The 280,692-nt window shown below is 48.3% G+C and overlaps 8 protein-coding genes and 1 long non-coding RNA gene across 19 annotated transcripts; 7 read left to right on the top strand and 2 right to left on the bottom strand.

Annotated features, from left to right (window-relative positions):
* Window positions 1-22,033: 22,033 nt before the first annotated feature.
* MPZL2 (myelin protein zero like 2) lies at window positions 22,034-32,956 on the top strand. Of its 3 annotated transcripts, none has more exons than XM_032358987.1 (6): window positions 22,034-22,638; window positions 23,695-23,861; window positions 24,341-24,551; window positions 27,499-27,646; window positions 30,692-30,767; window positions 32,593-32,956. In XM_032358987.1, exons 1-5 carry the CDS (start codon window positions 22,581-22,583, stop codon window positions 30,753-30,755), a joined length of 648 nt encoding a protein of 215 aa, XP_032214878.1. In that variant the 5' UTR covers window positions 22,034-22,580; the 3' UTR covers window positions 30,756-30,767; window positions 32,593-32,956. The 3 variants fall into 3 exon arrangements, with proteins under 3 accessions (XP_032214878.1, XP_032214877.1, XP_032214876.1); XM_032358986.1 differs by having other exon boundaries at window positions 22,036-22,638; window positions 32,520-32,956; XM_032358985.1 differs by lacking the exon at window positions 32,593-32,956 and having other exon boundaries at window positions 22,115-22,638; window positions 30,692-31,086.
* A 2,367-nt stretch (window positions 32,957-35,323) lies between these two features.
* On the top strand, window positions 35,324-59,575 carry MPZL3 (myelin protein zero like 3). Of its 3 annotated transcripts, XM_032358810.1 has the most exons (6): window positions 35,797-35,965; window positions 45,032-45,198; window positions 48,322-48,532; window positions 50,075-50,240; window positions 52,166-52,229; window positions 56,528-59,575. In XM_032358810.1, exons 1-6 carry the CDS (start codon window positions 35,893-35,895, stop codon window positions 56,552-56,554), a joined length of 708 nt encoding a protein of 235 aa, XP_032214701.1. In that variant the 5' UTR covers window positions 35,797-35,892; the 3' UTR covers window positions 56,555-59,575. The 3 variants fall into 3 exon arrangements, with proteins under 3 accessions (XP_032214702.1, XP_032214700.1, XP_032214701.1); XM_032358809.1 differs by lacking the exon at window positions 52,166-52,229 and having other exon boundaries at window positions 35,777-35,965; XM_032358811.1 differs by lacking the exons at window positions 45,032-45,198; window positions 52,166-52,229 and having other exon boundaries at window positions 35,324-35,965.
* Window positions 59,576-60,025: 450 nt separating this feature from the next.
* On the top strand, window positions 60,026-88,249 carry JAML (junction adhesion molecule like). 3 transcript variants are annotated; one of them, XM_032358684.1, is made up of 11 exons: window positions 60,026-60,302; window positions 60,520-60,635; window positions 65,698-65,761; window positions 68,559-68,713; window positions 70,625-70,850; window positions 75,709-75,821; window positions 78,494-78,731; window positions 81,789-81,927; window positions 84,611-84,671; window positions 86,080-86,166; window positions 87,756-88,249. In XM_032358684.1, the coding sequence occupies exons 2-11, from the start codon at window positions 60,606-60,608 to the stop codon at window positions 87,825-87,827; spliced, it is 1,185 nt and encodes a 394-aa protein (XP_032214575.1). In that variant the 5' UTR covers window positions 60,026-60,302; window positions 60,520-60,605; the 3' UTR covers window positions 87,828-88,249. The 3 variants fall into 3 exon arrangements, with proteins under 3 accessions (XP_032214575.1, XP_032214573.1, XP_032214574.1); XM_032358682.1 differs by lacking the exons at window positions 60,026-60,302; window positions 60,520-60,635 and adding an exon at window positions 60,714-60,890; XM_032358683.1 differs by lacking the exons at window positions 60,026-60,302; window positions 60,520-60,635 and adding an exon at window positions 60,904-61,006.
* Window positions 88,250-96,561: 8,312 nt separating this feature from the next.
* SCN2B (sodium voltage-gated channel beta subunit 2) lies at window positions 96,562-109,052 on the top strand. Of its 4 annotated transcripts, XM_032359121.1 has the most exons (5): window positions 101,233-101,448; window positions 101,841-102,008; window positions 104,016-104,182; window positions 104,473-104,683; window positions 105,269-109,052. In XM_032359121.1, the coding sequence occupies exons 3-5, from the start codon at window positions 104,033-104,035 to the stop codon at window positions 105,466-105,468; spliced, it is 561 nt and encodes a 186-aa protein (XP_032215012.1). In that variant the 5' UTR covers window positions 101,233-101,448; window positions 101,841-102,008; window positions 104,016-104,032; the 3' UTR covers window positions 105,469-109,052. The 4 variants fall into 4 exon arrangements, with proteins under 4 accessions (XP_032215010.1, XP_032215012.1, XP_032215014.1 ...); XM_032359119.1 differs by lacking the exons at window positions 101,233-101,448; window positions 101,841-102,008 and adding an exon at window positions 96,562-96,854; XM_032359123.1 differs by lacking the exon at window positions 101,841-102,008.
* Window positions 109,053-118,400: 9,348 nt separating this feature from the next.
* Window positions 118,401-136,742, top strand: SCN4B (sodium voltage-gated channel beta subunit 4). The gene is made up of 5 exons (XM_032358925.1): window positions 118,401-118,751; window positions 126,478-126,650; window positions 127,665-127,893; window positions 130,481-130,610; window positions 134,406-136,742. The coding sequence occupies exons 1-5, from the start codon at window positions 118,691-118,693 to the stop codon at window positions 134,497-134,499; spliced, it is 687 nt and encodes a 228-aa protein (XP_032214816.1). The 5' UTR covers window positions 118,401-118,690; the 3' UTR covers window positions 134,500-136,742.
* A 2,833-nt stretch (window positions 136,743-139,575) lies between these two features.
* On the top strand, window positions 139,576-241,360 carry SMIM35 (small integral membrane protein 35). Its single transcript, XM_032358057.1, has 6 exons — window positions 139,576-139,741; window positions 139,942-140,109; window positions 237,452-237,568; window positions 238,604-238,637; window positions 239,301-239,433; window positions 240,107-241,360. The coding sequence occupies exons 1-5, from the start codon at window positions 139,576-139,578 to the stop codon at window positions 239,398-239,400; spliced, it is 585 nt and encodes a 194-aa protein (XP_032213948.1). The 3' UTR covers window positions 239,401-239,433; window positions 240,107-241,360.
* Window positions 153,682-187,699, bottom strand: TMPRSS4 (transmembrane serine protease 4). The gene is made up of 13 exons (XM_032357644.1): window positions 187,459-187,699; window positions 171,913-171,946; window positions 168,501-168,617; window positions 165,615-165,767; window positions 164,451-164,580; window positions 162,052-162,153; window positions 161,006-161,046; window positions 158,977-159,136; window positions 157,735-157,901; window positions 156,846-156,944; window positions 156,515-156,657; window positions 155,173-155,322; window positions 153,682-154,779 (listed from the first exon to the last, which is right to left on the bottom strand). The coding sequence occupies exons 1-13, from the start codon at window positions 187,459-187,461 to the stop codon at window positions 154,768-154,770; spliced, it is 1,311 nt and encodes a 436-aa protein (XP_032213535.1). The 5' UTR covers window positions 187,462-187,699; the 3' UTR covers window positions 153,682-154,767.
* An 8,226-nt stretch (window positions 241,361-249,586) lies between the features above and the next one.
* On the top strand, window positions 249,587-272,676 carry LOC116598595. Its single transcript, XR_004289112.1, has 3 exons — window positions 249,587-249,791; window positions 266,533-266,536; window positions 272,665-272,676. It is a non-coding gene; the product is annotated as an uncharacterized LOC116598595 (long non-coding RNA).
* Window positions 252,037-264,417, bottom strand: IL10RA (interleukin 10 receptor subunit alpha). 2 transcript variants are annotated; one of them, XM_032357643.1, is made up of 7 exons: window positions 264,231-264,417; window positions 262,094-262,214; window positions 261,344-261,528; window positions 260,296-260,447; window positions 259,486-259,636; window positions 258,006-258,127; window positions 252,037-254,734 (listed from the first exon to the last, which is right to left on the bottom strand). In XM_032357643.1, the coding sequence occupies exons 1-7, from the start codon at window positions 264,295-264,297 to the stop codon at window positions 253,979-253,981; spliced, it is 1,554 nt and encodes a 517-aa protein (XP_032213534.1). In that variant the 5' UTR covers window positions 264,298-264,417; the 3' UTR covers window positions 252,037-253,978. The 2 variants fall into 2 exon arrangements, with proteins under 2 accessions (XP_032213534.1, XP_032213532.1); XM_032357641.1 differs by having other exon boundaries at window positions 260,278-260,447; window positions 264,231-264,416.
* Window positions 272,677-280,692: the final 8,016 nt, after the last annotated feature.

Here is a 280,692-nt window from a genome sequence, read left to right as displayed (position 1 = left end):
CATGGTTCCTCGGAGGATCTCCTAAGATACTTTGAGTGACAGGTGCCCAGAGTAGTAACCAGCTTAGGGAAACACTCTTCATCTTGTCTTCCTCTCCCTGCAAACTCATTTTGGCTTGATTGGATCAATTCTGTAATAAACAGCCAGTTCTTAAGTCCTGCCTCTGGCTTTCTCCCCTTCCTCTTTTGAGGTTTTGCCAACCTACCTCTCCAGCATTCATTCACATTCACTAGTGACTTAAGCACCTGGTTTGTACCTTTTCTCTCTGCCTTCAACATTTGAGTTACACCCAAGGGGCCATCATCCTTCTCACTCTGGCTTCACACATTCTTGACTTCCCTTGATTCTCTGGCCTTTACCTCCACCCCACTTCAAGTCCTCCCCAAGACACACTTGTGATTTCTTGACATCTGGAATTTAACCAGTCCTCTCCTGGTGGTCGTTTAGGTTGTAGATACCTTTTATTGTTATTATTTCAAATAACGCTGCAAGAAATTCATGTGCGTATATCTCTCAGCAAGTATATCTGTAGAATAGGCTCCAAGAAGAGAGATCACTGGACCAAAGGATGTGTGCTGCTAAATTTTGACAGATATTTTCAAATTGCCCTCCCCCAATTATAAGAATGTTATTTTTCATCATATTTTTGTTAATGCTTGGACTTTCTCTATTTTTTAATTAAAAAAAAGATTTTATTTATTAATTTGACAGAGAGAGACACAGTGAGAACAGGAACAAAAGCAGGGCAGAGGGAGAGGGAGCAGCAGGCTTTCCATCAAGCAGGGAGCCCCACACAGGGCTCGATCCCAGGACCCTGGGATTATGACCCGAGCTGAAGGCAGATGCTTAATGGCTGAACCACCCAGGTGCTCTGAACTTTTTCTCTCTTAAAAATTTTATTTATATTTTAATAATGAATCTATATTTTTAATCTAAATAACACAACAAATTAGTACTGAAAGACTCATGATGGAAACCAATAATCTCTTGCCTGCCTCTTCCACCCCTTAAACCATTTGGAGATTCTTGTATACGGTGTAAACTATGAATTTATCATTCCTCCACAACTGTCCACTCTTCAGCAAATGTTGCCTAAAATACTGAGGTCTGTTTCTTTGAGTTCGCATTTCCTTGTGAAGGCTCCCATGTCACACAAAACTTAAATAAATCTGTAGGATTTTTCTCCTGTTCATCTGTCTTTGTCAGTTTTATTTTCAGACTCAGCCAGGAACTGTCAGGAGCTTTCCCTCATCTACACTCTGTTGTAGGAACCAAGGGGAAGAATTTTAGGCTATTGCTGGAGCTTGCAAATTACCATGATGGACAGCTTTGGATTTTAGCTGAAGACCTTAGACAGAAGACACAGAGTGCCACTGGGGCTCCTGGGTGGCTCAGTGGGTTAAAGTCTCTGCTTTCAGCTCAGGTCATGATCCCAGGGTCCTGGTGATGAGAGAGCAGGAGGCTGGCTGAAGACAGAGCAAAAGCTGGCGGCTTGCACCCCCCCTCCACCCGCTCCCCTCCATAATATGTGTAGCATTCCTCAGGCACCCCTGACTGCCATAAAACGATAAATAGTTAACTTTCAGAGATCACAATTCTGCCGAACAGGAATCTCCCTTGCTCTACAGATGTCCTACAGATCTACAAACAAGGAGGTTACCTTATCAATGGCACAAATTTCCAGAGGCAAATAACTCTCAGTTCCTCAAGCCCTAATGTCTCCCTCCCCATCACAAACGAAACTGGACGAGGCTGAGGTAGAAGGGAATGTAAATGATAGCAGGATCATAACACCCCACCAAGAATCTCCCAACTATCTTGATGTTAATGGCTGACCTAAAGACGACATTGATCAAGCCACAAGGGCAAGGCCTCCTCCCAGCACCTTGTAGGCCCTCCTTAACATATGAAAACTTTGTTGAAACCTCCCATCCCTTCACCACCACCCCCCAACCGCAAGGTATATAACCTGCCATCTCTCAAAACCCGGGGCAGCAGTTCTTCCTGCCCACGGGTCCTGTCCCCATGCTTTAATAAACCACCATTTTGCACCAAAGATGTCTCAAGAATTCTTTCTTGGTCATCGGCTCTGGACCTCAGCCCACCGAACCTCACCTAGGTTCTAGAACTTCATCACTGGGATTGAGCCCCACATTGGGCTCTCTGCTCAACGGGGAGCCTGCTTCCTCTTCTCTCTGCCTGCCTCTCTGCCTACTTGTGATCTCTGTCAAATAAATAAATAAAATCTTTAGAAGAAGAAGAAGAAGAAGAAGAAGAAGAAGAAGAAGACGACAAAGAGTACCAGAGAGGAGCACAGAGGGATAGCTGATTTAAGATCTTATCAATATTGAGTGTCTCATAAATGCTTGGCATTTCCTGTGCCTTGTGACCATTCAATGCTGACCTAGTTGGTCCATCTCTTTGTATCAGCAGATACCTGTTCTGCTCGTCAAGGTCTAGCTTGTTTCACAAGCTCTCCACTTAGTGTCATCTATCTTCTTTATTTGTTTCATTCTCTTATTTTCTATAGCAGAATTGAATATTCTTAACAGTCTTAAGTGATAATAGCAAACACGTATTACAAGTGATGTAGTTTTTGAATGTTGGTGAAGTCTGGAGCCTACAGACAAGAAAGAATTCTTGAGACATCTTTGGTGCAAAAAGGTGATTTTATTAAAGCACAGCGACGGGACCGTGGCTGCAAGTGCAGCTGCTCCAGGGCTGTGAGATGTAACTGATTTTATACTTGGGAGTTGGGGGAGGTAAGGAGAAAGGGAGGTTTTCCAAAGAACTTTCCCATGCTAAAGAGGACCTACAAGATCTCAGAGGTTGTGCCGTGCAAGTGTAGGTGGTTTTTCTCTCTAGCATCAACATTAAGACAGTTGGGAGTTTCCTTCTGGAAGTTGGGTTATTCACCAGAATGCTTTTTGTCTTGTAAATCAGAGACATTTGTAAACTGGAGGAGAGTCCTGTCTTGCAGGACTGTAACCTCTGTAGATTAGCCGTTTGTTTGTCCTTCCCTTTGCTTTATGGCCCCTGAGAGTGCATGAGGAATGTCACCCATATCCCATCTGGGGGGGGGGGATTTGGGGGGTATCAGATTGTGCTTTGCCCCAGCTTGCCCTCTTTTTCTTCTTCTTCTTCTTTTTAAAAAGATTTAATTTATTTGTGAGAGAGAGATTGCATGTGAACACGTGTGTGCACACACACACACAAGTTGGGGGAGGGACAGAGGGAGAAACAGGCTCCCCACTGAGGCAAAGGAAACCCCAGGTGGGACTTGATCCCAGGACCCCAGGATCATGACCTGAGCTGAAGGCAGACGCTTAACCGACTGAGCTACCCAGGTGCCCCTCAGCTTGCCTTCTGCTCCTTCATCACAAGGATTCAGCAGCCTGTTTGAACGCGGTCCCCCTGGTCAAAGATGGCGTAATTTGAGAATCAATAAGGATAATAATTATAATGGTTGATATGCATCAAAGATGTTTGATGACATGAGTTTAGAATGGCACTACAGATAAACAAGGACAAAAACAAATCTTTAGCTGGTAACCATTGGACGATGTCAGCGAACCAACTCAGGCTCAAAATGGGTCTTTCCTATATGAATGATCCCACTGGGTGGCTTTTAGAAGATGAGGAAGTTTCCCTTCCTAGGAGTAGTCTAACTAGGACACGAAGCAAGAATGATTGAATATCACCATTTTGCAAGACCAAATGAATGACTAGATCCAGGTGCAAAGCACCCAAGACCATTATCATTACAAAAAGACAACCACACATTATGTACCTCTTTTTCAGAATTGAAATTCAATTAACTAACATATAATGTGTTACTAGTTTCAGAGGCACAGTTCAGTGATTCATCAGTTGCATATAACACCCAGGGCAATAGGCACTTCTGGACAGAAGAACACAATACCAGGTGAGGTAGTCTCCCATACAGAAAGTGAATTCTGAATCTGAATGAGCCCCAGCTGTCGTTTAAGTCATTGGTTCTGGGTGTGGTCAGCACCACCTGAAATGCAGATTTGCAGGACTGCCGAAGCAGAAGGTGGGGCCCCAACAATCTGTTTTAACAAGCCATTCAGATGACTCTGATCCTGTTGGGAAGGACTGAGAATCACTGATTTAAATACAATGATTTATAGGAAATACAAAGGAACATACTACACAACATTGTGCTGACAGGGGCAGAGAAATCCAGACTGTGGAAAACTTTATCAGACAAGTGACCCAGTTTCTTTACATTTAAATTGTATGGAAATAAAAAGAGATGAAGGGGAACCTATATATTAAAAGAGGTGGGGGGGGGGGCGGGCGGCGCCTGGGTGGCTCAGTGGGTTAAAACCTCTGCCTTCGGCTCAGGTCATGATCCTAGGGTCCTGGGATCGTCCTGAGATGGGCTCTCTGCTCAGTGGGGAACCTGCTTCTTCTCTCTCTCTCTGCCTGCCTCTCTGCCTACTTGTGATCTCTATCTGTCAAATAAATAAATAAAAATCTTAAATAAAAAAATAAAAGAGGGCTGGGGGGACATGTGGACCAATGGCAAATTTTGGACCTGATTTGGACCCTAATTCAAATAAACAGAAAGTAAGATTTTAAAAAAGATTTTATTTACTTATTTGACAGAGAGAGAGAGGCAGGCAGTGGGAGAGAGAGTAGCAAGCTCCCCGCTGAGCAGAGAGGGTCGTGGAGTTTGATTCCATGACCCTGGGATCATGACCTAACTTGAAGGCAGCCGCTTAACCGACTGAGCCACCCAAGTGCCCCCAAGTTGTAAATTTTTAAGTAACATTTATGAGATCATTGGAAATTTAAAAACTGGGTATTTGATATTTAGGAAATGTTAATTCTTCTTAGGTATGGTGGTGGTATTGAAGTTATATTTATGGGTGAAATGATGTCTTCAATTTGTTTAAAATCATATTGGTTGGTTGGGTGAAGATATAAACGGAAAAAGGTTGACCATAGGTGGATGATAAGTGGGCCCAGGTGAGAGGTATCTAGGGTTTATTATACTATTTTGTCTAATTTTATATATGTTTGAAAATTTACATAGTAAAAACTTAAGGAAAGAATTGCCTTTGACCTTGTGAGTCTTTGGATGAATCTCTTCATGTCTGTTATCCTCATTTTCTTTATCTGTATGTAAAATAGAGTAGTGAGAATTACATGATACAGTGTGTTCAAATAGAGCTTTGGGAAGGTTCTAGTATTCACTGACTGAATTCTTTGAAGCCAGAAATGGCATCTTCTAATATTTTTTTTCAGAGTGTTAATAATATAACAGGTGCTTTCTAAGCATTTAGTTTCAGTGTTCTTATTCAATTAAATCATTATTTATTAAATGAAGGAATATATAGGTCCATCCCAGATTCTAGGTTTCAGACCCCTAGATCATTTATTTAGTAATTGTTGACCATTCATTCAATAATTAAGACATTTAGGGGCTCCTGGGTGGTTCAGTGGGTTAAAGCCTCTGTCTTCGGCTCAGGTCATGATCTCAGGGTCCTGGAATTGAGCCCCACATCGGGCTCTCTGCTCGACGGGGAGCCTGCTTCCTCCTCTCTCTCTGCCTGCTTCTCTGCCTACTTGTGATCTCTCTCTGTCAAATAAATAAATAAAATCTTTTAAAAAATAATTAATACATGTAATGGGTGACTGAAAGTAGGAGACACCTTCTGACAATTATTGTTTAATGTTACATTATACATATTCAAATAGAATCTATTTTATATATATCATATATTTATATCTATTATATATTATAGATTATATTTGTTCCTCCTATATCACGATGGATCCTAGGCTGAAAACAATGGAAGATGGGTGAGCTCTTGTGCAGTGTAGATTTTTCTGACTTGACAATGATCTTTGTAGAAATAAGCAAAGTTGAAGCTGGGACTGATTTAAGGTCTTTACTCTTGGTGCTTCCTTGGGTTCCACCAGAGGGCGCCCCATACTGCTTAGCTTCCCAGGAAACTATAAGTAGTGCTAACTACGTGCCTAGCAGTTTTGGGTGCTGGGTTGCACAGATGAGTAAGACCTGGACTCTGCCCTCAAGGGAGTGGAGACGGGGGACGCCTGGGTGGCTCAGTTGGTTAAGCATACAACTCTTGATTTTTGGCTTAGGTCATGATCTCAGTGTCCTGGGATGGAGCCCCACCTCGGGCTCCCTGCTCAGTGAGGAGGAGTCTGCTTGCGGATGCTTCCTCTCCCTCTGCTCCTCCCCTGCCGACTCCTGCTCTCTCTCTCTCTCTGTCTCTAATAAATCTTCAAAAAGAAAAAAAAAGTGGAGGCAGACGTGTAAACAAGTAATGATGGTATAGCATAGCAAGGGCTGTAATAAAAGGGTCGCGAGGTGTTAAGGGAACTATTGACTCTGACTGCAGGGGCAGGGAATTCTTCATAGAATGTGAGCTGAATTTTGAAAGGCAAATCAGGGTTCATCAGGTGGACACAGAATGGATGGATGTACATGCGGAGGTAAGACCAGCATGGGATTGGTCTGGCATGGCTAAGAACAAGGTTCAAGGAGACTGGAAAAAGGGGATGTGGGCTGGGTAGTTGGTGGGGCCAGATCATCAAAGGCCTTACTCCATGAATGGAGAAGAGCCACAAAATGGGTACACCAACTCAAAAACTGTACAAGAGATCTTAAGCTCTATGAGAGATTATACCCTTGTCACACTTAAGTACAAAATAGTATATTTTATTTAAAATTTTTTTTCTAATTTTTAAGTAATTGCCATACCCAACATGGGGCTCAAACTTATGATCCCGGGATCAAGAGTCACATGCTCTGGGGCACCTGGGTGGCTTAGTCGATTAGGTGTCTGCCTTTGGCTTGGGTCTTGATCTCAGGGTCCTGGGATGGAGCCCCATCTCGGGCTCCCTGCTCAGCAGGGAGTCTGCTTCTCCCTCTCCCTCCCCCAACTCATCCACTCTCTCGCTCTCTCAAATAAATAAATAAAATCTTAAAAAAAAAAAAAAGAGTCCCCCCTGCAAAAAAAAAAAAAAAAGGTCCCATGTTCCCCTGACTGAGCCAGCCAGGCACCCCTAGGTCTTTGTTTCTTTTCTTTTCTTTCTTTCTTTTTTTTTTTTTTTTTAAATTTTATTTATTTATTTGACAGACAGAGATGACAAGCAGGCAGAGAGGCAGGCGGGGGGGTGGGGTGAAGCAGGCTTGCCGCTGAGCAGACAGCCCGATGTGGGGCTCAATCCCAGGACCCTGAGATCACAACCTGAGCTGAAGGCAGAGACTTTAACCCACTGAGCCTCCCCAGGCACCCCTAGGTTTTTGTTTCTTAATGGGTCCTCAGGGACCACTTAAACCCTTCACAAGATCATCATTCTCATGGTTTTATAATCAGTGCCCCATTTAGTCACTCACTTTTCCCCACTCTCTTAAGATTTGATCTGTGCGCAAACATCAAATTCACTCTCAAAAGCATGAAGATTTGCCATGATTAAGGATCTCAGATAAGCTGTGGTTCAGCCTTCTAAGACAATTCCAGAAGAGTCCTTCTAGACGTGTTTGGGAGGATGTCAGCGCCATTAGAAGAAAAGCTTGCACTGAGCGTGACAGCTTTAATGAATGAATGGATTTTATTTTGAAAACTGAAATAGAGATGATATATGATGTTATATTGGTTTCAAATGTTTTCTTACTCTATTTTATTTAGTTTTTTTTTTTTTTAAGATTTCATTTATTTATTTGACAGAGGCAGACAGGCAGAGAGAGAGGGGGAAACAGGCTCCCTGCTGAGCAGATGGGGGGCTTGATCCCAAGACCCTGAGATCATGACCTGAGCGGAAGGCAGAGCCTTAGCCCACTGGGCCTTCCAGGTGCCCCTTTAGTTTTTTTAACTGAAGTGCTTTTGGTACCCAATGTCAGGGTGACAGCTTTAAATTATAATGTTTTTTCTTTCTTTAAAAGAAAGACCCTTCCTCTGGTTACTTACTTGCTGCTACTGGGGTCTAGCACACAGAAACAAAGTTCTCCCTGAGCCTTCCCCGTTCAGAAGCTGGGGGCAGACCCCCACTGAGAGAGACAGGAGTGATTTCCCTCTGACTCACCTGAAAAGACTCACATCCTGTTTGCCTGGGCAAGTGGCTGGGCTGCCCTTTCCACCCAGAAACACTCCTGAACCGACAAGTCCAACCTGCTTGTTCTCTTCAAGGCATCAGGCCTCCTGGGAAGAGGAGGAGAGGGCAGAGGCTGAAATGGCTTAGCTAACTTAGCACCTTTGCTGATTCTCTGCATTCAGCAGATCTGTGGTGGGAAACAGTGGTCCTGAGCCCCGGGGCAGCTTATTAGTGAAGAACAACATGACTTTAATTTTGTTTGAGTATAACTGAGCTTGAAGGCAGAAGCACTTAGACCAAGAGCAGTAGACTCTTTGCAGGGCGCCTGTGGGTTAAGCCTCTGCCTTCAGCTCGGGTCATGATCCCAGGGTCCTGGGATCGAGCCTACATCGGGATCCCTGCTCAGTGAAGAGCCTGCTTCCCCCTCACTCTGCCGGCCTCTCTGCCTACTTGTGATCTCTGTCTGTCAAATAAATAAATAAAATCTTAAAAAAAAAATAGAACAGTAGACTCTTCAAATGGAAAGGGCTGAAAGGGTTCCTGGAAGTCACCTGGTCCACTCCCCTCGTCTTATAAACCTGGAAACTGTGGACCCAAGAGTTTAAAATAGGGTGACTCTACCTCCCAGTGTCTCTGGGACTGTCAGGCTGTCTGCCTTTTTTCCCCATATAAGTAGCAATAAGGTCACTTTCACTCTCAGAAGTGTCCTAGTTTGGATGATAAATTATATGGCCACCTACACACCCTGACTTAAAAGAAAAGAAAGGCTATGAATAGGTGGGGAGCAGAGAAAGAAAGGTGACAATGAGGAGACAGTATGAAAAAGGGGTAGAGGTGCATGTGGCTGACTTAGTTGGTAGAGACTTTATTTAAAAAAAATAAATATTTTTTAAAGATTTTATTTATTTATTTGACAGAGAGAGACACAGCAAGAGAGGGAACTCAAGCAGGGGGAATGGGAGAGGGAGAAGCAGGCCTCCCACCGAGCAGGGCTTGATCCCAGGACTCTGGGATCATGACCTGAGTCAAAGACAGAGGCTTAATGACTGAGCCACCCAGGTGCCCCCAGAGACTGGGATTCTTTTTTTTTTTTTTTTTTTAAATATTTTATTTATTTATTTGACAGGCAGAGATGACAAGTAGGCAGAGAGGCAGGCAGAGAGAGAGAGAGAGAGGAGGAAGCAGGCTCCCCACTGAGTGGGGCTCCATCCCAGGACCCTGGGATCATGACCTGAGCTGAAGGCAGAAGCTTTAACCCACTGAGCCACCCAGGCGCCCTGAGACTGGGATTCTTGATCTCAGGGTCCTGAGCTTGAGCCCCACCTTGGGCGTAGGCGTTACTTTTTAAAAAATAAAAGGGGGTAAGATGGTTAAGTGTCTGCCTTTGGCTCAGGGCATGATCCTGGGGTCCTGGGATCGAGTCCTGCATTGGGCTCCTGGCTCAGTGGTGAGTTTGCTTCTCTCCCCACTTATGCTTGGGTATGCATGTGCTCTCTTTCTTGCTCTCAAAATAAATAAATAAAATCTTTTAAAAAAGAAGGGTAGAGATGAAAGTAAGAATGAATTTAGCACCTTTTTCAGTGATTCCATTGCTAAATTACATTTTCTTTCATGAGTTTTTGTTTCTCAGGTAAAAGAGATAATGATAAACATAAGGGCGCCTGGGTGGCTCAGCTGATTAAGGTCGTGATCTCAGGGTCCCGGAATGGAGCCCCACCTAGGGTTCCCTGCTCCCTGGAGAGTCTGCTTCTCCTTCTGCCTCCCCCACCCCTCCCCGTGCTCTCTCTCTCACTGGTTCTTTTTCTCTAAAATAAATAAATAGCATCTTTAAAAAATAATAAATATAAATTTAAAAATTTTAGCTAATTTGGGGTGCCTGGTTGGCTCTAGTTGATTAAAGCATCCAGCTTCAGCTCAGGTCTATGATCTCCGGGTGGTGGGATCAAGCCCTGAGTGGAGGCCCCAGGTTGAGTTCCCAGACAAGCTCCAAGGGCTCTGTGCTCAGTGGAGAGTCTGCTTGAGTTCTCTTCCTCTCCCTTTGCCCCTCTACCCAGAAACACTCCTGAATGGACAAGTCCAACCTGCTTGTTCCCTTCAAGGCATCAGTCCTCGTGGGAAGAGGAGGGGAAGGCAGAGGCTGAAATGGCTTTCTCTAACATAAATAAATAATCTTAAAAATTTTTTTCAGTTAATTTGGAATTTTCTGATTACTAGGTCTATGATTGAATTTGGCTGTTTCAAGAAACTTGCTACAAATCCTTCATATAAGAATACCAAAGAAACAAAGTGGGCAAAACACTCAAAATGGTAGTGGCTTTCTTTGTGAAAGAACAATGTGACTTTGGTTCTGTTCAGGAAGAAAGAATTTTTCCTCAAAACTTACGCTTCCGCCATCATCCTTAAAAGAACTTACTTTGGCTAAACCGAGATCAGCTTGCCGGGAATGCCTACCCCGTGTTAACGTGCTGTGTTGGGTCAGTGAGATGGGGCACTGCTTTTCAGGAAGCTGATAAGCTTTTTTTTTTTTTTAAGATTTTATTTATTTATTTAACAGAGAGAGAGAGAGAGAGAGAGATCACAAGTAGGTGCAGAGCAGCAGGCAGAGAGAGAGGGGGAAGCAGGCTCCCTGCTGAGCAGAGAGCCCGTTGCGGGGCTCGATCCCAGGATCCTGAGATCATGACCTGAGCCGAAGGCAGAGGCTTAACCCACTGAGCCACCCAGGCGCCCTGCAGGAGTCTGATAAACTTTTAATGGCCGTGTGTCGCAATGAACGATTACAAATATTCTATAAGAATGTCACATCCGTCTCATGGTTTAGAATTCTCTTCATTCCACTGGACCTTTCATTAAAATGTAAGGTCATTGGTGTAGAGAAGTTTTTTTTGGGGGGGGGGGTCAGTTTTTATTTTTTTTTAAGATTTTATTTATTTATTTGACAGAGAGAGATCACAAGTAGGCAGAGAGGCAGGCAGAGAGAGAGGAAGGGAAGCAGGCTCCCCGATGAGCAGAGAGCCCAATTCATGGCTCAATCCCAGGACCCTGGGATCATGACCTGAGCCGAAGGCAGAGGCTTTAACCCACTGAGCCGCACAGGCACCCCGTGGCCGGGTTTTATTGACATAGCTGTAGAAAAGCATGTAATCAGACGTGTGCAGCCCGATGTGGATATACCCACGGAATGAGCACCAGGAGAGAGAAACAGTAGTTCGAGGACCTCAGGAGCCATACTCATGCTCCCTCTGGTCACGGTCCTCCCCCCAAGGCTAACCCCCATGCTGCCTCTTACCCCCATAGATTAGTTTTGCCAGTTGTTGAGCTCAGTATAAATGGAATCATACAGAGAATATTCACTGGGTTTTAAAAACACGTGTGTTCATTGACCGTCTTTACAGAGTGGGTTATTGAAACCAAAATCCAGATTTCTTTAAAATAAAAGATGCAACAGGATCTTAAATAAAAGATGTGGTGATGGAAATGTTCTGCCTTTTGGCTGAATCAATGCCAAGATCTTGGCGGTGATGCTGTGCTAGAGTTTTGCAGTATGTCACCATTAGAGGAAACTGAGTCACACCATCTTTGTTATTTCTAACAGCAGATGTGACTTTACGAACATCTCAGCACAAAAAGCTTAATTAAGGAACATATTAAGAATCATTTTAAAATTTTAGATTTTCAGGGCGCCTGGGTGGCTCAGTGGTTAAGCCTCTGCCTTCGGCTCAGGTCATGATCTCAGTGTCCTGGGATCGAGCCCCGCAACGGGCTCTCTGCTCTGTGGGGAGCCTGCTTTCCCCCTTCTCTCTGCCTGCCTCTCTGCCTACTTGTGATCTCTGTCTGTCAAGTAAATAAATAAAATCTTTAAAAAAAATTTTTAGATTTTCCCTTTTCATTTTATTTTTAAAAATTTTTAATTAAAATTAAATTTTAATTTAAATTAATTTAAAATTTAAAAACTTTAAAACATTTAATGGAATGCCGTGCTAGGCCTGCCCTTTTCCCAGCAACATCCGGCCGGAGTTGGGGAGCAGCTGTGTCCATGGACCGGCACGTGTTCTTTCTGGTTTGCCACAGTCCCTGCTGGCTTCTGATGGGCTCATCCTTGGTCAGGTTCACTCATTTGTTACCTGCTCCTGCCTGGATCTGGGTCAATGCTAGACGGAGGGGGGAGCTACAAATGGTTTCCCCCCTTTTTTTTCAGGCATGTGTGACTTCAAGATTGAATTTCCTCAATCTAGTTCGTTATGGAGGTTCTAGGCATTAGCTTGGTCTGGTTGACTTCGTCTCTCATCTCTGCAGCGTTGCTGGGAGGGGCTGCGTGGCGATTTGTGAGCCGCTGGACGCTACTGACCATCAGAACCGCCATCGCGTAATCTTTCTCCGTGACATTCTCTTATTTTTAATTTTTCTAGTTCCTTAGCGGGTTCTTCTTCCATCTGGCTCGCCCAGCTGGCAAACCCATAGGCTCATCCCTTGGATGCAACGTTTTCTAACCCAGCGCTCAGCCCGCTCTGGAGTACGACCCGTATGTGCTTCTATCGCCTGCGCTTGGTACAAGGCTGGCACCACATGCTGCCTGCGGAGCGATCTGCGACGCCCACACTGTTCTCTACCCTGAAGACGACGGTCCTCTGAGCATGGCCTCGGATGTGGCGGCCACGTCGGGTTCCTTATAAGAGCTTTAGACACGTAGTCTCAGGTTTTGTGTTTTCCTCCTTGAGGACCTACAGTTTCCAGCTGGTCTGCAGATACCACTTGGAGAAGCACTTTCCTCAGTTTTTTCATGCACAGAAAATTCTGGAAAGATGAATAGGTGACGTGTAAAAGAAAAAAAAAATTTTTTTTTTGCTAATGTATTAAAACCCCTGAGAAGTACTGTAGCTATAAACAGACAAACCCAAAGTTTGTTTGATTTCATTTAACCTCAAACTTCCCCTGAGTATAGAATCTTCTTTTCATTCAACACCTGCTAACACCTGGAGGAGTGGTGTTTGAGCAATCATTTAGGGCATGTTTGTAGCAGTGACATATCACTATGATTTCTTGCAGTTCTAAGAGTTGGACTCCTGATCCTCTGCTCTCTTTCTCTCTCCTTTCTCTCTGGAACAGACACTGTCCTTCTTATTGCTTGATTACATACACTGTGCTCCTCTGGCTGGGATGTCATCTTTTTTTCTTTCTTTCTTTCTTCTTCTTCTTCTTTTTTTTTTTTTTTAGATTTTACTTATTTGAGAGACAGAGAGAGAGAGACAGCACAAGCAGGCAGAGGGGCAGAGGGAGAGGTAGAAACAGACTCATGGCTGACTAGGGAGCCCGACACAGGGCTCGATCCCAGGACACTGGGACCTTTTTTTTCTTTTCTTTTCTTTTTTTAAGATTTTTATTTATTTGACAGAGACACAGCGAGAGAGGGAACACAAGCATTAGGAATGGGAGAGGGGGAAGCTGAGCAGGGAGCCTGATGTGGGGCTTCATCCTGGGACCCGGGCATCTTGACCTGAGCCAAAGGCCGACACCTAACTGACTGAGCCACCCAGGCGCCCGGATGTCATCTTAAACCCAGTGTGTCTGCAACTCCCTTTTCCGCTCGAGGTGATTGCTGAAAATAGTAAAGAATGAGAGGTGGGTTATGAAGACCCAGGGCAGAACAGTGCTGAGGCTGTGGCCAGAGGAGAACAGAATTGCTGATCCGGATTTCAAGTCAAGACTTGTGGCAAGCGTGTTTGGGAAGTCTCCACGTGGAGAGGTTCGGTAAGCAGGCTAATTGCAAGTTCAGCTTTCTTCCAGGAAGATTCAGTCTGTTTTCAAAGGTAAAGCATGCTATCTCCACGGTGTTTTTTTTTTTTTTTTAATTTAATTTATTTATTTGACAGACAGAGATCACAAGTAGGCTGAGAGGCAGGCAGAGAGAGAGAGAGAGAGAGAGGAGGAAAGAGGCTCCGTGCTGAGCAGAGAGCCCGATGCGGGACTCGATTCTTGGACCCTGGGATCATGACCCGAGCCAAAGGCAGAGGCTTTAACCCACTGAGCCACCCAGGCGCCCCTATCTCCACGGTGTTTATGGAGCAAAATATCTGAAGGTGTTGGAAAAGGTGAACCCTTTTCCCACTCAGCCTGGCACAGTGTGGCTCGCGTGGAGACTCCTTGTTTTAATTAACCAACAGATTGTTTTCCACCATCTTACTGTTATAATTCAGTGGGTGCTTGATGCAATCACTTTTGATTATCTATCCTTAAATCTTTCAGTGGGTGTAAAACCCATTAATAGTATCTGTCACCTTTAGGAAAAGTAAAGCCTCCTTAGTGTTACTGACAAGTCCATATTGCCTTTCTCTTTTATTCGTATTTAAAATTTCCATTACTGGGGCGCGTGGCTGGCTCAGTCTGTGGAGCGTGTGACTCTTGATCTCAGGGATGTGAGTTCAAGCCCCACAGTGGGTGTAGGAATTGCTTAAAAATGAAATCTTTAAGAAAACCAAGTTAAATTTCCATGACATATTAGAACTCTCCCTACATTTTCAGAATTTAGCCGAGAACCCTCATAATACAATGGAGACAAAAGAATCTCACCTTCCAACCTCCTTTCCCGCTGTTCTGCTCTTATAGCCTAAGGTTGCTTTGTAGGACCACAGGGTTTGGAATTAAAGCCCAGCTACACCTGGGGTGCCTGAGTGGCTTAGCTGGTCGAGCATCTGACGAGCGTCTGACTTCTTGGTTTCGGCTCAGGTTGTGGTCTCAGGGCTCTGAATTCAGTGGGGCGTCTGGTCGGGATTCTCTCTCTCCCTCTGCCCCTCTCTGCACTTGGGTGTGTGAGCTCTGTCTCTCTCTCACAAATAAATGAATAAATCTTAAAAGAAAAAAATACCTAGCTACACTATCTCCCAGCTACGCACGTTACTAAATCTTCCAGGCTCACTTCCTCAGCTGTGAAATGGGGATACTGGGGCGCCTGGGTGGCTCAGTCAAGTGTCTGACTCTTGATCTCAGCTCAGGTCTTGATCTCAGGGTTGTGAGGTCAAGCCCTGCACTGCGCTCCATGCTGGGCATGGATCCTAGTTTAAAAAAGAAGAAGAAGAAGAAGAAGAAGAAAATAGAAGAAATAGGAATATTAATAAAGCTACATGATAAGTGATGGTTCTTGCTATTACCACGCTCCAGCCTCCTACTGGAAGCTCCTACACAGGCCATACTGCTTCAATCCTTTATTTTTTTATTTGACAGAGAGAGAGAGAGAGCACAGGCAGGGGGAACAGCAGACAGAGAAAGAGGGAGAAGCAGGCTTCCCATTGAGGAGGAGCCTGATGTGGGGCTCGATCCCAGGACCTTGGGATCATGACCTGAGCTGAAGGCAGATGCTTAACCGACTGAGCTCCCCAGAAACCCCTCAATTCTTTTTTTTTTTTAAATTTAAATTCAATTAGTCAACTTACAGTACATCATTAATTTCCAATGTAGAGTTCCATGCTGTTTCTTTCAGTCCTAATGCCAAGATGTTGGCCCAGAGAGCCCCGCCTTTTTGTTAAGTGGATGCCAGCTATTGTTGAAACATCTCAGAGCAGACTTCCTTAGTGCTCCCAGGAGGAGTCTGTCCTAATTCCTGTGCTGTCGCTAGCATCCGGCATGGACCTTATCATTGCAAAACTCCCCGGGTCTGTGACTACTTGTTAAAAGCCCGATCGCTCCTGGAGGGCTAAGATCTTATCTTTTCTTTTACCTTTGGATTCCTAGGAACAGCACCTGACTCTTAGTAGTTCGGCTCTGGCGATGGCTTGAAGTTAGGCAGGCCTGGTTCTGGATTCTGGTTATGTCACCAGGTGGGTCCCTGACCTGTAAGTCTCAGACATGGGCAAATTTCCTCTCTCATTCCTGTCAGCAACTCTGGCAGACCTCCCCCTTTCTCTTTCAGATGTCTGCTCCCCTATCTCCTGTCTCACTCGGGGGCAGTGACCAGTCTTTCCTAGGAAACATATAAAGGAGAAGCCATTAGGTGAGACCTCCCTCGAGAGGAGAGAAAACTTTATAAACACACACACACACACACACACACACACATACAGAGGAAAACTCCTTCAGTTTTTGTTCCTGACCCTTTTATCTCAAACTTAGCCTTCTCTGGGCCCATTCTGGGGTTCCCCTTCTCTAGGCTGACCACAGAAATTATCTTCCAAACCATCACATCTGAGTGTCAAAGGGGTGCTGTGAATCATCATAGCAGGGTAGCAGGCATAAACCAGGACACTCCTAAACAACCAAAACATTTTTTTTCTTTTTAATTTTAAAAAAGATTTTATTTATTTATCTAAGAGAGAGAGGTGAAGTGGGGTGAGAGGGACAGAGGGAGGGGAAGAGAGAGAGAATCTCAGGCAGACTCCCCACTCAGCGTGGAGCCAGACTCAGGGCTCGACCCCACGAGTCTGAGATCACGACCTGGGCTGAAATCAAGAGTCGGAAGCTTAATCCATTGAGCCACCCAGGTGCCCTTTGAGTGATCTTTTTAATACATAAGTCAGATCAGGTCATTTTGATAGAAAGTTTTCAGTCTTTCTACTGTCTTCAAGATAAAGTCTAAACTCCTGAACCCTTATTAAGAGCTGTCAGAGTCTGGCATCTGATTAGATTTTCAACATCACTCCTGGTTAATCATTTCTTTCTCTCTACCTGCACTGGGCTCAATAGATACTAGGAGGAACAAATTTCTCTGAGTCAAAGACCGATGCTTCCTGACTGAGCCACCCATGCGCCCCCGGAAATATACTCTTCTAAAAGATTTTATTTATTAACTTGAGAGAGTGAGTGAATGAGCGAGAAAACTCGAGCAGGGGTGGGAGGAGGGGGAGGCAGAGGGAGAGGGAGAAGCAGGCTCCCCGCTGAGCAGGGAGCCCCACATGTGCCATCCCAGAACTCTGGGATGGTGACCTGAAGGCAGATGCTTAACCCATGGAGTCACCCAGGTGCCCCAGAAATATTTTTTAAATTAATGATAATTTTTTTCTTTCTTTCTTTTTTTTAAAGATTTTTTTTTTATTTATTTGACAGAAATCACAAGTAGGCAGAGAGGCAGGCAGAAAGAGAGAGGAGGAAGCAGGCTCCCCGCTGAGCAGAGAGCCCGATGCGGGACTCGATCCCAGGACCCCGAGATCATGACCTGAGCCGAAGGCAGCGGCTTAACCCACTGAGCCACCCAGGCACCCCTTAATCTTAATCCTAATCTTAATAAAACAGATAATCTTCGTCTTAATAGAACTTCTACAGATACAATCATATAAGTCTTTTTGTGGCTCTACACCTTCATTTCTCTTGGATTAATACCTAGGATGGAATTGCTACGGTGGTTAGCTTTATATGAAACTTGGCTTGATGAGAAACTCTCAGACCTCCTCCCAAAGTGGTCACGGGAGCAGTTTGCAATATCGTAACTAAGTCTAATCACAAACAACCAAATTTGCTGTTTTTTTTTTTTAAGATTTTATTTATTTATCAGATAGAGAGAGGGAGAGAGAGAGTGCACAGGCAGACAGAGTGGCAGGCAGAGACAGTGGGAGAAGCAGACTCCCTGCCGAGCAAGGAGCCCTATGTGGGACTCGATCCCAGGACGCTGGGATCATGACCTGAGCTGAAGGCAGCTGCTTAACCAACTGAGCCACCCAGGCATCCCCAGATTTGCTGTTTTTGATGGGCACCGAGCGTAGAGCTGTATATTTAAATACAGTATTTCATCAGATTCTTACACCCAGCCTTCTGGGCAGGTAGTACTGGTCTCATTTTGCATATGACATGGTCGAGGCACAGAAAGTGAAACACCTGCCCAAGGCCTCACAGCTGGTCAGCAGCCAAGTGTGCATTTGGGTCCAAGCCGGTGGGATTCCAGCTCCGGCCTCCTGTCTCCCACTACATAGTAATAAAAAAAAACAAGTGGCTGGATCTTTTCTCGGGAAATGAATTCATTTCCTAAGAGTGGAAATTGGGCGTGGTAACCAGAAGATGCTAGATTCATCAGTAAACATGACACAGGTATGAATTCTCACCCATGATTTCGATGTGGTACCTACGGTGAACTGGGAGGTCCTTCAGTTATCTTCAAAGACATCCATCTCTCCAGCCCCGTGCAAATCCCTCTAGCAGCTCTTCAGAGTAAAGGAAGGGTTAAACTTCACAGTCACTTCTGTGGGCCGGTTAATAAGAGCAGGATGCCGTCCTCTATAATTAGGAAAGGAGCCCAAGGCTTTACTGGGGAGTATCTAAGCTGCAGTGATGGGGTGGGGGTGGGGGTGGGAGGAATGGGTTGGGGGGAGGCGGGGGAAGAGATAGGAAGGCATTTCCTCCCATGGTCCCCCCGCCATGGTTTCTCTAAGCTATTAGAGCTCAGTCTCAAATCCAGACTTGGCTTTGGAATATCTCTAGGGAGAGCAAGTCAAGAAGGAGGACTAAGGGAACATACTACTTCTTTTGGGCTGAGAGCCCCCCTCTCATCGGGGACTCTGACATCCTAGTGCTTCCCCGACCCCCATCTTTGAGAAGATCACCAGAAGTTTAGAAAACAAAAAAAAGAAACAAAGGAGTTATGGATTGGCACTGCTGTTGGTAAGGGTGGCTGGGAGTCCCCATGTCTTCTGCAAATGGGTATTAAGTTGGGACTTTTCATTCTGGCTCTTAGGCCAGGGGGTGTATGAGAAAGTCGGTAGAGTGTGCGGTGGTCAAGGTCCCAAGGATTTTTCTCATTATTTTTATTGGTCTGGTAAATATCAAAGTAAGTCCACCCTTTTTGGGTTGTATCTTAGTTACGTACAAATGGTGTATTTGTCAGGATTGAGTCTGTACTCCCTAGGATGGAGAATGAGGACCGTTGATATCTGGGCCCAGCCTCTCTTTCCAGCCTCCTGACCTGCCACTCCTCCCTGAGCACTGGGTTGAGAAATCATTTGTAGGTCCGGTGGAGTCTATATTTCCTGTTCACCCCCCTTCCGTTTGTTTCAACAAAAGAACCTCTGTTTTTCCTCTCTCTCCAGAATTCTCATTTATCCTTTAAGGACCCATTTCAGGAGTTCCGGGTGGCTCAGTCGGTTAAGGTCTGACTCTTGATTTAGGCTCAGGTCATGATCCCAGGGTTATGAGATTGAGCCCCACATCGGGCTTGTGCTGGATGTGGAGTCTGCTTGGGATTCTCTCTGCCCCTCCCTCCTGTCTGTCTGTCTGTCTGTCTCTCTTGTCACTAATATGGTAATTATTTGCTAACATACACACTGTACCTCCCAATCTTCTTTGGACTCCAATTTTTCTCCCCAGGCAGAAATGTCTTACTCTACTTTATGTCTTGCCTGACATAGAACAAAAATTAAATATAATCTTTCCTAATAAGGAAACATACAGACAGGAAGTTTTGAGTAAATAGACACTTTATCTGAACCACCCAAGAGCTAAATCATTTGTTTCCCTTGGTGATTTCATCTTGTGAGAAAAAACACATTTTTGCCTTGGATGTTAACATGACAACTTTTACAAATACCGAGTTGTCCTTTCTGTCTTTTGAGCCCCCCAGACCCCGGTGCGTTTCCTCCTCCCCAGTGGGTTTCTAGGTACCTCATTAGAAATATTTTTGGGAGCAGCTGGGTGGCTCAGTTGTTTGGGCATCTGCCTTCAGCTCAGGTCATGATCCTTGAGCCCCGGGATCCAGTCCCGCGTCGGACTCCCAGCTCCACGGGGAGTCTGCTTCTCCCTCTGACCTTCTCTCCTCTCATGCTCTCTCACTCGCTCTCTCAAATAAATAAAATCTTAAAACAAGAAAAAAGAAAAAAAGAAATATTTTGGGGAAACATGTAGGCAGTTGGGACAGATGAGGTACTTTCAAAACGATTGGTACACCATCCATTTTAACAAAAATCAGGATTTTTCTCTGGAAAAGTTTAGGAAAAAAAGTGATGTTTCTGGAAACTTCTCTCTTCTTCCTTTTCTCCCATTTGCCTAGGGACTAAGTGCATTTTAGACCTTACCTAGAAGCCTCCAGTTTTGATCACAGCCCCACTGATGGGCACCCTGGGGACTCAGGGGCAATGTCCTTCTTAACTCAAGTGTTTTCTCGATACAAGGAGTCTGGCCACTGGTCTTCTCCCTCCTCTCCCAGGGAGGGGAACTGGGTGACTCTGGAGCCACTCCCGTTCACTGGAAGGAATTGGGCGTTGCTGGGCACAAAGCCCGGAACTTGAACTCTGCTGAAGAATGGGATCTGGGCGGCTGCTGACCCTCAGAGCAGGGCTGGCAGCCAGCTCCCAGGGCATCGGGCTACCTGGGGGAGAGATTCTTCTGCTCCGGACAACAGGCGGTTTGTTCAGGCTGCCCGCCCTGATTCCTCCCCTGATGCTTTTCTCTGTGTCCTTGAGCTCTTTGGTAACTCTACCTCTCACCAAATTTTGCAGTTTGCTCTAGACTTCAAAACCTCAGGCTCTACCTACCCCCTTCCTTGAGAGCTGCATTTCTCTCTGCAAGTTAAAAGCCAACAAAGAGGATCACGTTTCCTTCACCCCTTTTCTTTCAGGCTCCTGCAGCTGAGCTCTGCAGACCTACATACCCCAGAGCCTCTATTTTATCCCATCACCATTTTTAAGATTTTCCCCAGCATGCTGATTTTCGGTTGATCTCTGACCTAGAAGCTGACAAAGGAGCTACTCTATTTTCAGGAACACTCACCTTAACAAAACATTCATGCTGAGACACCTCTGGTCTTCATTTGGGGTCACCCCTGAGTTTCTTTGTTCTAGCAACTGTTTTTTGTTGTTCACTGTTTTTCTTTCTCTTTCTCCCTCCCTCCCTTCCTTCCTTCTAGGTTCATGACATCTTTCTCCTGCTGCCTGCCTTTCTTGCTTTGCTTTGCTTTCTTTCTTTCTTTCCTTCCTCCTTTCAGATTTTATTCATCTGTGTGACACAGAGAGTGAGACAGCGAGAGAGGGAACACAAGCAGGAGTGGGAGAGGGAGAAGCAGGCTTCCTGCTGAGCAGGGAACCCAGTGCAAGGCTTGATCCCAGGACCCTGGGATCATGACCTGAGCCTAAGGCAGAGGCCTCACAACTGAGCCACCCAGGCGCCTCTGCTTTGCTTTTCTTTTTGGCTTTTCTTTTCCACTTCTGTAATCTGCCTCTCCCTTGGTGGAATTTTCTTCCCTCTTTATGAAGTTTTATCTTTTCTAGTCAGCCTGTCCCTTCCTCCCTTTTCTGGCCACTTCCCCGCTCCAGGGTTTAACGAGGAGCTATCAGGAATTGTCAGTTTCTGGGTTGCTAACCCGGGGATTAGGGTAATTCTTTTCTGCTCAGGGTTAGATTCCTGCTCAAGCTGCTGCTTCATTCAAGGTGTAACCTTCGTTTGTCTTCTGGGGCTGTTTCCAGACCTGCTTCGTTGATCTGTCACAATTAGCCACCCTCTTTCCAAACAAGGAGGCACCTTTTCTCATTTAAATTCCTCAGCTCTCCAGATTTTTTAGGCAGATGGCTGCCCTAAAAATGGCAGATGAAATCTGAGGCACAGAAAAGTTATTATGAAAACTTTTTCCTTAAGAGTCCTCTGTGTCCATGGTTCACGCTGCGTGTAATTTTGCAGGAAGAGCATTAGACTTAAGAGTCACAAAAGTTCCGTTTTTTACCAGCTGTGCAACATTGGGCAAATCACTTACCTTCTCTGGGCTCTTAGTATCCTCTTAACAACACTTCATGGGAATGTTGGGGAGGTGAACTGGGTTGAGCTAGTAGCTTACATGGGCAAGGTTGTTGTCCTGCTTCTTCTTGAAGTTCTTCAAAGTGAAGGCATCATTAAACATGGAGATTTGTTTGGGCCGGTTTATTTTAGGTGGGTGTCTGGAGAAAGCTACAAACTAGAAAAGTCACAGAGGTCTTTGTGCTAATGTTTGACGAAAAACTGAGGGTATAAACTGGAGGACTTTTTGTCATAGAGGGCCTTAAGGCATTCGGAGTGTTTTGGAGGCGGGAATCCGGTCTAGGCTCCCGTGGCCCCAGGGAGGTGCTGGGGAAGCAGAATCATTGCGAGAGGTGATTTCAACAATTACTTCCCAGGCCAGCGGGAAGCCTGCTTAGAAAAAACCGGTGTGTGTCTGGGGGCCAGACCCAAAGCAGCCTGGGACGTTCCAGATTGGTATCACATCCTCTGGCTGGTTCTGAGGCCATCCAGAGGCCAGAACCCCATCAGAGGAACTGGAAAGTAGAGAGTGGACTTGGAGGGTTTGGAACGAAGTGCGGACTGCCTGTAGCACAGAAGGCGGGAGGGAGGAAAGGAGGAGGGCTGTCGGGAGCTGAGGCCCCACCTATCATTCCAGCAAAGTGCCGCGCGGAGCCGGGGTGAGTCAGAGGCACTGGCGCTCAGCCTCCCAGTAGGTGAGGGGCTGGCTCTTCTCTCCGGGGAGCAGCACGGCTCTGTTCTTACCGGAGTGGCCTTGGCAGGCTGCTGGAGCCTCGGTCTGCCCGGTCTGGTCTCCGCGGCCAGGGCTGGGTTCCCTCATGTATGGCAAGAACCCTTCGCGTGCTGGGCTGCTTCTCCTTGGCATACAGCTCACAGGTAAGGGCCGCTGGGCTTCTCTCAGCCTCTGCTCCTTCCCTGCCTACCCCAGAGAGTTAGCTAAGTGTCTCCGAAGTCACAAGAGCTTTGTTGGGGAGCCTGAGCCACAGTGGCTGTCCGTTCTGGTTTTGACTTTACTGAAAACTGAAGTTGGTGGGTTGTTTTTGGAGAACTGATTTCGGACAGACAGGTTTAGGTGTGTTTCAGCAGCTAGTGATTCGGGCACAGAGAGGGCTTTTTAATCTCAGGTTACAAGCCTTTTTTCTTTTTTTCCCGTCCGGCTACTCTCAACCTCCCACTGCAGGCAAGACTTGGCACACACAGGATTTCTGTGTGTGGGTCTCATCTGGGACTCGCAGCAGCCCTGGAAAAGCAGAGAATTTAAGGAGAGAGGACCCTCCCTTCCCCCCCGTAATTTTGAAATTGTCCCAACGTGCAAGTTCTCAGTGTAAATGTCATGGTAAAAAAACAAAAAAACAAAAAAAACAAAAAAAACCCCAAAAACAAAAAACCAAAAAAGCCATGTGGTATAGACATTCCAGGGGTGCAAGCAGAAGCTGGCGGGGGTTGATGAACTCAGTTTCTGCAGAGGACTACCAACAGTATGATATCATGACGTAACAAGGACCCTGTCCGGAAAATTTCTAGGGGACCATGATTCACATGCTACATAATGCTTAATACGAATCCATGTCTGATTCATGTTATGATTAGTTTTGATTTGTTTCTGCTTTCAATTTTATTTGCCGACATCTGTATTTCCTTAGAACAGCTTGGAGTGGGTACCCCGAGGCGGGGGTACGGTGCTGTGGAGAAAGTGAGGGCACTAAGAAGGCTCGCTGAGTGGTATTCTTAGTTGTTCTACGGCATGGGAAGGTCCCAGGGGCATGGGAAGGTCCCAGGGGCACGTAGGTGGGAGTCTGCAGACTCAGGATGAAGTAAGTTTGAAAGCTGGGGCATCTCTGGTTTCCGTGCCTCGCTCGGACATTTATTTTTGGCAGTGTCCCCAGAAATTCTCTTAATACACATCTTCCCTTTTTCTTTTCTTGGCGGCAGCTTTTTGGCCGATAGCAGCGGTGGAAATTTACACCTCCCAAGCGCTAGAGGCTGTCAACGGGACAGATGTTCGGTTAAAGTGCACTTTCTCCAGCTTTGCCCCCGTGGGTGATGCTCTGACGGTGACCTGGAACTTCCGGCCTCGAGATGGGGGGCCTGAGCAGTTTGTAAGTAAATTATTGTCATTGGCCAGGGGACCTTGGCTGTGAGAATAAGCCAGTTTGTTTCTCCTCGCCCTCCCTTTGCTTTTCTTAGCAACAAGTGCAGGGCAAAGCTGAGAAACAATTCTTGGGACAGAGACAGAACTGCGAGGTTCATCAGTGGGAGAGCAAGATGTTCTTTTTTTTTTTTTAAGATTTTATTTATTTATTTGACAGCAAGAGAGAGCACATGCAGGAGAAGTGGGAGTGGGAGAGGGAGAAGCAGGCGTCCTGCCAAGCAGGGAACCCAGTGCTGGGGTCCATCCCAGGATCCGGGATCATGACTGGAGCGGAAGGCAGATGCTCAACGACTGAGCCACCCAGGTGCCCTGAGAGCAGGAAATTCTAGGCAGAGAGCTGCAGGTGGGGCAGTGAGTCTGGCTAACTCCACCTCAGCCTCCTTGCCCACGTACTGAAGAAGACTTTTGTCTGCTTCTGCCTTCTAGGTATTCTACTACCACGTGGATCCCTTCAAACCCATGAGCGGACGTTTCAAGGATCGGGTGGTCTGGGATGGGAACCCTGAGCGGTATGACGTCTCCATCATCCTGTGGAAGCTGCAGTTTGACGACAATGGGACATACACCTGCCAGGTGAAGAACCCACCTGACGTTGATGGACTGATAGGGGAGATTCGGCTCAGCGTCGTGCACACTGGTAGGTCGTGCGGGGTTGGGGGGGGATGGTTTGGGGAAGGGTGAGAGCATGTTGAAAAGAGGGGGGTAATCTTTTGTGATGGTTGAAAGGGTGGAGAGCAGGGCTAGCCCTTCAGATCCGCAATCTACAGAGGGAGACTGAGGAGTCGAGGGGTAAAAAGAGAAAGGCTTTGTTTGTCTGTGGAAAGAAACAGAGAGTTAAGCAAACTGAGAAAGGAATCTGTTACAGAAATGGCATTGAGACTGTAAAACGGAAAGGAAGCAATTCTCTGGTAAAAGGCTAACATCAGATCCATTCATTCACTCATTTATTCTCCAGATATGTATTGAGTACCTACTCTATGTTAGGCACTGTCCCACACTGGACCCACACTAGCTTATTTAATCATACGACCATCCCAGGCGGCACATACCAATATCGAAAACTCTCCTTTATTAAGTCCTGCAACATGCCAGCGGTTTTGCATATTTCCATCTTTATATATCACATCAGTTTATTGTGCTCTCAGTGCTCTCCATTGAGAGGAAACTGAGGCTTCCAGAGATTAACTCACTTGTCCAGATTCATGGAGCTGATACCTGGAACCATTTAGAACTCAAACCCAAGCATCTTTTAACTCCAGAGCTGTGCGAATGCACCGTATTGCTTGCAATCCTGTAAAGGCAAACCCGGGAACTGAGCCAGATAATAAAAAGCAAAGACCGTAAAACTTCAGAGCTGTAAATCTGGGTTTGAGCCACTGTTATCATTTACCAACTGTCAATAAATCTTTTCTTTCTCTCCTTACACTAAGAATAATAGAGCGAGGATTATGGCGAGGATAAAATGAGATAATAGATGTAAAAATTCCCTAGATTCTCACCTGCACGGAATAAAATGTGTTTGCATTGAAAATGATAATAGTGACCACAGATTGTTTATTACATGTAGACACACCATGGAACAATTTATACATTTTTTTTTTTTAGTTTACTTATTTTAGTGGTTGTTACACCCAGTGTGGGTCTTGAACTCACAACCCTGAGATCAAGAGTTGTGCGCTCTTCTGACCGAGCCAGCCAGGCATCCCAGGAATAGATTTTTTAAAAATAAGAACTCAAGAAATGGATATTGTTACCCCTGCTTAATACCTTGAAGAAACTGAGACTTAAATAAGTTAATTACCCCAAATCACACAGCCAGTAAATGGTGGAGCTGGTACTTGGACCTGATTCTCTCTGGTGCATGCTCTTAACCAACACATAATATGATTACCCAAAATATATAAGCCTGTAAAGTGGTAGGGTTTTTCCTCCTTTCATTCCTAGTATCATCCTTGGGGCCCCATCAATAGAGCTCTGTGACCTTGGAGAAGTCATTTGAATCCTGAAAGGAGTAATAGAATGTCCTGGGACCTCAGTTTCTGAATTCATCTGCATCTAACCTGCATGAACAGTTTAGACAAGAACATGTGGTTCTTAAACATATGGTGATCACTGCTCTGAAAATCTAATGAAATCTTCAACTCTGCTTCCCACAAAAATGTACACATACACATAATATGACATGGGGTTTGTGGACTTGCGGCCCCCCTTTCTCCCCATCCTCCTCCACGGACTCCAGGCTGGGAACCCCTGAGCTAGACATTTTTCTTTTTTTTTTAATTTTAATTTAAAATTTTTTAGACATTTTTTCTAATGTCCTTTCTGGCACTGCGGGTTTACTGAGGTTTATTTGTTTAATTAAAAAACTTTTTAAAAAAAGATTTATTTATTTGTTTGACACAGAGAGTACAAGCAGGGAGAGCTACAGGCAGAGGGAGAGGGAGAAGCAGGCTCCCTGTTGAGTAGGGAGCCCAGTGCAGGGCTCTATCCCAAGACCCTGGGATCATGACCTGAGCTGAACGCAGATGCTTAACCCACTGAGCCACCCAGGCAACCCTTTAAAAAAAGATTGAAAAAAAAAAGATTTTGTTTATTTATTTGACAGAGAGATCACAAGTAGGCAGAGAGGCAGGCAGAGAGAGAGGGGGAAGCAGGCTCCCCGATGAGCAGAGAGTCTGATGTGGGGCTCGATCCCAGGACCCTGAGCTCATGACCTGAGCCGAAGGCAGAGGCTTAACCCCTGAGCCACCCAGGTGCCCCTAAAAAAATATTTTATTTATTTGACAGCACAGAGGGAGAAGGAGAAGCAGACTCCCCGCTGAGCAGGGACTCAGGTCTCCATCCCAGGAGCCTGAGATCATGACCTGAGCTGAAAGCAAATGCTTAACAGACTGAACCACCCAGGCACCCTGGGTTTACTGAAGCTTAAATCAGAAAACAGACTAAAACCCAAGAGACCTAGGCTTCACAGATTCTGCCTGGTTTAGGGACCTTTCCCTGTGGGTTCCCTCTTGCATCATTTTATCTAGTAGACTATAGTTACTGATTAACTTGCCTATCCTCCGGGTGGGCAAGAGCTCCCTGAAGGTAATGCCTTTTTTGGCTTTGTATTTCCATTGCGGTGTCTGAACATAGTAGGTCCTTAATAAGCTGGAATCAATGACTGACTGAATGCCAGAGGGAATCAAGGAGAAACGGCTCTGGGTTTGATGAGGTCAGCACTAACCTTACCCCACAAAGTGGTTCAACTGGCTTGGTGGTTCTGGAAGTATCAGGCTGCATCAGAATCACCTGGAGGACATGTTAAAACAGATTGCTGGGCCCCGCCCCGCCATTCAGCCGGCGCCTGATAATTTTCATTTCAAAGTTCTTAAGAGTGCTCTGCTGCTACGCCTGGCACCGTAGTTTGAGAACCACTAAAGTAATTCATGTGGCTTGCTTATTGCTCCTAGAGGTCACATGGTAATACGGTAGGAGAAAGGAAGATTCCATTTAGTGGTGAAAATACATCCTTCTTCTCGCTTTAGATTTCTTCACGTCCCTTCTCTTTTTAGAAACATGAGATCCGCCTTTTCTCCTTACAGTCCGCTTCTCTGAGATCTATTTCCTGGCCCTGGCCATTGGCTCTGCCTGTGCACTGATGGTCATAATCGTAATCGTGGTGGTCCTCGTCCAGCATTTCCGGAAGAAACGATGGGCTGAGAGAGCTCATAAAGTGGTGGAGATAAAACCGTAAGGCTGGGCAGTTCTGGGAAGTCTTCTAACACTCTTCTATCATGACTTTTGGTATTTTAATGATTGTTGAACAGATGTTCTTCCCTCTGAGTAAGTCTTGTAAAAAATTTAAATTCACAGGATGGATAAATTAGGGTGTGATTTAGTAACTTTACAAAAGGTTTCTTAATGTTATGGAAGATTTCATTATAGGCTTTATTATGGAGGATTTGATATTATCAGAATCTGCTTACATAAAACTTTTCTAGGCTATTCCTTACTTTTAATGTAAAGTGTACATTTGTGAGGACTGCTGGGTAGTCAGCAGGGGTCAAATCAGTGTCTAGGAAAGGCAGCCATGCTGATAGAAGGTGCTCAATAAATTCATAGTTTTTGAGATGAAATTGACCTATCATAAATATTCACCTTTTTAATGTTCACAAATTTTGTGACCATCACCACTAATGCCAGAATTTTCAGCACCCTCAAAAGAAACTCCATACCCATTAGCCATTACCATTGTCCCCTCCACCTGCTGCTGGCAGCTACTAATCTTTCTGTGGATATGCATATTGTTCAAAGGTGAGGAGAATGTAGAGTGCCCCCCAAGCTGAGGAGGCACTTTGAACCATGAATGAAGTAGGCAGCCCCATACAGAAAACACAGAGTTTTATGTTGAGATTACTGATGGGGGAGGGGGGGTCGAGAGGACCGCTGTCTGGACAGCTGCACAGGTAGTCTCCTCAGAAGTCCCACATTTTAGTTTGCTGGTTTTATTTATTTGTTTGTTTGTTTGACAAAGAGAGAGAACACAAGTAGGCAGAGTGGTAGGCAGAGGGAGAGGGAGAAGCAGGACCTTGGGATCACAGCCTGAGCTGAAGGCAGACACTTAACTAACTGAGCCACCCAGGTGACCCTCATTTGCTGGTTTTAAAGGAGCGGGACGTGGGGGGAGTGTCAGATACACGTGATTGGTTGCTAACGTTCAACAGACTTTCTGGCACCACCTATGCTTCTGTAGAAAACTCTGTTATCTGAACCAGTATCTTAATGGGCCCATTGAAATCCAGAACAGGCTCCCTGGATATTCCGGTTTTGGAATGTTGAGTATGGAGTTTTCACATTTAACTTTTACATTACATCTTATACGTTACTCTAGAACATGTAGCCACGAAGAGGTCATCAAGGAGACTACAACAAGATGGTGGGTCAAAGATAGAGTCAGTATGGCCAGCATTCCTACACCTACTCTGGACATTCATGTAAATGGATGATCATACAGTGTGGCCTCTAATTTCTGTTTCTTTGGCTCAGTATAATATTTTAGGTTCATCCATGTAGAGCATATAGTAGTAGGGGTACTACATTCCTTTTTATGGTTGTATAATATTCCATTGCATGTACATACCACACTTAATTATCCATTCAATTGATGGACTTTTAGTTGTTTTTTTTTTTTTTTTTACTTTTGGCCAATATGACTAATGCTGCTATGAACATTTATTTATAAATTTTTGCATAGACCTGTGTTTTCAACTCTCCTGGGACTGGAATTGTTGGAACATATGGTTACTGTATGTTTGCCTTTTTGAGGAATTGTCAGACTGTCTTCTAAAACAGCTACATCATTGTATACTCCTACCAGCAACATAGGAGCTTTTAATTGGTCCGTGTCCTTGACAGCACTTGTTGTCTGACTTTTAGATTATAGCCACCTACTGGGTGTAGAGTGGTATCTCACTGAGGTTTTGATTTGTATTTCCCTAGTGACTAATGATGTTAAGCATCCTTCCATGTGTTTATTGGCTATTTGCGTATCTTATTTGGAGATCTATCTATTCAAATATTTTGCCTATTTACAAGTTGGGTTTGTCTTTTGTGGGTTGCCTTTTCACTTTCTTCCTCATGTTATTTGAAGCACAGAACTTTTTAATTTTTTAAAATATTTTATTTGTTTATTTGACAGAGAGAGATCATAAGTAGGCAGAGAGGCAGGCAGAGAGAGAGGAGGAAACGGGCCCCCTGCTGAGCAGAGAGCCCAATGCGGGACTCGATCCCAGGACCCTGAGATCATAACCTGAGCTGAAGGCAGTGGCTTAACCCACTGAGCCACCCAGGCGCCTCAGAACTTTTTAATTTTGATGAAGTCCCAATCATCAATTTTTTTCTTTTGTTGCTTCTGCTATTGGTGTCATACCTAAAAAATCATTGGCTACCCCAAGGTCCTGAAGATTTATGACTGTTTTCTTTTTTTTTTTTTTTAAGATTTTATTTATTTGACAGAGATCACAAGTAGTCGGAGAAGCAGGTAGAGAGAGAGGGGGAAGCAGGCTCCCCGCCAAGCAGAGAGCCCGATGTGGGGCTCGATCCCAGGACCCCGGGATCGTGACCTGAGCTGAAGGCAGAGGCTTTAACCCACTGAGCCAACCAGGCACCCCTTGACTTAAATTTTGTATATGTAATTTTGTAATGTATATTAACAAATATTTGTTAATTTTTGTAATAAATACAAAAATTAATTCAAGGGGCGCCTGGTTGGCTCAGTAAAGTAGGAGTCCAAATTAATTCTTTTGCAATTGCAGTTTTTCAGTTGTCCCAGCACTGTTTCTTTTCCTAAAGAAATATTTACTGAAATAAAAAGAATTGATTTTAAGATGCCCAATGAAGCCTACTCTGACATTAGAGGTTGACCACAAAGCAATAAAGATGGCTTCTAGGTCAACACAGAAATTTCTTTTTAGTTTTCTGAATAAGGAATGGAATTAGAGGCTGGATATTAATGATAAACGAAGGTGTCTGCTTTACCTCCTTCAGGTTCCCATCTAAAAGTATTCTGAGGCATGTAGAAGTTCAGAGACACAGGGTCATGTGGAGGCATGTTTATTGTTAGATAGATGGCACTAGTGGCATAGCTTTCTGTTAAGCTTGGATCTGTTCCCAGATGCAGGTAATGTTTCCCAAAATATGGGAGAAAATACATCACCCGGAGCTTGCTTTCTAAGACTTGCCTCCTTTGCTTCTTATCATTTTCACCTGACATTGGTTTCTACTTCTTTGTTACAGAAAAGAAGAGGAAAGGCTCAATCAAGAAAAAAAGGTCTCCATTTATTTAGAAGACACAGACTAACATTCTTAGAGGGTGAGGCTCATAAATGAGTTGATTTCTTTCCTTAGCTTTCTCGTCAGGCCCATCTCTAATGGGGATCTCCCAGATTTCAGGACTGTTAGGTGTTTTCTGCATGAAACTGGAGGAGCTGGGTCAGGGAGATAGAAGTCTTCTACTAGTGTTATGGACAGCTTCCTCTTTGGGTTTTGTACAAAGGATGAGGCTGTTAGACTGTACGGCCACTGAAGATGGGAGAATTCTAAGATTATTCAAGGGTTTGTGGGTATGTTTACCACGACCAAGAATAATTCACTTTCAACATGTAAATAAATCTTTATTTTTTTAAATGAAAGAAGTGATATCTGCTTGTTTTATTTTGTTGTAAACCAATCGTGTATTAAGAGAATGACTCAATAGATATGTCTGACATTTTGACAGAACTTTTATACTAGTTGGAATTGATTTCAATTCCATTCATCTAGTTATTGGAACTATGAATCTAATTTTAGTACTGTATAGCTTTATTTTCCCGTTTTCAGGTTTTTAAAAAAGATTTTATTTATTTATTTGACACAGAGAGAGAGAGGGATCACAAGTAGGCAGAGAGCAGGCAGAGAGAGAGGGGAGAAGCAAGCTCCCCACTGAGCAGAGAGCCCCATGGGGGGCTCCATCCCAGGACACTGAGATCATGACCTGAGCTGAAGGCAGAGGCTTAACCCACTGAGCCACCCAGGTGCCCCCGTTTTCAGGTTTATTATGCTTAAAGGATAGAATGATTTATTTTTTGTATGATCAGAATTTTTTCTATTTTCTGAAGTAAGTCCACTATTATTATTTGCAAAAAGAGTCACATTTTTGTAGCCTAATGTTCAGGGAAAGACCTCAAGGATTTATAAAACAGAATATGGAAAGACATTATTCTGTTGTAAAACCAGAAGAATTTGATATCAGAGAGAGATTTTACTGAGGGCGGTTGCCTTTTTAAAACCAAGCAGATATGGTTTTTATAAAACTTGGATCAACAAAACAAAAAACAAACATCATCTAGGATTCTGAAAGGGTCTAATGGTCAGGGTCATGGAAAATGAAGATGGAAATGAAAAGAAATTTAAGGAACTAACACAGTCAAGTTCAGTGTGACTGGATGTCCTCACTGGATGGATACTAGGTTTGAAGAAACCACTTGTAAGAAGATTTGGGGGGGACAATGGGAGTCTTTGAAAAGTTTGAATATGGATAATATTAGGTAATTATTGTTAATTTTATTAGGTATAATAAAAGTATTATGTTTACAGAGAAAAATGTCACTATCTTAAGTATACATTTATATGTAATATACATTTATTGCATATAAATTTATATATGCTTATATGTAACAAATTAAAAACCAATTAAATATATGGCAAATAATACAGAAAAATGCTTTAAAATTAGATTATGGGTAAATTCTCAACACCGTCTTTTCTATTTTTCTATGTGCTTGATTTTGTTTGTAATAAAAGAGGACAGAGAGAGAGAGAGAAGGCATGCACGTGTGTGCGTGCGCTACGGGTCTTCCAAATATTCATGTAAGGCAGAGGCTATGAATTATCGACACTGACACTGAGAAGTATATAAGGATCAGAAACACATTTTAAAAGTTGAATTAGGAGGAGAACAAATACATTAAGAATATTTTCCTTCACAGTGGAGAACATGCTTAATAATATATATTTAGTTTGTAACTCCAGGTACCTCTCTGCACTCTTCCCAAATGTGTTATCCATTTAAGCTTTTATATTTCAGGAAGCTGAAGATCCCAAGAACAAGAACCCTAGGATAAGCTGAAGTTAATGGAAGATTTCTTTGGCTTTTCCAGTTGTGACCTGGCTTCCAACCAGCTCTGCTGTACATAACCACCTCGAGGAGCAACATCTCTCTGGAGCTGGCATAGGGCCCTTTTGAGCAGATATCAAACTCACACACAAACTGTTACTAAGGTTTTATTTAATTTCAAAGTGCAAATATTTTTCAAAAGCTCATTGTTAGCCTTTTGTACTAAGAAGCTATATTTTTGCCCTTAGACACTCCTTGTGGATGATTAATTGTACATACATACATTGGTATCAAATGAGATGAAAGCCAACGGTCTGTCACGACATTTCCTTTAACATGTTAGTTTCTTTAGAGTAGTACTTTTTTTAAGATTTTTATTTATTCATTTGATAGACAGAGAGAGATCACAAGTAGGCAGAGAGGCAAGCAGAGAGAGAGGGGGAAGCAGACTCCCCGCTGAGCAGAGAGCCCGATGTGGAGCTCGATCCCAGGACCCTGAGATCATGACCTGAGCTGAAGGCAGAGGCTTAAGCCACTGAGCCACCCAGGCACCCCTAGAGTAGTACTTTTGCTACTAAAGTTAATGTGTTTACTCTTTCTTTTTCACTCTTAATTAAAAGTGAGCTAATTCTCCCAGCTATTTTTGATTAACAGGAAATCTTAAATTCAAACTGTTAAAGAACAGTTTGATTTTTTGTGGCTCTCTTTAAGGATGGGATACATCTTGTTTTATTAACTTTCTTTCAATAGCCTCGATGATGTTTGTTTTTTGTTTTGTTGATTCAGGTTTTATAACAGCACAAATCTAAATTACAGAGTAGCTAGAAAAGTTTATAAATGCTTGTAGATTGACAAGTGCCACCCCAGGATGAATTACTTATCACCTTTTTTTTTTTTTCTGTGTTGTGAATAACAACCCATAGTGCAGGTTTTTCATGAGCTGTGAATGCTGCTTAGCTTACTACTATTCAGTTATTGTACAACAACAGAGCAAAATCTATGCTCATTCATGGAATGGAATCATTAAACAGTTACCTGGGAGGATTCTGAAATAGTAAATTATGACTGTAAAAATTTAGGGCTGGTGAAAAAAATCACCCCTAAGTGATGATACTTTTGTACAATGTTATATAAAAAGCTCTGAGAACTGGATGATATTATTTATTTTCTCCTTTTCTTTATCTTATTTTATTTTGCTTTAATTTACTTCCTTACTTTGTGGAAGGGAAGATTTGGTATGGGGCAAAGAAATACCCAAACTAACAATATGAAACTAACTTTGTTTTTTCCTTTATACTAGTAGAGAAAACAAACTTTATAAGTGGACTTCAGAAAGAAGAGTGCTTTTTAAAGTGTTTAATCTCCCCAGTGTCCTTCCAAACCTAAGCTATAGCAGCATTTATTCAAAATGTTAAAAACTTCTGAAAGTTTAGTTGCCTCTCTCCCCCATCTTTATAGTCTAATATTTTCAGTTTTTACTGACTGGCCAAAAGTGTTCTTTCTTTTAACAAACTGGAATTTTCAGATGGGTTACCTGTATTTAAAGATGGTAAACTTTGATTTTTTTTGAGTATTTTTGAAATAATTGGTACAATTTACACATGAACCTTGATTCTGAATTCATTCTGTACCTGTCTTATTTTGTCTATTACACTGAAAAAGTAGTTTTAATACTTAATTTTGAAACTAAAAGTTAGATTTAAGGTTTATACTATCTTTGACTCACATTTTCTATTTTTCTCCACAATTCAACCTTTGAAAATAACATATTTTTTCCAAACAGTTGGCTTGGATGATATTCCATAAGTGTAATGAAGAAGTGGTTAAAAACTCATGGAAAGTCTTTTCCAGTAAAACTTGTAGCTTATGTCTTGGCTAAATATTATTCAGGGGTTAATAGGACCCTGTTGTTCAGTATCTTCTTCCTAAAGATAACTTTTGTATTGTAATTTATTTTTTATTGTGCCTTAAACACATATGTAAATAACCTTTAGTAATAAAGAATTATCAGTTATATAATTTGCTTATATACAAATCTAAATATTTTACACAGCAAGTACCAAAAAACCAGATGGTTATTTACATTATCTTCACTGAGGAATTTTCTTAGAGGGAGCCTAGAAGTCAATAATGGATAAAATTAGTTTACACTGGATAAATGTGTATTCCACATTGCTTTGGACAACCGGGAATTGGGCACAACAAACTACTTAGTTTGGGAGCTCTTCTGAAGGAAGGGTATCATCTCTTCTGCTCGTACCCTTACCTTACCTTCTCAATAGAGAACATCACTAGCTTTCAAGTCTGGTAACGGAATGGGAATTGAAAAATGAGAGCTTATTAAACTTCCCCCAAAGCTGAAGCATACTTCTGTTCCCCTTGTTTTCATTAAATACACGCAGATTCCGAGAGGACAGATTGACTAATGATCGGAGCAGGGTACCATCCCATCTCTTTTTTGTTAGAATGGGACACTACTACTTCATTTCACTCCCAGCACTGTAAAAACATTACTTTCTCACTTTTCCCACCAAAAGAATTCCTTTTTTCCTCTATTATATGTTGTAGTCATTTCATCATTGCCACTGCGAACAGCAGCTTAATAATAAAATACTCAATTTAGGGGCGCCTGGGTGGCTCAGTGGATTAAAGCCTCTGCCTCCGACTCAGGTCATGATCCCAGGGTCCTGGGGTTGAGCCCGGCATGGGGCTCTCTGCTCCACAGAGAGCCTGCTTCCTCCTCTCTCTCTGCCTGCCTCTCTGCCTACTTGTGATCTCTGTCTGTCAAGTAAATAAATAAAATCTTAAAAAAAAAAATACCCAATTTACATAGGTACTAAGCTGGATGCTGTGATAGCTAAACACAAAACACGAACCAGAGACACTGGACGTACACATTGGTCACGAAGGCCTAATACCTATTTGTTGACTGATCCTGTATAATCTCCTAGGTCTCTTCTAACTTTAAATTTATAGAAACCTATTTTGAGATAGTTCAAATAAAATAATCAGTAGGGAGTAAAAAATGACTTCTGAGGAGAGTCTGAGGATCGAGACTCGTACGACAGAATTCCATACAAATAAATTGTTATTTTTCCAAAGTCTGTGGCTTACTTCATTGTCAAGCAAAAGTGAATAATTGATTCGTACTCGAGGTTTAAAAAAAATCGCGGGTCGGAGCAGGTTCAGGTGTGGCTCCGGAAAGATGCCACATTGCTATGGCAACTTCGAGTCGCCATTTTAAGTGTTCTCGCGCCTCCCGCCCTGACGTCACTTCCGGTATCACCTGTGAGGTTACCGGGAGCCGTAAACAAGGTGTGCAAGCATCCAGAGAGCTGTCGGGATGCAGCAGAGCGGAGCGGCTGGAGGCCGTGGCTACGCTCGGTTCCCACTGCTTGGCGTCTTGTTCTTCCAGGGTGAGCGCGCCCGCTGGGTCCTCCAACTTCCGGCCGGGGTTGGGTGTTAGGGGAAGACGGTCGGTTTTCCGGTTCCGGTGGGGGGGTCTCAGGAAAGCCCCCATACCGCGTCTAGACGTGCAGGAAGTGGGACGGGGTGGGCAGCGCGTTCTTTTGTGTTCACCGCCCACTTGAGGGCCGTTGGCAGCTTCTCAGTGCTTTCCTGAGCCCGGGGGAGCTCGACCACCTTGCGTGACTGCTTTGTATTCGGGTGATCACGGCGGGCTCTGGCGTTGAGGGGACCCCGTGCTATCTTGTGATGAGTTACCAGCGGTCGTCTCCGCTGTGGTTTTGTGGGCTGTATGTCCTGATTAGGAAGGGGCGGTTCTAGCGTTCAGGAGTTCGTCTCAGTAATTTTGCGAAAGAAAATCTTGGCTGTTGGTACTTTTATTTTTTGTAGGTGATTGTCAGGGCCTCGGAAGTAAAATGTTTATTCGTCCCAGAAAGGGGTGTGCTGTGATTTCGTTACAGTAGAGACGCATTTTGTTGAGGAAAAAGCAGCTGCTGTAGCATTTTACTAACATTTTTGAAATACAAGAAAGAGCCTATCAACTCTCTTGAAAATCTTAATCTATTAACCAATTATCCTAAGTACAGTTTTCACACTATGGCATATTCTTCGAGTTTGGATAAATTTTGCTTTCATGCAGTTTTAAAATCGCATGGGTTTCAGCCCAACCTAATTACCTTCATTTTAGGGCACAGTTATGGATGTGTGTGTGTGTGTGTGTGTGTGTGTGCTCAGGAACTTGTGTGTTAATAGAGCTACAATCAGAGTGAATTGTTAACTTCATAAAATGTCCTTGTGGGTAAGTGGGAATTTCTGAAGAGGGCCTTTGACATAAAGAGTTCATTTGTTCTAAATCTCAGCGGGTAAGGCCAGGAAGTTACTTATTTGATGACTAATATTCATGTTGCCAGCACACTCCCTGATCCCTCCCAGGGCTCTGTCATCACAAGTGTCCAGTTTTTCAGCTGATTCTTTTGCAATATAATATTTAGGCTGACCTATCACTCCGAATAATTCCAGTTTCATCTCTCTGTCCCTCTCACAAACACTCAAATATTGTACCGTTGAGGAAAAAAAAAAATGCTAGGAAGGATAGGTGGTTTCTTAAACTTGATGCCATTTCACATTGAAAAGCATCCACCAAATACAGCAGACCAAATAATTCAAAAGTAAAAATTTATGACCCATATGTACTTGAATTATCTTTTGTCTTAAAAAAAAAAGCAGCTTTGGGCGCCTGGGTGGCTCAGTGGGTTAAGCCGCTGCCTTCGGCTCAGGTCATGATCTCAGGGTCCTGGGATCGAGTCCCACATCGGGCTCTCTGCTCAGCAGGGAGCCTGCTTCCTCCTCTCTCTCTCTCTCTGCCTGCCTCTCTGCCTACTTGTGATGTCTCTCTGTCAAATAATTAAATAAAATCTTAAAAAAAAAAAAAGCAGCTTTATTGAGATAGAATTCACATGCCATACAACTTTCCTATTCCAAAGGGATAATTAGGTGGTTTTTCATATATTTACGATTTATGGCGTCACTACCACAGTCAATTTTAGAATATTTTCATCATCCCAAAGAAAAACTCCATACACAGTAACAGTCACTCCCCATTCCTCCCTTCCATCACCCTCTGACAGATACCAATTTACTTTCTGTGGCTATGACCTGTTTATTCCGCACATTTCACATAAATGGGATCATACAATATATGTTCCTTTGTGGCTTGTTTCTTTCACTTAACATGTTTTCAAGGTTCACCCCTTTTTAAAATGTTAGGCAATAGACTTTGGTTTCATACCAGTGTTTATTTGCTTTTCCTCTTCAAAGATAGCACTCATTAAATGATTAGCTTGTCTGAATTCTCCAAGTTATAAACATGGGCCTGTTACATCAGTTGTCCTAGTACATAGAAACAACAGATCAGATAGCTTAGGTTCTTATACTTAACCTCCAAGTAAGTATGCACTTTTATGAACCAAATGTTGACAGATTGTATTTTGGAAAATTAGGTGTACAAAACTGGGAGTTTTATATTTTTTTCATTCCTTCTTTGTATAAAATTACATATATTTAAATGTGATTTTGTTTTCCTCCAAAATTTAAAAAAATTGTTAATTATTATTATTTAAAATAATTGTTATTTCTATTGTTGACTATTTAGACCTGGCAAGAATGTTTTTTTACTCAGGAGAAAAGATAAATATCCCAAAGGACATTAGGCCTAGGATGAAAAAAAATTTTTTATTTTTAAAATTTATTTATTTTACAGAGAAAGATACAGTGAGAGAGGGAACACAAGCAGGGAGAGTGGGAGAGGGGAAGCAGGCTTCCCTGCTGAGCAGGGAGCCTGATGTGGGGCTCAATCCCAGGACACTGGGTTCATGACCTGAGCCGAAGGCAGACTCTCAAGGACTGAGCCACCAGGTGCCTGTAAGACGAAAATTTCTAAATGAATGTAACAGTGGTTTAGTAATTTTTTTCTTATTTATTTTTTTTCTTATTTTTTGAGTGGAGTAGACGTATCATTTTACATTTGTTGATTGTAAAACACATTTAAAAAAAACCTTTTTTTAAAGATTTATTTATTTATTTATTTGACAGAGATCACAAGTAGGCAGAGAGGTAGAGAGAGAGGAGGAAGCAGGCTCCCCTCAGAGCAGAGAGCCTGATGTGGGGCTCGATCCCAGCACCCTGGGATCATGACCCCAGCTGAAGGCAGAGACTTTAACACACTGAGCCACCCAGGCGCCCCTCAAATACATAAATCTTAAAAAAAATTTTTAGTTTCAGATGTAATAAATGTTGATTTGTGAAAAATAAATTACCTTTGACTTTAAGATCTTACCTTAGTTGAAATTAAGAGTTGGGTGGTTAACCGACTGAGCCACCCAGGTGCCCCAAAACACTTTTAATTTCAGCATTATATATATATATATATATATATATATAAATGAACATATTGTAATTGTACAGCTTAATGCATTTTTAGAAACTGAACACACCTGGGTAACCAGCACCTAAATCAGAGTATAGGATGTTTCTGGTATTTTAGAAGCCTTCCTTATACTTCCTTCCAGTCATTATCCATTCTCTCCCAAGGGGAACCAACATCCTGACATGTAGCTAAGTTTAGTTCATCCACGGATCTTACTTTTCTCTATACATTTAAGACCCACTTATCCAGTGGTTAGATTTCAGCAAAATGACTTTAGATACTGATAACTCTGTGGCAAAATTATGCTCAAGAATATGAAATTCATATATATTAACAAGAAGTTGGTTGGTAGGTAGATTTATTAATGGTGTACTTACTCTGATTCAGTAACCAAGTTTTGCTCAGAACTTGTAGTTTTTATGCTTATTTTGCAATAATTTTTGTTTCATAAAAAGGAAACTGTTGGTTTGGTTCAGTTTAATATTACTGAGCATCCACAATGCACTAGTTTCTGTTTTGAGGAGCTCAGGGTCTATTGGAGAAGATAGACAAGTCAACAAATTATTTTATTTTTTAAATGAAGAGATTTTTAAAAAGATTTTATTTATTTATTTGAGAGAAAGAGAATGAGAGAAAGAGCATGAGAAGGGGAGGGTCAGAGGGAGAAGCAGGGAGCCTGACTGGGGACTCGATCCCAGGACTCCATGATCATGACCTGAGCCAAAGGCAGTCGCTTAACCAACTGAGCCACTCAGGCACCCCAACAGATAATTTTAGAGTCTGGTACTAAGAAATGTGGAAGCACAGAAGAGGTGCCCTAAATCTGCTGTGAGGATACAAGGAAGACGTCCTTGATGTGCCACCCAAGTTAAATCTTGAAAGAAGAGGTTAGAGATAGGGCATGAGTAAAATTCCATCATAGAGAGGAACGTGAGCAAGGCATAGAGGCATTAAATAATTTTCCAAGCAAATATTCTGAAACTTATACTTCGATTGGGTTAACTCAAATCACATGTGGAGTTTGTATGCTTATGTAACATCAGTGTTCTGAGTTAGCTAGAGGATGTTAATGAGATTCTGACTTATAACTGTGACCTATACATTTCTTCTTTGCTCTAAACCAGGGTTGGCAAACTTTTGTGAAAGGCTAGAAAGTAAATATTTTAGGCTTTGTGGGCCATATGATATCTGTTGCAACTACTTAGTTCTGTTTGAGTAGCACAAAAGCAGCCATGGACAACACATAAATGAATAAATATGGCTGTGTTCTAATAAAACTTTATTTACAAAGAGACATTGGAGGCTAGATTTAGCTCAGGGGCCATAGTTTGCTGACCTTTGCCCTACACCAACTATCCATTGACATTATCTCTTGGCTATCTCAAAGGCACATTAAACTTATTCAAAATCAAGCTCATGTTCTTCCCTGCCCTGCCTGGTACTTTTCTAGTCTTTCCTATGTCAGTGAATGTTATCACCAAGTCAGAAACCTGGGAGTCATCCTTGATACCTCTGTCTCCCTGACATTCCACATCCAATCTTGGATTGGATTATCACCAGTTCTTGATGATTTTACTCTAAGTATTCTTAGTTCTTTCCATGTCCACTATCACCAACTTAGTTCAAGCTTTATTTCTCATATGACTATTGTAGTAGCCTTCTAAGTTTTCTCCTTCTATTTACTGAACACCTCCTAAGTGTCTTCCATAAAGTGATCTTTTAAAAATGAAAACTTCATGTCTCTTTTCCCTCAGTCCCGCATTTAGGAATTTTCCAAGGCTTTCCCATTACTCTGAGAATAAGGGGCCATATCTCTGAAGTTCTGCTTAATCTGCTTCCCACTTACCTCTTAGCCACATCTTTTTTTCTCTCATGATTTTTGTGTTGGAGCCATACTGCCTTCCTTTTGGTTCCTTGGCTGACTGTGCTCCTTCCTGGCACAGGACCTCTGCATGTGCTGTATTCTCTGCCTGGAACACTCTCCCTCTCCTCACCTTGTCACCCTTCCTTCAGAGCTCAACTCAAAAAGTAACTTTTATAGAAAAGCTTTCGTTAACCAATCCCTGCTCCTCTCTATAACTGATGAAGTTCCCATAGTCACTCTTTGTCTTTGCTTCTAGTACTTATCAGATTTTAATTATACATTTGTCTTTGTGATTATTTGATTAATGGGTTGAGTTTTTGCTGTATATTAAGGTCCAAAGTTGGCAGTATATTTATTTTGCTCACATTTAATTCCAGGCTCAGAGGGTGGCACAAAACAGATCCTCAATAACTATATGTTTGAAGAGTGAGTGAATGAATAAGAGTATTGTCATGGAAGCCTCGGGATAGAGGAAGAGAAGAGGAAGAGGTCACTGCGTCGGACAGATCCAGTAAGATCAGGGTAGAAAAGTACCTAGTGGAGTTTTTAATCCCTTGGGTTTTGTAGTTTTAAGACATGACACCCTTTACCAGAAATGGTAGGAGAGTGTGTTTTGTACTCTGTGGGGTCCAGAAGTGAATGGGAAGGGAGGAAATGTGAATGCCAGGTGTATACTGCTCTTCCACTAAGTTGGCTTAGAAAGGAAAGAGCGGGCAGTCGTTGGTAACACGTAGTATCACAGGGTTATGGAGAGATTGTTATTATTTTGTTTTATTGTTATTTGTTTTTAAGGATGGGAGAGACTTCTTTGTGTTTAGAGGCTGAAGAGGGAGAGAGCCCCTCTGGAAAGGAAGAGTTTGAATAGAGTAGAGAGGGTTTTTCTGCTGAAGCAGGGCTTGGAGGGGAGGAATCTAAGGGCAGAACCAAAGGGGTTGCCTTGCATTGGAAAAGGGATACCATACCCTTTCACTTTGGAAGTATGGATGGGTGTAGATACAGGAGAGTGCCTGGCTGGGCAGTTTGTATAGCCTTAAATTTCTCGAAAGAGTGAGAGGAGACATTTTCTTCTGAGAATGAGGGATTTGCAGGTTTCATAGACGGTAGTGAAATGGCAGAAGTTGGAGGAATAAGAAAGAGGAGCTGACCGAGGCTGGTTAAAGGGTCATCATGCTTCCTTAAGGGTTCAGCTGTAGATAGACTCCATGAATTGCTTATGGGAATGATCCATGCATTTGTGTGATTTTTGTTTTAAAGATTTTATTTATTTATTTGTCAGAGAGAGAGAGAGAGCGAGCGCACAGGCAGACAGAGTGGCAGGCAGAGTCAGAGGGAGAAGCAGGCTCCCTGCAGAGCAAGGAGCCCGATGTGGGACTCGATCCCAGGATACTGGGATCATGACCTGAGCCGAAGGCAGCTGCTTAACCCACTGAGCCACCCAGGCGTCCCTTTGTGTGATTTTTTTACCTTCTTTGTACACCAGCCATTGTACACCACTTCCGTAGTCTAGAAGTGGTCATCTAGGACTGAGCTTTTCCTGAATGGGTTCACTGGAGAGAGAGGAGCGTACAGGACTTAAGACTGTTGGAAATACTGTATAAATGGAATAGGAAGAGAGCAGGTGACTGATGAGCACTTTGTTCCTATACTAGAATTTTTGGTGACCTGTCTACCTCTTTCTCTCGGTCTCTGTCTGCTCCCTTCCTTCTTGAGTTTTTGCCTTCCAGGTGCTTGTGTCTTACAGGGGAAATAGTCTTTACAAATTAGGTACATGTGCTTATTTGGCCTTATGGACTAAATGTTATGAGAACAGTGAAGAAAGAACAGTGAGCTATACCAGGGAATTTAGGAAGGCACCCCAGAGGGGACTGCTGTTTGAGCAGGTTTTTGAAGGTTTGTGAGCACTGGGGGGTGTAGTATGGTAGGAACAGGCAGGATTGGTAGAAATGGGGAGAGCCTTCCAGACAAAACCATACTCAGAGAGAGGCACAGTGGCATGAAAGGACAGAGTAAATTTGGGAAGTGGTGGACATTCTAGGCATGGTGAAAGCGATGGGATGGGTGGGTGGGTGGAGTGGTAGAAGTTTGGGGCCAGATTGTCACTTGATGGATTTTATTCTATAGCCCAAGAAGGAATTATTGAAGGTTTTTGGATGTTTGTGGTGTTCATTTTAATAGCAGCAGCTAACATTTATTGAAAGGTTCTCTTTTAGATGCTGTGCTAAGCATTTAAAAAAAAAAAAGATTTAAAAAATTTATTTATTTGACAGACAGAGATCACACGTAGGCAGAGAGGCAGGCAGAGAGAGGGGTAAGCAGGCTCCCCGCCGAGCAGAGAGCCTGATATGGGGCTCCATTCTAGGACCCTGAGATCACGACCCAAGCTGAATGCAGAGTCTTAACCCACTGGGCCACTCAGGCGGCCCTGTGCTAAGCATTTTATGTATTATCTTATTTAATCTCATTGGACACTCACAGTAACCCAGTGAAGTAGGTCTGGTCGTTCTGCCCATCTGCTGAGTAAGGAAATTGAAACTGGGACAGGTTAGGTAACTATGATTAAAATCTTAGAGCGAGAAAGTAGCTGGGCTAGAATGCAAGTCTAGGTCTACCTACTTCTCAATCTATGTTTTCAAATCTCTGGACCGTACTTAAGTTTTAGGATAAGGAATAGCATGGGGGAGAGTGTGGATTATCCATCGATTTCCAGCTTCCAGTTTTAGAGCTGGATCTTGAATGGTGTGTAGTGTGGGTTGGGAGCAAAGGCTTGGGAGAGAGCAGGAGCTGAGGGATGAAGGCTTTCCAGGCAGAGGAACAGCATTTGCCAAGTCACAGAAGGAATGACAAGTTTAGCATGGCAAAGTCAGAGTGGATGCTATGGAGGAAACAGAGGCGAACCTCATTTTTGGGATGGGTCAGATGCTTATTAGAGCTGTGAGCTCAGTCAGTCTCCTCCTTTTAAGAAGAATGTGAACAGACTAGATTGTCTTGAGTGGAGCAAGAAAAACAATTCAAAGCAGACAGAGGTGAAGGTGTTGATGACTCATGACTGTGTCTGTGATGGGGAAGGTTGAGGGAGAGCAGGCAGAACTGAAGAGGTGCACGGAGCTCTCACTCTGGGGGACAGGCAGGCTTTCCACTGTTACACCTGTTTTAACTCATTTATTCCTCACACTGACCTAAGGTAAGTGCTGTTATTAGCATTCTCACCAGGGTGAGAAACTGAAGAGTTAAGTAACTTGCTGAGACCACAGAGCCCCTAAGCCATAGTGCTGGGATTTGCATCCTGTCTCAACCAGAGGCACCGGTGTGTGGCTGGGGTGTGGGTTTGCTCTCTTGTCAGACCTCGCTGCTCTGTGTGCCTCTGGCCTGCCAAAAGAATCAGGGTTTGTTGCAGTGGAGAAGAAAGCAGTAAAAACAAAGTGCTGGTGACTTTGCTAAAAAATGGCTCCCTCGTGGAAGATACATTTCTACTCAGTGTTTCCTGAAAGGGGATTGGTCAGAGGAAAGGGGGAATCTGTGTTTGGGGGGAGCTGGAATGCCAAAGCTGGATATATGAGCCCATTTTGGCAAGAGTCAAATCTCTAGAGAGTGTAAATATGGTATCTGATTTTTACATTTTAGAGTGCATTAAATTGTTCTGTTTTCCTTCCTGTGATTGACTTTTATGGATGCGGGATTCATTAACCAGTCTTAAGAGAGGAGAAGGTAAAACACGACTGGATAGAACCATTTTCTAAAATTCTTGAAAAAGTGCCCTCTTCTCATTTCCTGTTCTCGTTTTGCTGGCGGTTGAGAAAGTGGTAGCCTCAGGTTACAGCCAGGCTGTGCTCGGGGTAAGTCCCTAAGACCACAGCAGCTGCTATGATTCCTGGGGCGTCAGTGTGTCACCGAGGGGGGTACATGGCATCACCTTCTCAGCTGTGGGCGGACCTACTTGTTTGTACTGCATTTAACCACAAGTCTGTGTTTGGAAAAATGCCGTTGTGATCAGGTTTCAGATTTGTACTCAAGCACCCATTCTGTGACTTAATACTATAAAATGACAAAAAATACTACACCTGATTCAGGCAGATACCTGCTCCTTGCCCTTCTGGGCCTCCCTGAGAAGATAATCACTTATTACTCCGAGAGCCCAAAACACGATGGTGTCTCTGTATTGCTCCCTCACATCTTATCCATCCCACCTAAATGCATACCTATTTAAATGTTTGGGCTTGCTTTGATCAGGTGTTCACATCGTCCTTTCCTTGGAGATTAAAGCAGATGCCCACGTCCGGGGTTATGTGGGCGAGAAGATCAAGCTCAAATGCACCTTCAAGTCGACTTCATCTGTCACTGACAAACTCACCATAGACTGGACGTACCGACCCCCCAGCAGCAGTCGAACAGAATCAGTGAGTGTTTCCTGTTAAGGAAATGTCTTTGAGTCTTCAGTGGTCAGCAGCTCTGGAATCCTTTTATTCTGAGTCCCAGGCATACCTCAGGCCTTTGCATTCGAGAATCAGACGCGAGCTTCTGTGTAAATAGAAGATGAGCTTCTACCCGATTTGGCATTCATTGAGTCACATAGGTCTTTTTATCTTTCTATATGAGAATCTTGTCAATAAGCTATAGGAAAAAAATGTCAGAAACTCAGAGGAAATGTGGTTTAATTTTGTTCCCCCTTTGTTGTTTTCCTTTTGTGTGTTTTCAGATTCAAGGTACTAAAAAGAGTACCTCCAGGACTGTTGGATAGAAAAATTTTGTAGGTCCCAATCATAAACATCTTTTCTCATAAAGCTGCTCATTTCCTGCAGTATGAGGTTGTCTCAGTGGGTGTATCGATTCGTGGATCTGTACTCTGTGGATTTATCTTAGCTTCGTCTCCTAGTATATAAACACCTGCATTGATTTATATGGTTCCCTTTGAAGGAGATGGTGACACCTCGTGTGGATGACAGATACTGTTGGTGACAGATGGTCTTGCAGTATTAGAAGCAATATAGTTTATACACACATATAAAACCTGTTTATGGTTCAGATCCCATTGTGGATGTCTAATTGAAGATTGCGGTGCTATAAAAAACCCTTTCTCTTTACGCTTCCAGCAATATCTTTAGTTCAGGATAGATGCTACCAAGAATGTGAATGTTGCTGTATGTAAGATTGTATTTTTTCCAAGTATCTTTAATTCTTTTATCCTGTTTTCTTCATTGGAGAACTTTCTCTTTGGTTTTAATATCTGAGCTTTGAGTTTTGTTTTAGGACCCATTAGCGAATGCCACGTAGCTAGGAGCCAGGAGGGGGCTCCAGCCAAGGCAGCTAGGCTGTATTCATGGTTACTTTTCCTTTAGATTTAATACAGTTCACATTATTTCAAGTGGTCAGAAAACTATGGCTGGCCTTGATTGACTCAGCCTCCTTGGCCAAAAGTAGGACAGAGCAAGCAACGGGGGATCTTCTTGGGTCAGAAACCATAACTGAAAACAGCACTTCCTGTATGGTGCTGTCTTCTGTGAGCCTGATCAGAAAGCAAGCGCATGCACGTTGTAAATCCGTGGACCTTTCAAGTCATGTGACATGACTGTCACAGTCAAGTGATAATTCAGGTCACGTCAGTCAGTCTAATTGGTTGGCAAGGATTTGGGAATGACCAGTTTAACTCGGAACTTATAGGTTGGATTAATCTTGAAGATACATAACAGGCCTCGTTTTGTCAGTAAGGAGTTTCAAACCCTTTTATATAGATGCTGGTAATCATTGGTAGTCTTTCTTTACCTCCCTCTTTGTGTGTGTGTGTTCGTGTGTGTGTGTGTGTGTGTGTGTGTGTGTTAAAGATTTTATTATTTTTTAAAGATTATTTATTTATTTGACAGAGATCACAAGTAGGCAGAGAGGCAGGCCCAGAGAGAGGAGGAAGCAGTCTCCCTGCTGAGCAGAGAGCCCGATGCAGGGCTCAATCCCAGGACTCTGGGATCATGACCTGAGCCGAAAGCAGAGGCTTTAACCCACTGAGCCACCAGGCGCCCCTAAAGATTTTATTTTTAAGTCATCTCTACACCTAACATGGGGCTCGAACTCACAACCCCGAGATCAAGAGTCACTGCTCCACCAACAGAGCCAGGCAGGTGCCCCTTACCTGGAACACTCATCACATATGTTATTATTTCTTAATATCTGTCTTTCCCCTTAGACTGTAAAATCTGTGAGAGCAGGGACTACGCGTGTTCGGTTCTCACTATATCCTTATGCTTAACACAGTGCCTAGCACATAGTAGGTGTGCCGTGACTCATCGTTGAGTGAATGCGTGAGCAAACGAAGTGAGAAGTGATTCAACAACAACTCTGGGAAGTTGCTCTTCAAAATTGGGCAATTTAGTGGTTGTAAATGGGGGAGGGACCAAGTAAACAAAGAAAGAGGAAACGCTTGAACCTTGCATAAGAGAGAAAGATCATATTGTCTTGTAGTCCCTGCCTGGCCTACCACCCGACATAATGAGGTGCTTTGGGTGACCAAGTGTCTGATCATCAATCTGAAATAGCACCGTTTAAATTCAGCATCCTTTCATTGAGTCCTGATCATCATTTGGCTTGGGGTTTTTATTAATTGCCAAGACAGATAACCTAAGACAGGCTTGATTATATTGTACCTACAAAAGTACAAAAGTTTATCCTCAAAATAAACAAAAGCTTCCTCTGCCCACTTACGACCTGTGTGCCTTTGAGTAACTCACTTAGTTTTTGGCCTTGTTTCCCTCATGCCCCATGGATTGTTCAGTGTTGTTATGTGGCTCAAGTGAGTAAACCTGTGGGACTCATTTGCGAACCAGAAAGGACCACACAAATAATAGATGCTACTTTAGAATTGGGTTTCTCGGCTTTGGCACTGTTGACATTCTGAGCTGGAGAATTCTTTGTGGGGGACTAGCCTATGCATTGTAGGATTTTTGTCAGTATCCCTGACCTCTGCTTGCTAGATGCCAGTAGCACTCTGCCCAGACTGTCTCCAGATATTGCTAGATGTCTCCTGGAGGCCCCCAGTGCCCCCGGTTGAGATCTACTGCTTTAGGACTTCAGGGAGAATTTAGAAGATCTTTGAGAGCTATGAGCCTAAGACACTTCCATCAGGCCTTCTCCTGATAAGTTGTATATTTTTTTTAAGATTTTATTTATTTGTTTGACAGAGAGAGATTACAAGTAGGCAGAGAAGCAGGCAGAGAGAGAGGGGGGATGCAGGGTTCCTGCTGAGCAGAGAGCCCGATGCGGGGCTCGATCCCAGGACCCTGAGATCATCATGACCTGAGCCGAAGGCAGAAGCTTAACCCACTGAGCCACCCAGGCGCCCCCCTGATAAGTTGTATTAACTTGTCTTTTAACTTAATGATGAAAGTGAGCAAAACATTTAAAAAAAAAAAAAAACCCAACTGAGAAAACCCATTATGCATTTGTATTTTATATGGGACCTTTTTAACTTGACATTTTCATTGCATTTTGCAAATTAACTTTTGTTTTGTTTTGTTATGGTGTTGCTTTCTTAGATTTTTCATTACCAGTCCTTCCAGTACCCAACCACAGCAGGTACATTTCGGGATAGAATTTCCTGGGTTGGAGATGTATACAGAGGGGATGCGTCTATCAGCATAAGCAACCCTACCCTCAAGGACAATGGGACTTTCAGCTGTGCTGTGAAGAATCCCCCAGATGTGCACCACAATATCCCTGCGACAGAGCTAACAGTCACAGAAAGGGGTAAGCTAACTGCCATGACCTTCTTCTGCCGGGCTCTGTGACTGCTGTGCTGCCTACTGGAGAGGTCTGGGACAAGCAAAACTACCTGTGGGTGTGAGCCAGTCTGCCATCCTGAATTGTCTACAAGGATGAATTTCTTAACTTGATTTTGCAAACTGAAGTTGTCATTCAAATATTGTTATAGTTTCCCCGTTATCTATTCCTTATTTTAACTTCAGGTGACCAGAGGTCTTGTGGAACACATGACAAACCCCTAAGGAGATGGAGGCTTCTTATCTGTGTGATTTAATTTCCCCAGTCTGTTCATACCCTCAGTTATGAGGCCATCTTCTTGCTCGTGTGTTGAAAGGGTGCCCCTTCTAATGACGGGAGGCAGTACATTTCTTATATGTTGCAAAGGGCTGCAGTTTCCTTTTATCAAGAAAGCATAAGAAAGTAGGTTAAGGACTGATGTGTTTTCTTCGTTATTCTCGGGTGACTACTGAGTGGTCATTCTCATCCTCAGTTGGCCTTGAACCAAAGATGTACAGATACAGAACTGCATTATGGTTCATGATAGATGCTTTGCCATCTCCCAGGTCTTTCTCAAGTCTGTCTGTCTGTCTCTCTTTCTCCTTCCCTTTCCCTTCTTCCTCTCTTTCTTTTTTTAAGACAATAACTCAAGGTTTCAAAGGTAACAGGCATGTTCATGCTGCAGGCTGAGTAGGAGCTGAGTATTAGTTTGGTCACGTGACTCCGATGCCTTAAAAATATGTGCCCTTTGGTCCAGGAATCCCATTTTAAATTTTATCTTAAAGAAAAAGAGGTAAATATGAGGATTTATGTACAAGGATGATCATCATAATGTAGCTTGTAGTTTCAAGGAATTAGAAATAGCTCGAGTGTCGAGAGTCTCAGGATTGGTTCAGTAAATTACTCAGTGTGGTAGAATACAGTGCACCCATGATAAAGTAACACTTAGAAGGAGTTTTTAATGATGTGGGAAAAAATGATCATCTATTACACAAAAAAGGAGCTTAGAAATAGTCTGTAAAATACGATCCATACTTCTTTTCTTTCTTTTTTTTTTTTTTAAAGATTTTATTTATTTACTTGAGAGAGAGACAGTGAGAGAGAGCATGAATGGGGAGAAGGTCAGAGAGAGAAGCAGATTCCCCGTGGAGCTGGGAGTCTGATGCGGGACTCGATCCCGGGACTCCAGGATCATGACCTGAGCCGAAGGCAGTCGTCCAACCAACTGAGCCACCCAGGCGTCCCGACCATACTTCTAAAACTAGGCACTCTCCTCCATGTCTGCAGACCCATACCCACGTACTCCTAGAAAGAACACCGAGTGGGTAGATACCAACGTGTCAATCCTACGTAGTGGGATTACGGGTGCATTTTGTTCTTTGTAATTTTGTGTACTTTCTACCTCTTCCACAATGAACTTATTCTTGTTATAATCAGAAGAAATACAAAAGCCAAAGTAAAATGTAGCTCGTGTCCAAGGAGGCCCTTCTGCACGTCCCTCCCTCTCACCTTCCCGTTTCCCTCTTCTAGGTTTTGGCACCATGCTGTCCTCTGTGGCCCTCCTGTCCGTCCTTGTCTTCCTGCCCTCCGCTGTGGTGGTGATTCTGCTGCTGGTGAGGATGGCGAGGAAGTCTGCAGGGCTGAAGAAGAGGAGCAAGTCTGGCTATAAGAAGTCGTCTATTGAGGTTTCCGATGAGTAAGTTCAGCGGGAGCGCCAAGCTCTTAACCCCTTTCCTCTTCAGAGCCCTGCTTCGCGGATAGTCCCTAGAGCCCTGACCCATCCCTTTTCTCTTTCCCCAGGCCAAGGTTAGTTCTAGGAGTACTGGAAGGAAGGTTGGAAGTGAAACTAGTGGATATTAACATGGAGAGAGAGATGGAGGGGTGAATGTAGGATCCTAGTCTCTGCTTTGAAAACCAGATTGTACTATGCTATGGTTCTTTTTTTTTTTTTTTTAAAGATTTTGTTTATTTATTTGACAGAGAGTGAGAGAGGGAACATAAGTAGTGAGAGGGGAGAAGGAAAAGCAGGCTTTCTGTTGAGCAGGAAGCCTGATGTGGGGCTTGATCCCAGGACCCTGGGATCGTGACCAGAGCCAAAGGTAGATACTTAACGACGGAGCCACTCAGGTGCTCCTATGCTATGGTTCTGCATATAAATTCTGAAGTGGTGGGGGTGTCTTCCTGGCTCAGTCGGTTCGGTGTCCCACTCTTGACTTTGGCTCAGCTCATGATCTCAGGACTGTGAGATCAAGTCCTGCGTCAGGCTCTGTGCTGGGCATGACGTCTGCTTAAGATTCTCTCTCTCCCTCTCCCTGTCCTCTCTCTTTTTCTCCCCCTCTCTAAATAGATAAATAAAAATTCTGGAGTGGCTATCACATTCCTTCAGAATCAACGGGCAATTCCAACAAGTCAGTTACTTTTCCCTTCTTGTTTTGGCACCAAGCTGATGTGTCCCAGTAGAAGATGCCTAAGCAATGATGAAGGCTTTAAGGATAGTCTTGGACAGGAAAACCAGTTTAAATAAGCAAGTTGTGTTCTTGGTCAGCCAATGCTCAGAGGGGCTAATGGGATTGTGATTATCAAAGGCATTTATGAAACATGTTGCCAGGAAGCAGGTCTGACCCAGTTTTCCCTGGGAATAAATCTACTAAAAACAGGTGACGAAAGTCTGCATAAAACCCATTTTGATTCTCCATCGTCTCTATCTGAGGCTCTTAGCCTTGGCAGGAAGTCTTCCCTGGGGAACATTTTCTTTTTCTTTGCATGTGTGCACATGTTATTTGTGCATGTGTGTTTATTTCATGGGAGAGAGTGCCCTTTACAGGAATCTCTAGCCCCACGCAAAAGGTAAGGCACTCTCGGTAGAAATACCAAGATATCTATTTCTAAGCGCCATCTAACAAGATTCCTATGCTCCAACCTTCAGGCCCCTTGTTCCCTGACATTTCATCTCATTGACTCCACGGGCCAGATATACAGCATATTTTCTTCTCTAAATAAGCCGCACTCACTCAGACCCCCCCCCCCCCCCCCCCCAACATGCTTTTCTCTTGCTTGGAATCCTTTCCTTCCCTCTTTTGTTTGCCTGGAAAACTTTTTCCGATCCTCCAAGACCCAGCTGAAATGTCCCCTGTCTGGAGTCTTCCTGAGTCCTTCCCAGAGAACAGGTCACTCCCTCCTCTTTCCTACCCTAGCAGTTTGACCTTAAGCTTGTTAAACATTTTATTACATTGTGTCATAATGTACTTGTCAGGTTGCAACAGGTTCCTCACACCCAGGAGGCTGTGAGCTCTTCAAGGGGCAGTGTCTTAACTTTATGTCTTGGTCCCCAGCCCAGCATAATGGCTCAGATGTGGTTGGTGCTCAGTACATTTCTAAGCGAATGATTGGGTCCAGCTCCAACTTACTGGGCACTTGCTACGTGTCAGACACTGTGGTGCGTGGTTTGCATGTGGTTATTTTTTATCCCAGTGCTTAAGTAACCTGCCTACTCACACTCCTAGTGAGTGGCAGAACTGGACTTTAAGACAAGACCTGTCTGACTTGGACAGCTGTGCTCTTCCATGCCCTACTGTATGGAGGACAGTAATTGTTCAGATTTGCTTTGTCCTTTTTCTCCAGCACGGACCAAGAGGAAGGGGATGACTGCATGGCGAGGCTTTGTGTGCGTTGTGCTGAATGCCTGGTAAGCCTGTGCCATTTCTCTGTTCACCATTCGTGTTCCATTTTCCCGCTTACTTAAGGGGATCCTTTCCCCTCAGGAGTAGCAGAGGATATGCAGGTAAGGTCCAAAGCAAGGTATGAACCAAGGTACTCCCCAAAAGCCTTTTGGTCTCAGGGGACCGATTCTGACCATTATTTTGTTTTCTGTCGCATGGGTATAGGGTGGTGTCCTTAGGTTGGGGAAGTCTCAGCTTATTGACAGAGAGCGCCCTGAAAGAGGAGGGCCTGTGCCACCAAGGTCGTGCTAAGAGACTTTGGCTGGCTTGACCCAGAATCCTGAACTGAACTTTCCTGCTGTGCCTCAGTTTTTTTCCCCAGGGAATTAGAGTGATACAACCTTTTAGGTGACTTATTGCTTTATCAGTAAGAAATACCCATGATGGAGGGGCACCTGGGTGGCTCAGTTGGTTAAATGTCTGACTCTTGATCTTAGCTCAGGTCTTGATCTCAGGGTTGTGGGTTCAAACCATGTGTTGGGCTCCATGCTGGATATGGAGCCTACTTAAGAAAAAAGAAAAAAAAGAAAAAAAAGGAAAAAGAAAAAAGAAAAAAGAAAAAAAAAAAAGGAAAGAGAAAAAAAAAAAGAAATACCCATGTTGGAAGACCTGAATGTTGATTTAAATTTCAAAAGGCAGTCATCCCTCCATTTTTTAAGCTCCTGCTATGACTGGTAGGTTTGTGTGTCTGTCCCAGCATCCCAGGAGGAGAGACTCTCTGATGTGGGGCAGTTGGAAGCAGGTCAAAAGCAACTTATGATATAATATGAAACATACCTGTCATTGCGGGGTTTAAACTTGTGTTCTCTTTGTACTCACTGCCAAGTTCAGCACTTGGCCGGACGGCTGTAGCCCAGCTGTTCACTGCAGTGTCCTTTGTTTCTCTCTGGCAGACTGGAATGTAGTAGCTAAGATGAGAGGAAGGTTGAAGAGAATCTAACAGTAACCCTTCAGGGTTTGAATACTCTAATAACACAAAATAAGTTAGTGTCAGGCTTATCACCCTCCGTATTTCGGATATTAATTCATTTAGCAGTTATTTCCTGAGTATCTGATATGTGCCAGATGGGATTCTGGTTACTTAGGAAACACATGTGAACAATACTGACGAAAATCTCTGCCCTCAAATAACTTACATTCCTTTCCATGCGTAGAAAACTCTCATTCTTTAAGACATGGCTTCAGTATTACTTTCTCTTAAATTGCGGGTACAAATAATAACTAAATCTTTTAAAAATAAGCAAAACATGGAGTATACCAGATGGTACTTAATGCAGTGGAGAAAAACAAAATAGGGAAAGAACATGGGTTGGCTGGATAGGGGCTATGATGTATACCTCACTGAAGTGATATTTGATCAAACACCTAAAAGAAGGAGACAGGAAGCCGTATAGCTGTTGTGGAGGAACATTCAGAGGAACATTCTGGATGAGGAAATGGTAGGCGTGGTAACTCTGTGGAGGGGTCATGATGGGCATGTTCTTGGGACAGCAAGGAGACCAATATGGCAGGAATTAAATGAGCAAGGTGAAGAATAGTGTTTTTTGATATCAGAGAGTCAATACCAATATTTTTTTAAAGATTTTATTTATTTATTTGACAGAGAGATCACAAGTAGGCAGAGAGGCAGGTGGGTCGGGGGAAGCAGGCTCCCTGCTGAGTAGAGAGCCTGACTCGGGGCTCGAGCCCAAGACCCTGAGGTCATGACCTGAACCGAAGGCAGAGGCTTAACCCACTGAGACACCCAGGCGCCCTGACAATACTGTATCTTATGAACATAATAAGTGAATGGAATGAATTGGGCTTTATTCTTTTTTTTTTTTTTAATTTATTTACTTGACAGACAGAGATCACAAGTAGGCAGAGAGGCAGGCAGAGAGAGAGGGGGAAGCAGGCTCCCCGCTGAGCAGAGAGCCCGACGAGGGGCTCCGTCCCAGGACCCTGGGATCATGACCTGAGCCGAAGGCAGAGGCTTTAACCCACTGAGCCACCCAGGCGCCCCTAGGCTTTATTCTTAATGAAATGGGATGCACTGGAGGTTTTTGAGAAGAGAAGCACTTTGTATTTCCAAAGGCTCACTCTGGCTCCTGTGTTGAGAATAGTTGGTACCTTGGTCAAGGGACCATGCCAGTCAGAGAGTCCAATTAGGAGACTTTAGCAATAACGCAAGTGAAAGAAAATGGTACTTGTTTGAACCAGGGTGGTAGGAAGTGGCTGTATTCTCATTATAGTTTGAAGGTAAAGCAGGAAGGATTTATGGATGGGTTTCAAATATCTGTGAAAGAATGAGAGGAAATCAGAGATACTTCCACAGCTCTTAACTTGAGCAGCTGGAGGAATAGATAGTATGGGTAGAGTGGGTATAGACGTGAGCCCTGGAGCTCTCCAAGGTTGATGAGTTGGAAAGAGGAAGGGGAATTGGTAAAGGAAGCTGAGAAGGAACATCCAGTGAGGTAGGAGAAAACCAGGAGGGTGTGCTATTCCGGGAACCAAGTGAAGAATGTGTTTCAAGGTAAAGAAGGTGATTAACTGGGGTGCCTGGGTGACTCAGTGGGTTAAAGCCTCTGCCTTCAGCTCAGGTCATGGGATCGAGCCCCGCATCGGGCTCTCTGCTCGGAGGCGAGCCTGCCTCCCGCTCCCTCTCTGCCTGCCTCTCTGCCTGCTTGAGATCTCTGTCTGTCAAATAAATAAGTAAAATTAAAAAAAAAAAAGGTGATTAACTGTGCCCATTGCTGCTGAGTCAGGTCAAGTAAGATGAGGACATGAGGACTGAGAATTGATTATTGGCTGATCTGGTGATGGGGAGGTCATAGGTGACCTTGGCAAAAGCAGCTTCAGGAGAAGAGAGGGGAAGAAAGCCCGATGGGGGTCAGGTTGAGAAGGAACACAAAGGGAGATGTGGGTGACTGTGGGTGTAAACAGCTCTTGCAAGGAGTTTTGCTGTGAAGAGATGCAGAGAAGTAGGGTGATAGGTAGGAGGGAGATGTGTGTCAGGAGTTACTTTCTGTTTAAGATGGGGGAAATTATAGCACATTTGTGTGCTGGTGGAAATGATTCAGTAGAAAAGGGAAAAATGATTCTGCAGGAGGGCCAGGGAGGTGGCTGGAGGAGCTCTAGGATGTGATGCACAACAGGGATACTGACTGTAGACAAAGGTGGGGAGGGAGTGGCCATAAGAAGAGTGAGGAGTGCTATGCCCTTGGGCCCAGATGCCGGTGAGTGCGCATACATGGTGCCGGGAGCTCCCTGCTGACCCCTCTCTTCCCAGTGTCAGGAGAAAGCAAAGTCATCCGTGGAGAACAAAGTGAGGAGGAGGTGCTGGAGGTTTGAGGTTTAAGGAAAGAGGGAGAGGTGTGGAACAGTCAGCCAGGAGAACAGGAGAATGACGGGCCAGAGAAATGTGGTGTGCCAGGTAGTACTAATGGGCCACTTGAGCTTAGAAGTAGTGAATACAAGTTTAAACAATAAAAATAAGAACAATGGTAACAGTGGCTAATCTTGAATGAGTGCTTACACAGTGCTAGGTGCAATGCAAAGTGATTTCCATATACTGTCTCATTCGGTTCTCATCCCCTTTCTATGACGTGTCTGTATTTTTATTACCCCCCATTTTACAGACAAGGAAACTGAGGCCTAGAGACGTTTAATAACTTTGCTCAAGGTCACACAGCCAGCAAGGGGTGGAGCTGACATTGGAACTGAGAGAAACCGAGAAACACAGACTCCTAGCTGCAGTCCTCATGTTCTGATGCAGACAGCCGCCTTTTCTTTTCTTTCTTTCTTTCTTTTTCTTTTTCTTTTTTTTAAAGATTTATTTATTTATTTGACAGAGAGAGAGAGCACAAGCAGGCAGAGAGGCAGGCAGTGAGAGAGGGGAAGCAGGTTCTCTGCTGAGCAGAGAGTCTGATATGGGGCTTGATCCCAGGACCCTGAGACCGTGACCTGAGCCGAAGGCAAGGCTTAACCCACTGAGCCACCCAGGTGCCCCAGACAGCCACCTTTTCATGTGTGTTGAGGTTTTAAAAAATATCCACCATGGAAAATGGAACTGTTAGGGTTTCAAAGCATTAATTAGTCCAAGGACAACAAATCTATTGCTGGTCCGGGAGGCTTCGTGGGAACACCGGTGCACTGAGCCTGTGCTGTTTTCACTGTTAATGTCACTTCATGCTGAGTTCTGTCAAGGGGTCCTAGCATGCCATCTTTGTCTAAACTCTGACAGTGGCCACGTATCAACACCACGACTGCTGTTCTTTCCCTCCAGGACTCAGACTATGAAGAGACATACTGATGACGATCTTCATGACACAAGAAGAGTCACCTGCTGGCAGAAAATGTCCCATTCCACTGGCAGCTAAAGCCTCTTGGAGAAGCAGGGCTGGCTTGGATGGCAGTGCTGGAGGATTCTAGAAGTCATCAGGAGAGACTTCAGGAACCATTTATTTATTGAAGAAATGTTCTTTTTATATTTATAAACTGTTTAAGGACTCTTCGAAGAAACTCACAACTACCCCTTTTAATGACTTACACTCTAGTTGAATGAAGGAGTTCTCTTCCTGAATAGAAAGATGGTTTTTGTTTCCCCTGTGTTCTTGAATGTATTACGTGTTTTCCAGTTATTTGAGGGGAATCCTAAATGTTGGCCACACCGTGGATGCCAAAGTATCTTTAAAAAATGAAATGGAGCTCGTAGCTTCCTGATAGGCTACCAGATGAAGTGTTTGTTGGGGATAAGTGTCCTTTGTTATTTGCTCCATGAATGTTTTCAGCTGAGCCTACACTCCTTGGTTTTGTGACACCATTGGTTGTGTTTGGATGACTTGGAACCCTAATTTCTGTGGAGCTGGCAGGCCTGGGAGTCCATGGTTTGCTTTGACTGGGTTTTTAAAGTATTAAAGTGTCATCAATTTATAATTAAGGAAGGGAATGTTGACCTAAAGGGATCCCTTCCTTTTGTCTTGCTAGGTACAGTTTGTTACTTTACTCTCTTATAGCTGACTGATTGGTGGTTTCCTTCTTGATGTCCTGGAGCAGAGGCAAGAAAAACTCTTTGAGAAGCTTTTAGTGGGGAATGTAGAGAATTTTCTCAGTTATTTGCAAGGAAATACTCTTTTTTAACAAATGCCACTCCAAAGTTCAGATGTTGGATTGGCTTTAATGAGGCTTCTGTTTATAGGAAATAATCTTTTTGACCTAAGTCATGCTTTAGAACTTTCTTGTGTTCTAAAATGCGCCAAATATGAGTGAGCTAAGGTATTTATGTACAAACAGTTTTTACATAGTATTTGACATAAGGAAGTGAAGTGGTACATAATGTTTACTCGTTTCTGTTCTCTGATACCTCACATCAACTTCCTCCGTTTTCCCGCAGCAAGCGATTTCAAACTTTAATTTACATAGGACTTTCTGTAAGCCATTAAGAGATACGTGTGACATGTCCAGAAGGATCGACAGTGTAGTCGTCTGTAAAACAGCGATAGAGTTTACTTCTCAATTATGAGAGAGAAAAATTATCCCCTCTCCCCATCGTCATTTTTTTTTTTAGCAGGAGAGTCCGAGATCCCTCACTAGGTGGCTCAGGTGGTTTCCATATTATAGCTTAATAGACTGTATACAGTATCCAAAAAAGTCACTTCCCCAGGATTTATTTTTAAAAAATTTGGGTTATTAGCTCTGGAAGTCATCAGTAAAGATTTTTTAAAAAGATGGCATAGGTTTGGCCTGGCCTCTTTTGTCAGTCTAGTCCATACATAAGAGAGTCTGGTTAGTTAATTAGAAATTATGCTTTTGTCTGGTCATGTAAGGAAGTAGAAGAGGAAAAGACACATTGACTGTTTATTTCCAGTGGTTAAGCCTCAGACTCGAGCTGCTTGGGCTCGTCTGGGGCCAGTCTAGTGAGACGGTCTGACACCTCAGCAGAGAGGAGAAAATGTGTCTGAGCAACGAGAGTAAATACTTTGGGCTCTAGGAGATCGGAAGATAGAGATCTAATTGTGAGGCAGACTTCTCGTGGGTCTTCCTGTCTCTGAGAAAGAGATGGTGCTACAAGAACCCAGCGAAAACCGCATTTCATGAATTGAGGAACTGGTTTTATCTGGGTTTTCTTGTAATTTCCCTTCAGGTCTGTGATGAGGATTAATCCGGGGTGGGCGGGCGGTGTTTGTCCCTCCAGGTAGATGCTGCCGCGTGGAGACTTGGTCGTCCTTATTTTGTAGCCTTGATCATGATTTGAACAAGTCCCTTTCTTCCTAAGTGACTGGATGGTAGCATCTTTCATGGGAAGAGAGTAAGCTGATTGATTATTCAGTTGGCTCCATGGCTTTAAAAGGTCACTTCAGTCATAGGGCTGCTGTCCTTGCTCATCTCTTATCCTGAGTCTGGCTTACAGCCTTACAGCTTTTTTTCCCACCTCTCCCCTGCCTTCTCCTCTCCCCTTTCCGTCCGTCCTTCCTTCCTTCCTTCCTCTCTCTCTCTTTCTTTTATTCTTCTTTTTCTTTCTTCCCTTTCTTTCTTTCTTTCTCTCCTTCCCCCAAAGGAGCAAAAAGCAGTGTTTGGATACCTGCCTTCTTTAAGGATGGAAAGAAGATCAAGGTTTTTTTGTTTTATTTTGTTTTATCTTTTAAAATATCTTCTCAGGTGCTCTTCCCTCTCTTTCTATTGTTTTGCTGGTCTGGATACAGAGCACACTGTCTGAAGACCAGCCTTGTCTAGAAAGGAAATCGGATTCTGAAAGCTTCAGACAGGCTGAAAAGCCTTTCAGAATGTTTCTTTGGCTACTGAAGGCTTTACTTGTGGTTACATTACCTTGTAAGTTTTGCACATTGAGCTCTTAATTCTGTTACCAAATGTGAATTTATAAAATGCTTTGTGTTTCCTATGTGGCCTGTTACCCCAGGCTTCTTAGAGGATGTCTTAGTTCTCTGCAGCTCCCAAACTAGGCACTGGTGCTTCAAGAGGGAATGTTGTATGTCCCTGTGTAAAAAAATTGTTGGAGGCCAAATCCTGACTTTGAAAGTTCTATTGTGTTGCTCTGTTATGGTTCCAGATGAGTGCTGTAAGAAGACCCGGAGGGAGCAGACCCAAGATGATCATTTAATTGGGCTACTGGAAACTTTGCTGTCAGAAGGGGCGTCTCCCTTCTTTTGAAACCCGTGTGGGAACTGTTGCAGTGTTAACAGCTGCATTTCACTGTGTTTTTTGTTTTTGTTTTTTTGTAGGCATATGTACACTGTTGGGTAATATTCACAGACATTGTAACTCTTGAGATCTTTACCACATCATAATTAATAAACTGCTTTGCACTTTCTGGCTACTTTTTGGTGTGTGTCTACATATAAAATGAGAGCCGTCAGAGGCAAGGGGGGGAGGTTGTGGTTTCCAGCAGCAAGCAGGCATTCGTCTGTAAGCAGTGCCCCTGCAACAGCCCACATAGATTTGGTGGTCTGTGGGAGCCGGCTCACAGAGCAAGAGCTGATTCAATTTTTAGGAATTTTACAAGCTTGAAACAGGCCATGGAGGGAGTATTTATGTACGTTGCTGGCTTACCATGCAACCATGTAGCATAGTCCTGGAGGGTGCAAGTGTTCAACAACTTTTTATTTTTAAAAGATTTTCTTTAATTTTTTTTGAGACACAGAGAGCAGGAGCAGGGTGGGGGGGAATAGCAGAGGGAGAGGGAGATGCATGCTCCCCGCTGAGCAGGGAGATGGATGAGTGGCTCCATCCCAGGACCCTGAGATCATGACCTGAGCTGAAGGCAGAGACGCTTAACTGACAGCCAACCAGGTGCCCCTTGAACAACTTTTTGAATGATAAAGGACAAGTTCCAAAAAATGGCCACGTGTAGGTCAAGCCAAGGTTGAAGGTGTGTATGGAGAACACTTATTTTGAAGAGGCAACTTATAAGCAAAAGATGTCTTGAAGTGAAGAAGCTTTGAGTTCTTGTCTACGATGTCCAAATCGCGCAAAGGGTTCTCGGGATAACGCACTACCTGTGTCCTGTAAATGCTGACGTCTCCTGGTCAGAGGAGATCAACATGGTAAGTTGGAGGACTGAGCAGACCTATCTTTGGAGGCAGGGACTGAGTGATTGCCTGGCTATGTTGCACTTCTCTGTTGAGAGAAAAAAAAAATGAGAGGCCACTCTATTTTTATTTTATTTTGTTTTGTTTTGTTTACTTGGGGGGTCACTATATTTTAAACAGAACAAACCATTTTGTGTTCATCTTAAATTTGTTGTATTCTGTTTGCATGCAGCTGGTTTCTTTCTTGGAGAAGGTCCACCCGATGCCACTGGAGACCTCACCCTCAGAGAGCTTATAATCTAGAAGGGGAGACAGCACATGTCCTGGTCTGGAATCAGGCTCTCCTTAGTAAGTCGAGTTTATTACTCCCTTTTAGAACAAAGGTATAAATAAGAATTGGGCCGTGGGCCAGATGACAGAAATGAGAACCTTGTTGTAGAGGTTCCTGTTTGCATCTCTGTAGCTACCCCAGATCATATGCATTTGGTTTGTTCTGAGCCTGACCTTCTGTCAGGCAGAAGTCTCTGGAGTCGGACTCTGGTACTGCACTCAGCAGAGCTACCGTGTTGCTTCCCCTGGGTGCATCTCATCGTCTCATCGTGGGTAAGCCGTTGCTTTGCATTTCTTAAGAAGTGATGAAAACTTGGCTCTCTCAGGAGAAGGCTGGTTCTGAAGGTTTTAATTTGATGACCACATTTGTAGGAGGAAACTGGCATAAGGTAGGCTGCTGAGTGCAGTTTTCCTTTATGTAGTGTAGAGTCACTTCTGATAAGGTCCCCAGAGAAAAGTGGGGTAAGAGGTTTACTCTTAATGAAAGAGCAGATGATGCTGGTGGTCGTAGGACTTAAGCTTGTAAATTGCCTGTGTTTTTTAGGTAGCGCAGTGACTGACTAGCTGTCCTCCTGACTAACTGTCCTCCTGACCAGTTGTCCTCTAGCTCATGGCAGGACTTCTCCCTCACTGTTGCCCTTCTCCCAACCCTAGACAGGCCATTTTTTTTTTTTTAAGAATTATTTATTTGTTAGAGAGCACATGCTCACAGGAGGGGCAGAGGAAGAGGGAGAAAGAATCCCAAGCAGACTCCACTCTGAGTGGGGAGCTGGATATGGGGCTCGATCTCACAACCCTGAGATCAGAACCCCATCTGAAACCAATAGTCGGGACTCGACCGATTGCATTACCCAGAGGCTGCTAGACAGGTCAATATCTAACCTTAAGAAGCCAAGAACTTAATCCTCTCAAGAGAGCTAGACTCATGTTCTTGCTTGCCATGTCCTTGGCAAAGCTCTGACCTCATGAAGGCCTTTTGTAGAGGAGGGAGCAGCAATAATGATTTCCAAAGTCCCCTTCAGGTTAGAAGGGTGACCAATGTCACTGAGACTGTCTTACATGGAGCCATGTAACCGCCCAGCCCAATGTCGGATAAGTGGTCTTGGAAGGAAAAATGAGGATGCACTGTAGAGGGGTTACATGGATTCATAGACCTAAAAACAATGAGAGCCCGGAGGTGAGCGGCCACGGCCACGGTAAACTGAGAGGACTTTAGCATGGAGGGAGTGGGGGATGGGGAAGGGGTAGGGGAGTGGGGGGCGGGCTATGGGAAGGAAGGCTGTGCAGTTGCTGTTTGCTCAGTGGTTCGTTGTCCTTATGGGGGGCAAATGGCTGCACTCAGAGACAGCATCTCTCCCTATCTTGTCTTGTGATATTGTAATATTCGGGGGTCATTCTCACATCCTCTGTGGTAGTCTCATTGTCGTGAGTCTCTTTTCTGAAGGTGTTTTTCTGCCATCATCGTGCCAAGGGAAACAATTCCTCTGCACTGTTAATAATGGGAAAGGGGAGCCTTATAGTTACAACTCCCCAGGGGTGACAAAAGACGTTTGCCAGGAGTTCTGTTGTGAAAACACCATGAGCTCAGGTCAAAATGTTTGGCCACCATATGAGCTGCCTTACTGTGAAGAATTACCTCAAGAAAGCTGCTGAGGAGATGGCGGGATCTGGGGAAGAAGCTGAGAATTTAAATGGAGTCTCATGAAGGTGCTTAAGGAGCATCTAATGCTTTGGTTGGATTTCTAAAGACGGAGACCACTTATTTAGATATTCTGTGTATATTTAAAATTCTGAATTTCATTATCCAGGTATATACATTTAGGACCTAGCTTTCGGCGTGCATCCACACACACACACACACACACACACACACACACACCCCACATACACATATGATAGGAATTTCTGAATATTTGCCAACTAAAGGAAATCGAAACTTGACTGAAGTGTCCTGGGCCCTCTTAGGTGTTGTTCTCTGTTTTGATGAGCGGTTCCCGGATCCGACAGAGGCTCAGGTCTTGGCTTCCTGGAGCTTATAGTCTTGGGAGGTGAGGGTGGATAGCAGGACTTTAATCCAGCAGGCACACAAGTAAATAGAGAATTAGAAATTGTGACAAGTGCCCTGAAGGAAAGAGAAATAGAACTATTTAAACTTGGTGGCTGGGACTCTGACCTGGTGAGCATGGCTCAGGAGAGCTGTCCCTACGGAAACCATGTCAGCTTGCGATCTGAAAGCTGCATGGAGGTTCACTGGGGGAAGCCGGTGGCGGGAAGAGCATCCAGTCAGGGGAGCAGATTCATCCTGTTGGGATAAACAAAGTTCAGGGAAGTTAGGTCCTAAAATATGGGATAGCTTCCCAAACATGAGGAGCAGTACTGCGTCGTGAGGGGACAGGATCTGATCGGGAAATCCTGGCCCTGTCACTGGCTGGGCATTATTAGGGAAATCACTTCACCCGTGTGTGCCTTAGTTTCCCCATCTGCCCCGTATCGTAGGGTTGTCGTGAAGATCAAGGGGGTCAGTGTGTGGGGCGGCGCTCTGGCGATTCCTGGCACTTTGGCCTTAGTGACTTTCTGCACATCAATGACTGGTTTCTAGTGTGCTCCTGTATTAACTGGGAGGGAGAAGAAGTCTGATCCTTGAATGTTAAGAAGATTGAACAATTTCCCAGAGATTGAAAGATTAGTTAATGGAAGGTCTGACCCAGGAGGAGAATTTTTGAGAAATTAAGTGCATTTTCCATGAATTCATTGCTCCTCTCTTCATTTACAGAGAGTTCTAATGATGCCTGTGAGTACTTTGAACCAAAAATGGTATCCTCTGTTCATTAGATTGTTTGCACATTTCTTAAAATTTGTTTGCAAAGAGTTGAGTGTGACTGAGTGACTTGAGTTTGGTGACTAGGTTCAGAGTCTCTTTGGGATCGCCAGTGTCCTCTTAGAATAGAATGGCCTAGTTGTAGGATATCTAAGTTGATTTCAACGTGATGGTCGCATTGGCAGCCAGCAGCCCTTACCCAGCCTACGCCAGGCACCTTATTGGTGTGGTGGCGCAGACCTGGGGCACTGGTAGACAAGAATGCATGGTCCTTCTTGAGATTCTAGACTTACTGGGGTTTGGTGTTAGACCTGTAAGTCAGTTGTTCCTCCTCCAAGCAGGTGGTGCATTGGACGGGCTGGGGAGCACAAGTGACTCCCTGAAGAAGAACACACCCAGAAAGTGCAGGGATCTCAGAAGTCCCAGATACGGTGAATTCACACCATGACACACTATAAAGGAAGTTCTTTATCATGCTCACCCATGTATGTGTGGGGTGGGATGGGCATCAGAGCCAGAAGAGGACTGAGGCTATCTTGAGATAGATCTTTGTTTTCATCAGATGTCCTTATGTTTGGGGGAAACATAATGTGACTTTTGGTATATCTGAGTCAGTGTTAATTATTATCTACATCATAATGGGATTCAAGAATTGAAACTTGAAAGTTTCCAGTTCATTCTGATTCATCATTTGCCATTCTACCTAAAGGTAGATGCTCAGAACCCAAATCTCTTCTAACACAACAAATTCTATTTCCTATCTGGTTTTAGGTTATGAAAAATAGGATCTTATGTGATAATGATTTCTTCTTTTCAAAGCACTGTTATCTACATTATCATATTTGATCCTCGCATTATTATCCCATGTTATAGGCAAGGGAACCGAGGTTGAGCAAAGCCAAATGACATCTCTCCTTAGTGGGACCTAGGATGGGACTTCCTTGAACAGTTTGATCCTGATTTTCCTGATGGAGGATTTTGTTGGTTAGAACTCAGATAAGGACTCTCTTAGGTAGTCATTTTTAATAAATTAAAATGGCCACCATATGTGCTAGACTTCCCAGCAGAGCTAGGAAGAGACCTTTCCTTCTGGAAGATTCTAGGTAGAGTTCCTTCAGTGGCAGGATGTTTGGCGTGCAGGGGTCATGACTGAAACCATCCACAGTAGTTGGTAGGAACTCAAGGCTGGTTGGATTATAACTCCTTGGAGTTGGTCTTCTTTTGTTTCATGAAGGAAAATCTGGGCCAAGTGCGCCCGGGTGGCTTAGTTGGTTAAGCATCAGACTCTTGGTTTCAGCTCAGGTCATGATCCCGGGGTTCTGGGATTGAGCTCCACATCTGGCTCTGTACTGGGCGTGGAGCCTACTTAAGATTCTCTCTCCCTCTCCCTTTGCCCCTCCCAACTCTCTCCCTCTCTTAAACAAAAAAAGTGAGGGAAAAAAAGGCAAAACTCCCCAAAACCTCAACATGGACATTTCATGCAGCTTCTTAATGCCACAGGGCTTGGTGAATTAATAGATTGAAAATTTTCTCCTTATTTATGTATCTCCTTTCCCACATGTCCTGAACATTCTCTGTATGTTTAAAAGTAGCAATTTGGGGGGTGCCTGTGTGGCTCAAATGGTTAAGTATCTGCCTTTAGCCATGATCCCAGGGTCTGGGATTGAGTCCCACATGGGGCTCCCCACTCAATAGGGAGTCTGTTTCTCCCTCTCCCTCTGCCCTTCCCCCTGCTTGTGCTCACTCTCTCTCTCTGTCCAATGAATAAATAAAATCTTAAAAAAAAAAGTAGCCATTTTAATTTAGTTGGATAGATAGGCAAAACCTTCAGGCTGAGTCTCCTGTAATCTCTTGCTTGCGTGAAACCTGAAGTTGCAGGACGGCTAGGTTGTCGCCTCAAGGATATCCTGAAATTAGTTGCTTTTTTCTTCTCAAAAAGCCACTTTCGTTTAATCTTCCCTTACAGCCAGTCTAAAGCGGCCCCCAAGTGACTCTCTAAACATCGCTCTGTTTTGTTTCATCAAAGCAGATTCCAGCATCTGCCACTTTCTTGTTCATTCATTTGCCTCTTTTCTTCCTCCATCCCCCCCCACCCCAGTTTCGAACTGCACGTGAGCAGGGACCCTGCCCTTTCTGTTTGGGGCTGCATCCCAGAGCCTCAGACAGAGGCTGGGCCCACAGAGGCGCACTGACTGTGGGTTTGCTAAATTAACAAACTTCTCTTGATGCGGTTTTCTGATTTTTGTTTTCTTTTATCTAAAGATTGAAAAATTGGCGAGCAGCATGTTTTGCCCTCTGAAACTCATCCTGATGCCAGTGTTACTGGGTAAGTAGAAACCAAGGGACCAAGGAGGGGACTGGGTTTCTTGTTAAGTCTCATGCAGTTTCAAAAGCCAATTTTATATATTTTCATTTCCCCCTTGGTTTGTTGAAAACGGGAAACCCTAACCTGGAACTTTGGCATTTTGCTGGAACAGCTGTTTTTGAAGCCGGGGAGCAAACTCTTTCTTGAAAAGCTGAATCTTCCACTGTTTCTGTTAGACACCAGAGGCCTCCGGGTCCTGAGCTGGGGGTTCTGGGACCTTCCTTTGTGCTACAAAGAAAGTGTCTCGCTGGCATTCCTGGACTCTCAGTTGTGACTTGAAAACCACAGCTAGTCTCAGATCAGGAAATGAAATCACCGTCGAGCCCAGAATCCCTGCAGCTGTATTCACGCTTTTGCCACTCCAGCCTTCTTGTGGTTCTGTAAGTGCACTGGGCTTTCACAGTCCGGGGCAGTTTCTTTTGCCAAGAACTTTCCTCTCCTCACCTTCCTGGGCAAACCTGCCCAAGCCTTCCTGACACTTCAGAGTTCTCCTTAAACTCCACATCCATCTAAAAACCTCCTCTGGCTGTGGACTCTCTTGTTCTCGAACCCTCCAAACCCTCTGTTGCTTGTGGCTCAGCGGTTCTTTCTAAGCTGCTCACCTCTCTCCCGGCCTTTTCTCTTTATCCACAGATCTAGCTCTGTGGGAGGAATAAACGACTCAGGACGTTCTTTGCTCTCATTGTCTCTTATTTTTCTTCATCATCATCATCATCATCTTATTATTATTATTATTTGTACCTGGGCATAGTAACCTAAACACCAACTCAGCCAAATAAAAAAAAGAAATGCCTTTGCTGTAATTCCAGGGAACAGAGGGTATGCACCCAGGCAGACAGACACATGGACACCCACCCCCTACCTCCCCGGAAAATAGGATGTATTTAAGAGAATTTGTTTTCGCAGCTGTCATGCTCTGGGGTCTTTAAAGATTTTTTTATTATTTATTTGACAGAGATCACAAGTAGGCAGAGAGAGAGAGAGAGAGAGAGAGAGATGAGAAGCAGGCTCCCCGCTGAGCAGAGAGCCTGATGTGGGACTCGATCCCAGGACCCTGGGATTATGACCTGAGCTGAAGGCAGAGGCTTTAACCCACTGAGCCACCCAGGCACCCTGCTCTGGATGGGGTCTTCAGACATTGCCTCAGAGGTGTGGGAAGCAGCCCAGGCTTTTACCATCCCAGCCCGAGTTAACAAACCAGTCTTGGAGCTAGTGACTTGGTGGTATCAGGGGGCATTCTGTTTCTTTGTGGAGAGGTTTGCCCTCCTTTGTAGAAAGTGTCATTTCTTTAGCCATTTCTCTACAAAGTAGAGGTGGAAGCTTCTCTTTGCTCCCATGGCTGCGCCTGCTTTCTAGCTACCCTTCACTTACTTCCACATACAGCGCTTCTCCACAGTAGATTAAACGCACTTCTTACACCTTTAACCACACGTCAGGCTGCTCAGCTCTTCCTTACAGGAAAATTCCAGATTGGCTTTGGAGCTAATTTTGATTTCTTTCAAAACAAGCCCCTCTGGAGGGTTTAGCGTTCCTGTTTTCTTTTCCGTCTTCCCTACTGTGTGCCTGCTGTTGGGCAGCAAGTGAACTGTCTTCTCTCGGGCCAACAGCTTGCATGGAAAGGCTGGCACGCTTTCTGTTTATTCCCACATGCGTTCCCTTGGCTCGTCCTCCACATAAACTGGCCAGCATCTAAACGTAGCTTTCTTGATGTTGTTGTCTCTTTGCATAGAGCACATCTTGTAAAAACAGAAATATCTATGTGATGGTTTTCTCTTTTAGTGAAAAGAGAAAGGCCTTGAGGAATATACAGATAGCGGAGTGGAGTGGTGCATGCTGTAAAACACCCTCAGGCTGAGCAACCAGGGCTGATGGCCAAGATGGAGTGGGAAGGTGGGGAGAAGACAAGCACAAAGGAAATTCAAGGGGAGAGCCGTGCTCTGGATTGGCCTCTTTTTTTTTTTTTTTTTTGAAGAATGTTTTCTTTTTCTTCTTCTTCTTCTTTTTTTTTTTTTAAGATTTTATGTATTTATTAGAGAGAGTATGCGCAAATGAGTGGGGGGAGTGGCAGGGGGACAGACAGACTGTGGGCTGAGCACAGAGCCTGCCGCGGGGCTCGATCCCAGGCCCCTGAGATCATGAGATCTGAGCCCTAACCGAGAATCTGATGCTTAACCGACTGAACCACCCAGGCGCCCCTGTATGGGCCTAATAACAAGGACCTCTAGGACAGTCAGAATTGCCAGCAAAGTCAGAGTAAGCTTTTAAAAAGGAACTAAAGAAAAGGGAAAAAGGAAGGAAGCCAAAAATACTTTTAAAAAGCCAAAATATTGGCTTTTCAAATAGGGAACCCATGGGAAACTAGGAGCAAGAGACATCTCATTTCCTGTTTATGGATGTCTAAATTCACGACTTGAAAGGAGGATGTCAGGGTTTCTCTTCTTTCTTTAGAAAGGGGCTTGGAGAAAGGAATTCTGGGAAATGGGGAAGGGTCTAGCTAGGAGAACGGGAGCAGACATGCATTTTTGCAGAACGAAGATTGCAGAACCCCTCTGACTTGGGAGGCTTGTGTGTAACTAGAGGGTATCTCGCCTACCTTTGGGAATGCCATACTGGCTTGAGTGATAGGCCTCTGAGGACTTCGTCCATATCGGGTCATCTGGGGAGGGAAGCTGTAGAGTTACTTAGAGATTGATTACTGATTTTTATTGTTGAAGATATTTGTCTAAATGCTATCTCCTCTTGCCTTTGACTTCTATAGATTATTCCTTGGGCCTGAATGACTTGATTGTTTCCTCCCTTGAGCTAACAGTCTGTGTGGGTGATTCAGCCCTGCTGGGATGTGTTTTCCAGAGCACAGAAGAGAAGCGTGTGACCAAGATAGACTGGACGGTCTCATCAGGAGAGCACGCCAAGGTAACAAGCAGGGAATCTTACTGTTGAAGCCCTGGCCAATGGTGTCAGGAGAAGGGAGGGGGTGGAGAGGGAGAGTCAGGTCATCAGGTGTCAAGAGATGGTGTTGCAAGAGTCTGGGCTCTGAAGCTTGTCAGAACTGGGCCTCTTCCTAGCTTGGCCCTTTGGCTGTGTCATCAGCTGGGCAAGTTACTCAACCTTGCTGAACTTCAGCTTCCTCATCTGTGAAAATGAAGGTCATTATCATAATGGTAATGCTTACCTTTTGGGTCATTGAGAAGTAATGGAAGACATGCACATAAAATTCTTTTTGTTTCTTTTCTTGATGTCTGCCCTTTGTAGAGTAGTATAGATGAGTGGGAGGGCTGAGAAGGGAGAGAATGTGGGTCTAGACAGAAGAGGCATGAGAATGATGTCACAGGAATCCTTTATGGGGGAGAGGGCCAGATTCTTTGAGCATTCTGTGCCCCATTTATGTGCTTGGGCATCACCTCTCTCTCCTTCATGGCTGTTTCAAATGTTCAAGTGTTGGGATCAGCTGATGTAGCATGGCTGAGGGAGGGTCTTTCATGGGAGCTGTTCAGAGTGGGAAACAGTATATAAACCTCATCAGAGGTTCTGTGGAGATATTTGTATCTTAGGATCATTTTAAAATACATCCTAAGTAATGGGTTACTAACAGTAAGGTCTCAAAGTTTGCTGGTAAAATACTCTTTCTGTAGCTCATAGCATATTATTCCTATAATGCTATTCTCACTCAAATTTTTATTAGTATTTTTTTATCATAAGAGGGATAGGCCCATGGCTTAAGTAGAAATAAGAATTTCTGGGGTCACCTGTGTGGCTCAGTGGGTTAAGCCTCTGCCTTCGGCTCAGGTCCTGATCTCAGGGTCCTGGGATCGAACCCCACATCGGGCTCTCTGCTCAGCAGGGAGCCTGCTTCTGCCTCTCTTTCTCTGCCTGCCTCTCTGCCTACTTGTGATCTCTGTCAAATAAATAAATAAAATATTAAAAAAAAAAAAAAAAAAAGGATTTCCCAGGGCTCCCTGTCCCAGCCTGGAAACCATGCCCTGAGGATGACTCCTTCTCAGGCTGTGTGATATTCTGCCTGGAGGAGGGCAGAACGGGGAGGAGCAACAGCTAACACACCAGCCAGTTTATCACAACTCCCAGTCTGAGGGACTGCATCATGCCTTTGAATGCCATCCAGTCCAGTGGCCATGGCAGAAAATAGGTTGAACAGGAGACAAGGTTTTCAAAAATTCTGAGTTGAATCCCCAGAGTGGTCTTCAGAGTGGGTATTACATTTTACCTTAAACTATAAGAAATGACTATGCTTCACAATTTGTCCTTGTATGAAATAAGGCACCAGGCCTTGTTCTAGTTAGAGCATTGCCTGGCACATTCTTATTATTATTTCTTATTATTCTTACTATTCTTATTATCTTATTATTCACTGGTACCAAGTACTTTTTGATCATGATGATGATGATGATGGTGGTGATGATGATGGTGATGGTGATGACGATGGTCATGTTGGTGATGATGGTGGTGGTAGTGATGATGGTGGTGGTGAGGGTGGTGATGATGATGGTGGTGCTGATGGTGGTGGTGGTGATGATTGTGGTGGTGATGGTGGTGATGGTGATGGTGATGATGATGATGGTGGTGGTGGTGGTGGTGGTGATGGTGATGATGATGGTGGTGGTGATGTGGTGGTGGTGGTGAAAGTGATGATGGTGATGGTGATGATGTTGATGGTGGTGGTGGTAGTGGTGATGGTAGTGATGACGGTGGTGATGATAATGGTGGTAGTGATGCTGCCACTGGCACAGAACAGGGCCTTTTGGATCCAGACTCCTAGGTCTGGTGCCAGTGACTCTAAATTTTCCCCGACATTGTGTTGCCCTCCAGGAGGATTATGTGCTGTACTATTATGCCAACCTCAGTGTGCCTGTGGGGCGCTTCAAGAATCGTGTGAGCTTGGTGGGGGACATCTTACGCAGTGATGGTTCTCTCCTGCTCCAAAATGTGGAAGACGCTGACCAGGGAACATATACCTGTGAAATCCGGCTGGAAAAGGAAAGCCTGGTGTTCAAAAAAGCAGTGGTGCTGCATGTACTACCGGAGGAACCCAGAGGTACGTGAATGGGCAGGAGGAGGGTGAAGGGGCAAGAGATTTAGTGTGCAGAGAAGGAGGGAATAAATGTTGTTAAACGTGTGCCAGCCTTTGGTCCAGATATGTACCACAGAGTGAATCCACAGTAGTGGGTGCTCTTTAAATAAAAATAATGAGAATGATTATTTATTTTATTATTTTTTAAAGATTTTATTGATTTATTTAAGGGGGGTGCGGGGAGGAACAGAGGGAGAGGGGCAAGCAGACTCTGTGCTGAGCCCCTTATGGGGCTTGATCTCACAGCCCTGAGATCATGATCTGAGCCAAAATCAAGAGTTGGTTGCTTAACCAACCGAGTCACACAGGCGCCCTAAGAATGATTATTTTGTGATTACCTTACATGTGTCCATCCTTGTGAAAATGCTGTGTAGGAGGTATTGATCCTTTCATTTTACAGATGAAGTCACTGAGGCTTAGAGAGGCTTAGATGTGACTTGCCTAAGCACACGTATTTATTAAATGGCGTATCTGGCCTTGAGCCCTGGCACCTCTGACCACAAAGTCCCTATTCCTTTTACTCTACCCTGGTGCTTCCCATCAGTTATCCACACTGATGCCATGTCCATATCTCATAGGTTCCTATGGTAAGTGCTGGGGAAAGAAAAGAGATGAGATCTCTCTAACTTCTTTGGATTTCATTTTCCCATTTGTCAGTGGAGGGAGTGGCTTTAGTAGACTGTGGTTTTAAGCTGTGCCCTGATGAAGCCTGAAGGTTCAGCCAATATGGTAGGCTGCACAGAGGGTGAGAACAGTCCAGGGGGTTAATAGAGGACTAGGTCAGGTAGGACCTCAGGCTCCTACCTCCACTGCAACCAAAGTCCTTTCTCTTTTTCCTGTTTTATTCATTGGGCTGCCAGCTAAGAGTTTGTTTAAAAGAAAGAATTCTGCTGCTTCAAGAAAGTTTGAAGACCGCTGAATTAGCTACATTCTTTGAAAGTGTGCATTGAGGGAACAGTTCGTGGCCTCAGGAAAGCTTGCAGTCTAGTTAGGGAGCTAAAATCTGGACCTCCTCCCCTCCCCAGCTGTTTGGGTTGGGTCTGTGAGTGAACTCCTTTGGAGCACCTAGTGCTCCTTGTTGGTGACACTTTTCACACCTGTCCAGTTGTGTCTTCCCTGTTTGTGTGGGTCTGTATTCTCTGTCCTCTGTTCAGCCCTGGACACCATGCGTGGCACAGAGTAAGCAATCAATAAACCTTCACCAAATGAGTGAATTTCTTGAGTTAGTATCCCTCACTTGAATCCAGTTTCTAAAAACTGGATTTGGAATTGTAGAAGGTGGCCTCTGCCTCTCTCCTCCTTTTTCCTACCTTATTTTTTCCTTTTCTTTTCCTACTTTTTTTTTTAAGATTTTATTTATTTATTTGATAGACAGAGATCACAAGTAGGCAAAGAGGCAGGCAGAGAGAGAGGAAGGGAAGCAGGCTCCCTGCTGAGCAGAGAGCCTGTTGTGGGGCTCGAGCCCAGAACCCTGGGATCATGACCTGAGTTGAAGGCAGAGGTTTTAACCCACTGAGCCACCCAGGTGCCCCTTTTCTTCTTTTTTTTTTTTTTTTTAAATTATGTTGTATTAGTCACCCTACAGTACTTAGCTTTTGATGTAGTGTTCCATGATTCATTGTTTACGTATAACACCCAGTGCTCATTGTGATACGTGCCCTCCTTAATAGGGGTTCATCCATCCCCTCAACCCCTGCCCCTCTAAAACTCTGTTTGTTTCCTGGAGTCTGTAGTCTCTCATGATTCATCTCCCCCTCTGATTTTGATTGACATTTTTCTTTTGCTTTTCAAAGCTGTATTTCTCCAGAAAGAGGAAAGGAATCAGGTTCTCCAAGGATTATCTTTGGGCTACTCCTTTCTGCTTTGTCTTCTGATGCCTTGCCCAGACACAAGCATGGTATACAATATGGGCAGCTGTTCTCTCTTTGAAGAGACACAGAAGGCATGAACTGAAAGCCAGTTTCACAATTGGAGAATCCATGGAAACAGTCCACAGCAATTTTAGGGGTAGTCACATAACTTCCCCACTAGTCCCTGGAGCAACCTGTATTTTTCCTTCTAGTCAGAAAGAGGGTAGAGCCAACTCCTCAAAATGTGCCTGGTGGCCACTGGGAAGTTGTTCAGCTTGCTTGACGGAGGTTGGCCTCCCCCATGTGAAGCCTCTATACTTTTTTCTACAAAGTTTACTCATCAGTTTATAATCATTCTATGCTTCTACTCCTTCACTTCCTTTTCTCATAGTTCTTATTTTAAAATACGATAAGCAATATTCTTTTTAAAAATTCTAAAATAATTAAAAAAAAGATTTTATTTGTTTACTTGACAGAGATCACAAGTAGGCAGAGAGGCAGGCAGAGAGAGAGGAAGGGAAGCAGAGAGCCCGATGTGGGGCTCGATCCCAGGACCCAGGACCTGAGCTGAAGGCAGAGGCTTTAACCCACTGAGCCACCCAGGTGTCCCTTAAAATAATTTTTTGAAGATTTTTAAAGATTCCACTTATTTGAGAGAAAGAGTAGAGAAATAGAGAGCTCGGGTCGGGTTAGGGGGTGAGGGGCAGAGGGAGAGGGAGAGGGAGAAAACTGCCTGCTCAGTGGGGAGCTGGATGCAGGGCTTGATCCCAGGACCCTGAGATCATGACCTGTCCCGAAGGTAGAGGCTTAACCCACTGAGTCACCCAGATGCCCCTATAGGCAATATTCTTGCAAATAAAAATACTGTTAACTTCCTGCACCTTTGCTCTAGAATCAGCTAGAATCAGCTCTCCTTCCACTGGTGTGAGGTGGCACAGAATAGTGAGTGAGAGCTTGGGCTTTTCTTCCCTCAGGCCTGGGTTTATGTGCTGGCTCTGCCTTTCACGGACTCTTGGGCTATGTGCCCTTGGGCTCTCTCACCTTTTCCTCTGACAACAGGAGAACAACAGTGCATATCTCAAAATACTGTAATGACTAGCTGACATGCTACATACACAGTGTCTGACACATGCCTGATGAAAGGTGCAGAATCGTTTGGTGTTTATTATTGCATTTTATTTTATCTTGTTTTATTTATTTATTTATTTATGTATTTATATAATTTTTAAAAAGATCTTATTTACTTGAGAGAGAGAGAATGAGAGAGAGCATGGGAGGGGGGAGGGTCAAAGGGAGAAGCAGACTCCCTCTTGAGCAAGGAACCCGATGTGGGACTCGATCCCGGGACTCCAGAATCATGATGTGAGCCTAAGGCAGTGGCTTAACCAACTGAGCCACCCAGGCGCCCTTGTTTTTTTTTTCTTTAGTAGGCTCCATGCCCACTCCCAGTGGGGAGCCCAGTGTGGGCTCACGACCCTGAGATCAAAACCTGAGCAGAGATCGAGAGTCAGATGATTAACCAACTGAGCCACCCAGGTGCCCTTATTACTACATTTAAAAAATAAAGCTCAGTTCTTAATGTGCTTTTGGATTTAGAGGACTCCCCCCCCCCCACTGATGTTCTTTGGAGTGAATTTTTGTTACTTTCAAAATGATTCCCTCCATAGAGTTTCAAGTTCATAATATTTTCTCTTGGTTTCCTCCTATCGTGCATCTCTCCTGCTGGGCAGGAAGTTCACATTCTCCCAGAGAAACAGTTCCGATGAAAAGGTCAGCTTATGCACTCTTTGTTCCTTCATGAGCTTTGCCTGATGTGCTTTTGAAGGAATTCTGTCCAGTTAAGACTTGCTAAGGCTTGTGTTTCCCTAAATACCACCCTGCATTTCATTTCTCAACTGACTTTGTGGTTGATTTGTGTAGAACATTATTGAAAAACCAGAAATGCCTTGCTAATTTTTTTTTCCAGGAACCCCTCAAAATGACTTATGTAATAAGCATATGATGGGGTCAGCTGCTCATACAAATAAGCAGAAGGAAGAGCCTAGGAGTTGGGAAGCCCGAAGCAGGGGGAGAGGGATCTTCTGAAGGGAGTGGGGGTAGGGATTAAAACAGAAAAAAGAACCAAGAGGAAAAATGTCTATTGTCTTGGCCTAATTAGCAAGCAGTCCTGTGACCTGTACTGTAGCCAAAACTATCCTAAGCAAGTCCTAAGACAACTTGTAAAAAGAATATAAGAAATTGAAGAAAATTGCCTGTGAATCAGTTTTTCAGCTAGAAGAGCTGGTGGGTTATACGTAAGCATGAAAGTTATATAACTCTCTACTTCCTGTTTACGTTCCACAGATGTGGGTGTCTAAGTTGGTGAATAGAAAGGGGGGCTTCGGGGCGCCTGGGTGGCTCAGTGGGTTAAAGCCTCTGCCTTCGGCTTGGGTCATGATCCCAGGGTGCTGGCCCCGCATTGGGCTCTCTGCTCGGCGGGGAACCTGCTTCCCTTCCTCTCTCTCTCTGCCTGCCTCTCTGCCTACTTGTGATCTCTGTCAAATAAATAAATAAAATCTTTAAAAAAAAAAAAAAAAGAAAGAAAGGGGGGCTTCAAGATTTTTTGTACTTCCTTTAGCAGAGCTTGAACTGGAGCGAGGCCTAAGGAGAAATTCTAGAAAAGGGGAAGGAGCAGGGAACTAAAGGGAATCACAAAGTGCTTGTTGTAGTTTGAAGACCCCTCAGAGTTGAAAGTGTGGGTAGCTCTGGGTACTCTCTTACTCATGGGGTGTCCTGTGAGTGGGAGGCCTCTGGCTACTACTTCATCCACACAGGATCATCTGGCTCATCTGTGGAATGAATTTGTGCAGTATTTAGTGGTGACATTGATTTTATGGCTGAGGAGCTTTGGCTAAGCATGAGCTCTTATGGACGTTCTTTGACTTCTGTAGACGTTACCTTGGGTTTGACTTGAGTTACCATTTTATCCCCAGAGCTCACGGTCCATGTGGGTGACTCGACTCAGCTGGGGTGTGTTTTCCAGAGCACAGAAGAGAAACGCATGACCAAGGTAGACTGGACATTCTCATCAGGAGAGCCCACCAAGGTAAGGAGGAGGAACCATCAGCGTGTGGTGGAGTGCCTGGCCAACGGTGTCAGGACAGTGTGGGGAGAGGGAGAGTTTAGGCTCCAGGTGCCATGGGCTTTGGAGCTTGTCAGAAGCGCTACTTGGGGGGCGCCTGGGTGGCTCAGTGGGTTAAAGCCTCTGCCTTCGGCTCGGGTCATGGTCCCAGGGTCCTGGGATCGAGCCCCACATCGGGCTCTCTGCTCAGCGGGGAGCCTGTTTCCTCCTCTCTCTCTCTCTGCCTACCTGTGATCTCTATCTGTCAAACAAATAAATTAAAAAAAAAAAAAAAAAAAAAAAAAAGAAGCGCTACTTGGCTGGGCAGCTTCAGCTCCGTGGTGGGAAGAATAACTCTCATGAAGATGACAAAGAGGAGGACGATATTCCGGCTGCTGCTGCTCAGCCTGTTGGGCTGTTGGGACACGTATGCTAGATCATCCCTGTGAAGCACTTGTGTGTGCCTTGGCCACTGCATTTGAGTTTCCTTCCTCTTTTCCCATCCCCTCTTTGTAGAGTCCAGGGGAGAAGGAGGGGGTTGGCTTCTGTGGTCTCTAAGCTCTGGGCTAGGCATAAGAATGATTGTATTCTTGTTTTTATTTGGATTATTTTGATAAGTTTTCTTCTGTGTCCCACTGCCCCACTTATGGGATGGAAGGAATTTTCTTTGTCTTTATGGGTGCTTTGATGTTGGGATTAGTAGGTCCTGGGCCAGGGTATGGAATGGTTTGTGGGAACTCTGAAGCAGCAAGTGGCAAGTTAGTTCACTAGACTGGTGGATATCCTCTGTGCATGGCGATGTCCTCTGTGCATGGGTCAAGGTGTGTTGTGGGGGAGATCCCAGGTCACTTATTGCTAATAAAAATCAAGGTGCAGAGTAGCTTTTCTATTAACATATTCCCAGTCATGCCTATAAAAAATCATTTGTACTCACTTGATTCTCATATGCTGAGTGGGTGTGAAAGGGTGGCATTGTGATAGAGTGTGGGAAATTACATGTAGTCTCAGGTCTACCTCTGGGAGCTTATCATGTGTTTAGATGTCTGCCACTATGTGAGTCACAGCAGAAAATAGGTCAAGAAAGGACATTTTGATCTGTGAATTCAAAACACAAGAGATAAGATATTAGGGAGCAGGTCTTCTTGTTCATGTTCATGTCTGTATACCTATTTCCTTTCCTTAAAAGCTTTTAAAAGTAGTAATATTTACTTCTCTTTATTAAAAATTCCAACACTTACTCATTTAACAAATTTTTTTTTAAACATTTAATTTATTTATTTGACAGACAGAGATCACAAGTAGGCAGAGAGGCAGGCAGAGAGAGAGGAGGAAGCAGGCTCTCCACGGAGCAGAGAGCCCGATGCGGGGCTCGATCCCAGGACTCTGGGATCATGACCTGAGCCGAAGGCAAAGGCTTTAACCCACTGAGCCACCCACGGGCCCCTTAGCAAGTGTTTTAAGCACCGATGTGGCAGACACTCAGCGCTCCTGCTTTGATGGGAGACTTAAGATCAAGGGAGACACACAGTAAAATAATGAAGAAATAAATATGTAATATGTCAGGTAATAGAGCTATGGAGAACAAAAAAACAGGCATTTGTGGTTCTCATTTTACACAGATGATCAGAGAGACCTCTCTGAAAAGATGACATTTGAACAGAGATCTGCTGGAAGTGAGGGAGGGAACCATGTGTATTTCTGGGGGGAAGAGTGTCCCAGGGAAAGGGAGGAGCAAGTGCAAAGGCCCTGAAGCCAGTACTCAAAAAACGCAATAAGGCCAGTGTGGATGGAGTGAAGTGACACAGATAGGTGAGGGAGGAAAAAGTAGAAGATGAAATCAAAGAGGAAGATGGAGTGGGGCAGATCATGGAGGGTCTTCTACTTTTAGTTGAAATGGGGAGCCATTGGAGGGTTTGGAGTAGAGAAGGAACATGATTTAACTTCTATTTCTAAGGGCTCTCCTGTTGAGAATAAACCATAGTTGGGAGTAAGGACAAATAAGGAAGCTCTTTGCAGGAATTCAGGTGAGGGTTGGGGTGGGTTGGGCCAGAATGATAACCGTGGAGGAAGTGAGAAATGGCTAGATTTCGGATCTTTTTTTTTTTTTTTTTTTTTTTTGGATCTGTCTTGAAGGTAGGAGTGACAGGATTTGCTGAGGGATTTCAGTGTGAGTTTAAGAAAGAGAGGAATTAAGGATGACTCCAAGATTTTTAGCCTGAGCATCTGGAAGAAGGCTTTGCCATTTACCAAAAAGGGATGGACTGGAAGGAGCTGGTTTGGGGGAATAATTTGGAGTTTAGTTTTAGACATGTTTCAAGTGCCTATTGGAAATCCAACCGGAAGTGCTAAGAAGTAAAGGTATACCTTTACTTCCTTTCCCTGGTGAAGTACAAAAAAGGAATGCCCCTCCTCCCCTTTTCTTCCTCATGCCTTTCTGCCAGTCGACAGTTGTTCATGGTTTGGTGTGTCCCTCACAGCTACACATGCTACACACGCGTGTGTGTGCATGACTCATGATGTCTCATACTGCCTGATCATACCTTCACTGCCCACACATTCAGGGCCCTGTGAGTCCCAAGAGCCACCTACTCTATCTTCCCTTCTCCCCCACCTCTTCCATAGTCCTTGCAAACTCATATGTTGCCTTTCCCTTCTAGGAGGAGGTTGTGTTACGTTATTACCCCAAACTCAGTGTCCCTGTGGGATACTCCCAGAACTGGGGCCGCTTCCAGAACCGTGTAACTCTGGTGGGGGACACTTCCCGCAATGATGCATCTATCCTGCTGCAAGGAGTGAAGGGGTCTGACAGAGGAAGCTACACCTGCAGTATCCACCTGGGGAACCTGACCTTCAAGAAGACCACTTCGCTGCACGTGATCGTGAAAGAGCCCCAAAGTATCTGGCATTTGGTTGGGGGGGAGGGGCCTCCAAGCTGGGAGGCATGGCCAGGACTAGGGTGAGGTCAGAGAGGCATCGGGGGTGTGAAATTGCAGGAGGCACACCTCTGAGATGCTGTACTTCCATGACCCTGACATAAGTCCTCGTACCCTGGACTTACGTGACCTTCACAGTGATGCCTCCTTCAATCTGGAGTCCGAGGCACCTCGCTTGCCTCACTCTAGTTCTGGCCCTGCGGGTGCCTCAAAGACAAGGGAGCTAATACTTGGTGAACTCCAGCCTTCTGCCAGAACTCACTCCCTGCCCGTCTAGTATACTGATTTAAAAATACAGGAGCTCAGAGATGGATTGGGGCTAATGTCCAAGGTCTTTTTTCCTTGGATGCTGTACACTCTGTAGCAGAAGGGAAAATGACCCTGAGCTGGTGAGCGACAGAACAGAGCAGAGAGAAAACAGGAAGGGACCAGAACCCAAAATAGAGGTGTTCTCTGATGAAAGCTTCTCTATTCTGGCAGACATTGTACATTAAAGCCAGTGGTGTGTCGGAGAATAAAGATTCAATTGTGTGGACCCAGAGAGGTTGATAAGTGAGGGCTTAAAGTTAAACGGTAACACAGTTAACAGTCAGGATGTGGCCTGTGGACTTTGCCTTTTGCTGGAGCCCTTTGCCTTTGCTGGGGGTTGGCTGCGGTTTGTTGGGGGTGGGGATATGGGTGAGGAGGGAACACACCTCAGTACCTCTGACCAGAGACTTGAGTCTCTGGAGGCACCTTGTTTTAAGACATAACAAGGGGGCGCCTGGGTGGCTCAGCCGTTAAGCGGCTGCCTTTGGCTCAGGTCGTGATCTCAGGGTCCTGGGATCAAATCCTGAATCAGGCTCCCTGCTCAGCAGGATGTCTGCTTCTCCATCTGCCCCTCCCTCCTACTCATGCTCCCTCTCTCTCCATCTCAAATAAAATCTTTAAAACACACACACACAGCAAAGGGTCCCAGCTGGAGGGGGAAGCGGGACAGATGGATTTCTTCACTCTCAGAAGTCTTATTTCCATTTCACAGGGAAAATACACACCCTGAATGGGAGCTCACTCAACCTCCAAGCCCCCAGCCCGCCCCTCTCCAGGCCTACCTCCATCTGCCCGCATCCTCCCCTGTCTGTCTGTCCCGCTGCGCCAGGCTCCCTTCCACCCCAGGCTCATCCAGACTCCTGTGCTCATGTGGCATTTTCTCCCTGTCTCGGGAGACTAACGCTTTCTAGTGGCTTCTGCCATCCAGCCTATAAATATTCTCACCCCTTCCTCTCACCTTCTGTCTGCGTCTACTTTAGCTCTTATCCCGTGTCGTCGTCTTAAAACAGAAACAACTCACATCCTATACATTCACCCATTTAAAGCCTACAACTCGGTGACTTTTAGTATATTCAGAGTTGTTGTGTCCTTCACTTCAATCAGTTCTCTATTTCTGTCTTGACCTAGCCAAGCCGCTTGCTCAGGGGCCATATGTGGTGCCTCCTCTCTCACTTCCCATTAATTCCTTCGTGCATTGCATCCTGGCTCCTGCTTCCGTCTCTGCTCTAGCCTAGGTCACCAGCGTGGCTCTAACTGTCCGCACTCGGCCTTCTTTACCCCAGTAGTATTGGACGCCGTATTCTCTGTATATACAATATATTCAATATATTCTGTGTTGGATTCATTCTTCCTTCCTTCTTTCCTCCTACCCCTCCCTTCCTCCCTCCCTTCCTGTCTAATCCATTTATGTATCCATCCAAATTCTAGCCAGATAGTCCACAGATACTTCATATGCAACATTATCCTAACCCGCTTCTGCACTCCTCTCCCTGGCTCGTCTCCTCCACCTCAGTCAACGCCGTCACCCTCTACACAGTTTCCTAGCTGGGTGCCTGGGAGTTGTATCCCTTTCCCATGACCCCCAATCTCACAGGTCAACCAGGTCTGTCGTTTCTACTACTGACTTTGAGTACGCCTCCCTTCCAGTCCTGCATAACACTCTAGCTGTCTTCCTCTCTGTCTTGACCTGTAGGCCTCCAGCTGGTGTCTGCTCTCATTCTCAGCCCCGCTCGCACTCTCCCTGCAGCTCTCCGAGCCATCGCTCTAAATCACAAATCCCAGCGTTCTGTCCTGGGGCTCAGAGTCTTTCAGTGGTTGGTTTCTCCATCATTTACAGAAAGCAAGCCAGACTCCTGGGTGGTTTAATCAAGGCCCTTCATGACTGAGACTCTGCCATCTGTCCAGCCTAATTCCCCACCTTCCTCACAAATGCAGCTTTGAGCCAGACCCATGGAACTATTTCTAATTTCTGGAAGTACCATCATCCTCTTGGGTCTCCAGACCTTGTGTATAATGCGCCCCCTTTCCCATATTGTCTGCCCAACAAACTTGATGTTTCCTTAAGACTTTTAAACTTTAACATTGTTGTTGAGAAATTCTCAACATCTGTTTCCCATAGAATTGGGTACCCTTTTGGACTTCCCATATGGACTTCTGTCATGGCCCCTATAGCAGTCTGTGGTTTTCTGTCAACATGTTTGTCCCCATCCTTGAAGGGATCATGTCTTATTTGTCTTTGTAGCTTCTTTGCCTAGTGATATTTGGCACCCAGGAGTGTTTGTGTACATATTTAGAGTAAACTGAAGAAATGAATGAAGGGTAAATATGGGTAGAAATGCTTCACCTGGTATCAGGACTGTGGGTCTGAGTGTTGTCCCATATATGCTTTTGAAACCAATCACTTTCTCATAGAAAGATCTGAAGCCTCTAAAACGTCTGTTATTATATTTTAAGGTAGAATTGTTAATAACAATGTCTGCTGCCACCCATCCACCTTAATCCACACTGTAGGTAGGGATAAGCAAGGCGGCCAGACTTGGTTCTCCATCAAATGGGGACAGCTGGAGACCCAGCGTTTCAGCGTGGGGTGAAGTCTGGCCTTCTCCCCCAAATTCCTGGCTTGGCTGTGTCTCCTTGGTAAGAACTGGTGGGACTCACGGCTCTTTTCTGGGATATTGAGACCCTCTCATTGCTTTTCTCCTTTCCCAAGCATCGGTGACCCCAGTAGCCCTCAGACCCGAGCTCCTGGGTGGCAATCAGCTGGTGATCATCGTGGGGATTGTCTGCGGCACTATCCTGCTGCTTCCTGTTCTGATACTGATCGTGAAGAGGACCCACAGGAGTAAGAGGTACAGGGCTGGGTCGGGAGGCCAGTGGTGCTTCGAGCCTGAAGCGGAAGAGCGAGAGGGCGCTCGCTGTGCCATCCTCACAGAAGCGGGTACTTTTTTTTTTTTTTTAAGATTTTATTTATTTATCTGACAGAGATCACAAGTAAGCAGAGAGGCAGGCAGAGAGAGAGAGAGAGAGGAAGGGAAGCAGGCTCCCCGCTGAGCAGAGAGCCCCATGCGGGGCTCGATCCCAGGACCCTGGGATCATGACCTGAGCCGAAGGCAGAGGCTTTAACCCACTGAGCCACCCAGGCGCCCCAGAAGCGGGTACTTTAAATAGAATCATCCGTGGTTGTCATGTTAGATGTCATCTCTGTAGTGACCCCAACCCTCCACTCGCTGTGTTCCAGGAAGACTTCGCATGGCTTTACACCCTCCTCTTTCATTCTGGTATTTTACAGAGATTATCAGCTCTTTTGTAAACGGGGTTCTGAGGGGAGCATAATTAAGAGTATAAATCTTACACGAGAGCTATAAGCTGTCATTCCATGCCAGAGAGAAGTGGTTTTTGAATTATCCACAATACCCACTTCACAGGGAAGATTGGATCTTGAGGGTTGTCGGGGGCTTATTTAAAGGAGCACATTCGGGAAGCCTGGGTGGCTCAGTTGGTTAAGCCTCTGCCTTTGGCTCAGGTCATGATCCCAGGGTTCTGGGATCGAGTCCCGCATCGGGCTCCTTGCTCGGCAGGGAGCCTGCTTCTCCCTCTGCCTCTGCCTGCCTCTTTGTCTGCCTGTGCTCACTCGCTCTCTCTCCCTCTGTCTCTGACAAATAAATAAATAAAATCTTTAAGAAAATAAATAAATAAAGGAGCACATTCCAGGGCGCCTGGGAGGCTGAGTGGGCTAAGCATCCGACTCTTGATTTCGGCTCAGGTCATGGACTCAGGGTCGTGGTATTAAGCCCCACGGGGGCTCCATGTTCAGTGCAGGGTCTGCTTGTCCCTCTCCCTCTGCTCCTCTCCTCGATCACACTTTCACTCTCTGTCTCTCAAATAAATAACATCTTAAAAAAAATAAATAAAGGGCCACATTCCAATTCTGAGAGGCTATTTTTTGTATGGATACCCTTAGGTCCCAAGTTACTTATTGTCGAAATATGTTGTTGAAGTCTTGAATTTCATCACTCCTTCTCCCAGCATCTCCGAAATGTCCAGATGCCCCGGACACGGCAGCCGGGTTTCACTGGCTGTGAGCAGGCCTGCGTCCCCCCATTTCCCCACCTGTTGATGAGGGGATCCATTGCTGGGGCAAACCAGCTCTCTTGTCGAAATGCTGTCAGTGGGCAAAGACCCCCATTGCAGATGCTGCCTGCTGAGTCTCCTTTCCTCACAAGACACGGACTGTGCTTGGCCTGCTGGGTTGGCACTTCTGATCCCCAGGGCCTCTCTGACTTGGTTTGCACTTGGTTGGCCTCTCCGAGGGTCTTTGCTCTGGGTGTGCAGATGGCCCTGAGCCCAGAGGTGGATGGCTGTATCAACTCACCTCCCCACTCTGGGCCTCAGTTTCCCTCAAAATGAAATCAGCAATTCCACATCTACTAGCTTATCTTAAAGAAACAACCAGGCTGGTACACTGAGATCTGTACACATGGTTGCTGTAGCACTGATGATATTTAAACATGGAAATCATCCTCGGTGACTGTCCGCTAACGATTCCCTGAATCAGTGTTCCACTCCGGGACATACTGCTCGATCCCGGATGTAGGGACGTGGGAAGGTGTCCCATGTGTAGTATGTAATATGATCTCATCTTTATAAAAAAGAAAATTAGATAATGCTCGCTGCAGCAGCATACACAAAAAATATATTTTATGTGAGCACATGTAGGCCTGTGTCAAGAAAGAATAATTCAGTAGTGTCAGTAGTGCCGTTTGAGAGAAAAGACAAGGTGGGTCCCACAAGGGCAGGAGGTTTACCAGGACTTCAACCTCCAACTCTCTCTGTTTCTTTACTATTTGAATTAATTTTACAATGAGAGCATACAACCGTATAATGAGAAAGTATGTGAAAACGATTTCCTCCACTTTGGGACCAAATATATATATATATGGTTTCTTTTCTAGCTTCAAACCACTCCCCCCCCCTTTTTTTTTTTTAGCTCTACCGTAGGCCAAAACAGAAAAAAGGAAGTATATTCAGTGGCAGATGCAGAAGGCAGGTGGTCAAGAGATCAAAGGCCAAGGGCTGGGAAGGGGCCAGTGCTGGCAGCTGGGGTGGAGGTGAGGAGTAGGGGGCGATGTGGCGGTATTTCTGCAAGGGCGCCTCCCCCCCCCCCCCCCCCCCCCCCCCCCCCCCGCGTCGCCGAGCTTCGGCTGCCCCCTGCTGGCTCAGCAACACCTCCCCAGTTCTGGATTCTGGTAACATGGAATCCTGTGGCGGCGCTCGCTATTAATTCCTAAAGACTGTGTGGACAGAAAGATGTTAGCTAGGAGATAGAGAAGGCAAAGCTGTTGAGCCCAGACTCCCTCCAGAATGCCTCCCTGCTCTCCACCATAGAGATGTACTTTCCAGGTTTCAGGGCGAGCTGGGGAGCCTAGAGAGCAGCGTTCCTCCTCTGGGGTCCCCCTCGGTGGGGTCTCGGGCTGGCCCCCTTGAGTATACAGTGCTGGCCGGTTAATTCCACCTGCTTTTCCTGTCTTGCAGCTCAGTAACCTCCACAACCCTGGTAAAAAGCCTGGAGAACATAAAGAAGGCTGATCCAGAGGTAAGGAACGAACTCAAACCTCCGTTTTGCCGCTGTGCCCTGAGAGGGCAGGGCAGATACGCTCCATCATCCAGGTGGCGTCACTGTATTTCTCCGTGGCCTATCTTACTTGGTGTTACATCTCAGCATGCTGGCCAGTGCTGGGCATGGAGAGGGGCTCGGGAAAACTTCATCACCAGAGTGAGAGCCCCCGAGGAGGGAGTGGGGTGGGCCCATGGGGCCTCCTGGTAGGGCCACAGGAAAGAGCGCTGGACTCAGAATCAAAAAATCCCCGCTCATGGGAGGCATAGGTGGCTCAGTCCGTTAAGTGTCTGCCTTGGGCTCAGGTCATGATCCCAGGGTCCTGGGATCGAGTCCTGCATCAGGCTCCCTGCTCAGTGGGGGGGTCTGCCTCTCCTTCTCCCTCTGCTGCTCCCCCTGCTTTCTCTCTCTCTCTCTCTCTCGCTGGCTCTCTGACAAATAAATAAATAAAATCTTTAAAAAAAAAATCCCTGTTCAAGCCCAGTTCTGCCACCTCCCAGAGCCACACTTTTCTCCCCAGTAAAATGAGAATGTGGACCAACATATTTGACTGTTTTAAGGTTCAGATAACCTGAGGTTCTGCAAGGGCTTCATGATCTCTGTGGAAGCATAAGGGAGAATTGGGGTACATTTAGGAGTTACAGGAAGGAGTTAACGGTTCAGATTAAATATTCGGGAGCCCTAAGAAAGAGGATCAGAAGAACTTTTTCTTCCATATTAGTTTATCATGGAGCTGTACTGGGGTCTGAGAAATGAATTCATTTTCTTGAACTTCCTTTCCTCCCTCCCTCCCTCCCTTGTTTTAAAAACTCCTCTTGGAATATTTACTTTCCCATATTTTGCCCTGTCTGTGACCCAAGAGTAGGATTTTTGTCACAACATGGCACAGGGGCTTCCAGAAGCCCAAGAGTTTGTCACCGGATGACATCACCTCCCCAGATAGGGACAGGAATGTGAATCACAGCGTACCAGTGACCTCACAGATACAAGGTCCAGCGAGGGCTGTCCCTGCCCTACAGACCCTCTTGAAGAGCTGGCCCTGGTTAGTTGCCAGGCCTTGAATTAGAGGGAAATAAGCGCGAAGTACAAGTAACCTGGCCAGACAAAGGTTCCCTGCTGCTGCCTTAAAGTGCCCGTCCAAGCAAAGAGGTTTGTCTTTTGAAGCAAAGAATTTGTTTCTTAAGGTAGTGCTCTTTGCTGACTGGCCAATTTTCTTAATTTTTGAGAAGACTGGGGATTGAATTATCATCATCAGTAATCATTGTTCTGGCTCTCAATAGCCCTCTGGTGTCGACGCCCTGCGGATACTTATAGATGGCTTTTTTCTTTGGCATGTAACATTTACTGATGTTTAGTAATGTTTATACTATTCCCCCCGCCCCCCCAGAAGCATGTTTACTCTTCAATAGCCACACGGGAGCAGACTGAGGAAGAAGAATCCAGTGGAAGAGCAGAGGCCACCTACATGACCATGGTGAGAGCACTTCTGGGCGCAGCTGGGCCAGGTGTCCAGAGGATGGAAAAGGAGCTGGCAAGGACGTGGCAATGTGGCTGGGTCCCTGGAGGAGGTGACTGCTGAGGGCGGAGACTTTTCTATGTAGCAGGGAAGTCGGGGAAGCTGACAGTCTGCTGGATAGAAGAGTGACACCAAACTCGCCTTCATACCCAGTCTCGAGTATTTAAAGGTCATTGGGGCTAACGATGATTGATTTTAGTGGTGAAAAGAGGCACCTTTGTCGGGGAGAAGCAAAGTGTCTCTGCCTCATTAGAGGTTAAGCAGAACCTAAAAGAGAAGGTACCACAGATCCTTGGACAGACGTCGTGTTGCAACTTTCCTTCTGATCCGAGAGTCCCTTCCAGTTCTTAAGTTTTTAAATTCTGTGGCTTATGTTGTTCTGACATACTGTGATTGCCAGGAAGGCTACATTCTATATAATAACATGGAGTCGGATTCCTGCTGTCTCCTTCCTCCACTCCCGGGAAGTGCAGCACCTAGAAAAGGCACCTGGTAGTGAGTAGGAGTAAGGACAGAAAGAGTGAGCCGGCAGCGGGCACGGTGCTATCGGTAGGCTAGTCATAGGCATCCAGGCCATGCAGGGACCAGTGTTCTGCTGGGCTCGGGAAGGCTGGCCTCCTCCATTTGGGGGATGGTGGCTTGCGTGTGTTCCCATCACACCAGCGCTGAGGACACATGATGGCAGCGGAGAAAGATCAGGGGCCTGGCGGGGTTCCACCTAGTGGAACAGTATCCGCCCTCGGGAGTCGTGTGCAGTCCCGTTTCCCCCGCCGTCCTTCTCCCGTGATCACCACTGGTGCTCCCGGCGCCGCCTGGCCTTGTGCGGCCTCTCGGACTCCCGCTGCTGACAGCTGCATGGACGGGTGGCCAAAAACCTGTGAGGCCTGCTTCCCCCGTGTTTGGCGGAGGCGCTTGGATTGAGACTCTGCGGAAAAGAGCACTTCTGTCGTTCGGGAACGGGTCCAGTGAAGCGAGTACGGTGACAGGCCAAAGCCACAAGACTCTTAAGTCCTGTAGAGGCCGGTCAAGTTGTTTTAAAGGCCGTATTCCCAGTTCAGGAAGCCTCTGGGTGAATCCGGGCCCGCGGGCAGCCTGCGGGAGATCTCGGGCAGAGAGGCGTTATTTGGTTAGGGAGCAGGGAGACAACAAGCCTTTGATTTTGTTGTTGTTGTTGTTGAATTGATTACGTCTGCTTCAGAGGAAGGGGCACCACGCCCTCTGTGTCCCCGTTCTGGGGTCGGACAGCTGGTGGTTAACATGGCAAGCTTTGAAGCTGGGCAGACCTGGGCCTGACTCCTGGCTCTGTGACTTTGACACTGGATGATCGCAGGCAGTAACTTAGCTTGTCTGACACTCAGTTTCCTCATCCTTAAAATGGGAATCACAGTACCCACCTCCCAGGTGGTGAGGCTCTCACACAGGAGGGCTTGTGAAGTTCAGAATTGGGCCAGACAGATGGAAAGCGCTTAGTACATGGCAACTATTCTGGTGGAAATACTTACACGTGTGCTTTGTTTCTTTCCTCCCCCTCCCCCTGCCCCTGGCAGCACCCAGTTTGGCCTTCTGTGAGATCGGCATCCAGTAACCCACCCGAAAAACGTCCGCTGGGGGAGTTCTAAAGCCAGAGCAAGATGTTTGAGAAGAAAAGAGTTCCTTTTGCGCTTAGCAATGGCAGAGACTCCTCTGTGTGTCCTGAGTTACTGCGTGGGTCCTTCTGGGACCCCCCCCTGCCCCCCTAGTTGTTATCTTGCCTCATTGGTCGAAGGGCTGAAGAAGGAGGGTTCAGAACCTGGCAGAAAGACTGGACAGCTTGGGAGGGACAGGCCTCGGCGGAGGGAAGCATGGATGCAGTCCTTCTGGCCTGGGACGCTGGCCCTGGGGACCCTGGCCAAGCCGTGGTGGCCTCGAGCGTTCCCTCAGATCCTCCGCATCGATGGTGCTCTTCATGGAGGGGTCCCTGGGAAGAATCACAGAAACAAAAACCAACCCAAATGATTCCTTTGGCAAATTACCCCTAAATAAACATGGCTTGTGGAAATCATCCTCTTTGTATACCTGGCTGAGGGGGGCAAGCAGAGGCTTGGCGAGGAATTTAGAGTTAGGAACGCCTCGGACAGCCGAAGTGAGGAGAGCCATTCTTGACTCACACTGGAGGCGGTGTTGGCCCTGAGACCGTGCGTTGGTGAGCAGGTTGGAGTGGGCTGTGAATACCGCTGGAGGATTTAGCCCGGCCTCTGCTGGCCTGGCTGGGTATCTAACGGCAGGCGGCTCTTCGCTGGGCTCCACCGGAGGCATCCAAGCTGGAGCGTTCAGAAGTGGTGCTGTTCAGAAGTGGTGCTCACGGGCTGCTGAAGTGGACAGCCACTGATGTACCTCTTGGTCTGAAAGGTGAGGTTCCTGTACTTTTTGGTTACCATCATAAAATTTAATGAGGTTTGTTTTAAAGATCCTCTGGTTCTTGGGGCGCCTGGCTCAGTTGGTGAAGCATCGGCCTTTGGCTCAGGTCATGATCCTGGGGTCCTAGGATCAGGCCCCTGCATTGAGGTCCCTGTTCCTTGGGAGAGTTTGCTTTTCCCTCTGCCTCTACCTCTCCTCCCTCTTGTGCTCTCTCTCTCAAATAAATAAAATGTTCAAGAAAAAATAAATAAAGGTTTTTTGGTTCTGAGCTCCCTAACCCTTCCTCATTCTCTGCACCCCAATGCCACCCACTTAGCCATTCAGGGCATGGATTTCTGATCTAATCTCAAGAGTTTTTTTTTTTTTTCTTTCTTTCTTTTAGAGTTGGGGAGGGGTAGAGGGAAGAAGGAGAGAAAGAACCTCAAGCAGACTCCCCTCAGAGCCCAATGTGGGGCTCAATTTCACAGCCCTGAGTTCATGACCTGAGCCAACATCAAGATTCCGATGCTTAACCAGCTGAGCCACCCAGGCGCCCCTGGAGCTACATTTTTTAAGGATTCTCCTAACTCTCCAAACTTCAGGACCCTCTTATAACACATCCATTATTACTTCTTTCTCTTTTACCGACTGTTCTTGGGCGACTGTTTGGAGTCCTGTCCTATAGCCTCTGTTCTTGGTCAGTTGTGGGTGAGAGTCGTTGAATGCATACTTCTCACCTGTTACTCTAATAAGGAATATGTCAGTAATTTTCAAGACATGAATCCTGTCCAACACATACCAGAGAAGTGACACATGCTGCCATGGTAAGTAGAACAGAGAGAAAGACTTTCATATCTTAAGAATTCACGGAGAGGAAGTGATTTCATTTGGGCGTTGTTAAGTAACATGCTCTCCTGAGCCAGGGGTCCTTTTTTACTTCCTGAAATATTATATGCAGAAGAGGAGGACTTTGAGGATATGAGTTAGGTGGTTGGATGAGGATTTTAATTCTTGTAATCTGGATCAAAGAGAATATACTGGGGTGAGAGCGGGAGGGAGGGCTGTGCAGTTACCCAAATGCTCCTGCAGGGGGCGCTTGGATAGGGACGTGTGGGCACTGCCCCTGCAGGGGTGGACTGGTCCAGATTTAAACTTCAGTCATTCAAAGTTTGGCTTTCATTCTGGGTGGAGCAGTTATAACTGAGGAGGAGGAGGAAGAGGAAGCTTACTTCTCTCTCCCAATCCTACCTCCCCACAAACCTTTCTTTGATACACAGTCCTCAAGTCAAGGTGGGGAGTGGAAATCACAGCTGTCACATATTAATTTTGCCTCATACCAGAACAACCCTGTGAGGACCATGAGAAGATCTGCTTGCTTCTTCATGCTCTTCTCCTAGGGGTGGTCGTCTGTTAAATGCAGGAGCATGAAGGAATATGGTGTAGGGAATGGGCTTCAAGTTCAAACAGGCCTGGTTCAAATCCTGGTTCTGCCTTTTGCTAAGTTTACTTCAGTTCTTTGTGGCTGATTCCCTTATATAGAAAATAGAGACTCAAAGGGTCTTTTTGTAAGGACTACATGGGGTCGCTTAGGTGCCAGTGCCCGGTGTGGACCCTCCAGCCCCTTCTGGTGTGTTCTTCCCTAGTTGGGTTGGTCTAACGGTGATTCAGTCCCCGTCTCTCATTAATTTTTATTTCTGTGGGCAGAAAGCCCTTTAACCCAACACACCTAAATCCCTCTTCCCACCCAAAGGAAGAGAGCGCTAGGACGCTGAGCTTCTGGAAGGGTTTTGCTGGGGGGCGGGGGGCGTTCCACGGGTGGGAGAGCTCCTGAAGACAGCCAGCTGGATCTCCTTGTGGTCGAGCCTTCAGCTAGTGCTTCTGTTGCTTACATTTGCACTAGTTTAAGTCCCTAGAACACCAGATGCTCCCACATTCAAAGGTTTCCAGAAGTATGCAGGCTTTTGCCAAAGGAAATCGGGCCTTGAAAGGGGGAGGGGGTGGGGCCCCCCCATGAATAATGGAGAAGTTGGCAGCCTCAGAGCTTGGCTGTTGGAACTGAAAACACTTCAGCCTGTCCCCGGGGACCTGGAGAAGATGTGTCTCCTGGAAAAGGCTGCTGCCTTCCACCAGCCCTTTACTCTTTGTTCCAGGTTCCCACCCGGCTTTGTCTCCCTTTGGCTGGTCGGTACACTTCCATGTCTGCATTGGCAGCTTATCGTATAAAACACTAGCCGTGTGCACGCACATGTGCGTGTGTGTATGTGGGTTTGGGAGGGGGCATGCTTCCCCTAAATGAACTTGGTCACTTAGAGCCCAAAAATCTTAGCTTGCAAATTTTGTTCCAACACAGACCAGTTATCCCCTTTTAAGAAAAAACAAAGTTTCTAAGGACTCTTGACCTTCTGTCCGGGCCAGCTAGCTCTTGAATGTGGTCTGGTCCTCCTCAAGGGAGATCAGGCAATCCATAACCACTTCTGTAAAACTCAGCTCTCAAAACATGTCTCCTTTACCAAAAAATAAAGGAACTTAGAGTTTTCTCAGAAGGCTAAAATCTTTCTTTAAAAAAAAGAAAAACAAGATTTTATGTATTTATTGGAGAGAGAAAGCAAGCACAAACAGGGGAGGAGGAGAGGGAGAAGAAAATATCGCTCCCCCCTCAGCCCACCCCCAGCAGGGAGGCCGCTGTGGGGCTAGATTCTGGGACTCCAGGATCATGACCTGAGCCCAAGGCAGACACCTAACAGACTGAGCCACCCAGGCAACCCTTAAACCTTGCTTATTTTATAGATGATGAGAGCAACAGTGATTGGCCCGTCCCAGAACTTTCAAAGCACCTGTCTGAACCCCATATCTTATGTTCATGGCCTCCTGAGACTGGGGGCCATGTTGTCTGCCTATGCATTCCTCCCTTTTTTTTCTTCCATGGCAGGACCCCTCTGTTCCATATACCCGTGTCCTTTCTGCTTCAGAGCCTTTGCTCTTGGTGTTTCCCTGACTAGAATTTCCTGTCCCTTCTTGCCTGTTCAAATCAACATTCTTTTTTTTTTAAGATTTTATCTATTTATTTGACAGACAGAGAACACAAGTAGGCAGAGAGGCAGGCAGAGAGAGAGGCGGAAGCAGGCTCTCTGCCGAGCAGAGAACCCCATGCGGAGCTCGATCCCAGGACCCTGGGACCTGAGCCGAAGGCAGAGGCTTTAACCCACTGAACCACCCAGGCGCCCCCTAAATCAACATTCTTTCAAGGCTCTGCTTCAGTCCTCTCTCTAACATCTCCCCGAATGTATCTCCATTTACCAGATCTTATCTGCTAACATTCTCCAGTTGTCTCATGGGTGTGGAGCTTTATTTTCTCAGAGATCATAAGCTCTTAGAGACCTTGTTTTAGGTCTTTTCTGTGTCTTTTGCAACATCTGACTCCACGTGGGTCAATCCCTTGTTAATGGGATTCCTAGAAATGGCATGGGACAGCACGTATGGGAAGCTGCTGGACCTGGCTTCTGGTTGGGGTTCTACCCTTGGCTGCGTAAGTTCAGGCTGATGGAGTTTCTGCCCTTTACCCAGATTTATTTATTTATTCTCAAGTGTCAGAGACAAGGGAGAGGCTCTGCTCAAACTCAAAATGAGACCCACCCCCGTCCTTAGCTGTAGTTAAGCTGGGGAGACAAGACAGGTAAACAAAAAAATGACAATCCTTTCTGATATCCAGGCAATACCAGGTGTACATTTGTTCCTGTACCCCTTGTTGAGGGGAGTTTATACCTTTGACTCCCCATCTAGAATGGGAAGAGGGTGAGCTGTACTTCATTGGCGGTTGAGTCTCTAGCATCTAGCCTGGTATCTGGCGCATGGGGGACAGTAAGTGGATATTTGAGTTTGTTGAATGGGGGAGTTGATAAATGAGTGAACGTACCCAGTGTCGCAGGTGCACAGAGAGAAGGGGTACATAGGAGGTAAGGAAGAGGTGAGTTGGTAGCAGATTTTTTTTTTTAAGACTTTATTTATTTGACAGACAGAGATCACAAGTAGGCAGGCAGAGAGAAAGAGGGGAAGCAGACTCCCCGCTGAGCACTGAGCAGAGAGCCCAATGCGGATAGATCCCAGGACCTTGGGGTCATGACCTGAGCCAAAAGCAGAGGCTTTACCCACTGAGCCACCCAGGCAGCAGAGTTTTGAAGAAAGACTAGGAGGTTGCTGAACAGACAAGAGAAGAGGGGCACTCCCAGAGGAAGAAACAGCAAAGGAAGGATGCCAAGATGTGAAGAGCTGGGCTGGGTGAGAGGAGCCACCCAGTATGCAAGGGCTGGAGATGCGCTTGCGGCAGAGGAGAGGTGAGTAGAATAGTCCCCGGCTTTGTTAACTCCTCTGGTTCTGCAGACCCTGGGACCAGCATCTCATCCTCCGCTCGCTCCTGCTTCCTGGACCTGGCTTCTCATTGCCCCTTGCTCATGGATTGCAAACCTTTTACTTTTAGTTGAAGTCAAGACTTGAATGTGCTCGAGAAGCACCTAGAGATCTTATTAAAAATGCAGACTGTGGTCTCATGGGTCTGAGGTGGGGCCTGTGGCTCTGCATCTCTCAGCAGCTCCCAGGTGACCCTGCAATGCTGGTCCAGGGACCACGCTTTGAGAAGTGAGGCTTTAAGACAAACAGGCTAGGGAGGCTCTCTGTAGAATTGGGATTGGGCATTCCAAAGACAAACGGAAACTACCTTCCTTTGGATTACTGAGAACACTGCTTCTCCCAGCAGGGTGGGTGACTAAATATTATCTAATAAAATATTCAGGGGTAAATGGCACTGGGTAGAAATGCCAAAATATAGGACTTTACTCCCCCCACAGCCCGTTTTTTGATATTGGTATCTTCGTTCTATGAAACACCTCTTTGAGTTTCAGCTTCCCTGGCTTTGCTGGCTCCCAGGGAACAAATGGGCATTTGGAGGCCCAGGTGAGCCATGGAAGGTTCTGCAGTAGCCCTCCTCCTGCCTCACCCTTCCACCCCTGATCTTTTGACCCTTACTCCTGGGGGATTGAGTTGCACAAAGGCTATTCTGTTATAAATTGTACACATGATTTCCCTTTCCCAAGTTTTGGGTAGAAACAGAGGGACATTCCTTATCTCAGATGTCTCCAGAATAGAAGTTTCTGGACCCTATATGAGACCAAATGAGCCAAGGAAGCAGCTTCCCTGAGCCCCACAGTCACCCTCCGCGACATTAAGGAAAAGGAGGAGGCCGGCTACGTCAAACCAAAACTCTCTGGCTGACATGTGCCTGCGGCAGCTTGGGTGGCTGAGCTGCAGACCCGGGCTGGCTTTGCTGGGGCCCGGCGGGAGGCCAGCCTCTCCCTCTGGGCACACTGGAGAGCCAGGCAGCTGCCGGTGGTGGAGGAGGGCTGTGGGGATGGAGACAGGCTGTTGCCACTGGAGGACACTTTTCCCTAGGCTGCCCCTCTGCTCCTTTGCTGATCTCCCTTCCCCTGGGCTGTGCTCCCCGTGTGGAGGAACCTGCTGAACCAGCCACAGCCAGACACGGTTAAGTGATGGAGTCTGTGAAGATCTGGGTGCCTAGAGGCACCTCTCTTCCCGCTGCCTTCAGCCCCGCCCCCCCCCAAACCCGGCCCACGTCACTCCTTCCAGCCCAGAACAGTTTCAGCAGCCTTGGGGGCTGATTTCACTGCTGTCAGCACGGTGTCTGCTTTCCCCCATTTTCTCTTCAAATTCATTCATTCGTTCTTCATTCCTTCTTCGCTTCGGTCATTCAGGCTTGCTCCTTGCAGCGACTACTATCCCTGTGTGTTGTCTGCCTGCGCTGAGCCAAACACCGCACTGGGCTCCCATTCTGTTTCTCCACACCCCGCGCGCTCTAGCACCCTCTTCTCACAGCCTGTGCAAAGGTCCCTCGCTTTGTCCATTCCAGTCTTCTCTTCCCTGTGTCTCTAAACAACCTGATGGGAGGTCTGGGGTCTCTTCCCCTTGGTGATGGGTTGTGTAGAATACTGGAAGTACCCCCTGGCTCACACAGACCTCAGTTTGAATCCTGGCTCTGATTCTGCCCTCACTGCCTACCATGTGTCATCTCAGGTGGGTTAAGGTCTGTTAGCCTCAGTTTCCCCATTTGCAATTAAAAAAAGAGAGAGAAGAAGAAATCCCCATCCCAGGGCTAGAGTTCAGTCGAGGTATCACCTGTGAAGTACTTGGCACAGAGTTATTACTCAAAAGGATGAGCTGCTCCCTCTTTGGTGCCTCGGTGGCCCTGGGCAAGTGTGAGGGATTGCTGCACAGAAACCTCCGTTCTACCGAACATCTCCCCAGAAGGGCCACCTTGGTTCTCCAACCTAAGTCCTCGTACTTGCGACGTTTGCCTATTTTTTCCTTCTTTTTTCAAATGGAAAGTTTTCAAACCTGCACCACCGAAGACAGAACTGTGTAATGAGCTCTGTGCACCGGCCGCCAGGTTCCACCATGAACAGCAACGTCCAGACTCGGGTCACCTACCCGCCACTCCTTTTGTGTGTGTGTGTGTGTGTGTGTGTGTGTAATAAAGCAACTACAAGCCACCCTATCATCTCACTTTAACACTCCAGTGTGTATAACAGATAAAGATGTTCACATCAAAATCACAGTAAGATACCATCTCACACTGTCAAATTGGCTTAAATAAACCACTCAGGAAACAACTAGTGTTGGCGAGGATCCGGAGAAAGGGGAGCCCTCTTGAACTGTTGGTGGGAATGCAAACGGGTGCAGCCACTCTGGAGAACAGTATGGAGGTTCCGCAAAAAGTTGAAAATGCTTACTCTACGATCCAGCAATCGCACTACTAGGTATTTATACAAAGGACACAAACCTAGCGATTTGAAGAGCACATGCAACCCAGTGTTTATAGCGGCAATGTCCACAAAAGCCGAACTATGGAAAGAGTCCAAATGTCCATCAACAGAGGAACGGATAAAGAAGATATGGAGTAGATACGTACTCAGTCTTCAGAAAGAATGAAATCTTGCCATTTGTGATGACGTGGATGGAATGAGAGGGTACAGTGCTAAGTGAAATAAGCCAGTTAGAGAAAGACAAATACCATATGATATCGCTCATATGTGGCATTTAAGAAAAAGCAGATGATCATAGGGGAAGGGAAGGAAAAACAAAGATGAAATCAGAGAGGGAGACAAACCATAAGAGACTCTTAACTCTAGGGGACAAGCTAGGGTTTGTTGCGGGAGGGGAGGGAGGTGGGGGGGGTAATGGACATTAAGGAGGTCACGTGATGTAATGCGCACTGGGTGTTACATGCAACTGATGAACCACTGAATTCTACCCCTGAAACTAAAAATCCAGTATATGTTAACTAAATTGAATTTAAATAAAGAATTTAAAAAAACCAAAAAGATATTCAAGAACATAACCACAATATTTTATCACACCCAACAAAACTAAGAATTATTCATGAATATAATTTAATACCCAGCCCACATTTATTTTTTCCCAATTGTCTCAAAAAATGTCTTTTTACTCTTGATTTGACTGGGTGTCAGGATTCCCCAAAGGCTCGTATTACATTCCTTTGTAAGATCTGTTAGGTGTTTTTACACCAACCTGCTTTGATATGTTCTGTTTTCAGTGGTAATTGTAGAAAAATGAGGAAGTCCTCATTTCCAGAAACTCTCCCCAACTCACTTCCCAAAACCCTTTCTAGATAACACAAAACAAGCATCTCCTTTTGGGGGTGTTTTAAAGAGTCCCCCCCCCCCAACTTATAGCAGTTTTGAAATGAATGAGCTTCTCTAACAACCTTTAAATCCCAACAGTCATCCCAGAGAAGAAGAAGAAAGAAGAAGAAGGGAGGCAGGACTTGGTTTAGTTCTTGGTTTAGGGGGAAAAGAATCCTGGGGAACTTTGTTCTTTTCAGAGAGACTTTTTTATGCCCTCCCACCTGCTTTTCAAAATCCACCAACCACAGAATTTACTCCATCCCCCTTTTTCTCTCTCTCCCTTACACACTCCCTCTCTCTTTTTAGCAGCAACATACAAGCCGGCCATATTAGAGAGATGGAAATAAAGCTTCCTTAATGTTGTATGTGTCTTTGAAGTACCTCTGTGCATTTTTTTTTTAGCATCTAACCATTCCTCCCTTGTAGCCCTCGGCCCCTCAAATCACCCTGTCCCTTATCCCACCCGACTAACATCTCAGTCTCTGAAAATGCACAGAGATGCCTGGCTACCTCGCCCTGCCTTCAGTCTCACGGGGCTCAGTCTCTTTTTCTCTTTGGGTAAGTTAGACTGCACATCTGCATGCTCCTGAGGGTCCAGAAGTGTAGCCACAGCTGGAAAGAGGATGGGGGCCGGGGGCAGGAAAGGAGACCTTGCTGGAGCTTCCCTTCATGTCCTTGGGAAGGGAGGTACCGGGGACTGGGGGAAGACATTGTTGGGGACTGCATAACGCTGGGACGAGCTGGTCACAGAAATGTTGGGTCGGGGATCTGAGCGTGCCTCGGGGGTGACAGTTAAAACCATGGGAAGTGATTTTTCTTTGGGTTCCCCTGAAATGGACTTACGTGGGGGTGGGGGAGGAGGATAGGTCGCTCTGCAAAGTCTCTTCGTGGATTTTTTTCTAAGCTGCTGCAAATATGGGGTCCTGGGTCTTCATGCTCTCTTAAGGGGCTTCTCTTGTAGACCATGATCTTTGGAATCTGGTGGATTTAGGATATTAGGAAAGAATGTTTGGGGGAGTGGGAGGTAGAAAGTTGAGTCTGGAAATCTGTACCATTGATTTGTGGAAATGTGTCGGGGGGCGGGGGGGGGATATCAGGCTTGAAGTATGGTCTCTGCATTGGGGAGAGACTTGCTGAAGCTAGCGCTGATGGAGGCCTCTGGGCCAGATGGAGTGGAGGAGGGAGTCAGGTGAAGGGATCAGGAAAAAAAGAAAAAAAAAAAAAAAGGAACTCTTTGGCTGAGTGTGGCTGTGGCCCTTTAAGACCAGCCCAGCCTTGCAAACAGCCTTGTCAACTGATCCAAATGTTAATTTCTAATTTCACATTGGACCACTCAGGACTTCCTGGTGAGTAGGTGGGCTAGAGAGTTATTTGCAAGCCTGCTTTATAGGTAGTTTCCTTCTTGCTCCTAAACTTACTCATTGCTGATGTAGTCAAGCCCAGGGATTGTCAGTGGGGTTAGTCCCCATTACTATCCTCCCTCCTCCTTCCCCCCTTCTCCTTGTCTTTCTCTGGTGTGCTGGGTTGGATATTGGGCAGGAGTGCTAGACAGAGACAACACAGAGCCCCTGGCAGCTTGCGTCATAAGGCCTACTAACTTTGCCGAGTTACTGGACATATTAACAGAGCAGGAATGTTACGGAAGCCTGGGCCCTACAGAGACTGGGCCATACAAAGACGGTGAGCCTTGGAATCAGTTCTGGGTTTAAAATCACCTTTACTTCATGACCATAGACAAGTGACTTGACCCTTCTGAGCTTTGGTTCTTTCGTGGGTAAACTGGAGAATGCCTGGGTTTTGTGTAAAGCTGCGGTATACAGCAGGTGCTCAATAATAGTTGGGCTTTTCACATGCCCAGGGGGTGTATGCCTTATTTAGTCCTCAGGATAATCAGTAATCGAATGAGGTAGGTGCTGTTATGATCCTTCTGTTATGGATGAGGAAACAGGCACAGAGAAATGCAGTAAGTAAGTTACTTAAAGTAACTGAAAGTCATACGACTAGTGTAAGGTGAACTGAGATTTGAACCAGTTTGTCGGACTTCTAGTTCTTAGCTGTTGAACTCTACTGCCCCCAATGTTACTGAAATGGTACTGCTATATTAACAAGAATGGATCAAAGAATCTCAAGGCAGGCAAAGAGACGGGGAGTTGGGGGATGACCTGGGGGTAAGGAGCCAGGGATGGAGGACAGGTGACTTTCTTGGCACTTAGGGAGAGCTTCCTGTGGAAGGGCGACAGTCTTATGAGAGCCTGATCTAAGTGAAAAAAGGAAGGGGCCTCCATGACTGTGACCAGGGAATGTTTTCCGGGAGGATGGGGTCTAGAGTGAAGAGGTCAGGGAATGGGGCTTGTAAGGTGATGGTGGGAGGAAGCTAGAGCCTCTGCAACCTGGGTGGTAGATCTTGAACTTGAACTTGACTGATGCTATGATGAGGTAGGCCCTGGCACTCCAAGTCTAAGGGCTCAGGTGGACAGTGGAATTTTGGTGATTGTAATGGCGTCAGTCTCCAAGGTGAAGGGACAAATGACAAAGGGGGGACCACATCAGGGGAAGGGTTTGTGAGAATAACCATAGAGCAGGTAAATCATAGAGGATAACCAGCTGGGCAATCTGCCGTACACACAGCAGAGGCACGTGAGACTAGTTTTTAGCTAGAAATAGTCTGAATGACTGGACTTGCCAGAGTTTTTCTTAAGACCATCGGCTCTGCAGTCACCAGCCTTGTTACCAAGACTGGGTTAAGTTAGGCGAGGGTTAGAAAGTGGAGTCCGGTCCTCACTCAGGCCCACTGCCTGCATCTGCAGGGCTCTGGACATGGAGGGGAAATACCTTTCCTTCCTTCCACAGACATTTATGGAGTGCCCATCTGGTATCACATACTGTTCTGGGGATACCAAGGGGATACCCAGGGATACCAAGATGAGTAGAAATAAGTTCCCCAGAGCCTCCCAAGGGACACAGACACAGGCACACGAACAGATAATGACAGCACAACATCACAGGGCCTGTCCTAATGATAAATCATAATGATGCTGATCATGATAGTAGCGAGCCTTCGTCGAGGGCTATGTACCGGGCATCACTGGGAGCTTCATACATTTGCAAGTCATGTAATCCTCACAACTGCCCTAGGAGTCGGATTCTATTATTGTCTCCCATTTTACAGATGAGGAAACTGGGGTCTGGATGGTTAACTCTCTTGCCTAAGATCTCACCGCTTGGCCACAAGGCTGTTCTGCCTTCCAGTCACCTGGAAGTGATAGGAACAGGGCTGGGGAGAGGGTCCAGGTGCTGGGCAAGCTGTCCTCGTGGCATGCCTCATGAGCTGTGAACTGCAGCATAGGGAAGAGGGCCCCAAGTTGAAAAGGGTGAATGAGATTCCTGGCCTGAAGCATAAACGTATGCAGAGGCATGAGGGGTGAAAGAAGGTGGGTTTGTTAGGAAAAGTAAGGAGTCGGAGATCACCGATGTGGAGGAAGCACAGATGGTTGGGAGCTGCAGGTGAGGAGGCCAAGACTTAGGTTGGTCCCAGATGGCAAAGGGTTGGAAGCTGTGCCCAGGAGCCTGGACTTGATCCTGAAAGCAACAGGGAGCCAGTGGAGGGGTGGTGAGGACATGTTGCCAGGGGTAGACTTGGCTTGGAGATGGAGATCCTGGTGTGGGGGAGGGTCTGAAAGCAGGAGGCAGGGTCTGTGTGTCACACTCCTCTGGGAGGCAGGGGGCTGCCTCAGAAGGTTGGGGAGGCCATTCCTCTGCTTAGATACTCTCTTTTAATGAAGAAGAAAATAAACCTACCTCATTGGTTGCTGTAGGGTTGGAAAGAGGAATGGAGAGAGTTCCCTTTTGTCTTTGCCGGAGACAGAGCTTGGTAGGACATGAGCAAATCTGTGTGATCTCTGAAAGATGGGCCAGTTAGAACAGTGGATAGCATGGGACCTGGGGTGCCCAGATGTGGCCCCCCAAGAAAGGAGGGGAGGCCTGGGTGATGGAGGCCAGTGATGTTTTGGAGCTAAGACCAGAAGCCACATCCTTACTATACCCCCCATTGATCCCCATTTCCTTTCTATCAGTTGGAAATCAGGAGACCCAGACCTGGTCCTAAATGGGACAACCAGGACTGAGCTTCCTTTCATGGATGTTCCTTTAAACAGTACCATTCCCCTCTAGAGCTGGGGGCTGGCAGTTTGGGGCTGGATCTGCTGTGGAGACAGTCGGGGGGTGGGGAGAAATGGGGGGGTGGAGGCATGGTTGTTCCCTGGCATTCCTTGGAGTATCACCAGGCCTCAACCCCTCACCCCTTGTCTGGAGCCTGGCAGCCTGGGCCAAAATGGAACTTTGTCACTTATTAGCTGTGAACTTGGGCTATGCATGTAACTTCTTTGTGCTCAATTGCAACATCTGGAAAACAGGGTGGTAACAGGGCTCTTGTAAGTATCAAATGAGGTCATATCTATGGAATGAGTAAGACAGCATCTGGCCTGCAGGAAGCACTCTGTTGTTGGGAAGTCCTTTCTATGGCCCTAGCTGCGGGCTTGGCTACTTTCCAGGAGCCGCAGAGTTTACTGGGGTTTTGCTCACAGCTCTGACCTTGTTGCATGGTGCTTTCTTCGGCTTTAATGGGGGCCTGGATTGGTGAGAGGTCTAAAACGCTGGTAGGGGACTCAGGCTGAGGAGGGTGACTTAGAGTAGGAGTCAGGAAGCACGGTCTGGCCCCGGCTTGTCCGCGTCCTCTGTGTGTTTCCCTCAGTGCCTCACTTGCCTCACTGGGGAAGCGGTGGGTCTAGGTCCCCAATTCTGGAGATGCCCCATCTGGCTTCCTCTGTTGTGACCATCCCCGCGTCTCTCTGCGCTTGGGACTCCCTGGTTGTCTCTGACCACTAGAGGGCGCACGCGTCCCTCCTGGGGCCTCCAGCCGGGGCCAGGCGGCTGGGCTGCAGGAAGTAAAGGGACTCCGCATTGCACCTCGGCTCCCTCTGCTCAGCCAGAAAGGACCTCCCCGCAGCTCTGCCCTTCCACACGGCAGGGTGCGGGCTCCTTCTCAGCGGAGGGGGCTGCTTGTGGAATTCAAGTTCTCATCTGAGGGATGGGGGCTGACCTGGGAAAAAGGCCAGGGATAGGTCAGCCCGTTTCACAGCACCTGCTTTCTGGGGTCGGTCGGAGGCCCCTTTTGGGAAGGAGCCCTGGGAAGGTAGCGGCACTCGGAGGGGGTTAGAGAAGCGGGGGCCTTACTCGGGTAAGAGGTGAGCTCAGGACAAGGCCCTGCCTGGTTGCTTCCCTGCAGATTTCTCTGCCTCTGCAGAGCGCGGGCGGCAGTGGCATTTTCTGCACACCTCCTCCTTGCCTGGCGCTGTGCTAGGTGCTTTCATAATGCTGATGAGAGCGGGGATCCGGGAAATGGGCTTTGTTCTTCTTGGCAGGCCCACTCAGCCTCCCCAGGTCACGCTCCCCTAGTGAGCGCAGCCCACACTCCCAGAAGCGAGGGCGCTGCAGGTGGGTCTGCACGCCTAATGCCTCCACCTAAGACTCCGCTGCGACCTCTAGAGCCAGCAGGTCGGAGCCCCTCCTGTCCTTAAATCCTGTCCACTGAGCCCCGGCCACTCATCCCGGGGGAGGAGCTCAGCAGACCGACATCCCCCGGTTCGCAGGCTGCGCTGGGGCTGCTTCCGGGGAGGGGCCCAGCTGCTGTGCGCTACACCGCGGTTTGGCAAGGTGAGACCTGCGGGTGATGCTTCCGGCCTGCGCCGCGGGCCGGCCGGGTGCCAAAGCTGGGGGAATTCCAAGGGGCTGCCCTCTGCCAGGACACTGTCCCATAAGGCCTTCCTGTTCGGGAGGGCAGAACTTAAGGAGAATGTAGGGTAGCAGGAGCTGCCAGCCTGCGCATCACGCTTTTAGTATTTTATCTCTTTGAAATGATGATGGCAGCCCCAGGAGGTGGCTGTCATCAGTTCTGTTTTACGGAGCAGGCGACTGGGCCTTGGAAGGTGAAGGAGCTTGCCCACATCCCCCCAGCGATGGAAGGCAGAGCTGGAAGGGGCCCCGTGTCTCAGGGATCTCCTAGTCTACGCTCTTCCTGTAGCCATAGCTTCCTAGCCACGCCCTCTGCCCCTCCTCCGTTTGCACCCCTCCCGCCTCCACCCCCAAGCCCCAGAGAGCTTTCTATCACACACAGAAGAAAATCGGAATCCCAAATTCTGGCCACCCAGAGCCCCTAGTGCCTCACTCCTGCCTAACTCTGGGATCCTACCATTTGCTCCTTGATTGCTGCTCCTTGTGATGCAGACACAAGAAGCTCATTCCAGCCACTGGGACTGTGGTCTTGATGCTCCACTGCTCTGCACTTGATTCCTTCAGGATTTGAGATGGCTCACTCCCTCACCTTGTCAGGGGCTGCCTACACGTCAGCTCCTCCGAGCAGTCCTCCCTGACTGTGGGTAGGAAACAACACCCCTTTGCTTTGCTATAATTCTTACAGTAGCTGCCAGACATCACTACATAGTTACATTATAATTTTCTTCCTTGTTAGGGTGTGTTCCCTTCCCTAGATGGCAAACTTCATGTGGCGGGGACTCTGCCGCCATTGTTCACAGCAGTAAGTCCTGGGGCGTAGGCTAAGTGCAGGGGCGTGTGGGGGGGTGGCTTGTAAATATGGGGTAAATGAATGAATGCGTGGCTGATTCTGGACGTTACTGTTTAACTCTATAAACAAAATGAATATTTTGGGATGAGGTTTCGACGATTTTGGCAGAAAATCTTAGCGTTAAGTTCGTACTAAGGTGAGGCCAGTGAGGGACCTATGGTGTGCAGTTTAAAGACATGTCTGCCTGACCCTGAGGGTGGATGACCCCTTAAATTCTGTGTCCAAGGCTTTCTGCCCCATAGAGATCCCTGCGGCTTCAACTGGAAGGGCTTGGGCTCCCTCAGCTCACCCTAGCCTCTGCTCTGCTGAGGGTGTCCAAGGGGGCCAGGCAGCCCCAGCACCCAACTCTTCTACACTAGGCCTGGTGCTCCTTATAGGATTTGACAGAAATCTGCTGTCCCCATTATGTCACCCCTTCAGCCTATGTCAGCTCCTTGCTGGGACATTTCCAGGTCTGACATCTCCAGAAGGGACTCCTGTCCTCGTTGATGCATCCGTTGGTCCCTTGGAATTGTGCCTCTTCTTCTGGGATGCCTCTTACCTCCCACTGCTTGGCTGCCATTTTTCTTGCTTGCCAGAAACCCCGGGGAAGAGCAGGGGGCTGGGCTTTCCTGTGGCCCTCGTGCATAGAGAGCAAGGCCTTCTGAATCTTCACCTGTCCTGAAGGCTTTCTGCCGTGTGGGCTTTGGATCAGCAGAGTTGAGAAGGGGGAAACTGAGGCCAGCACAGTGGAGTCCCTTGTCCACGGTCTTCTGCTAGCAGGTGATAATAGTAGAGCTGGGGCAGGACAGCCAGATGAGGGGTTGCACATCTATGGTCCTGGGAAAGACTTGGGGCCATTCGTCTGCCCTGGCTTAATAGGCGACTTCTCTCCCCACCAAGCCTTGCTTTACTCCAAGGGCCACATCACGTACCCTGGGGAGCTTTGCCCGCCCCACACCACTCCCTGACTCATTTCAGACCCAAGGGATCCAGCCCAAGGCCAAGGCTCTGCTCCTCTCCCCATCAGGTGCAGAAGGCTTGCTGCCTCCCTGGGCCCATGAGCCAGAATCCTCACCAGCTTGTCACTTTATCCACAGTGCCGCCGGGGCGGACCATGGAGGTCACAGTACCTACCACACTCAACGTCCTCAATGGCTCTGATGCCCGTCTGCCCTGTACATTCAACTCCTGCTACACAGTGAACCACAAACAGTTCTCCCTGAACTGGACCTACCAGGAGTGTAGTAACTGCTCTGAGGAGATGGTGAGTCCCTGGAGGGGGTCGGCGGGGAGGGAGGGAGCAGGAGCTCCGGGGCATGAAGCCCACATTTCCCACCGTCTGCCCCTTGCCGTGGACCAGGACCCTGGGGATCCTGGTGGGCAGTCTGCTCCAGAGGGCTTCCGCAGAAGGTGTGTGGTCACACCTGGGTGGCCCTGGGAGGGCGGCAGAGACCTGGAGGTAGCCGCCTCTCTTCCAGGGAACCAGGTGGATTGGGGGGAGGGGTGCACGCCCTCTCCTTGCAGCTGCTCGATCATGCGGTTCCTCCTCCCCAGTTCCTCCAGTTCCGCATGAAGATCATCAACCTGAAGCTGGAGCGGTTCCGAGACCGCGTGGAGTTCTCGGGGAACCCCAGCAAGTATGACGTGTCGGTGACACTGAGAAATGTGCAGCTCGAGGATGCGGGCACCTACAACTGCTACATCATGAACCCGCCCGACCGCCACCGCGGCCACGGAAAGATCTACCTGCAGGTCCTCATGGAAGGTGAGTGGCCGGCAGAGCGGGCAGCCAACTGCCCTGGGGCCCCTGCCTGTCCCCCGCCCCACCCTCCAGCAGGGGGATCACCCCGCTCCTTGGGAGGGGCTGTGCCTTCCTGAGGTGGGAGCTCTGGCTTGTTGGGGGGTGGTGCGGGGAGGCATCCCCGTTACTTCCTCAGGTCTCTGAGGACTGAAACCAGGTCTTATCCTTATAGTGACCTTGGTCATGGTCATGAGGCCATGGTCATTGGTTGGGCACATGCTATCACTAGAAGTCAGCCACCTAAGGTCATGCAATGAGTGAATAGCACAATTAGGACTCCATTTTGGGTCTATTTGATCTCAAAGTCCGTGCTCTTAAATTCTGCATTTTACTGTCCTTCCCTGGGCCTTTGAGGTGCACTGCGATTTTGGGGTGGAGTGCAGAGAGCTCAGGGGCCTGGTTTGATTGTGGCTTTTACTACAGTGCTTTCTATGCCAAGCGTCCGGTCAGGACCACCCCACGCATACTGCGGGGAGCAGGGGGCCGAGGCGGAGGCTCCCTCTCCCTGCCCCGGTGCTCAGGGGAGGTCTGTTTCTTTTCCTTCTGCAGAGCCCCCTGAGCGGGACTCCACAGTGGCCGTGATCGTGGGCGCCTCCGTGGGCGGCTTCCTGGCGGTGGTCATCTTGGTGCTGATGGTAGTAAAGTGTGTGAGGAGGAAAAAAGAGCAGAAACTGAGCACGGATGACCTGAAGACGGAGGAGGAGGGCAAGACAGACGGAGAGGGCAACGCGGAGGACGGCCCCAAGTAACACGGCCCCGCAGCCCCTCCCTCGCGTCCTGTCTTCCTCCCACCCTCCACCCTGCACACTGTGCCCCCGCCTGCCCTCTCTTGGTGTGCTTCTCTTGATCCAGGGTCCCAGGGCCCACCTGGGGCCTCCCGAACCCCTCACTTCGTACCCCCTACCCTGCACCAAGAGTGACTCACCTCTCTTTCATTTGGGAAACCTGCCATGGCACGTGGGACGTGTGGGCCCTGGGGAGGGAGAAGTGGGCTCAAACTGCCTGTCCCTGAGAGGAGGCAGGAGGCCTGAGCGAGGGTCCCAGAGGGGGGGTGGATGAGGGGGAGGTCAGCGGCCCAGCCTGCCTCGTTTGTGGACTGGTCTAGTGGGCCTCAGGGAAGATCTGCGGATGGCTGAGGGGCTCTCCTGGGCTGCCTCAAGAGAGCCTGGGCTGTGGCGTGGCTCTGCTCCCTGAGCTGCTCCAGGCCAGGCAGCCCTGTCAGGCTGGGGGCTGCTGAAGGGTTCCTGTCACTTGGGTGGGGGTGGGGCATGTTGAAGGGATGACTGCATTTCCTGGGCACTGAGGGGAAGCCTTGGCCCAAGGACCTGTGCTCTTACCCCCTCTCCTTCAACAGCTGTTACCACAGGAGCCTGGGGGGGGGGGGCGGGTTTCTGTTGGCCGCGCATCTCTTGGGATTGGGGCGGGAGGAGCACCACATGGGGCTGGGGATGGGTTGATTCCTTGCAGGAAGTGGTCATTTTTCACCATAGGGAACTACTAAGAGCAGAGAAATTTCAAAGTTGGCTAAGGTCTGAAGGGGTGGGGGCTCCGTGGTAAAATGGAGTTGGTTACAGTCTGCCTCCTCCAGCGGGGTGACGGCCCTCAGTGCGGGCGTGGGGCTGGGGAAGGTGGACACGGCTGTGGAGGAGTTGAGGTACAGACTGGGGCCTTCATTCGGGCCTTCTCTTCAGACTTTCTCCGTGAGCTTCAGCAGGGTTTTTAGCTTTTCCTTTCCAGGGAAGGGGATGCCCTGAGGGAAACATCCTGCCGCCATGTTTCACCCTCCAGGCCCCAGGGCCCCCCCTCTGTGGGGAGGCAAGTAGCATTTCTGGAAAGCCAACTTTCACTGCCATTTTACTCACATGAAGAGGGAATTATTTAAGCCTCAAGAGAGGGAGAGAGACAGAGAGAACCTGCTGACGTGCACTCTACCTTGGAAGACCCTCAGAGATCCAGGCGGCAAGCCATTCCTTACGGGTGGGGAACCAGGTTCAGACTGGCAAGACTGAGCGTCCGGCCCTTCCCTCCTCTGGTTCCTCAGTCTCCAGTTTGAACCAACAGAGCCATAGTTTTCCCTGTGGCAAGGGTCTCTGTGGGCTGCTAGACAGGGAAGTGAGGTGAGGGAGCTGGGCTGTCCACTGCCTGATCCTCTCCAAGGGCGCTGGGGACGGAAGGATGGAGCGGGCGGGCAGAGCTGCTGGCAAGGCCCCCCCAATCCCCATCCCAGACTGACCTTCTTCAGCATTTCCCCAGCCTTTCCAGGAGCTCAGACCCTGCCCAGGCTCCCGGAGTCAGTGCCCAGGGCAGGAACCGGTCTGAGGAAAGGGGGTAGAGACAGGATGTGACAGTCTCAGGGAGCATTCTCTGCCTCTGCCAGGCAGGTGGCCAATTTGGGGAGAGAACAAGAGCATATGGGAGGTTAAGTTTAAGTCACTTCAATTCGACATCCATTTACTGAGCATCTCCTGTGTGCTGGCCACCGTGCCGGCCGCCGGGGGGGACACACAAAGCCATAACAGAGTTGGGAACTGTCAGGTCAGCACTGTGGGGACCAAGATTCATTTTTTTTTTTTTTTTTTTTGGTGCATCTAATTCCACCTCTGCAGCCACTGCTTCCAGGGCTGGAGTTGGAGAAGGAAGAGAGTCCTGACTCTGGGCCCTGGGAAGGGAAGAAAGGAAGGAAAGGGGAGGGGGAGGTGCACAGGGAACAAGGTGACAGGCCAGGCAGAGTGGGTGAAGAGTGGGGGACGACAGCCTGGGTCACAGCTCCTGGGTGGGGGGAGTCCAGCTCCGTACCTAACTGCCAATCAACACACTGCCAATGGGAGTGGGCTAAGCCACCAGGATGCCTGGGGCGGGCGGGCACAGCCCATCCTTGGAGCCAACCAGCTAGGAGGGGAGCGATGGGTGGTGGGCATCTCATACCAGCTGAGACCAAGGGCGGTTGGGACACACTTCTGCAGCCTGCAGATTTCACTTTCCGGCAACCTCTCAAGTGCTCTCCTCTCCCAGGATGAGTGGGGATCTGCGCTGATGCGGGGCACTTTTCTTTTTCCAGGAGGCGTAATATTTAGGGGAAATTTTTGCGCGATTCCCTAGGTTTATTCTAAGAAGTCCTAACTCTCCACCAAGAAGCGCCAGACTTCTGGGTTCATTCCTTTCAACGCCCTGACCCAGTGGGGCCCCCCCGCTGCCCACCCTCATGGGCGCTTTCTCTTGCAGCCTCTTAGAATCTCTTCTGGAGGTCTCCTAGGGCTGCCTCCCCCAGAGCCGTGAGGTTGGGAACAAGATGGGGCTTCTTTGAGTAGAGGTGGGGAACCAGTGACATGTTCCCATAGCAGCCATTTCTCTACCCTGCTTTCTAGTTTCTGCCAGCAAGCTGCTCCTGTCCCTGCGGGGTGGGGTCCAACCCCACTTCCAGCTGCATGTTCCCATCACTGCGCTCTGCTGGGTCCAGTCTGCTGGTTTCCTCCACCACCCCTGCCTCTCCTGTTGTCTTGGAGCTCCCTGTCTATCTCTTCCTCCTAATCAAGGGCCACTTGTAAAGAGATGGGCTGGTCAACCCATGGGACTTAACTTCTAAGAACAAAGTACAATTTTTCAGGACTGAAATGCCTTGAGGTGCCTTGAAACTGGCTTTGAAAATGACTACCTGCCCCTTAGCTATGGACTAATCACAGTTATTCCCAATTTATAGAAAGGAAAAACTGATTGGATCCATATTTTCTCCCCGGAAGTCCCTTGGGGAAGTCGGGCTGGTAAGTATTTACAAGGTCAGGTAAAGCAGATGGACAATGGGAAATACTGGCCAGGTCCCAGAAGATAGTCCCGGGCCATAAGGATGGCATGGTGCGGTTGGAATGAATGATAAATCAAGAAATTTCCTTGCAATTTGTCTTAAGGACAGACTGTGCCTCTTGCTGATGTCTTCCTCTATTGAAGTTTGCTGATGCATTTGCACATAGGTATATAGGTATAGATATATTCTATATACAAATAGAAAACATTGTGTTACATCCACCCCAAAAGTTATACTGGGTGAGGTGGGGGAAACCATCATTTCTCAATGTTTTGAGTTAATTCACCAAAGGCAAATTACGGAATGTTCTTACTGCTTTTTGTGCACTTGGAGGAGAAAACCCAACTACTTTTGCACTTTTTAGGTTTAATGTGCTACAGGGTGGTTGGAGGGGGTGGCGGGGAGAAAAACCCAGTGGTCCTCTGTGGCCCAGCTGCTGTGATGTGTCTGCTTCTTGGAGCAGACTGCGTTTCTTTTGCAGTTTGCCATATTGCTTGGATCTTTGGCTGCAATAAACAGATCATCTCCCCTGAACATCCCTTGAGTGTGGCTTTTTTCGGGGGTGCAGAGTGGGGTAAGTTGGAGGCTTTGGAGGGATGCTGCCAGGGATCCCTGCTGCTCCTCTCCTGGTGATCCTGCTGATGTTGCCCTGTCCTCAGCAAGGACACAGTCCTTCTACTCTGCTCATGTTGAGAAATGGCTCATGTCTTTCCCCCTTTGCCTTCTCTCGGAATCCTGGGCACTCCCTCCACCTTGGAAGCACCCTGAAGACATGGCGGCTCAACACCCACTTCTTGGGGGCCTCTTGGTTATTTCTGGGATGACGAGTCTTGGGCACAGTGACACTGTTAAATGGACGTTGGCCATTTTTTCCATAGATGGATGGGCCATTCTTCCCCCCCAGCCCCCACCAATTTCTAAGCCATGTCTCACTAGGCAGGCACTTCCTTTGCCTGCTCTGGACTTGGTGGGTTGGGGAACAGGTGAGAGCTGCTCAGAGTCTGCCCTCATGCCCATTCACGGGTGAGGGTGGTAAGGGGGAAGAGTCAGGTTGTTCATGTCCCATCTGAGCACTGCTGGATCGGATTTGTGTGCTGCTGCGGAATCCCACTCTCGGGACTAAGGACGCCCTCCTGGTGTGGCCGGGTAGGGGGATACTCCTAGTCCAGACAAACCCAGTCTTTTTCTTTCTTGCTTCCTGTTCTTAGTCTCTGCATTTTTTTACCTACACGCACACATGCACAAACGTACATACACGCGTGCGTGTGTACGAGAAAGATAAGAAAAAAGTTGAAACTTTCTGAATGGCAAGGAAATGCAGAAGTGGTTCATTCCTATTTTTCTTCTGGTTTCTCTGTCATTCTGTCTACTCCCTGGTGACCCAGAGACCCTTGCCAGTGGTTAGTGGCCAGGTGCATGTTAGAATATTCCCAGGGACCCTGACGTTGGTAGTTGTGACACCTGCAGGGGTTCTAGCCGCTACCTGAGAGAGAAGCCAGAGAGAGGGCAGCATTAAACAGAGATGGCTAGTGTTGAACCAAATGAAAGATGCCTTGGTTTAAAAGGATGTCTGTTCTCGAGAGCCTCTGAGTCCTTCCAAGGATGGGATGTCAGAGAGGATCCTTCTGTACTTAACAAATAGGGAAACTGAGGCAGGACAGGTGGACTGAGCAGCAGAAGGCACTGAGGATTCTGGCTGGCTCTTTCTGGGGTGGGGCCAGCATCTTCCTTATTCTAGGGCTTTTCTCCCAGAACACTTTGGAACCGTGCCTGCCTTCTGGGAGAGTTGGATTTGGCTCGGGCATCTCTCTTAAATTGATGTTTTCTTTAGCTCAGCCTGCTTGGGGCCGGGGTGGGGGGAGTTCTGATTGCAGAATGAGGTCCCCGGTGGAGGAAGAGCTAGCTCCCATTCTGGTGCTCAGAACTGGTCACCAGTCTTCTGAGCCTCTACAAGAGCCTCTCATTTCTCACTGCTGAGCCCCTGGAGGGCTGGGCACCCCATCTGCCTGTCCACTGCCTGCTGTCTGGAAGACGAGTCTGTATAGGGGCGGGGAGGGGGTATTTCAGAGTCCCTAGGAGAAGTCCCTTAGCCAAATGGAGTGGGATGGGAGGGGAGATCTTTACAACATCAGAGACAGGGGGATCTTAGGGAGCCGCTGGCCAAGCCTCCTGAGTATCCTGAAGGGGAAGCTGAGGACCATAACAGGCAAGTGACTTGCTTATGGCCACATGACGAGTCAAGGACAAGACAGGATCTCCTATTGGACTCCAGGTCTGCAGTTCTCCCACAGTCCCCAGTCTGGGCACAGCTGAGCACAGCTGCACACACCAGCCCCAGATCCTGCCCGCCCCTCTCCAGCTGGGCCTGGGGGGGGGGGCTAGAAGAGGCCCAGTGCTTCTACAAGGGGTATATGTAAAGCCAAGACCCAGATAGCAGAATTGTTCCTCTCAGAGCCCCAGCTGGCTAATGAAGAGCCTGCCCTGGAAACCAGTCTCTCCTCCCCAGGTAAGACCTTCCCCAGGCTGAGCCGATGCCCATCAGGACAAGAAGATGCCTGTCTCCCAGCTCCAAGGCCCAGAGTCCTATTCCCACATTGCCTCATGTTGGTTTGTATACAGGCCCCTCTTAGAGCACGTGTCTCCTCATTTTGCTGGGCTGGGGGCAGTATCTACAGATTTCCAGATGAGACGAGTCTGGGAAGTGTCCAGGGGGCTGTGGGCTGGTCAGCTTGGATTGGAGTGTGAGCCCCCACTAGGTCTCTAGCCCTCCCCCTGGCATTTTGAGGGCTTAGAAGGTCCCTGTTGGCAGGGCACCATAGGGACTCTTCTCAGATGGCCCTGGTGGCCTTACCCCCCTCCCCAGACCTCTCACCCTGAAGCCCACCAGGTTCTAGTCATTCCTGGCTGCCCACTGCCATGCTGGTGTCCAGGGCACCAGCTACCTTTTAAGACAAGTTCCAGCCGTCCAGTGGATGAGCTCTCCAGGAGACCTGGGGGAGGGAAGCCCCTCCAAGAACTATATCCTGCCATTGTGACCTAGGTTTGATCCTAAGATAGACTGTCCTCGCCTAGGAGCCCCTAGCCCTGCAGGACTGAGGAGGCCTCTGGCTAGAAGAGCGAGAAAGACTGATAAAGGTGCTTTTCCTTTTCTCTGGCAAGAATGACCTTGAGGGTCCAGGAGGCACCAGGGAAGGTGGCAAATGGGCACTGGGCACTCAGCTTGGCTACTTGGGGTTCCACGGGAGGGACTTGCCCTACAGCCCTGGCGAAGTCACCTCGATCCCAGACACAGCTGGCTCTGCTTCTCAGCTGGGACAACTGCCCCATAAACAGGTGACACATGGACTAGGAGCCATTTGCCTCAACAGACTGAGAGCCCCTCTTATGGGCAAATGGGCAGATGAAGAGGGCTTGTTCCATGGAGGGGATGTGAGTATCGCAGCTGTTGGCCAATACAGTGGCTGGGTCTGTGGCCACAGGGATAGGGATTAGACTTGTCCCATTCTGCCCCAAGGCAGAACATTAGGGCAGGCGGGCAGAGACAGGTATTGATCCAATGTGAAGTCAAAGCTGTGCCAAGGGTTGAGTTTCTCTGAGGTAATGAGATCCCCATCCCGGAAGGTATTCAAGTGTGGCTTGAGGGTGTTGTTGAGAAGACTCATATAACAGAGCATACTTTTAGATGCCTTCTAAGGTCGCTAACATGGCCCTCTGCAGCCCTCGTTTTAGGATTCAAGTGATAAAAGGGGGATTAACTCTTGCTTGCCTGAAGACAAATATGACCTAGACACGGACCAACAACCATCCCTCTGCCTTCTTACTCAGTCATGCTCTTCCCCAGCCTGCCTCTGTCCCCTTGTGCCCTTTACCCTGTTCATCTTTACCTGATTTATCCGTGGCGGGGAGAGGGGAGGTGGTGAGCGCCTATTCACACGAGAAATAGACTGTGAGAGGCTGGAAATTTGGAACTTCTCTCCCAAGATCAGGCCAAGTGTAAATTGTGTCCTTGGCTCTTTGGTCAGGGCAGACCTTTCCCTGTCCTTCCAGCCCAGACTGTAGGAAGAAGGTGCTAGCTTTCACAGCTTCCTCCTCGGTGGGCCCTCCTAGCTTCACCAAAGTCTCTAGCCTCTCCATCCCCGTGGCTTGCTCACGCCTGAGCTGGGTACACTGCTGCAGCGAATGGCTGTGGGGTCAGGTTCAAGTCCAGCTGAGGGGGTCGGGGTGAGGTGTGGGGAGGGGAAAGGGAAGGGGCAGATGAGTGAGAGCTGGCTAGATTAGCAGGGATAATCACCATTGGCTGAGTACTGTTCCTGTGCCTGGCCCTGGAACTAAGCATTCTATGGATGTCAGCTGATGGAATTTTCAGGGCAACTCCCCAAATATGCATTCTTTTCTCACTTTTACAGATGGGGAGGCCAAAGCTCTGCTATATTAAGTTCATCTGCACACAAAGTGACATGGCCATGGCTAGAAAGGGGCAGAGGACTCAACCCTGGGGCAGGGTGATGCAAAAGGCACCGCATCACATGAAAGAAAGGGGCAGAGGACTGAACTCCCGCAGCCCAAAGACCTAGGAGTGAGTGGGGGAAGGGTGGCTTGGCACCAACCTCAGAACGACCATGGACCAGGTGAGGGCAAAAGGGTTTGGGAGCAGAAGCAAAGCCTCCTCAATGGGCCCCTAATAGCCCACCCCCTCCATGCCTGGCCCTGACCCCACAGCTCTGTGCCTATAGCTCTGGCCTCTGCTGGCCGCGTTCTCTTCTCTTGGCTCCTAAAAACCTATAAAACCACTTCTTGGCTCCGGGCAGTTGTCCCCTGCTCCTACCCCTACTCCAGGGCCTGTGCCACACTCCAACTTCTCCAAGTTCTCCCTTCGCTCCAGGGAGCCGCTTCTCCATCTCCCCCACCTTCGCCCCCTGCCTTGTCTCCACTCCCCCCCACATCCTCTCCCCCGCCTCCCTTTGCAAGACCTCCTACTCCTGCACTACAGTGTTCTGGAGCAGACGGATCAGAATAATCAGGGGGTTGGGCCTGGCACTCCCCACCACACTGTCTTACACTTCTGTTTCGGTCAGGCTGTCTCAGCGCCCCGTTCAGGGCAGAACCAGGTCTAAGGTCCAGGAGGACATCTGGCCATCCAGCTGACAAGGCAGTCCCATGGCTGCAGTGAATGTCGAATCTTCCCGATGCCTCCTGCCCCCAGCCCTTCTGAGCCCCCACGCTCACTTGACAGGGTGGCAAGGGAAGCAGGAAGTCAACACAGCTCTGGGGAGCTGGTTGGGGTAGCTGAGACCCTGCCCTGGGGCTTCTCGCCCCACCCCCATGTGGCTCAGAATCAAGAGATTCCCAGGACTCACCCCATCTCTGAGCTGCGGCAGGGAAGCCAACGTCTGCTCCTAGAAGTGGGCACACGCCCCTCTCCAGCTTGGGACTGTCCGGTGAGCACCTCCTTGGTCAGGACGGTTCAGCTCCCGCCTCCCTCTGCCCTCCTCCACCCAATGAGCTCATCTGTCTGGGGCTCCCCACCCCCTTTGCCCGAAGGGATGTTTGGATAGAACCTGGAAGAAAACAGAAGAGGAGGATGGGTGTGATGGAGGAGGTGGCTGGCTGCCTACCTGCTGGTGCCCAGAGCCCTTAGAAAGTGGAGGGTTCGGGAAGAGCTTATCTTTACTCTAACTCCACCATGCGAGGTGGGCTGGGGAGCCCTGGCTAGGTGGCCAGTACCGTCCCCGTCCGCATCTCGGACTGCTAGACCACGTGCCTGCGGGGCTGGTTTGGTGCATGCCTTCTTGTTAACCCCCTCGGCACCGCCAAACTTCAGTGGATGCCCAGACTGTAGCTGGGGGCGGGCGCTGGCACTCTGGGCTGGAGGGAGGAGGGTGGTGAGGAGGGACGTGCTGGGGACAGACGCAGGTGCACTAGGAAGGAGGCTCCCAAAAGTTTGTCCAGGTAGCAGCCACCCAAGCCCAACCTGAGAGGCAGAAGGGTTTGACGGCATTTAACTTTAAATTAATGCAGGCATGCAGGCAGAGAATCTCGCCTGCATTTCCAGGGTCCTAGGGCTAGGGCTCTGTTTATAGCCAGAGGGAGGGTAGCTGAGAGAAGGGAATGGAAGCAGATCCTGGTGTAGATCAGAGGCTGGTAGGAGAGGAGCTGTAGGGTGAGGTGTGCGGGGGCTCCCCGCAGAACCCCGTGTCTTCTGCCTTTTCCTGCTGGGTCTACGCCGCCGCCAGTGAGCTTTGTTACCTGCAAGGCCCAGACAGGGACAGTCACAGGGACAGGAGCTGCGCGGGGGCTTGTGGGGCAGGAGGGGGGGGAGGGGGAGGAGGGGGAGGAGGGAGAGAGGGGTGGCAGGCTAGGGCCTTCGGGAGCCAGAGGCGGGAGGCTCCCTGCCAGGCTCCTGTTACTTAGGAGGAACTCCTCTTTAAATAGCTCCGGAGAACTCGGGAGGTCGTAGGAGCATTCCCTCACCCTCCCCGCTGTGTGGGGTCTTGGTGGCTGCCTTTCTGAGAACCGACAGGGGATGGAGCCTTCTGTCTACCTGCTTTGGTAGAAGGTGGGACCGCCCAAGGCAGGCGGGCGCGAGTGCCTTCCCTTGGGAGAGCATTTCCAGGTCAGTCGCCCGGACCTTGAGCTCTGCCCCCAGGGGCTCCCCCTCTTCCCAGCTATCCCCGACCCTCCACGCACTTTCCATCCTGGCTCTAGTCCAGCTGCCTGGAGGGCAGGAATGACAGTTTGCCTGCCCTCAGAGAGGACTATTGGACTGTTTCAAAGAATATATGTGCCCCGCCCCCCGCCTTTCTCCTTCCCCTTCAATCTGGACCCTATTTCCCCACCCCCTCCCCCTCCACCCAGATGACTGCTCCCTGACAGCTTCTTGGCAAGGGCCCCCCTCCCCATCCGCATCCCTGAAAACTTGTTCTTCCCCATATTTCTGAGCCAGGCTGCCCAAGATGTGAGTGTGCATTCCCTGTCACCAAGGAGCAAGCCTGTCAGGGTGCCACTGTGTCCCAGCCACCATCCCCGCCCTCAGGGGACTTCCAGGGGATGGAGGGGAAAGAACAAAAGTGCCAGGTGCTGCAGTGCGTAGTCACACCCCCACCAGGACACAGGAGGTCTTGAGCTGGGCGGAAGGGGCTAAATCAGGGAGGTCCCTCAAAGAGATGGTTCTCAAAGCGTCGGAGAGGAGGCGCTCTGACCTTCTGTCACCCTGTCCTCGAGCACCCTCAGGACAGTCCTCCAAGCTGGATCAGTGGACTAGGGTTTTGAGAATTTTTGAGGCAAGTGCTCTAAAAATGTGGAAATCTTCTAGCCACTAATGCATTCCTCAAGCACTTTTTCTGTCGGGGTGTGGAACCCTCCTGGCGTTCTTCAGAGGAAAGCCGAGGGTGGAGGCAGGGAATCACATAGTGGGGGAGGTTCTAATCCTGGCTTTGAGACACACATTCTCTGTGACCTTGGGCTATGCATTCTACCTCTCTGGGCTTGGTTCTTCAGCTGTGAAATGCTTGTGTCTCCTGAGGATCCTTTGGACTCTCAGCAGGGTCGAAGGGAGGCTGTGGGGAGGGTAGAGGGCACTGGGGACAGGGCCCCTTTTCCTGCGGCCAGGATCTAAAGATAGCCAGAGAGCTCTGTCCCCTCCCCTCCCCTTCTCTGGGCAGGGGTCACTTGCCTTCCCTTTGGCTCACCTCCTCTCTCGCTTCAGCCTCCTGTTCTGAGAAACTTGAGCCCTGCTGTAAAAATAAAGCAGGCCGGCCCGGATGCCTGGACCTGTGAATCTAGTGTCCAGGACCTCCTCCTAGGAGAGGGCGGGCTTGGAGATGGGAAGAGACTTAGCATTTTGGGGGGGGGGCACAGACCTCTTTGAGAATAACAAGAACTAAAATGGACTGTGTGTTTACCCTCCGTCTACCACTCTGCTAAACATTTTTATATGCAATGATATCTCATTCAGTCCTTATAGCTAGGTCCACCCCCAAGGCTTGTAAGGCCTGGAGTAAGTGTACAAACGGAAATTACATATGTGCCTAAATATGAGTTCTAAATTGGGATAACAAAGGGTTAAAATTTATCTATTGTCCTCTGACTTGATTACTTTTCCTTGACCTTAATTTGAAGACCTAGTCCAAAAGGCCTTCTCTGGTCCACTCTCATGGGTGCCTGAGAACATTTCACCTGATGTCAAGTTCTAGACACTCCCTAGCCCCCTGCAAACAGCTGTACCTTGCCCACTACCGGGTGCACCGTCAGACAGGGTAGGCTCCTGGAAGAAGGGGCCTGGGGAAGAGGCTGGCTCAGGGTTGAGTCATCGGAGCAGGGAATTCCAGAGGCCCAGATCTTCAGAGCCTGGTCTAGAAGAGGGAGGTACATGGACCACCCTCCTTTTCTGCCCCATGGGACCCCCTTGCCCAGGGGGGAGATGATAGCCAGAGGAGGGCCAGAGCAAGGCCCTGGGGGCTCAGGAGCCCAGGGCCCCTGAGGCCCCTCCCTGTCGTCCAGCCTAAGAGTGGCATTGTTCTTAACAATCTCACGAGGTAAATATCATTCCCTTCACCAGAGTACAGATGAGGCTTCTGCAGAAGATTGCATAACTTGCTCAAGGTCGGTCGGCAGTAGACGCTGGAGCTGGGATTGGACTCCCCAGTGCCTAACCCCAGAGCTCCTGCAATACTGTCACAGCTCACGGAGGAAAGGCCACGGGCCTCTCTTCTGGAAAAACAGGCATTCAGCATTTCTCAGCCAACATGGGGGTGGGGGTGGGGTCCATGATCTCCTTGAAGCCCACTAGGGGCCCTAGCTTAAGAAGGTGGGGTGCTAAAAAAAAAAAAAGAAGAAGGTGGGGTGCTGGTGAAGCAACGGTGGGGCTGTGGCAGGGGTCAGGGCGTGTAGTGGGAGCAGGTTTTCAAGTTTGAATCAGCCTCCAGATGTATGATGAGTGGAGATCCAGGGAAGGAGATGGGATCTGTGACTGACGGAGGGGTCTGGATGGTTGGCAAGGGATTGTTGAAGAGGACAGTGAGAATAGCAGACCCTGGCTACCAGACCACCCCAAATAGCGTTTCTCACTCTTCCCTCAGAGGCTAGATAAGGCTTTCTGGGTAGAGGTCTCACTGCAGCCCTGCTACCTGGCTGTAACCGCAAGCGGGGAGGCCTGCCCTGGGCTCCTTCACCCCCGGACCCCAAAAGGGAGGCCCAGGGAACCTCCTAGAGGAGGGGGCAAAGGCAGAGTCTGAAGGGACAGCCTAGTAGGGAGAAATGAGAAATAGGGGTGTGGCGGGAGGGTGTAGCTGGACACAGATAGGGAGTGTTTGGCCCGGTTGCCTAGTTGGGAGCATCACGATTTCTCAGGAGTCCACGAAGAAATGGAAGAGGTTGGTGGGCGGTGGGCGGGGGCACTTTGCAAATGGAAGCTTAGTTCCCGGAGCCCCAAGCCTCGTGGGCGAAGGCGGAGGGCTGCAGGCGCTTCAGTCCGCAGTGGGCCAGCCCACACCTGCTCACCCGCTGCGGCGGGGCGACCCGTGGACGTTCCAGTGGTCCCTCTGCGGCCTCGGGAGAGGGAGTCGCTACCCTACTCGTGGTCCCCAAAGCAGAACCAACACATCCTTCCAACACCAAGAGCTCCCTATCTACTCCCCCCAAAACTATCCTCCTAATTGGCAGCTCAGCGCCGGGAACGATGCGGGCGGCTGCGGGTGGCTCTGCAGTGCCAAGCCGCAGCCGCCCAGCCCGAGATGGTGAGGGAGTGGGGTGCCCGGCATGCTCCCGGGGCTCCCGGGTGGCGAGGTAGGGCGCGCCGGGCCGGGTGCGCAACGGGCGGGAGCGCCCCGGGCTCCGTGGCGGCCACCGCCCCTCCTGCGGCTGGAGCGCTTCCAGAGCAGAGGCGCAGCGCCGCTCTCCTCTGCGCCCGCTCAGCGGTCCTCGAGCTCGTCGCCGTCCTCCTCCCCTTGCTCCTCCTTCTCCTGCCGCTGCCCTCAGCAGCAGCTCCGGGAGCCGGCTCCTCCTCTCCCTCCCTCCCCCAGCTCTTGCGCTCTCTCCGCTAACTTTCCGCGAGCCCCGGCGGGCGGCGCAGAGCTGCCGGCGGCTTCGCGGCCCACTGCAGACCGCCGGCTGCGAGCGGCTGTGCCCTGTATCTCGTCCCCGCGCCCCCGGCGCGCTCCGGAGACCACACGAAGATGCCCGGGGCCGGGGACAGAGGCGCAGCCCGGGCGAGATGGCTGGGCACTGGGCTTTTGGGTAAGGCAGCCCCGGCTTGATCCCTTCTCTTTCTCCACCCTCTTCTCCCCGGGGAGGAGACACTTGGAAGAGAAGTGCCTCGGACCCGGGTGGGCTTTGGAGCGTGGCGTGGTACGGAATAAGCCCTGCTGCCACCAGTTTCTTGCCCGCCGCCCTGCTCGGACGGCTGTGCCCCCTGAGGACCGTGCGTGTCCCCCGCCCCAGCGGCCAGCCCCGTGATTAGTTCTTTGCTGTCTCTGGTGCCTTCAGCTCCAGGCTTCCGGAGCTGCCTCTCGGGGCTGCAGTACGGGTCTCCCGGGTTCCGAGGTTTAGGGGTGCTAGGCGAGGGTGTCTGTGCCCTGGGTTGGGGGTAGGGGGATGCCAGGGGGGTGCACGTGTGATCGTTGGGATGGTGCTTTCTACCCCTGCCCAGAGCTGTTTGCAACTTGGAGGCTTGTTGCCCAGGCATCAGGCATGCACCAATTGGAGGGGGTGGAGAGGGGAACTCAGGGGCGGAGGGGGGCTCCCCTTTCTCCTGGCCCTTTTTCTCTTTGTCTCCTCTGCCCTCTATCTCCTTCAGTGCCCACTGTCTTCCCTGAGGCTCCACACCAAGAACTGGAGAGGGTTGGAGGGACTTGGAGGATCATTCAAGCCCCCTTTTAGGAAGGATCTTGTCTCTCTTCTTAGGAAGAGATCCCACAGGGAGAACCTGTTTAATCTGCTCTCAGCTCTTGGTTTTGGGGGTGAATGTGAAGACTGAGGAGCTAGAGCCAGAGGCCACAGAAGGAACAGAGTCTTAATATCTATTAATATGGACATGATCGTTTCGAGTGGCGAACTCCAAGAGATTAGAGAATGAGGTTGGTCCAGAATATAATCTCCTTGTAAAACTGTAGCTGGATTTCGACGTAAACTGACTCCATCTCTGGCACCTGGACCTCTTCCTGTTTATACTTGTCAGATTTGGCTTTTGGCAGCTCCCCTCTCTGGACTGGGCGCATGATGTAGGCATTTGTGCTGAAAACAGGGAGACCCAGCTTTTAAGGGCAGTCGTTGCTGTTTCCGCAAATGTAAATAAACCGTCTGCAGACCTGCATGTTGGCACATGGTCCTGGAAGGAGAGAGAGTATTTCTCTCACTCACGGGCCACTGATTTCATTGCATGCCCCCAGCTAGAGAGAAGACGCTGGTGTTTTCTCCTGCCCCTTTGGCACAGATGTGTGCTGGTTTCACCGTGGCCCTAATGAGGTTGGTCTCCATGAGGTCTAAGACGTCTCTTTCGGGGGGGTGGGCACCGTGCTGCTGCACACCCCACTCCCCCCATCCCATTTCTGATCAGCTCCAGTTCTCACGGTGACCACAGCTGGGGTAAGGGGGTCACTGGGGACTTCACATGCATGTGGTTGTTAATCCAGCCCACTTACCAACACCTCTGGCCCAGCTGGGTGGTGGGATGCCAGTGCCTGGGCCACTGGAATATTCATAGAACCACAACGGGGGAAACCACACCACACCACACACTGGGGGAGGACTGTGGGCAAAGTCTCAGTACTTTTCTCCAGGGGGAAGTCCCCACTTCTTCCAAGGACCGTTCCGCTGGGTAAACTAGGTAGGAGCAGGAGCTCATTGGAGCAGGTTTGGGTGAGGCCCTGAGCTATCCTCTGGGAGCCCAGGAGAAAGCAGAGTGATTTTCAGGTGGGAGACTTACAGGCCCTAAAACTGGTCCTGCCTACTGCTCCCTGCCCCTCTGGTTTGCAGAGCGAATACCACCAGGGGCCCACTTTGGACCTCATCCAGGCGGCCACTGCTGAGCCCACCCAGGGGGCATTGCTTTGAGCTTGGGACCCAGACACCGTCCTTGCCCTCAGTCTGGCCCGGGGAGAGCAGAAGCAACTGGACAGCCCACTGCAGGAAGTGTGGAAACCATATCACAGAGCTCCTCAAAGGATGAGGAAACCAGGGTCCAGAGGGGGGAAGGAGGCTCGCCCAACAGGGCCAACTGATGGTCACGTGGGCTAGAATCTAGGTCTCCTGGGCTCTGTTAGCTCAACTTGCCTCCTAGTTGACCAAAGTTGGCTGAGAGGGAAGGTCAGCAGGACTGTGCAGATGAGCCGAGGGAAGCGGGAGGCATGCAGGGATGGAGGCCTGGGGGCCCAGACGACTGTGGAGACTGGGCACGGAGCATTAGCCTCCCAGGAGTCCTTCGCCCTCCCCCGCCCAGACCCCTGGCTTCATGTTGAGCTCAGTCTCACAGACTGATCCTACAGATTTCTCCTAACCTCACAAGACGTCCTCCTCTTCAGTGGAGGAAGAGTTTCCCAAGCTGCATCATTGCAGCTGGGGTTTCCGTGGGTGCCAGTCCCTTCCCGAGCTTGTAACTGGTAATATATCTGTCCTGCCCACCCCTTCCTTGTTCCCTCATTTGCTTAATTGCTGTGTTCTGTGTTTAATTATCACTTGTGAGGGCGCTATGTTGCACAACCCTCTTTCCCTTGGTATGTATTTATTAAGGGCTTGTTTAATGAGAACACAATTAAGGAGAGGGTGCTCAGACCCGCTCAGAGAAAAGGAAAGGGAAGGGGAGGTAAGGAGTTAACGCAGAAGAGGGCGGGAAACGGGAAAACTGGTGGGGGCGTGTGGGGTGGGGTGGGGGAGAATGTACCAGGTTTGAATCTGGCCCTGGTGACTGTTTTTTTCTGGAGATGCTGCCTTATGGGGTATCCCAAAGCCCTTTGGCCTGTCCACCCCACCTGGGTTCTGTGTGAAATGTAGACCCCAGCATAGATTCTCAGACTTCGCCCTCTTGCTGAGTGTGGGGATCCCCGCACAAGCCTAGGCGAGCATTCCGCATTCTGCAGCCCAGCAAGAGGAAGGAGAAGCACACCGTTTGGGCTTGTTGGCAAAGCTGGTTTTGTTGAGCATCCAGTGGTCTCTGAGGGCCCTGCTTCTGTCTCCTCGAAGCTCCTGGGGGTAGGCAGGAAGTATGCAGGTTGCCTAGGGAGAGGGAGCTAAGATCTTTCCTTTGTCTCTGGGCCCAGGGGCCTTGGTTGGCCCAGCCCTGCCTCCCACAGCCCCCAGAGCCCGACCCCCAGGGGGGGGTCTTGTCCTGCTGCCTCGGCCCACTTTCTGCCTCTCAGCTCTAACTTGGAGCCTGTCTGACTCCCCTAGGGCCCCAGAGTATCAGCTTCCTTATTACAGTCAGCCTGTTTCCGCCTGCCATGCCAGGCAAAGCCTTGGAGCTAAACTTAGAGTCCAGGCCACCTTGCCCCTCTTTTCTCCCTGCCCTCGGGCCGTGTGTATGTGTGTGTGTGTGTGCGCGCGCGTGTGTGTCCCCGTGACAGATCCTTGGATGTGGGAAAAGATGGCAGACCATTTCCTGCCTTGGCATTTGCCTTGGAATGTCTGCTGGGGGCCTGAAGACTGGCTGGTGGGAGTATTTAATAAGATTTGCATGCACCGAGTACTTTTATTGCCTTATTTAGTGGAACCTTGGAGTCCCGAGTCAATCCTCCTACAGAGCCCCGTAGTACCCAGGTGAGGATGGGAGGGACCGAAGGCTTCAGAGAGGCATGAGCTTGCTGCTTAGGGCCTTTTAGTGAGCAAAGGCAAAGCTTTGGCGCTCAGGGTGGAAAGCTACAGGATCATGGGGACTTGCCCATCGGTCCCACGATGTCAGAGAGAGGCCCCCAATCCCAGATACACATGTACACACACTGAAATTCTCAACAGCTGAAATTCTAAGCAGCGTATTTACTCCATGAGGTGGTACAGGGGGCGAGTACAAAACAGTGTGAATGGCTTGGAGACAAACTCAGCAGACACTGGTTACTAAGCGAGGGGGGCCCTGGTTACTTCCAGACCTGGGATGAAGGCCAGACCTGCTCCCTCCCTCCATCCGAACACCATCCTCCTCTACCAGCAGGGTGCCTGGGTCAGGGGGGATGGACTCACTGAAGCCCTTCCTGTGTTTTGTAAGCTTGTGTTTTGGCTTCACACCAAGCTCAGAAGATAGGAAAGACAACCGTCCTAGTTGTCCTAGTTTGGGGGCCTGCGTGCTGGATGTGGCATCCCTGACTTTCTCAAGGTCAGCAGGCCAGCAGGCGGAGCAGGGCCTGCCTTGCACCTGCTGACCACCCCCCACCCCGCTCCTGGCCTGGCCATCCTACTGAAGCTCTTCTCTGGGGGTCTCCAGTAGATCAACACTCTGGCCTTGCTCCCTCTGTCCCCCTAGCACAGCTTCACACGGGAGAGAGCACCCTGGGGAGGGAGGGAGACAGGCCCCTGGGGCTTTCCTAAGCAGGAGCCTCTCAGACATTGCGGGGCAGGGCTTCCAGATTGCTGGGAGGATGTGTGGTGCAGAGGCCAGCCCTGCCCACCTTCTCTGATGCCTTCCCTTGGACAGGGCTCTGGACTTATCTGTGAAAGCCTCTGTGCCTTTCCTTTGTCCCCTCCAGGCTGTGGGGAGAATGGCAGTGTTTCACTGTGGCAGTCCAGAGGATTTTACTTAAGTCATTCACACAGGCACACACTAATCAGGCAGAAATGTGCATTGTCATGAGCTAGACCTTAAAGAAATAGTCTGTCCTCTGTTCTGGACTGTTCTTTTGCTTTTTTTTTTTTTTTTTTTGCTTCTACCTATTCAAAGCAGTTTGAAAGATTTTACTTTGGATGTGTATTTTTGGTACTCTTGGAGATCCTATTCTGGCTGGGGTTGGGGAGGTGATCTGACATCTGACTTGAGTTCCCCCATCTTCCCCAGGATCCAGGTTCCTGGGCAAGGGGTTTCAGGGAGCACTGGAGGCTGGAGCTGTGGTTCTCCTTGGAGCTCAGGCCCCGAGGGAGGTCTGTAGTTATCAGGAAGAGTCTCCTGGGGGCTTTGCTGTCATAGCTCCGTATTCTCTTCCTTGGTTTGGAAGAAGATTGGAGATGGGAAGCAGAGCTGGGTTCTCCTACGTCATCTGGGCTGGAGGGCTGACTCTCCTGTCTGGTCTCTGTCCCCGACCTCCTGGGGAGGTGTGCCGCAGAGCAGGAGCAGAGGTAGAAAGAAAGCCTTGCGCGCTAAGCAGAGGTAGCCTTGACAGTGTCAGTACCTCTTATTCCCCTCATTGGGGGTGTGGCCTTGAGCAAGTTCATGTCTCTGAGCCTGTTTCTTCATTTTGCATACTGAGGATAAAAATAATGACCACACAGGATTAGTATAAGGATTAAATGAGACAATGTATATAAAATGCCTGTCCTTTCTTAGAGGAAATGCCCAGCCCCCAATTCACCATTTACTCTGTGGCCCTGGGCCAGTCACTTAACCTCTCGGAGCCTCAATTTCATCTAATCTGTAAGATGAGAAAAAGTCTACCTATTTTTTGGTGTTCTAATAAAAGTTGGCGTTCCTATGTAGAAACCCTCTATCACAGTAGTTCTCGAGTTATTATCCCTGATCCCAGCAGTCCCTGGAGTCATTTAGAAATGCAAGTTTTCAGTCACTAGATCTATTGAATCAGAAACTCCAGAGGGAGGGCCAAGCTCTTTGGTGTCCTCCAGGTGATCTGATGTTCCCTCAAATTGGAAAAGCCACTGCTCTAGAACACTTCCTGGCACCTAAGAGCCGATCAAAGAAGGAGGGCTAACTTCTCAGCACTGATGGGAACCTTGGTGGGCAAGTCCCGCTATATTAGGATGTAAGAAAGGATCCCCCCCCCCTTTGGGGCTTTGGAATGCTAGAAATGTTTCTTGTTGACCTTAGGTAAGTCACTTAACCTCTCTGTGCTTTGTTGTCTCCTCTGTAAGCGGGACCTATGCTAGTATGTCCCTCATAGGATGGGGTTGAGGATCAAATGGGCACAGCTATTATCGACAGTGGCAGGGATCACGATGGGTCACTGCACCCCTGGGGTTCTTTTTGGCCTTTGGAGGTAAGAACGCTCCCCTTTGCCTTCAGAAGCTAGGGTGATGCGAAGAAGGTCAGAGGAGCCCCAAGGGCAAGGAACAGGGCAGCCAGCTCTCTTCAAGCCTTCTCTGTCATTTAAAAAGCATTGCTTAGAGGAGAAAAGCAAGGGAAAGCTGGATAGGGGCCATGGGGGATCAAGGTAGACAAAGGAGGTCCTTCTTTAGGAGTGAGGATGGGCTCGAAAGAGCAAGGTTGTTGACCTTTAAAACAAAGACGACCCTGGCTCTCTTGGGAACAACACCAATTCTGGGGATGGACCTGGGACAACAGAGGGTTTCAGGGGGCCCGGCCAGTACACCTGGTCACCACAACCAGGTATCCTCCCATGTGGGGCCTTGTGGTCCTGTGTCTCCAGCAGGCAGTGAGAGTAACAGATCAGTCTGGGGCCTCAAAGAGTGGCGTTGTAGGATCGAAGTAGCTGAGAGAAGGTGTGGTCTGGGAGGAAACATTGGGCAAACTTTGGGACAGGAATTAGTCCAGCTGTATGGCTCCCCTCAACTGCCCACGAGCTCTTAGGTCAGACCTGGGCTCAGACTTCAAGAATCCCTAGAAGTTGTACAACTTTGGGCAAGACTTTGCTCTTCTGAGCCTCGCCTTTCCCATCTGTAAATGTAGGATTAGTGATACCCATCTTACTGGTGTGGGTTGGGAAGGCAATACCCGCTGGCAGCTCGTAGCAAGGTTCTGGGCCCAGAAAGGGGGGGTCCCTGGGAACCCGACTAGGACTGTCTCTGAGACCTCAGGTGCCCCTTTCACGTCGTGGCCAGGACACCACCTAGGCATCTTATTCTGACGCCCCTCCCCTTGGGCCTCCTCCAGGACTCTGTAGGACAGGAGGGCCAGGGCCCTTTACAAGGACTCATGAGGGGGGAGTCCCAAAGGCCAAGAGTGGAGACTAATGGTTTCCACTCGCCCCAGCGGCGGGGGTGTGTGTGGGGGCGGGTCCGGAGGGACCAGCGGTCCTGCACCCTCTCCAAGCCGCCCCGGCTCCAGCATCCCTGGGGTCGGGAATCGGCCTCCAGCGGTGTCTCCCGCCCTCCCTCCCACTCTCTTCTGGGATCGCGTTCCGCGCGCTCGCTCGCCGCCACCCGGTGCGGCCCAGTCCCTTCCCCGCCTGGGCCGGCTCCCTCCTGTTCCCGGGGTCCCGACCCGTGGTCCGAGGGTGTGGGACCCCGCCGGCCAAGCACGCTGGGGCGGGAGGTGGCCCTCTGCCTCTCCGCCTGTTGGCGCCGGTGAGCGTGTCCAGGGCTCGCGGATGAGAGGCGGCGGGGCAGTGTCGCGGGATGCGTTTGGCCATTTTCTCTTCTCCGCGAGGGACTAGGCTCCGGCACGCCCCCTCCGCTCTTCTCCTGCCCCGGGCCCCGCCCCACTCCCCATCCGGGAAATGTAACCAGGGGGCAGCGCACCGTCCTATGCGAAACTCCCACGGCAAACAGGTGGAGCCCGTCCCGCGCACGGGGTGGTGCGGGGATGGCACTTGCGGGGACTGCGCCCGCAGGGTAGGGGCGCGGCCTCGCGGCAAGGGCCTCGTTTTCCTGGGTTGGGGCGACCTCTGGTGGTCATTCCGGGTGCCACACGGGCAGCTCCCTGGCCCAGGCCGAGGGGGAGAGATGAATGAGGGCAGGTGGCTCAGGCAGTGTTAACTGAGGTAAAGAGAACCATCCTCCGGAAGTTGATACACAGGGCGACAGCGACCTCCCTGCCTGGCCTGGCCACTCCTCCCTGCCTGAGTGTCCTCTTCCAGAGCTCCAGGCTGGAGATTCCAGTGAGGTTTTCTTAAGAGAGGTGGTGCCTGTCACACAGGTCTCTTCCTGCTCCCGGTGTCCTTGTCGCTGGAGGTGTCTGTGGGAAAGGCCACCACCATCTACGCTGTCAATGGCACAGAGATCCTGCTACCCTGCACCTTCTCCAGCTGCTTTGGCTTTCAAGACCTCCACTTCTGGTGGTCCTACAACATCAGTGATACCTACAGGATTGTAAGTAGTAGGGGAAGGGACAGGACATCTCAGACACTCCTCCCTTCCCTATCACCTCACCCCTGCCTTCCTTTCCCCTGTTCTGGTCCCTTCTGGACTGACCTCACTGTGATGGTCCCCAGAATCCACCTATTGTCATCCTTTCTCCTAGCATTCTTTCCAGAGCCTGTCCAGAAGGATCTAAGTGGAAAGGACGCTTAGATGGTGTTGCCAGAATTTGGGTTTGTTGTAGTTCTTGGCTAGAGTCCTTTGTCTGGTCTGAAGAAATGCCCGAAACTTGGATAGTTTGTGTAAAAATAATTCAATTTAAAAGACAGGAGAGAGAAAGACCTTTGGAAGGCTTGGAGAGAGGAAATGAGAAGAGTCCAAATGTGAGAAGGGCTGGGTAACTGGACCTAGAAAGAACGGAGGGGCGGCTAGGGAAGAGAAAGGTCTTCTGAGGGTGCACCGGCAGGGCTGTGGGCTGGCGGTGGAGATGGACCAGCCCGCAGGTGTTTAGTGAGTACTCACTGTGCAGTCTCGTAGGGGACCCGAAGTGTGCATAAGGAGGCCACAAGAGACCAACTCTGGATGTAATGAAACACTGGGCTCAGGGCCGCTGATGGACAGTGCTGTAGGATTGACCCAAATATTGATGGAGAGCCAGAATTCAGATGGACAGGGTACAAGTCATCAGCAAAACCTGTGGACGGTGGTGGTGACAGAGGGAAATAAGAGTGGTAATTGCCAGAGCCATTACGTAAAAGGCTTTTATGAAGAAAGAGATAAAAGCTGTGCTGCGTTCCAGGGAGATCTTAATGACAGAAAATGGGTTTAGCTTGAAGCAAGTGAAATTCAGGTTAGACAGGCAGCGCTATCGGTATTGGAAGGAAACCAAGTGGGGGGAGCACCTCTGGCTGTAGGCTCTCTCAAGACACAGTGAGGCACCCAAGGAACGGGCTGGAATGATGCGGTGACTCTTGAGGACCCCGATTCTTTCTGAGCCCCCTCTTCCCCACCCCCTTCCTCCCCTAGCTCATAGACGGGACGGTAAAGAACGAGAAGTCTGACCCCAAGGTGAAGTTCAAAAGTGATGATCGCATCACTCTGGAGGGTTCCACTAAGGAGAAGATGAACAACATTTCCATTCTGCTGAGGAACCTGGAATTCAGCGACACAGGCAAATACACCTGTCATGTGCAGAACCCCAAGGAGAATAATTTTCAGCACCAGGCTACCATCTTCCTCCAAGTCGTTGATAAACGTAAGCGGTGGGGGCTGGGATGAGGGCAGTGGGATGGGAAGCATGGCGGGGAGCCCCACTCAGTGGGGTCAAAGGGCATTTCAGTCAAATGGCAAAATGGACCACCTTGGTGTTTTCTTTTGCTTTACGCTTTTGAAAGTTACTGGAGTCACTTCTGGAAGCTCAGATAACCTGGCTCTAATACCTAGTCTGCCCCTGAATAGCTTATGATAAAGACTTCGCCCCTCAGGGCCTGGTTTTCCTCACCTGCAAATTCTGCCCCATCCTAGGATGCTCGTGAGAAGCAGGGATGGGATATAGGATGGTTCGTGGTGGGAAAGTTCTCTGTGTGAGCTGATGATTACTGCTCTTGTGTACGCCCCTAGCAACTGTTAATCGAACGCCAGGCATCAGAACAAAAGGGACATGAATAATCCCCAGTGTTCTTCCTTGAGAAAGGACTATAGTCCAGGGTAAGACAGAAAATGGGTCAACAGAGGACAGACCGAGGGACAGAGCATGTAGAGCCACAGGCAACTGAGACTGAGTCACTGCTCCCCTCTGGAGGCGGAACCACAGCTGAGGACCGCAGTCTGCCACAGGTGGGGCAGGGGGACAGGGAGGAAGCCTGTGAGGAGCAGCCAGCTGGTCACATGACCACCGACACTAGAGGTGGTTAGAGAAGGGGCTGGTGGGGTTATGCTGGGCTTCATGGATGGGGAGCCTGGAAGGTGAAGGGGGCACAGAAGTAGAGAAAAAGGGAAGAAACCTGTTTGTGCTGCATTTCTTGGGTGCCTGGGAACTCACTGCTCTCCTGGATGAAGTGAGGTGCTTGGAGAGAGAGAGATGCCCATGGGTTCACTGTTGACTGTGCCAAGGGCAGAGCCAGAGGCCTTCCAGGCAGCTCTCTCTGAGCCTAGAGCTGTTGGAGTCAAGGCTGCGTATGGCATCATCTCATCCTTTCGTCGGTCTGGATGTTGTCTTGCTTGTGCTCAGCCTTTGCGGGAGGGAAGAGGAGGGGAAGGGAACCAACATTTATGAAGGATAAATTTATGGAGGATCTTGAACACTGAGTTTGGTGCTGTCCATTACCTTTGCATCTTTGTCCCTCCCATGTCCCTTTGAAGGGATCTTCCTTTTTATAGATTCCTTCATTCATCTAGTCAATAAATATCTGTTGGGCAACGACTTATGTGGCACCTACTGTGGCATGAACAAGGTAGACAAGTTTCTGCCTTTATGGAATTTCCATCTAGTCAGGGGAGATATGTAGTAAACAAAATAAGAAGAAAATGGTGTTGTATGAGGGAGCATGGCTGGTGTTGTAGGGAAAAAGCAAAATGGGGAGGGAGAGATGGGGTGCTAGCAGGGTCACCAGGGAAGGCCTCACGGAAAAGGTGACACAGCATAAGGACCTTTGAGGGACCAATGAGGATGTCTTTGGGAAGATAGTCCAGGCAGAAGGAACAGCAAGTGCAAAGGCCCTGAGGCCTATACTTGAACATCAATGAGGCCAATGTGGCTGGAGCAGGGCAAATAGCAAGAAATGAGTCAAGTTAAGCCATGTTATGTGGAGCCTTGTAAGCCTGCATGAGATGGGAGCCATTGAAGAGCTCTGAGCAGATGAGTTAACCTAGAACAAGCTCTCTGTGGGGCCAAGAATAGACAATGAAGTAAGGAGTCTGGTTAAGAGGCCCCTACAAATGTCTAGGCCGGATGTCTTGAGCCAATGTGGTATTGAGAGATCAGATTCTGGAATTTTTTAAAAAAATATTTTATTTATTTATTTAACAGAGAAAGACAAAATGAGAGAGGGAACACAAGCAGGGGGAGTGGGAGAGGGAGAAACAGGCTTCTTGCAGAGCAGGGAGCCCAATGCCGGGATCGATTCCAGAACCCTGGAATCATGACCTGAACTGAAGGCGGATGCTTAACGACTGAGCATCCCAGGTGCCCCTGGATTCTGGAATTTTTAAGTTAAGTCTGTTAGGATTCTCAGGGGGATTGAATGTGGGGTTCGGAGAAGGGAGGGGTCAAGGATGACTCCAAGGATTTTGGTCAGAACAGTGGGAAGGATGGAGTTTTCTCAATGGAGGTGGGGAGACGGAGCAGGTTCCAGAGGTCACGAGTTCAGTTTTCAGATGAGGAAACTGAGGAAGAGGGCTAACGTGGCCAGCTCAGAGTTACCAGCCTGTTAATGACTACTGAGACCCTGAAGTTAAAATCCAGACGCCCTAACCCCAAAGTCTTCCAGCCACGTAAAAGTTGTTTCAGGGAGATTCTTGATTTTTCCTGTGTGGACGAAGGAGGTCCAGAAAGAGACAATGACAGGTTTAATGTGGCAGTTTTGGGGGCCAAGTCAAACCACGGTGCGCCCTGAGTGTGAATTATTCCAGAACCGTGTGTGTGTCCATGGGAGAGTATGTGTGTGAGGGGTTGTGCCTTAGCCGGGTAGACGCCATGTTCCTGCTTCTGTTTCCTGTGGGGGTGGGTGCATCCCAGATGCCAGGGTTGGAGGGGTGTAGTCATCGGGCTGCCATCGTGCTGGGCTCCAGATGACTCCTGCTCCCCTCACCTGCCCCCTTCTCTCCCTGATCTGGCCATACAGTGGAAGAAGTGGACAACACGGTGACCCTCATCATCCTGGGCGTCGTGGGTGGGGTCATCGGGCTCCTCATCCTCATCCTGCTGGTCAAGAAGTTCATTGCCTTCATCATCAAGAAGACTCAGGAGAAGAAGTGAGTTGACTCCATTGCACGCTCCTGTCCTCCCACTGGCCCACCACCCACTCCTGTCTTGTGTTGTGGGTGTTCCCAGCGTCGTCTCATTCCACCGTCATCTGCCCCCGTCCGCCTTCATCCTTCCATCTGTCCCCTCGTCACGTCCTCTCTTCCCACTCCCACTACTCTTTGCTGTCTCCCAGCCCCTCTTCCTGTCCCTCCTAGTACATATTTATTGAGCACAATGGGTTCCCTGAGTACATGAACTTACTCTTCCTTATCCGGCTTCCTCATGCATCCCATTAAACATCTCTCTTTCCATTTGTACCTCCCCAACCTAAGTCCTACTAAAGGATTTAGATGCCTTGTTTTTTTCCATCAGAGAAAAGCCAAGATTCCATGTATAGAAACTCTAAAATGGGAAGACCCTTCTAGAGAGATCGGAGTCTTACTGTGAGACTCTGGAAGTTCACATGGGGGAGACTAAAAAAACCCCCCACAAAGGCTGATAGGGCCTCCCCAGAAGCCTCAGGGTGAGCTCAGGTTTGAGATAAACAAGTTAAGGAGAAGGGGAGGGAAAACAAGGAGGTAGAGAGGGTATGAGCTCCAGGTCCAGAATTGCCAGAACTATGTCAGGCTCCAGAGAAGCAGGAGTGAATGTAAAAAGGCATTTGGAAATTGTATTTTTTTTTAAATTTTATTTATTTACTTGAGAGAGAGAGAGAGAGAAATAGAGTGAGAGAGGGAGAGAGAACACAAGCATGAATGAGGGGAAGGGGCAGAGAGAGGGAGAAGCAGACTCTCCACTGAGCAGGGAACCCCATGCGGGGCTCGATCCCAGGATCCCGAGATCATGACCTGAGCCAAAGGCAGGTGTTTAACTGACGGAGCCACTCAGGTGCCCCTGGAAGTTGTATTATCAGCAAGAAAGATGAGAGGAGACATTGGAGCAGAGAGAGGGGTAGCAGCAAGGAGATGCCAGCGGGAAGGGAGAGCTGCTCTCTTTCTGTTCCTGTTCACTCTGCTTTGTTGAGAGAGGGAATTAGGCTTGAAAGGGCAGAAGTTGTGCTGGTAACAAGGAGGAGGAAGCTGAAGTCAGGAAGGCATGGGGGGGTGGTGGGGAAGGGGAGGCACTGACTGAGATAGATGGAGAATTCTTGGATTGTCTCCTTGCGTCGTGGCCAGAGTTTGGGAGATTTTGAAAGAGAGGCCAGGGGCATGGAGTTAGACCAAATTCTCTTTTTGGTTTTGCTACTGATGGTTAGCAAAACTGGAAAACAGATTATTCAACCCATGGTTTAAGAGCACCTAGAAAAGAAAATAGCGATCCTTGGGAGCTGCCATGGGCTCATCAAGAACAAGGCAGGCCAGACATTTTCCTGCCAGGGCACTGGTGAATCAGGAGATGGCTGCGGGCGGTAATGCTTCTTGTTACTCACTGAATGCCCACCACGTGTTAGGTACTGTGTTAGGTATTTATGTGATAGCCACGATTTTTATATTTTACAGTCGAGCGTGGTGGGGCTCAGAGTGGTGATGTAGCTTGCCCAAGGCCACACAGCTGGAAAGTGTTAGACCTGAAAGTGTTAGACCTGTTTGCATCCTGGCTTGTTTGGCTTCGAAGCTTTAACCACGGTCACTGTATCCTCCTGATTCGGGGAGTATATCCAGAGTTCATTCATTCCTTCTTTCATGTGATGGCTGTTTCTGAAGTAGCGTGTACAAGGCACTGTGCCAGGTGCTGTAGGAAATTCTGGAAGGAATGAGATTCTGCCCGTGAGTAAAGAAGACAGGGCGTGTATGCAAATCAATGTGAGACAAGGTAGAGAGGATGGGTGCCAGCAAAGACATGTTATAGAATGATCCAGGGGTTCCAAAGAGGGTGGAATACTAGGGAAGGGTTTTTGGTTGAAGGATGTTTGTGGCAGGCCTTGCAAGACGATGTAATGTAAGCCCTGGGGAGGGTGAGGAGAAGGTCGTTCCTGAACTGCTGAGAGCAGAGGCAGGGTCTAGGAAGAGACATGTGTCTGGAGAACAAGGCGTTTTGTCAGTCGAGAGACTGGGATTGGTAGGGGGAAGGAGAGAACAAGCCTGCACAGGGCATTGCCGGGAGACCCCTGGGGACTGGGGAGTCTGGGTTGAGACTGGCTTTTTTCCTGGGTTCAGAGGGGCTGATGAAGGCTTTCAGGGCCTGGCATGATCAGAAAGCTTTGGAAGAAGGGGTCTGGCCTTGATGAGCACAGGGAGGGCAGGGGGAGGCTGGAGGCGGGAGACAGACCACAGGGAAACTTGAGAGGGGTCCTCTGAGTGCGAGGAAAGCCTGCATGAACAGCAGAGATGGGGTGGCTTCCCCAGAAGGGAGGTGTTGGACAACATCTCAGGGTTTCCACTAGTGGGGCAGTTCCCCCTCTCTCCTTTCCTGCTCATCTTTGTCGGTCTCAAATTCTGTGACCTGTCCAAAGAGCCCTCCCTGACCCCTCGGAGGAGGCTTCCTATGTGGATCCCTCTTTGGTAAACCCTTCCTCCTATCACTTATCACATCGTACTGTGGTTACTCATTGAATGTCACGTTCTCTGGAAGACTGTGAGTTTTCTGAGAGCAGGCAGCCTCCTAGTCTGACAACGTGCTTGGTACCCAGCAGATCCTCAGAAAAGCAATATAGAGTGCTTGGGAGTACAGTGATGTGGACGGGAATTGTCTGGGTTGACTACCTTAAGTATAGAGATATGTAGGTAGATTGATCAATCGATTGATCGATTTGCATAGAGGTCTTTACTGGTATGCCACAGGCTTCTGCTCATTCATTGTTATTAAGATTTGAATTACACCAGGAATGATATCAAGTTTTCAGGGACCTAGTGACTATGTTGGAGAACAAAACTGGGATCTAGGAGGAGCTTGAAAGGCTGGAGCTACGGACTAAATTTTGCAGAACAAAACGGATGAAGACAAAATAGTTAAGTCCTTCCTGAAGGCCTCGAAGCCGGCTACACAAGTCCGGGGTGAGGCTGAGATAGTTCAGCCACAGCAGCCGTGAAACAGGCTTGAAAGTTTTCCCAAGCAGCAAGCTCAAACTGATGTAGCTGTGAGGTTCCCTGGAGCGCTCTGCACAGCCCGGGTGCTGCGGGCGAGGGTAGGGTGGGACATGCTCGCTCTGGAGCGTGTCCAGCTGCCAGCAGGAGGTGGGGATGTCTTCCCAAGTAACCATCTCCCCTTCCTGCTGCCATCTCCCATCCTACCACACTCTGCCCACCTCCGCCTTCCCTGCTGCCCAGACCTCGGCCTGCACCGCCACTGGCGTGAGCATTCTTCTCCCTCTGGTCACAGCCAGCTCAGAGAGGAAGGGGGTCTGCGGAAGGAGCTCTTTGACCTTGCCATTGCCATACTGCCTGCTGGCCTGCACCCTTCCTGCTGGGTTGGCGCAGCCTGGGAATGAACCTGGTTTGGCTCCCCCTGTGCACTGATCCCTGGGACCAGCGCCTGGTGCCCTTGCCTTTCACCAGGCTGGGATGACTCGGTGATAGTGGGCCTTATGGGCCCTCTCTGCGTGCCAGGCCCTGTTCTAGGTGCTTAGTGATGCCTCACAGCATCCCCATGAAGAAGGTCATCGTCATATCCATTTTATAGATGAGAAAACTGAGGCCCAGAGGAGTTCAGTGACTTGACCTCTTGCCACCTCTGCCTGACAGAGGGCCATGGGGTCGGCATGGGGCTGGTCGCAGGGCCCAGGCTTCTGTCCACAGCCAAGCCCTTACTCTGGTCCCTCTCCTCACCCGCTCACCAGCTCCCTCTCCTCCTTTCTCCCTCTCCAGGAAGGAGTGCCTCGTGAGTTCCTCAGGGAATGATAACACAGAGAATGGGCTGCCTGGCTCTAAGGCGGAAGAGAAACCACCAACCAAAGTGTGAGCCCCTGCTGGGGGCCAAGCCGCAGCCTGGGCCTCACTTGCTGATGACGAACTGATGCTTGAGCCATGTCCGTGAACCCACGTGCCTGAGACACCTGCTGCTTGGCTCCAACTGTAGTCTTCCTGGGGAGAAACTGGGGTCCTGCCCAGCCTGCCTGCTCCCTCCCAGCCAGGGCTCCCGAGGGATGGGGGCTGGCCAGGGGAGGGGGCTTGTGGAAAGTTCAGGAAAGGAAAGGAGGGCTGGGTGGTGTGGAGGACGGTTCCCCTGACACCTGGGGTACATGGGGTCTTCTTTAGTCTCCTCACCCTGTATGAACAATACCTTGGTTTTCCTCCAGTTTTCTCTTTAAGAGAGGCTTGGGGGGATCATGAGGCCTGCCCTAACAGATGAATAATAGTGTGGAGATCTAACCCTTTTGGTGGTGGATGTGGCCTAGAAGATTATGTACAGGATCCGGGGTGGGAGGCTACTGGAGGGGTGCTGATAGTGAGAGGCTCCGATGGATACTGACCCCCCAGGTCCCTCTAGTAAGGCGCTTCCCTCCCTCCCACACAGGGTGTCTGGCAGCCCCTGATCCATCCCCACTCCCCAGACCCCTGTCACCCCCCCTGCTTCTTGGAGTCTGTGAACCCTCCCAACTAGGGCTGGCCACCCTGGTCTTGGGGTCCCGGCCCCCCTAGCCTGCTCCTCTGATCTCTGAGTTTCTAAGGGGCTCGTGTTGGGGAGCCTCCCGCCTTCCTGGAGCACTGGGGTGCTACCTATGCCTTTGCTAGCATTTCTCCTTGGGGAAACAGGACTGCAGAGATGGGAGAGCCTATGTCCGGGACCTCTTGGCCACTGGGATGCCCACCCCAGCCCCACCCATCCTGGCTGCCCCTTCTTGGCATGGCCGGCCCATTGCCGCCCCTGGGAACTCCTGAGCCTGCCTCCCCTCCGCTCTTCTTTCCCTGAGGCAGCAGGTGGCATCCTCTTGCTTGAGGTGTTGTTCCCTCAAATCCTCCCCTCCCGCGAATTCACGCCCACACCTCCCTTGCCTCTTGCTCATCCATCACACCTTCTCCCCTGGCCCAGGGTTGTTCACCTCCACCCTGGGGTCAAGGGCTTGCTTTCACCTCAGGGATCCTCTTGCTTCAGAAGAGGGGGCCCCTTGTGTTTTCTGGCTGCTTCCTGTTCAGCTCTGTCACCCCTTCCTCACCTCCCCCAGGGTTGGGGAGGAGCAGGGAGAGGGTGCTCAGTCTTCCTTTGCTTTCCTGAGAACTGGTTTGCACACCCCTGTGTGGGGGGCTGGACTGTGCCTTAGCTTGTCGTGTCCAGGCTCATCCCCTCCATCCCCTCTCCAGCCTGCGCATGACAGCCAGCCCTGGGGTGTCGCTATGAGGGGTTCCCCAACCTGCCTCCGCCCAAGGTCATGCTGGAGACCCTGGAGCTGGGGTGGTGCCACCCACGGCCCCCTGGACAGTGATGGAATCTTGGAGCTGTTGGGAGACAGTGGTGGTGTCCCCACGGGGCGGGAGGGATTAAGTGAGTGCTGCGGTGTTAGAGGAGGACTCTGCCATCTGCTTCTGCTCACTTCCTCTCTGATACTCTGTCCTTTGGGCCTGGGAGGAATGCAAGGGCAGTAGCCTCCCTTTCCAGAGGTTTTTTTTTTTTTTTTTTTTTTTCCCCTTTCCTTCCTCCTTTCCAAAGAGGTTATGGGGACTGCCTCACTGCCTCAGGATTCTCCCTGTTAAAAAGCAGCTGCTGGCTTCCCCCAGGATGGGGTGGGGGAGACTGAGGAGCAGCAGCTCCGGCAGGTGCCTGGCTGTGGCCTGTGCCCCTCACCCCACCTGATGGGTTCGCAGGGTCCCACTTTGATCTGCCTGCAGGACTCCCATCCTTGTCCCCCCAGAACCTGAGGCGCAGGCTCAGATTGTCCTGGTTGGGAAGCAGACAGACAAGAGCTACCAGCCATTTGGAAAACTTCTTGTGTCTACCTTCATGAAAGCTGCTTTCTTTCTCCCTCCCAGCTCCAACATTTGAATGAGCTGAATCAGCTGGGCTCCCCTTACTGGCTTTGGAGGAGGCCAGGTATATAGAGCAGGGGGGCTGTGGGGGAAGAGCATCATCCTTTCCACTCCTGGGTCTACTGTTGACTGATAGGTGGGTCATGCATCTTCTCTGGGCTCAGCTTTTCCCATCTATAAAGTGGGTGTAATCATATGTACCTACCTCCTGGGTTGTGGGGCTTGGTGAGTTTTTGTTTTCAAACAAACAAACAAACAAACAAACAAACAACTTTTTGGCTTGGAAAGGGATCTAGGAGGCCAGGCATTATAATTGGAGGAATTGTTCCAAGTCTGTCCTGTCCTCACCTCTGTGTCCCATCCCTAGGAGACACATGCACACACACTCACACACATGCACACTCGCACGCATGCACTTTCTCTCTCACTCTTGCGCACGTTCTCTCTCTTCCCACTCCTCCCCCTTGGAATTATTTTAGTCTTTGTAATATTAGAAACTTTGGCTCTGATGCTTAAAGCTTCTTATCCACGACTCTTGTTTGGGAGTTTCCAATAGAGGTGAGATGATAGGGAATCTGGGGGACATTTTGGGTAGTCCCAGTGACTGCAGGCACTATGGACATTTAGAGAGTGCTCAGGAATGCTCAGCTTCATCCTCACAACAGAGAATTGTTGTGCCCTAATGCTGGGGTGAAACCCATGGAGGAACATGGGCATGGATTTGCAGTAGAATGTCTGTGGGCAAAGCCATCTTCTCAGAAAGAGCCTCAGTGCATGCAGATCTGCAGGGGCTGGTGAAGGTGTTTCCCGGGCTTGTGGGCTAGAGAGAACCATTTACAGAGCTGATCTTGGGAGCCCTGCAGGCACACAGCTGTGCTGACAGTCAAGTCAGTGAGACCAAAGATACAGTTTTCTGAGCTCCCCATCTTTGACCTCAAAATGGGAGCTCAGCATTCCAGGCCTTGGGTTTCTCCCTGGGTAGGAATTGAACAAAAGCTCATCAGAATGAATCTGTAAGGCTAGAGTGATCTGCGAGAGGGGTCAATGGACTTCAGACATTACCCACCTGCCTGGCTGATCAGAGCAGGAGGTGAAGCGAGGGGTGTGACAGCGTGTCCCAGAGATGGTGGCAGGTGATGGTGTATATGGAGACGCATGCCTGTGGCCTGGGGGTCTAGATGGGGGAGACTCGGCAACATTTGGGGAGCCATCTTCCCTGGCCTGAGCTACACCTGTTGGGACACCAGGAACCTGAGAAAAGATAAGAGACAGAGGGGAAGACCAGCCATGCTCTTTGGTTCCATAACTCTGTGACTCCACGACTCCCTCCCACCGTTATGGACAGCTGCCAGGAGTGCTAGGGGAGGGAGGGCAAGGAGGGGAATTTCTTGGGAAAAAACCCTACAGCTTGCTTCACCTCACTGTGTCCCAGGTTGGAGTCCCTCCCCTCCCACGTCCCACCTGATATTCAGAGCTTTTGACTATTTTATGCATGGTTTATTCCTCTGGCTTGGATGACAATACCCATAGTCACTTTTTTTTTTTATATATATATAACTATAGATCAAAACAATGCAGCAGGGGGTCTGAGGCCTCTGGTCCATGGGTGCCTCTGGGAGGCACAGATATGCACACACCCAGCAATGACTTGTGTTCAAGCACAGAACAGATGTGATCAACTATCCTGCCTTTATAACACGTTTGGCATTGTAGAATTTTATTTAGCTTTGCCTTGAATGAAATAAAAATTATGTTTAATAGAAATGGCTTGGGGTTTCCATCTTTGACTTATTGAGAGTTGGGTTCCTGTTTTTTTTTTTTTTTTTAAAGATTTTATTTATTTATTTGACAGAGAGAGATCACAAGTAGACAGAGAGGCAGGCAGAGAGAGAGAGAGGGAAGCAGGCTCCCTGCCAAGCAGAGAGCCCGACGCGGGACTAGATCCCAGGACCCTGAGATCATGACCCGAGCCGAAGGCAGCGGCTCAACCCACTGAGCCACCCAGGCGCCCCGGGTTCCTGTTTTATTGCTTGCCAGTTGTAACTGGGGCAAGTTCCTTTACTTCCCTGAGCCCCAGTCTCCATGTCTAAAATATTACCTGCCTAGGTAGGATCACACATGGAAAATGTCGAAGAATGTGTGGCCTGTTCCCAGGCATTCAAGTTATATTAGTGCTGATTCCTTTTCTGGAGAAGTTGGAAAGCCAACTTTTTAATACTGGCATCCCTGGCAGGCCTCCCTGGACTGCTGACCTTGACAATGATCCCAGTACCACTAAATGCCATCGCATCCCCTTCCCTGGGCCCCCTGCCCCAGGATAACATCTGGAAACAGCTGAAATCGGCTTCAAATGAACAAGGACAGCCTTGGAGAGGAAGAGCACTGGACTAATACCACCTGGTGACGTAGCACCCTGGGCTTTGCTTGGCTGGTCCCTCCAGCCGGCTGTTCTAGGGCACAGGCTATGTGGTGGTAGGGGAGGAAAGGAGTTTTGGCTTATTATACATCAGGAACGACCCCACCCATGCCCATTTCATATCATCGATCTCAAATGAGCATGGATTACTCAGACACTCTTGCTTTCAGAAGGGTTTCTGGAACTGGGGATATGTATGAACGTCTTCAGGCCAGCAAGAGTGGAGGCTACTATGCCTGCCTATTTCCTCTCACACCTGAAACCGTTTGATCAGCAAACCTCATCAGTTCCATGTTCCCAACAGGTCCTGAACTCAGTCACCTGTGAGGCCGTCATCGGTAGGATCTGGAAGCCGGCCCATGCGCTCTCACCCGGATTCCCTCAGTACCTTCCCTCCCTGCTCTGCCTACTTCTGCCCAAGCCCGTTCTCAGTCTGGTCTCTTGAGCGGTTCCTTCAAAACAAAACGAGATGATGTCATCTGTGCTTCCAGACAAGACAGAGACTTGGGGACCGTGTACCTCTGAACCTCAAACACCTACGGAAGTAGAGAGACTAGACGATACTGTGGCTTTCAGATGTAGGACCCCAGGGATGGGGGGAGGACGGTGATTCCTGAAAGGGACAGACAAGTGAGGTAGCCCTTCTCGGTAGGCCGAATGCACAGCCTGAAGAGGATTTCCAGGCCGCGGTGCAGGGAGGGGCCCGGCTATGGCCGGCGACTCTCTGAGTTGATGAGAAAGAAACTGGAAGGTGAAGGCAATTCGCATTCCCAGGGCCTGACACCGGCCCAGGGTCCTCGCGAGTCTTCAGCTGACGCCGATAGTGCGTGTGGCAGGAGACCACGTGACGCCGGAAGCGCCACCGGAAGAGCATGGCGGGGGGGATCCGAGGGCTGACAGGGCAGCCTTTCGCCTAGGGCTGATCTCGCCGCCCTCCTGAGGCAGCCTCCTTTGAACACCCTGCCCGTGGGAACGAATGAGACAAAGTTGGTGGCGGTGTTCCTACTCCGGGCCTGGTGTGAGCGCCGGGGACTGGTCTGGCCTGGACACCCCTTCTCTGGCGGCTCTTCTTCAGCTTCGGGTGGTTTCCTCGTGCGCACGTCTCTGGGAGCAGGCGAGAAGCTGCGGGGTTCCCTCTGCGGGTCCCCCGAATTCTCCCTGTGAAACTCGCTGTGCCCCGGGACTTGGAAGGTGAGCCCTCCCGGCCTTGTAGCCCCGTCTCTGGTGTTGCCAGCCTCTCTGTCCCGTCCCGTCCTGTCCTGTCTCGTCCTGTCACAGATGTGGGGCGCGTGGCATGTTTGTCTGCCCTCAGATCTCTTCCCCGGGCTCCCTCGTGTCCTGGGTCCGAAAGCCCTTCTGTCCCCAGTTTTTGAGTTGTTTCAGATGGGAGAGTGAATTTACTGTCCATCTTCTGTCGGGAGAGATGGATGAAACTTCCAGTCGCATAGAAACCTGGACACACATGTTTGTAGAAGCTTCGTTTGTCACTGCCGAAAAAGAAAACACCCTGCTTGTCCTTGAGCTGGTGAATGGCTGGACCATCCGTCCTGTGGCTTACCTCTCGGTGGTGAAAAGCTCTGTGTGCCCGTATGGATGCATGATGCTGAGTGAGAGAAGGCTGACTGGAGAAAGTACCTACTGTATTGTCCCACTTCTGTGCCGTCCTGGGAAAGGCAGCCCTATAGGGATGGAAAACAGATGAGTGGTTGATGGGGGCTGGAGGAGGGCATGGGGAAGGCTCAAAAGGGCAAGAGAGGCTTTTGGAGGGTGATGGAGCTGTGGTTGCTTGCTTGTACATGGTTGTCAAAATTGGTAGAACTCTACACTAAAGATGATGAATTTTATTGTACGAAAGGATGTCTTAAAAAATTACAAAAAATTAGATGGTACTCTTTTTGGTCAGAACCTTCCAGTTTGTCTTACTCATTCCTCATAATAGCACAGAAGACCTTATTGTTCTGCTCCCGCTGCCCCCCCCCCCCCGCTTTTTTCCCTCAAGATTTTACTTATTTATTTGAAAGACTGAGCAGGGCAGGTCGGGGAGGGAGAGGGAGAAACAGACTCCCTGCTAAGGGGGGAGCCCAATGTGGGGCTGGATCCCAGGACCCTGGGATAATGACCTGAATGGAAAGCAGATGCTTAACCAACTGCGCCACCCAGGCACTCCCCTGTTGCCCCTTTGATATCTTCTTTTTTCTGCTGACTCATAGTCTGGTTGTTCTCCTTTCTGAGGCTCAAAACAATCAGGGGTGTCTGGGTGGCGGGGGTGCCTGGGTGGCTCAGTGGGTTAAGCCTCTGAGCCTTTGGCTCAGGTCATGATCTAACGGTCCTGGGATCAAGCCTCGCATCAGGCTCTCTGCTCAGCGGGGAGCCTGCTTCCCCCTCTCTCTCTGCCTGCCTCTCTGCCTACTTGTGATCTCTCTGTCAAATAAATAAATAAAATCTTGAAAAAATAAACCACCAATCAGCCTTCTCTGGTCTCAGGACCTTTGCACATGCTCCCCCACCCCTCACAGGTGTCATTCTTCTAATCATGTCTCTGGTCAAATGTCATCTTTTCAGAGATTTCCCTGGCTGTCGTATCTACAGTAACATCTCCCACCACTGGAGATATTTTTTCTTCATCCTGCTTTATTTCAAAGCATTTATCTCTAGCAGACCTATATTTATTTCGTTTATTGTGTATCTGGGATGTAAATTTCATGGGAATAAGGGCTATTTCTATTCTCTGGGGAAATCTAGATCCCACGCCCTTTCCCCCCACCCCTTTCCTTAAAGGGATGGGATCTATAGAGGCCCCGGGTCTCTAAGGATGTACTAGTCCTGTCCAGACGGAGGGCAGCCCCCTGGGACCAGAGTGAACTTTGAGGTCAGTCGTCTGAGTGCGTGACAAGGTAGAGCACCTGTAGATGACTTTCAGGTGGGGCATGGGAGGGGCAGGAGTTCAGGGCCGTGTGTGGTTGCAGACCAGCAGCATGAGCAGCACCAGTCAGCTTCTTAGGAAGAATTTCAGGCCCCACCTCCAATCTACTGAAGCAGAATTTGCTCTCTAGCAAGTTTCCCAGGTGATTTTTGTGCATATCCCACAAGTACTGGTCTCAAACTACAGGCTGGTGCGGGTCCCTGGCCTGAACCTGGTTTTCATCCTGGCACTGCCTGCCCATTAGAAAAGCAAAGCTTTGTCTTGCCCATTGTTCTCCCTCATCTTTAGCCCGAACCAGGTAGTGTGGAGACTGCTGGAAACAGTCAGGAGAACCCCCAACCCTGTATAGTAAAGACGCAGGCTAACACAGATCGAATCCCTAGGGTCCCAAGTCACCTTCCTGCAACATATCCAAGTCTCATTCTATTCCTGGAAGGCAAATATAATTGTCCCCGTTTTACCTGAGACAAAAGCAAAGCACTGAGAAGTTAAAAAACAAAAAACCTGAAAAAAATTCCCATAGATATAACTCTTAGGTAGCAGAGCTAGAATTTAAACCCCGTGCATTTTGTGAAACAAGTAGACAACCATTTATGGATATTTGTAAATATTAATATGCCAGTCACTACCATACCCTGCGTGCTTGCTGGCTGGGCCCTTCTCCGAGTCCTTTACGTGTATTCAGCCATTTAACCCTCAGGGCACCCCTGTGAGGGAAGACCTGCTATTGTTAGTCCCATTTTATAGATGAGGAAATGGAGACCAAGAGATGTTCTGTATTTGTAAAGAGTCTGGAAAGATACATATTCAGCAGAGATCAGTGGTTGCCTCTGAGGAGGGAGGTCAGGGATTGAAGGGAGAACTTCGACTCTTTACTTTAAATCTTCAGCATTGTTTAGAACTAGGTAATCCATTCACAATAAACACTCACTCTGAGTTTTAAGTCAAGGTGTGCCTGCCTCTAGAGCCCAGATCTTTGCTACCAAGCCATCTTGGTCTTGTCCTTTCTACTTCCCGTTCTGTCTCCTCACACTGTCCTCGGAGCACGGGACTTCTCCCTGCCCTGCCTTTGTTCCAGCTGATCCCCGCCCCCCCCTCCCAGCTGGATTTGCCTTATTCAGCTGCTAGTTCCATTTCAGATGCCTCTTTCCATAGCATTTACACACACCTGGGTTACAGTGCTCCTGTATGTACAGTGCTCTAACATCACGTTAGAGTTCTCCTCTGAGCTGCCCCACTGCCTTGATGCGCTGGGCTGCACCTCCCTCTCCCAGCCCCTCTCCTGGTACTTGGCCCAGGTTCACACTCAGGGCCCAGTCACGCTTCCTGGGATGGCTTGCTTCCACAGGAGGGCTCTCATGCAGCTGCAAGAGCCAGGCCCCTGCTCTGGCTTTGGGCTCATCTCTCTGGCATACAGCTTCCTTCCTTCCTTGCAGAAGAGGAAAGAATCTTCTCTACCCACCAATCTCTTCTCCACATCCTCTCTTCCAGAGATGAGGAAGTTCTGCTGTGAGAATCTGTGTTAGCTGTGGTATAATTTCTGGCTCCCTCTTGCCCTACCAATGCAGTCACTTAGGCTCTAACTGTGCAATGCAAAAGTAGGCCTGTCTCTGCACATGCTGAGGTTAGCTGCTGAATGTCACCCTAGAACATTCTATGAATATATACGCGTATATAGCTATATCTTTCTATATGTGTATATGGTTATATTTTTCATTAATGTTCTATTTTAAGTAAACTTTGTAATTTCCTTTCTGACCTACGGATTATTTAGATGTCTTTTATATTTGTATTTTATTTTTTTATTTTTTGTAAAAGGTTTTATTTATTCATTTAACAGAGAGGAAGAGTTCAAGCAGGGAGAGCAGCAGGCAGAGTGGGAGGGAGAAGCAGGCTCTCTGCTGAGCCAGAAGCTGGATGTGGGACTCAATCCCAAGACTCTGGGATCACAACCTGAGCTGACGGCAGCTGCTTAACGATCTGAGCCACCCAGGTGTCCCTACATTTGTATTTTATATTTTATTTTTATTTTTAAAAGATTTTATTTGAGAGCATGCGCGCAAGCATGTGCACGTGTGTGAGAGCCAGCATGGCGGAGGGAGGAGCAGAGGCAGAGGGAGCAGCGGACTCCCCGCTGAGTGCGGAGTCTGATGGGGGACTCAATCCCATGACCTGAGATCAGTACCTGAGCTGAACTCAGACATTTAACCAACGGAACCACCCACGTGTCCCTATTTTATATTTAAAAAATTGTTGTTTGCTATTGCCTTTAATAGCATTACAGTCAGAGTGCTGAATCTTAGCCTAGGTTTCTTAGAAAACTTGTCTAAATTAAAAATACAACTTAACGCTTTTTCATGTGGTTCTATTGCAGGGAAGCAGGAGTCAGGGGAAAGGGCTGTGAGGCAGGGAGAGGGAGAAAGCCAGCACAAGGTGCAGGACTCCTGAGCTGACCACAGCTCCATCAGCTGAATCACAGGACTGTCCCTGGGGAACTAGGGCTTCTCTGAATAGTTCTACCCGGGGAAGAAGGATGAGTAATTTATCTGCCGGCTCCGTCCCGTCTCCTGTCTTCCATTATTCAACGTTTGTCCTATAGATAATAATTTTCATGTTACGTTACTCAGCCTTTCCAGGCAGCCCGGGGGATGCCAGAGTGCTGTGGGGGCAGACTGCTGACTCTGGGTGCTGGGGCTACTGTGGCTCCCACCGTGGTAGGCGTGATGAAGACCACCCAAGGCAGAGCCTGGCCCTGGCTCCAGGTGGGGGGTGGGGTGGGACTGGTATGTTAGAATGATGGCAGTTACTGGGGCTTTAGAACCACGGAAATGAAAGGGGCCAGAGCTGGGTCCATGCAAGACAGGAAGCCAGGCTTAGACACGGGAGTTTGGGGGTTGTAGGCAAGGCTGGGTTAGAAATTGATGGGAGCACAAAAGTGGGTCTGATGGGTGCCCATATTACTTTTGAAATGTGTTGAGACTTTCTTTACGGTCTTACATAGTTGACTTTACAGATGTGCTTGAGAAGGATATTCATCTTCTAAGTGTTGAGTGCAAGATTCTATACCTGTTTGTTAAGCATGCTAATCATATTATTGAATCTTCTCTATTTTACTGATATTTTACCTGCTTGACGTAAATCAGTACTTGAGAGAAGTATGCTGCAGTCTTCCTCTGTGATGGTGGTTTTATCAATTTCTCCTTGTAGTTCTGTTAGTTTTTAGGGCTATTTTATATTCTGTTCATATAAGAAAAACCTATTTATTGAGAAACATTTCATTTTTTAAAAAAGATTTTATTTATTTGACAGAGAGAGAGAGAGAGATCACAAGTAGGCAGAGAGGCAGGCAGAGAAAGGAGGAAGCAGGCTCCCTGCTGAGCAGAGAGCCCAATGTGGGGCTCGATCCCAGGACCCTGAGATCATGACCTGAGCCGAAGGCAGCGGCTTAACCCACTGAGCCACCCAGGTGCCCCCGAGAAACATTTCAAATATACAGAGAAGTAGAAAGTATAGTAAACATCACTTCAATTTCTCACTTGACATTTTGTCATATCTGCTTCAACTGTTGTATTTTTCTTGAAGTAAATTACACCTTCATGTCATTTTATCCCAAATATTTCTGCATGCATGTCTAAAATTAAGGATATTTTTATAAAGTATGATATCATTGTCACATATAATGAATGGTTTCTTACTATCATTTAATCCCCATATCCTATTCACATTTCCCCAGTTGCCTCTTTGCCCAGATGTCTTTCGCTGTTAATTTGTTGAATTCAAGAGACAATCAAGGAACTCGTATTTGGTTGTTATGCCTCTTAAGTGCCTTTCATGACATTGACCTATGGCAGAGATTGGGTCACCTGTGTGGTTGAACGTCCCACCTTCTGAATTTATCTGTTAATTTCCAAGTGGTGTCATTTAACTCATTCCTCTAAAGTATATATTTCCTATAAGCTGGAAATTAGATGTAGAGGTGTAAAATAAGCATTTTTGATAAGGAGTCTTGAGGTAGTGCAATCTGAGGCATTCTTATTCACATCGGGAGGCATGCAGTGTCTTGTCATTCCACTGTTAGTGGGCAGAGTGATGTCAGCCTGATTCCTTGATTTTAACGTTAGAGTTTCCTCTTGAGATTAGCAAGGAATCTGTGGGGTGATACTTGGGCATTAAGGAAGTACCCAGTTCTCCACAAACCTTTCACTTAATGCTTTTCACCTCCATTGATGATTCTTGCCTGAATCCATTGTTTCTTTTAAAAAATTTTTTTATTTGATTTTAATTTTAATTAACATATAATGTATTATTTGTTCCAGGGGTATGGGACTGTGATTCCTCAGACTTAACACAATTCACAGCACTCTCCATGGCACATACCCTCCCCAGTGCCTATCACCCAGCCACTCCATCACTCCCACCACCCTCTCCTCCAGGAACCCTCAGTTTGTTTCCTGAGATTGATTCTTTTATGGTTTTTCTCTCTCTGGTTTCATCTTGTTTCATTTTTTCCTCCCTTCCTGTATGATCTTCTGTCTTGTTTCTCACATTCTTCATATCAGCGAGATCATGTGATAATTGCCTTTCTCTGATTGACTTATTTAGCTCAGCATAATAGCCTCTAATTCCATCCTTGTCATTGCAAATGACAAGATTTTTTTTTATGGCTGCCTAATATTCATATATATATATATATATATATGTGGGTATATATGGATATATATCCATATGGATAAAGAAGATGTGATATATATATCATATATATATGATATATATATATTCCGTATATATATTTCCATAGTTTGGGCATTGTGGACATTTCTGCTATAAACATTGGGGTGCACATGCCCCTTCAGAGCACTACATTTGTATCTTTAGGGTAAATACCCAGTAGTGCACTTGCTGGGTTGTAGGGTAGCTCTATTTTCAACTTACTGAGGAACCTCCCTACTGTTTTCCAGAGTGGCTGCACCAGCTTGCATTCCCACCAACAGTGTAGGAGGGTTCCCTTTTCTCTGCATCCTTGCCAATGCCTGTTGTTTCCTGACTGGTTAATTTTAGCCATTTTGGCTGGTGTGAGGTGGTATCTCATTGTGGTTTTGATTTGTATTTCCCTGGTGCTGAGTGATGTTGAACACTTTTCCATGTGTGTGTTAAGCCATTTGGATGTCTTCTGTGCAGAAATGTCTGTTCATATCTTCTGCCGATTTCTTTACTGGTTTATTTGTTCTTTGAGGGTTGAGTTTATAAGTTCTTTATAGATTTTGCATACTAGCCCTTTATCTGATATGTCATTTGCAAACATCTTCTACCCTTCTGTTGGTTGTCTTTTGGTTTTGTTGACTGTTTCCTTTGCTGTGCAAAAGCTTTTTATGTTGATGAAGTTCCAGTAGTTCATTTTTGCCCTTGCTTCCCTTGCCTTTGGCGATGTTTCTAGGAAGAAGTTGCTGTGACTGAGGTCAAAGAGGTTGCTGCTTTTGTTCCCCTCAAGGATTTGGATGGATTCCTGTCTCACATTGAGGTCTTTCATCCATTTTGAGTCTATTTTTGTGTGTGGTGTAAGGAAATGGTCCAGGTTCATTCTTCTACATGTTGCTGTCCAATTTTCCCAGCACCATTTGTTGAAGAGACTGTCTTTTTTCCATTGGACATTCTTTCCTGCTTTGTTGAAGATTAGTTGACCATAGAGTTGAGGGTCCATTTCTGGGCTCTCTATTCTGTTGCATTGATCTATGTGTCTGTTTTTGTGCCAGTACCATACTGTCTTGATGATTACAGCTTTGTAATAGAGCTTTAAGTCTGGAATTGTGATGCCGCCAGCTTTGGTTTTCTTTTTCAACATTCCTGTGCTATTCGGGGTCTTTTCTGGTTCTATATAAATTTTAGGATTATTTGTTCCATTTCTTTGAAAAAAGTTGATAGTATTTTGATAGGGATTGTATTAAATGTGCATATTGCTGTAGGTAGCATAGACATTTTCACAATATTTGTTCTTCCAGTCCATGAACATGGAACATTTTCCATTTCTTTGTGTTTTCCTTAATCTCTTTTTTTTTAAAGATTTTATTTATTCATTTGACAGAGAGAGAGAGATCACAAGTAGGCAGAGAGGAAGGCAGAGAGAGAAAAAGGAGGGAAGCAGGATCCCTGCTGAGCAGAGAGACCGATGCAGGGCTTGATCCCAGGACCCTGGGACCATGACCTGAGCTGAAGGCAGAGGCTTTAATCCACTGAGCCACCCAGGCACCATTCCTCAGTTTCTTTCATGAGTGTTCTACAGTTTTCTGAGTACAGATACTTTGCTTCTTTGGTTGGATTTATTCCTAGGTATCTTATGGTTTGGGGGGCTATTGTAAATGGGATCGACTCCTTAATTTCTCTTTCTTCTGCCTTGTATAGAAATGCAATTGATTTCTGTGCATTGATTTTATATCCTAACACTTTACTGAATTCCTATATGAGTTCTAGCAGTTCTGGAATGGAGTCTTTTGGGTTTTCTACATAAAGTATCATATGATCTGCAAAGAGTGAGAGCTTGACTTCTCCTTTGCCGATTTGGATGCCTTTTATTTCTTTTTGTTGTCTGATTGCTGAGGCTAGGACTTCTAGTACTATGTTGAATAGCAGTGGTGATAGTGGACATCCCTGCCTTGTTCCTGACCTTATGGCAAAACCTCTCAATTTTTCCCCGTTGAGAATGATGTTTGCTGTGGGTTTTTCATAGATGGCTTTGATGATATTGAGGTATGTACCCTCTATCCCTCCACTGTGAAGAGTTTTGATCAAGAAAGGATGCTGTACTTTGTCAAATGCTTTTTCTGCATCTATTTAAAGTATCATATAGTTCTTGTTCTTTCTTTTATTAATGTATTGTGTTACATTGATTTGTAGATGTTGAACCAAACTTGCAGCCCAGGAATAAGTCCCACTTGGTTGTGGTGAATAATCCTTTTAATGAACTGTTGGATCCAATTGGCTAGTATTTTGGTGAGAATTTTTGCATCCATGTTCATCAGGGATATTGGACTGTAATTCTCCTTTTTGATGGGGTCTTTGGTTTTGGGACCAAGGTGATGTTGGCCTCATATAATAAGCTTGGAGGTTTTCCTTCCATTTTTATTTTTTGGAACAGTTTCAGGAGAATAAGTATTTATTCTTCTTTAAATGTTTGGTAGAATTCCCCTGGGAAGCCATCTGGCCCTGGGCTCTTTGTTGGGAGGTTTTTGATTACTGCTTCAATTTCCTTACTGGTTATGGGTCTGTTCAGGTTTTCTGTTTCTTCCTCATTCAATTTTGGTAGTTTATCCCTCTCTAGGAATGCATCCATTTCTTCCAGATTGTCTAATTTGCTGGAGTATAGTTGCTCATAATATGTTCTTATAATTGTTTGTATTTCTTTGGTGTTGGTTGTGATCTCTCCTGTCTCTGAATCTATTATTTCAATAGAAGTTGCAAATTTTCTGTCATTCACTGATCTTGATTAGATCTTGATTAGCTTTTTTTTTTTTATCTTGATTACATTTTTTGTGTGTATAAAGAAGAGCTTCCCCTCACCACCTCAAGCCACCTTTTTACCTGGAGGTAGATTTCTATGGTGAAGGAGAATGATGATTCCCCCCACCCCCCTTTGAATGCTATTTCAGAATAAGGTCTTGGTTTGACAGCCAACTCTATTGGTGACAAAGGGATTGTATTTTTTTCCTTTCTTTTTTTCTTTTTGTTTATAGGTCTTAACTTACTCTATCTTCCTGGTGAATTGATCCTTTTGTGACTATCTTTTGACTCTCTTTATCCTAAAATCAGTTTTGTCTTTTTGTCCTACATCCCTATTTTAAAAAAATATTACATAGCTTTTCCAGCTTAAATTTGGTAAAGTGCTTGTGTTCTAGATCTTTTTTATTTTAATTTTTAATGGTTCCCTAACCTAATGTTTTGGGTTTGTCTTTTATAAACAACACATAGCTTGATTTTACATTTTTATCCAACTTGATTAACTCTATATATTAGTTGGTGAGTTTAACATGATTATTGATAACTTTTATTTTTACCATCTTTGTAGATTTTATTCCATTTTTCTGTGCTTTCTCTTTTTCAGTCTCCTCCTCCTCCCTCTGAGATTGTGTTATTTTCTGTTTGCTTTTCCTTAGTGTATTTTTTATTTTTATTATCTTGGGAGATAAACACTCTATTTCCATTAGAAATGGAAATGGGTGGTTACTCTTCTGACCACTTAAAATATAGTACATACACTTTCTGTAACCTAGCTTTATTCAATATTTAAACTTCTTGAACAATTTCAGAACTTTAGACTATTTTAACTCCACCCATCCCCTCCTGACTCACATGGTATTGTTATCCTGTATTTTAGTTAGGTTTTAAAAAATGAACCCACAAAATAGATGCTATTTTACATAGACAAAGTTCGTTTAAATTTTTGTACGTTTTTACCAGTTGCTTCCCTATGTCTTCTTGCACCTCCATTCTTACTATGAGGATAGTTTTTCTTCTTTCTAAAGTACATATTTGAATTTACCTGAAGGATACAAAATATGAATTAGAAGGGATACATGCACCCTGAGGTTTATAGCAGCATTATCTACAATAGCCAGCTTATGGAAACAGACCAAGTGTCCATTGATAAAGAAGATGTGTGTGTGTGTGTGTGTGTGTGTGTGTGTGTGTGTGTGTGTGATGGACTCTTACTTAGTAATGAAAAAGAATGAAATCCTGTCATTTGCAATGACATGGTTGGAGCTAGAGAGTATTATGCTAAGTGAAATAAGTTAGAGAAAGACAGATACTGTATGCTTTCACTCATACATGGAAACAAAACAAAAGAAACAAAACAAACCAGTAAAGGGGGGAAAAATGAGAGGCAAACCAAACAACAGACTATTTATTTATTTATTTATTTGACAGAGAGAGATCACAAGTAGGCAGAGAGGCAGGCAGAGAGAGAGGAGGAAGCAGGCTCCCTGCTGAGCGGAGAGCCCGATACGGGGCTTGATCCCAGGACCCTGGGATCATGACCTGAGCTGAAGGCAGAGGCTTAACCCACTGAGCCACCCAGGCACCCCCAAACAACAGACTCTTAACCAGAGAACAAACTGCGGGTTACCAGAGGGGAGGTGGGTGGGGGACGGGCAAACTAAGTGATGGGGATTAAGGAGGGCACTTGTGATGAGCACTGGGCGATGTATGGAAATGTTGAATCACTATATTGTACACCTAGAACTAATATCACACTGTATGTTGACTAGCTGGAATTTAAAAATTAAAAAAAAAAGTGAGGTACATACTTGAGATTTTCCTTTTGAGAATATCTGTTGGTAGTATACTCTATTATTGTTTTCCTGAATGCCTTCTTAAAAGGTAGTTTTGTAGGATTCATAATTTGCTGTTGTCTAGGCACACTGAAGAGTCTTGTGGTTCCTTTCCTGCTGAGGGGATGTCTGCTGGCAATCTGTGGTTTGTTTATTTATTTATTGTGAGTGTGTGTGAGTGAGAGAGCACAAGCATGAGTGGAGGGGCAGATGGAGAGGGGAGAGAGAATCCCAAGGAGGCTCCATGCTCAACGTGGGGCGTGATTCCACAACCCCCTGACTGCAGCCGCAGCCAGAATCAAGAGTTGGATGCTCGACTGACTGAGCCACCCAAGGTGCCCATTGCTGTGGTATCTTGATGGTGTTGTAGGTTGTCTGGACTGTTTCTCTGGCTGCTTTAAAGAGTTTCTGTTTATTTTTGGTGTTCTGAAGCTTCATGATCATATACCGAGGTAAGGATTATTTGAATGTTTCCACCTGGGTTGTACACGTGTGTACCTTATAATGGCAAATACTCTGTGTGAGGGTTCATGCCTTTAATGAGTTCCAGACAGTCTCAGCTGTTACTTCTTTAGATGTGGTTTTTCCTTCATATTTCTGTTCTCTCCCTCTGAGACTTTAACCGGTTATGTTAGACCTTCTTATTCTAGCCTCCGTTTTCCATAACCTTCTTTTTGTATATATGTGTGTGTACATATATATATATATTTAAAGATTTTATTGAGAGAGAGTGAGTGCATGTGAGTGCACACACAAAGGGAGAGGGAGGAGCAGGCTCTCTGTTCAGCAGGGAGGCTGATTTGGGGCTCAATCCCAGGACCCTGGGATCATGACCTGAGCTGGAGGCAGACGCCTGACTGACTGAGCCACCCAGGCACCCCCGTATATATGTATATTTTATTTCCTTATTTCTTTCTGCAGTAAACTTAGTAACTTCTTCAATCTACCTTACGGTTTGTTGATCCTCTCTTAATCTATGTCTGAAATGCTACTTAACCCAAACATTCATTTTATCATTTTAATAATTATAGTTTTTATTTCTAAGAGCTCTATTTGGTTCTTCTTCACATCTACCTATCATATTTGCTTATTAAAATACTTATTTTTTTTGAACAGAAAATAAGCGTTGGTGGAGAATGTGGGGAAATTGGAACCCTTGTGCACTGTTGGTGGGAATGTGAAATGGTGAGATCCTTATGGAAAACAATAAAAAATTAAAAACAGATACCATATGATACAGCAATTCTACTTCTGGGTATACATCCCAAAGAATCGAAAGCAGGATCTTGAAGAGAGATCTGTAGACCCATGTTCATGGCAGCATTATTCACAATAGCCTAAAGGTAGAAGCAACCTGGATGTCTGTTTTGATAAACAAAACGTGGTATAAATAATGGAATATTATTCAGCTTTAAAAAGGAAAGAAAATCTGACGCAGGCTACTACCATGGATAAACCGTGAAGACACTCTGCTAGGTGAAATAAGCACAGGAAGGCAAATACTATATGATTCCACTTACGTGAGGTACCTAGAATAGTCAGCTTGATAGAGATAGAAGGTAGGCAGGTGGCTTCCAAGTATTCAGGGGCAGAAGAAATGGGGAGTTACTGTTTAAGGGGTACAGAGTTCTGGAAAGGAAAAAACAGCTTTGAGATGGATGGTGGTAATGGTTGCACAGCAATGTGAATATATTTAACACCATTGAACTGTATACTTACAAATGGTTGATACTAAATTTTATGGTTTTTTTTTTAAAAAAGATTTTATTTATTTATTTGACAGAGAGAGCACAAGTAGGCAGAGAGGCAGGCAGAGAGAGAGGGGGGAAGCAGAGAGCCCGATGTGGGGCTTGGTCCTGGGACCCTGAGATCATGACCTGAGCTGAAGGCAGAGGCTTAACCCACTGAGCCACCCAGGCACCCCTCATGTGGGTTTTAAATTAAAAGTATTTAAAAGTGTCTTAAAATGTAGAAAAGGTACCTATTTTAAATTTCTTTAAAGATGCGTAAATTATTGGCGGTCCTATAGTGTGATAGTTTATAGCATGAACATTGGAGTCAGAATGCTCATATTCACTTTTCCCATATGTAACCCCAGGCAAGATACTTAGCCTCATTGAGTCTTACTTTCTTACCCCTAAAATGGGGATGGGATATGAATGGCATTGATCTTGTATGTTTGTGTGAGTCTTAAATGCTCAGTACACAGTGAAGCACTTAGAATAGTGTCTGGCAGGTAGAAGTATTCTACCGTATCACTTTTTCTTATAATCTGATAATTCTAACATCTAAGGTCCTTGAGGTTTTAAATTTGTTATTTTTGATGATTCCCACTCCCAAGGTTTTCTTTTTAAAAAATCTTGGCTGATCTTTGATGGTGAGCACTGGCTCTGGGTTTAGTTCTGATCTCAGCTTTCATATAGGTCTTGGTCCCTTGGACACCCCAGATTTTAGTTAGCTGTTGCCCCCAGATACCTATCTTTGTTTCAGCTCATGATTCTGATAGCTTTGTTTGGTTGATTTTTTTTTTTTTTGTCTTTGAGGATTTCTGTTATTTTCTGAGAACCTACTAAAGCATTGTCAAGTATATTTAGGATCTGACCAAGTATATTAAGGATTTAGGCCTCAGAATACCCAGGCCCCGATACAGTGGCCTGAGAAGTTTATGGGGCTTAATCCTCTGACCATTTGAGTGTAGGACTTGTGCTTATGTCCCTAGAACCCCACTAACGGACCACCTCAGACTTTACAGGTGATAATTTTTTTTTTTTTTTTAAAGAATGAAAGCAACCGGCCTGGACTCTCTAGGTAGAAGTAAGGACTCAAAGGTGCAGTATTTCTTTCCAGCCACTGGGGGAACCACGATTTACTGTCAGTCTTGAGTACCAAATCCTCCCTCTCCCAAGTCATAGGTGTTCTCTCTGGTCTTTGGGTCTCTTTTTCGTTGTTTGAGAATCCGTGGTCTCCCCAAGAACTTTTCATACTCAGGTTCAAGAATGATGCAATAGTTCTAGCTCAGTTCTTAGCATGCAGCCCAGTCCGCCTGTGTCAAGGACTTCACACACCTGTTTAATAGCAGCAGCCATAGAGCTAACAGTCATAACACTAAGTAATAGTAGTTGTACCAATAGCAGGACAGTGCATTTTAAATTACAACTGGTTTCTTGCTCTGTTGGGCCTGAGGATGGGTGGAGGAGAGGGCTGGCTCAGACTCTTTTCTCCCTCTACTCCAATCCTTGGTGATCTGGGTTCTCATTGGAGAGTCTGCTTCCATTCATCAAGGTGGGAAGGTTTCTTTTGTGCTTAGCATGCCTCTGAGACCTTGGCCAGAAGGCTGGCCTGTCCAGTGGACGGTGTCTTTCTCCCAGGGATATCAGGAGCCCCAGGGGTGGCAGTGCTGGGGCTGCTGACTTCCTTCTGGGTGCGTTTGAGCTGTGAGGTCTTTTACAAGAATGGAGGCCCTTTGCTGCACAAAGAAATGTTGAGGCTGTGGGCAGAGTGGTGTGCCCTCGGGGGCTCTTGCTCCGTCTGACGTCTGACTTCTCGGATCCCCAGGTGGGCAGGACAGGGGGAGGCTGTTTCCAGGAGAATGGAGGGGCAGCAGCATCATGACTCCGACTATGATAAGAGACCAAAAAAGACATTATTTGAAATTGAACAAGGTGGTGATGTGTGTGGAATTAGCCTGCCTTTTTTGAAGCTCTTTTCTCCTCTCTCCTCTAGGGAATTTTCTTGAGCCTTTCCACCCTCCTCCTTAATGGAGTCTGTTCCTGGGAAACGCTCTGCCAGAGAATAGAGAATGATAAAGCTGGGTGTATTCTATACCCTAAGGCGTTTGCATTCATTTGAAATCTCAGACTAAGAAATTTCAGCTCTTCTGGTGGAATTGCAGATTTTCCCTGGTGGGGAAGATGATTTAGGATGTCCGGGGTCATCTCAGAGCCATTTAAATCAAACTAAAGATAGTTTGTATCTTTAAGGTGGAGGAAGGGGGCGGCACAACAGGCTCACCTTCCGGACATTGTAGATCCAGTTGAGATAGGCTGTGACCTTGGTGTATACTCCTGGGGTGCTGGGGCCCCCACAGCCATGGCCCCAGCTCACGATGCCCACCACTTGCCACTGGTCAGAGTGATACATCAGGGGCCCACCGCTGTCACCCTGTGAAACACCAGAACAGGGGTTGCTGGGGAGGGCAAGCAGGGGCGGGGTGGAGGAGTGGGTTTCTCTTTCTTCCCCTCCTCGCACTGGCTCATCTGTTCCTCTGTATGCCCCCCCACTGCTCCCCAGTGTTCTATGCTGTTCTGCCCTCATTGCCTCTGCTCATGCTGTTCCTGCAGCCTGGAAGGCCCTTTCTTTTGAGGCAAAAGGGTTCTTTTTGTGGTCAAGTAAGTTGTTGGTGTGCCTTCTCTCAGATTCACAAGGCACGCTAGCAAACTCAAGGCTCTAGGGTTCCTCAGTGAGAAGCCTGATTATCTTTGTTTAATCCAGTACTTCCTAAATTTATTTAGCTGCTCATGGGTTGCCTTTTGCATGCCAGGTACCATTCTAGACAACTGGGATTCAATCAATGAAAGGAACAAAGATCCTGCCCTCAGGGAGCTTAGAGTTAGATGGAGAAGAGAGAGAGAATAAACAAGCAAAAAACTCAACAGACCAGAGCATGTCAGATAGTGAAAAGTGCATTACTTTGGGTGTCTGTCCCAGCTCCTATAGCCCCCGAGACTTCCTCCCTCAGAACCCAGTAACACCATAGCCTAACTGCCCCTCTTGCCCACCACTGTGAACTCCCTAAGGGCAGAAGACACTGTCCCCAAAACCAAGTATTCACCTGGCATTCAAGTGATGGCCAAGAGCTACCTCTGGAGTGGAGGAATTTAATGACTGAGAATGGGGTTGGAGTGGGGTTAAGGGCTTTAGTGAAAATGGCTCGGAAGAACCTCTGGGGATGGAGGGAGTGAAAATATATTTAGGGACTAATGGGGTTTGGGGGCGGGGGAGGCATTGTTCCAGGGCTCATCCAGCAGGAGATGGGTTTTCTCTAGTCTAGTGCAGCATCTTGACAGTTCTAGAGAAAACAGACCTGGCCGTCCTGCCCTCACATGACTCCTACTCCTGTGGGTGATGGGAGGTAAGAGCAGGTGGGTTGGCTAACCACCTTTGTAGGTGAAATACACACCTGAAATCTTTCTGCTTGTCTCTGTCCATCCTTTCCCTCCCTCTCTCTGTTCTTCCCTTCATCACGATTGAGTGCCCACTGTATGCAGGACTTCATTTGGGGCTGCTGGCCTCTGGACTTACTTGTTTTTCCAGGACTAAAATCTCTATCCAAGGAACTCCCTCATGATCCCACCTGGCAGGTATCCACGCCACCCTCCAGGATGCCGGCACACAGCATCTGCTCAGTAACTTCCCCCTGGTAGGCGTCCTCTGCGTTGCACCGAGTATGGTCAATGACCTGGACCGAGGCCTGCAGCAGTGTGTCAGACAGCTTTCCTGGGAAGGTGAAACACATGTGTATTCCCATTCTTGCCTCTTACCCCCACCCAGGATAATTCTCTGGGTTACCTGGCATCTCAGTGCTTGGATTTCCAGGATGGGTTTTTTCCCCCCAGGGTGGTCCTCTTTCCCATCACCTCCAGGAGCTGCTCCCTCAGCCCTGTGTTCCTGAGCCCAGGACTTACCTCCATCCTGCTTCGTAAAGCCCCATCCGATGACCCAGAGTGGGGTGGCTGGAGTTAGCTCCTCATCAAAAAAGGGTAGGCAGATGGGCCTGACTGTGCCTGCCAGGAGCAGAGAGAAAGCGGGGAGAGCCTGGTGGCTAAGTACTCTGGAAAGGTTGACACCAGGGTTTCTATGACCTGTATTCCAGGGGATGTTAACAGAAGTGGCATGAGAAAGTTCTGTGGTCAAATAAGTTGAAGTATAGTTTAAACATAATACAAGCAAATTAAAAATTAAAGGCCTTATCATATCTTTATATGCTAGTGTGCCCCAAGAAAAGAGCTCTACTATAAAAAATGTTTCCCAATTTAGGATAGAACCCGTTTTTTTTCTCCAAGGGCCCAGTGTCCTGTGGAACTGACAGTTGCAAATGCTGAGAAATACTATCCAAGCATGAGTCATCTAACAGAGCTGTTCAAAGAGTCCATGGGCTGCTTTAAAGGTAATGAGCTCTCTGCCTGTGGAGGAAACCAGGTGGGCACAGTAACCCCTTGGCAGAGATATGGTGCAGGCTCTTGGTACTCATTGAGGGTGGAGGATGGACTAGAAGATCTTTTAGTTCCCTTACAGCCCCAAGATTGGATGAGTCTATGATTCTCACTTGATATGCTCCACATGGAGAAAACAGACCTCAAAAGAACCCAGCTTGACAACTGAAAGGGTTGTGAGCTGACAACTGAAAGGGTTCTCATGGCCCCTCACTGATGTTAGGCTGGTGTATTCACCAGAAACAAATGTACAGCTGAGGGCTTAAGAAGAGAAGCAGTATGCCCAAGTCCACGTAGTGAGCTAGTAGCAGAAGGGGAGTATAACCTGGCCTAGGGGGTCTGTTCCCACATGCCCTCTCACCGGAGAATGTGAGTGGGAACTGCAGCTTCACGAGGGCAATGTCCTTCTCTTTTGGGTACGTGGTGTTCAGCTCAATGACGAAGATGCTGGCCACAGGCAGGGATGGGAAGTTGTCCAGTTTGTCTGAGCCAGCCCTCACCTTCCAGGTGGACACATCGTGATGCTTCCTGGGGTGGGGGCAGAGACAGCGGGGTTCAGGCCTGAACCAAGCCTGTGCAGTCTTTGCCCACAGCTGGGTCCCCAGGGCGCTGGGGGTCGGGGTGCTGAATGTTCCTGCTGTAGGGGGTTATGATGGTGAGGCCAGAAGTGGTAGAGAAGGAGCAGGTCTGAAGAATCCCTTACAAAAGGACAAATTCTAAAAGGGAATTTGATCCTTTCCCCTGGTGAAACCTGCTCAAGGAAACTTCTAACTGGAGGGCTAGGGAAGGGGCTGTTCCCAGCACCTGAGCTCTGGGGTCCTGGCACTTTCCTGCCCCCGGTACTGTCTGTGCTACTCATGTGGTGCTCGTATTGTCAGTTTCATTATGCACTTGTCTGTCTGCCTCCCGACACTCCTGCCTGCATAGTGTGCATGGGTGGTTTCCCAGGAAAGGACTTAGAGCTTTGTCATATCTCAAAGGTTAAGAATCTCTGGCCAACACTCTGAATTCCTCTAAGGCGCTGACAGAGCTAATGCATACGGATACATAATATAGTACTCATTAGATATTGAATGAATGAATGAATGAATGAAAGAAGGAAAGTGAAGAGGGCCTGGGAGTAGTCCTTTCCCAGAGGTATGGGCAGGCCTTTCTCTGCTGGCTTGTAAAGGAATCTATGCTTTCTGCTTTAAGTTTTTGGGTATAATGGGGGAGTGACAGTGACTCTCAACCCCAGAACCACTCCAGAGAAGACTGGCAGAAGGAGCACATTCTCAGGACTCCAGGAAGATGGATGGGAAGAGCTTCTGTGGAGTGAGTAGGGACTGGACTGAGGACCCTGGGTATCTGATTGCTTCCCAACTAGAAGAGGTCAAGCTTGGTGATCAAGCTTGGTGACCAGCGCCTTCTTCTCAGACCCTGGGTGGCTAACAAAGGATGTTCAGTGTCTCATTGGGGGTGGCCACACCCAAGGACGTGTTCTTTAGAGGGAGGGGAAAGAGAGGGTAGGGGTTTGGAAAACAGGCTGGGAGGCAGGGAACCTGGATACTTAGGCCCCTCCAAGGCTTTGAGCCCCCAAGGCTTCCTTGTGGTGCAGCCTTACCTGAAACAGTGGGCTGCCGTGAGGATCCAGTAGGGGTCCAGAATGCTCCCTCCACAGATGTGTTGTTTGTTGTACTGGATGCTGACCTGCCAAGGCCAAGAATCCACAGAGGCCGCCTCCCCGCCCACTACCCGAGGGGCCTTCAGGCTGTCCCCACAGGCTGGAGTCAGCAGGGAGGGGGAAGAAATCAGGAGTCAGGCTCTTGAGGGATGGACTGCCTCCCCTTGGAGCCCTGAGTCAGTTCCCTTAGAGCAGGGCCCTTATGACTGGGACCTGGAGGGTTGGGGAGGACCACCCATTTTGAGTTATTCTTAGGGAGCTGGTGTCTCAGACCATAGACTTTTTCCCAATCTCCATCTCCTTTGTTGGGCTTTGGATGTGTTTATATTGTGAACATGGGTGTATCCATTGTGCTGGGAATTCATGGCCTTCAAACCACAGGTGATAGAGAAGTACAAAAGTCCTGCCCAGGTGGAGTGTCCCAGCCGCTCCTGCGGAATATTGGCAAGCAGATGCCCACAAACTGCTCTGGGAGCCGGAACTGGGAAGAACATTCCAGATACTAGATCTTCCTATCCTAAACTCACCTTTTTCCAAGTCCCTTCCCCTGTGATGAGTAAGTTTCCCAATTTGACATCCTATGCTCTTCCATATGCCACTGTCCTTGGCTTTTCCATCATGGCCCTAAAGCTCTGGTAAAAGCCTCATTCCCATCTCCCTGCCCTCCAGTCTCTCCAGTCCTGGTGGTCATGGCCACAGTGGTGGTTCTCTCAGTAAAAGGCTGCCATTCTTTCTGGGCCTATGCCAGCCAGGGGCTTTTCAGATACTTGTTATTCCAAAATCTGCTTTCTCCGTGTCTCCTTGCTCCCTCACAGCGCCGAGGCATCTTTCTTTCTAGAGCAGAGTTTAAAGTCCTTCTGGCAGCTGCCTACTGTCCTTGTCTGAAGTTTCCGTCTAGCCAAATCGATCTGCTTGTGTAGCTCCCTAAAAAGTTGTTCTGCTTTTGCTTGAGGAAACCCCCATCCCTGAGATGCTGTCCTATTGCTATTTATCTAAACCATTGATCCATTCAGCAAATTTGAATTAAGTGCCTACTGTGTTCAGGGATGCTGGGAGGAGAGTAGAGGACAAGAAAGACAGACAGATGTGGTCCTTCCCTTTTGGGAGCCTACAGCTCAGTGTTTAGCCTGGGTACCACCCCCTGGGGGCCACCCAATCCCTGGAGACTCCCCCACCCGCATCCTGGAATTTCCATAGCCTGCTCCCAGTGTTGGCCTGTCTTTCATTTCCTTTGTGCTTTGGTCTTCCTGTTAAGACTGACAGCTCCTCAAGGGAAGATCTGTGACTCCAACCTCCCTGTGACATCAGGGCCATTCAGCTCAGAGCATAGATGATGTGACTAATGGTTCAGTCATTCACTAGCTAGCCACCACACACCAGGGATTGTGGGCATCACGTGCTCATGATAGAACGTCTTAACATCCAACAGGGAAGCCTATATACTACCCAACGGCAAAGGCAGTGACAGTGGCCCTGTTCCATTCCGCCTATCCAGTATCTAGCCAGCCTGGCAGGTTCTGTTCAGTTCTTCCACAAGTCTGGGAGGACAAGCTGGGTCACAGAGCTTGTTTTCTCTTCTGTTCTCTGTAAGGATCTTCTGGGGCAGTTGGACAAAAGGCTTTCTTGGGAAGAGGAACCTCAGAAGGGTCAGGTGAATTACTCAAGGTCACACTGGAAGCCAGTGGGACTGGTGCCTGGGTCTCTCTGTGGCAGTCAGCTATGAGCTCTGTTCAGTCTGGCATCGCCCAGCTGTGGTCTTGCATCTTTTTCTTTCTCTCTGTTCTCTGTCTCTCTCTGTTATAAACTCCTTGAAGGAGCACTTCCTACAAACCCAAGACTGAAGGAAGTAAGTTTGGGACAAAACAGAGAGAAACTTAGAGTCTGAGAGATTTAAGAATGAGGATGAAGGTCTTTCTCCCCACTCTTTGCTGGCCCAGGGCCCAAACCCTCAGAGATGGGGCGTACTCACCAAGGCAGTGCAGGGAGACCAAGGAGCCTGAGAGACAGGGTCTGGAAGGGAGACACAGGGCCTTGAGGTTTCTGTGGGAGGTGTGGACTTCGGTCCCCTGACCCTGTTGACCCCAGTCCCCTTCCCGAAAAATCTGGAAGATTTTCCCGGGAAATCTGGAATCCACATGCTGAGGTACTATATAGAAACCACGTGACCATTTAGTTCAGTGCAATTCAGTTGGCTTGGGTTCAAGATCCTTGATTTTAAGGACTCACAATGTGCTGGGCCCTGCCTGTGTCCGAGCCCAACCCGAGCCCTTGGCATCCTGGAGTGGATGGGAGAGCAGAGCCTGGAACAGTGTCTGTAACACTGTGCGCTTTTCAAATGAACGAAAAGGGGGATTTCAGTGGAATTACAGGCACACGATCCTTCTGCTACCATCTTGGTTCTTTTTAAGATTTACTCTCTGGAGAATGAGCAGCCCTCAGCAGCAGCCCCGAATGCTAGAGAGCCAGCATCCTTTCCGGTACTCTCTGCTGCCGTGTGACCATTTTTCTCTAGATGCTGAGCTGTCATGTGGGGTGGGGAGGCAGAGGAACAGGCCGCTGCCAGAGGCTGTGGGGCCTTTTCTCTGGAGAGCTGGGAACATGGAGAGGCCTTACCCTGGCCTGGGTAAGTGGCGGGATGGACAGAGTGGCCTTTGGAATCTTGCCTGTTGGGTTTAATTGGGAGTGTAAAGCAGTAGGAAAATTTTTCGTTGGGTTTAATTGGGAGTGTAAAGCAGTAGGAAAATTTTTCTCTTTTATTCTTGGATGAGAAGGCCACCCATACGTGGACATGATACCAGCTGTCTGTTTTATATGAAAAATGGAGTCAACCCAGAAAACCTCTCAGAAATCTGATTCTCTAGCTCTTGGTATCTGACAGTCTGCATGGCCTGGAGTTCTTCCTGTGGTCTGACTTATATTCCCCTTGCTGCACCTGCTTGGGCTGGCTGCCTACAGCCCCGATGGCAGCCTCCATATGTGAGCCTCTCGTGGGCCAGGGGCCGTCCTCCCACTTACCCACTTAGGTTTTGCACCTGAAGTTCTTGGCCATTTTCTGTGATTCCAACAACATCCAGATTTTGGTCTGGGCCAATCTGCACAGCTTTGAAGGTGGGTTTGCTGCTCACATTGGGAGAGAGAGAGAGAGAGAGAGAGACACGTGAGCTAGGGCAGGAGGTTAGGAGATGTCAGGAGTAGCCCCCACTCCCAGGGGCTGCGGTGGGAAAGAATGTGTCCCAGGACTCAGATCTGGGCACAATGCTGATGTGGTCTTGCTTTCCCAGAACTCTGGACAAGTTATGGACATGCTTTCCTAACTCCCAGCTATAACCCTATTTCAAATGTCATAGGATATTTTCTCCTGGGTCATAGCCAGGGAATTAAAATGTGGATATCTGGTTTTCTGAACAAGGCATCTGGGCTGAATTGGGTAGGAGGGGTACTTTATGGCTCCCTTGGAGGTAGGACAGGATGAGATCAATCTTCACATGAGTCCAGAAGAGTCTCTCCCTTGGAGCACCCACCCTCTTTCTCTCCACTGATCCGTGTTTGTCTAATTTCAAACCTTGGGTTTAAGTTTTAGCTCCTCCAGGAAGTCTTCCCTGAGTCATCCTATTGTCCTGATCGTCTGTTCTTCCCCATTCAGCTATGCTAATGCTGGTTCTGTGTGCAGGGTTCAGGATGACTGAGGCATGGGGTTACTGGCCACTGATGCTCTCACATTCCCGGGCAGGAGTTGTGCACTCCTGATGGGCCCGGTACACCTAGAAGGGCCTGGGTGTGGCGGTACTGGGTTTCAGAATCCTGGAGATGGAGGCTCTTGTCCTGCCTCTGACATTAGCCTGATGTGTAACCTTGACAGGTCACACCCTTCCTTGGGTTTCCTTAAGCCTCACTTTCTCCCTCTGTAGAATGAGAGGTGGACCCCCTGATCTCTAGAGCCTCTCCCATATTGAGCCATCTCAGGTTTATGGTCCTGGGACAAAAAGGACTTCTTATCTAGGTGGAGGAAGGAGAGAGTAGAGAAATCTGAGACGTGGAAGGAGGGACAGTGGTGGAAACGGATAGTCCCTGGAAAGCTAAGCTGTGTTCACCCATTACATCCTAATGAATAATTCTGACCGGCTTTGATTCTGTAGAACTCAAGAAGCCAGCTGGTTTGGTGCATTAGTGTACTCCAGAAGGGCAGAAACGTTAGCATCCTATTACCTTAAGAAGCCTGGGAGACACCTTGGTTGCATAAGGCAGCCGCAGCTCGCGGTGCTGCCCATGGTGCTGCCCGTGGCACTGGGCCCTGAAGATGCTGCAGTGGCTGGACTGCAGTGAGGAGGAGGGGCTTGCTGCAGGGGAGGCCTGGCTGCTGCTGGAGGAGGGGTAAGAGCAGGGGCCAGGCATAAGCAGCCCAACTGTGCCACATGGAGATTGTTGAGCAGCAGAGAGGCCTGATAACCAGAGAGCACAGGGGGCCCCAAGGTCTGATGGATCAGTAATGCTGCCGGGAGCATTTACTGAAAAAGGACCTGGAGGCTGCTTTAAGGGACGGAAGAGAGTTCCGTGATTGAGTGACGGTGTCTGCCTAGCAATTCTCATTTCTGCCTAGACCAGTTTCCTAGAGTCCTTGGGGACCTGCCCCACTCTGCAGCTGAATAAATGGGTTCTTTTCCCTCCTCTCTGGTTATGCTCTCTGAGTGGTCGGTGGCCTCACTTCTCTTCCCTTTATAGGGAAGGCCTGGGGAGGAGAGAATTACCCAAGCTGGAAACAGAGATGCTGCGAGAACTCCTGATAGGGGGCTTGGGCACAGCCCCCAAGCCTCTCCCTCCCCAGCTCCTACCAGGCGAGTTACTTATCTTTCCTGAACCTGTTTCTAAAATAGATACAGTAGTAACGACCCTTTTGGTTTTTGCCAAGATCAAATGAATATAATGCATCAAGCAGATCACCCTTATGATTATATAACTCTTCACCACTGAAGCTTTGGAGCTGCTATAGAAATTTGCTGGCAGAGCTGTGATTGCTGATGGGGCCTTGATGGAATCAGGTTTGTTTAAACTGAGTTTTAATCAATGGGACATTGAATAAGTAAGTATTATACTCTGGGGCAGGGCAGCTTCTTGTTGAGCTGTGAAGGAGTGAGGGTCTCGAGGAGCCAGCATGGTGTTGGGGGTGCGTGGTGAGGCTTACATTCTCTCGCTGCACCTGATAGCTCTCCTATGACATTGCCAGTACTTGCCCCAATTAACCCTTGAGGAAACCGGGGTTTAGGAGATTGAACTTCATGTTGGTTCTATGCTCAGGTTCAAGAGCAGTTCTGTCTGACTTCTGTATCTATATTTTTAGGAAGGGAGGGAGGAAAAGAGGAAGGAGGAAGGAGGTCGTAGGGGTTAGGGGACAGCCTCTGGAGGCTGGGGCCGGGTACCTGGCATAACCCATCTGCCCACAGGCTGTCTTGGCCAGAGCTTCTGTGAAGTTGTCAAAGCAGGCAGAGGCCCAGCTCCGTGTGGCCGGGTCCAGCACTTGGAGGGTGGATCGGTCCCTGGAGAGGCGGACTGAGAGGGGAAAAACCTGGGTCAGATCCAGGGCAGGGATCTGTCTGGCCCATCTCCCTCAGAATTCATCATGGGACCAGCACAACCTCCCTACACCCAGACCGTAGAGCACTACAGAAAACCAACCCTTTCAATTTCAAAGGATGTTCTTCTGTTTGGCTTTGCCTGATTGAGCCTTATTTCAGTGGTAGCGAGGGTGACCAGATGTCCTGGAAGGAACCTCCTTGTGGACCTCTTGTCTTGGTAGAATTACCAGCAGCTCTCCATTTTATTCTTACAGATACCAGTTTTGGTGATCTATGGTGACTCTACCCATGGTCCTCATGGCCTGCCTAGCCTGGGGGACTTCTCACTGAGGGAGGAGGTTGAGAGGGAAGTATTATTGGCAGTAGGATGGCCGGTGCCCATAGACATTTGACTTCTGATTAAAAAAAAAAAAAAAGGATATGTGCAAGAAGTCACTTCGTCCTGCCCGTCAACCCCCCCCCCCCAACACCCATCTCCTGGCTGACTTTTCTCTCCAGAGCCCAAGTACTAGGTGAATGAAGCTGGGCCAGCCCCATATGAAAAGAACGTGAGTTTTTGTTGGAAACCTCTTCTAGTCCTTTGAAGGACCTAGCTCAGTCTTGTTACATAGCAGGCTACAATAAACACCTAATGGATAGAAGGATCAATAGTTAATGGCCTGACACCCACTTTTCTAGTCCTCTTGAAAGAACAGATGTCATAGAAAGGAGGGAACTCCCCAGCGTTATCCAATCCAGCTGCATGCCTCAGTTCCACCCCAGTGTAGCAGAAGGAGGCAGGCTATGTTACAATTTCCTGTCCCTTCTAGCCTGCATCTGTTCCTCATTTTCACCGAGTACTTGCTCCGTGTTAAGTACTGGGAATCTAGTCCTGTTGCTCTTACGAACCTTGCAGCAGGGATGGAAACTGACCAGTCAGTTGGCAGATGCTGTGCCTTGAACCCAGGGGGACCTGAGCTGGTTTCCTGCTGTGCCCTCCCCCCTGGTCCCTCCAGCCCCTGGACTCACCTGCCACTGGGGACCCATCAGGGAAGGTCTTGACACAGTGCTGCTCGTCCTCCCCAGAGGCACAGTCCTGCTGGCCATCACACACTTGCCTCCTTGAGATGAAGTGGAGAGGCTGCCCGCAGAGGAAGTAGTATTTGTCCAGAATCACCTTGACTGGAAGGCAGGGGCAGGGAGGGGGCAGAGAGGACTGACCGTGAAGCAGGCAGCCCTGGCGGGAGTGGGGGATGGGATAGGCTGTGTTTCCCTGAAATCGTGCTGGGCTTCAAAATAGGCAGGTGAGGGTTCCAGACCCAGTGATGCCACTTGATAGCCTGGGTACGTGGTGCTGAGCCTCCGTTTCTGTCTCTGTAAAGTAATGCCTGTCCCATACCTATATGGTGTGAAGCAAGAGAATGTGTGGGAGAAACTTTAAAACAGCCCCACTGGACTCATCCTCCCGGTGCTGGCACAGTACCTCTGGTAATGAGCCCAAAAGATGAGAGTGCTGCCCTGCCGCCTCCCCTGTGACTTTAGACCTATCACATCCTCTCCTAGGGCCTCAGTTTTCTCAGCTGTACAGTAGGGTGAGGTGGTTGAGAACGTTTCGTGAGCTTGTGGCCTTGAGGGTCTTGTAACCGCCAAGTGCAGTTATGGGTCTGGGTGTTTTTTATCTGGGGCTGAAAGAGCCATGGAGGGGCTGGTGTTTCGTTGGGTTTTGTCTCCTCCCTGCTGCTTTCAGATTCTGTTCCTCCTTTGCTGCCTTGGCTGATGGGAATGAGTCTAGTGTTTGTGACTCCTCAGGCAATGAATACTTCACATTTCTAAAGGCTCCTGGTAGGAAGAGACCCTCCTGCCCAACTGACCCCACCCTTGGCCCCAAGCTCCCTCCTGCCTTCCAGCGTTGCCCCTGCCTAGCCACCCTAGGTGATGGTGACAAGTCTGACCGTGGCCTCGCTGCACACTGTGGAGAGCTTCCCATGCACTGCCTTGTGTCATCCTGACCATGACCTGAGGAGCCAGGTGTTGTGATTAATTCACATTATGGTGGGTTTACAAAGTCGGGGTTTAATTCCCCAGGCCACACAGCACTTCTGTGTAGAGCCAGGATTCCAGTCAGGGTCTGTCTAACCCCAAAGCTCTTTGCTGCCTCTCCATGCCTTCCCTGAGGGGCTTTGAGTTGGGGTCTGCTGGCCTGGATGCCCTGGGTGTGAGGGAGCACGGGAGAAGGAGAAGGCTGGATCTTTCCTAGACCTTCAGAGTTTGGTTCATGGTCAGGGCCCAGGGTAGAGCAGGATCATTCTAGCCTCTTGATGACAGTGTCATCAGTTGAGATCCCAGAAGCCAAAAAGTTGAGGGAACCTTGCCTGGGATGGAGGCTCAGATGACCTCCTCTGGTTGCAGAACCCGGGGGACCACAGGATGGACACCACACAGGACCTTGTGGGATGGGGAGACCTCAGTTCTAAATTGTGCACCACTCCTGCCCAGGCATGCCTGGATGGCTCTGGCCCCCTTTTCTCTCTCCAGTGTGGCCAGCCATATGCTCAGAGAAAGCCAGCTCTCCTTTGTATTAGCGTGACTAGAACAGGCTTAGGACAGCTGCTCTGCTGCTGCTGCAGACCCAGGGCCAAGGGCCAGCCAAGGTCATGAAGAAATGTGCCAGCTCTCAGGGGTGGGGTGTAGGTAGTGTTTGTGTTGTGGATCTGCATTTCTTTTGCCACAGATGGAAAAGGACTTGCTCCATCTGGGTCCTGGGGTCCTGTTCCAGCTGTCTCTAAGTGTCAGGCCTCCTCTCTGAGCCCCGATGCTCAAGTGGAGGAGGAGGGTGTGGGTCCAGTGATCGCCGAGTCGTGGTGGTCGCTGCTAGTGGAAATGCCACTCTGGCTGTGAGTGCAGGCTCCTGAAGGGCCCATCCTCCCTGGGTTAACAAATGCGTGCTTTTGTGTGCGGCTCTGTCACATCTTTGCACCCAGTCTGGTGACCCACACTTTGGCACCACCTGATTTTCATCTGGGTGTTTTACTCACATTATCTCCTCCTCCTCCTCCCCACATCCCTCTGGGAGAGACAGGATGTTTTACAGAGGAGAAGACTAAAGTTGAGAGCGGTCAAAGGACTTACTCAAGGTCACACGGCAGCAAGGGGTGTCCTGACTGCTAGCCTGGTCTGCTGTGCCCTGCTCCCCACCCTGAGAGAGCAGTCAGTAGCCTGCTATTACTGTGGCGGGTCGGCGGGGGGTGGTGGGGAGGCAAGGACAGTCGGTGGCGGAGTGGGAGTGGAGACCAGGGTGGTGGGCATGGCAGGTCATTCAGTTCAGTCTTCATTACTGAATGGCCTGCCGGAGATCACACTGCGTCTCGGGCACTGGCCAAGAGGAAGACAGAGCTTAAGGCAGTGTGTGTGTGGTGTGTGTGTGTGTGTGTGTGTGTGTGTGTGTGTGTGTGCATGTGCATGCGCTATCTGCCTGGGTGGCTTCCCCTGTGCTCCCTGTGTGGGTCCCTGCCTCAAAGGTGAAAGGGCTCCCCAGTCTTCTAGCCGTTAGGGCTGCTTAGGTGTCTGCAGGCACCTGACTAAGGAGGCAGAGGCATGGCTGCCCTGGCCCATTCCCTGCGTGGGTTTGTACTATGTGCAGCTGTGCATTCCCGGTGGTAGAGTTCATCTGGGGTAGGTGGGGGCTGCGTTCACCTCCCCCTTTGACTCTTGGAGGAAGGCTTCCTTCAGAGCAGGGCGTGGACAGATGTCACACAAAGCTTTCTGCAGCTCAGCTGTCTGTGGCTGCTAGGTGGAAGGGTGGTGGGTAAGGTTGTGCTCCGAGGGGCAGGTGGGAGCTTCAATTTCCTGTGGGGTTGAAGGGGAGGTGGGGGCAGTCATGAGGGGGTGAGGGCAGGGCTGGGGGCTGCCACTTACTGAGGACAGCCACGATGATGATGGTCGCCAGGCTCAGCAGCGCTGCGATGATTGGGACCCCCACCTTTTTGAAGGTCTCCAGGGGAGGATTTCGGGGTTTGCGCAGGGGGGTGACATCTGTGAGGCAGAGGGACAGAGTCTGCTGTTAGCACTTGGAGCTCGCCCCACCAAGGCTCACAGCCTACCTGCCCTCTGGCCATGGGGCTGAGCCGCAGAATGCTTTGGGGACAGTTTTGCTTAGGACTGGGGTTTTATTCCTGCAGACTGGGCTTAGCTTTAACAGCTCAAGGTCATCCCCCCTCCTTCGCTTATCTAGGCTTGTCCATCTTTCACCTGTGCCCCCCAGAGGAGCCTCCAGAACAAGATGTTGTCTCTTTGTCTTGACTTAGCCTATTTTGCAATGTTTCACCCTGTCTGGTCTGCCCTGCGTCTGCCTGGGGAGAGGCAAGTACTCATTTATTTTACTATCATTTATCCTCTTTTCTGACTAACCTTTAGTTAAACTGTAAGCTTGAGGAGGGCAGGGACCTCCAACTCATTTCATGCTTAGTAGAGCCCTGATACGTGCTTGCAAATGAGCACATCCTTACGGTCTCCATCTCCAGCTCAACAGATAGGGAGTCCCTAGGATGGTCCTCGTCTTTAAGGAGATGCCAGTTTGGGGGAAGAAGCACACAAGGACAGAGTTGCCACTATCTCTGGATGCCAGCAAAGCACTTAAATGTGGTGGGGGGCTGGACCAGCTAGGCAGAGGCCTGGTGATCTTGTCTTGTGCCCCAGATATAACATGGGCAGGTGCGTGTTACAGAGGCAGGACTGGCAGTGTCGGTCCACAGAGAGTCTTGAACACTATGCCGGGAATTTGGGTTTTATCATGAAGGCAGTATGGAGCTATGGACAGCTTTGGCAGTAGAAAGATGTGATCATTTTCATATTCAGAAAGGTGAATAATTCACTGGGGAGGAGGTGGATGGAAACAAGTTTGGGGTTAGGGTGACCAGGTAGGAGCCTAGAGGTGCCTAAAACAGAGCTAATAATAACTATATTGTCTATTCATATGGTTATCCAAGGAGATGGTACCAGGGCCAGGATCTGAAAAGTTAAATTCTCAGGAAGTATCTGAGATGTGTCTTCTTGGATCCTCTCTCCTTGCAGGCAGTAAGCCGGGGCGGGTGCCCGGGGCTTCTCCAGGGCGAGCTAGGGCAGGAAGTCTGGCTGCCTTGAGTCCAGGGAGGGTGATAGGTCAGCTCTCTTCTCCTCACCTCCCTGTAGCTTGGTCTGTCACCTTCCTTATGAGGCCTTCCTGACTTCCCTTTTGAATGGTAACCTTCCAATGTTACCTGTCCTCCTGCATTTTTAAAAACACTTACCAGCTCTTTACATACTCTGTATTTTACATATTGTATGTATTTTCCATCCCCTCCTGTACGTTTCTGAAATGAAGACTTTGAAGTTAAGGAATTTTCCTTCTTTTTTTCTTCTTGTTTACCTCTGAATCCCAGGTGTCTTCAACAAGTATCTGCCAAGTGAATACATGCATCGCTCTTTGCTTGATCTCTTAAGCGCATCCTTCCCATTTTTGTTCCAGGTCTGGTTTCCTGGCTTGAATGAGGGCTGGTGATAGTCTGTCTCGAGCTCTTTCCTCAGCTCTTTAAGAGTGGAGAATGGCATCCAGCCAGAGACGGGTGCTCAGGAAATGCTGATATCATTGAATCTGTTGAAAGGGAAAGCATCGGAAACCTTGTGTCTCCTCAGAAAGAGAGTTGAAGTCTCAGACACAGAACTCAGGCCTGCAGGGCGTGGGCTGGTGTTGCCTGTCCCGAGCAGGCGCCAGGGAACTTCTCAGTCTTAGCAGGTATCTCTTGAAGTTTCCAGCAGTTAGTGGCGACATTCTGTTTATCCCTCCTTCATGCGTGATTTATTTATTGAGCGTCTTCTGCTTGGGACACGAGGTGGCTTATTTCCTCAGAGGTGCCTCAACTCTTGGGAGCCCCTTGCTAGATTCCCCTGTCCAGGTCCCTATGCCTCCCTGATGTTCTCAGGGAGAACAGCATCAAGAAGGGTAGAGTTTTCTGGGTTTACATTTTATACGTAAAGTTGACAAAGCACCATGAGCTATGACGAGCCTCCCGGCCTGCCACCATTCCTTCCTGCAGCTGGTCCTGCCCACTGCGGCAGGACAGCACCTCCCAGCACATTGCTGTCATCCGGTCACATCCCCGCCTGAGAACCCTCCATGACTTCTGGATCTAGACCACTTTCTTCTTCATACTTGCAAAGCCACCGTGATCTGGGGCCACGTGGACTTCCCACTTGCCAGTCCTCACTGCTACCCGGACAGTTTCTGCCCTGGTCCTTGCACACCTGCCTTCATTCCTGCCTCTGAACCTTTGCTCCTGCTCTTCCCTTCACCACTGAAACCCTCATCACTTCCTTCTGTTTTGTGATAGCTTACTCCGGTGGGGACTTTGTCAGAGCTTGCCTGATCCATGATGCTGTTGTCTCTGATTGTTTGGCACTGATCGCTCCTTCTCGAGCTCCCTCAATGCAGGCATTGGTAGCAAATCTAACTTGGTGGTTCTCAGGGTTATTCAGGTGGTGGAGCCCTTGGATGTCTGGTGTTCTCTGGGGACACGGGGGTCTATCATTCTGTCTAATTCCAGAGTATAAACTGGGCACCATCTTACTTGCAGAAGGTTACATTGTTTGTGATCATTATTAAAGTGGGGTCCTGAAATTGTTGCAGTAAGCGGGAGAGTATGACAGATTCCTTGTGGATCTGTCATACTATTTTGTGCTTTGCTCACTTGTCTTGTGGATCCAGCAGGCTATTGGGAGTGGTTCTCATTGGTTTAACAAAATAGAGTGGGAGGGCAGAAAAAAATCCCTTAAATTTGGGAACGCTTTGTCTCTTAAATTATTCTTCTCCCATAAATCAGGCAAATACTATCATTTTCTAGTCTACCAGGGAAAATACCTTTGTCCAGCTTGTTCCATGGCAGCAGGTCAGACTGGCAACTCTTTGAGGGCAGGGACTCTGTCTTAACCTGCTGTTTTAGTCCAGCGTCTAACCCAGACCCTGGCACGTGGCAGGCATTCACAGAGTTGTTGAATGAATAAGAAAATGAGTAACTGAATGAATGAGTTGGAGGATCACCGCTCTTGGGGTTTTAGGTTTGTTGGTCCTATTTCCTTGGAGACCATGCTTCCTACTTCTAGAATTATCCTGGACCTTAGAGTTGCTTAAAACATTTTTGCTGAATGATGAATGAGTGGGTGGATGGAGATCTTCCATAGTGTTTAGCCCTCAGTGGTGGTGGTGAGGGGGTGTAAGAGGTGGATAGTATTTATTTGGTAACTGACTGAAACTTGGAGGCTGACGTAGACAAGGCAAAGCTGGACCTGAGCTTACCAAGGCTGTTCAGGGGTTGATCGCTGTCAGGATCCTGTAATTGAAGGAAAAACAATCTGTGAGTGGAGAGAGGGAACCTCTCAGGCTGAGGCTGAAGGCTCAGGACAGGCTCTTGGTTCTTATTTGCATCCCCTTCTCCCCGCTGAGTCAAAGTTGGGGGCTCAGTGATACCTCACTGGTTCTCAGTTATATGTCTTTATTACATGGTACAACTAGCTTACTAATTGTAGCAGCTAGTTAGCAATTATGGAAATGATAGGCTGCTGGGTTGTTGTGTTGCTGGGTTACTTAGGATGATTCTGCCCTGCTGTCTGTTTTGGTCAACTATTTGCCTACTTTGATAGATTTAATTCTGTAAAAACCTGGACACTTCACAAAAGGGGGTACTTCAATAGCCATTCAGGGCCAAAAGATGCTCAATGTCATGGCTCACCAGGCAAATGCAGATTCACACCACAATGAGATATCTCAGCAGAGACACCAGAAAGACTAAAATTAAAAAGACTGATAATACTAAGTGTTGAAGAGGATGTGGACTATTGGGATTCTTATACACTGTTTTCAGGAGCATAAGTCAGTACAGGTACTTTGGATCTGCTAAATCTAACTATGTGACTATTCTAGGATTCTATGATCCAGGAATTAGCCAGGAGAAATGAGTGCATGTGTCTAGTGAAATATCTGTACAAAGATGTTTGTAGTAACTGCACTCCTAATAGCTACAAATCGGAAAAACCCAAATGTCCATCAGTGGTGGAGTAGATAAATAAGTTGTGGTATATTTATATGATGGAATATATTTCAACAACAAACATAACCTATTGCTAAGTGCAGTGACCTATGGACTGCTCTCACAGACATAGCAGTGACAGAAAGAAACTAGATGCTAGAGTGTACTCTGTGTCTTTCATATATATAGATTTTAAAAGATGAAATTGACTTCTCGCGATACAAGTCAGAATATTGATTACCACTGGCTGGGGAAGTGGGGCAGTTATTGGAAGCAGCACAATGGAAACTTCTGGAATGCTGGAAAACTTACAGATCTTGATCTAAGTGTTGATTACATGGGGGCACGTATGTTTAATATTCACTGGGGCGTATACTTTAGATTTGAGCACTTTACTAAATACATGTTATATTTAACAGAGCAAACAAAGACAAAACGTTACTAGAGCACTACGGTACTAGAGCATTACGGTTTCTCTAAGTGTACTCTTAGATCACCGTGGACACACATACACGAACACAAGCCTCTGTTCTTCCAGTTACACTGCTGCACGTGTACATTCAGCACACTCACAGCCACATAGGGTCGTACCCAGAAGCCATGCACACAAGGCTCACATATGAAGTCCATTCACCCCTTTCCTGCAAAGCAGAGGATAGGGGAGGGGACTGCCAAGGCTCATGTCTCACTCTTGTGCCTCCCAGAAAGCTCTCTTCTCTTAGCTCCCTTTCCAGTCGCTATAGGAGCTTGAGTCCCGGGGCTGGGTGAGCAGCAGGCCTGCCTGGGGTCTGGGTCTCCATCCTAGGACTCGTCTGCCTGCGGTGCTGAGGTCATGACGGTTCCACTGGTAGGTGGAGATGCTGGAGGACTCTGAATGTTTCCACCTGGGAATTTTCCTAGTCCCATTTGGGGGCGATGGGCTTCATCTAACCTCTGGGTGGGTGTCCCAGATTAGGTATGGTTAGCAGCAGTGGGAGAGGGGGATGTCCCTGGATGTTTGTTTCCTTGGCTGAGTGTGGCAGACATAGCCATTGGGAGAGGGAGCTCCTTTCTTTCCTCCCAAACTCTGTAATCTGCTGGAGGGATGTGCCTGGCTTTGCCCTTTGGTGGCATGAGGCCTTGGGTGGCTGGGAGATGTCGCAAAGGCAGCAGTCTCTGGAGTCTGCAGAGTTGGAATATAGGTTCTGCGTCTCAGTTGTGAGTCTTGGGTGTGAGATAGTTAAGCTCTCTGAGCTTCATGTTCCCCCTCTGTAAAGTGGGGAAGGTGGCACTGGCTTCAGAGTGCTACCATGAGGTTTAGGTGAGCTATGTAGTGGGACGGCCTGGCTCACACAGGCGCACTGCACTCCCTGCGCTCCCAGGGTCTCCCAGCATTCGCTGCAGAACTTTCCCACTGGGCAGTCATCCTTGTTTCTTGTAGCGTTTGCACCCTCAGAGTTTTGCGTTGGGCTCGTACCCAGGAAAGACCAGAGAGATGTTGTTAAATGGAACTGGACTCTGGGCTCTGCCCTGTGGGTCATTCCTAGACCCCTGTCCTCTGCCATCTCCAGGGCCTGGAGGGGGGACTGTTTCCAGGGTAAAGATGAGAACAAGTCCTACAACACTGCATTGCTGTGGCTGCCACGTTGGGTAATAATAGTATCAATAGTACTTAATCTACCTACAATCACTGTGTAAGAGTTTACCAAATTCTTTTGTCTGACTCGGTCAGGTTCAGGGTTGAAAAGGATCCCAATTGTCTGATAACCAGTAGGGGTGGCTTTAAGTAATTAAGTATTCAGTGAACTATTTTACAAGGCCCTGCTCTGGGAGCTGTGCATTCAAAGACAAATACTAAGTGCAGTAGGATGGCAGAGTTGCCCAGACAGGCCAGGCCAGGCCCTGCCCTCACCTCTGGCAGCTGGGGAGTGGGGGAAGGAGGGAAAGGTGTGAGCAGATAAAGCTGGAGCGATGAGTGCCATGTAGAGCGAAGCGGCGATGGGAGCCAGTGCCTGGTGGATACTTAGAGCTGGAGGCTTAGGGAAGGGGCCAGGGTGGTTAGATCTTGGCCTGTGGGCTGAGATCTGAATGCCAGGGGGGGAGGAGAAAACCTGGTGTTGGAGGGACAGAATAAAGACCAGCAAGGACAGGAGGAAGGAGAAGGAGGCTGGTGGTGGGGAAAGATATCCATGCTTGGAAGGTCTAAGCAGCAGGGCTCACCAACTGACTGGATGCTCTTGGGTTTCAGGGAGCAGGTAGGAGGGTATTTGCTGAGGGGCAAAGGCTGCGAGAGGGGCAGGTTGGAGGGGTGTCAGGAACAGCCACTGAGTGGCCCTTTCCCAGCAATTCATTCTTTCTCGCTGAGTCTGCTTGTGCTCACATGCCTGCATTAGTTGAGGTAGGTAGGGCAAGTCTCTTGTTTATTATTAATTCAACAAATATTGACTGTATGCTTTTGATGGGCCTGGCGTGATGCTGGAGACTGAGACACAGAGGGAACAAAAGAGGCTTACAGCCCGCACTTTCTTGATTCCTCATCTGTGAACAGGAGTGACCTCAGTACCCCTTTAGCTAATATGTTTTTGATTGTGATCCACTGAATAGGGCTTACACAGAAAACATCCCACACCTTTTTGAAAACAGAGAAAATAAACTGCATCAAAACTACAAGCTACAATGACAGAGACTTTGACAAATTGGTAATTCATCATCCCTGGTGTCTCCTACAAGACCTGGCCCAGAGTGGGTATTTATTTATTTTAAAAAAGATTTTATTTGATTGAGAGAGAGAGAGAGAAAGAGAGAGAGAGAGAGAACATGAGCATGAGTTGGGGGGAGCAGCAAGGGAGAGGGAGAAGCAGGCTCCCCGCTGAGCACAGAGCCCGGTGCAGGGCTCGATCCCAGGACCCTGAGATTATGACCTGAGCTGAAGTCAGACGCTTAACTGACTGAGCCACCCAGGTGTCCCCAGAGTAGGTATTTAATATTTGTTGAGTGAAAGAATTAAGGAAAATGTCTTGGTTTCAGGGCTCAGTCCCAGGCTGACTCGTACATTCATTCACACATTGGAATATTAGGGTTTTTTATTCCACACATTGGAATATTATGCTGCAGTCAAAACAAATGAGCTATGGCACCACAAAATCCCATGGATGACATTAGTAATTTAACATTAAAGTAAAAAGCAAATCTCTGGAAGATTACATGTAACACAGAATTTTTTCCATAAGGAACTAGGAAATGATAAACATGGGGTTTAAGTTGAGGCTTATTTTCCAGGGGGCTTCTAGCACATTTCCTGGCCTGGCAAAGATGTAGAATCAATATTTGTTGAATTCCTAAACCTGAGAGACTTGCCCACACCCTCAGTAGGACTGGGGCTGTGGGGTGTGGGTGGGAGGGCAGGAGATCGCCTGGTTAGAGGCAGCGCTTGTTTGGGGTGGTGAAATAGGAAGGCTGACTACATTGTTAAAGCCCCAGCTAGAGAGATACAAGGGGGCTCTGCATGGGCCAACAGAGGAAAATGTCATAAATCCAGGATTATGATTCATCCAGTAGTGTGCCCCTGAGATTCAAAGAGAAAAAAAAGCAGTCTCCTGGCTGTGCTGAGGGGTCCAAGGAGTCAAGCTCCTGTCCCCCATCCTCCCGTGCTCTACTCTGACTCTCATGTTGCCTGAGTTCTTCCGTCAAGTGGCTTGCTCCTTGGCTTTCTTGACGCCTTTCTGACAAATATCTCCAACACAGTGAGATTAGACATGATGGGTTGCCAAACTTCTGGGAAGAGGAGCTGTGGAAGGTCACAAGCCTCCAGGGTCATGGGCAGGGAGGGTGGGTACATTGAGGTTTATGAGCAGGGACTGGGGAATATTCGTATCAGTTACCTTCCTGAGCAGGGTGGGGACGGAAATGCATAGCAGCTGTGTTGCCTTTCAGCCCAGAATTCATCCCGAGTCAGGGCTGGGAGTGGGGAGAGATGGGGCTGAGAGATGAGGTAAGAATCTTACCAGATAATGTTCAGGAACCTGGCCCATCCCCCATCCCTGGGTGAGTTCATGCCATGATCATGGGAGGCAAAGGGTCTCTGGGGACCATTCCAGGCAACTTCCTAGTTTCCTAGACCAGGGAAATTCTTAGCCCTAGAGTTGTGGAGGGAAGGCACTTGAGAGACCACGAAACACCCACTGTGTGCCTCCTGTTTTGTTGGAGGTGTCTCAGTGTATCCCCAACTTGAACTCTGCCCCTGGCCACAGCTGCCACAGCCCAAGCCTAGCCCAGGCCCAGCCAAGGCACCAGGCTTTCCTGTGTTGTTGGGTTGCTGGCTGGGTCAGGCCTGTCTGCTGTGTTGATTCAGTCAAGCTGTGGGGCCCTGACTCATGGGCCCAGCCCAACTCCTGTCTGACCTAGGGGTTCATCTGGGAAGGAAGCTCCTGGATTACAATAGGAGGACAGAAATGCTAGGCCCCCAGAGCCCAGAAGGGCCCAGCTGGAGGAGGAAGTTAGAAGGTAGGTGTTAGAAGGCTAAAAATCACCTAGTGATGGCTGGTCTCACTTAGAGAATTATCTTTCCCTGCTTTTCATTCAGTTGCTGGTCACAGAAAGACATTAATCTGAGACTCATGTGTAGAGGCTGAACAATTAACTACTGCATTTGGGGATGAGTACAGAGCTTACAATATTTTGCACAAATGTTGTCCCATTTAATCTTCAGAACTACCCAGAGAAATTATCCCCATTTTCTAGAAGAGAAGACCAAGCCTCCTGTAGATTTAGTGGCCTTAGAGCAAGTTAGGAACTCTTGGGAGTGAGGGTTTTGGACTCTGTGGACTATTGTTTTCATTCCCTTCCAGTACCCTCCCCATTGATATACAGAGATTACCCCCAGCATCCCCAGATCCGCAGGCAAACCCATCTCTGCCTGGTTCTTAGCTCTGCCAAGTCTTCCATCAGCAAGGGTAAGCACACCCTCCCAGAGTCTGTCTGGGGAAGGGCTTGTGGCTGTCCTGGGCCCAGCAGGGCCTTCACTGTTATTAGCATCCCTCCTTCCTCTTCAGCTCTTCTTCCTCCTCTGTTTATTTACCCTCAGGTCCTGGTATTTCAGATTTTGGAGAATCCTGGTTGGGTATAGAGCTAGCTCATGGGGGATGAACCCAGGCCCTGGGCAGCTCTTATTTTAAAATGAGGATGAGCATTAATTTGCTGCAGAGAAGACACAAAGAACCAGCCTCGGGAGTATAAGTTCTCATATTGCCTTGTCTTTTGACTTGGTTGGTGCCTCTGGGCACACGCCTCAACCTTTCTGAATTTCGGGGTCCCTAGGGTAATTGGAAACTCTCAGAGATGGTAAAGCAGGTTTATAACCATGTGTTGAAACAGGCAGGTGCTCCACCAGGCTCGTAATGAGGCAAAGAAGACGTGGTAGCTCACAGAGGCCACTGGAACAGAAAGCCTGGCCAGTTCCTTTGTCTGCTTTCCTTTCCAAGCTGCCTGCCCCTGGGTCTTATTTTTCTCTTCCTCTCTGCACTGCTGTCTCTGAGCTTCCTTGTTCTGGAAAGAACTCGGGGCAGAGCTCGGATGACTGGGGTGCCAAGGAAGGGAGAAAAGCGGAGGCTCGCAGGAAAGGGGCTTTCTGGCTCTGCTCTGGTGTGTGGCAGTTTTGGGCTCCTATGGGGGATTCCCATGGTCCCTCAGGGAAAACCTAGAGGCAGAAATGCTGCTGTTGCTGGGTGATGGGACAAACAAGTCCTTTGTGGCCCTGGCAGGTGGCAGCTAGGTTACCTAGGCTAGGGACACAGCACGGGGGAAACCCAGGGGAGTGGGTGGGGAAGTTCTTTGATGATCCAGGAGACCCAGAGGCTGCTCCTAGTCGGTGCTCAGAGCAGGGCTGGGCCGCTGGCAGGCTCAGGTGCTTAGGGGCGGCTCTGAAGGGGCCTCTCACTGCTCTCTGACCCTGACCCTGACCCTGCACTCCACTCCGACCCAACAGCAGGTGGCTGTGCGCTCTCGACCTGCAGGGGCGGGCAGGACAGTTGGATGCCTTTACCAGGCTGGGGCAGGTGCCTCCTGTCTTGGGTGCTTCAGCCATGACAGGTAAGGCGAGGAGAGGGGCTGTGAGGGCATGGTGGTTGTGAGTCAGCAGAGGGACAGGTAGGAGTTTCCCTGAAATGGGCCTGGCCCTGAGTACATGGAAAGATCTTGGAAATGGCACATCATGCTGGCTCTCAGGGGTCCTCTGAACGAGTAGCCTGTCTCCAGACACATTCCCCTGCCCAGGCCATGCACAGGTGGGTGTCCCAGCTCTCACATGCCGGGGCCTCTGCGGCAAGGCGCAAGGCGTCCTAGCAGCGCGTTTTCCTTCAGGACTGACCTCGAAACCTTCTGAGCCACAGAGGTGCTGACTTGTTGGCAGTTTGAGCTGAACACCTCAACCCCCATTGTAGTGCACAGTGGCTCCAGGGCAGGGCCTGGGGCAGCCAGTCAGGTGGCCTGCCACTGTCCCCCTATCAGCCTGCTGGTGGGTTGCCCTCCGCTAAGGGTCAGGTTTTGTGTCTAGGCACAGTTCCCCACTCCAGGTAGAACCGTGGGAGGGGGTGTGGGTGTAACTATTCCTGTTCCACAAAAGGGGAAGCTGAGGCACAGAGTCGCCGTGCTTTCTCTCTCCAGGTCACACGGCGAGCCCAGGTGAAGGGCAGGAGTGAGGTATTGGTGCGTGGCGGTGGGGTTGAGCTGAACTTGCCTCCGGGTAATGCTGCTGTTACCAGTAACTCGTACAAAGCCCTCAGATGTCCTTCTCTTGGTGCCCAGGGGAAGGAAGACCGTTCTCTGCAGCCTGAGTTCTCCACAATTCTACTTCTCTCAACTTTCTGCTCTGGGGTAGGGGTCGGTGAAGCCCCCTCCCTCCCAGGAGTGTCTGTTGGAAAGGAAGACGTGTCCCCCATCTCTTTTGCACAGCTGAGGGTGGCATGTGGGCAGTGGCTGAAGGGGACACGAGAGAGCCATCGGGAGTCAGGCCCCTTGGACCAAAGGTGACCTGCAGGGGTTTGCCTGACAGGCACTCTCCGGGGTTTGCTTTTAGGAGGGGCTGCTGGATCTTAAAGCTTGGGGAGAGGGGAGTGTTCTCTAAATGCTGCAATTTACCTGAATGAAAGAGCTTCCACCCAAGGCATGGCCTGATGTTTATGAAAGAATCCTAGTTTGTTCTGCCTTCGAAAAATCATGCTCTCTTCTGCTTGTTTTTCTGATCTGTCCTTTACACTTTGAGGGAAATGGTGTGGAGGGAAGAGGGCTCTGGCGTTCTAAAGTGGAACTCTAGTATACCTGCTGAGACAGTGATTTGGGCAAATCACTGGGCATCTCTGGGACCCTGAGATGTTTCTGCCTTTGGAAGGGGGTGTGACAAGTTCATGATAAAACTGGAGAGTGAGAAAGGTTCTGGGAGGGGCTCCAGCTGCCAGTAACCACGTGCTTTTTCAAGGCCACAGGAGCCCTGTGTGGTTCTCTCCTGGTTTTACAGATTTGTTCATGGTCCCCCTCAGATGGTTTTCACAGTTCAAGGGGTCTCAGCTGTGCTGCTCAGACAAGGGTGGCCCCATCCCTGTTCCTTCTGAGCTGTGTGTTAGGAGCTCTGGCCTGAATTCTGCTCTGCCCCTTATGAGCCATATGTTTCTAGGTAAGTGACTTAGTTTTGTCATCTGTAAAATGGGTAGAGTGTGATCTGCCTCCTGTGGTTGTGAGTATGGATGATCTAGATGACACACATGGTGTATCTGACTCAGGGCTTGGCGTACGGAGGAGTTGAGGACCTGAACATTCAAACAATCGTGCCCTCAGTTCCAGTTACCCCGGAGGGCTAGGGAGCAGAACAGCAGACGGTGTTTGAGGCGGGTGTGCCTGGCAGTGTTGTTCAGGGGCAGGACTGAGTGTTCTCACTTGCTCCGGATGCTCCCGGGGAAGCAGCCTCTGGGGGCCCAGCTTGGCTATCATAGTGAAGAGCTGCCATCTCCTGGCAAACGTCCTCAGTGACTCCTGGGTCTCTCATCTGAACTCCAAACTCGGGATCTCTTAAGAAGTGCTGCCACCGTGCCCAGCGGCTCCTCTGCACCTAGTGCTGTTCAGTGACATCACTGATGCTCCCTTGTGCCACTTTCCTGCCCACCCAATAACTCCGTGAGGCCACATGAGGGCTTCCTCTCTGGGCTGCGGTTGGCTAGAGGAGGCTGTGGACGGAGCACAGGCCTCAGGCCAGGTGTTCAACGGCTGGGAGCCTCTATTTCCTGTGTGGTATGTATGTGTGTGTGTGTGTGTGTGTGTGTGAGAGAGAGAGAGAGAGAGAGAGAGAGAGAGAGATACGATTGATTGATTCCAAGTCTTCTTAATGAGACCAGAATATGCATATCCTCTAGCACATTGCCTGGTATACAGTAAGAATGCCCTAATGCCAATAATAAAAACAACAACAATAATAAGACTATCTAATCCATTTGGTGAAGCCCTGTTCTGGGGCTTGGTTATACAGCAGTGAGTGAAAAAGACAAAGGCCTTGTGCCCATGAAGCATATATGTTACTATTTCTTACTAGTAATTAGTAACTATTACCATAGAACCTAGTAAGTGCTTGGCATAGCACAAACTCACAAATCCTTTCTTATCTGTGGGAAGAGCCTGGCAGAGAGCCTTGCACATGCTTACCAGGCATTGCACAGATGGCTGTTGGTGTGATTTCCTGGGGCCAGGGCCCTGTCCTCAGGAGGGAATTGGGCCCTGGAGCGCTCTGGGCTGAGAGGGACCAGGGCAGTTAGGGGTCCTGAGATGATGTCACCTGACCTCTGCAACCTCTCTGTGAACAAGTGGAGGAGGCTACAGGCCAGAGAAGCAAAGACCTTTGGTAGTACAAATGTGGTCCTTTAAAATGGGTAGGGGCATCTCAAGGATGCAGCCAAAGGGTTGCTCAGGATCAGTAGGGGACATTACAGAAAGACTTGTCTGTCTATCTGTCTGTCTTTCTCTCTTTCTCTTTCTCAGTTAGGGAAGATCATCTAAGCAACAGAAGGTGTGTGAGTAGAACTGGACAGTGTAGCTGTCCCTGATAGACCAGGACAAGGCCAGAGAAGGGGTATCCCTTCTGGCATCCCAGGGGACTTGGTGGAGACCTTTGAGGTTGCTACAAGAGGATGGAAGCAGGACAGGAGTGGGTGGGGGTCCCAAGCTCTTTTCCACATGGGTGTTCTATGTTAGGTTTCAATGGTCAGTGGGCTATGAGGCTAAAACAGTTTTGGGGAAAATACCGACTCCTTTGAGAAGACCTCTAAGGTCCTTTCCTGAGGGTCTGTGACTTGGAAGAGCTTGTTTGTTGTTAGCCTGGAGCGTCTGTTGTCCCCTCCCACAGAGGAGACTAGTCCTAGGCCTCGTTTAGTTATTATTTCCTCCTTCTAAATCAATTTTCTATCCTTAATGATCTCATGGCAACTTGGGTTGTTTCCCTAAGCAGCCCTGGGTATGAAACTTCCTTCGTCTTCTTGAGAAAGTCTAAGTTAATTCTGCCCACTGGTTTTTCTTGTCTGTGTGTTCACTTCCTCCTCATGACCTTTGGTAGGCTAGTGAGGGATGAAGTCTCTTGGAAGAAAGGACATCATCTTTCCTCCACTTGGCTGTGTCAGCTGTACAGTCTTCATTCAACGCACACTTTATATTATAAAGTGGATCAGCTTCTATGTAGGGAGATGGTTCTATAGTTACTAATGCAAGTTCAGTTTCAAGGTCTAGTTTCCAGTTGAGGTCTATGGGGTCACATCTTGGTGGAGGAGGAGGGCATAATGGAAACTCTGGGCACTTGATACTGAAGTCCCAGAGCTTAGAGCTCCTGTCTTGACTCTTGGCAGAATGATCCTTTCAAGTCCTCAACCTCTTGAGTCATGGGATTTCCTCATCTGTAGAATGAGGAGCATGATGTCTCCAGGAGTTGGTATAAGATTCAGGGAGATTCTGGTTGTGAATGTGCTTCTCAAGCTGCAAAATGCTGCATTTGCTGCATTCAGGTAGGGACAAGATGTTGCTGTTGTCATTCTCTTTAGACCACTGGGGAGTTGTACCCACCAGGAGAGATGCTTCCAACAGCCTGGCTGTGCCTGCCTCCCTGGGGATCCAAAATAGGAATGGAGGCCCCAGTGTCAGGGTGGGAAAGGGACGGAGGTGAGGAGGGGTGACCTCAGCTGCATTACCCTCTCTGTGTGGACATCCGTGGGGCAGCAAGTGGCCTTCCCTGCGTGGGGTGGGGGAAGCTCTGTTCCGTCTGGGAGTACATGGAACTGAGAGCTCTGATTGTGCATATTATTCTCTGAATCTTCAGGCCTCTTCCCAATGCCTAGCATGCAGTTTATGCTTAAGGAACACATGCTGAATGAGTGAACGTATATTATAAAGGAGGAAATTGAGATCACAGGAAATGCCTGGAGCTATGGTGGGCTTGGCCAGGACATGTTGTGATGGGAGACTGCTGATATGCTGGGCACGTGCCACCTGTCTCTTGCCCTCTTCCTCAAGCGTTCCATTCACCCGCTACCCTAGGAGAGTTTCTGGTTGAATGTGGATTATGCCGGGGAACTGGCAGCTGCTTCGGGAGGGAGTGGTAGGGAAGGGGTGTTGAGCCCTGTTTTGAGCTCTGTTTTGAGCCCTGTTTTGGTTTTGAGCCCTGTTTACCAATTTCTCTGCTGCAGTTGTGATTGTCAGAGTTGTAGGCTGGGAGGTGGAGGGAAGCACGTACCGGGGGGATTGCCACATTTGTTCTGCTCAGTCTCTCTCTCTCCTCCCTGGGGCTTTCAGGCAGGCTCAGGCTTATCCCTCTCTCACCCCACCTTGGTAACAACTCTGCTAGAATTTGGGATCTTTTCCAATTGGACTTGGCTAACTCTGTTATCAGTGTCAGATAAATCAGCTGGTTGTGGGAATTCAGTCTTTCATCATTTATTTGTTGTTTGCTCACAAATATTTATCCTGTGCTTGCTGTGTGCCAGGCCCTGTGCTAGGTTTAGGGCCAACAGGTGGACAAGACCCAGTCCTTGAGGAGCTCACCATCTGGCAGCAACAGATTTAGACAGAACTGTAGCAGACAAATGCAGTTTAGGTTGTGGGGTGGGGTTCACTGTCTTGGGGAACGGCTCGTGGGAATTTGAGGGGTTTTACTGAGTAGATGTTTTCATCTGGTCAATAGGGAAGGCTGGGGGAACTGCTGGGAAATCTGAAATGCAGATTCTCAGGCCTAAGAGCATGTGTCTCTTGCCTTCCCAGGCTGGAACGTTTTTCCAGGGTTCCTGAGTCCTGTTTTTGTCTCTTTCCCCATCGTCCCCCTTACTACATCCCTACCCCTGCCCCCGCCCTTGGAATCAGCTCCTTAGATGCTCTTAGGCTGTGTCAAAGAGCCAGGCTAGGGCGTGCAGGGTGGTTGCTGCCCGCGACTGCTCGCCTTCACAGCCATACACCAGGAAGGCTGGAGGGAGAGAGGCCAGGGCCATGGAGGAGACCTGAGTTCTAGACACTACTCCCTGTCAGGAGCTGGGCCTGGGCTCTCTCCAAAGGCTGCAGGGGAGGGGCCCTGGGAGGTGGAAGGGGGTCTGGGGGATGTACTTCCACATTCACATCTGCTGTTCACTCTGTCCAGAACAGGCCCTTCTCCCCACCCTCTGGGCTGCTGTGCAGCCCAGGCTCCCCTGATCCCTGACAAGGCCATGTCCCTGCCCCAGCTCTCACAACTCCTGGTGTGTTTCATCACACCACGTGTGTCAGTAGTTAATCGTGAGTTTGTGTGACTGTCCCTTCCTGCCCTCCACCCCTCTGGACTCTGAACTCCATGAGGGCAGGACTCGCATCTGCTTTCTCTTCCCTGTGAGGCTAGAGCCAGCACAGAGGAGGCCTGTGGCCCATGCTGTGGGATGAATGAATGGATGGAGCTAGATGCTTGCTGCTCTTGTCTGGCAGGGAAGGGTGGCCTGTACCAACTTCTGGACATGGTTCCACCTGGAGTGTGAGACTCCGGCAACCGCTGGAACACCTTCCCTTGGACACTGTCCAGGCCCCACTGAGCTCTGTGGCTTGGCGGGGACCCTGAACCCAAGCTGGATGTCGGGGCCTGTGTGACTGCCCTGGGGGATCCAGCCCTCAGCTGTGTTCCTCTCTGCCACTGGTGCTCGCCGCTCCAGCCACAGTGCCTCCCAGTCCCCCACACTGTCACTCTTACTGTTCAATGCTGTCCCTCTGCCTGGGATACCCTTCCTGCCATCTCTGCCCAGAGAGAGCCTGCTCATCCTTCAAGGTCCAGTGCAAAGTCCTCTTTCTTCTGGGATAGCTTCCTGACTGCCCTTGAGAGAATTCCCTGCCTTCTCTGCTTTAGGGGTATCTTGCAGTCCTCCCTGGCATTAGACTTGCCACATTCTCTCACCATCCTTTGCTTAAGGAACTATCCTCCTTCTGGATTTTGGGAAGCTACAGGGCAGAAAGTAGGCAATGTGCCCCTTTGCCCCCCTTTGCCCCCCTTCCTGCCTGGTTGCTGGACAGTTATAGGGGCTGACTCAATGGTTAGGTGGATGGAACTACTTTGGGGGTCACAGCATCAAGCCCCTTGCCCAGATAGTGAGGGGATAAGGGGAGCAGGCAGGGACCTAGCCCTTCCTTGCCTATCTTGCCTTCTAGGATCTTTCCAAAGCCCAGTGGGCTGCTGACTCTGTCTGAGGTGGGCCTGTCCGTGCTCCCAGAACCCCCACTGCCACAGGTGGGCGTGCTAGACCTGCCATGTTCCTGAACCCAGCCAAGCCTAGCAGCCCCCTTGGGCTGAACCAGCGGGCAAGGAAAGGGGGAGAGGGTAAGGAGGACCTTCTTCCTTGGGAGCATCTGGGCCAGAACTGACCTCAGGTGTTTAACACTCTGCTCTGGTGGCTTCTGGTATATTTGGGGCATCATGTGCAGTAAGGAGTCAAAACCAGGATAGGGAGGCTTCCCTCTGGGCTTCCCTTCCCCAGAGGCTTCCCTCTGGGGCTCAGCTGCAGCCGAGATCACAAGGGAACTATTCTCCTTGGGGACAGAGCTTAGGCTCAGACCTCTGCCCAGGGCCTTCCTCAGCTCCTGCTTTCTTTGGGCCCACCCAGTCATGCCCAATTCTCAAGAGAGAGCCACTGCTATGAGGTAGCAACCGTGCAAGATCAGCGTCTGTCCAGGGCGGGGCCGGCAGGGGTGAGAGGAGGCAGGGAGGGGTAAGAGAAGGGAGGGCCGGGCCTGGGCATGAGTTGTTTCACTGCTCCCCAGGGCTGGGAGCTAGGCTTGTCCCAGCCTCATGAGAGGGAGTGACTGGGTTATTAGGCACAGGTGGCTTAATGGCTAGCTTAGGGGCCAGAAGTTCCCTGTTCCTACCTGGGATCTGGGCCATGCCGCTACCTTGCCTCGGGGGCCTCAGGCCTGGCCCCCTGCACAGTGTGCCCTCCTGCCCTGCCTCCTTCCCTGGCTGGTGAAGCTCTGTGTTGGCCTTGCCACAGGTCCTTTCCTGGAGTGGATTCCTCTCGAGTCCCATGTCCTTGCATTTGTATGGGGGCTGTTCTCACATTGTTAGCCCAGTCTTTCTGCCAACTGTATGTGTGCACAGGGTTGGCATGGATAATGTTTCCATTTTACAGAGGAAGAAAATGAAGTCTCAGGAAGAGCAAAGTCTCTTAAGGGAGCTCAAAAGGAAGCTGGCCATTTGACCTTCTGATTCTGTAGTTTGTGCTCTAGTTAATGGCCCCAGAAACTGCCTCCTGCTGTGTCAATGCCTCAGGAGACACCCAGGTCTCTTGGTGCCACCAACAAGTGGCTCACAGCCAGGAAGGCAGGTGGGGACTGCTTCCTCTTCTCTCCTGAGAGCCCAGCAAGATGGAGCTTCTCTGCACACAGGCTCGGCTTCTAGGTGCTTCCTTGGATGGGGATGGGGGAAGCTGGCACTTTGGTCCTGGCTAAGTTACAGAATAGCCGGCAAGCCTTTCCCCTTCCTGACCCTCAGCTACCCCAGCTCTGGGGCTAGAGTTTTGCCAGCCTTTTCAGGGGAGTGTCATGGGAAGTGCTCAGGCAGGGAGTCAGGAGACCACCACGTGTGGGACCTCAGCCCACCACCTCTGTTCCCCTTGGACAGAAAGCTTCCCTTCCTTTTCCTTCCCTCCCCTGTCATTTTTGTGTTGGTCTTTTGGCAGCTGCAGCATCTTCGCCAGGAATCAGAGAAGGAAGATTCTCCGAGTTGCACTTCAGACCTGGACCTTATTTCTTCCCCTCCCTGTCCTCAGGTGTCCTCGAAAGATATGGTAGATTCTCTTTGTCCCAACTCAGTGAAGAAGCTCTAGGTGTTCAGAGGAGGAGGATACAGGGCACGGCCCAGAAGGAAACCAAGTGGGTGTCCACAGACACCTTGGATTGCTTTGAGGCAGCTGTCCATTGTTTGCTTTAAGAAGAAAAGGAGTCCATTTCCCCAAGGAGGTGGCAGAGAGCTGTCATGACAGCCCCTTGCCCTTAGCAAAATAGTGCCAGCCTCCAGACAACAGATTAGGAGACCTTGGACGAAAGAGCAGGCAGGATTTAGGAGGGTAGTCAGAGAGGGAGGCCTGGTCTCTGGGTCCCAGCTTCCTTGGTGCTGTGGCAGGGGCTTTTGGCCAAGGGAGGAGGAGGAGGGCAGGTGAGTACTGAGATAGGTAAGGGCCGGAATGTGGGGGTGATGCGGTATGACCTCTCTTTTTAATTGGGAAGGTGTTACAAAATTCTCAGGCTGCTGGAAGGGCCCTTTATGGGAGATCTGCCCTCCCCCAGAATTCAGACCAGAGGGCCCCCACACTCACCATGCTGGCTCTGTGATCTTCCAGATTTCTCTCTGGGCGGGAACTGAGGTGGGTGGCCCGTCAGGACGTGGGCCTCCTTGGATCGGGCCCTGGCTGGCCAGCAGGTCAGAGGCCCTGGGGCAGCTCTGGCTAGAAGAGGCCTTGGTCCCACATGCCCGGTATCCGTCTCCCCTTAGCACCCTAGCCGCCTCCGCTGCTGTATTCCAGGAGTGATTTGGGGACAGCGGGGCCAGTTGATTAAAACAACCACACGGGTGAAGTTGCCAAACTGGAATGATGATGCATCTTGTAACCTGACACCTGTACTAGGGGCTGGCACACACCTGGAGTCATTCATGGCCCTTTGGCCTCAGAACAGGGGACACACCTAAGATGTTGCAAAAGCAACCTTCCCGCCTGAATGACTTCCACCCAGCCCAAGACAGCAGGAGGCTCCTTTTTTCTATCTCCTTGCTGTGGGACTTCTCAGTGTGTGGGTGCTTCTGATCAGGGTTGTGGAAGGTGGAGGCGTTTGGGGTGTTCCACAGAACTGGTTTGTTGCCACGTGGGGAGCAACAGGAGAAGATGAGCTACACGCACTTCCCTGGCCCCCAGTGCATAGCTGGCGAGTGCGGGGCTCATACCCAGTACTCCCACCAGCACCCCTTCCCAGTGTCTCTTGCCCATCCTTCCGGGTGATTACAGATTTGATATCTTGACCCGAGGTGCCCTCCTGGCCAGGGGATATACAAGGTGACACCTTGAAGCACAGAACCAGAGAGCTGGAAGGCACCCGGGTCACTGTCTTCTCCCAGTCCTCCATGTTGTGGGCGAGGAAACGAAATTCCAGAGACGCAAAGATCACACAGTATGTTTGTGTCAGATACGGAACCAATTCAGATCTTTAGTTCCTTGGCTTTGAAACCCTCCCGGAGATCAGTCCAGAGTAGATGCCTGTCTTGGCCCCTCTGTGCCCGGTGTCTCTTTAATTCCGCTGCAACCGCGTGAGGAAACATTCTGTTCCCATTGGACAGGTGAGGAAATCTGAGCTCACGGACATGAAGTGGCTGGCTCCTAAGTCTTCCTGAGGTTCTGGCAGAGCTGGGACTTGAATCTGGTTCTTCCTGTGAATAGGTTGGATGCAGCCCAAGTGTCTGAAGCCCCATGTCTGTGGTCTGGGGAAGTATGGCTCAGGGCAGACTGTAGTGGTGTCTGAGCAGAAGGGGGACAGGTTTAACTGATGGTTGGCCCCATCTCAGCTACTCAGTGTGGCGTGGCCTTGGACTTGTCTCTGAGCAGTAGAGCCCCAAGGCGGGTCTGGAGGCTCTCTAGAGCCAGTGTGGCAGCAGCCCTTCCCCTGTCTAGGGCAGTGGGCTTTAGAGCTAGAAGTCTGGGGCTGAGTGCAGTGCTTCTTATGTCAGGACAGGTGAGTTCGGGGGACAGGCTGCAAAGACCTAGGCAGGTGCTTCCCTTTCAAGGAGGACTCCCCTAGTCAGACAGTGAGAAGCCAGTGGGCCTCCCTGCACTAGCCTTTCCCCAGCCTTCGTTCTTCTCTGTGCCACAGGTTTGAATCAGCTCACTGGGCACTCAGGTGTTGAGCACCCCACAACAGTGCTGCTGGGCGGGCCATGTTGGAGGGGTGATTCCTCCACCCTTCTGACTCAGCTCTGGGCCCAGCTCCCAGGTGGGTCCGGGAGCCTGGGGAGTGGCAGGGGCTGCTGCGGTGCCTGGAAAGAGGCTGTGGGATCTCTAAGTGGAGGCACAGAGGGCTCACACCTCTCAGGAGCTAGGCGGGAACTACTGCTGTGCCCCCCCATTCACCCAGAGGCAGCCTTAGCTCCCCACTCAACCTCCTCCTGTCCCTTGTCTGACCACTCTCTCTCTCTTCCACCTGTCTCTTTAGAGTCCCATCCTGGCATCTGCCACCTCTCCCTTCCTTTTGCTTTCCTCTGGTCTCTTCCTCTTTCTTCCTCTTCCTTGCCCTCTCATTTCCAGCACATGGGTCAAGGTCAGAGGCAATTTTGCCATGAAGCTAATGCAGCCTGAGCTGGGTTATCCCTCTCCACTGCCCACTCACCCCCGGCTTCTGCCTCCCTTGCATAGCCTGTCCAAGGCCAAGAAAGTTCCCACTGATTTGTCCACATGGGCATAGGTTATTGGAAATTGTGCAGCAGGTTTTTGGTATGCTTTTTCTGAAAAAGGGCCCCTTGAAAAGCGTCAGGCCTCACAAAACTGGGCTCTCCCTTGGTCAGGAGCATGGGCTTTGGGAGCCTGGAGTCCTGTGTTCTCATCCCAGCCACTGACTGGGTGACTGGCCATTTTAGTCCATCCTCCTGAGCTCTGTGTTCCTCCTCTGTAAAGGGCAGATGATGACAATACTGACCTCATGAGGTTGTTACATGGTTTAAATGAGATAGTCTCCGTCTGGCTCCTAAAAATAAAAACTTCATGAATGGAACCATTATCCTTATTTGTTTGGCAAAAATACATTTGTGGAGCTCCTGCGAGGGCTGGCTCCTGTGCTAGGTGCCCTGGGTTTGGAAATGAGAGACACGGGCCGAGCACACACCTCTGGGAGGTGCTACGATGCATCTGTCAGTCATGCTGAGTTACATAGGTGTCCCAGTGGAGGTGGAAAGAAGACTCTTGGGGGTTCAGAGATCCTTTTTCATCATTGACTACCCTCCGCTTTATTTCCTTCTTTCGTTCCTTCCTTCTTCCTTCATTCCCCTCCACCCCAGGACAGGACATTTTTACTTATATAAATGTCATTTTTAGGAGAGTGTATAAATTGTCAGTTGTTTTGATTGCACACTTGGACTTCATATCAACAACCACCTGCTCCTCTGCCTAACAATTAATTTTCTGTGGTGTTAAAGGCACTGTGGTGGGATGCCTGGGTGGTTCAGTTGGTTAAGTGCCTGCCTTCGGCTCAGGTCCTGATCTCAGGGTCCTGGGGTCGAGCCCTGCCTAGGGCTCCCTGCTCCATGGGGATTCTGCTTCTCCTTCTGCCTCAGTCTTCCCAACTGTTCATGCTCTCTCTTGCTCTCAAATAAACAAACAAATAAATAAATAAATAAATAAATAAAATCCAGAAAAAAAAAAAATAAAGTCACTGTGGTTAGAACTGTGGTTGGAAAAAATAAATAGCTTGTGTCTTAGCCCAGTCTGCCCACATACTGCATTTCTCCTATGAAAGATGGAGCTTCTGAGGCCAGCAATCCTTCTAGATCCTTCCTGCTCAGGGTGTGTCTGTGGAGCTCCCAGCATCCATGTATCACCTTGAACTTGTTAGAAATGCAAAATCTTATTACTACCTTTGCTCTGATCAACCTACTGAATCTGAATCAGAATCTGTATTCCAGCGTCCCTGGGTGATTCGTATGTACCTCAAAGTTTCAGAAATGCTGTTCTAGATCTCTTCCCACGCTCAGGAGTGGGTAGAGGCTGTTATTTCTGGAATGAGCTGAATTTAGACTGCAGCTTGCCATGGATGAACCTTTGGAGTTCCTTCCAGCCAGCAGAGCCTCTGGTTCTTTGCTCTGAGCCCAAGTCATTTGAGCTCAGTTTCAGTGACAGACTCTTCTGCTAGGGCCTCTTCTGGGAAGTTCCAAGGAGAAGGACGCAGGTGGCAGGCACGTGCTGGCACCAGCCTGTACCACCCAAGCCAGCAGCTCTGGAATGTGGCATGTGGGGAATGTGGCATGCATCTGTGGGGACAGAAGGGACGCCTTGGCTCGCTGTGAGGTGTGCAAGTGTAGCTCTCTGTTGATTCGCTGACTTTCTGCAGAGGATTTTTACTGCTAACCAATCCTTCTCCCAAGACATGGTGTAGGCCTCAAAGCCATGGACTTAAGCTTCACTTATCTGCACTGGAGGGAGACTGGGGATGTTGAAAATGCCTGATTCTGGTGGATCTCTGTCAGGTGGGAGCTGACTTTCCTTTTGCGGCCCTTGCTGGGGTGAATTCCACTTAGGCTGGGAGCAGGGGGTGAGGGCAGACAGGCATATCTGACAGAAGGACGGGTCACATTTGCTTCAAAGGGCCACAGAAGTGAAAACTTGCTGACACATGGAATGGGTTCCTGCATGGCAGGCTTTTGTGCCTCTGCAAAGAAATCCATTACCTCAGTTAGACTTCAGGGCCACCCTAGGATGTGGGTGCTGCCGTTACCTCCATTTACAGAGGGGGAAACTGAGTGCAGAGAGTGCTGGGTCCTAGGTTTGTGTAACCTAGGACACCTAGGCCTTTTCTACTTCCTGAGATGTAGTGCGTCATGCCTGGAGAGGGTCTGCAGAGCTCTCCAGAGGCCTCAAAAAGCCACTCAGGCCCCCATAGCACCAGAGCTCTGTGTGGGCCAGCCTGGGCCCTGCGGGCAATTTCCACATTGCCCGTGTAATTTGAAATTGGTCTCAGAAAAATGCCTTGTCATTTGGCTTTCTCTCCTCAACTTAGGCAAAGAATGAATTTCAGATTATTGCTGAGTCCAGCCTTTCTTTCCGTCTTTCTCTAGAAGATGCTCCGTACTCCACCCCGGAGCATCGGGCGGCTAAAAGAAATGGGGAGGGCAGTGGGGAGGGGAGACATTGCCTTTCATCCTAATTGTCCTATAGATCTGAGACCATGAGCATATAGGACTTGGATGATTTTTTTTTCTTAAGAATCTGACTAGAAATTAAATTGTATAGATGAACATTTTACTACATTTTTATTCTCAGGATCAATATCTTGTACATGGCATAATCACCATGCATGGCTTTAACCTGGACTGTAAGGGCTCTGTCACTTGCTGGCTGTGTCACCTTGGGCACATTCATTCACCTCTTTCTCCCTCACTTTTCTCATCCGTAAAATGGACGACAATAAAAAGACCCACTTTCTAGGGCTGTTGTGAGGATCGAGTGACTTAACATTTGGAGAGTGCTTACTGGTATGTGGCACGTGGTAAGTGCCATGGAAATACTCCAGGAAGGTGAACATGAGAATTATTTCAGTTATAGTTAAATGAATCATTACCTTCAGAATGTGTTTTTGGATTACTGTGTGCCACATATTCTGCACATGTCATTCATTCTTTAATGCTTCGTCACACACTGTGTGTTTATAATTCCCCTTCCAGCCCCATCTTCTGCCAGTTGTGTGGGGGAGGGCAGGACCCTTACCCTTTTGGGCCTCAGTTACCTGCAGGGTAAAAGAGCTGCACAGTCTGCCCCTGTGGCTGGGAGCATGGGCCAGGTACGTGGGGGGAGGTTCTGATCTTCCCCAGAGCCCTATCAAGGTAAAGGGCCAGTTGCTGCTTGCATATGGGGACTTGGGACAATTTTGAGGGCCCAGATGTTGTCCCTCCACCTGCCGTGGGCAGGGCTGCACTGTCCTGTACCTGAGCTCCTTCTAGGTTCTTAGAGCTGCACTGAGTTTTGTTCACCATGTGCTGGGCTCATTCTGTTGCCTCGTTCTGCATCTCACGACTGTTACAGGAGAGGTCCAGCCCCCACATCTCATTTCTGGCACTCTACTTTTACCCCCTTTCCAGGGATGGAATTACACACTGATCCCTAAAGAGACAAAAGCAAGTTCCTGGTGTAATCAGAGGCCTGAACCAGTGGAGAAGGTGAGCCAGAGGCTTAACAGGACAATCCCTGCCCCCGCCCTCGGTTCCCTCTGGTCCAGCTACTTATGGGGGCCATCCAGAAGTTGTAAATCACAAAATGATCCAACTTTGACTTTCTGCAAAGGTATGCTGGCAGATGCTTGTTGATGTGATCAGGACAGCTCCCTATTACCCCAGGGAGCTCACAGGTGACTAGAGTGATAGGCCTCAGAGGTGCAGAGGGCATTGTCACAGAATCTGTGGGTCCAGCAAGGAGGCAGCGAGGGTTATCAGTGTCTTTTCTGGCACTGTTGAGGGAGAACATGCATGAATTGGTAAGGAAACATCACCCGTGTCTCCGTACAGAGCTTTATATAACAGTACTTTTTCTTATGTGACCTTCAAAATGACCTTGTGCGGTTGATCCAAGAACGGAGGTTCAGAGAGGCTGACTGACTTGTTCAGGGTCCTACGGCTACTGAGTTGTCCACCTGGAAGTGACCAGTCCCCAACCTGTTCACATGGTACTTTCTTCTACCCTCTTTTGACAGTGGGGCCAGACAGCTTTCTGCTGGGTGGTAGAGGTCTCCACCGGGTGGAACAGCCTCCTCTAGGATTTCATTCTCACCTGAATCCTCAGGCCGAGAGTTTATTTGGAAGTAAGGTCTTTGGAGCTGTAATTGGTTAAGATTAGGTCATGTTGGAGTAGGATGGGCCCTTCGTCCAACAGGACTGGTGAGAAGAGCCAGAGAGAGACACTCACAGAGTAGGGACCATGTGAAGACTCAGGTGGGGGAGCCACGCAAAGACGAGGGGCAGAGATGGCAAGGGGCAGCTGCAAAGCCAAGGAACCCCTGGAACGACCAGAAAATGGACGAGGCAAGGCAGGATCCTTCCTTGGAGGCTTCAGAGCGAGCCTGACCCTGCCAGCGCCCTGATTTCAGACCTCCAGAACTGTGGGACAATAGGTCTCCGCTGTCTAAGCCACCTAGTTTGTGGGCCTTTGTCACTGTAGCCCCAGGACATGAACGTAGTGATAGTTCTCCAGGTTTGTCTTTCTCTTCTCTGTGTTCTTCTTTCCTCTGGAGTTGCCCTTTCCTTCCTCCTCCTTGACGGTTAGACACACAGAGCAGTTAAATCCTGGCAGCTCATGGCCTGCGTAGATGGAATTTTGACCCTTGACCTCGATTATATTTATTGTGCCAAACCCCCTTGTTAGCTCCTTTTTGGCTCTGGCTTTTTTTCAGAGTCCCTTGTACCACTTCAGCTACACCAGCTGTGCCCTGTTCTATAGTGTGGTGTGATGGTGTCTGGGAGGGAAGGTAGGAGGTGGTGTGGCCATCGTGTATTGGGAACAGGCTTTTTCTCGCAGTCTGGGACTGGTGGTCTCCAGCTGGGTGTGTGAGGTCATTGCTGGATCTTGCTCTTGGCCTTCCATTCAGGCCAGAACAACACTGCCCAAGGATGGAAGGCTGGATGGAAGCCTGGTGCCTTGGGCTTGTGTCTTGTGGGGATGGAGGTGCTGGGTTTTTCTCCTTTTGTGTGAGGATGCCCTCTTGGTTGAGGATTTGATCTTGCTCAGGCTGCCACCTACAGAGAAATATGAGCAGGGAAGTGGCATTTTCTCCACCAGAGCTGTGAGTCAGATGGGTGGAAGATGTTTGAGTCATCATGTTTGCCTGGTCACTGTTTCTTTCACTGTCCCCGACAGTCTTTTTGTGCTGGGACTTCTTGCTACCAGTCTTTGTGCCAGGGTGGGCTGGGAGGGAAGGAGGTCGGAGGAGATGGGTGGTGAACTAGAAAGACCGGTGGTTCAGTTCGAGTCTCAGCTTAGAGACTTTCTAGTGAAAACAGCCAGAAGTACGTATGGACCCTGCGCCAGGCTTCCTGGGGGGCACCACGCTTTTCTTTCTTTCTGCAGCCCCAGGGCAGTATCTGCCGCACAGACGGTGCTTCAGCATTGGATGGGTAAATGTAGCTTAAAACACGGCTCCTGCCACAGAGCAAGACAATTCCGGCAGCAGTGCAGGGGAGAGGACCGAGGCAGGGAAGAGGCAGTAGTTCAGGGGAAGGATGGAAAAAGCCTTCATCGATGTGTGGTCCACAGGGCTGGGGAGGATAAAGAAAAGGGAGAAGAACGTTGTCTCTGACTTCCCACTCTGTTTTGTCTGGTGCTCCCTGCCGTGTGCACCATAACTGCTGCTGTCCTAAATAGCCTTGCGGACTCAGTCTCTCTCTGTTCCCACGATGGCTGTGGGAACAGAGCTAACTGGTCCATCACCCCACAGCCTGTACTAGGCAGACTGACTTGGCACGCAAGTAGGTGCAGGTTGCTGGGCAGTGCTGGAGTTATGCAGATACAGACCCCAAAGGACCCACTGAGGGAGAGCTTGGGGGCGGCTGAGGTTCTCTGTAGGTGCTGGTGTTGATGGCGGGCCATTAACTGATGAGTTCATTGGGTTGACCCCATTGAAAGAGGGAATGCTTTTAGATTGTCTTTGTCCAGGCCTTGCCAAATTCCATGGATGATCATTTATTGATAATGCTGGTGCCTCCTGCTTGACTGAGTGCTTTTGGCCGCAGAGTGATGCTTGGGGAGAGGCGGGTTGGCTCCTTGGGGCTACTCAGGCTCCGTGGGGGTGCCAAGGCAGTGCTGTTATGTGCTGGGGGCTCACTTCCACACCTGGGGCCCTGCTTCTCCTCCAAGAAGACTTCATATATAGCCTGAAAGGCCATCAGTGGGCAGCACTTCATAAATTTCAACATGTAGACATGGTCCTGGGTGCCCCTCATACCATCTCACATGGCCTTCATCCTCTCCCTGCCTGTGACCCTGAACCAAAGTTCTTGAGCCTGATAGTCTCCAGCCCAGACCATCCCTTGACGTCATTCCTGGCTTTGTGTATCTGATTCATCAGATGCTTACTGACCATGTACAGGGTGCTGAGGACATACAGATGGATGAAGTGTCTTCCTTGCCTCTGTAGCTCTTTGGTGGGGGGTGGCATGGGGGTTGGGGGTGCCCTGGCCCAGACATTGTACTCTGATCTCCTGGTATGTGTGCACTGAAAGAGCAAGCAGAGCCAGAGGTCAGGGCAGCCTCCTCAGAGGAGGTAACATTTGCACTGAGCTTATGAGGATGAACAGGACTTGCTCAGGTGGAGAAGTAGGGGCCCTAAGGGGGAAAAGAACCCTCACAGCACAGAGAGGAGGCTGAGTGTGTTTGGGGAGCCAGCTCTTAATTCCACAGATATTTACTGAGCACCTGCTCCATGCCAGCCTTGTGCTGGGCCTGGGAGCATAAATAATACATGACCTCGAATAGGAGAAATTTACAAGACATCTTCTTTTGTGGGATCTGCACACAGAATGAGGAGTTTGGACACAGACCCTATGTACACACTAGGAGTTCCCAAAGCTAGGGTTCTTGAGCCCTGGGATTATGCAAGAGGATCCATTGGGATAGGAGAAAAAAAAATACCCAGACCTCTGTTTATGTGTAGTCTTTAAACTTAAAAATTTGAGCTTCTCTAATGTTTACTGTATGTGTTGACCCTGGTGCCTGCACTTAGCCCCTGTGTCACATATGTTGCCTGTGGCACAGAGGGTCTGAGGGGCTCCATGAAACCGTCAGGGGTGTCTCACATTGTCATTCAGCTTTAGTGCATTGCAACATATGTACACCTGTTTCTGCAGGGGATTTGTGGGTGATCTTCTCTGGCTTTAACTAGATTGACCCTCCCACAATGGGTAAGGTCTTAGCAAGTGGAAAGACACTTGGGAGCTGGAGAGAGGGTGGGTAAAGCAAGCACAAGCAGATAGCAAGAACATGGCAAGGTGGTTGCTCTCCCCCACTCCTAAAGGACTCCTCGTTATCTTTCCATCTTGAGTTAAAAATGGTAACAATCCAATGGTAGTCAATTAAGCTGAACAGAAATATTCAAAATTACCAAGGTAGTTTTACAACATAGATTCAAATCTGATATCAGTAATATTCTTTCTCTAAAGGTTTATTATTTTTCAGATACACCATATGCCAGGTATTTCCATGTCCTACCATATAACGATGGTGGTACAAGGAAACGTAATATCCACATAAATAAAAATACATATGTTAGGGTTGGGTACCAACATTTGTTTGATTACAGACAGTGATGAAAGAGGTTTGGACATCCTCGCTGCAGGCAGTCAGGAGCCAGTGGAAGTTTTTAAGCGCGAGGATTATGCTCTGATAATTTCAGAGGCTCCTCCCTGGCAGTCGTGGAGAGAGAGACTGGGGTACAGAGAATAATAGGACTTTTGCAGAAGTCCAGGTGAGGGGGGATGAGGTCCTGAACCTAGGTTAGGGGGATAGGAGAGGAAAGAGCAATTTTACATATGAATTAGACTCAGGGGACTAATACATTTGGCAAACAAGGCAGGGGAGGATCCAAGGTGAGTCTCCATTCTCTTGAGTGGCTGAGCAGGTAGGGCTGGCATTTACCATGGTGGCGATGGGATGGAAGCAACAGGTGGGTTTGGGGGAAGGAGATGAGTCTGAATTTGAGCAAGTTGAGTCAGAGTTGCCAGTGAGAGCCTTGGGTAGAGTCCTCCTACCAGATCGGGCTTCTGGAGGTCTTGGGCTGCAGTTGTCCCTTCCCCTGGTGGGGCCGCAGTGAGGGAGTGCTCCAAGGAAATGAAATGAGTTACTAAAGGCATCAGTGGTGTCTTCCCTTCAGTCTTGTTGCCTTTCCAGGGATCAGATCCAGACTACTCCCCATATTGTACTTCTGGGAACCACCCAAAATATGGGTACCCCTTGTTTTCTTCCTCCTCTGAGCCATCTTGGGTTGTGATCAGGCTCCTTACTCACGGGAGTTCAGGCCAAAGTCATTGGGAAAGTCTGATGAGGCCGGGTGTGTTCTTGTTCTCATCTTTGGGTACTAAGATAAGCAAGTGGAGGGCAGGGGTGGCACAGGGTGGGGCAGGATGGGGTGTGGGTGCTGTGCAGATGCCAAGGCAGGGACGGGTGTTGGATCACCAAGGCTCCATGGGGGCCCATGCTCGAGCACAAAAATAGTTCATTCTATCCTGGTCTGGTCATTTCTGAGTTGAAATTCCCATGCTGCCCCAGGTCAGGATGTGCTTCTCTCAGAGTCCATGTGGGGCTTGATGTGGAGAAGGCAAGCAATTGTTATTCAGTGGTGCCTCTGAAGGTGGCACCTGGAACCACCAGCGTGCCCCTCTGGCGGGATCCTGGGCTCTGTGTGCACAACGGTTGAGGGGACAGGGCATGTGATGCTAATTGGAGGCTAGTGGCTATCTTCTCCCATTTTAGTGTTTTTCTTTAAGGAAAAAGAAGAGAGGTAGAGGTGGACCAAAGGAAAAAAAAAGACTTAAGAGAATGGAGTAGGTTTAGAAATAAAGACAGAAAAATGATGCTGAGAGAGACGAGAGACAGAAAATAGGAGAGAAGCGAGGTTATCTAGAGAATCACCCTCTGAAAGAAAGAGTAGAATTGAGACCCATGACAGGAAAACAGAGAGTGGGCATGAGGAGGCAGAAGCTCAGGGATGTGGGGGAGGCAGAGGGGGCCAGGGGCACGAGACCTGCTTGGAGGAAGCATTCCCTCACCTTCCTTCTTCCCCACCCATCTGCCCCATTTCCTGATTGCAGTCGAAGGGGCTGGAGCTGGGCTGCACCAGAGACCTAGCAAACTTCCTGCCTCCATTCCTGACACCCAGCTGGGCTGCAGAAAAAGGTCAGAGGCAGAGTCAGCTTTGCTGCTGCTGGGGCAGGGGGCCCTCAAGCAGGGTCTGGAAAGGAGCCAGGCTGACCAGTGGTCCAGGCCCCCCTGAACTGAGGGTGTGCCTGCCTTGATGTTGTAGCTCTGGCTGCTTCTCCTGATTCGCTTTTTGCTGTGACGGAACAGAATTGAAAGCCCACGGGATAGGTGGTCACACAGGACCTTACAATTCAGGGGGAAGGACTAGGCCATCCTAAACCAAGACCGAGGCGATGGGTGGGGCGGAAGTGCTTTATCACTGTCAGACTCTGCATGGTGAGCGGCACGCTTGCCCACCAGCAGCCAGGCCGTGGGCTGCAGGCGCAGGGAAACCTCTGCGTAGTTAGGGTTGGTTTTCTGAGGTTAACTCATAATAGGGAGAGAAATAGCATTCCAGAGGCCCAGAGAATAGGGGCCTGACTCTGGCTTAGTCAGTGACACTCATGCATCTGGGCAGAGAAAGCTTCCTCAAAAGGGGGATTCCGGATGTGGAGGGGAGGAGGCAAGCTGCCTAGATCCAGGCAAGCCCAGGTCAGAGGCCAGGGCCTGGGGCGGAGTGGGCAGAGTGCCAGCAGGTGTCTTATGGAGAGGTATCCTAGTGGAGGCCTCATGTGGTTTGTGGGGCCTTTTTGGAGCATAGGAGACATTGTCCCTCCCACCCTTCCACTTCTCTTGATTGGATTGTGTGTTCATTTGGTAGATAGTCACTGATTTGGCTTCCATGGGATACTGATGCCAGATAGAAGACAACCTGGGGTGGGCCCTTGCCACGCTGATCCCTGGGATAATTTACTATTAAAAAAATCAATATGTTGGCATAATAGTAGCAAGAAATGCCACTTACAGGATGAGCACTTACCAGACTCTGCTAAATGCTTTAGGTGAATGCTTCATCTGATGCTGCCCACAGTCTTGGGAGATGGGCATTCTTTCCTCCGCTTCATAGATAGGAAGACAGTCCCAGATCTGGGGTTTGCAGAAAGCTGTCAGAGGCCAGAAGCCTGGTCTTGTCACCCTTCTCTTCTTGAGGGAGCTGGGGGCGGGGTGCTGCTGGGCTCTAAGCCCAGACCCAGTGCAGCCTGAGTCATCCCCACTGAACGTGGGCAGTGTGTATCTGCGACCAAGAAGCTGGTGCAGGGAGTCCCATCTCTGGACGCGCATGGCTAGGGCCAGATGCTAGAACCAGTGACTCAGCCAGACTGGCCTCTCTGGGAGGCTCTGCTGGCCTGGGGTCCTCCCCATGGGAGTTGCCCACACCTACGGCCAGGATCCTTGAGATGGCAGGACACAGGGCTGGTTTTGCAGCATGAGGTGCTTACTCTGTCCCTTAATCTTGGATCAGTAAGGGAAAATCAAGGGCCAGCATGAGTATATGCCTAGGACTGCAAAGAACAAAGGCAGATAAGCAGAAGAGGTGGTGATGGGAGGGCCAGCGTCTGTCCTCAAGGCTGGCTGAAAAGAGGTTTAGAAGACAGATTGGACCAGCATTCCAGGAGGCCTGGGGCTGGCAGGGAACCACAGGAAGATAGGGAAGGAGGGGATTGCTAGGGGGTAAAGAAAAGAGGGGTCCCTGGGGTGCTTGGGTGGCTCAATCATTACGTGTCTGCCTTCGGCTCGGGTCATGATCCCAGGGTCCTGGGATCGAGTCTGCATCGGGCTCCCTGCTCTGCAGGAAGCCCGCTTTTCCCTCTCCCACTCCCCCTGTTTGTATTCCCTCTCTCACTGTCTGTCTCTCTTTCTGTCAAATAAATAAATAAAATCTTTAAAAAAAGAAAAGAGGGGTCCCTGTAGTCTCTGGCTGTGCAGACAGAGGCTCTAGCCAGCTGGTGGTGGCTGCTTTGGTCCCACCTGGGAGGCAGGGGCACACAGGATCCTAAGCTGGGAAGTGGAGTGAAAGAGCCTGCTCTGGGTTTCTACCACAAATCCTTCTCAGCCCACCTGCTCCCTGTCTAGCTTCCATCGGTGGCCAGGGGAGAGAAGCTGCTGATGGCATTGGTTGCGGCCGAACTCTGACTCATGCCTTCTAGAGCCAACAGATCTTATTTTCGTATTTCCCAGGGCTGTCATTGGCACCCAGGGTTCATTGCAAGAGGGCTGTGGGGGAGGTGGGAGAGGGCGTTCACACTCAGAGCACAGAAAGGGCCTGGGACTCCTGTTGCTGGAGGAGTGCCTCAGCCTCGCCTGCACTCCTGCTCCTCAAGGGCAGTCATGGGATGAGTTGTCTGGGCTCTGGGTGGAGACTCCAGGCAGACTCCCCCCGGGTAGAGGCACCAAATTGGGGGGTGGCCTTGGCAGCCTGTGAGAGCTGTCAGCACCCCTCCTCCTCATCCCACACAGGTGGGTGTGCTCCTGTGTCTGCAGGGGTGGGGGAGCCTCCACCACTCCCCAGGCTCCCGGCTGGAGGTACAGAGATAATATGCTAATCACATTCTCCTTCTGGGCCTGCAGGTTCTTAGCTTGCTGCACACAGCAAGGATTCTCCTTCCAGGCTCCCTGCCCTATAGGGAGTGGGGGGCAGGGCACTGATCCTCTTATCTAGCAGTGGTTGAGCACCTCACCCAACCTGGGGACTCCCCACAGCACTCCAAGGTTTCATCTGGGCCCAGAGCAAGTGGGGGAACCCAGACTGCTATTCCAGGCAAAGCAGCGAAGGAATGGAGATACAGAGCTATATTTAGAAGGCCTGCTGAGACTGGGGGGTCCTCATGGACCCCAGTGCATCCAGAGGCCTGTCATGTTGCCTTTCTTTTTTTTTTTTTTAAAAGATTTTATTTATTTATTTGACAGAGATCACAAGTAGGCAGAGAGGCAGACAGAAAGAGAGAGGGGGGGAAGCAGGCTCACCGCCGAGCAGAGAGCCTCATGCGGAGCTCGATCCCAGAACCCTGGGATCACGACCTGAGCCGAAGGCAGAGGCCTTAACCCACTGAGCCACCCAGGTGCCCCTCATGTTGCCTTTCTTGCCAGTGGAGCTCCCAGGACCTATTTTTTTGTATTTTTATCAATGGCGGCAAATATTTGTGCAGTGTTTTACAGCGGGCAAAATTCTTCCACAGATTTTCTGCTTGAATCCTTAAAGCAGTCCATGAGGTAGGTTAAATAAGGCTGGTCATTGCCCCAAAGGAGGGAGGTGACCCCCTGGTAAGTTACTGATCCAAGACCCAAACAGGCCTGAGGGCCCCATGCTGGGAGGACCCAGCTTCTGCAGATAAGGGTGAAGCCTGGTGGGAGGAGCTGGAGCTGGTTCCCACCCCCCACCCTCGCCCGGCCTGAGAACAGCCTCACCCCAGCTAGGCCAGGGGCTCTGGTGACATGTCTGTTCAATTTGTAACTTGCCATATTTTGGCCTCTCCTGCTTCCCTAGAGTTACTGGCGAACCCTCAGAAGCCTAGTACTATTCTCGACAGGCAGGGAAGTGGGGGAGATACTCTGAAACTACTGCCTGGCCCCTCTGCAGAAGGCTGCCTCCAACCCCATTTCTGTCCCAAGTTCCCAAGGCTGGGCTCTGGTCAGACCTCAGAGCCATCTCACCTGGAGGGGGGACATGCTCAGAGTTCTTGCCCTTGACTCTGCAGCAGACCCAGCCCCACTGGCTCTCAGCTCCCCAGCTCACTTTGGTAGATGCACCTGGACCTCAGTTTCTCAAGGTCTGAGTTTTCTCACATTCTTGCAAGTGGATCTCTGGTTTGGTCCCTATTCTAAGCCCTGCTTCTAGGACCCTGCTTCCAAGGCCACCCTGATCCCTGATATGTGCTTCTCACCTACCTGTTGGGCGCCCCATCCCAAGGTCCATCATTTCTCCATGGGCCAGACCCCCACAGCTGTCCAGATCTGTGTTGTCCCTCCCTAGGTCCCTTTCCTGCCCATCCCCTTCCTGGCAGGTCTGGGCCTGGGGTGAACACCGAACCCGAGATTGGGCTAGGAGGAGAGAGCGCTGAGTGGAAAGGAGGACAGATGGAGGAAAGGGGGACAGCAGACCACCCCGGGGGCTGCAGGAAGCCCTGAAAGGGACCCAGCAGCCGAAGTGAGCCCGGGACGGTGGCCCCTCTGCTTCTGGGGCCCTGCTTTCCTGGCCTCCAGCAGCACGGCCCCTGGAGTAGGGTGCCTGGCGCCAGGGCATTGGTGCCTTAGGTATTTTTTTAAAAAAAAATTACAAAAGTTCTAATTAGGGAGAATCGGCTCCCAGCTAGGTCCTAGGGTCTCTGGTGCTGAATCCCATTACTCTTGTGGCCAGCTGTCAGATCATAGGCTTGGATCAACTGAAGATAGCATCGTAGTTATTTATTTTTAAAGTATTCATGTTTAATTTACAAAAATTGCACCACGAAGCAGACCTTACAAGAGATGCCTGGACAAAGGGAAATTGGAGTGACTTCAGGCCTGATTCTCATTTGGCTCCTGTCTAGCAGGTTGGCCCCTTCCAGTGGACTGTTGGTGTCAGTACATGTGGCTTCCACAGGAGCAGGTTCCTGCTTGCGTAGGCCTTGCCTTTCAGACAGAGGGGCTTCAGGTGTCCATGCTGGGAGCCCCTGTAAGTCAGGTGGGAGGCCTCAGCCCTGTGCATGGCCATGGCAAGTGTTCAGTGTGCTCTCCTCTTGTTATCATTCATCATTCTAGTGATAGCGTCCCCTCAGACTGCTGGGAGGGAAGGAGGTAGGGAAGAGGTTGGTGCCAAGCAGATAGTAGAATGTATGTGTGTATGTGCATATATGTGCATATGTGTATGTGCACACGTGTGCATGTGTGTGCATGTGTGAGGCTGGGTGGGGAGGAATAGGGTGGAGAGAGTCAAGATTCTATGCACCTTGGAGGTTATTGGGGAGTGGTTGGGAGTCAGATCCCTTGAATGGGCAAGCCAGCTGGGCAGCTGCTGCTCTTCCTGGAGGAGTCTGGGCCGCCCCAGATGCTTTGTCTGCTGCTCTTTTGTGGCTCTAGGCATGGGGGCCCTGCAAGCTGGCTGGTCCCGTGCCCTGGGCCTGGGATTTCTTAGGGAGGTGGGTGCTGTAATAGCTTATCCACATCCAGTTTGGAAACCCACGGGAAGGGTGTGCTGTCTGGCTGGCATTCCCAGGCCTCTGTCTCCAGGGGCCTCAGTGTGTTCTGAAGGGAGAGCACTGGGTAGTTCAACCCCGTCCTTTGGTCCTAGTCATCTGGGTTGACATGCTAGATGCAGGCCGACTCCTGCTCTCTCTCCATTCTGCTCTGAGCTTCTCATTCCCTTCTCCTCCTCTCCAGGGCTCCCATTCTGGGAGAAGGATCTCCACTAGGTTCTCAAGATGAGTCCAAAAGTCCCCTTCCTTTCCAAAACCCAAACCTGAGTACCCTTGTTTTCTTTCCATCCGATGCAGAAGCTGGTTAGTCTAACGCCTGTGTGCAAGGAGGTAAGAGGGGAGAGGAAGGGGCAGTGTTCTTCCAGCTCACTGTTGTCACTGCTTAAACACTCCACCTCCAAGTTCATGTGAAAGAAAACCCTCTCACATCTGGGACTCGAGCCTTCGGGCAGTACCGTCTGAGCCCTCCTGTTGTGTTGCTCATTGTTGACCCCGTCACTCTTCCAAGGAAGAGTCTGGCATGTCCCCTGTGTCCAGCCCCCCTGCCTGGATGACAGGAACAGATGCTTCCTTGACCAACATCTTAACTTCCTGTTTCTTGACCACCCTTCTCCCAGGCCCCAGCCCAGCTGCCCACCCTGTTGCCTGTGGCTTGGTGTCCTCTCAGCCTTATAGAACTCAAGCTCCAGCTCTTCCTCCTCCACCCGTGCTCTCCTGTCCTCCCCGCTTCCTGCTGCCTGGACTTCGTCATGCCTGCTGCTCAGCGTCCTAAAGATCCAGCTCCCAGACCAGCCAGTTTCTCTCCATCCAGTAGCCTCTTCTTGGCTTTGCCCTCCACCCTCTCCTACCCAGTCCCCAGGGCCAGTGCCCTCAGCACACCTCCCTTTTGCCAACACCCTTGTCATTGCTCTTCTGCCACACCTGGCCAGCCAAACATCATCCCTCCAGCTACCCACGCCTGCACCTGGGATGCTGGAAAACTCCTTCAGCCTCATGGTTGTGATCCCAGCAGCACCGTTGTCTCTGACCCCTGACTGACCTGTCGTCTCCCCGCGCCCTGCTTCCTGATCCATGGTCAGTGCTCTCCCTGCGTTCCCTGCCACCCACATGGTCCTTCACCGCTCCCTTCCTTCCTTGGGGACTGCTCCCACCGAGGCCCAGTGTCCTTGGTGTTGTGACCCACTGCCACGTGTGCGGTGGCCTCACGGGACTTCTCCACAGAGTTCACCTTTCTCCCTGGAGCCTTTCTGCCACTGTGATTGCCACAGCCTCCTGGTTGCATTTCTCTGCCCCCTCCATCTCATGGTCCTTGGGGCTCCCACTGTGGCCTCTATTTCTCTTGCTTATATTCTCTCCCTGGGGACTTCATCCACTTCCAAGGTTGCACCTGTCACCTGGGGGCTGCAGTCTCCCAAATGAAGTTATCTAGTCCAGAGAACTCTCCAAGTGATAAATCCATATTTCCGTTGCCTGGGAGACATCTCCTCTTGAGGGTCCTAAGGTACCTGGAACCCAATAGGGCAAAATGAAGTTGCCTTCTCCTGTGACCTCCTTTAGCTCAGTGGCACAGCCATCTACCCTGTTTACCCATGTCAGCATCCTAGGAGTCAGCAGGTTCCCCTCTAACTAGCTAAACACATGGAGCTGATCTCCGGACTGTGCTGCCTCCCCAGCACCCCTACCCAATCATCGGGCTCCCCACGTCTGTCTTCAGGATGGCCCCTCTGGCTCCTGAGGGTCTCCTTAGCCAGCCTTGCTCCTTACCAGAGTGTCCCCACGCTGTGGCTGCAGGGACCCTCCTGAGCAGCCAGTGTGATCACAGTCTCCTTGATAAACAGCAAGGCCCCCAGTGACCTGCCCTTGGCCACCACTTGACACTCAGCCTCTGACCAGACAGAGCCTTTAGTGCCACCTCTCCTGCCTCTCCTTGTCTTTAGCCCAGAGACCCTTCTTCCTTGAGCACGTCCTGTCCACAGTGCCTGACTACCCAGGCATCCTTTGCAACTCAGTACACGTGTCCCCTCATCCAGGAACACTTATGTGACATCACCCTCAAATCTGGAGTCTGTGCAGCCCCCCTGTACTCTCAGAGCCCCTACACTCACTTCTTAAAGCACCTGTTGCCCCATAATAACCACTGTAGTAATATCTCAGCTCCTCTGTCTCCCTGACAAGAGGCCTGGGGTTGTGGTCTGTTCATCAAAACAGTGCTTCATGATTTTTGAATAAATCATCAAGGTGGGCTTCCTAGGAGAGGCAATTCAGAGGCATTTTGTAGGCAGCTATGAATGGTGTGGAAAGGGAGGATATGAATCAATGGGTAGAATCGGGTGGGTGGTCTTCGATTTCTTCAGGAGTAGGGGGGACAGGGACATGACCATATTTAGTAAGGGACAGGGGACAGCTGCAGAAGGTTGCCTCACTGACAGCACTGGCTGGATGAAGTACAATGGTTTACTCTCCTGGTTTCCAGGTGGCAGGGCCGGGGCTCTGTGTGCTATGGAGTGAGGTAGGCAGTTGGAGGAGGGTAGCAGGTGTGCTCCTTTAGAGACCCAGCAATAGAGTGTGACTGTGCTATGCTCACGGTTCCCATGGCTCTTCCTAGACCCCACACCAGTCCCAGGTGTCTCAGAAGGCCCTAGGATTTGAGGTGCTCACTCACAGGCTTCGAGGTTGGCAGGCCACAGGTGAGGATGTTGGGCCAGAGACACAGGAAGCAGGGACGGCATTCCCTTTTCTCTGAGATCTACTGAACAGATGTGGAGATAGTCTATGCAAATACCTAACAGATAGTTTATGCAAATACTCTACCAACCATCCCCATAGGGGGACCCTGCTCCACAGTGGGGTATTTGAAACCACAGGTGAGATGAGTCCTCCTAGTCTCTTCCAGGCCAGGGAATTATAGACTTGAGCCTCTGCATGAATAAGACCCTGGTTAAACATGTTGCTCTGGGTGTGCGTCAGACATGTCCGGGACTGGTTCCTTTGGTTCTGGAGCAAGGTGCTGGTGGCTGTTTCAGCCACACGAGGGCGCACAGGCTCCAGGAATGGTTTCTCAGGGCCCGGGCTTCCAGGCAGAGGCTGAGTGATATATCCAGGAAGGGTAGTCAGAGTGTAAGAGCAACGGCTGCTGGCTGCTGATGGGACACTAAGACCGCACTCTGACCTCTCAGAATCACTCTGTCATTGTCCCCAGCATGAGGGCCATTCACTGATTCATTTATTTATTTTTACGTAGGCTCTGTGCCCAGAGTGGAGCCCCATGCAGGGCACGAACTCACAACCCTGAGGTCAAGAGTCGGACACTTAACGGACTGAGCCACCCAGGTGCCCCTTATCAATGCATTTATTTAAGAAACATTTGCCCAGCACCTGGGAGGGGCCAGCTCTGAGCTGGCAGGTTCTGGGGATACAGAATCGGATAAGCCCGCCAGGATATTGGGGGAGCACACAGCCTGGCAGGGAGGCTCACCCTCCAAACGGAAGTTTCCAGGTGACATATCTGTGCTGTGATGGGGCTCCCGTGAGGGAGTGTTGATTCTGCTTGGAACTTGGGAAAAGTTTTCCTACTGTTGGGACTGTTTGCTGTGGGTTTTGCAGAGTGAGTAGGAGTTCAGTAGGCCAAAAAATTAGAGACATGGCAGTCCCAGCAGGGGAAGGTCCTGAGCCCATGTCTGGAGGCAGGAACTTATTGGCCTGTTCAAGCTGGCTAGACAGGTAAATGTCTGGTGGGAGGAGGGTGGCTGGCAGAGGGTATTGGCTATTGGACTGTGGGGAGAGATAGGGAGAGAGGAGTCCAGTCAGATCCGGGTATTATGAGACCAGAAGCTTCTAAGGTTTTGGAGGCTTTTTAGAACAAGAATACAATACTAGGTAAAGGGGCTTTGAAGGGTCTATGTAAGTGGAAGGCCTGAAGATTCAGCTTACTGCCCGGAAAACCCCGTGTGTGGGAGACCTATCTTTCACATCTTCTCTCCTTCCTTTTAGATATCCTGCCAGTGCTTCTGCAGCTAACTCCCCATGGGCAGCAGGGAGCTTCTGCTTGCTGCCTCCCTTCACGGGTGTCCTGGGCCTCAAGCAGTGGTTTGAGGCTGGGTTCAGGGACCCAGGGTCTGGGTCTCTTCTGGAGGCAGGGAGGCAGCACTGCTCAGCTTGGGTTGGGGGATGGGAGGTGGGCAGGGATGACTTTTCACACCGAGTCTGTGCAAATAGTGGCCTGCCATTTTACCACGGGGTGCCTGTGAATCTGTCCAGCAACTGCTGTGAACGCCTGAAATAATTCACAGGTGTGGAGGATTTTCTGTTTGTCAAGCACTTTTCACACTTCACCACATCCCAGTGAGGCAGGTAAACTGTTCCCTTTCCACATAAGGCTTGTGATTGGCCCCCGGGTACCTGGCACACCGGACCATGGCAGGTGGACTGCACACTTCGTGCTCTCCCTGGTTCACCCTCCTGCCTCTTTTTTGCGGTCAGCTCACCAATATTTCAGCCTGAGACGGCCTTCCTCGGGCACCTGCACAGGGCTGTGATTCACCATAGAAGTGAAACCACATATGATGTGGCTGGCTTTGATACCTTCCCATCCTGCCGTATGCTCTGATGGTAAAGGCACACACAGGTAGGGTGGCGCTGATGGCCTTTTTGACCCTGTGTCTGCACTGTGGTGAGAGTTTCTCACCTTTCCCCCTTTCCTGGGCTGATGGGAGAGCTCACGCCTGGGTAAAATCTCCATTCCAGTCTGTCACCTATGCAAGGGATCTCTGAGACCCAGCACTGATTTGCAAGATCTTCTAGGCTGTCTAAAGCCTGCATTTAATTTGGACGTCTCAGCCAGGGCAGGGAGAAGTCGGGGGGCGCTAATTCCATCAGATTTAATCAAATAAGCAGTACTAAGCATCTGCTGTGTTAGTAACTGTGCTCACTGTAAGGGTAGAGCTGAATCAGCCATGCCCTTGTCCTTGTGGCTTCAGCATCTGCCTGTGCTGGGCATAGAGCTGGGTGGGGAGGTGTGGAGAAGGATGAGCATCTGTGTGGCTGTGCATGAGAATCTCAGAGTCTCTTTCAGGATGTCAGCAGAGGACAGGAAAAGGCATAATATAGACTGTACAAAATTGGGAAGGGCAATTTCTCTGCTTCTCATGCCACCAACTTTAGTGAAGAGCAATGGCTTTGACCTTTCCTGATTCTTTCTTGGTCCCAGAAACAGGCAAAGATCCTCACAAAAGTGTACAGGAAAACCTTCTCTCTCTTTCTCTCTCTCTCTCTCTCTCTCCTGTTTCTCCCGTGGCAAGAACCAGACATGGGAGAGAACACTGAGTCAAAGCATATTTCTGCTCATGGAGAGGTTCTTTTGCAGGGATTTGGAGAAAGTACATGAGATGGAAATGGATCAGAGAGGTCAGTGGAGGCATTTCCTCCAAAGGGTACACAAAGTTTTGGGAGCCTCTGGTTTGGGGTTCAGTATACATCAGGGCGATTAGGGCAACAAGGGAGAGAAAAGGGGGGAAATCACCCGAGGATTCAGGTGTTTCTAGATGCATCAAGGCCAGATCCAGAAAACCCCAACCCTCTGAACCTGCAGCCATATAAACAGCCCCGGTTTATCGTGTTCTCAACAGCATGCATGAATCAGCCTGTGCTCTGCCCAGGAAGCAGAGGTTTGGGCGCAAAGGGTGCTCTGAGGCACGAGGACCTGGGGTGTTCAGAACAAGTACCTGCCACTGAGTATGTGTGTCTGTCTCCCCTCCTTCCCTTCTCCCACAAGGGTCTGACAGACATCAACGAGAAGGGTCAAACAATGAAAGCCTCCTTGCCCCTGCATGTCCCACCAGCTGCAGGAGCCTGGAGACAGGTGGCGGATGGCTGGTGGGGGTGGCTGGGAGCCAGTGCTCCGGCTCGCCTGGGCCGTGCATGACTTTTGGTCCCCTTGCGCAGAGACCTGGCTTCGTCTGGGCAGGGCCTCAGCATGGGTACCTCTGGCTGGCCCTGGGGCCCCTGGTCCTTGCAGGCTTTGGAGCATTGGAGCCTCTGGGGCCACCATGCCTGAGACAATACCTCAGAGAAGAAGGATGCTCTGTGATTCCCCAAAACCCTTTTGTCTTACCTCATATGAGTCTCACAACGGTGCCAAAAGGTATGCATCATTCGTTAGCTCTTCATTTGCCAGAAGATGAGCTTGAAGTTCAGAATGGCTCATCCAAGATTGCACAGCTGGTGTGTGCTAGGGCTGGAGCTCCATTGTGCATCCCTCTGAAGGCAAGCCCTGTGCTCCTTCTGGGACTCTGAATAGACTTTGCAAAGCCTCCCTGGACCCTCTCCTCCCAAGAAGCCTGGCTCCCCCAGTCCCTAGAAACCCTGATGCAGCAGGAGTTGGGATGAACTCAGTGGCACAGGTGCCTCCAGCCTTGAACCCTCCTCCCTCTGTGTCCAGTGGGGGTGGTACCAGTTTACACAGTGAGGGCTGGCAGCTGTCCGGGCGGTGTTGTTTGTAACTAACATAGACCTGTAGTTGTCCAACTTTCTCGATCCTACCTGCCATCCATAAGGAATTCTGAGTGTACATTCTGATGTTTATAGGTTATATTTGTAATTATGCTCTAGTGTATATGACCATTGATAAAATACACATCAGTTAAAGAGAAGGAACAGACATGCAAGAATACGGGAACACCGCTGCTTTTGAAACACTTGCAGATGGCATCTTAGCTTCTCTCTCTGGACCAGCCTTCTTGGCCACCCCTTGGCAGAGCTGTCCCCTTTCTGTGGATCACCGTGGCTTCGTCCCCCTTGCTGCTAATGCCGGAGTGGTGGCCACAGGGCTGCCCTTTGGGGGAGGGCCCTCTGCCTGCAGACCTCTTATGTCCGTGTCAAGGGGCTGCTGTCTCTGATTGCTATGACAGCTCATGCTTGCCATGTCCCATGGAAAGTTTTCTGAAATAGCACACTTTTTTTTTTAGCTAAAATATATTTGTCACAAAAGTAGCACGTTAGGATTATTGACAAAGCTGTTGTGGTTTTTACTTGTTCTTTTTTGCAGCTCTTCAGTGTGGTGTTAGGCATGAGGTTGTGGGCGGAAGGAAATATGAGGAGTGGTTTCCCCTGCCCCCCCCCCATGGGCTCAGGGCCCCCGGCATTTTTTTCCTTTAGGACATTCTCCTTTCCAGAAGGCATCTCCGTCTCTTCTGGGATGGCCTGGGGTTCAGCTGTTACACCCTTAATCCAGACCTGTGTTTTCCCAACCCCTTTATGACCTCTCATGCCCAAACCAAGTGTACTATTATTTAATACTTTTCTTAAACCTGAGTCACTTCTTAATATTAAATCTCTTGTTTCTTTAAATTTGTCCTAAGCAATGAAGTCCGCAAAATCCAGCTGTGATATGCTAATTGCTCTTTTTAAACACATTAAAATAAATGCATGACTTGAACAGAAACACGGCTTCCCACTGTAATCACCTCCCAATCACCAGCAGGTGCGCCCGTGCTCTGGGGAACACTGATGTGGAAGGCTGGAGGGAGAGTCCTTGGCCATGTTCCACCTGAGCCTGAGAGCTACCTTCTAAAAGACCATTGACAAGACTTGAAACACTCAGTGATGCTTTCTCCATTCCACACCTCCCAAGACACAGACCCTGTCCAGCAAACTTAGGCACTCAAACTGGTGCCCTGGGGTGGGGGCGGTGGGTCACAGTGATCCCCAGCTCACAGCAGCCATTTGCTTATGCTAATGTAAAGGAAACTTGGCTTGACTCCCCCTGTGGTAAGTGACCACAGCTTATACTCCAATCTGGTGGCAGCTGGAGTGTTTTTCTTTGCTTCCCCTGTTCATGAGGGCCAGGCCCTGCAGACAGAGGCAGGATCTTCTCAGTCTCTCCAGCTCTTGGTGTCTGAGTAGGACAGTCTCAGGTGGGGATTTTCTGAGATGACTGGGACTAGCTATGAGATGCCTCCCCCTGGATCATGTCTTGGCTCTACTGGGATACCACCAAGACTCTGTTCAGGGAACTAGAGCTTCCGGGTGTTATCAGGAAGACTCTAGAATGCTAGCCTCAGCACCCCGACTCAGGGCCAGGGCTTCATCTTTGTAGGTTTTTCTCTGTCTCTGTCGTCAGACACCCATTGATTGTATCACTTCCCTCAAGATCACCACAGCAAGGGGGTGGCTAACACTCAGCAATCAATTTACTCCTGAGCCTCACTCCTGAGGCTTATTAGAAACGAGGCTTCTGATTTTCTCATTGACCTTATGTGGTTCAGAGGAGTAGTAAAACGAAGTGTTCTTGGGACTGGAATCTACCAAGAAACCTAAAATGTTTATTTATCTTCAAGTCTTACTCAGAAGAATATATTTCCAAATCTAAACATCTTTGTGTCTAACCTTAAGTATGTTCACTATGACTCTTACCTTCTTCCTCTTTAGTGTAGATAACCGGAACTATTTCTTTGGGAAACTCCCTATACTGACTCTCCTAGAATAGACTTTGGTAGACCCATTGCCCTGTCCTGCAGACCCGAATGGGGGCAATCTGGTCCGTAAGAGAGTCCCCTTGGGGACTTAGTGAAAATTACAGATTCCTGGGCTCCCACTCTGCAGAGCTGGGGGAGACTGATCTGGAATGGGTTCCAGGTAGCACCCTTCTTGGAAAGATCCTTAGGGGACTCTGGAGTATTTGGGACTACCTGGTCTATAACTGTTCCAACTTGCCCAAATTGCAGGGAAAACTTGACTCCAGCTGGGGCCTGGGGTACACAAGGGTGTGCTGAGGCACAGGCCTGAGTAGGCAGGCAACCAGCAGATGTCAAGATTACATTTATGTTGGTTGTCAGGACCAAGAGGTTCTTGAGGTCCCCTACTCCATAAACCCTATGCTGAGCATCAGGGGTAATGCTTAGCTTCCTGTGTAAAGGGGCTTTCTCCATCTAATCTAGAAGTGGCATCAGATCACGTGGTATCACTTAAAGAGCAAGGGGCCCAACAATCAGCCTTGTTTTATGTCATATGCGATCACGATCTATGTGGAGACCATTGCTGCCTACCCTTGTTCTTACAGTGGGATCAGAGGCAGATTTGTGAACAGTGTGGGCAGATGGCGATCACTGTGTGGGCTCACGTGGCTTGGTGCGTTGCTGATTTCTGCCCTGGGGTGGGTCAAAGGTTGCTGATGGATCAGTACAAAACTTCCAGCACTCTAATGCTATTCTAGAAGATTTCACCTTTGGTGAAGGAAAGTAACTTATGGAATATCTGCTATGTTTCAGTAAGTGGTATGTATCATATTATTTTTGCACAGACCTCTCAGTCACCACCATAACCATGTGAAATTCCTGTTTTTATCTCCACTTTGATATAGGCAAGGATTGAAACTTGATCTTGTTCAAAGTAACAGTATTTCAGCCTGCAGATGGCCTGCCTCTAACTCTTATTCCATGATGTCCTACCACTAAAGCAAGTACTCTGGTAGCCGAGACTTACGAAGATGGGTGGGACATCTGCTGTCCACTCATTCATGACACTGGATTGAAAGAATGGGATAAAGTTTCAAATTTGAGAGACAGTGAGCAAATCAGTGTGTCTAGTTTTTAAAAAAAATATATTTTTAAGGTTTTATTTATTTATTTGACAGAGACAGTGAGAGAGGGAACACAAGCAGGAGGAGTGGGAGAGGGAGGAGCAGACTCCCCACTGAGCAGGGAGCCAGATGCAGGGCTCCATCCCAGGACCCCAGGACCATGACCTGAGCCGAAGGCAGACGCTTAACAACTGAGTCACCCAGATGCCCCTAAAAAATTAATTTTTAAGTACAGTTTTAGGTACACAGCAAAATTGAGAGGAAGATACAGAGATTGCTCATAAACCCCTGCCCCACCATGCATTTTCTCCCCCATCAGCACTCCCACCAGAATTCTACATTCGTTAACTGATGAAGCTGAGTGATATGTCATTATCACACAAAGTCCATAGTTTATTTTACACAAACATTCCTATTGCAAAAAATTAAAATGGTATGAAATTGCTGATACCTGTTTTGACTTAAAAAAATTGCAATGTTATAGGGTTCAGTTAATGCAAAGGCAAAATTAGAGATTCTGTCTTTACTCCTACCCCCCTCCCACCCAATTACAGTGTCCTTTCTGTATGTGTGTGGGCTCTCCTGTGTGTGTGTGTGTGTGTGTGTGTGTGTGTATGGCATTTTGTTTGCAATTTGGATTGATCTTTTAAAAATGAAATGACTATATTTTAATTTGGCATATAACTAAGTTAATTGAAGTAAAATAAAGTACAGTTGACCCTTGAATAACACAGGTTTGAACTGTCTGGGTCCACTTATACTCAGATTTTTTTTCCCCCCCTCCAAAGAGGTATACTGTTACCATTTGCTTTCTAGCTTGGATGAGGTTTAAAAAACTGCCGAGGGCCTGCAGGGAGAGGCTCAGGCAGAAGACCCAACAGGAGAGGGTGCAGAGGGACCCCTCAAAGCCGCGGGGGCTGCCTGTCCGCAGGAGGGTGAGCCCCTGAAAGTGAAGCTGAGCAGCCCAGCCCGCCGAGCTCAGGCAGGTGCCCCCCATCTTCCTGATGAGCTTCACCTGCTGCTCTAGGACGCAGTTCTCCAGCAGGTCCCAGAGTCGCGCACGCACCGCCTGGGGCTGGCAGATCCAGAAGGGTCAGCTTCAGGTTTTTTTCTGGGGCAGGCGGCTTCCATGAAATTCAGTTTTTGACTGTCAGTCCTGGGAGTCTTCTGCTTGTCCTGAAGGAGGGCACGGCTGCAGTCTTGGTTTTGCACTCCCAGTGCCTTGGTGCTGGTTCCCGGCCCACTCTTGGAAGAAGTGCCATTGAGGTCCAGAGCCACAGCATCGAGGTGGAAATAGAAGGCCAGGACAGGGAGGGTTGGAGGCATGCAGGTGCAGGCTGACCAGGTGGCTGGCTATGGCCTCCACGTTGGTGGAATAATTCTGGCAAACCTGGGAGGTCCTAGCTCATGGGCAGTGGGGGCTAAGCTCAAAAGCTGGTGTTGGTTGGTCCCCAAGGCAAGGGGGTGGTTGTGAAGATGGCTCCGAAGTTAACTGCTACAGAGGAGGTTGAAGGATGGTTGGAGGCTGGAAGAAGGGGCTCCCTGGCTCTGTTCCGCCCAAACAATGTTGCAGCAAGAGAGAAACTTGAGGGATCACAGGGTGCACTGTCTGTATGGGGATTTTTTGGAGCGCAGTACTGCAATTGTATTTTCTCTTTCTGTGGTTTCCTTAATAACCTTTTCTATTCCCTAGCTGACTTTATTGTCAGAATACAGTACAGAATATATAGAACATATAAGATATGTGTACATCCACAGTTTATGTTATAAGCAAGGCTTCCATTAAACAGGCTATTAAGTTTCTGGGGAGTCAAAACCCGTGTTTGTCCACAGGTCAACTGTTAATTTTAGGGCTCACAATTCAGAATGGGTTTAAACAGTTTGAGAAAAAAAAAAACTGAACTTTGCATCATTTTATTGCATTGTTTGATGAAATGAACAATAAAAGGGACTCTGGGTTCCAACTGCGGAGAAACTAGGCTCCATAAAACTTGATGGATTGGGGAGCAAAGGGAACCAGATTTACCAGGAGTTTGAGGAGATCAAAATATCTGGTTTTCTATTGCCATAGCTGGACCTCGGGCCCTATTGTCTCCATGTCTGCCTTCACCAATATTAATCCTAATACTTAAACCTACCATTTCCCACTGAGGTTGATTACACTGAAATTTTGAATTTTAATACTTCCCTCTAGTTTTGTTTGATGTATTTGCTGATTTTATTGTTTGTTTTTAAGCCCCTTGGCAGTATGGAGCTAAAAGTTAGAGAGATCCAACCACTTGTTAGAGGTTCCCTCTAAGTGAGGAGGGTCCAACTGCTTTTTTGGGTTTTGTTTTGTTTTGTTTTTTAAATTTTATTTTATTTAATTTTTCAGTGTTCCAAAATTCATTTTATGCACCATACCCAGTGCTCCATGCAATACATACCCTCCTTAATACCTACCACCAGGCTTACTCAACCCCCGACCTCCCTCCCCTCCAAAACCCTCAGTTTGTTTCTCAGAGTCCACAGTCTCTCGTGCTTTGTCTCCCCTTCCGATTTCTCCCAACCCACTTCTCCTCAAACTGGTTTTTATTTTGTTTTTGTCAAAATAAACTGGTAAATGGGAGTTGGAGGGGCATCTAGAGGGAGGTCATGGTATAAGTGGGCGGGCTGACCATTTGGAAACTTTCCTGGTTTTAGGTCAGCTCATCCCCATAGTTTAGGAAACATTGTGTTGCATGAAGGGTAATACCTGAGTTTTCCCAAACCTGGCAGACTGGCCAGTGACTAAGACTTCTTTTCCGGAATGTGAGCAGATGGGACCCTAACTGTAAGGATTTTGGTACCTCAGCTTTTTGAGTGGATTTTAAGCATTATATCTGCACAATACTTGGATCATAGAAAATACATTTCAGTGCATTTCTTTGACTTTAAGGATTTAGGGACTTCTTCTTTCCAGCTGCAATTGGGGATAATTAGAGATAAAAATAGACTGTCATTTAAAAAAAAAACAGCTTTATTTAGGTGTAATTCACATAATACATAATTCACCCATTTGAAGTATATAATTCAGTGATTTTTAGTGTATTCACACATATCTGCAACCATCATCACAATTTTAGAACATACTTACCACCTCAAAAAAGCTCCCACCTAATCCCATGCCCTTTATCTATAAATCCCCTTACCTTCCCATCCCTCCTACCTCCTACCCCTAAGCAACCTATAACTGCTTTCTAGCTCTGTAGATTTCCCTCTCCAAGACTTTTGTGTGAATGGAATCATATAATATGCAGATTTCTGTGAATGACTTCTTTCACTTAGCATAGTGTTTTCAAGGTTTGTCTAAGTCATAGCATATATCAGAACTTCATTTCTTTCTGTGGCCAAATAGTGTTCCGTCATATGGATATATACCACCTTTGCTTACCCCTTTGTTTGTTGATGGACATTTGGGTTGTTTCTGTCTTTCAGCTATTGCAAACAATGCTGCTATAAACATTCACATACATATTTTTCTGTGGGCATGTTTTCATTTTTTTTGGATGCATACTCAGGAGCTTGGAATTGCTGGGTCAGTAACTCTGAGGAACTGACAGATTATCTTCCAAAGTGGCAGCACCATTTTATTCCCACGAGCATTGTACGAGATTTTGAATTTCTCCACATAACTCAACAACTACCCAACAATTATCTAAGTCTGGCTTTCCTAGTGGATGGGAAGTGGTATCTCACTGTGGTTTTGATTTGTATTTCCCTAATGACTAATGATGTCAAAAGCATCTTTTCATGTGCTCCCTGGGCCATGCGTATATCTTCATTATAGAAATACTTATTCAGATTCTTTGTTCATTTTTAAATTGGTTTGTCTTTTTGAATTTGAGTTGTAAGTGTTCTTTATTTTGGATATAAGTCCCTTAAAAGATTCGTGATTTGTAAATAATTTCTCCCATTCTGAGGGGACTCTGTTTATCAATGATGTCATTTGAAGCCCCAAATTTTACATTTTGGTGAAGTCCAGTTTTTTTCTTATATTGTTCATTCTTTGGGTGTCTTATCTAAGAATCTTTAACCAAATCCAGGGTCATATTTACCCCTTCAATTTGTTCAAAAAGTTTTATAGTTTTTGCTCTTACAGTTAGGTCTTTGACCCATTTTGAGTTAATTTTTGTATGTGGTGTGAGGTAAGGGTCCAACCACGTTCTTTTGCATATGGCTATCCAGTGTCCCAGCACAATTTGTTGAAAAGATTGTTCTTTTCCCATTAAATGGTCTTGGCCTCGCTGTAAAAAATCAGTTGATTATAGTTGCATGGATTTATTTCTGGATCCTTAGTTATATTCCATTGATTTATATGTTTATCCTTGTGTAAGATCACAGTCTTGATCACCTTTGCTTTGTAGTAAGTTTTGAAATTGGGAAGTATGGAACCTATTTTTTTTTCTTCTTTTTCAGGACTGTTTTAGCTGTTCTGGGTCCTTTGCAATCCTGTGTGAATATTAAAATTCACTTGTCAGTTTCTACAAAGAGGTCATCTGGAATTCTGATAGGGTTGTGTTGAATCTACAGATCAGTTTGGGAAATATTGTCGTCTTAACAATGTTAATTAAGTCTTCTGATCCTAGAACATGAGATGTTTCCCCATCTATTTTGATCTTCTTCTTTTTTTTCAGTAATGATTTATGAAATTCAGAGTATAAATTTTGCACTACTTTTATTAAGTTTATCCCTAAGTGTGTCATTCTTTTTGATGCTATTGTGAATGGCTGTTTTGTAATTTCATTTTTGGATTGTTTGTTGCAAAAACACAACAGAGTTTTATATATATTGATCTGGGGTCCTGGAACCTTGCTGTGGGTTCCTTATAAAGGCTTTTTATCAAGTTGAGGAAGTTCCCTTCTATTTGTAGTTTGTTGAGGCTCCGTCGTGCAATGGATAGCGCATTGGACTTCTATTTGTAGTTTGTTGAGTGCTTTTATCATGAAAGGGTGTTGGATTTTTTAAATACTTTTTCTGCATCTATTGTATAATCTTGTAATTTTAAAAATTCTATTGATACGATATATTAATTGATTTTCACATGTTGAGCCAACTTTGCATTTCTGGGATAAATCTCATTTGGATATGGTGTATAATCCTTTTTATATGTTGCTGGATCCAATTTATTAGTCTTTTGTTGAGGATTTTTGTGTCCAAGTCCATAAGAAATATTTGTCTGTAATTTTCTGATGATATCTTTGTCTTGTTTTGGCGTTAAGGTAATACAGGCCTTAAAAAATGAATTGGGAGTATTCCCTCCTTTTTTGTTTTTTGGAAGAGTTGGTGAAGAACTGGTTTTAATTCAGTAGTGAAGACATTTGAACTTAGGCTTTCTTTTGTGGGTAGGTTTTTGATTACTAGTTTAATCTCTTTGCTGGTTATGTCTGTTTGGATAGTCTATTTTTCTTTGAGCCAGTTTTAGAAGTTTTCATCTTTGAGAATTTGTCCATTTCATCTACATTATCTGATTTGTTGGTGTACAGTTGTTCATAGGACTCCTTTATAATCCTTTTTATTTCTGTAAGGTCAGTATTTCTATCCCTTTGTTCATTTCTGATTTTAGTAATTCGAGTTTTCTCTCTTTTTGTTTCATGGGTAATCTAGCTAAAGGTTTGTCAGTTTTGTTAAACTTTTCAGAAAATGAACTTCTGGTTTCCTTTGTAATCTTTACTGTTTTTCTGTTTTCTATTTCATTAATCTTCTTCCTTCTTTTTTCCGTAGGTTTGGTTTGTCCATTTTTCCAGTGTCTTAAAGTGAAAGGTTAAGCTATTGAGATCTTTCTTCTTTCTTAAAGTATGCATTTACAACTACAAAATTCCCTGTAATCACTGACTCAGCTGCACCCCATAAATTTAGGTATGTTTTGTCTTTATTTTCATGCATCTGAAACTGTTTTCTGATTTCTCTTTTGATTTCTTATTTGTCTCATTTGTTATAGGTCATATTTAAGAGCTTGTTGTTTAATTTTCACATATTTGTGAGCTGCTTAAATTTTTTTCCTGCTATTGCTTTCTAATTTCCTTCCACTGTGGTCAGAGAAAATACTTTGTGTTATTTCTATCCTTTTAAATTCACTGAAGTTTGTTTTATGCATAGCATATATAGTCTATCCTGGGGAATGTTCAATGTGCACTTGAGAAGAAAGTATATTTTATTGTTGTTGACTAGAGATGTCTTTTAGGTTGAGTTGATTTATAGTGTTGTTCAAGTCCTCTGTTTCCTTGTTAATATTTTGTTTAATTGTTCTATCCAATCTTGGAAGTAAGACACTGAAATTTTCAACTATTGTTGAGTTGTCTGTCTCTCCATTTTTGTCAGTTTTTACTTTATATATCTTTGTGCTTTGTTATAATTATTATACCTCCCTGATGGATTGACCCTTTTACCATCATGAAATGTCCTTCCTTATCTCTAGAAACGTTTTTCTTTTTAAGAAAGGGAAGGGAGAGGACAGGGGGAGAAGGAGGGAGAGGGAGAGAAAGAGAGAGAGAAACTTAAGCAGGGTCCAAACTCAGTGTGAGCCTGATGCATGGCTCTATCTCCCAACCCTGAAATCACAACCTGAGCCAAAATCAAGAGTTGGACACTTAAGCAACTGAGCCACCCAGATGCTCTTCTAGTAACATTTTTAAAAAGTCTATTTTATCTGATGTAAGTGAAACCACTCCACCTTTCTTTTAGTTGCTATTTGCATGGTGTGTCTACTTTTGTCCTTTTATATTCAACTACTTTTTTTTTTAATTCAAATTGTAGCTCCTGCAGACAGCATATAGTTGAACCATGTTGTTTTTTTAACCCAGTCTGATGGTTTTTGCCTTTTAATTTGATTATTTAATCCATTCATATTTATTGCTGTTATTGATGTTGTTATATTTATATCTGCCATTGTATTTTCTATTTTCTGTATGGCTTATGTATTTTTGTTTTGTTTATCTAGTCGTCCTTTACTGCTTTCTTTTGCATCAAGTGGATATTTTTCTAATGTAGCATTTTAGATTCTTTAATGTTTTTTCACCATTTTTTTAAAAAGTTGTTGCTCTAGAGTTTACCATATACATTTTAGTTTACCAGAATCAGCTTTAGATTTATACTAGCTTAATTCCAGTGATGTTTAAAAACATTATTTCTGCATAGTTCTAGTTCATTTTCCCCACTTCTGCGTATTATTGTTATACACATCACATCTATTATGTTACAAACCCACAATGCATTATGTTGGTATACTAACTGCAGACATATTCTTAGCTCAGCATAGCTTTGCTCCCACCCACCTCCTTTGTGTTATTTTGACAAATATTATATTTTTCTATGTTATAGGTCCAACATTACATTATATACATATTATTTATACTATTGCTTTTTAATTAGTTATAAGAAGGAAGGAGAGAAATATGCATTTATACTTTAAAAGTAATTATTTATTGGTACATAATTACCTTTGTTTTCTTTGTGTGGATTTAAATAATCATCTGTGTTGAACAAGAGTGGTGAGAGTGGGCATCCTTGTCGTGTTCCTGATCTCAAAGGGAAGGCTATCAGCTTTTCCCCATTGAGGACAATATTCGCTGTGGGTTTTTCATAGATAGATTTTATGAAGTTGAGGAATGTTCCCTCTGTCCCTGTACTTTGAAGTGTTTTAATCAGGAACGGATGCTGTATCTTGTTAAATGCTTTTTCTGCATCAATTGAGAGGACCATGTGGTTCTTCTCTCTTCTCTTATTGATTTGTTCTATCACATTGATTGATTTGCGAATGTTGAACCACCCTAGCATCCCATGGATAAATCCCACCTGGTCATGGTGGATAAGCTTTTTAATGTACTGTTGGATCCTATTAGCTCAGATCTTGTTGAGAATCTTGGCATCCATATTCATCAGAGATATTGGTCTGAAATTCTCCTTTTTAATGGGGTCATTGCCTGGTTTGGGGATCGGGGTAATGCTGGCTTCATAAAAAGAGTCTGGAAGTTTTCCTTCTGGTTCTGTTTTTTGAAACAGCTTCAGGAGAATAGGTATTATTTCTTTATTGAATGTTTGGTAGAATTAAATAATCATCTAGAATCATTTCTTGCAGCCCCAAGAACAACCTTTAGTAGTTCTTATAAGGTGGGTTTGCTAGCAACAAATTGTTCTAGTTTTTGTTTTTCTGGGAAAATCCTTATTTTGCCTTCATTTTTGAAAGGTAGATTTGCTGAATATAGAATTCTTGGCTGATTTTTTTTTTTTTTTTTTGCTTTGAACAATTTGAATTTTGTTACTCCACTGTTTCTGGATTTCATTGCTTATTCTGAGGAGCTACCTGCTAATCTTATTGGGGTCCTTTGTAAGTGACCATGACATATTTGTTTGTGGATCTTTTTGTGTTTATCATAATATTGAGGTTTATTGAGTTTCCTGGACATATATATTATTTTTCAATACATTTGGGATGTTTCCTGCCATTATTTAAAAACCAATGTTTTCTCTGTTTTTTCACTCATTTCATTCTGGTCCTCCTATTATAGGTATGTTGGCGCACTTTTTGGCGTCTGCCATTTCTCTGGGCATAGTTCACTTTTCTTCATTTTTTTTTCTCTGTTTTTTGGTATTATCTCTACCAATCTAGTGATTTGAGTTCTTTAATTCTTTCTTCTGCTGGTTTAAATCTGCTGTTGAGCCCTTGTAATGACTTTTTTTTATCTCAGTTATTGTACTTCTCAAGTCCAGAATTTCAATTGACTCTTTTTATAATTTCTATTGCCTTATTGATATTCTCTATATTATGTGACCTTGTTATCATATCTTCCTTTACTTATTTAACCACACTTTCCTTTAGTTCTCTAAAGGGATTTTAATGGGTATTTTGAAGTTTTTTTTCTTTTAAATCCAACATCTTGTTGTTCTCCTAGGGCAGCAATTCATGTAATTCATGTTACCTCCTTTTCTTTCTGGAATATGTTTTATACTTTAGATTTCTTTGCGTTGTCATATATTCACTTTTTTGGGCAGCTGGTTCTCCCCACCTCAGGCTTGCTTTTGTTTCTTGTTTATTTTTTAGCGATTGGCTGGATTATTTTAGTGAAGTCTCCTTTTTCCCATTAGTGTTCAACCTTTAATGTTGTTTGCTCCTGAGGGAGATGCAGCTTTGAATATGCCTACAGTTACTCAGGGATGACAGTGGTATTTGTAGTGCTCTTTTCCTTGCTTTTCTGCACCACACCCAGCTGTTAAACTCCATTGATTGCTGGTTGATTGCTCTGCTGTTTTCAACAAGCTATGTGGTATTAATTGCTCTACAAATGAATCCAGTCAAATTTTGGCTCCTTTGAAGGAATAGTTTCTGAGGTCTCTGTTTGACATGTGTTTTGGCCCCACAAAGCTTTCTCCCAGCTGTCTCATTCTCTGGTTTTCTCCTACAAACTAGCTAGCCTACAGTTAAGCTGTGTTTTCCTTAAATTTCTGAATCTCCCTTAATTTGCTTTTCTCTACAACCTCCACTGTGCTGAGAGCAAAGCTTGGGTTTGACTTCTCTATGTTCTGTTGCAAAGGAAGCCAGTTCCTGTGGGAAGATATTATGAGCTATCTGTTTTATGGCCTGCTCCCCACTTCCCCGGAAAAACCTGAGCCAGGCTATGGGGCTGGGGGTGGGGACAATGGCAGATCCCTCTTTGAGAGCCACCTTTCCTCTAGGACCTGAGCCCTCAGTGGGTGGGGAGCAGCAGCCTGAGGTCCTCTTGATTTGCCTCTCCTGGTGTGGAAGCTCGCTCTCATAAGCTGGGGCAGGGGGAAGCAGGGCCTCAGTATTCTTAGCATGCCTTGCCCAAGGTGTTTCCTCCATCCAATAAAAGGCAGCTGGCAGGAAGAGGAAGCCCCCACTTCTCAGCTACACTCACCTGGGACTTAGTCTCAGCAACAGTAGCTAGGGGCAGGGTGAGAAATGCTGAGGCCCTGTTCCTCCTGGGAAGAAATCCCTCTAATTGGGTGTGATGGGAGAGGGAGCATTGTGTTGTTCATGGATGCAGCAGTCTGGAGTGGAGTCTCTGCTGGGCTGAGTGGGGGGAGGGAGGCGGTGGTCTTGGTTCAAATTGCACATATTCTTGCCTTTCCTACCAGATTTTCATAGATTTTCTTGCATAGATATTTCTTCATTTGATATTTGCCCTTAGAACCATTTCCAGAGCTTTAAATGTTTTCTTTGTTGTTGTTGTTTTCATTTTTCACCAGTTTCATTGGAGGAGTATAAGTGGCTCTTCTCATGTTTTCATGCTAGCATTTTCTTCCTGTCTCTCCTTTCTTTTTCTTTTCCTTTTTTTCTCTTCTCTCTCTTTCTCTCTCTCTCTCTTTTTTTTTTTTAGATTTTAAGGGAGATTTTTGAGGGAGAGCACAAGCAGGGGGAGCGGAGGGAGAAGCAGGCCCCCTGCTGAGAAAGGAGCCTGATGTGGGACCCCAGAATCATGACCTGAACTGGAGACAGATGCTTAACTGACGGAGCCACCCAGGCGCTCTGCATTTTCTCTCTTGGACTCCTTGATTATTCAGCAGCCTTAAAGACACTGTTACAGAGCTTACAGACCACAGCAGTAAAATCCTGTTTTGGCCTGAACTAGTTATCTAATTAAGTGAATATAAGCCTTAATACTATATCCCTTCCCCTAAAACTACCTGCTCAGCTGCTGGATGTTTGCATTACTGATTCCATGTATTCCATAGCTGAGATGATAATTACCCCAATTCAAGTTACTGTCTCTTGCCTGCCGAGTGGTCTCCTTGCCTCTCTATTGGCTGTCTGGTAAGTTACTCTACACACATGTCAGAGTTTTTCTTAGAACACATTTGGTCACATTATACCAGTTAAATGTGTGATTGGTTTCCCATTGCTCTTAGAATAAAGTTCAGACTCCTTAACATGTACTATAAGACCCCATTTATCTTCCTCTTCCTCCTGTGTCCCTTTCTCTTGGTGCCCCACTTCCTGCTCCTTCTCTCTCCTCTGTTCCACACCAGAACATGCTCTGCTCTCACACTAGTCTTTGCAGTTCTTATTTTACATGTCCCATGCTCTGTCCTGTTTCAGGTCCCTTGCACACGTTGTTGTTTGCCTTAAATGCTGCTTTTCACTTCTCATTCAGGTCTTGCTTAAATGTCATCTCCTCTGAGGAGGCTTCTCTAATCTCCCAGAATAGCTCATGTTCCCCTGTTCTACAGGCACTCCGACACACCGTACTTCCTAGAATATGTGTTTTTGATCAACTGATTACTAGGATGATTATTTAACATACCTCTTTCCTGTAGAGCATGAGCTCATGAGAGCGGGGATCCTGTCTGCCTTGACCACTTTATGCCCAGTTCTAGTGCAGGACCTGGCACGGAGCAGGAACTCCACAAATACTGTCGAGTGTATGGGAATGTGGGAATGAATGCTGCGTGGAGCATAGACGGCCAAGGATAGGAGCTTGGTCCTGGGGCTGTACTTAGAGCTGATAGGGAGTCAGAGGAAAAGTTCAGGAGAAAACTCCTCACCACTTAATATTCATAATTATAACCTGGTCTTACCAACTGGCAGCCTAACAGACACATATTCCAATTCTTGTGAAGAATTGCATATAGAAAGTAGTCATCTCCCTCTTCCTTCTACCCTTGACACTGTGGTCCCCGAGCCTTGGAATTGTGAGGTTGCTAACACAGATAGAGACTGTGATGGCTTCTTTTTAAAAAGCAATCAACAACAACAATAACCACATTGCTACTTTTAATACTTATTAAATGCTATGCTAGAAAGACATTATTTCAAAGAATCTATTAGTTTGAAGCAGTAGGTACTTTTATTTCCATTGGATAGATAAATAGCTGAGTTTGGGAGACCACTGGATAGATAAATAGCTGAGTTTGGGAGAGGTTGGGTGTCTTGCTTAAAGACACATTTTAAGTAGAGATTCAGATTCATGGCTGTTTGGCACCAGTGCTCAAATTCTTAAACTCTGTTTTGTATTGCCCAGGGATTCTAGAATTCTGTAAGTGGTTTCTTGCTGTCTGACAGTCTTCTGAAACCTCATGTAAACTTTCATTTGAAGTGCTTCTTGAAATTTCTTCTGTACCTATAGTTGCCTTGAGAGAGGGAGGCTTCCCTTTCATCTCTTATCGAGAGATCATTGAAAACCAAAATCTGTTCTAAGGATTCTGTGTTTGAGTAGATTCTCTTGCTATAGACTTTCTTGATTTTACAAGGACATTATCAGGAAGCCAAATACAACAAAAACAATAGGAAAATCCCCTTGACTCTACTAATAAGGCAGCACGTAAACAAATATGGAAGAGAACACACAGGGGTTTATAAAATCTAAACCCTATTTAAACTTATTATGTCTAAAACCTTTAAGTTTGTAAAATGCTTGTCAGAGGTCTTAGAACCATACAAGAGGGTAGATTTGAAGACATATCTACAGGATGAAGTTTTGATGAGCAAAGTAGTGGAAACACACATCTACATTAATAAGTGAGGGGCTGCTTTTCTCAGCAACATGGTCCTGGTATTACTACTACCTTGAAGCCTGGCGCGTTCCAGAATCCTTGCTAATTGGTCACCAAGAGAAATTCATCAGATATTTAAATTAGAAAGCCAAAATTAAATAAAACATCAGATAAAGTCTCCCTGCTACCAAAATTGTTCAGAACTTGACTTAATTGAAGATATCTCACCCTTGTTAAACTCTTACCCTGATTATAGACATTTTTAAATGTATACAGATGCAAATGCTTAACATACTCATTTATTTGAATGCACAAAAATAAGAAAGACAAAAATGGTACAGAATCTTACTTTTCATAAAATTCTTGTTTTTTTTTTTAATTAGACTAACATATGTACCTGACAATAAAATTGAAACCACGAGGGAAGATATTAAATAAAAAATAAAATCACCTTCCCACCACCACCCAGATCTGGCTCTGGCAGATCACTGTGTTATTTCTCTTCTGTATCTGTCCAGAAAAATTATATATACATGTGTAACAAAATGTATAATCTTTTGAAAAATAGACATAAGATACATAAATGTGTTTGTATAAGTATTTGTACAAAGTATATGCATGTAACAATATACTCTTTTGGAAAATATACATAAAATATATAAATACATTTATACAAATATGTGCATAAAATATGTAAATATATATACCATACATACCATATTCTTTTAAACTTTGCATTTTTCATTTATAAAATGCTCTGGAGATTTTATAAACCATTAAACAGAGACCAGCTGCATTTTAAAAATTACTAAATTTTATTTTGCAATGATTACAAGTTTATAGAAAAGTTGAAACTATATATATAAAAAAGTAAATCAGAATTTTTTTCCCCGAATGATTTGAGAATAAGTTATTAGCCTGATGCCCCCATCACAACTCAACAGAGTGTGTTTCCTTGCAGAGATACTTCCCTACATACTAGGATACAGTGGTCGAAATCAGAAAATTAATACCAGTACGTCACTCCTTCAGATTGTTCAGGTCCTGTCAGTTGTTCAGCACTGGCTTTTATAGCAGAAAGACCCTGTTCAGAATCACAGGTTGTAGTTAGTTATCATGTCTCTTTAATCGGCTTTGGTCTGGAACATGTCCTCAGTCTTCCCTTGATTTTTGTAACCTTTACCCTTTTGAAGATTGAAGGCCAGCTCTTTGTAAAATGCCCTCCATTTGGGTTTGCATGATGTCTCCCCATGATTTGGTTCAAGTTCTGCATCTTTGGCAGGAATGTCTCTGAATGAAGCCGCGTTCTTCTCCCTGGCATCCTGTCGGGAGGCACATCTTTTGTGTGTGGGTCATTGCTCCTGATGTCCACTTTATCACTTGATTAGCGTGTTGCCGGGGTTCCCCTTTGTCAAGTTAGTTCTCTTTCTCAAAATAAATTTTTGTGAGAAGGGATTTGAAACCATGTAAATATCCCATTATGCACTTAACTTTTCATTAGTTAGTTAACTAATATCTGTATGGATTTAGGTTTCTTTGCTATCCAGTGGGTTGTTAGCGCTATAATTTATCTTGATGCTCAAACTATCCTGATTCGGCCAATAGAAAAGATGGGGTCCGTTATCTAAGGGACGAGATTGAGACAAAGTGAAAGTTATGCAAAGCTTTATTCTATGCCAAGCATTAGAAGTCAGACTGACCAGCCAGGGCCGCCTCTGAAGAGAGTGACTCCCCTTGGTCTTACAGGCTGGTTTTTATAGGGCACAACCACAGACCTCTACGTATGTGACTTTGGCTGATTGGATGTCTCCTACCTGTCTGGCCTTATTTAGGTGTGCATTTTAGCAACGGTTACCCAGAACCGATACCAGTAACTGCTGAGGCGTTTATTAAACAACAAAATGGCTACCTAGGCAACATGGAGTCACTCTGGCTAAGTAGGCCCAGGGAGGCCCTAGGAGTTTAACAGGTTTTAACATGGAATTGGCTCCAACAGAAACTGGTTTATATATCTTTTGTCATGGGTTTGTACTCGCGACCCTGAGGTCAAGAGTCTCACACTCCAGCAACTGAACTAGCCAGTTGCCCCTATATGTTCTTTTGACATGCCCCTTTTATTCTTTAGACCCTTCTCTTTTGAGGTGGGAGCAGGGGACAAGATTTACAAGTTCATCCGGTGCTTTTCCTGCCAATCCTGGAATCAGTCTTTTATCCAAGGAATCCTAGTTTCCTAGAGTAGAAAATGGTAATTAGAAGCCAAGATTTTGGTGGTAGATGTGTTCATTGATAAGGGAGCCCAAGCCAGGTAAGGAGGGTATTCCTGAAGGAGTGATCTGCCTCATGGAATCAGGACCTGAGTGGGATGAGGAAGGCATCCATGGTGGGCTTGAAGGGGATGGCCCAGCAAGGGGAGTCAGACCCATGCAGAGTGCAGAAGATATGCCCTGGAAGAGTGGCCTGGCACAGGGTCAGAGCCCACACAGGGTGAGTTGAAAAGCCATGACAGGGCAGCCCAGTAGGAGGTGTCAGATCCCAAGCAGGATGATGAGAGCATGGAGGGCAGGGGGTGGGCAGCAGAGATAGGAAGTGAATACATAGAGAGGATTAGTCAATTAACAGAAGCCAGATTTCTCACTCTTGGATGATGGAATAAACCTTCTGGTGTTATATTGGAGTTATTGATGTGCATTCAGATGTTCCACATACAAAAAGATATAGAAATACATGGAGAGGTGTATGTTTGTGGCTCTGTCCTCACTAGGGCTTGAGAACAGCAATGCCCCAACATCACTGAGATGATGACCTGAGCCAAAACCAAGAGTTAGATACTTAACTGACTGTGCCACCCACGTAACCCATCTTGTGTCCTAGTTTTGGGAATTTTTGTGTCCTATGATTTGGGAAAATATTTTTTGAGAATATTTTCTGTTTGATTTATTGGGTTTTCAACCTCAGAGCTACCAGTTTTCCTTCAGTTGTATAATCTTTGTCTTCCATAACTATTAGCTTTTTCTCTAATTGCTTTCTGAGTTTTTCTTCCCCATCCTCTATGCTTTTCTTAAGCTTTGTCTCTACGTCAATAATTTCCTTTTTAATGTATCTGTTCTATTTCTTGCTGTTTATATTGAATATAATATCTTCATAATAATATGTGGTCCTTGATTTATTTCTTTAATCTTTGTTTCCCTGTAATCTTCATTTTAATGCATGGTTTTAATAAGCGCTTCTAAAGAGTCAAATGATTTTGAGGTGTTTACTCCTATTTTTTGAGTAATGTTCTGTTCTAGGTTGGGGTCTCGGTCCTTCTTTGCATTTGGTTTTATCTATATACTTATACAACTTTGCATGTGTGGTTGCTATGCCATTTATTTGGGTGGCTATGTCCGGACATGCTATTTGTTTGACATAATGATAACTGACTATATTGTCCTGCATCCTAATTTCAGAAAGGGAAATTATGATGTCACCTCAAACACATACTCACAAATTTCTTCTCTCAATTCTTCCCTTTCCTTCCCCATCTCCTAACTACCATTCACTCTTCTTTGTTCTCAGATTCTTCTTTTCCTCTTCCACTTTTTCCTCTTTCTTCTTCATCTTTCCAAATATACTTTATGCCAGTTTCCTTCTTTACTAAAAACCCGAGTTTCCTAGATCAGTACTTTCTATAAGGACAAACATTGGCTTATTTGTGAAGCCAGTTGGCACAGTCTTTTTCAAAGGGGTTTTAAAGGAGTTGATGATTTTTTGGCCATATCTAGGAATACAGAAGTCCTACCATTGATTACACAAAATCTCTGGGAGAGATGTATATAAAGAAACAGGAAACAAATGTTAAAGTAAATAAAGTAACATTATATCAGAGGTTTTGTGTCTCCAGTCCCCACACATCTATCTTGAAAACTTGGCTAGAATAATGACCATGGCTGAAGATGCTTGGGCACTTTTTTTTCTGTCCTCCTTACCCAAATCTAAATCCTGAATCTTAACCATGCTCTGGCTTGCAAGGACAGGGAGCTGTCATAAGGAGAGTGCCTGAGCATAAGTGTGGGGGTTATGATGGTAGATTGGTTGCTTGCTGTTCAGACACATGGAAGGAGGAAGTGGAGTAGAACAGTCATGACTGTGACCTTCTGACATTCACTGACTTGGCCCACTGGTGAACTGGGGCTGATCAGCATCACTGAGAAGAGTAGTAAAGCAGGCTGGGAAAGGAGATGTAAAGGGTAGTCTTGAATGCTTCACTTCCCCCTAGAGCCCCATGGTCCTTTATGGGATCTGGACTAATAAAAGATCACAGTGATAGTGACTCCTTATTAGCCATATGGCAACTGAGCTGGACACAAATCTGCATCTTAATGATAATAGTGGGGGGCTGAGAGAAACGCTCCCCTCAATCCAATAAGTCATGAGTAATACAAAATAGGACTCAGAATTTTTTTTTAAGATTTATTTATTTATTTGAGAGAGAAAAAGTGTGAGCAGGGCGGGGTGGCAGAGGGAGAGAGAATCCTTGAGCAGACTCCATACTGAGCATGGAGCCCTATGCAGGGCTGAATCTCAAGACTCTGAGATCATGACCTGAGCCAAAATCAAGAGTCAGATGTTAAACAGACTGAGCTACCCAGGTGCCTCAGGACTCTGATTTTAAATAGCATCATTTTAAACAAACATCCTAGTGATCTGAAGCTGTTTCTGGGTCCTGTGGTTATACGCCTCCCTGCTGTAGGTAATGAAAGGGTGAGCCCTTTTCTAAGTTGGTGATAGTGAATGTATTGAATTAGGGATAGCTTCAGTGATGAGTTAATACTGTTCCCTAACTACTGACATAAAGAAGCTTCATATAAACTATTCAGAAAAGTGTTATCATAGTTTTGGAAATGTCATCTAAAATTTTAAAAATTTCTGTCTAATAGCCTTGCAGAGCAAGTCATTTTAAGCAATAAAGTATAATGAAAGGGTTATGGACTTTGAAGCCAGAAATAATTGGGTGCATAGGGCCCCTCAGACTGGGCAGTTACTTAGCTTCTATGAGCTCTTATTTATAGTTTCCTTAAAATATAGAATGGCAATAATATTGCAGCCCAAAAAAAGAAAAACAAAAAAGTGATGGTAGATTTTTTTTTTTCTGGGACTTGCATATCTGACAGCCTATTTGGAAAAACCAGAGAGAATTCTCACCTATAGCACCATCTTTGGGAATAACATTGTTTTATTGACCCTTCCTGAAGCTCAGAGTTAGTGGAGAAGGAACAGTTTTTATTCAGTTTATTAGTTTATCATGTCAGAGTTACTGAGACTTACATGAAACCTGCATTTCAGCACAATGTATCAGAGTTCAAAGAAATACTACTTCCCTGTGTAAGATCGTAGGGTTTTCCCTGTTCATCTTGAATCATTCCTATAGTAGAGGTATCCTAAATGATTTCTGAGGAAGTCTCTGGCTGTGCTTGAAGATCACTCCACCTCAGCACAAGCATCTCACAGGAGAGAAGAAGGGTCAAGCTTCTTTATTTCTACCGAGAAAATATACCCCAACATATTGATCTGCTTTATCTAGTTCTAAATCTTTGGTTTTGCCTTTATAACCAACGCAGAGACTCACCTCCTGTCCAAGGTCTTACAAGACACCATGCCCTTGTCTGGCATACTTTCCCCCTTATACATACACTGTCGTTGAAAATAGTGATTCTTACAGAGGTTTGGTAGAAAGGAAATGTAATTGTCATCTTCCTATAGCTGGCCCAGGGTTTTTTGATGTAATGAAAAGGAAAATAGGTTTTCTATCAACCATGGGTGCCAGAATTCCTCACTGGGAAGGAAAGGTATTATTTGAGTAGATAATTGATGGATTCTTTAAGTTTAAAAAATGTTTGGCCAATTATTTCTTCAAATATTTCTTGTCCTTTTCTCTTTCAAGGACTCCAGTTACACATGTACTAATTTGCTTGGAGTTTTCCCACACTTCACTTGTGTTCTTTCCATTCATTTTGTTTTGTTTTGTTTTCCTCTCTGTATTTCATTTTGAGTAAGTTGGTGTTGCTCTGTCTTCAGGTGCACAGCTTTGATTGTTCTGTAACATTTAATCTGCTGTTAATCCCATCCCAATATATTTTTTTCTTGGACGTTGTGGGTTTTCATTTTTGGAGCTGTGATTTGGATCCTAAGAATAAATATAGCAAGAAGGTATGGAAAACCCTTAAAGGGGAAATCGCAAAAACATATGATAGCTTATTAAAGATGATACAGGGATGCCTGAGTGGCTCAGTTGGTTAAGTGCCTGCCTTCAGCTCAGGTCATGATCCCAGGGTCCTGGGATCAAGATCTACATTGGGCTCTCTGCTCAGCAGGGAGCCTGCTTCTCCCTCTGCCTGCAACTTCCCCTGTTTGTACTTGCTCACTCTCTCTTTCCTGACCAATAAATAAAATCTTACAAAAATAATAAAAGATGACACAGATAAATGAAAATATATGCCATATTTATAAATTTGAAGACTCCGCATCATTTTTACCCAAAAGAACCTATAAACCCATGGCAATCCCAATCAAGGCTCTAATAGAGGTTTGCAGTAATCTTGAAAAGCTGATTCTAAAATTCACAGGGAAGGGCAAAGTATCCATAATAACTTACATGTTTTTGAGGGGGAATTAGGAGCAGTATTTATTTTGCCAGTGATCAAGATTCAATTTTTATTATGAAACTATAGTAATTAAGATCATGTAGGAGTGTTAAAGTGATAAATGGTCAGCCCAATAGAAGACAATAGAGAGCCCAGGAAAAGAAACAAACATATAAGGAAAACTTGTTACATGAAAGTGACAACAATGAAAATCACAGGGCAAAGTATGGAAAAATAACTTTCCATATAAAAATTAGATCCTTACCTTAGAACACATCCAAAAAATGAATTCTAGGTAGATGAGTGTTCTAACTGTGAAAAACAGAACTTTAAAACTTTTAGAAGAAAACTAAGGTGTATATCTTGAAGTAGGAATGAATTATTATTTTTTTTTAGAGATTTTATTTTTATTTTATTTTATTTTAGAGAGTGAGCAAGTGGGGGGTAGGGCAGGGCCACAAGGAGAGGGAGAAAGCCAAGCAGGCTCCATGCCCAGCACAGAGCCCGATGTAGGACCGGATCTCACGACCCTGAGATCATAACCTGAGCCGAAATCAAGAGTTGGACACTTAACCGACTGAGCTAGCCAGGTGCCCCAAGATGGATTTATTAAATAAGAGTTTTTAAATGGATGGATGGATTTAACTAAGTACACATTTAAATTCTGCTCAAAAAAGATGCCATAAGCAAATTTAAAGGACAGACCACAACCAGGGACATCAGGGGACTGTTTTGCAGAATTTTGGAAATCAGTCTATGCACCCTTCCCCTCTGGTGTTCTCGTCTCATAAATTTGAGCTGTGTTGGCCTCCTGGGTGCCAGACTCTTTCTCCTCAACCTGGACTGCTGGCTTCTCTTTGGGTCCCACCTCCCTGTACTTGGGAGTTGGAAACCCACCCCAGGCAGTAAGCTGGGCAGTCACAGAATGCCCTGTGTTTCATTTCTGCCTCTCAGGAATCATCACCTTGCAGACCTTTTTAGGTCTGCACCTTTGTACCTTTGCAGACAAAATAGAAAACCTATTTTGTCTGGTTTTCTAGTGTTTAACTAGGGGGTGGGGAGAGTAAATCTGGTCTGTTATTCTGCCATGGCCTGGAATGGAAGTAATCCCACTATCCTTTTTATAAAGTTTAAAAATAAGGAAAACAATTATATATATATATATATATACACATACACACATATAATAAGGAGAAAGGAAATAGTATAAAAAACATACCTATATATATATGTATGTTATATATATATGGTATAAAAATATATAAATATATATTAAATATATATTATTTATATATTAAATATATATAAAATATATATTATATATATATTTTAAAAATATATGGTATAAAAAACATCAAATTTGAGAGGGCAGTTACTTGGAGAGGTAGGAGAAGGCTATTCTGAAGTTAATAAGCAGTAATGTTGGAATTTTTGAATTCTTTGAAGCTTAATGGTAGGCACATGGATATTTATCATGTTAATCTGTGTACTTCTTGTGTGTGTGAAGTATAAGAAATGCAAAGGTATACATTAAGTATAGATTAAGGTATACATAAGTAAAAGGTATACATAAGTAAAGATTAAGTAAAGAATATTAGGTAAAGATGGGGCACCTCGTTGGCTTGGTTGGGTGGTTAAGCGTCTGACTCTTAGTTTCCGCTGAGGTCATGATCTTGGGGTTGTGGGATGGAGCCCCATGTTGGGCTCCTCAGTCAGCACCGAGTCTGCTTGAGATGCTCTCCCTCTTCCTCTGTCCCTCCCCTGCTCTCGGTCTCTCTCTCTCTTTTTCTCAAATAAATAAAACCTTGGGGTGCCTGGGTAGCTCAGTCAGTTAAGCATCTGTCTTCGGCTCAGGTCATGATCTCAGGGTCCTGGGATGGAACCCCCATCAAGCTCTCTGCTCAGCAGGGAATCTGCTTCTCCCTCTGCCCCTCCCCCGCTTGTTTTCTCACATTCTCTCAAGGGACTAAGTAAAATCTTTTAAAAAAAAAAAGGATATTAGTTAAAGAGCGGCTTAGGAAGATAAAGAGGTGTGAAATAGAGTAATGCGTGTGTCTGAAATCTACCTCAGCCAGAAGGCACCATTTTGTGGGTGAGGACAAAATGGTAGCCAGCACAGCTGGTGTACCTCCTTCCCTCATCAGCTGGATCTCCAGAAGACCTGTGATTTCCCTGCTGGTGCTTTCCTTCTGGTACTTTCTTTGATGAAACCCTTCAAAACCTCAGCTTCCACCAGCACTGCAGATACTTCTTCCATGCCTTGTTGAGTCATCTGTCCACCACTCACGAGTCACCCCCCGTCATCACTGGGGAAGACTTGAGCTCTTGGGTTCTTGTCACACTTTCTGTGACCCACACAGATGGTCTCTTGGACTTCAACCTCTCTGTTTCTTGCGATGCTTTCCTCAGTAAGCGTCTCTTGCTTGGAGCTTCACCGTGGTCCTCTGACTGGTTTCCCTTCATCATCATCATCCCCCTCCCCATTGCCTGTTCTTAACACAATAGCCAGTGGACTGTCCTCTTAATACATGGCATCATGTCATTCCTCTGCTCCGAATCTCTCGCGACCCCTTCTTGGTTAGAGGAAAACCCAAACTGCCATACTGCCTTCTACTCACTATACACTATCATAGCTGGTTCCTGTTACCCGTCGCCTGCTGCTGTCCCTCATCCCCCCCCCGCCAACTTCACACAGGGATCCTCAATGCTCCTGGAACCTCTGCCCAGCGTGTTTCTGCTGTAGCCGCCTGCATGGCATATCTTCAGCTCCTGTGGGGCCTTCTCCTCAACTGTCACCTTCTTCTCGAGCCCGTCCCTGACTGCTTTATTTAAAACTGTACTCCTGTCCCCACAGAGCTTTTCATCTCTTCCTCTGCTTTCTTTCTTTCTCACTACCATGAATCCCTTTCCAGGATGCTATACAGTTTATTTCTTTGTTGTCTGTCTCCCTCCACTGGTATGTAATTTCTACGAGAACAGGGATTTTTTAATTTTGTTTATTGCTATAAGGCAAGGGTCTAGAAAAAGTGCCTGGCACAGAGAAGATGCCATTAGTGACTTTGGGGATCCCTGCACCCCCCATCTCTTGGGGATGTAAGGAGTCGGGAAGGGTGCATAGTCCCTGATGTCATGTGCTTATGTGGATACCCATGACAATGGCCATCATCTGGAGAGGGCTTTGAGCCTCAGCCAGGAAGAGGGCTGCAGAGATGTCCTGAGATCCCAGCTGTGTGACTCTCTGTGGTTGAGAGGGTCTCTCTGTGACTTCCCTGCTTCTCCTGGGGCTAGATATCATTTGGTTGCTTGCATGCCATGAGAGGGCACAGCAGCTCTCCAAGGCAGTCTGAGGCTCCATTTGCCACAGTGCTCCCTGCAGCCATCCTTCCTGTGCTCTTATCTTTCTGGGGCTCAGTCTAGCTCTCTGGTCCCACAGCTCTGCCTGGAAGTTCTGTTGCCTCCCCAGGGCTCAACATTGGATCAGAGAATGAAGTCTTCCTCTCTGGGACCCACTGGCATATTTTCAATGTTTTCAATGCTTTTTTCCTACTTCTCTCTTAATCTCTTGTTTTCCCTCTCCTCCCCCAGGTTGGAGATCTTTTTCCTAGTAAGACGAGGAAGGCCGTCTTGCTTTGGCTCATCTCTTGTCTAAGTTGTGAATACTTTCTATTTTGCTAAGAGCCTGGGCTTTTGAAATCAAAAAGTAGGAAGACAGACCCTTTCTTTGTGCATTTGGCACTCACATGCTTTGCTGGGATGCTTTCATGGGAAGAAGGGCCAAGGGGCGTGGGGGAGGGAAAGGCTGGGGGGGGGAAAGGCTTGGGCAGGGGAGATTGTGGAATATTTTAAAAGGACAGTCACACCGTGTGATACTGATAATGACAACAGCAACACTGTTGTAGTTCACACTGTATACACTTAGTGTATGTACTACACTTAGTCTCTGCAATGCACTGCCATTAATCAGCATAGCAAGTCTGTGTGTATTTATTACCATGCTTATTTTCCATAAAAGCAAATTGAAGTCTAGTGAGGGAAAGGGAGTTGCTCAGGTCCCACATTTTGCAAATGATGGGCCTGCGCTTTGGAAGCAAATCTGCTGTGCCGAAGGCTAACCACTATGCCTCCTGGCCCCCTGGCAGCACCCCAGAGCCCCAGGACCCTGGGCCACAGAGCTGGGGATCAGTTGATTCTTGCACACTCCTGGTGCTCATCCAGCAGGAGTGGTGCTGGCTTTCTTCTTCCTTCACTGGCCTGTCAGGTGGGTTTCTCCATGGCCCCCACTGTCAGCCTCTTTCTGCTGGCTTCCCTCTCTGCTGCTGATTCAGCTTCAGGCCCATCTCATCTCCTTGGAGAGGTCCAATCTCCCTCCCCTCTCCTCTCCTCCTCCCCTCCTCTTGCCTCTCCCGGCCTCCCTCCTTCCCTCACCTCCCTTCTTTCCTTCCCTCTCCCCCTTCCTCGATCCCCCACCGTCCCTCCTCCTTCCCTTTCTACCTTGGTTTGGCTTTACAAATAAAATATAAATTTAGCTAAGAGCTCATACCACAAAAAGGGAAGAAATGATATGTATAAGCGGCAACAGAATTTACAAGTAAACACCCTGCCATTTAGTCCCTGGGCTTGTGGGGAGGATACTAAGGATCTTCTGGTCTCCCTTCTTGGGGCCTCCAGGCTGCCCTTGACCACTGAGCAAGGCTGAGGAGAGACCTTCTAGGCTCTTCCTCCAAACTGCAGCACATTTTCCAATAAGCAGAAGGCCTGTGGCTTCAGGAGGCCCTCCCAGCTCCAGTCTACCTCTGTGGTCAAGGACTGGGACTTTGGATAAACAAGCTAACACTAAAAACTTGGGTATCTGATGCTGCTATCTTAGTGGGAGCCGTCATGTTGATGGCAGTGGGGAGGGAGGAAGGAGACTTGGGCAGCCAACAGAGGGGGCCATGTTTCTGCAGGTGAGGACTCCATTAGCACCCTGGGCCTGATCCTCGGCGTGGGACTCTCGCTGCTGCTTGTGTCCATCCTGGGCTACAGCCTGGCCAAGTGGTACCAGCGTGGGTACTGCTGGGAGGGTGAGTGAGTGCCGGACCCTGCCAGCCCAGCCCTGGCCTGCCCCTCCTCTCCTGTAGCAGTGGGCACGGCTGGGTGGGGCTGCACACCCTTCAGCATGGTATCATGCAAAAATATTTCCTGTGGTGGCTGCAGTGGTTGAAGACTTGAGTGGGGGTGGCAGAGCGCTCGAATGGTTGAGGGTGGGGTACTGGGCCTTGACTGAGGGAGTGAGGTCTCTGCCTGCCCAGCCAGAGGCTGTCTCTCTCTTCCTTCAGAGCCCACCAGAGTCCATCCCCAAGGCCTGCATGGGCCTCGAGGCCAGGCTGGACAGGGGACCCCCACTCTGGCTCCTTGTGCATCCCTCCCCCTGCCTGTGGGTCTTGGGGCCCTTTCCGAAGCTTGCTTCAGCTTCCACTTCCCTGGGAGTCTCCCCGAATTTGCTGCTGCCCTCCCAGCTCTGAGCCATATCGGCATTTCCCATGGGACCTGGGAGAGCTGGCAGGGCCTGCTGGGATCCCCTGAGGCAGAAGGCATTTCTTGACCTGCAGCTGACTTCCATGGCTTCCATGAATGTTTGCTGAGCACCTACTATGTGCCAGTGTACTTTGCCTAATAGGATTTTCTTTAAAATTCCAAGTAAGGTTAGAATTCTTAGTTTTTTATAGATGGAGCAAGAAGTCTGAAGTCACAGGGTTCAAGAGTGGTACAGTCTGGATTCAAGCCCAGGTCTGCTTCTTTTGGGCTCTACACTAGGACTGCCTCTTTCCCAGGGCAATTAGGGCAAATCATCCTTTAAGCATCCCTTAAAGGCGGGGGAGGGGGGATTCCTAGCCACAGGATCTGCCCCGCAAAGCTGGTGGTTCTTTCTGGGAAGATGGGCGTGTGGCAGGCAGAAGCCAATGAAGGAGCTTGGGACCCTCCCACAGCATCCTGAGGTCCAACCCAGCCACCTTGCTCCTCCCAGATCGGGCGAGGGAGCACCAGATATTCCCAGAAACGTGATGGACTGGTCTCCCTGGAGGTACTAACCCTCTCTTTTCTGATTGTCTTTCTAGGGCCTAATTTTGTCTTCAATTTGTACCAGATCCGGTGAGTAGATTCAGAGCAGATCTGGGTGGGGTTAGGTATGGAGCCCAAATGCCCTGTTTCTCTTCCTTGTCTCCTCCCCATGCTCCTAAGCAAACAAGAGTAAAGGAAGGAGCTGGGGTCTATTTAGAAAGTACCATGAATAAAAACTTGAGCATGGCCAGGATTATGGGAAACCCTGCTGATGGCGATCCTCTTAACATTTGCCCCCAGACAGGGACCAGCCATACCTTTGTCAGCTACTCATAGTTTTCTCAAGAAGAATCTATTGTTGCAGGTATCGTGGTATTATTTTCTAGGGGGTATGATGTACATAGTCTCTGTCCTTAAGCATTTCAGTGTCTGTGGTGGACACAGACTTGACTACAAATAATATCATCTCAGGCACAATGTAGTGTCAGAAGAGAGGAGCAAGTGGAGACCATCAGGGATTTAGGGAGTGGGGTTCAGAAAATGCTCCTGCAGCCCCCTTACCTCCTCGCTGCCCCCAGGTGGGCCTGCTCTTCATCTGGCCCTGAGACGTGGGCCAACTCCTGTTCTGGAAGATGGGTTGGTTGAGGAGCCATGGCCAGGAAGTTCTTCCCATGCTCTGGCCTAGGGAGTTGGGCTCCCAAGGAGAGTCCAGGTTCTCAGCCCCCCAAGACTTGATTGGATCATCTTTCTCAGGAACCTGAAGGAGCTGGAGGTGGGTCCACCTTTCACCATCAGTGGCCATGTCAGCAGTTCGGATGGTGGCTACATGAAGTTCTCCGACAGGCTAGTCTGATGGGGGAGTGTCAGGCTCTGGAGCCCGGGAGAGGTGAGTGGTGAGTTCCCGAGTAAATATGATCCCCTGGTAAGGTCTTCGGATGGCACAGGCGCCCAAGCCTAACACCAGGAACTGTTTGGAACCCAAGAGATGATTCGCTTCATCTCCTCCCTGCCCCCCCGCCCCCACTTCTCAGGAGTGGGTCCACGGGAGATGATCTCAGGCGCCAAGGCCCAGGGTCATGCTGTCCTCACCACCTGCTGGCAGCAGACTGCTCCTTTCCAGCTGGGCACCCAGTCCACGTCCTGCCTTTCTTTCCCGGGGGAAGATTTCTAATCAGGTAGCAGCTTCTAGAGTCAAGCTTCTATCTCAACCCTTTGCTGTGAATCAAAGGTTCTAGATGGCCACTCTCTCCAAGAATCATCACTCCAGAGTGTCATTTTTGAATGGAAGGCCCAGGAGCCATCCTTGCTTCATGGCCAGCTGACCCCTGGGTCACACCTTCCTTCCCCTTACTCCACCCCTCCCGCCTTCAAGCCTATCCCCTCTCTGCATGGCAGCTGCTTTTTCCCAGCCACTTTCTCCCTCCAGAATCCCTCATGGATCCCCAGTTTCTCTCTGAGCTTCTCTTCTGGCCTGAGAGAAGCCTCACCAGATGCAGTGGTTTAGAGGAATCCTTTCCAGGCCTCATCTCTTAGTTGTTCTCCTTTTTCTTTGTCTGCAGGAGGAGGCTTCTGGGGAGGCACCTGCCCCTCATGGGCTCCCCGGGCTGCCTTCAACCTCTGGAGTCTTGTTGTGGATGATGAGGAGTCACTCCAGGTGCACCATAGGCCTGCAGCAGGAGGACCCCCAGGAGGTTCTCTGGACAGAGTCTGGTAGGGTAGCTCTGGCTTTCTCCTACAAACAAAAAGATAGGCATTTGCCCAGGAGTAGAGACTGGTTCCCAGGAGACCCTGAGCCTGGGGAGGGATTCCAGGTGTCCTGGAGAACAAAGGCCTCCCAGCTCAGCCCAGTGTAGGCAAGGCCTGCAGCCCCACAGGGGAGCTCTCCACGGGACATCCCCAGGCACTTCCCCTCGAAGGGCGGACTCCAGAGGTCGGAAAACCAGTCATATCTTTAATAGGCAAAGTCATGTGGGAGTGGAGGTGATTCCAGATGCTGTTTTTAACCTTCCTACCAGAAGCCAACTTCCTCTAAGAGCTGAAGACTGATCTTGGCCTTTGCCCTGCCCTGTCCCATTCTGTTGCTTTGTTCTGGTGCTTTCAACCTCCCCACACTTCTGTCTACCACTTGGCTTTGTTTTCCCTGCCGCTGACCAGCCTCAGTGCCTCCCAAACCATTTGGAGGTCAGTGCTTAAAACAGTCTAGAAATACAATCTTATTTTGTAGGCTTCCGTGATGGGTGGGCAGGGGTCGGGGGCAGAGAGCTCAGTCTCCCTGTGTTCTGCATTTCCTGTGCCAGGCTTGCCCTGTGATGGGGAGGGCAGACTAGAAATAGTGGGAGTCAGGGAGGGACCCACGCCAGGCTTAAAAAAAACCAACTAGGTAATGCACAAGGGAAATCACGAACCACATGTAGGTTGGTGGACAGCAGCACTTTTTGCCTTGTGAGTCATCGTTTTTTTCCTCTGGTCTGCCTTGCTGTGGTATCCACACCCAGATGTTGTCTTAGTAGGCCCTTAATGCACTGTTATTCCATCCAGAGAGACTGCGCTCTCAGGGCAGCTGTGGATGGAGCCGGGCCTGACAGGGGCCCAGCCCCTCCTGAAACCTGTAGTTAGAACTACCTGCCCATGTCCCAGCACCAAGGCTGAGAAGATGCAGGAGCCGAGGACAGTGATGGGTGGGGAGGACAGAAGTCTTAGTATTTGTCTTCCTATCCTCACTTCCCCAGAGCCTGGTTTCTTTCTTGCTTTGGGTTCTAGCCAGTTGTGAAGAAAGGAAAAGTTAGGGGGAAGGGAGGGAGGAAGGGAGGAAGGGAGAAAGGAGAGGGGCCTTACCAGCCCCTACCCCCTCACTTCCTGCCAGGATCTGGGGGGCCATTCTCCCAGCATCTGACTTAGCCAGGCTCTGACTTAATAAACCGAATCTCTAAATTTGGAGATTTTCATCTGGGCCCCAGTATTTCTATCCCTGAGTTGGTGAGTGTGGGGCAGAGCCCCCCGTAGCTTCGGATCCCACTCTCTCTTGAAGGCTTTATTGGGAAAGCAGCGAGGAGGGGGGATGGGGTGACTTTGACATCCTTCTTTGGATTTCAGTGCTGAGGGCTGGGCCCCATTCCTTAACCCATGGGATGTCAGCGAAACTCTCCATGATGCCCATTTCAGTGTGGATCCTGGGGCTGCAGCCCATAGGGGGCTACTCGGCTCCCTGAGTATGCTCAGGACTCTGAGACCTTGGGGAAACTTGAAAGGATGGGGCTCAGGGCCCAGATGGTCCCGCCCCAGGTTTGGTGGCTTCAGGTAGGGACACAGGACAGCTGCTGAGGGCTGGAGAATGGAGGGTATTTCCCATCCTTGGAGCGGAAACCGAGACTGGGCTAACTTCCTCTTTCAGGGTCCTCTGACGTGTTCCCTGTCCCCTGCACCTCCTTCTTGTTTTCCTGACTTCCGCACTCAGTCCTGCTGGTGAACATACCATTGCCCTTCACCCCAGGCCTCTCCCAAGGATACAACATGTTTTCATTGAGAGCTTCAGAGATGATTATGGAACAGGTGGCTGGAGATTCTGGCTGCGGGTCTGGTTGGGCTGGCAGTAGGACCCATGGCCCTGCCAACACCTTCCCTAAACCCACCCTCCCCTCTTAGCTGTTCTTCTTTGCCCTGGCCCCAAGAGCCAGGAGGCTGTCTGGAGAGCCAGCACTTCTCCGGGCTGCCCACTCCCAGTCCCTGTGCTACCCTGTTCCTCTTTAGTGTCTTTGCCAGGGCTTCCCAGAATGCCACCTCCCTCCCTGCTGACCCCTCCCGAGCCACAGCTCATCTTCATGGTTGGCTCAAGTGTCCTCTTCCCTGTGGCTTTCCCCAGGACTCCAGACTCGTTACCACTCATTTGATCCTGATGGCAAGTGGCCATGATTCTCCCATTTGTGCTGTCCCCCCCTGCCAGGGGGAGCCCTCTGTGGGCAGGGTTATGGCCCATAGTCTTCAGTAACCGCTAAAAGGAGGGCCCATAGGAGGTACTCAGTAAAGGCCTGCTGAGTGGAGCAGAATCCTCACTGTGGTGATGGAAGGCTGCCTGGTCCTGGAGAAAGATGCCCTGGTGACCTGAGAAGGAGCAGGAGCTGCTTGCACAACACACAGTCCACAGAGAGCAAATTGCTTTCGTGTGCGTTACTGCGGCTTGAACCCTGTGGCAAACTTGTGACGTGGGCACCGTCGCCAGCTGCGTATTGCATCTGGTGAGACAGAGGCTCAGAGAGGTAGCACACTTTGCCTAAGGCTGCACAGCCACCGACAGCATTGAGGCTTGAAGAGAGAGTGAGGCCTCACAGATGCACCCTGACCACAGGCTTAGTGGGATGAGGATGGAACCCTGGAAAATACAGTCTGGTCTGGACTTGCCATGCTGTGCTCTGGGGCCATGGGCTAGTCATTCACCACCATGGGCATATATTTTAGCATCTGGATATCGAGGGATCAGATTACCTGTCCAAGCCTCCTCTCTTTACCTGAAGGAGAAAAAGGACCTTATCTGTTTCTGTGCTTTTTTTTTTTTTTAAAGACTTTATTTATTTGAGAGAGGGAGAGAAAGAGAGTGAGAGAGAAACACAGTCAGGGTGGGGGGCAGAGGGAGAGGGAAAAGCAGACTCCCCTCTGATCAGGAAGCCCAACACGGGATTTGATCCCAGGACCCTGAGATCATGTCCTGAGCTGCAGGCAGATGCTTAACCAGCTGAGCCCCCCCCAGGCACCCCTGTACCATGTTTTAGATCTCTGTATTCTCAGTGTCTAGCATAGGACCTGGCATATAGTAGGTGTTCACTGAACAAAAGATACAAGTACAAAGTATAGTGATACTTTCTCGCTTAGGAGGTGACAGGTGACAAGTATAGTTCATTTAGACTCTGATGGTCTAGGATCCAAATTATTCCTTAGCCTTTCTTTGACTTTGGATAAATCCAACCAGCATCTAAGACCAGACCGTTCCCAACCAAACCCTTCTTTACCAGCAAACTGATGTTTGCTGAACACATACTAGAGTGCAGGGCAGGGGCTCTGTCTGCAGGCTCCCTTCATTCTCACAGGGAGGAGACAGAGGATCAGGGGCCAGTGAAATGATGTGCTGAAGGCCAGGCAAGAATGGGTTTTCTTTAAAATGTCAGCCCCTTATAGCCTCTGTCCAAGTTAGCAGCTTCCCTGAGCTTCCTGGCCCCCAAGGAAGCAGGCCCCTCCTGCTGGCCTCTAATCTCTTTTCCGGGTCCCCTGGTGTGGTGAGAACAGCCCTGTCCTCAGCTCTGGGCTTCTTGCTGCTCCATTTCTTATTCTTCCTTTTATTATTTTTTTAATACCCCTTTGGCCATCAAATCGTCAAATTCTGCCCCTTCTTTATGCCAGCTCAATTTTCACTTCCCCAGGGTGACTTCCTTAAGACTGGTGGATCTTGTTGTCTTCTCACTTTTTTTTTTTTTTTTGAAGATTTTATTGGTTTATTTGAGAGAGAGAGGGAGGCAGAGCACAAGCAGGAGGAGGGGCAGAGGGAGAGGGAGAAGTAGACTCCTGGCTAAGCAGGGAGCCCAATGTGGGGCTCAGTCTCAGGATCCCAAGACCATGACCTGCTGAAGGCAGACACCTGACAGACTGATCCCTCCAGGGGCCCCATTGTCTTCTCACTTTTAATTACAAATACTCTCTGGCTTCTGTAACTGAATTATTGAGTATTCCCTTGTATTCATTTGTTCATGCAGCTTCTGTAATATGCCAGGAACTGCTAGGCACTGTGGAGGCATCCAGTCTTTCTTGAGATTAACTGTGCACCCTCCTGTCTGATGGGTATTTTCTGCAGGCAAAATTCAGGTCTTCTACCTTTTCTGAGTTCTCTATGGTAGCTTATATGGTTCTGTCCATAGCCAGGAATGACTCAGGAAATTATGTTGTATATTTCTCAGTCTTTTCAGGGAAGCTTGGGCTTTACTTTATCCCTGGTCTAGTCTTAGGTGCTCTGAAAACCAAAGCTTCTGATTTTCTCTGCCTGTCCTCAATCATGTGCAACACTGCAGCCGTCATCAGATGCAGATCTGGACACAGAGCACCCCACAGTGACTTTTTCTGTCTAATGGCTCCCTGAAGAAATGGTCAGACCCAGGAAGAGGCTGGGCCAGTCAGGAAGGGCTGTGCTCCCCTGTGGTAATGATGTTGTCTCATGCCAGTGGCCATGCAGGGGCCAGCGTCTGGGAGTACCACTCTTTCTGCCCCAGGAGTCTAAGAACCCCAAAGGTGGGAGCACATAGGGCGTATCACTACTATATTTAAAAAAATTGCTTAGTGATCAAAAGCTGTCGAGAAGCAGTGAGATTTAAGCAGATCTGGTACAAAACAGGAAGCCAGTGGCCTGGTGAATTCTCACATTTGGAGGACCAGAAGTGAAATGTTTTGTCTGCCCAGAGTAGCAACAGGCCAACAAAACAACAGGTGGGGTGGCGCTGGAGGACCATGGCCTTGGTGGGGTCCCTGTCTCCTGGATTTTTACCTGCAAGGGCTATGGGGGTTTTCTTCCCCTCCCCCAAAGCCTCAGGATAAGGTTTTTCGTATATAAGCAGGGAGCCATTAGGAAGGAGATGAGGGAGTATATACAGAGCCTCACGTTCTGTTGTAGCCCTGGTAGCTGGGGGCGGGGTGGGGGGAGGGGCGCCAGGTGCCTTGTTTGGGTAAGGCTGCTGTCAGACTTGAGGACACCAAGTTCCCTTCCGGCTGTGATGCTGTCGCAGAGCGTGGGTGACTTCAGTTCCACAGGGCTGAAGGGGGCAGGGGAGGAGGTAGTGGAGTCACCTGTGTATGTGTGTGTGCGTGTGTGTACACTGCAGAGTCCTGACCCATGGAGAAGGATCTGTACTGTTGCCTGCTGTATCCTCAGAGGGCCTGCCCATGGCAGATGCTCAATGAATGTTTGCTAAAGGAGTGAATGACCGTGTACTGAATATTTTCATGGTCCTTTGCCTTCTTTCCTGACCACATTCCCTGCTCTAGGCTTCCTGTTTGGTCTCTAGCCCTGGGTCCCTACAATATTTAGGAGCTAGAGGGTAAATATCACAGGGAAAGGAATGATCATGGTATAATATGACTAAGCTAGATAGACGACAGACCTGAAAAATAAAATTTCAGTCCAAATTTACATTCAGCCTGCTTTCTTTTGGGCTCAGTCTAATGTCTCCCAAGGAAGAATCCAGCTTCAAGCTACCATTGCCAGCCTTGCCATGGTCATGCTTGGATATCCTACTTCCTCAACCCCTTTCATAGGTTTTTCTTACAAAGAATCCATTCGTTCATGCGTTCATTCTTCATCACATTTACCGAGCACTTTCCTGTATGTTAGGCTTCAGTTGGGTGTGAAGGACACCGGGATTCAGAGGTCAGTCAGGGAAGTTTCTGTTCTCTAGAGCTCACAGTGGAACAAATGCACATTCAGTGGTACGTTCTGCGATAGCAGGATGCCCAGGGCATTCAAGGGAGAGGTCAGACCGAAGAGTGCTCTCTGCAGATGGCTGCAGACTGCTGGGAAGACGGAGGCCCAGAGTTGACAGGACATGACTGAGTGGGCTGAGCTGAGAGGAGCAGCAGCCCTTCCTGGAGCACAGCCCTTCCTGACTGGCCCAGCCTCTTCCTGGGTCTGACCATTTCTCCCATTTCCTGAGTTCTGGGCCAGCCCAGTGTTTCTTTCCACTGCAATGGGTCTGTTGCCTCTTCCTCTTTGTCCGTGGGGCATCTCCAGACCAACAGCCTTGCCATGGAAGCCTATCTCTGGATTCATCCGTTAGTCTGGGTGTCTGGTGCATGCTTCCATCATGTGAGGGTCCTGTGGCCATCATTGCATCCTGCCACTCAGGCCTGCTAGACTGCCTGGGTCCTCCTGTCGCCCTGGGTTTGAATGGTGGGCTCAGATCTTATAATCTCTCAAGTTTGGGGAGAGTTTCGGAACCTCACTTAGCATAATTTAATAAATCTCACTTCATTCCTTTCAATTCAGTCCAAAAAGTGTGTGTTGAACCCCCTGGGTGGGTCCCATGCCCCCATGACCCCTGGGAACATCTCCCTCACAGCATGAACAGCAGGTGCCCCAGTGCCCTGCCTCTCATCCTTGGCTCCACCCCTGATTCCAGACAGTTCTGAATGGGCTCCCATTTCGTGCTGACAAATCTCTCCAGTGCTCACTGCACATCACTTGCTAACCGCCCTGGCTCCTTGTGTTCTGGGGGGACCCGTTCAGCCCCTTGTACCAGCAGTCTGAGAGTGTTAACACCTCTGGGGGAAGCCTCAGCCCGCTCAGAAGCTGCTGGATCAGGACTTCTCTTGTCAATGCTCAGGGGACCGTTGGAAGAGGCCTCTACCTGCTCCAGGGATCAAGGCCCAGTTGCTCCCAGCAGGACCAGCTTGATAACATATTCCTGCTTGGGTTTTTTCTTCTCCTGGTTTCTCACTCTTGTTCCCTGGGATCACCTTCCAAATAAACCACCTGCCCACAACTCCTTGAATTGTGTTCTTGCTTCTTGGGGGGCAATCTAGGCTAAGACTGCGCTTACACCTTTGTAAGCTTACCCTTATTCCTTTATTTACTTGCTCTTTCTTTCTTTCTTTTTTTCTTTTTTTAAAGATTTTATTTATTTATTTGGCAGAGATCACAAGTAGGCAGAGAGGCAGGCAGAGAGAAAGAGGCAGAAGCAGGCTCCCTGCTGAGCAGAGAGCCCGATGCGGGTCCCAGGACCCTGGGATCATGACCTGAGCCGAAGGCAGAGGCTTTAACCCACTGAGCCACCCAGGCGCCCCTTTACTTGCTCTTTCATTCAGCAAATACAAACCATCTACTAGGCTCTTGGTTGTGGGACTGGAGGACTGAGCAAAAGAGAGAAAGTCTCTGCCTTCATAGAAAGGTCTGCTTTATTGGGAGAGAGAGGCTATGAGCAAATAAACACAAAGAGGTCCTAAAACTTCAGGTAATAAGTGCTCTGATGGAAAAAAGCTGGGGATAGGGGTGCAGTGGAGACAGGGAGGATACGTGGATAGGGTGGTCATTAGAGACCTCCCCAAGGAGGTTGCGTTTGAGAAGACACTTGAATAAATGACCTGAGGTGGCAATGAGCTTGAAGCAGGGTGGGCAGAGGGGAGAGTACAGGAGGTGGTGTGTGGGGGGTGGGCAGATACTAACTCCTTGGGACTCTGCCTCTCATTTGGACCAGAAACAAAGGAGAGGGCTTTCAGCCAGGGAATAACATGACCTGAATTGTATTTTATAAAGATCACACTGGCTGCTGTACTATACTAAGCATACTATATGAATCATACCTTACTAGACTAAGGCAGCAGGTGTGGAAGCAGAGGGACAGTAAAGGGACAGTCATCAGCATCCAGGTGGCATTTAAAGGCATGGACTAGGGTAGAGTTTAATAGACATCACATCAAATGCTTCTCTAAAGGAGCGAGCTTCACAAGTCAGTGTGCAGGGGATCACCTGTACCTGATCACCTGTAACCTATTTACTAAAGCCGGACCCTGGGAATTAGCATCCAGAGCTTCCTGGCCTTGGAGATGCTCAGGAAAAGAAGCACCCCCCAGATGACTCTGATGCAGGTCGTCCTTTGAGAACTGCCCTTAGGGACAGGTAGATGGGAATGTCAGGCAGTGGAGGGTAAGGAATACTGCCAGCATCATGGTGACCAGGCAGCAGGATCCTCAGGAATGTTTCTCTTCTCTCCAGGGCCATCACGAGGCCCTGACCTCCATCAACTACTCCTTCCCTGTGTAGGTAGAGGTGTATGGGTGTGGCACCCTATACCCAGACCTTTGCCAATCATGTGCCAGTCTGCTCCAGGCACCCTTGCCCGTGTCCCCTTGGGAGCTTACACCCTGTATGGAGCAGATGCACATTTGTGGTGGGTTGCAGCATGAATGAGGCTCCTGGCTGGGGTCTGCAAGATGGGTGCTGGGCACAGGCATGGCTCCAGTCACTCTACAGGGATGGTAGCCTGCTTTTCCTCTAGGCAGGTCAACAGCTGAGTATTCTCACTGCAGGTGGGCAGCAGGGAGAGTGGCCAGTGCCAGATCCATGTCCTCCTCTCCTTACCCAGGTGTGGGCTCTCCCATCTGGTGGGACACACGGAGTATATCTGAACCCTCAGCTCTGAGCTCTCCCCTATTGCCAAACCTGCCTCACCAATGCTGGAGGACTTTTTCCTTGGGTGACTTGTCATAGGGAACCAGAATTCTCCACCTCCCCTCTCCATGTCTCCTTTCCTCATGCATATTTCACTTTCCTCCTCCTCTCCATGCTGGAGTGGGATCAGTGCCTCTCTCCCTGAAGCCTGCCATTCAGTCTTGCCAGCGCTCTCTGCAGAATGTCTTTTGAATCTGTCACCTGGTCTCCATTCCTGCTGTCCCTGCTCAATATTGTCATTGGATCGGATTACTGTGTGAGCCCCTTGTGGACTGAATGTGCCCCTTCCAAATCCGTATGTGGAAGCCCGGAAGCACATTAGGAGTCCATATTATCAGGAGGTGGGGACTTTGGGAGGCTATTAGAGGTCAGATGAGGTCATGAGGGCCAGGTCCCCATGATGGGATGAGTGTCCCTATAGGAAGATGATGACAGGGGTGTCTGGGTGGCTCAGTTGGTTGGGCGGCCAGCTCTTGGTCTCAGCTCAGGTCATGATCTTGGGGTCCTGGGATCAAGCCTTGCAGGTGGGGAATCTGCTTGGCGATTCTCTCTCTTCCCCTTCACCGTCTCCCGCTCAAGGGCGTGCTCTTTCTCTCTCTCAAATAAGTAAATAAATACTTTTTTTTAAAAAAGGGGAAGAGAGGGGGCACCTGGGTGGCTCAGTGGGTTAAAGCCTCTGCCTTCGGCTCGGGTCATGATCCCAGGGTCCTGGGATTGAGCCCCATATCGGTCTCTCTGCTCAGCAGGGAGCCTGCTTCCCTCCTCTCTCTCTGCCTGCCTCTCTGCCTACTTGTGATCTCTGTCTGTAAATAAATAAATAAAATTTTAAAAAAAAAAAAAAAAGGGGGAAGAGAGATCAGGGTGCTTGCCTAGCTGGAGCTCTTTCTCTCTCTCTCCTCCTCCTCTTCTCTTTTCCCCCTCTCCCCTCTCCCTTCTTTCTCCCATGAGGACAAAGGAGAAGGGGGCCTTCTGCAAGCCAGAAAGCGAGCCCTCACCAAGAACCAAATTGGCTGGCACCTTGATCTTGGACTTGCAGCCTCTGATGAGAAGTGTCTCTTGTTGATGGTATTTTGTTATGGCAGCCCAAGCAAACTAAGACCACTTCCTCTTCAGCTTCTTTGCCTCTAGTCTCCGTTCCTTATTTTCCCATCTGAGTTCCTTTCATGGCACTCACCACTGATTGTAATGATGTGTCTGCTAGTCTGTTACTTGATGTTTATCTTCATAGCCAGATGGCTCCCTCCATGAAGCTGCACCTCTTTTGTTCCATCTGGACCCAGGGCTGGCTAAGCACCATGTCCAGCATGCAGTAGGTGCTTTAAAATGTTTCTTGAAGAAATGAAAGTTTGACCACACGCGCCTCCAACCAGGTCTCCCTACGTTCTGCCTTGTCCCTTCTGACTCATGCCTTGTGCTTTGGCCATGGTTATCTTTTTATTTTATTTATTTTATTTTTATTTTTTATAAACATATAATATATTTTTATCCCCAGGGGTACAGGTCTATGAATCGCCAGGTTTACACACTTCACAGACTTTTTAAAACACTAATTCCACCCAACCCAACCCTTCCTTGTCAGGGTGTTTATTGGCTCTACTTCCCCCACCCCCCACCCTGCTCTGGGTCGAATGTTTACGGGAGCTAGATGAATTTAAGATCAAACTGATAGTGAGGAAAGGTGCTGTGAATCATTAATAAATATGCATTTAATTTCAAATTGTGGATGTGTTTTCCAAGTAACCTTGAAACCCACAAGCACTACAGGAAATGGATGAGTCACACCTCCCACTACCTGGTGTCCTCTGGGTTGGGGCTACATACAGTCGGCCCTCACTGCCTGAGCCTGCCTCTCACGGCCACCAGCTTGCTGTCCCAGGTGGCCACAGCCCACAGTGCCCTTCTCTGTCATCCCCACGTGGGGCTGTGAGAGCTCCCATCCAACAGGGCAGTGTGTGCCATGGGGTATGTCTCCCCACCCCACCACTGTGTGTATTCTGGGATGGTATGTTGTGTACCTCCCAGGGGGTTGGGGTGGGGGTAGAGATCTTCGGGGAAGACAAGGCAGGCTCTTTGATACAGCTATTTAGAAAGCCAGGAAAACACAGTTCAATAGAAATTTCCTCTTCAGTCAGCGTTGGTCCATTTCCCCTCTCCTTACTAAGAGGAAGTTCCGTTAGCTCATAGAAACCCAGAATCACACATTCCTCAGCCTGGAAAAGCCCTCGAAGGAGCTTACTCAGTTTAAGAACAAATGGCCTTCTGAAAGGGTCTTGAATCCAATTCTGGAGAAGCCTATGAGTGTCTCAGCGCCAGCTGCAGGAAGGACTCCGTTTCCCCCACAAGCATCGGCTGGGCTGGGCAGGAGACCCAGTGGGAACTCCTGTTCATGCTTCCCGAGGAAAGCTGGCAAGGCCTGCAGCAGAGCCCACATCCTTGGACTTGGTTCTTCCAGCTGCTCTGCGCTTGGTCTCTTCCTGCCCAACTGGTTGCTGATTCCTCTTATTCTCTCCATCTTCGTATTCACCTCTCTGTTGCTCTCCATCCAACATGCCTCATGGGCCTCTTCCTGGGGGCAGAGGCCATCTGCCACACCCGATGCCAGGAGACCCTAAAGCTCTTGCCAACAGACAGGGCAGGAGGCCTCCATGGCAAACGTCTGAGCATTTCCAAATGGTGTGGTATTAGCCAAGATCTCCGGTAATGCCAGGATTGGCACTTCCCAGAACTGTATCTCCTCAGCGCAAGACGGCAAGAAGTGCTGTCAGAGGTGACACAGAGGAACAGGGGTGAGGTGTCCCCATTCACCTCCTTGAGGATCCAGGATGGGACAAAGGGCAAAGTGCATTGGAGACTCTGGCTGGGGCCCTGAGTGTGCTTCATTCAGAAGGCTGAGCTTGGGGAGAGACTCAAACCCACGTGTGGCTTTTCGTGGAAGGAGCAGGCTTTCTCTCAGAAGCAAATGCAGATGGCTTCCGCACTTATGAGAAGCACCCCGTGACACCCCTCCACGTCGAGGGGAGCAGGTGGTGAGGCTCCAGGCAGGTCTGATCTCTTTTCCAACAGGTCAGATGCCACACTCAAAACACTATGTTCTGCATTTACTTTTCAACCTTCAGAAAGAAACTTCCAGTCCCTTCCATATTTCAGGTTAGTGTGAGGACGCCTACCTTTGTCATTCTGACTGGAGCTGAGTCTTTGCTGCTGCTAAAGCGACATGACACATCTAACTCGTTATCAACCCCAGTTATCAACAATTTGAGGCTTCCACCAGCCACCGTGTCATCAGAAAGTTGACTGGTTTCACAGGATTCCTGAGGTCCTGACAATTTATTGAAGTAAAAAACATACATGGCTGATTTACAGAGCCTGTCATGCAAGGCACATTCACACCCACCACCTTGGTGACCCCGCACCCGTGTCCATTGCACACATCAGGTGTGGCTTTCTAGTTTTACAGATAAAGAAACTGAGGCCCTTCAGTTTACAGATGAGGAGACGCTGGAAACCGTGGAGTCAGAACAAGAACCTCCAGGTTCTTGAGATACCCAGAATCCTTGCACTGGACCATGCTGCTGCTTCAATAAATACGTGAACAAAATAAATAAATAAACCTTTCAAAAGAACCCTGAGGAACTCTCCCTCCAGCTCAAGTTTGGAGAGGGAGTTCAGTTATCAGAGGGGCACATCAGAGCCTCTGGGTATGATGTGGTGGGGGAGTCGGGGGTGCGTCTTGGTGGATTCTCTGAGCTAGTGTCCCTTCTCAGAATGCCACAGAAAAGTGCAGGGCTGAGGGGTGACCCGGGTTGGGGGGGGCAGGCAGACCCCAGGCCTGTCATTCGCTCCCCACCAAGCTTTCTTGCCCAGGCACTGTAAACTGGCTTTGAAGGTAGAACCCAACCTAGACTGTGGGGAGGCAGAGCCCATACCTGTCCCCTTCACGGGCCCAGGGCCAGGTGGTCCTCTTAGCATAGACTTCTGCTAAATCTGTTAACCCCCAGCATGTGAACAAAGCCGTTGTGTGCACATACGGGTTCTGCAGTCCACTTCCTCCCAGCCCGGGGTCACACCAGGCTGGATACGTCAGGCCTGACGCCAGCTTGGTTACCATCCAGCATGGAGGGCCCACTGGACACTGAGTCATTATTCCACGTGCGTTATCAGAGGTTAAGAGGGCCTCTGAGAAGTGACTGGCCCAAGCTACACAGCTGGATGCTGAAAGAGCAGGGGTCGGAGCCCAGTGCTGTGTCCTGTGGGTCTGTAGCTCAATGCTAGCAGTAAACGCAAGCGCAGGTCCCAACCCTGACCCTCTGGGCCAGGCGAGCTGGTGCCCACGCCAAGACAACCTGAAGGGCTGAGTTTTGCCCAATACAAAGAGCCATGATTTCTCTGGTACCGTCAGCAGGATGGTGGCGGCATTAGGGTGGAGGGAGTAAGTGGCTTGGCCTTGGGGGCTTCATCCCCTCCTCCCCGGTGGCTCCATAATTGGGGCTGGCAGACTGACTGACCGACCGGACACATCCTAAGATCTTCCATGACAAGCCCCCTGCCTGGGGGGGCTGCCAGCCGGGAAGCTTCTCCATGTGATCATCCCAGGCTGACCAGCTCGGACCATCCAGAGATCAAACTTGGTCTGCTCCTTCTTTGTCCTCCTAGAAATGACCCCTGCAGGGAAGCACCCACCATTCCAGCCCTGGCCCTTGGCTGTTCTGGAGGCGAGGCTTGAGTCCGAACTGATTTCAGCTTGGATCTCCCCACAGTTCCAGAAAACCCTGTGACTCCCTTCAGCAAATACTCTGTCACAGCGCAGGAAGAGCACCAAGGAGTGGGGAGATTTCCGCCCTGCCCTTCCAGGCTCTGCCACAGTCTTTGGAGCCCTCCTGCAGCATGGGCCAGCGCCACCCCTACAGCCTGCAGGAGTTTAGCAAGAGACTCTCTCTCTGCCCTGGGCCCTTTAGCCAGCCCTACTGGGCCTGGCGAGCGCTGGTCCCCCCACCCCGGGCTTGCAGAAGAGTGCCCACATTGGCATCATGCATCTGCCCCTCGGGGGCCCTCAGCTGAAATCGAAAGCAGTCCCTTAGCCTGAGTCACTCACTGGAGTGGAGGCTGGAGATCAGTGGCAGGGTGACCAGGTTTGAGTCAAAGCTGCCCAGGAGACCGACTGGGGCTGCCACACTATCTGGATGGGCAAGATCATGGGCCAAGGTCCAGTCAGATGCTCCCTAGGTCAGCACAGCTGTCATGCCCAGGAGGGACCACTGCTCAGTTGGCTGTCCCACTGTCCGGTTGAGGTCCCTGAGGGAGTGACAGTCATTCCTGGGTCCTGTTTCAAATAGCCCTTGGCCAGCACTGGTGGAGGCCAGCCTGCCTCGGCATCCAGGCATGTCCTAAGCCTGGGGCCAAGGCTGTCTGTCGAGGAGGACTCTTCCTCCAGGCAGCCTGTCTTGGCTGCTTTCTCCTCTGTGCATCTGGTCTGCTTCAGATAGCCCCGGAAAGCCACTGAGGTTGGGTCTTCTTCTCCAGGCCCCTCAGGCCCAAGGGGATTGTTGGAGCCACCATGCCCACCCCCAGGCTGCCCCTCAGAGTTCTGGACTAGGCCAATGCCACTGTCATCTTGGCTCTTGCTGCTGTCCCCCACCTGCCGCTCCCATCTGGGGCCAGTGCCAGGACTCAGGCTGGGCTCCTGCAAGCAGATCCCGCTGTCTGTGCTGCTGCTGCTGCCGCCGCTGCTGCCCTCCAGCTCTGGGGTCGCCCCCTTGCCTACGGTCCCTCCATCTTGGAGGTGGGAGGAAGGGAGGAGGAACTGGGGTTCTTCATTCTGCAGGGATGGCTTGCCACTGCCAAAGCCACTGTCCGTGCTGCCGTGCAGTTCTGAGTTTTTCAGTTCTGGGGACACTTTGGGGAAGGCCTCCTCGTCCAGGGGATTGATGGTGTCCTGAGGCTCGGGGTAGGGAAGCCGGCTGATGAAGCTGGAGGGCTGGGGCTTCTCAAAGACCTGGACGGGAGAGAAGCAAGGGTTACCTGTGGAAACCCACTCCAGGGGCCAGGAGGCGGGCTTGAGAAGGTTCTGCTCTAACCGAGAGGCCCATGGAGTCACTTGCACTTTTTATTTCACTTCAGAATCTACCTTTCCTCCCAGTGTGATTTTCAGTCTGGCTCAGGCCTGTGTGCTTGCAGCCCAGGTGGAATGGCAAGCAGAATGGGAGCCGGCCCGGGAACGGAGAATGTTCTCAGCCCCAGCAGCAGTCCTTTCCAAACCTGAGAGCAAGCCAGACTCCTCTAGATAGATTTAGAAGTGTGTTTCAAACTTTTTTTTTTTTTTTTTTTTTTTTTTGCTAGGATCCCAAATAAGAAATGTGTTACATAATAGCTCGTTTATAGATAACCCACAAACTGAAAGCAGTTTCACAAAATACTTCTCATTACTACCTGGGTACTGTGACTTACACTACTACTCTCTTTCTTTCTGTTCTACTCCTGTTCTAGTTTATCCTACCCTGTCCTATCCCATCTCCTCCATTACCCTCACTTGTCCATTTCCTTTTTTAAAATGCTGGATGTGAGACACCAAATTAAGTTCTCCACCCACCAAGTTGTGACTTGCACAAAGATGGGGTGGCTGCCACACGGGGCAATGTAATGAGCAGAGAATTAGCAGTGGGGGAGGACCTGTTCCTCACAACCTGCCCGGAGCCCCAGGGAAAGTCACTTAATCCCTCTCCCCCTTGCTGTTCCATCTCAGCCACACTGGGGTTCTCTCTGCTCTGGAATGCCTCAGCTCAGTGCTCTCAGGGCCTTTGCACATGCTATGCCCTGTGGCAGGAACTCTTCTTTTGGCACTTTCTGGCTGCGTTGTCCTATCAGTTGAGTCTCAGCTCAGATGTTCCTCTCCAGAGAGGTCATCCTGATGATCCTGGCTAAAGCAGTGCTCCGACATGCTCAACATTCACCTAGTTTACTTCTTCCTAGCACTTGGCTCCTGAAATTCTTTTAAAATTTATTTTTGGTCTCCCATCACAACCTGCTATCTAGCTACATTTCCCCCTCACACACAGCAGAATATAAGCTCTTGGAGGAAAGGAGATGTCTGATTTTGTTGGCCACTCTGTTCCTGGAGCTTAAACTAAGCTGGCTCTCATAAGGTTTGTTGACTGACTTACTAACTCACTGGGACACACCTATCCTCATTCCCTTCGTAAGTTTGGACTCAAATGCAACTCTTATTGGTTGAGTTCCTATGAACATCACACAGGTTGATGATTAAGGATATCAGACTGCATGGTTCAAATCCCAGCTCTGTCTTGCATCAACTGTGTTGCCTTGGCTGAATTATTTGCCCTGTCTGTGCTTTAGTTCCTCACCTATAAAACAGAAATAGTGACGGTACCTGCCTCCTCATGTTGTAGTTAATGCGTGGCAAGTGCTTAGAATAGTGCCTGGTGCAGAGAAAGCACTCGGTCAGTATTGGGTGAACTGAATTTGACTCTTCAATCTCTAAGGAGATATTCGAACCTCAGAGACGTGAGATGACTCACACAAGGTCACAGCTGCAAAGAGCAAACCTGTAATCCACTGTCCTGATCTGAATTCCCTGTCTGGCCAAAGATCAGATCCAAACAGCTCATGACTGGGAATAAGCATATGAGTGTTAAAGTACTCTGTGCACTCAAAGTTGTTCATGAAGTTAGCAATGACGGCCAGTGCTAGATGAAGGCAGCTGGGCTGCGTTTGTCTTGAGGAGGAAAACATTCTCCAGGAGAGCTCACTTCTGTGATCCAAATGGCACAGTGGGACAAACACCCAGAGGCTGGTCTCCTTTGGCATTTTGTACCTGTGCCTCTTTCCCGGGCTTGCATTAGAAGTAATAGACTCCATGCTGGCTGCCCTACTGGGCTGTAAAAGAATCAGCTTCTTCCTGGACCACATCTGGCCTGTCCTTGGTGCTTACTTCAATGATCTCATCCTAGATGCTCTTCCAGCTGCCCAGTGAGGAATCCCTGCTTCAGTTGCCAGGACCACCCCTCCCCCACCCCTTTGCTTTCTCATCCCTCTCTGAGGGCAGGCCATGTACCAACTCCAGGCCTTGCATATAGAACAGACTCAGGGCGCTTTTAAGCTGATGCATGGCCCGGTGCATCCATGTCTGTGGATCCGAATCTCCCGGGAGCACAGAGAAGGGACAATGAATTACATACTTCAGTTAGGCACATTTTAATCCTGTAAGGCTGTAGGGGCTGCCTGTTCCCAGTCTCCTCATCCTACCACTCTGGATGGGCACTGGAGCTAGGAACATAGTCTTTGCTGCCTGGATAAAGACCCTAATTAGGCCCTCATTCCCACTTCTCAGAGTTCTTACTCAACATAATTCCAGAGGGTCTTTGTCTCCTTATTTTTCCTAGAAATCCTGGGAACCCTCGGAGGGGGGAGTGCCCTCCCAGCTGTGGCCTTTCCTGGGGCCCCCTGCCTCCCTGATGGAGCCAGTCCTTCCCAGCAGAGCCTGTGGCCCTCACAGTGATGCCCCCTGTGGGGATGAGGCGGCAGCCTTTGGGGCAACTTGAGTCCCAGTCGGGACAGGTGGAGGTTTGGAACTGCTGCTGCATGCTGCGAGCTGAATTCTGGGGGTTGGCTTAGCCCAAATGCAGCAGCTGCAGGCACTGTGTGGCAAGAGGAAGTGCTCTGAGAGGGGAGCGGAGAGCCTGGCCACCTCCACGACCCCAGCTCCTAGGCGGTACCCCCCACTCCGCTTTCTGCCACTTGCAGCAGCCCAGGGCTGGACTTCCAGTCCCGTGTTCTTCCTCTTCTGGTGCGCAAATCCTCATCAGCTGGTAGGGGTGGGAAAGAATGGGCTCTTCCTGAGTTTTCCTGACTCTATGGCCCCCGTGTCTGTAATAATCGCTCCATGCCTCAGTTTCCTTCCTTGCAAAATGAGGCTAATAACCTCACCTGCCTCAGAGGTAGGAATGCAAAGGGGTGGGCCCATGGCCTGTTGCTAGTAAATAATTACAAAATGACATGTAGGGGGTTGGGACTACTCAGTATGTGCCTTGTTGGGGGCCTCTTAGAAGGCAGTGTTCTTAGCACTGGGCTTTGCGTTTAAGCCTTCCCTCTGTCCCCATGGTCCTTGCTGAAGGGGCAAGGACCCTCCTGTACTGTCAGGGCTGAGGGAAGGGACTGTCTGGGAGGGAGCCCCCCTGTCTGCTGGACTCCTGACATGGCCAGGAGGGATTGGCTAGGAGGGATGGGCCTGCGGCCGCCGCAACACTCACCAGGACGGTGGGCAGCTTCCTCCGGCGCCGCACGTACAGATGGAGGGCCAGGCAGTAGGCCAGGGTTCCGCACAGCAGCGGGACGAAGGTGAAGAAGATGCTGAGGTTGGTCGCGGTGAAATCTGCAGGCCCAGAGGGATGTGTTTGTGGCCTGGCTCCTGGGAGTCCATGACTACTCTCAGGAGCCACTTGTCCATGGCGCAGGTAATCTCTCCTAGGCCACAACCAGATGCTTCTGGATCCTTGGAAATCCCTGCCTGGACTTCCAAGCTCTGTTCTGAAGGGATTTCCTCACTAGACACACTGTGCTTCTAGTCCCGCACACGGTTCACACCACAGCATGTGGAATGGGTTGGGGCGGGGGCGGGATGGTACAGCAGGTAAGAACGGAGGCCTGACTCCAATCCCAGCTCCACCACTGACTCAGCCTCTCTGAGCCTCGGTTTTCCCATCTATAAAATGGGAACGGTAATAGTGCCTACCACACGATAGTGAAGTACACAGCACTGATCATCCATCACCTCGCTTAACTTATGTCACCTGATCCCTATAACAACCTTAGGAAGTGAATACTGTTATCATCCCCATACAGAATAGGATCTGGGACCCAGAGAGTTTAAGTCACTTACCCAAGGTCACTTACCACCTAAGTGATAAAGATGAGATCTGAAGCCAGACCTAGACACAAAACTTTTTCTTCTACCAGTGAGTGAATGTTAAAAAAGTTCTTAAGGCTGCCTGACACAGGGATGATGCCTTAACTCCACTTATGTGAGAGTGAGGCTAAATGACAATGAACTTGTGTGAGTTTTCTTCGTGACTTGAAATGCATGGTAGAAATACAGGGAGTCACTCTGGTCGTTGCTGGACCTTGCCCACACTGGCCTGGCATGACTGGTCGGGCATGTGCTTCCTTGAGTTGCTATTTACAGCTTCCTCTGGGCATGCCCTGTCTCCCCAGCCAGACTGTAAGATCTTCAGGGACAGGACCATGGCTTTCACACCCCAGGTCCTCTCCCCTCCCCTGTCCCTCCCCCTCCCCTGTCTCAGCACCTGTGGAAAGCCTGGCTTTAGCACCTCTGGCAGGGGTCAGCTCAGTTCCAGTGATTAGGGGGGATAAGGAGAAGGCTATCTGTGCCCAGCCTCAAGGAAGAACAGCAGAGGGATGTGACAAACAGGAACTACTACAGCTGACAGAGCAGGTCTGGACATGAGGGTGGGGGTGGGGGGTTCTTGGGAAGCACACCATCTCCAGCAGAATCAGGAGACCTGGCTCTGCTGCCATGCTCTAGAAAGTTGTTTGGACCCATGGAGCCTCAGTTCTCACATCTCTGAAATGGGGACAGTAGGCGCTTTCTCCTAGGTTGTACAGGAGAGTGCCCCTGGCATGGGTGGCCCTCAACTGATGCTTTTCAGATCATTTGAGGCCCTTTCTGCCTCCCCTCCCTGCCCCAGAGAGCAGCCCCGACCAGAGACTCACACTGCCGGGTGAGCACAATGCACTCCTCCTTGGACCATAGTCCCTTGTTCAGTCGGGAGCTCAGAGATGGCTTCACCTTGACACAGAACTCTCCCAGTTCTCCAGGAGGTAAGAAGCTGAAGTTTTCATGTTTCACCTTCACCTCTGTGAACTGAAACAAAAACAACATAGCAATAAACAAAATACCCTTGATTCATGGGCCATGGTAGCTGAGAGCAGGGGATCTGTCAGAGATGCTCCAGGACACCCCCTTCAGTGTCCTTTCCCTGACATAACCAACCCGCTCTAATCAACACAGCTCGGGATCTCTGATTAACATGACTGAGTTTGTACCAAAAGAGAAAAGGACCATTTCATAGATGCCGAGGACCTTCCTAGAAGGGGCTGGAATCAGATGGTGGGAAGAGGATGATTCTGGCAGATTCCAGATCCGCTACTTAGGGGGGGTGTCCGTGGCAATTATGTAAACTCTTGGCACCTCATTTCCCCATTTATAAAATGGAATAAAATATCCACCTGTGAGGGGATCAGGAATAATAGCTATAAAATGTCTTGTGTGGTGCCTGATACTCAGGGGCAATGTTTTCCCTGCTGCCTATGCAAGAGCTTAGGTTTGAAGGGTGAGGTCATCTCAGCATCCCCCCCACCCCGCCCCATGCCTTCCCTCCCTACTCTGCCAGCCAAGTTCCCCAGGGGTGCACAAAAGGTGCTGCCAGCCCCGGTGACAGGGAGACCCAGGGAGTCCACTGCATTACAAATACAGCTATCCTGTGGCCCTAGGGAGGCCTGTACCGTATAGTTCCCCGGCACCTTGCGGATCTGAATCTCATATTCGCGGAAGTGTGGGAAGATGCTTTCATAGGTGTCGTCCACAGGGGCTGTCCTAGGCCTGGGGGGCTGGATCTTCCCGAGGATGACACCGTTGTGCACCTCTAGCTTCACACTGCCAACCGTCAGAGTCACTGGTGGGGAAGCAAAATGATGAGGCCTGCAAGCTGGGGAGGGCCGGGGTGTCCCACCCATGCCTGGCCTCTAGAGTCAGGCTTTACCGACCGTAAAACCTGGGCCACCATTTTCCAGCCTGGCAGCACATAAGGACTCCCTGGGGAGAACCTTATAAATATAGATGCCCTGGGTCCATTCAAGACATAGTGAACTTGAATTTTTGAAGCTGGGCCCTGGATACATTGATTTTGAAACACATTCCTTAGGTAATGTTTCTGTAGCCAGCTGGCACTGGCCTGTGGGCAGGCGCTTGGGAGCCAAAGACCTTGAAAACCAATGGTTGTGACTCTGAATTTTGCAGAGCGGGCTCTCCACACACACATATAGAACACGGTCAATTCCAATTTGTAAAATGGAAAAATCCCATCAAGTCTAGGGCTAACCATTTTCTCTTATGTCTGCTGAGAGAGACCCCCAAACCTTCTTTAGTAACATCTCCCTGCTTCAAAGCCTCCCAACCTGATTCCTGGGAGTTCGGCCTTAAGGGACTGAGGACTGGATCCAGTTCTGTCCACTGTTTGCTGCCTTGTGCTGAGTGCTTAGGGATTCACTTCCTCTTCCAGAACCCTGCAAGTACACAGGTCTGGCCTTTGTGACTCAGCTCCTCCAATTCACCCCAAGACTTCTCTTCTGTAGGATAAACAACTCCAGTTCCTTTTAAATCTTGAACCACTTGGCTATTTTCATCTAAATCTTCTCAAAAGTCCTGACTAGTCATTTGGGCAAACTAGGTCCTTGGCCGGGAAGCCTGGCTGGATGGCGAGCTACGGGAACAGAGCCACATTCTAGATCAGAGTTTCTGGCAGGAAGGAACCCCCAAAGCCATCTTCTAGGTGCATGGGAGGAAAAGCACCTTCATCCACAGAGAAGCGGGTGTTGGTGTAGGTCCAGTTGGAGTACTGGTTTCCATCCACTGTGCGGACTTTGGCTCGGTAGCCATTGTTGTGGTACAGGTCCAGGGTCACCATAGTGAGGTCACAAAATGACACTTGGGTCTGGCTACAGCTGGGGATGGACTTCCAGAGTTCTTGCCCGTACCTGGGGAGAAACGAGGCAGGGCACTGGTAGAGAAAGTTGTGTTCATACCTACCTCTTTTAAGAGGAAAGCAAGGGGCCCAGGGAGTGAGCTCCCATGAAGTATTTTCTCTGGTCCTGGGCATCTGCAAGAGGATCTCTCTTGGTTCTGGGACCTCGTACCAACTTCTCTTAGACTGGAATATCTAACATCTCCCAACTCCTCCAGGAAGACCTCCTACCCACTGCAGTACAGCCTGATTTTTCAGGCTTTCTCCCAATTACATTTGCAGTCCCTTAGGGTTTCCTTGTTTTCCAATTATATTATGGATGCAATTCCTATTTTTTCCATCAAATGGGAAAAACTTGAGGGTAAAAGAAATACTTTTGCTTTCTTATGCCAGAGCTCTCAGTACACTGCTCAACACATACATCAGTCCTTGTCAACCGATGGATATATGCCAGGATCCTTCCTGGTGTCACTTCAATAACGAGACAGATATGTCTTCCCATGCTAGGGAAGTGGAAGGGGATGGGTGCATCCCCCCGCACCCACCTCCCTCCTTTCTCCATCCTCCCCTTTCCGTACCTCAGAAGTTCTACTTCATAGTAGGTGCTGTTTGACGGTTTTGGGATGGGAGTCCAGTGGAGGATATGGGAGAAAAATTCTGCTTCAAACCACACAGATGGCGGCCTAGGCAGTTCTGTCCCTGGCGACAAAAGTGTCAGTATCAGAGCTTGCAGAGCCTACCCCCAGCAATGACAATGACGATGGTGATGGTGGCCATCATACTACCAGCTTCCATTTATTGACTACTTTACTCTGGGCTCTCTGCTAAGTACTTTACATATGTTATTTCAGTTAATTCTCACAACCAGCCCTACAAGATAGGCAGTTATGACCCCAACTTTACTAGAGAAGAAATGGAGGCTCAAAAAGCTTGAGTGACTTGCCCGAGGCCAGTGGAGCTAATAAGGGGCAGGGTGAATCCACATGTGTCTGACTGCAGAGCTAGTGTTGTATCCATAGATCGCTGTCTGTGATCAGAAGCAGAGGTGGTGGCTAAGAAAAGCCAAGCTGAGTCTGATGTATCTCCAGAGAGAAGGCATGGGCTGAGGTATGTCTGTCTACTATGAGTCTCATCTCAGATGAGCTAGTCCCTGTGGTTGCTCCAGCCTCATCCCAAGGCTGGCCCCCATCCCCAGCCTTGGTCGCCACCCTGACCGCAGCCCTGGCTCCAGCCCAGGGCCTCCTCTCTGGAGTTCTTGGGGATACACAGATATCCTGCTTGTTGGCATCTGCCTGTTTCTCTTCACAGATGTCTTGGGCAACCCCAAGCTGAATGCTTGCTCCATTCCCCTTTATCTACAAGTGCTATAGGCTGGGTGAGGACAGACAGAATGAAGCAGGTCTGATTCTAGACTGTGCTGATCACATTTCCACACAGAGTCAGCACCCTTGGCTCTGTGGTAAGATACTAAATACCACTGTCTAACTCCATCTCCTGCCCCCCCCGGCCCCCTATTCACCATGGGGCACCCCAACTTCAGGAGCCTCTAACATCTGCTAGTGTGACTTGGGCAAATTACTTAACCTCACTGAACCTCTCATTTGTAAGAATGTAATAAATACACCTACTCTAAGAGTCTTGCCAATCAAGTGCAATGAGGTAGGTCAAGGCCATTAGCCAGTCTGTTACTCTTCTTTCCTCCATCCCTTCATATCTCTTGATCTGCCAGCCTCTCTCTCAGGCTTCCTTTGTTCTCTAACTTCTCACCATCTCTCTAGTAACAGCTTCTTCTAGAATTATCATTCACACTTAGAAAGTACATGTCCCCTGTCCCTTGCTTTCTTTCTTAAAATATCTTTGATCCTTAAGGCTGTGTTTCAATTTCAAAACGTTAGATGGAAAATGAGAAATGCACCGGGACTTTGCGGTGTTGGGGCTGCATATTGCTGACTCAGCTCTCGATCATGTGAATGGCTGACTGCAGGTTTTACTTTGTATTTTGGTGTAGACACAGTTTCAATCCCTGTTCTCCCTGGCGCCGCTCTCCGTGCCTCCGCCTCCCTGCCCCAGCATTGCCTCTCCAGGCTTTACTCTTCTTCCTTGCAGAAACTTTCCAGGAGAGCTGCCTGGGTTGGAAGACTGAGCTAAGGGGGAGGAGGAGGGAGGAGGAGGCAGGTGGCAGTGGGAGTACATCTGGGGCTAAAGAAGGAGCAGGGATGATCCATTGGATGGAGCAACAGGTGATAGTAGGGGGCAAGACCTGGGATGAGAGGGGATGGTGTAGGAAAGAAATAGATTAAGTGGAGGGCTAGGGAAAGATGGAGTCAGTTGGGGGATCAAAGTCATTCCCCAGAGGGGAAAGCATTCTTACCAGTTGAACTACTACAACAACAAAAGGCCAGGACTAAGTTTCTGACTCGCTTGGAGATGGATGGAAAATAAACTGGGGGCGCGTGGGTGGGTGTCACTGAACTTCTCTATCCAACTCCCGCCCCACCAATTTCTTGCTCTTCCACTTCCACATTGGGGAGCCTGACACTCAGGCTTGAGGGAACCGGGGAGCTTCTGATAGACAACGGACCCCCTCCCCGCTCTCCGAAGGGACAGCCAGACGGGGTTCTCCGCGGAACGCACAACTTTAACGTAGGGGCGACGCAGAGCCGGAGTGGGGTGTGGACGCGCACCCAGCCCCGCCGTGCTGGCCGCGATCCTTACCGTGCGCGCAGGAGCCGAGGCACAGGCTGAGAAGCACCTCCAGCAGCACTACCAGGTGCGGCAGCATCCTGGGCACGCCGCATCCTCCGGGGCCTGAGTCGAAGCCGGAGCAGGACCCAGGCTGCCCGCCTCCAGCCGCCGCTCCGCGGCTCTGCCTCTGAAAGCTGGGACTTGCCGGCAGTCCCGCCTACGCCCCACGAGGCTGACGTCAGAGGGGCGGGGCCCCGGAACGCCTCGCCGTCGAGGCTGAGCGTCCGGTTGCCGGTCGGGGCCGGGTTCCCACCGCGGAGCGCTGGCCACCTCCGGGGATGGGGAGGATGCAGGGGCTGCGGTGCAGTGGTGGGGGCGGGGGGAGAACACCCAGCTGACCCGGGCCTGGGGCGGGGCTCTGATCAGCGCTTCTCTCCCGGTTTCCAAGCCCCGCCCCCGGCCCCCCCGCCCCCCCACCCCGATCTAGTCAAAGAGGTCTGCGCTTCGCGGAAGGGCCGGCGGTCATGCAGAAGGTGGGGTGAGGGTGTCAGAGCTGATTTTGCCGGACGAATAGGGTTGGGATTGGAGCTGTGGCCAAAGACGGCCGCTTGCTCGAGTTGGGGAAGGAGATTGTCCCAGCCGCTCAGGAACATTGCTAGGACCCACGTGTGACTCTTGGTGTTGCCCTAATACCTGGTGTAGGGCTCTGAGCCAAACCAACGGTAGAATAGGCAGTCCCCTCCCTGACTGAATAGTTTTGGAGGGTGCCCACAATCTCCCTCAGCTCCTTTTGGTTTCCCTTGCTTGCCTGAAATCTCACGTTTAGAGTTTGTTTTGTTTGTTTGTTTGTGTCCCCCCCCCCCCCCGCCCCCGGCTGGGTAAAAGCATTCTTAGAAAACCGGGTAGCCCAGCATCGGTTGGTTACTCACGCTTCGGTATCACTTGACTCATTGGAGATTTCACTCCAGGTACACCGAAGATGTGGGAGCTGGGGAGACAAGTTCTGTCCGCTTCACTTTGGTTGCACCGTGACACCTGCCTCAGAGTGTGTGCGAGTCTTGAGGAAGGGGTCCTATTCGGGTCTGAGGGTCTACTTTAGGAAGACTTCACTTTTTGATGATGAGTGAAGGTCAGGCATGCCCCAGCTGCATGGATAGTGGAGAGTGGTGTACCTCAGCCCACAGGATACAGGGTCATTTGGAGCCACCCTAAGGGGACAACTCTTGTTACCGCAGTCTCAACCCCTGGGAGAAAGAGTTCCAGGGTTTTTAATGTGTGAGAATGTTTTTTGCACTCTCTGTTGCTCAGCTGAAAGATCAAGAGTGTGACCAATTGCTCAGAGGTATCCAGGCATGACCCAAGGGGTGGGGCTGCCTTTTGAGATGACTTCTCAGTTCCCACTGACCTTTTGAAGGAGGAGGACACTGTGCAGTTTCTTGCTGAACTTGCCTTTACACTTTCCTTTCCTTTTTTGTTGTTGAGTTATAATAGTTTAAAAGTCTTTCCCCATTGCCATTTTAAAGGAGGGTTCGATTTCTTAATTCACTCATATGACAAAGATTTTCTGTACACTCTGTTGGGGGCAGATACTGTGTTAAAGCTGAGGATACAATGGTGATCAGAACAAGGTCCCTTCCCCCAAGAAATTTACAATTTAGCTAGAGACAAAAAGTAAAGAGAGATTTTAGTATGCTGTGAGAAGTGTGCTGGGAAGGGAAGTACAGACAAGCATGGGTTCACAGGAAACAGGCACTCGACCCCAACTGGTAGAAGATAGAGAAGGCTTCTTGGAGGAGGTGACATATAAGCGGATAGTGAGGGATGAGTAGGAGGCAGCTGGGTGAAGAGCAGATAGGGAGGTGTTCCAGACAGAAGTATATACTTAGAGATGGGGGAACATGGCACTTTGAAGAACCTTGACAAGTGCATAAATTAGTCTTCCTCTTTTAAGATGAGAACGTCACCATGCCTGAAATAGGTTAAGGTTTTGCTCAGGTAGAGCCCGAGTTTGAATATAGGCCATCCACATGTAGCTTGCTACATTCTACATTCTACTACATTCTAGATTCATACAAAGCCCTCAGAACAGGAATTATGTCCAACATACGATTTTACCATACCTTTTGTAAAAAACAAATTCATATATTTGCTTTGGTTTGTATTTAGTAATGTAGTCTCCACGTTCTAAAATGTCCACACTAAGGTTCTGTGATTTCTGGTATTCGTAACAACTGTATTTCCTCCTTCCCTTGCAGTTAGGTGAAATATGTGACTGGGTTTTAACCAATGTAAAGTTGAATTGATGGGCTCCACTTCTTGGCCTGGCCTCTAGCTGTGTCTTTGCTATTCTGTGAGCGGGGTGGAGGGGGTCCAGTGGAGGACTCCAAGGGGATGGAAGGAGACTGGGTCCCCGAATTACCTCTTGGAGGGGAACTGTTCAGTAAAGACACCCAATCTGTGTGAGCCTGTGATTTGAGAGAGGAGTGAACTCTTGTTGTATCAGGTTACTGAGATTTGGGAAGTTTTGTTATATCAGCTAGGTCTAGGTATCCTGATGCAAGCGTTGTCTCATTAAAAAAAAAAAAAAAAAGATTTTATTTATTTATTTATTTGTCAGAGAGAGAGAGAGAGAGAGAGAGCGAGTGCACACAAGCAGGGGGAGCAGCAGGCAGAGGGAGAGGCAGGCTCCCCACTGAGCAAGGAGCCTAATGCAGGACTCAATCCCAGGACCCTGGGATCATGACCCGAGCCCAGGGCAGGCAGGCACTCAACTGACAGAGCCACCCAGGTGTCCCAACATTGAGGGTAATAAGGATTACCACCACCACGACAGTGGCTTCATTACCAGCATTTTACAGATGGAGTAGTGAGGTCAGAGACCAAGTCGCTTGTCTGCCTCACTCAGCTGGTGAGTAACAGAGCTAAGATTAAAGTCCAGATCTCCAGCTCCAGAACTCCTGCCTTCACTACCCTATAAACAATGCCCTTTCCCATCTTGGAAGAGCTCTTGGAAAAGACAAATGTGTAGTGAATTGAGGAGGGGGCGGTGGGGGAGAACAGCTCAGGGCTGAGTGTTGTGGGTGGAAGGAATATGGTGGACCCCAGGGAACTTGTGGGTGGAGCTGGTAGACAGCTTTGTCCCCATGGCCACACTGGGAAATTTTTAGGGCATATTTTGAGCTCTGGATAGTTGCATTGTCTCATTTTCGCTTTACTTCATCTTGGTCCTCAGGATGATCTTCTAAACAGGCATTGCTGGGCGGGGAGGAGGGGCGGGTAGGGTGGACATCTGGGAGGGTAGGAAGTCCATGCTCAATTGTGGTAACAGGCACACTTGTAGTTTCGGTCCCTGAACTGATGATTGGGGAAGTTCCAGGCCTTGTGATCGCTGTGTCAGAGCTACACATAACGGAGAAAGAGCCCTAGACGGAACCGACCCTGAGAAGGAGACAGAGAGAAGGAGACAACCTGAGGACACTTGGCAGTCATTGGATCAAGGAGAACTGTGGAAGGAAGCTGAGGGGGCCACCAGAGGCCATCCCCAGCTCCAGGAAGAACCTTTGGGCTGTTGACTACAGAACCTAATTAATGTCCACCTCCCTTCCTTGTCTGCCTGACCTAAAAGAGTTCAGAAGGGACAGAGCCCCCTTCTCTGAAGGACCCCTCATAGGTTTAGAGAGTGACGCAGATGGGAAGGGGGAGTTGTTTGAATTTCAGATGGGTGGGTGATAGGCATCCCTGAAGGATTTGGGACAGGAGGGCAGCATGGCAGATTTGCATCCGAAATAGAAGAGGAAACTCAGCGCATAGAGGTGAGCAGCTGAGGTGAGATTTGCTAGTTAATGGCAGAATCAAAACCCTGGTCTCTAGAGTCACCTCTCTTTGCCTGACCTTTCATGGCAGCAAACTTGTGGCACTCTGAAGACTATGGGAGGGTGTCTTGCCCATCAGCCTAGAGGAAAGAGGAAGAAATTCTGATCTTCCCGGTGAGGAGCCTCCCCTGCTAATTCCCTTGAATCAGCAGAGTTGGAGCAGTAGGAATGTCCAAGGCTTTGCCCAAGATGAGGGACACGCACTTACTTTAATTCGACATGACTAAGAAGGTCCACCTAGGGCAGAGGGAGGCTCCCATTCAAAGACAAATCTTAATCACTGCTTGTGTTGTAGAAACTGCCTGTCATCTCTTTTATTATAGGTAGTTTTAAGTATTTGTTTTACTTGTTTTTCCTCCAAGTTTTTCTTTAAGTTCAAGTTAGTTAGCATACAGTGTAATATTAGTTTCAGGTGTAGGATTCAGTGATTCATCCCTTCCCTGCAACACCCGCTGTGCCCCACCAGTGCCCTCCTTCACACGTCCCCCTGCCCACCGCCACTCTGGCAAACCTCAGTTTACAGTTTCGAGTATTTGAAGGCTGACCTCCACTGGCAGCCAGTGCTGGCTGGGAAGACCTACGCCAGGGGCTCAGAGTCCCAGCTGTCCGTTGTCATCTGAGACTGGGTTTCGGGTCTCAGGTTTCTTTAGCTGTGAAATGAGGATGACACCTCTTCACAGAGCGGCCTATGGGAATAATGTAAGCAAGTGTTTGTTAAGTACCCTCGACTAAGCACCGTGGGGTGCAAAAATTAGTCACTATCTTGTCAGGTTCATGGGCTTTCAGGGGATTTAAACTTGTCATAAATAACTCTTGACAGCATATCAGAAGGACCAGCTCAGATAGAAAGCGTTCCGTCAACTCACACGTATAATACCTATGCAGGATATTGGTACCCTTGTTATTTTTTTTTTTTTGGATCGGGTCTCCTGTGCGTTCACTGCCGCCCAAGCACACCTTGACCAGCTCACAACCCCAGACCTGTTCCTTCTTGAGATTCTGATGCTCCCGTAGAATCCTGGACTCGAGATTCTGATGCTCCCATAGAATCCTGGACTCCTTGCGTGGAGGTCAATTCATCCACCCTCCTGCTTCTGTCCCAGGAAACAGAGTTCATGACAAGTCAGGAAACAGTAACTGGAGGTTAGCTGGAGAGACTGAGTGCTGAGTGTGCACGTGTGTCTTGCGGTCAGGGACACACGTGTGGGAGGGGGTCACAGAAGAGGGAAGCTCCATTCCTAGGGTGGAGTTGAAGTTCTTATAATTTATGAGAAAATGAAAGTCAGAGAGGAAGAACTCGTTTTGACAATGGCAGATTCACACCTCACCCTCAGATTCATGCTGTGGCCATCTGACCTTTGAGGACATAAGAACAAGTGAGCTCATGCTCTTTACACCTTCTTCCAAACTATATTTCGTAAGCCAACGGTGGGCAACTGATGCTGTGAGGTCTTGCTGGGCCCTTGGGCGTCCAGCTGCCAGCATCCTCCCTGCCTCCACTACTCGGCCCTTTCGTCCCGCCCCAGCCCCAGCTGCCAGGACACCCAAGGAACCCACGTGGGAAATTCCCGGGACCCAAGAGGGGAAAACTGGCTTTTTGCCTGCAGTTCTTTAAGTCCTTGTGTATGGTGCAGTAATTTTTTAATGCTTCGTAGAACTTTGGTAAATCAATTTTTAAAAAAAATTTATTTATTTGACAGACAGAGATCACAAGTAGGCAGAGAGGCAGGCAGGGAGGGAGGAGGAAGCAGGCTCCCCGTGGTGCAGAGAGCCCGATGCGGGGCTCGATCCCAGGACCCTGGGATCATGACCCGAGCTGAAGGGAGAGGCTTTAACCCACTGAGCCACCCAGGCGCCCTGGTAAATCAATTTTTAACACATGAGAATCCTTTGATTAAGTAACAGATGTTCAGAAGTCGATACCATTTTTATTGACACTTCGATGGGCAGTATGGAGTTCCAAAGGGGAAACTCATGTTTACTGCTATAAATTTGTAGAAATTCTAAGCCTAATTTTAGAAAGCTGGAGTAAACAGATGCTCTGAGGTTCATGACAGTCTTATCAGTGGTCACTACTTGTGTCCACATTTATAAATTAGCAGAAGGGTTTCCATGCGAGTTCTGGATGGTTACCTACCCACTGGTCCCTGGGGATGCTCCCCGTCTAGCTGCCGAAGGAGATCCTTCTTCTGGCTCTTAATCCAGTAGCCTCTTTTTGTTACACCGTGTTCTTGAGCTCAGGACTTCATTCTTTCCCTTCTCCTCCCTGGGCCAATTCTGTATACTGCATATTAAAGCCAAAGTCAGGGGCGCCTGGGTGGCTCAGTCAGTTAAGCGTCTGCCTTCAGCTTGGGTCATGATCCCAGGGTTCTGGGATTGAGCCCTACGTCGGGCTCCCTGCTCAGTGGGGGGAACTGCTTCTCCCTCTTCTGCTCCCCCTGCTTGTGCTCTCTCTCTCTGTCTGTCAAATAAATATATAAAATCTTTAAAAAAAAAAAAAAAACAACTTTAAATCCTAAGTCAGTAACTCAGCTCCGCTGATATCCTACCCGGATGAGAGAGAGTCCATAATTACCACATCTTCCTCAAGGCCCTTTTTCCTCTTGGGTCAACAGCTCAAATCTGCTAATATCCCTCGAGTACTGGCTATGTGTCAGCCACTGTGCTAAGTGTGTGGTACAAAGATGGAAAAGATACTGTCTCTGCCTTAGAAGATGTTCATCTGGAAGGGAAGGAGGAAAGGAAATCCAGCATTCGTGATTGTGTTGGGTAATATGCTGTTGCTACTTCATCTGATCCTAGTTGAGGTAGACTTTCCCATTTGACGGAGGAGGAAACCGAGTCTCAGAGAGGTTATATGATATTCCCAAGGTTACCCAGCCAACAGTGTGGTCCCGCTCTTCCTGAATGGGCTACACCATGTCCCTCCTCCCCTCCCCTCTCTCCCCCAGCCAGCCACAGGCAAAAAGAAGCAGGTGGGACCATTCCAGCTATATGGGCCCATTGGAGGGCTGCCAGGCAAAGGACTAGCATAGAGGCTGCTGGCAGGAGTCTGGGTGTGGCTGAGGCCCCTGGGAGAGACCCAGAACCCCAAGCAGCCGGGGTAGGGTCTGTGATGATTCTGCGGTGCCTCTTGGCTCTCTGGGTATGAAAATGAATAGGAATGGTAAGAAAGGCCCCAATGGGTTCTGTGTTTGGCTCTGAGACCTGTGTAAGAAGGGCTCTGGGCTGAAGGCTTCCAAAGCAAAGGCTTTCTTCTCCAGGTCCCAGCTCCACTTCCCCCAGAGAAAGGCCCCCTGAGAATGTTTATCTTTTGGCAAATGGTTATTGACTGCCTGCCAGGTACCAGGCTTAATTTTAGGCAAAGTAACCAAAACTCCTGCCACACAGAGGGTTCATGCTGCTGGGAGGAGACATGTGAATAAGTAATAAGTTAGATACGTATGTATACTGGTCGATGGTGATAAGTGCTACACAGAACAATTAAGTAGGAAAGGGAGGGAATGGAGTAACATGTTGCAATTTATTTTTTATTTAAAGATTGATTTACTTATTTGAAAGAGAAAGAGCATGTACAGCAGGGGGAACAGCAGGCAGAGGGAGAGGAAGAAGCAGGCTCACCACCAAGAGGGATTCTAACATGGGGCTCGATCCCAGGATCCTGGGATCATGACCTGAGCCGAGGCAGACACTTAACTGACTGAGGCACTCACGTGTCCCAACGTGTTGCAATTTAAACAAGGGGATACAGGGAAGGCTTCACATGATAGGTTTGGCAGTTTAAACAAGGACCAGAAGGAGGCGGGGAATGAGCCATGTGGATATGTGGATGAAGAGCATTCTGGGCAAAGGAACATTAAGTGCAAAGGCCCTGAGGTGGGAGTGTACTTGGCATGTTTGGGATTGACAAGGCCAGTGTGGGGCTGGAGGCTGGTGAGTGAGGCTCACCTGGCTATAGGTTGGCTCTTCTAGGGGGATCATGGCCAATGGCCAACAGATGGACAAAAGACTTGAGAACTTTCAGTCTCTTCTACTTCCCCTCGAGAATATTCACTGGGGAGGGGGAGGTGAGGCATGAACATGAGGCTTCTCTTCCTGCAGTTTGTGGCCCTGACTCTAGCATCTGAGTAAAATACACTCCCCCTACCCACTCATACTCCAGTCTTTTGCCCTCCCCTTTCCTCCTTTCTCCTCTCTTTCTTCTTGATTTCCCCCCTTTGTTCTTTCCTCTCCCCCCAACCCTGAATCTGAAGGGTCTGGTCATGGGGAAGTTTGGTGCAGGAGAGTTGGGGGTCAGAGTGAGGAGGCAGGTCAAGCTAGGGAGGTGTAATCAGTTTCTGGGGGCTACTGTAATAAATGATCACACATTTGGTGGCTTATGACAACAGAAATTTGTGCTCTCACTGTTCTGGAGTCCAGAAGTCTGCAATCAGTTTCCCTATGTTGAAATCAAGGTGCTGGCAGGGACTTGCTCCCTCTCAAGGCTGTAGGACACACCCTTCCTTGTCTCTTCTAGCTCTTGGTGGCAGCTGGATTCCTTGACTTATGGTTACATCTCTCTCTACCTCTATTTTACAACAAAAATGTCTTAGGAACCTAAATGTGGTGGCATTTAGGACTCTCCCTGAGAAGCCAGGATACTTTTCTCACCACAAGATCCTTTATTCAGTCACATCTGGAAAGACCCTGTTTCCACAGAAGGTGACATTCACAGGTTCCTGGGGTTTGGACCTGGATGTCTTCTGGGGGGCCATTTTTCATCCTACCACAGAGGGTGATCAATTTCTATACTCATTCAGTCATTCCTTTACTTGACATATGATGATTGAGCTTTTTACTCAATGCCACCGAGGGATGCAGAGAATATACTGTAAGCAAAACAGAGTCTTCCTAGAGTTTTTGGATTAGAAGGGGAGACCAATGTTAATCCAGTAATCATCCAGATAAGACACAAAATTGCCACTGTGGTAAGTGCCAGGAGGGTCTGTAATTGGGACTTCACCTGGTGGGGAAGCCCCAAGAAAGCTTTCATGAGGAGGTGCTGCTTGCGTTGGAATCTGAGGGGGTAGTTGGAGGAACTGGAAAGAGGGGGAGGATTCTAGAGTGTTCTAGCAGAGGGGGACAGGTGGCAGAGCCAGGTGTGACCAGCACTGGTGGGATGTGCCAGGCTTGGGATGGAGCCCATGAAGAGAGGGGTCTGTGATTCAGGGCTCTGGCTCATGTAGGGGTCCGTATTATATGCCATCTCCCCACCCTTTACCTCAATCCCAGCCCACGGCCACTGCTCAGCATCCCAGGCCCTTTGTCACTGCTCTCCTGTCGAGCCCCATCCTTCCATTTCCTGCCCAGTGTAGCATGTGGTTTAGCAAGGAAACCCCCTGAGCTCAGTGTTGGGCAGACCTCCAAGCTTTGGTCAAGCCTACAGTGTGGCCGACATTGTGCCAGAAGTTAGGGGGGAATAGGATGAGAAAATGGCATTATTCTGATCCTAGAGGCAAGAGGCTATAGGGTAGAAGGGTGAGCCCACTAGGGCTTAAGTGCTGATTGCGCTATGGACCCAGGTTGACTCTCATGTCTGCCATCCATAGGCTATGCGATCTTGGGAGAATGACATCTCTCTACCTCCGTCCCTTTCAGAAGTACCTAACTCAAATCAAGAAAGATTTCATGCGGCTCCAACTCTGAGCTGGGTAGTGGGCCAAGTGCTCCCAGGGCCTCGGAGAACTGTTTGCTGGTTTCTTCTCCAGTCCCGTTATCATCCTTGATCCAAATGGGTTCTTAGGCACATGCCACCAAGTGTTTCCTCCAAGGGGCCCCACACCAGGCGCAGAGCTCCCGACAATGGCAGTTAGAGGAGATGTGTGTCCTGGGAGTGTGGACTCATTTGCCCTTCTGTCTGGTTCCTCTTCCTTCCTGCAAAATAACCAACACTTTCTATGGAGAACGCTCCAGGATGAACGCCAGGCATTTTAAAATGACCCCCCACTTTACATACTGTTTTCACTAACAGTTTGTATCCACATCTTTATCACCCACTGCTACCAGCTGGCCTCTACTTGATTTTTGCTAATGGCAGTGGCCCCGGTCTCTTCCATCAAACCAGTTGTGTAAAAAGCCCAAGGTGAGGTCAGACAACTTGCCAACACACTGTACTGTGTTTGGTAAATCACTTTTCATCTCTAAGTCTCAATTCCTATGGTAAAGTGAGAATATAAATTCCTGTCTTGGCATCCTTCAGGGGCTTCTGTAAAAATTGGATGAGATTCTGCCCCCAAGTCCTGGGGTGCCTGGATGGCTCAGGTGGTTAACCATCTTCAGCTCAAGTCATGATCTTTGGGTCCTGGAATCGAGCCCCATGTGGGGCTCCTTGCTCAGCAGGGAGTCTCCTTCTCCCTCTGCCCCTCCCCTGCTCATACTCTCTCTCACCCACCAAATAAATTAATAAAATCTTTTTAAAAAATAAGATTCTGCCCCCAAGTCCCGTTTCTCCCCCTTTGTGGTACCCAATTTGAGATCTAGGGGTGGGGGTGAAAAGACATAAACTCTTGAGCATCGAGTGGTTGAACTCTCCCAAACTGGCCCAGACTGCCATTGAGTGACACCCTACTCCAGGAACTGTTATGGCGCAGGCTGGTTAACCGCCCAGAAGTCTTGTTTGGTTTCTTTTCCAACGGTAGTGGCCTTTATGTGTTCAACTCCCTCCCTGCTCTCTCGCCTTTTAACATCTGGGCGGGGGATTTTGTTCAGAGTGTGAAACAGGCTTCTAAACCTCTCAGGTCTTCATAGGGTGTGAGGTGTTGTTTTTGTCCTTTGGCAGGGAGAGAACTTTCCATGTGAATAGGGGCGTTGGACTGTGACCCATCATGCCCTGGGGCTTAGCTCTCATGGTCAGGGTCTTGCCATCTGTGCTCCAGAGCTCAGGCAACCATGAGAAATCATGGGACTGGATTCTGGGGTGGGCTCTGGGGCAAACTGACACGAGCGCCCAGTTACTACATAACCAGGTCTAGCAGGGAAGAGAGGAGAGGTCACCTCAGAGAGAGGTGGGGAGATGTGTGAAGCAAAGGATTCAGACCAGGGCTCACCTAACCACCCAGAACCTAGGTGGGCAAAGAATGTATGGAAATTCTCTCCAATTTTTACAGTGTGCAAAGCACACCCAGGAATACAACAGGGTTCCCAAGTAGAGATACTCTGAGTCTCAGTTTCTTTATCTGTGAAGTGGTATAATAGTATTCATTGCATAAGGGTATTGCAGGGATGAAATGAAATCAGATACACAAAAGAGGGGCACCTGGGTGACTCAGTGGGTTAAAGCCTCTGCCTTTGGCTCAGGTCATGATCCCAGAGTCCTGGGATCGAGCCCCACATCAGGCTCTCTGCTTGGCAGGGAGCTTACTTCCCTTCCTCTCTCTCTGCCTGCCTCTCTGCCTACTTGTGATCTCTGTCTGTCAAATAAATAAATAAAATCTTAAAAAAAAAAAAAAAGATATACAAAAGATGTCCGGCCTAGTGCATGGTACGTAGTAAGTGTCCAACACATGTCAGATACAGAAAGATCCAGTTCAGGTGGAGTGGACTAACCCTCTGGCTGATAACAATGATTAGACACTGAAAAAAATGTGAGAAATCACAACCAGGAGAAGAGATGAATCTCCCATGGAGAAGATTTCCAAATCATTTACCTAATATTTCACTCTTGCTGAAGGGCGAGCCTCACTCCCCACTTGGGAAGTGTGGGCTGCCCATCGTGACTTCCTTCCAAAAGGGACAGTCTGAAAGGTGCGAGAAGGAGTACCTACCTTCACAGAGGAGAAACCTGACAAACACTACCTCAGCCAGGTGAACAAAGTCAATATCGATAGTGGTGAGTCATACTGGTAATACCTACTCTTGATATGAGTGATGAGAATAGCACTTAACCTCTGTGGTCTTCCTCCTGCAAACCTATAATCCCAGCATAGCCGTGAAGAAAACATTAAACAAATTCCAATGGGGGGGATGCTCCTGGCTGAGAAGAGATAGGCAGGACTACTGGTTTGGGTCCCTGCCCATGCGAGGCTGTAGGATGGGTTTTGTGGTGGTGTGGGTTCTCTGGTCAGGATTCCCAGCCAGGTGGTACTGGGCACGGTACCCAGCAGCAGCTGGAGCTGTGAAGGAGCTGTCCTGTCCTGGCCGTGTGGTGGAAGGCACCCAAGACCTGTGCGGCTTGTTGCTTAGGAAGCCAAATCAGGAAGACTGTGCGCTGAGTTCCTTGGCCAGATGGGGCTGCTGGTTTTGCTCTGCGGATGGAGAGGGCCCCTGGCTGGTTCTTTACATGTGATCGGGCTGCAGGGAGACTGCGGAGATCCCCAGGAGTTCCGACTGGGTGTCCTGCCTAGCAGGGTTGCAGGCTGTCTTCAGCAGTGGGCAGAACAGTGAGTCATCTTTCCCTCCCAGGTGCAGTGGCAGACCCAGTTCCAGGGCCCACAAGGCTCTTCGAGGTTCCAAATCAGGCAGACCTGTACCCAGCTGAGTCTCCTGGTCAGCCTGTGCACTGTCTTAGCTCTATGGATGAGTGGAGCTGCTGGGGGGGCACTGCCAGCAGGAACTATTTTTTTTAAAATACATATGGTTTTATTTGTACCATAGATACAATTTGTATTTGGCTCTTATAGTTCACATTATACCCCACGTGTGTGTGTGTGTGTGTGTGTGTGTGTGTGTGTGTGTATAAAAAATAGATTCCTGTTTGTATATGATTATATGTGTATATGTATACATACATGCATATGTGAGATGCATAGGATACATTGTACATGATTGTATGGATATATGATACATATGTATATCTTACGTGATATGATATATATTTTCCATAATATCAAATGGTAGCTAACATTAATAGCCACCACCAAGGGTTGAGCATTGTGTTTATGTTTTTTTCACTAATTATCCTGCTTCATTTATCAGCAAAACTATGATGTGAAAACTGTCATTATCCTTGCTTTACGGGCAGGAAGATGAGGCATCGAACAGTTTAACTTCTCTGGGAATGGGTGGTGTATCATTTTCTGTGTAAAGTTTTCCTCTTTTTAAGGTCATTTCCTTAGAGGAAATTTCAAGAACTGGAGTGACTAGCATGCCAACATACTCAAGGTCCTTGCTGTGCATTAAGGCAGGAGATTTGTGCCCTGACCATGCTCTCTCATCCCCTGGCTCACTTTGAAGATTTGAGTTTTGCTGAAGACTAGCTTTAGTTGGGACAGTGGCTGAGGGTTATGACCATGTCCCTTCCATGGCCAACCCCAGAGAGGGGACCACTGGGTCTCAATGGGTCACTCCCCAGCTTGTGGCTGCATAGCAAATTACCTTTGGTCTTCCTTTTATCTCACAGTGGAGCCATTGCCCACATTTCCCAGCTCTTGGAGGACATCTCACAGAAAGCCATCTCCTCCAGCTCACCTTTGTGCCCCCAAACCAGAAGCTGGCACAGAGCCTGCTACATGCTGGTGCCCAATAAATTGTTGTTGAGTAAATAAAAGAGCATTTATGATGCAGGAGGTGTTGCTCAGAGATTGTTCATGTACGTTATCAAATTTAATAGCCATAGCAATCCTGAGAGATAATGGCTTCATTATCTCTACTTCATAGATGAATAAATTGAGACTCAAAAAGGGAAGAAATTTGCTTGAAGTCACATAGCTAATAAGTTGCAAAGTCAAGATTTGATAGGATATTTCTTTCCATTATCATTGGAATGTAGTGTGTTGGTCACACCATTGTATTTTTTAATTTTCATTTTACGTTTTTAGAGAGGAGAGAGAGAGAGAGAGAGAGAGAGAGAGAGAAGATGGGAGGGGCAGAGGGAGATAGAGAAAGAGCATCTTAAGTAGGCTCCATGCCCAGGGCAGAGCTCCACCCGGGGCTTGATCTTCCAATCCCGAGATCATGACCTGAGCTGAAACCAAGAGTTGGACCTTGAACTGACGGAGCCCCCAGGCTCCCCAAGTCATACCATTTTAAAAATAGTGAATGGAGCCGTCTCTGTTGGGGTTGAAGGCAGACACTGGACCTTGAAGGAGGAGACTGCTGGTGAGACACTCAGGGAGAGGGACAGGGCGGTCTTCCCCTTTCTCTGCGGCTCTCTCACTGTGGCTATCACTATCACTGTATCTAGCTCTGTCTTTGTGTCTGTACATGCCAGTGATCTGCAAAGAGAATTATCATCCTTACATTATAGGATTTCTCAAAGAGTGGGCTGCAGACCTCCAGCATTGGGATTCTCTGCAGCATGTATAAAAATGCAGACTCCTGGGTATCCCCAGAGCTAGTAAACTGGACTTTCAGAGTCAACCCAGTCGAACCCACATTTTAGCAATTTTTACCAAGTGATTTTCATAAGCACACTCTCGCACATGAGAACCCCTGCTTTACAGGGGCAAGCCCGAGGTGGGAGCCCCGACCCAGCAGGAGGGGTTGTAATCAGGAACACATGTTCTCTGTTCATATTCAGGTCACCCAGGTGCACGAGGGCTGTCCAGCATGGTGAGAGAGGGCCCCAGGCCTATCACAGTTGTCAGTGTCGCATCTTGGACACCTAGAGCCACCATGTGGGGCCACGACCAAATCAACAGTCCTGCCTGGACTGATGATTGGTGGGAAGCTGTTGTGCCACTTGTCCACGAGACTGTCTCTGGGCAGCAGACCCAAGAAGAGTGGCTGTGGAGCATTAAGTTTGTTTCTTTGATCTTTTTTTCTTCTGGAATTGATTACCCCTTGCAATGATAATAAGCTTTGGAATATCTTGGGTTAAATAAAAGATACTAGGATCCATTTCTCAGGTTCCACCTCACCACACTGCCCTCCACCTCATCCTCCGATCACGAGTCCACACCAGTAAGACCAGCATGTGTGCAGAAAACAAGTTGTGCACAAAGCGTTCCATGCCAATTGCCTGGGTCTCCAAAGCGCACTGGGCACATAGGGTGTGGGAAGCATGGTGTAAGGTACCCACTACCCTGTAGGGCCTCGTTCGAAGTGACAGCACCGGTGGTGGTCCCATGTGCTGAGAGCCCACCACTAGCCAGGCCCCGTGCGAGACACCTGCTGCACATCATATCATTTATCCTCATGCCCACGTACAAGGCTGTGGTGAGGAGCCCTGATTGCACACGAGGGGACTGAGGCTTGGCGAGGTTAAATCTATCTGCCCAGGGTTACACAGCCTGTGTAACTGAGCGTTTATGCCGTGAGACCTATCTTGCCATGAACCCTAGACTTAGTGGCGAAGTCACCATACAAGCTTGGGGTGTGGAAATTGACAGGTTGGGTGAGAACCACTGCTCTATGTATCGGGGTTCCTCTGAAATGTCAAAGGAGTGAGGAATTTCTTGTGTCTGTGTGTCTGGATGTTGGAGCATTCATTTTTAGACTCGTTCCTGTATGTCATACAAAGAGCGTAGTCTGGACCACTGGGTTAGTGTCAGATCCGAGTAAACCCCACCTCTCCACTTACCAGCAACTTACTTAGCCTCTCCTAGCCTTGACTTCCTCATCTTGGATGTGGAAATAACAGTGTGTCTCAGGGCAACGACGGAATGCAGTATTGGGAGTAAAGTGTATGAAAATTCACACTAAATATGGGAATTATATCCTCAGCATCAGCCATGCCTGCTTGCTCCCCGGGGCCTAGCTAAGCTGAGCTTGCACCCCAAGCCCCGGCCTGGTGTGGTCCGGAACCTGCTCCAGAGGGATCACCTAGGGCCTGTGAGCTCACTCCCACTTGCCTTCAGCTCTGAGCTTCTCTTTTCCAACCTGTGTTTTCTACTGTGCTCCATGGGTAGCAATCTCAGTTATTCTCTTGGTTGCCACCACAACCAGAATGAAAACAAAAGCAAAAAGTAAAAAACCCCCTTGCAAAAATCATCGGTATGATCAGTTTACTGAAAACGAGGGACCACACTGTAGCCCTCACCGCACGCCCAACTGAACTGGGGCATGGCTATTCCCGTCCTCTAGAGTCACCTTTATTACCTTGTTTTTGGGGTCTCTTTGTGGTGCTTCCCCTCAGGGGGAAGGGCCATTTCTCTGAGTCCTTTCCCTGTTCTTCCTTACTGTTCACTGTCCTCCTCCCTGTCTCCTTTTCACTGGATCTTGGCTCACAAGTCATCTTCTTGGAGAAGTCATTTCTGACATCCTTTTATATAGGCATCTCCCCTTGCCCACTGGCCACTCCCTATTACTTTATTTTCTTTATAACATTTATTACCACAGAAGTAATTATTTTTTTTAAATTTTTTATTTTTTATAAACATATAATATATTTTTATCCCCAGGGGTACGGGTCTGTGAATCACCAGGTTTACACACTTCACAGCACTCACCATAGCACATACCCTCCCCAATGTCCATAACCCCCACCCCCCTTCGCTTAACTCCCCTCCCCCCAGCAACCCTCAGTTTGTTTTGTGAGATTAAGAGTCATTTATGGTTTTTCTCCCTCCCAATCCCATCTTGTTTCATTTATTCTTCTCTCACTCCCTTAACCCCCCATGTTGCATCTCCACTTCCTCATATCAGGGAGATCATATGATAGTTGTCTTTCTCCGATTGACTTATTTCGCTAAGCATGATACCCT

The sequence above is a fragment of the Mustela erminea genome, chromosome 9 (assembly GCF_009829155.1).
Source record: "Mustela erminea isolate mMusErm1 chromosome 9, mMusErm1.Pri, whole genome shotgun sequence".
Classification (NCBI taxonomy): domain Eukaryota; kingdom Metazoa; phylum Chordata; class Mammalia; order Carnivora; family Mustelidae; genus Mustela; species Mustela erminea.
The sequence above is the reverse complement of the archived record's forward strand: the minus strand, read 5'-3'. Positions and strand labels throughout refer to the sequence as shown.

What these genes read in the sequence shown, in the direction of transcription:
- MPZL2 (XM_032358987.1), top strand. Translation starts at nt 22,581, where the DNA reads ATGTATGGCAAGAACCCTTCGCGTGCTGGGCTGCTTCTCCTTGGCATA. An exon ending in ATGGGGGGCCTGAGCAGTTT is followed by an intron (nt 23,862 to 24,340) that starts GTAAGTAAATTA and finishes TCTGCCTTCTAG; the next exon opens with GTATTCTACTACCACGTGGA. An exon ending in GCTCAGCGTCGTGCACACTG is followed by an intron (nt 24,552 to 27,498) that starts GTAGGTCGTGCG and finishes TTCTCCTTACAG; the next exon opens with TCCGCTTCTCTGAGATCTAT.
- MPZL3 (XM_032358809.1), top strand. Translation starts at nt 35,893, where the DNA reads ATGCAGCAGAGCGGAGCGGCTGGAGGCCGTGGCTACGCTCGGTTCCCA. An exon ending in TGGCGTCTTGTTCTTCCAGG is followed by an intron (nt 35,966 to 45,031) that starts GTGAGCGCGCCC and finishes TGCTTTGATCAG; the next exon opens with GTGTTCACATCGTCCTTTCC. An exon ending in GCTAACAGTCACAGAAAGGG is followed by an intron (nt 48,533 to 50,074) that starts GTAAGCTAACTG and finishes TCCCTCTTCTAG; the next exon opens with GTTTTGGCACCATGCTGTCC.
- JAML (XM_032358682.1), top strand. Translation starts at nt 60,765, where the DNA reads ATGCATTTGGTTTGTTCTGAGCCTGACCTTCTGTCAGGCAGAAGTCTC. An exon ending in ATCTCATCGTCTCATCGTGG is followed by an intron (nt 60,891 to 65,697) that starts GTAAGCCGTTGC and finishes TTTTATCTAAAG; the next exon opens with ATTGAAAAATTGGCGAGCAG. An exon ending in CATCAGGAGAGCCCACCAAG is followed by an intron (nt 75,822 to 78,493) that starts GTAAGGAGGAGG and finishes TTTCCCTTCTAG; the next exon opens with GAGGAGGTTGTGTTACGTTA.
- SCN2B (XM_032359119.1), top strand. Translation starts at nt 96,785, where the DNA reads ATGCACAGAGATGCCTGGCTACCTCGCCCTGCCTTCAGTCTCACGGGG. An exon ending in GTAACTGCTCTGAGGAGATG is followed by an intron (nt 104,183 to 104,472) that starts GTGAGTCCCTGG and finishes CCTCCTCCCCAG; the next exon opens with TTCCTCCAGTTCCGCATGAA. An exon ending in CCTGCAGGTCCTCATGGAAG is followed by an intron (nt 104,684 to 105,268) that starts GTGAGTGGCCGG and finishes TTCCTTCTGCAG; the next exon opens with AGCCCCCTGAGCGGGACTCC.
- SCN4B (XM_032358925.1), top strand. Translation starts at nt 118,691, where the DNA reads ATGCCCGGGGCCGGGGACAGAGGCGCAGCCCGGGCGAGATGGCTGGGC. An exon ending in GCTGGGCACTGGGCTTTTGG is followed by an intron (nt 118,752 to 126,477) that starts GTAAGGCAGCCC and finishes CCTGTCACACAG; the next exon opens with GTCTCTTCCTGCTCCCGGTG. An exon ending in CCTCCAAGTCGTTGATAAAC is followed by an intron (nt 127,894 to 130,480) that starts GTAAGCGGTGGG and finishes CTGGCCATACAG; the next exon opens with TGGAAGAAGTGGACAACACG.
- SMIM35 (XM_032358057.1), top strand. Translation starts at nt 139,576, where the DNA reads ATGCACAGCCTGAAGAGGATTTCCAGGCCGCGGTGCAGGGAGGGGCCC. An exon ending in GTCTTCAGCTGACGCCGATA is followed by an intron (nt 139,742 to 139,941) that starts GTGCGTGTGGCA and finishes GCCTGGTGTGAG; the next exon opens with CGCCGGGGACTGGTCTGGCC. An exon ending in GCGTGGGTACTGCTGGGAGG is followed by an intron (nt 237,569 to 238,603) that starts GTGAGTGAGTGC and finishes TTGTCTTTCTAG; the next exon opens with GGCCTAATTTTGTCTTCAAT.
- TMPRSS4 (XM_032357644.1), bottom strand. An exon ending in GGTCTCCCTGCACTGCCTTG is followed by an intron (nt 159,137 to 161,005) that starts GTGAGTACGCCC and finishes TGCTGACTCCAG; the next exon opens with CCTGTGGGGACAGCCTGAAG. An exon ending in GTGGCGTGGATACCTGCCAG is followed by an intron (nt 155,323 to 156,514) that starts GTGGGATCATGA and finishes GGTGTTTCACAG; the next exon opens with GGTGACAGCGGTGGGCCCCT.
- IL10RA (XM_032357641.1), bottom strand. Translation starts at nt 264,297, where the DNA reads ATGCTGCCGCACCTGGTAGTGCTGCTGGAGGTGCTTCTCAGCCTGTGC. An exon ending in CCTCGGCTCCTGCGCGCACG is followed by an intron (nt 262,215 to 264,230) that starts GTAAGGATCGCG and finishes TTTTGTCGCCAG; the next exon opens with GGACAGAACTGCCTAGGCCG. An exon ending in CATTGTGCTCACCCGGCAGT is followed by an intron (nt 258,128 to 259,485) that starts GTGAGTCTCTGG and finishes CTGGGCCTGCAG; the next exon opens with ATTTCACCGCGACCAACCTC.